The 243,793-nt window shown below is 51.8% G+C and overlaps 5 protein-coding genes and 2 long non-coding RNA genes across 10 annotated transcripts; all 7 read right to left on the bottom strand.

Moving 5' to 3' along the window:
• Positions 1-1,544: 1,544 nt before the first annotated feature.
• LOC105883697 (apolipoprotein L2-like) lies at positions 1,545-14,118 on the bottom strand. 2 transcript variants are annotated; one of them, XM_020287758.2, is made up of 4 exons: positions 13,700-14,118; positions 6,201-6,311; positions 4,020-4,146; positions 1,545-3,148 (listed from the first exon to the last, which is right to left on the bottom strand). In XM_020287758.2, the coding sequence occupies exons 1-4, from the start codon at positions 13,863-13,865 to the stop codon at positions 2,272-2,274; spliced, it is 1,281 nt and encodes a 426-aa protein (XP_020143347.1). In that variant the 5' UTR covers positions 13,866-14,118; the 3' UTR covers positions 1,545-2,271. The 2 variants fall into 2 exon arrangements, with proteins under 2 accessions (XP_020143347.1, XP_012642543.2); XM_012787089.3 differs by having other exon boundaries at positions 1,546-3,148; positions 4,020-4,143; positions 13,700-14,117.
• A 3,476-nt stretch (positions 14,119-17,594) lies between these two features.
• On the bottom strand, positions 17,595-22,865 carry LOC142873336 (uncharacterized). The gene is made up of 2 exons (XR_012921379.1): positions 20,695-22,865; positions 17,595-17,788 (listed from the first exon to the last, which is right to left on the bottom strand). It is a non-coding gene; the product is annotated as an uncharacterized LOC142873336 (long non-coding RNA).
• A 2,215-nt stretch (positions 22,866-25,080) lies between these two features.
• On the bottom strand, positions 25,081-117,502 carry MYH9 (myosin heavy chain 9). Its single transcript, XM_012787035.2, has 41 exons — positions 117,293-117,502; positions 84,221-84,572; positions 78,667-78,823; positions 65,005-65,032; positions 64,103-64,196; positions 60,098-60,190; positions 59,460-59,523; positions 58,465-58,563; positions 57,910-58,053; positions 56,923-57,018; positions 55,897-56,015; positions 54,415-54,567; positions 53,284-53,457; positions 51,719-51,892; positions 48,878-48,992; positions 46,264-46,457; positions 45,765-45,886; positions 44,886-44,955; positions 42,672-42,832; positions 41,659-41,767; positions 40,599-40,730; positions 39,973-40,179; positions 39,001-39,138; positions 38,482-38,605; positions 38,085-38,256; positions 37,200-37,412; positions 36,733-36,877; positions 35,361-35,567; positions 35,056-35,160; positions 34,706-34,858; positions 33,383-33,631; positions 32,153-32,365; positions 31,820-32,032; positions 31,345-31,506; positions 30,143-30,271; positions 29,205-29,293; positions 29,001-29,124; positions 28,445-28,653; positions 27,832-27,940; positions 27,576-27,748; positions 25,081-26,567 (listed from the first exon to the last, which is right to left on the bottom strand). Exons 2-41 carry the CDS (start codon positions 84,551-84,553, stop codon positions 26,450-26,452), a joined length of 5,883 nt encoding a protein of 1,960 aa, XP_012642489.2. The 5' UTR covers positions 84,554-84,572; positions 117,293-117,502; the 3' UTR covers positions 25,081-26,449.
• A 25,032-nt stretch (positions 117,503-142,534) lies between these two features.
• Positions 142,535-147,534, bottom strand: LOC142873264 (uncharacterized). Its single transcript, XR_012921302.1, has 4 exons — positions 147,345-147,534; positions 144,301-144,378; positions 143,455-143,641; positions 142,535-143,079 (listed from the first exon to the last, which is right to left on the bottom strand). It is a non-coding gene; the product is annotated as an uncharacterized LOC142873264 (long non-coding RNA).
• Positions 147,535-178,489: 30,955 nt separating this feature from the next.
• Positions 178,490-191,584, bottom strand: TXN2 (thioredoxin 2). The gene is made up of 4 exons (XM_012787104.2): positions 191,443-191,584; positions 190,377-190,639; positions 186,041-186,164; positions 178,490-179,343 (listed from the first exon to the last, which is right to left on the bottom strand). Exons 2-4 carry the CDS (start codon positions 190,637-190,639, stop codon positions 179,230-179,232), a joined length of 501 nt encoding a protein of 166 aa, XP_012642558.2. The 5' UTR covers positions 191,443-191,584; the 3' UTR covers positions 178,490-179,229.
• A 13,760-nt stretch (positions 191,585-205,344) lies between these two features.
• Positions 205,345-222,207, bottom strand: FOXRED2 (FAD dependent oxidoreductase domain containing 2). Of its 2 annotated transcripts, none has more exons than XM_076007014.1 (9): positions 222,037-222,207; positions 221,012-221,560; positions 219,128-219,379; positions 218,734-219,003; positions 217,328-217,494; positions 213,610-213,775; positions 212,072-212,313; positions 210,702-210,872; positions 205,345-207,239 (listed from the first exon to the last, which is right to left on the bottom strand). In XM_076007014.1, the coding sequence occupies exons 2-9, from the start codon at positions 221,557-221,559 to the stop codon at positions 206,974-206,976; spliced, it is 2,082 nt and encodes a 693-aa protein (XP_075863129.1). In that variant the 5' UTR covers position 221,560; positions 222,037-222,207; the 3' UTR covers positions 205,345-206,973. The 2 variants fall into 2 exon arrangements, with proteins under 2 accessions (XP_075863129.1, XP_075863130.1); XM_076007015.1 differs by lacking the exon at positions 222,037-222,207 and having other exon boundaries at positions 205,345-206,894; positions 207,046-207,239; positions 221,012-221,971.
• Positions 222,208-224,140: 1,933 nt separating this feature from the next.
• EIF3D (eukaryotic translation initiation factor 3 subunit D) lies at positions 224,141-239,680 on the bottom strand. 2 transcript variants are annotated; one of them, XM_012787100.2, is made up of 15 exons: positions 239,514-239,680; positions 236,958-237,090; positions 236,609-236,654; positions 235,283-235,419; positions 234,590-234,675; positions 233,586-233,658; positions 231,708-231,820; positions 230,848-230,980; positions 230,125-230,272; positions 229,193-229,323; positions 228,461-228,546; positions 228,235-228,364; positions 225,267-225,409; positions 224,793-225,076; positions 224,141-224,283 (listed from the first exon to the last, which is right to left on the bottom strand). In XM_012787100.2, exons 2-15 carry the CDS (start codon positions 237,078-237,080, stop codon positions 224,270-224,272), a joined length of 1,647 nt encoding a protein of 548 aa, XP_012642554.1. In that variant the 5' UTR covers positions 237,081-237,090; positions 239,514-239,680; the 3' UTR covers positions 224,141-224,269. The 2 variants fall into 2 exon arrangements, with proteins under 2 accessions (XP_012642554.1, XP_012642555.1); XM_012787101.2 differs by lacking the exon at positions 239,514-239,680 and adding an exon at positions 239,317-239,462.
• Positions 239,681-243,793: the final 4,113 nt, after the last annotated feature.

Raw genomic sequence — 243,793 nt, 5'->3', positions numbered from 1 at the left:
ACTAATAATATATAGAAAAAATTAGCCGGGCATGGTGGCGCATGCCTGTAGTCCCAGCTACTCGGGAGGCTGAGGCAGGAGGACTGCTTGAGCCCAGGAGTTTGAGGTTGCTGTGAGCTAGGCTGATGCCACGGCACTCTAGCCTGGGCAGCAGAGTAAGACTCTGTCTTGAAAAAAACAAAACCCCTGTGTGAGAGCCTTGCCCCTGCCTCTGCCTGCAGGGGCTCCAGCCTGCAACAGGCGGCTTTAGGCACTGTGAAGGCTTCGGGCTCCGTGCTGAGAGCCAGGGCAGCCACTGAGGAGCTGGAAGTGGCTGCTTCATCCAGCAGTCTATGTTCTTTGTTTTTTTTTTTTTTTTGAGACAGAGTCTCGCTTGTTGCCCTGGCTAGAGTGAGTGCCGTGGCGTCAGCCTAGCTCACAGCAACCTCCAACTCCTGGGCTCAAGCAATCCTCCTGCCTCAGCCTCCCGAGTAGCTGGGACTACAGGCATGCGCCACCATGCCTGGCTGATGTTTTGTATATATATTTTTAGTTGGTCAATTACTTTCTTTCTGTTTTTAGTAGAGACGGGGGTCTTCCTCTTGCTCAGGCTGGTTTCGAACTCCTGACTTCAAGCAATCTGCCCGCCTCGGCCTCCCAGAGTGTTAGGATTACAGGCATGAGCCACCGCACCCGGCCCGGTCTATGTTCTTAAGGGCCAATCTGGCCCAGTGTGGAGGATGGGCTGGGGCAGGGGCAGTGCCACACAGAAAATCATTCTGGAAGATCTTGTAGGGGTCTAGGAGTGAGAGCAGACTGGATAGGGATGTTTGCTGCCTGGCTGTCTCTCTCTGTCCCTCTGCCGCCCGGTGACTCTACAGCTGCACACAGGCCCTTCTGATCCTAGTCAGCCTCATGTGCCATGTGTCACTCCTGGTCCCTGGCCACTACATGGGGACCACACCTGTGCTCAGCCCAAGCCAGCTGTGCACAAGGTTTGCCCATGGGCCCATGGGATGCCAGAGTCTGAGGAAGATGACAGGCCAGGAGAGGGAGAGCCCAGGGATGAACAGGAGGGGAATGGAGGATTTGCTCCCTGAGATCCTAGAAGAAGGTTCAGGAAGGGAAGTCAGGTGCCCAGAGCCCAGGTGAGCCCATCATGCAACACAGCAAAGGCTCAGGTTCAATATTTATTGAACTAAAGTCTATAGAACACAAGACAGAAAGAGAGAGATGGATGTGACATATCTTGTCCAGCACCCTCCTCACCAAGTGATGAGGAAACTGAGGCTCAGGGAGGTTTTGTCTTTGATCCCAAGCTGGTTAATCTCCTCAACACACCACAAGGTTGCTTCAGCTCTTCCTGGCATCTCGTTTCACTTTTCTTTTTCCAAATCAACCGCAATCCAACATAGCATTTAGAATTTTACTGGAACTTCATTAGTCCCTGCTTATACCCTGGCCCCAAAGAGGGCCAGTCACTTGCCAAGTCCTCTACCAACTCTGTTGCCCTCCCACCACCAGTACCATCACCGCCATCACCACCAGCGTCACCACCGTCACCATCATAACCACCATCAAGAAGCTGCTGCCTGACTGAGACATACCAGTGGAAGACAAAGGCGAGCTGATACTGGGAAGACAGGGCTAGAGACCATCACCGGGAAAGACTCGTTCTCTTTTTTTTATTATTATTTCAGAATATTACAGGGGTACAAACGCTTTGGCTACATAAATTGCTTTTGTACAATTTGATTCAAAGTTATAAGTGTGCCTGTGCCCCAGATCCTGTACATTGTAGCCGTTAATTTACCCATCCCCTCCTGCCCCTCCCACCAAAAGACTCATTCTTGCTGGGACGTCAAACCACAGGGAAGATCATTAGTGGAGCTGCTGTTTCTTCTGATTCCAACAATTCGCCTTGGCTTTCTCCCATTTCCAATTCTCTGGTTTTCCTGGCTTCTCATGGCTCGTTCCTGCACTCCTCCCCCTCTATTCACCCCACAATATTCTCTTTAGCCCACAATGGATGACTTCTTCCCATTCCCCGCCCTCCCGAGTGCCCTCTCTCCCCGTAGCCCAGGCTGCGGCGTTCCTGCCTTCCCCTTGGCCCCCCTGCCATCTGCATTGACGCGGCCTTGCGGTGCTCAGCTCCACAAATGCCAGACTCCTTAACACCCAACCCGGTTCCCAGGGCTTGTCTCACCCTCCTTCTCCCTCCAACAAAGTGTCGCATTTAGTCCACGCCTTTGCCCAGCACACGTCCTCTGACCTCGGCACTGCTCTGGAGGGTCACCGGGCCCGGCCCCGCTGCAGAGTCTCATCGAGCTGGGTGAGCTGCTCCAGCCGCTTCTCCAGTGCCCCGGCCTGCCGCCTCAGCTCTGCAGCCAGCTCTGCCTTTGCTCCCTCCTGCAAGTGCTTCGACTTTTCCACAAGGCTGAACATTTCCTTCAGAATAGCTTGAAGTGCAGTGGCTGAGCCCATGATCCTGTCTTCTGTGGTCATCGAGAGAGCTGTGCCTGCAAAAGCTTTCCGCGCGCGCTCACTGCCTTTGGCCCGGCTCGTCTCAGTGCTCATGAGGCGCTTGGCACCGGCTACTAAGTGAGGCTTGGCTTTGGCTAACTGGATGGCATTGATGGTCTTTCTAAAGCTTTCTATGTCTTGGTAACAATTCCTGATCAAGGAAATTACTTTGGCCATGTTCAGTTGCTCAGCCTCCTTCCCCACCTCTGCCACGTTCACCTTGGTTGACAACAGGCTGCTGGCTTGGCCTTTTGCTGACAACACGTTTGCGTGTTCCACGAAGTGGGTGGAAACACTGGTCAAAGCGGCCGCCGCTCCCAGCCCCAACCCAGTTGCCGAGAGTCCCAGACTGACCCCTGCTGTCACAGGTGCCAGAGCCAGGCCAAGGATGCCCAGGATGCCTGAGGCAATGCCGGTGGAGCTGGCCACCACATGGGAGATGGTGCAGTCCCTGTGGACCTTGTCAACCTCATCTGCAAGGGCGTGGAGCTTTCTTATGTGCTCCTCAAGCACCGCTTTGACCTGAGGAAGCTTGTTCCCGAAGCTCTCCTTCTCCTGCGGGTCTTTGTGGAGCATGTCTTTGTCCTCTGTGGTCGTGTCTGCTGCAAGATTGTTCAGAGCTTCACGGAGTGCATCCGCCTCATCCCTGTGACAATAAGCGTCAAGTGATTTAAAAAGACAGCTTTCTTATCTATAATGTGGGTTAAATACGATCTATCCTGCTTAAATCACAGAGCTTTTACTATAAATCATATGGAAACAAATTTTACAGATGCGAAGAATTTCTGTTTAAACGTTAAACACCTTTTGCACAACATAGATGCTCTGTATTACTTATTCAATAGAAGAATAAATACGTAAAAGTCATCTTAAGATGCTCTTTAGTGGTAGGTATTTGCTAAAGATGCCTTCTCACTCAAGGGCAGGGCAACACCATCGCTACCCGAGTATTTGCAGAGTGGAAACTCCAGAGCTTCACATGTGTGCACACCAAGGCCATGTGCAATTTTATGCAACCTGGTAAAGACTCAAGAGACTTTAAGAACCATCTATATGGGCCAGGCATGGTGGCTCGCACTTGTAATCCTAGCACTCTGGGAGGCCGAGACGGGTGGATTGTTTGAGCTCAGGAGTTTGAGACCAGCCTGAGCAAGACCCCATCTCTACTAAAAATAGAAAGAAAATTAGCTGGACAACCAAAAAGATATAGAAAAAAAATTAGCCGGGCATGGTGGCGAATGCCTGTAGTCCCAGCTACTCGGGAGGCTGAGGCAGTAGGCTTGCTTGAGCCCAGGAGTTTGAGGTTGCTGTGAGCTAGGCTGATGCCATGGCACTCTAGCCTGGGCAACACAGTGAGACTCTGACTCAAAAAAAAAAAAAAAAAGAAGAGGGTGTCCTTAGCCACAGGCACAGAAGGCTGCTTGGAGGAGGTGCACCTGCTAGGAGGAAACTAGCCCAACAGGGAGATGCAGGTGGCATTTCTGAGGCATGACATGGAAGTACCCCATGGACGTTACCTGGACAAATTCACCTTGGCCATGAGTCCCTCCCAGGCTTCATCATCTGTCAGCAGGAGATGATATTCTCTGCACACTGTGCCCCGGAAAAACTCAATGACATCCTCAATAAAGCTGTTGCTCTCTGCTTGGAAAGAAAACAGGTGGGGTAGGCCATAAATGGCACTGAACATGAGGTGGCTACATGTTAACCATCCTGAGCAGGTCTCGTGCGGAGCGCTTGTGTGGGGTCGCCCGTGCTGGACACTGAACCGTGCTCCCCCGAATCTCGTAGGTTCAAGCCCTGACCCCTAGCACCGTATTCGGGGTCGGGCCATCAAGGAAGAAACTGACATAATCCTACAGGACTGGGTCCCACGGCAAGGAAAGGAAGAGACACAAAACCTCTCAATCCCTCTTCCCCAGCCCATCCTGTCCCCAACCCATCCCAAGATGTGGCTTGGTTGCCATGGCAATTCAGGGAAAGGAAGACAGTCCCAAGGAACCAGGACTTAGGGAAATGAACTCAGCATTGATGATGGTGGCTGGAGGTTTGATTCGGTTTTTCTTTTTTTATTTTTTTTTTTTTGAGACAGAGTCTCGCTTTGTTGTCCAGGCTAGAGTGAGTGCCGTGGCGTCAGCCTAGCTCACAGCAACCTCAAACTCCTGGCTCAAGCGATCCTCCTGCCTCAGCCTCCCGAGTAGCTGGGACTACAGGCATGTGCCACCATGCCCGGCTAATTTTTTTTTATATATATATCAGTTGGCCAATTAATTTCTTTCTATTTATAGTAGAGACGGGGTCTCGCTCTTGCTCAGGCTGGTTTTGAACTCCTGACCTTGAGCAATCCGCCCGCCTCGGCCTCCCAGAGAGCTAGGATTACAGGCGTGAGCCACCGCGCCCGGCCTGATTCGGTTTTTCTTTTTCCTTCTTCACTAAAAGCAGGAGGGACACCAAGGCTTGGAAGGAGGGAGCCTGGAGCACGACTCTGCGTATCTACTGATGGGGCGAGGGGAGTCTGCAGGGCGTTACAGCAAATTCAAATGAAGACCAGGGTGAAAAATTCCTGGCCAAATGAAACCAATTGGAATTTCAAAATAGCTTAAACCCGAAACATATGCGAAATTTAACTTGAGGCATTTCTGTTGAATGCCTACGTAAAGAACGAAACTTAACCTCAGCCGATCATGGGCAGCCAACTACCATAGGGCTACATGACTAGGAACTTTCCAACAAGGTAAGCCCAGAAAGGCGATTTAGTGCCTGCAACCGATCACATAATTTCCTTATTCTACTTCCATACTCGCCCCTAAACACCGGCCTGCTGTGCCCGTCACTGCAGCACTAAGCATCTTTCCGTTTGCTGCTTCCCAATTCATGAATTGCTTCTTGCTTAAATAAACTCTTTAAAATTTTACTGTGCCTTAGATTTTTCTCTTAGGAGGGGCATTTGATATCATTAGAGTCGGTCTGTGTCTGAGGCAGTCACACCTGGTAAGCAGCAGCTTACCTCCCCACAGGGGAGGGCCCACCTGCCTGAACAGGTTCCAGGTAGAGGGGATGAGAACCAACACCTAGGGGGATGTACTGTGTGGCAGGCCCTGGTCAGGCCATGTACACATGTTATGTTTGATCCTTAGGACAACTCGGGAAATGTTAGTTTCATGTTACAGGTAAGGTGGGGAGCTCCAGGTGACACAGATAGGATGTGTCAAGGGCAGACCGGGGTACAATTCAGGGGGAATCTGAGTCACTATCCCCTCTGAGCCACTCCGAGCAGGTGGGCTGGCCTCAGGACAAGAGCTGGAGGGACGCACTCCGTGGGTGACGCTCCAGGGTCAGCCGGAGCAGCGCAGTCAGGGAGGCGAGAGGTCAGGGTTGCTGGTCTACCTGCTCTACCCACCACCCCTCGCCTCTTGTCCCCAGGTTGCCTTCCCCACTGCCCTCCCCGGCTGTCCCCCACTTCTGGCAGGGGCAGGAAGGAAGCGAGACCTGGGCTACCCCGAGGAGAGGGCCAGGACAGAGACGCCCCTCAGACGCCTGGGTGGGGAGACGCCACCTGGTCTGTCTTGGGGCTCGGGCCCTGCTCCGCAACCTCCTTGCCAGCCCTGGATTCCTCTGCAGGTTAACGCAGCCTTGGAGGTGCAGCCTCCACTCTAGGTGGCGAGCAGGAGCCAGCCAGAGAGAGGAAGAGTGACTACCTGGGCCGGCCCCTCGGGCTCCGGAGGTCATGGTGCCACCAGCAACGGTATCTCTGGGAGGCGTCCTTACAGCTCGCAGTCTGCGTCCAGGCTGGGCGCTTTTGCCTCTCCCTTGGGGAAGAGAAAAGAAATCGTGGGATGGCACGTGAGGCAGCCGAGGCGGGAGGGAGGGCGAGGGGCCAGGACTTCAGCAACTCCCTGTGCGGTGGCAGCAAGCGCCGGAGCAGACTTAACCCAGCGTGCTGCCCCGTCTCCTGGCTCTGCCAGCTGCTGTTTAAAGACGGTGACCTCAGTCCAGCTCCCTCTGCCCGCACCCCATGCCAAGGCAGAGTCCTTTGTCCCGCTGGGTACAAGGAGACGAAAGAAGAGGAGACAGCCACCTGATAATTATAGAAACAACAGAATCTAAACACAGAAGCAAAGACAGGAAGGAATGTTCTGGTAATTACCTGGGCTAGGGAAGCTTTGCGTTTACCTGTGGACAGTGGCTAACATGTCTGGAGTGTCCCTGATGGGCAGGGCTCCGTGCGTGCCCCTCATTACATGATCACGCACACTCCGCGACATGGGCACAACTGTGGCTCCTATTCTAAAGCAGAAAGAACCCCAGAAGTTGGGTAACTTTCTTGCGTTTTCGCAATAATGCTAGAGTCGGGACTTAACCCAATTCTTTCTGCAACGACTACGCTCTACTCCCTCAAATATAAAAAATACTTATTCAGGCTGGGCGCGGTGGCTCACGCCTGTAATCCTAGCTCTCTGGGAGGCCGAGGCGGGCGGATTGCTCGAGGTCAGGAGTTCGAAACCAGCCTGAGCAAGAGCGAGACCCCGTCTCTACTATAAATAGAAAGAAATTAATTGGCCAAATAATATATATAGAAAAAATTAGCTGGGCATGGTGGCGCATGCCTGTAGTCCCAGCCACTTGGGAGGCTGAGGCAGAAGGATCGCTTGAGCCCAGGAGTTTGAGGTTGCTGTGAGCTAGGCTGATGCCATGGCACTCATTCTAGCCTGGGCAACAAAGCGAGACTCTGTCTCAAAAAAAAAAAAAAAAAAAATACTTATTCATGTATATATGTTTATCATAAATGACTCTTCTCAGTTCAAAACGATGTCTTGCACCCTGTGCGCACGTCTCTGTCGTGGTGAGTTCACACGTGCTGGGCTGGGGAGCCGCCCTCTCCTTGCTTCCCCGAGGTGGGCCATCCCACCAGGGCCTGCATCCTGCCAGACAGCGGCCCGGCCCTGCTGCGGCCCTCCTGGAGCTGCCCAGTCTCCTCTGTTCTTCTTCTCTAGCTGCTAAACCTTAGGCTGTTTCTAATTCTTCTTCGTTGTTTCTTTCTTTTTTTTTTTTTTCCTGAGACAGTTTCTAGCTCTGTCTAGCTCTGTGTGTTTCTAGCACTGCACTCCATCCTGTTGCCCAGGATGGAGTGCAGCGGCACCACCATAGCTCACAGCAACCTCAAACTCCTGGGCTTAAGTGATCCTTCTGCCTCAGCCTCCTGATTAGCTGGGACTACAGATACACACCACCATTCCTGGCTAATTTTTAAATTTATTTTTTGCACAAATAGAGTCTCACTAAGTTGCTGGGCCTGGTTTCAAATTCCTGGCCTCAAATGATCCACCCACCTCGGCTTCCCAAAGCGCTAGGATTGCAGGTGTGAGCCACTGCACCATACCTTGTAATTCTTTATGTGACTCATGGTACAGATAACATTCTCCTTGCATAAAACTTTGCCTACATTTGAGATTTTTATTCCTTAAGATATTTCTAGAAGTAGAATGACTAAGTCAGAGGGTATCAACATTTAAAAAAGTTTCCATACCTACAACCATACCATAACACAAAAAAATTACCAACGTACGTTCCCACTAGCAGTGTATGAGTGTGTCTATGCTTTGTCTTACCAAGTCTCAGTAGTTTTTCTTTTAAAAAAAGAAAGGAGAAAAGAAAAGCCAGATCTTTACATAGAGAAATTTTCTTCAAGTTCTGCTTGTGATTATTTTGCCTTGGGAAACGAGGAAAGAAAAAAAATATTGATGATGTTTAAACACTGTTTTAAGAAGGCAAAGAGCATATATCGAACACCCCTCTGGAGACCTGACTAAAATGATCAGCAAGGCACATACAGGCATAATGACAGCTGTTGATAATACTGGCTAACAATTGCACTAAGACCTCATAAATGATAACTCACCTATTCTTCCCATAACCTTTGAGCTGTGTGCCATTTGTATGCCTGTTTTCAGATAAGGAAACTGAGACACAGGCGTTACCTGCCTTGCCCAACGTCAGAAATCTAGTAAGGGGCAAAGACTGGGTTTGAACCCAGCTAGATGGACCCAGGAACCCACGCTGCTCTGCCGCCAAGGATGAATGGAAGGGGCCCCACAGGGGGGCAGAGACTTCAGCAGGTGTCTGGAAGACACCCTGGATGGGACGTGGTGACTGAGTAAACAGCAGTGGAGGGTGCTGCCATCCACAGAAGCGCCCAGAGGGCACATAGCCAGGGAAAGTGGTCTGCTAGGCGGAGGCTAGAGGAGCAGACCGCAGAGGACAGGAAGACGTGCGGGTAGAAGCAGGATGAGTGTGCCAGCCCCACACCCCGAACGGTATTCATGGCAGCCTTGAGTCTCCACCAGACGGAAATACATCAGCGGGCTCATGACTGAACGGAAGGACCCAGAAGAGTATCTTCGTGTTGTGGCATTTAGGGGCCACACCCTAAATGCCACACCCCGCAGGGAAGCCTGGCAGGGGACCTGCCCCGCCTCTCGAGTGCGTGGGCAGTGCAGGGGCAGACACGTGACAAGGACCTCAGCATGGAAAGGGACCCGGAGAGACAGAAATGACCTAAGAAGAAAGGAATAAGTTTGAAAATAGAAAATAATTTTTAAAAGCTCGAACCTGTGTCCTCAGAGAGATTAAAAAACATTTTATTCCTTTTTTTTCTTTTTTTGAGACAGAGTCTCACTCTGTAGCCCGGGCTAGAGTGCCATGACGTCAGCCCAGCTCACAGCAACCTCAAACTCCCGGGCTCAAGCAATCCTCCTGCCTCAGCCTCCTGAGTAGCTGGGACTACAGGCATGCACCACCATGCCCGGCTAATTTTTTCTATATATTTTTAGTTGGCCAATTAATTTCTTTCCATTTTTTTTTTTTTTTTTGTAGAGACGGGGGTCTCGCTCTTGCTCAGGCTGGTCTCGAACTCCTGACCTCGAGCAATCCGCCCGCCTCAGCCTCCCAGAGTGCTAGAATTACAGGTGTGAGCCACCGCGCCCAACCAAAAAACACTTTATTCTTGAAATAAGAACAAGATGCACTGAAAAAGGGGGAAAATAATGGGAGAAAAAAGATCCTGAGAATGAAAAGGTGACAGAAAAAAAAATCTCAAGACAGAGGCTGGAAAAGAAATCAAGGAAGCTCCCAGAAAATAAAATAAAAAGGTGACAGAAGACTCGGAGCTAAATGGGGAAGAGGAAAGGTTCCACACACAATCATTTCCTAGAATGTTGCCTCAGAAGGAGCTACAAGGGGACAAGGAAGGATGAGAGAGAGAGTGTGTGTGAGTGTGTGAGTGTGAGTGTGTGTGTCCACAGGGTGGGGGGGGATAACCCAGACAGAAAAGGCCGTGGGACCCAGGAATCAGGAAAATGCGCCCAGACAGAACAGGATCCCAGGACCACAGTCGGGAGGCAGCAGGACGGGAGAGTAACACTCTGGGACGGAACAGGACATGGAGAGTGCTGTGGCGAAAGGGGACTTGATCTAATACCTTTTATGATCCACAATTTGAAAGAAACTGAGGAAAGGGTGAAGGCAAACAGTGGGAGAGGCAAACAAAAAGCCAAAGGAGATTGGAAGCATCAGGAAATGCTAAAGCTGTGTAAGAAAGTGTGTACAATCATATCGTAAACAATGTTAAAACACCACAAAAGCATAAATGCTTGGCGGGGCGTGGTGACTCACGCCTGTAATCCTAGCACTCTGGGAGGCCAAGGCGGGCGGATCGCTGGAGGTCAGGAGTTCGAAACCAGCCTGAGCAAGAGTGAGACCCCGTCTCTACTATAAATATAGAAATTTATTAGCCAACTAATATATATATAGAAAAACTTAGCCGGGCATGGTGGCGCCTGCCTGTAGTCCCAGCTACTCGGGAGGCTGAGGCAATAGGATCGCTTGAGCCCAGGAGTTTGAGGTTGCTGTGAGCTAGGCTGATGCCATGGCACTCACTCTAGCCGAGGCAACAAAGCGAGACTCTGTCTCAAAAAAAGAAAAAGAGCATAAATGCTCTTGTTTAAATTTTAGAGCAAAACGGAACATTTACACATGAGAACTAAATGTACTTGCTACTGATTGGTACAGAACTGAGAGCACAGTGGGAGATGGTGGGAGGGGAAGCCCTGAAGGAAGGAGAGGTAATATCCCCACCTCATGAAGTGGGAAGTCAAGAAATACTGGCTACAGCCCAGGCGTAAGAAACAAGTTGTACGTCAATTACTCACAGCTACCAAGTTTCTAAAAGAGGATACCAACCTAGTGACATAGTATTAGGAGAAGCTGGGGCAGGGAGTTCAAGGAAGTGCAAAAATATTGATAAGTGAGATCATTACCTATCCTAAGAGGAAGTAAATAAATAATATCTCAATTTCAAAATCAAGAAAAAGAAAAATGCATTAGCTTTAAAGAATATTATTTAAAGATATTGATTTACTACCTAAAGAAAAAGCTAAAAATTAAAACCAATTGCTTTCAGTTGGGAAGGGGTTGAGCAGAGTCCTCTGTACTAATTGATTTATCTTAGCCATGTGCACTTATTACTTTAGTTTTTACAATTTTGACAAAATAGAAGTCACTCTATAGTAACCGGTAACTGCTAACACGACAACAGGTTGGTTTCTGTCGCCACCACCGTAAAGATGATGCAAACAGTTGGAGCAAGTGCCAGTAAGCAATAATCCTGACTGCTGATGTGCAAATGTCAGTTTAGGAGAAACCATAGTGGCTGGTGACACCAAGTTATCTAAGAAAAGTAGTGGTGACATAATATGTTAAACTAGAGTAATCAGGGTGAGCTCTCACCTCGAACAGATATATATTCTAGCAGCAGCTTGCCACCCACCTGGGAGCTTACTCTCCACTCGGTGGAGCCAAGACCCCATGGGGGCATCTGAGTCTCGCTGGCCTGTGACACCTGCTGCCCCGCAAAGCAAGGTGCTTCCCCAGATGCTGGCGGCAGTGCTGGACAGACGCCCACCAGCCGGTCCTGAGCATGCAGACAGTAATAATTCGTGGTAATTATTCTGATCGTGTTTCATGGGGCCAAGTTGAGTCTGTCAAAGGCCGTGAGGTCATAATAATATTCAAAAGAGAACTATTTATTTATTTATTTTTGAGACAGGGTCTCGCTTTGTTGCACAGGCTACAGTGAGTGCCGTGGCGTCAGCCTAGCTCACAGCAACCTCAAACTCCTGGGCTGAAGCAATCCTGCTGCCTCAGCCTCCCAAGTAGCTAGGACTACAGGCATGTGCCACCATGCCCGGCTTATTTTTTGTATATATATTAGTTAGCCAATAAATTTCTTTCTATTTATAGTAGTGACGGGATCTCACTCTTGCTCAGGCTGGTTTTGAACTCCTGACCTCAAGCAATCCACCCGCCTTGGCCTCCCAGAGTGCTAGGATGACAGGCGTGAGCCACCACGCCAGGCCTGATTTAAAAGTATACCAAAAAAGGCTTAAAAAAAAAGGTAGTTATAATGCAAAGAAGAGTTATTATACTAGGAAATTTTTAATTGTTAATTGATTTTAGTAAGAGGAGAAGTCTTTTTTTTTTTTTTGAGACAGAGTCTCGCTTTGTTGCCCAGGCCAGAGTGAGTGCCGTGGCGTCAGCCTAGCTCACAGCAACCTCAAACTCCTGGGCTCAAGCAATCCTACTGCCTCAGCCTCCTGAGTAGCTTGGACTACAGGCATGCACCACCATGCCCGGCTAATTTTTTCTATATATATTAGTTGGCCAATTAATTTCTTTCTATTTATAGTAGAGACGGGGTCTCGCTCTTGCTCAGGCTGGTTTCGAACTCCTGACCTCGAGCAATCCGCCCGCCTTGGCCTCCCAGAGTGCTAGGATTACAGGCGTGAGCCACCTCGCCCATCCAAGAGAAGTCTTTATATATACATATGTATATATAAATTGTTTTATACATATCATGTTGTATGTATTTTTCCTTCTATTTATTTATGTGCCTTTATACCGTATTGAGGAAGAAGAGAGCAGCTGCTGACATCTGGAGCCGGCCTGGACTCTCCGTCAGGCCACGTTATTCTCCTATGGACGTAAATAACCTCACACAATGTCAACCTCCAACTGGGTGACTCTGAGACCGTGATGAAATGAGACGGAGCAAGGCCACTTCATAACTGTGTCTAACACAGACAAAAAGAAGGTCTGTGTGCCACCCACAACACGCCAAGCACTCGCTCTCCTGACTGCACAGGCTGAACGGCTGCTACCGCCTTGCCCACGACAGCTGGATCCTCGTCCGGCCTTCCCCGTCTGAAGGTAAGGTTTGTTGTCATCCGCACAGGGGCCTGCCCCGCCCTCTGCAGCCCCCAATCTGGGCTGGGCTGTGCTTCCTTAGACCCTCCTGCAAATCCCCCAATCACAGCCCAAGCACAGAGGGCCAAGCCCACACTCCCACAGCCACATTCACACGTCCGCACTTTGCCTTTTTATCTGTGACCACAAAGCCGGGACTGTGCTCAGACAGCATTCTGCAACGTGCACCTGCGTGGGCCCTGTCTGGGCCACCTTTCCCACTTGGGACGTGCAGCACAGCCCTTCTTCTCCCATGGCCCCAGAGGCTGGAACAGAGGGCCAGGAAGCCAGAGTCTTGGACCTACCTGCTCAGCCTCCAGTCACGGGACCCTGGGCAAGTCACTCCCCTCCCAGGGCCTCCGTCTCCCTGCAGGGCCTGGCACAGAGCAGGTGCTCAGAGACAGGGTGGGGGAGACAACCTCTGGGCTCCCTGGGTCTCAAAAGAAATCCTTTTCCCCCATCAGGCCTCCGCAGCAACTCCCTAGGGCCAGCCTTAGGGTGACCAGGACACAAGGAGGAATGGCTGGGCGCCGGGTCACCTCTCCTCCTCCACCTCCTTTGTTTCCCCCAAATTTCCCAAAGAGATGGAAACTGCCAACATCCACCTTCCTTCTGGAGTCACCTGGGCGCGTCTCAGGCAGTCTGAAAGCGGGGCTGACTTGGGGGAGCTTTGTGAACCCATCTACGCAGCTTCCCCCACCCTCTTTACCGTCTAGGGGTGCAGGGCGAGGAGCAGTCAGACACAAACCTGGGTGCAAATCCAGGCTCTTGCACCGCTTCACTGAGTGACCTGGGCCTAACCTCTCTGAGCTCACCCAGATAGTGGGACGATAATCCTTCTGTTACAGCGTTGCTGTGAGGATGAGGAGGTGGGGGAGGTCATCCGTCCCCTACTTACCAAGGAATCCTCTCCCGGCTGAGAGTGAACAGGACCCAGCTGCTCCCAGCTGTACGGATCCGCCACCAGCTGTGCATCTGCACAATAACCAGGCACAGCTCTGGGCTCCCAGATATACCTGGGGACTGGAAAGGGAAACTGAAAGTCGAAACTTCTCAAAGGTCATGATCAAACAGACACGCCAAGCACACTGTTTGCTTACAACACCCTTGGTCCGGTGCCACCCTCCTTGCTGACCCACTTGGAGGAGCAGTCCCAGGCTTGACGTGTTAGCTCCTTCTCACCTTTTTTTGTTTTCTTTTTTGAGGAAGAGTCTCACTTCGTTGCCCAGGCTAGAGTGAGTGCCGTGGCGTCAGCCTAGCTCACAGCAACCTCCAACTCCTGGGCTCAAGCGATCCTCCTGCCCCGGCCTCCTCAGTAGCTGGGACTACAGGCATGCACCACCATGCCCGGCTAATATTTTTTTCTATATATATTAGTTGGCCAATTAATTTCTTTCTATTTATAGTAGAGACGGGGTCTCGCTCTTGCTCAGGCTGGTTTCGAACTCCTGACCTGGAGCAATCCACCCTCCTCGGCTTCCCAGAGTGCTAGGATTACAAGCGTGAGCCACCTCGCCCGGCCAGCTCCTTCTCATCCTCACCCACCTGCCCGACAGCCCCAGGGTCGGGGGTCTACTGCGGTCTTCAGGAACACTTGCCACCAAGTGGCAAGTGGTGGCTCAGGCCTGTAATCCTAGCACTCTGGGAGGCCAAAGTGAGAGGATCGCTCGAGGTCAGGAGTGGAAACCAGCCTGAGCAAGAGCAAGACCCTGTCTCTACTAAAAATAGAAAGAAATTAATTGACCAACTAAAACTATATAAAAAAAATTAGCTGGGCATGGTGGCGCATGCCTGTAGTCCCAGCTACTCGGGAGGCTGAGGCAGAAGGATCGCTTGAGCCCAGGAGTTTGAGGTTGCTGTGAGCTAGGCTGATGCCACAGCACTCACTCTAGCCTGGACAACAGAGTGAGACTCTGTCTCAAAAAAAAATAATAACAACTTAAGCATCATATTGTCTGAGGTATATCTGACCTCCCCTCGCTTCGTGGCCAGGAACTGAGTTTAAGGTTTTTCTGGGGTCCCCTTCCCTTGGCCAAGGTAGGGGGGGTCCATTCAGTCGGTGGGGGGAAGGGAATTCTGTGCTTAGGGTTTTATTTTAGTTCGTATCTCCCCTTCACCCAATTCTTCTCCCTTTTCCTAGCATAACTTTAGCTTGACAGCCAGACAAAACCCCTGTAAGATGCAGAACCCGTGGTACCCTGGGTACTGCCCAGGGGACCATGGCACGTGTATTCCTGGATTTGCAAATGCTTCTGCTCATTCCAGAATAAACTTGTTGTCTTTGGAGAATCGCTCTTTATGGTTACTTTAGGATGATGATGGACTTGTTTAACACAAGCTCATGGCGGAGCAACCAGAATGGGGCCCGCAGACTAAAATCGAGGTAAGAATTTGTTATCTCTTAACCCAGGGACATGAGCAGGAATTGAGTGCCCATAGTTGCTGTGGCCATGCAGAGATAGGATTCTCTGATAAGAATGCAGAATGGATTCCAAACACTCATAGCGTGCAAGTTGTCAGTTTTAATATGGAATCACTTATGTCAAAACCAAACTATTAATAGAGCCAGGAGGTCAGGAAGGGCGGGCCCTCATGCAAGATTTACCTGATAATAGGAACTATTCCAAGACGTTCCACCAAACCACAGGCATGCACAAAGAAAGAGTCACAACCTCGCACAAAGGCCACCTCTACCAAGGCATCTGCCCCGCTACTTTGTGTGTTACCAAATGCTCAGCATTTCTCTAGAGGCTTCATCAGAAGAACAAGAACAAATGGTTTGAGGGGAAGGAAAGAGAAGTTTATTACTTTGCTGGCAAAGGAGGAGGATGGAGACTCCTTCTGAAAAATGCCATTGTTCTAATAAGAAGCATAAATACAGAACTTTTAAAGGGTGGGTTCTCAGCTTCAGGCAATTGCTGTTCAACTGCAGTTGATGATCCTAATTGTTCCGTCTCCACTGAAGACAATCTCGTGGCCTCCACTCAGGACTTCACTCTTCCAAGTCTGAGCTGAGCCATCTCCTGTAGCACAAAGAACAAAAGACTGACCCTGCTCTTCCCAACTACTGGCCTGAGGCAGGGATGCAGGTTTATATTCTCCAGAAGGTGTGGAGGATGTTTTAAAGAGACAAAAATATTCTTGCCGCTTTTTCCAAGCCATTCCCTCTATTACACCTGTCCAACCTTGGGCTGATCCCACCATGTTATTAATTCTTGTGACCAAGGATCATGATTGAAAGCAACTTATGTAATCCTCCTGATTTTGCCTTTAATAACCTCTGCTTCCCTTTACCTCCCAGGTACTCCCATGGCCCACCCAGGGGACCATGGCATGTGTATTCCTGGATTTGCAAATGCTTCTGCTTATTCCAGAATAAACTCGTTATCTTTGGAGAAGTAATCTCTGTGGTTATTTTAGGATGATGATAGACTCGTTTAACACAAGCTCATGGTGGAGCAACCAGAATGGGGCCCACAGACTAAAATCGAGGTAAGAATTTGTTATCTCTTAACCCAAGGACATGAGCAGAGACCATCGCCTTTGGAGATCTAAAGCTCTAGTGACTATGAAACAGGGCTCACCTTGACCGTAGGCATCACAAGGAAAGTCAGCCAGGATGTCTGCAGTCCCAGAGCTGGGGTCTTGACCAAAATCTTTGGTCCAGAAACAACTTCAGTCCACTGTGAATGCAATCTCTATTGCATGGGAAAGTAATCCCGAAATTGCTTCAGAAGGTGTCCGGTGACACCACCAGCATCACCTTGTGGAAGCTGGAAGGGTCCACAGTCAAGGCCCACAGACACCTCCCCACCCCAACTCTGCCCGGCCCATGGAGAGGGGTGCTTGGCTCAGCCATGCTGGGCACTGTGAGCTGTGGGTCCAGAAGAGGGGGCCCACCTCCACATTGTTCTGCCTCTTTCTAGAGATCACGGAGGAGGCAGGGAGGTGCCTCCTTTGAACTGAAGTCATCAGAGTCACTGGCAGGGACAGACATCCTAGGACTGCACAGCACAGGGGAAGGGAGTGCATTCCACCCGGACAGCCCCTGGCGACTTCATGGGAAGGTGAAGGGGCAGCCACAGCCTGGCCACTCACAGCCTGGCCACTCATAGCCTGGCCACCCACAGCCTGGCCACCGCTTCATCGCGGGCAATCCTGTTCATTTGCCCTCGGGTGGGAAAGTCAGGCCTTGAATAACAAGGCCTTGTTAACTTCAGGAAGGTTTGGAGCTAAGTAGAAGATGACAAATAAAATCAAGCCTATAATATTTCTGTGTTGAAGTCAAAGGCAAATCTGTGTTTAATTTTAATGCACGTATATGTTTAAGAGAATTGGACGTATTTGCAGAGTTAACAGGGAGGCTTTTGGATTCCAGTTTAAAATAGGTAACTGAGTAGTTGATGTAGATGCAGAATGGTAAGCTGAAAGGACTCTCTGCTAAGTACTGAGGGTGTCACAAGTAACCGTTAGCAGCCTCAGGGGCCGCAGGGAGGAGCGGCAGGTGGCGGTGGCAGGGGCTGTGGGAGCCACACCACCAGGATCTCTGGAGCTGGCGCCAGCGGCACCACCAACCTCTAGCCCCCTCCCCGCAGCAGGCAGGAGACCAAGGAGACGCTTGTCTGGAATCACGTGCCAGAGCATGATTTTCAAAACATTAGTGACAGCACCGAGCTGCCTTGGGAAACAGGATGGCAGTTCCTCAGAAACTTAAATGTAGAATTACCATATGACCCAGCAATTCCACTTCCGGGTATACGCCCACGAGAAGTGCAAACAGGGACACAAACAGATATTTGATCACCCGTGTTCACGGCAGCATTATTTACAGTAGCCAAAGGTGGAAGCAACCCAGGGGTCCATGGAGGGTTGGATGACTGGATAAGCGAAACAGGACATACGCACACAATGGAACGTCATTCAGCCTTAGAGGAGGGAAATCCTGACACCGCTCCAACATGGCTGAACCTTGAGCACGTCACGCTACCTGAAATAAGCCAGTCACCAAAGGACAAATGCTGTAGGATTCCCCTCATGTGAGGTACTTAGGGTGGCCAAATGTCTGAAGACAGGGGGTACAGAGGTGGTTGCCAGGGACTGGGGGACGAAAATGAGAAGTTCATGTTTAGTGGAGACAGAGTTTCAGTTCATGGGAAGAGTTCTGTGCGTGATGGTGGGAGTGGTTGTACAACAAGGTGTATGTACTTAATGCCAATCAAATATACACTTAAAAATGGGAAAAATGGGAAAATTTTATGTTATGCATAATTTAACACAATTTAAAAAATTTTTTAAATTCTTTAAAAGCCCAACTTTTGTGGGAAAAATAACAGTGCCTGACCCCTTTCAACTCGCAAAGCATTTTTATACATGTAATCATATATGCGTCATCAACAGCCTGTCATGGAAACATTTACTACTCCTGTTTCCCAGAGCAGGAAACGAAGGTTCAAGAGGGTAAAATAACTTACCCTAAAGGCAGAGATTGGCTTCTATCCTGGTCTTTTTTTTTTTTTTTTTTTTTTTGAGACAGAGTCTCGCTTTGTTGCACAGGCTACAGTGAGTGCTGTGGCGTCAGCCTAGCTCACAGCAACCTCAATCTCCTGGGCTCAAGCGATCCTCCTGTCTCAGCCTCCCCAGTAGCTGGGACTACAGGCATGTGCTGCCATGCCCAGCTAATTTTTTTCTATATATATTAGTTGGCCAATTAATTTCTTTCTATTTATAATAGAGACGGGGTCTCACTCTTGCTCAGGCCGGTTTCGAACTCCTGACCTGGAGCAATCCGCCCGCCTTGGCCTTCCAGAGTGCTAGGATTACAGGCGTGAGCCACCACGCCTGGCCAATCCTGGTCTTTTTGAATCTTGGTTTGTTTTGTTTTGTGGACCATGCTGGTTCCCCCAAAGGAAGAAAAATCCTGAAACCCTCAAGCATTCTGAAAATGTGATTTTCTTCCTTAATTCTTCCCTTAATTGGCTCAGGATGAGTCGCCAACGGTCAAATACCACTAGAAGTTGCTGTGCACATCCCACCTGTCTTCCACCAGCTGGTATTTGGCATCAGACAGCCCTGCTCGAATTCAGCATCACCCATTCTTCAGTTTGTGACTCAGTTTCCTCGCTTGTAGAGTTAAATCAACGATAGCATTTGCCTGACGGTGTTACTGGGAGGATGAACTGACGCAAGGTAGGGACCATGCTTGGCAGATAGTCGGTGCTCCCAAACAAGGACCCACATTTCCCGAGCACGTGCTCTGAGTGGCGGGCACCAGGGAAGCACAGTGTCCGCGCCATCCCCCCTCGTCTCTGCAGCACACCCCCAGCTTCGCCCGGTGTGCTTATCACCCCCACGTGCAGACGAGCACAGGTCAGAGAACACAGCCATCTTCCCAAGGTCACGAAGCTGGCCCCGGTGTGCCTTCCTCTTCCCGCCCATCCTCCCCACCACCATTCGGCACTCGAAGCACAGGCCTGTCTCTCTTTTCTAAAACAACACAATTATGGACTCACAGGGCAAAACAGCTCAGCCGTAAACCTACAGCAAAGCTAGTCCAGGAACCCCCCCGTGGCTCATGCCATGCGCCCCTCACCCAGTGTTTCCTCCGTGGTGGCATCTTAGTACCTGCGGGACATGACCCACGCCAGGAAATCGACCTGCACAATGCAGTGAGCCACACTGCAGACCCTACTGGACTCCCACTAGTCCTCGCACCCACTCATTTTTATGTGTTTGTGACCGTCCTTTGACATTCTGTGACACGTACAGATTCACATAAGCATCATGACAATCACAATATACGTTTCTATCACACAAAGGGACTCCCTGGTGCTGTTTATGGTCCCACTCTCTCGTGCCTGCCTCAGGCCCTGGCAACCACTGATCTGTTCTCCATCTCTGTAATCAGGTCGTTTTGACAATGTTTTATCCATGAAATCATAGGGTATGTAACCCTTCAAAACTGGTTTTTAAAACATTTCACTCAGGCTGAGCACCGTGGCTCATGCCTGTAATCCCAGCACCCTGGGAGGCCCAGAAGGGAGGATCACTTGAGGTCAGGAGTTCGATACCAGGAGTTTGAGCAATAGTGAGACCCAGTCTCTACCAAAAATAGAAAAACTTAGCCAGGCATGATAGTACACGCCTGAGTTCCAGGTAACCCGGGAGGCAGGAGGATCGCCTGAGCCCAGGAGTTTGAGGCTCCAGTGAAGTATAATGACACCACTGCACTCTTCCCAGGAGACAGAATAAGACTCCATCTCAAAAAAAAAAAAAAAATCACTCAGCATAATGCCCTTGAGATCCATCCAGGTTGCTGCATATATCACCAGTTCTTTCCTTTTTGTGGCTGTGGAATCATAGCTCCTAGAGAGAAACAGGACTTGGAGTCCCTCCCCGTGTCCCTCCACACTCCAGGGTCCCCTGGGGGCCCCAGATGCAGGGCCCCTGCAGGAGCAGCGACATCAGGCCCACCCCTGTCATGCCTCACTCTGCTCTCTGCAGGAAGAGACCTGGCCACAGCTTCCTGCCCTCTGCCCTGTCCTTCCTCCTCTGACCCTCCATGACCTCCTCCCTGTCCTCTCTCAGGACACCCTCTCTGACCCTGTTTCTCTTTCCCTGGTTTCTTTCATTTACGAGAATTTAAAACAATTGAGATATACATCACATAACGAAATTCGCCCTTTTAAAGTAGTTTTTAGTATATTCACTACGTTGTGCAAATATCACCACTACGGAATTCTAGAACATTCCCATCATTCCAAAAAGAAACCTCGTACCTTTTAGCAGTTGAAGCACTTAGTCCCAACTCCTCTCCCGGGCCCCGGCCCCACCCCGCCATGGCTTTTTTGTTCCCATCTCTTTCCACCTACTCCTCCTGGGAAGTGTGAGTCTTACCGGGTGGGCAGAGGCACGGGAGGGGAGGGGTCCTTGAGGTCGTCTGATGTAGGAGGTGAGCCGGGCGAGGCTGGAAACCGAGTCTTGGATGTCTGAAGTGCTCACTCATTCATGGGCCCGCCTGGAGGGGTGGGGCTGGGGGCCAGGACCCTGGGAGAAGTCAACATCAAAACCATGACCCCCACTCGGGGTTCGACCCACAGGGGGTGGCAGAAAGGCAGAGTCCAGAAAGAGTACGAGGACTCAACGTCAAGGGCGGGATGGAGCCTAGAGAGAAGGCCCTTGTGTCAGCGGTGGTACTGACACTGAGCCGCTGTCACAAAGAGCCCACAGACGTTACCATAGTCACTCCACGACATAGCAGATGCATTGAATTCGGAAGTTGAAGTGCGAGTCCCTAGGCAATTCGAAAGTGGGTGGCTTTGGGCCCAAAGCTCCACCCCGAGTCGGGTCTGTGTCTCCTGGGAGGCGCTTTCGTCCGCGGGGAAGCTGGCCCGTGTGCAGACATCCCGGCCCCGAAGAAGGACAAAGGAGGCCACGGAGCACAAGAGTCTACCCTAAAGACAGCACCTGGAAGTAGCACACCTCACCGCCCTCGCCTTCCACCAGCCAGGACTTAGTTCTGAGGCCCGTGGAAGGCCGTGTGCCCGGCTGGAACTTGGCAGCTTCGGTGATCAAAAAGGAGGGGGCCGGGCGCCCTGGCTCACACGTGTGGTCCCAGCACTTTGGGAGGCCGAGACAGAAGGATCACTTGAGGTCAGGAGTTCAACACCAGCCTGGGCAACATAAGGGACCCCGTCTCTACAATAAATTAAGATTTTAGCCCGACGTGGTGATGTGCACTTGTAGTACCAGCTGCCCAGGAGGCCGAGGCAGGAGGATCGCTTCACCCCAAGAGTTCAAGGCTGCAGTGAGCTATGAAGATGCCACTCCAGCCTGGGCAACAGAGTGTCTGTCTCTAAAAAAAAAAAAAAAGGAGGAGGAGGAGGAAAGGAACGGAAATGGTTAAAATGGGGAATTTTATTGTTTCAACACAATAAAAACAAGTTTAAAAAAAAGAAAGGGGAGAATAAAAATTTGGGGACAATTATTGATGTCTCCTACAGGTGCCAATCCAGAAAATCCATGGCACCTTTTGGGGAAAATTACAAACTATTACCTGGTTACTGTGTAAAAATTATTTTTCAAAAACTACAGGGCGTGTGGAACCTGTCGGTGTTCACCTCTCCAGACCTATTTCCACTGTCGCGCTTTTAAAAACATTTATAAGAAACTGAAACCTTTTTATTTGCTCCACAATCCCGTTATCAGGGAGCAAAGTTCCCCAGGCAGACCCGGCCTGTCCTTTCTCTCTAAACACTTGGCTTCCCTCCCTGCAGCCCCTGTGGGCATTTCACCTGAGGCCTCCGTCAGCCCAGGGGACCAAAGCCAGAACTCGAAATAGAAATCAGTTGCCTTCATGTTCACCACGGTCTGGGAGCCAGACTTGGAATTATCTGGCAAAAGCAGCCAGGCAGAATCAGGGATCCGTGGTCTCTGACACCCCCAGCCAGAGAGCAGTGCGAAGGGCAGGCCGGGCCAGGGAGGGGGTGCAGCTCAGGGCCAGGCATGACCCAGCGACAGGCCAGTCCCAGGGATGCCACCGTCCAGTTCCTGCTTTGGGGAGCCACAACACCTGCTATGACTTTCTCCTGGGCTTCCCAGGACAGCCCTGGTCTGACGACTCGTCCCACCTTCCTCCCCCTGGCTTCTATGGCTTTTTTCTGCAGCCAAAGCGAGTTTCCAGATCACAGAGCCTGGCCCCGCCCTGCCCACCTGCCTAGGGGGTGGACTCCTCCTGGGCTGGAGTGTGAGGTGACCTGGGCAGAGCCCACGGTCTGAGTGACTCGGTGTGGCAGGACCAGGGGAGTTTAGGGTTCTCAGGAGCCTCTGGGGGAGCAGAGATGGGAAAGAGGAAGGAGGGAGGGGCAGAGAGAGCATGCCACCCCTGTGGCACCCCAGGGCCGACAGAGGGCCTGGTCTGTGTTGTGGCACAGATGCCCCTCTGCCCAGGGATCTGCTGTGCCTGGGGAACCCTGTGTCCCCTGGGGTGGGATGGCCGGGCTGGGGCCAAAACACACATCTGGCTCAGTGTTCAGAGCACTAACAGCAGGGGGCAGGCTTGAGCCCCACTGGCGGGGGTGGGGGGGTTGGGGGGGTTGGGTGTGTGTGTGTGTGTGTGTGTGTGTGTGCGTGTGCGCGCGCGCGCGCAGACCAACCGAGAAGGCTCCGAAACCCTGGGGAGGGCATTAGAAGTTAGAAGTCCCTATAGCCAGGACACGGGGCAAGGCCCCTCTCATCTGTATCTTTTTTTTTTGTTGAGACAGAGTCTCACTCTGTTGCCCAGGCTAGAGTGAGTGCTGTGGCGTCAGCCTAGCTCACAGCAACCTCAAACTCCTGGGCTCAAGCAATCCTTCTGCCTCAGCCTCCCGAGTAGCTGGGACTACAGGCATGCGCCACCATGCCCGGCTAATTTTTTTCTATATATATTAGTTGGCCAATTTTTCTATTTATAGTAGAGACAGGGTCTCGCTCTTGCTCAGGCTGGTTTCAAACTCCTGACCTCAAGCAATCTGCCTGCCTCGGCTTCCCAGCGTGCTAGGATTACAGGCGTGAGCCCCGCGCCCAGCCTCTCGTCTGTATCTTGAAGGGCCACAGACACGGGGTGACCACCACCTGCTCTGCCTGGTTCTGTGTCCCTGCCCTGCTCCCCTACACCTAAGGGCCATGTCACTCCCAGGTACAGTGACGACCTGCAGAGGCCACTGCCCTGCAGTGCACCGATGGTACCAACCAGGCCATCAGCTCAGGCAGGTCCCTGGAGGACTCGCTGGCAGGGAGATTCTGCGGAAATGCTGAGGTAGCATGGGTGGCTTGTGAAAGCACAGGGTCTGATTCAGGAGCCTTGGGTGGGGTCTGAGATTGTTGCTGCCCAATCCCCACATGAAGCTGCTGGTGCGAGGACCACAGCTTGGCAGAAAGCATCTGGTGCACCTTACTCGACAGAGGAGGAAGCTGGTCAGAGGCAGTGGCCTGTCCAGGTGACAGTGCAAGGCGGCACACATGAGGCTAGCAGCCCGGGGAATGTGCATGCAGCTGTTTTACCAAAGACCCAGTCCCTCCTTAAGCTGACCCCCAGATCGCGTCCCACCTGCAGGCTCCCCACTGCGGCCACTCGCCCTCTACAGGACAATGGAGTGTCCCACTATGGTGGTGACAAGGAGCACATAGCACTTGAAGACTTTAGTCCAACCATCTACCAATTACAAGACCAGAAACATACATCAGGGATTTCACTTGGCAGAGACCTTGCTCCAACTCTCTGCTCTCCCAAGCTGAGATGAGGCAGGGATGGCCCTACAGGTGACATTGTGTCATGATGCCAGGCACTCTGCCCTTGCCGTATGATCCTCCGGACACCTCTGTGTGGCATTCCACACATGTGCTACTGAGGCAGAGAGGGTAGTGACCTGGCTCAGTCACGGGAGGAAGCAGAGGGGCCCTCAAACCTTAGGGCCACCCCTGAAACAGGAACCACACTGAGCAATAAGCCCACAGGAGCGCCCCCTGCCCAGTGCCTCGGGAGGTGGCGGAGCTGGAACCTGACCTAGGAGCATCTGATGTGCCAGTGCACGTGGACCAGCTCTATGGCCAACACCCCAGTGCTACTGAAAAGGAAACAGCAGCACACAAAGCCCTCCGGTGTCCGCCCCACCGACTGCCCCTGGTACCTCCTGCTCCCTGCCCAGGGCTGAAGGTGGCTGCTGGAGGCTTGGGCAGTGCAGGCTGGTGCTTGGCCCACACCTCCATGCCAGCGGGTGCCATGGTCCCTCTCTGAGGAAATCCTTTTTCCCTGCAATCACAGGGGCATGCATGGCCTTTGTTGCCCTTCTCCGAGCACCCCTCCACCCAAGCCAGTTCATGCTCAGCCTTTAACAATAAATGGGCAAAAGTTTGACAGTCCTGGGAAGCACCTCCGATCCCTATAGGACCTGTCGCCTGCGTCTACAGCCCTGGGCTGAACCTCCGCAGGGCAGGTCCTGTGTGCTTCCAGGAGCAAGATGGTGCCTGCAGCTTCCTGCCTGGGCTGATCTGCGTCTCGTTCCCTAGCCCAGCTCAGTGTCTCGCACTTAGCAGGTGCTCAATGACTGAGAGGAACCAAGATGCTCACAGACCCCTGGGATGGGGCCCAGCCTGCCTTTCCATCTCCGGTCCTGCACGACGCAGACCCACACCGGCCTTCGCCCCAGGCTGCTCCCGGACTTTGCCAGGCAGGGGCGGCTGCAGGAGCAAGGCCCGGTCCCTTCCAGGCCACCCTCCGCTGCAGACGACACCACCAGACACGGCTCATAGCACATGGTTCTCTTTATTGTGACGCTCAGTGGAAAACATCTGTAAACCAGCGCACTGTAGTGGTGACAGCTGCAACACATGCTAAGGCACTTGTATTATATAAAAAAAGGGGGTGGGCTGGGAGTTCCACTCACTCCTTTGTGACAGCATCTGGGACCTGAATTCAGAGCTTTGTAGGCTGACATAGCTTTTACCTAACTTCATGATTTGTTGAGAGTTTGTTTCCATGTAAAAAACGCTTTCTTGCCATAGTAAGTCTAAATGCAGCATATACAAAACAGGAATACAAGTAAATCAGCAACCAGTGTAGACCAGTGTAGGACAAGCTACTCTCTTCTAAACATGGTTCCAAAGGAAAGGCAGTGATAAAGACTTGGAATTTTATCATTTATTACAAGAAGGGGAAAAAAACCTCTTTTTCTTTCAAAAATATCCGTGCAGGCGGCAGATCTTTAAACTAAACTGAGTCGACGGTGCAGATAAACTACCCTCGGGCCCCAGTCCTAGAGTAGGCACAAGGTCGCATGGGAGGGCCCCTGGCCCTCTCTAATGCTGTGGCTGTCATACTTGGGACAAGTCCCTTAACCATTAAATATATTTGGTCCCCAAGAGTGTGGGAGAAGCTGCTGGCCGAAGGCTGCTGGCCTTTCCAGCTTGGCCCCAACAGCCTCGCTGTGGCAGGGCCAGGCTGCCCTTGGCAAAGGAGGGGAGGGGGCATTGCACTTGAGACGGTTTAGAATCGGGGGAGGGACAGTGGACAGTGGTGCTGCCCAGAAGGGGGCGGGAGGAGCCCGCCCCTGGTTCTGTGCCCTGCACAGAGGTGGAGCCCCTGGGCCTGCTCCTTCTGAACCACCCCGAGCCCACAGGAGTGGGGGGCGATGGGGCAGAGGCGTGTGAGGTCACCACGTGTGATTGCCAACAGCAAAGAAGGGAGGAGGAAGGGAAGAGCTGGTGGCAGAGGTCGGGGAAGGTGATGACTCTTCTGGGGTGCTGGGCTATCAGAACGCCTTTAGTCTGAAGCAAAGTAGATTCATAGACAACTCTCGCCCGTCCCCGGGGCCTGCCCTCCTGCTCGCATCTTGTGCTCTTTGGCAAGAGGGGGCCGCAGGTCCGGCTGGTCTCTCTTTTCCCGGGCCCAGTCCGGGCCCTGACTCTTTGGTGTCAGATTCTGAGGGGAGGGAGCTGGAAGGGGTTGCAGCAGAGGAAGCCAAGTGCCCTGGACAAGGCCTGGAAGGCGACGGGGTGGGGTGGGGGTGACGATCACAGCAGTCCCAGGAAGGCAGGGGTGCTGCAGGGGCTGGGGAGGGAGGCGGAGTCGTCCGTCTGTCCGTCCATCCACCTCGGGCTGCAGCAGCAGAAAGGCTTACTCGGCAGGCTTGGCCTCAGCCCCGTCCGCTTTGCCGTCCACCTCCTCGTCCGAGCAGTCGCCAGCACCTTTCCGGGCCATTCGGCGGGGCACGACGAACGGCAGGTCCCCACGCCTGGGGGGCAGAGGCAGAGGGTCAGCGGGCCCAGCCCGAGGGGCGGCCGCAGCGCAGCGCACACATTCCAAAGCCATCTCTAGAGGAAAGCCAGGCACCCAACTGCCCCACCAGGGAGAAGCAACGCTGGGACCCGAAGCCCTAATTCCGGGCAGGGCAGGGAGGCTGTCAAGAAGGCAGGCAACTAAAGCTTCCTGCACAACATTTCGGTATCAGACACCCTAACACTCAACACCAGCACAAAAACAGTCCAGGAAAAGAGGACTGAATGACAGAAATGGCAAGGGCACAGAGTGGACGGAGCTGCTCCTGCAAGATGCCACCCTCGGCTCAAGGGTCTGACACCACCTTCGTCAGAGGGGCAGGAACGACTGTTTACACTGCGTGCAAAGACGGGCATCCTCTTCCCACCATGCCAGAAAATTCATATTAAAAACGGACTATGATGTCTGGTCTCGTTTAGGAAAAGACATCCCTGTGCGAAGCAGGTAAGACGCGAGAGCCTCAGAGAGCCAGACTGGGCCTCACGGGGCGGCGCTTCTCCAGTGCGAACAGCCCCTTCAGCAACGCAAGGCAGCCCTCGTCACTCGCACAGGCCCTGTGAGACGACCTGGCGCTCAGGCTGCCGGTATCTGCCAGGCACCTAGCATGCGCTGGGAGCTGGGCCAGGTGCCTCGCGCCACTGGTCAGTCAAGAGACTCAGCAAGGAAATGTGCTCCTGTCAGACAGACAGACAGTCCACACAGGCTGGGAATAAACTGCCAGGAGTTCCCTGTTTGTTCGGAGGGCCGGCTGGAGCCCCGGATCAGGAGACCCCAGAGGGGCCGGTGGCTCTGCCGCAGCATTCTGCACTCTGAGGTCTGTCATCAGCACCTCACCCGGGGACTCTGGCTGAGAAACGTCACCGGGTCGTGGGAGTGCAACCTCCTGAAGTGCGCTTTGCAGAACAAGCCGCCTGTGGACGGGAGCAGCGCTGAGCGCAGGGGCTGGGCTGGCGCGGCGGCTCACCTGAGCTTGTTCTTGAGGGAGCTGACCTCGCGGTTCATGGCGTCGGCCGTCTCGGTGGCGTCCTCCAGCTCGCGCTGCAGTTTCCGGCGGGACGCGTTGGCCCGCTGGGCCTCCTCCTCGGCCTCCTCCAGCTGCCGCTTGAGCTGCTTCAGGCGTGTGGACGCCTTGTCTGCCTGTGGAGACACGTGTGGCCCGAGCCGGGTTAGGGGCCTGGCACGGCCCGCGCGGCCCAGCCGGCCGCCCGCCGCGCACACACCTGGTCCTTGAACTGCTCGGCGTTCCTCCGCTCGTCCTCCACCTGCAGCAGCACGTCCTTCAGCTTCTTCTCCGCCCGCCGCACCTGTTTGCAGGCCGCCTGGCGCTCCCTGCGGGCAGACACGCGCTCAGCAGGGACGCCTCCGGGTCGGCCAACAAGCCGCAGGCCGCATCGCCCCCCGCCGGGGCCTGGGGACCCGCCCGCAGGGAGGCCTCGATGCCAGCTGCGTCTTTACTGGGCGCCTGCTCTGCGGTTCTTGTAAGGGCACTGGGATTAGCTCCACTTTACAGAGGAGGAAACGGGCTCCAGGAAGGGAAGCGACACCTCAAAGAGCATTCGGGCAGCTAGGCAAAGAGAAGGCTGAGGTTTGGGGCCTGGTGTGACCCTCTTTACCTCCAAAGAGGGACCCAGCCCTCAGAGACAGCCAAACCTCCCAGCTTCAGAGGCGGGCCAGGGGCTCCTACTGGAACCCTCAGGGTCCTCCAGTGACAGGGATGGAGGGAAACAGCCCCGGACTCAGGAGACGGAGAGCTGGGTCCTGACCCGGCTGGGGGAAGACCATGGAAGGGCCCGAGATCTCCCCGGCAGCTGGGCTGGGGCAGGGAGCACGCACTTGGTCTCGTTGTCCAGCTGCTCCTCCAGCTGTGCGATCTTGGCCTCGAGGGCGGTGATGGAGGCCTTGTACTTGGACTTGACGGTGCCCTCCATCTCCTGCAACTTGACCTTGAGCTCCTTGTTCTGGCGCTCCAGCTGCTGCCGCGCGTTCTCGTTCTTCTGGGCGTGGCTGCGCTCCAGGTTCAGGTCGGTGTTGATCTGGTCGATCTGCGGAAGGAAGGCCGGTGACCTCACAGAGTGCTGGGGCCCTGGCTGCAGGGCGCTAGCAGGGCCAGAGGAGGGGGCAGCACGGTCCCACCAGGCCCTGGGGGTCAGAGACCTCAGCTCTCCCAGAGAAGAGAGCTACCCATGAATAAGGGTCCAGAAACTTCTGAACACCTGACTGATAAGAGGCGGGTGACCTTTCTGGGTGCCAGGACATTTTCCCCTGAGCGGTCAGGGAGCAGCTGGCACCCGGCCTGCGCTTCTGCCAGTGGGTCTGAGGCCATCTCGTGGGGTAGGATGGGGGGTAGCCCTGGAGCCCTGGGGTGGGGACAGGGCCAGCACGGCCCCACCTGCAGGTTGGCCTTCTTCAGCCGGTCGTTGATGAGCTCCGTGTTGCCCTGCTCCTCCTCCAGCTCCTCCTCCAGCTGCGCGATTCGGGCCTCCAGGCGCCGCTTCTCCTCCAGCGCCAGGGCTCTGGGGGCAGGCGGGGGAGGAGTGAGGGGCCAACCCCGGGGGACACGCCCGGCCCTGCCTCTGCCCCTCACTTGGCTCACCCTTTGCCGCTGCTGTTGGCGATCTCGTCGGCCAGCTCGTCCCGCTCCTGCTGGGCCTGGCGCTTGGCACGCTCGGCAGCTGCCAGTTCCTGGTGAGGACCGAGTGTGAACCCGGGGCAGCCATGGCCCCGCAGGGCCACCCTCCCTGGGCCCCTAGTGCTCCTGCCTCGAGCCCCTTCCCTGCCTCCTCCCAGAAGGCCTTTCTCACGAACCTCCGGCTCACAGGGCTGGTGTCCCCGTCATCAGCCCCTCAGTCATAGCACAAGCACCACATGTTTACAAAAGCCCCATATCTAAGTGCTAGGGATCATGCCAGGTGCCAGGGCCGTGGAGACAAAGAAGAAACACGGCCTAAGAGGGGAGACCCATGAATGCTCAGTGTGGTCCCTCCGAGTTTCGGGGAGACCAGAGACGGGAGTCAGCTCCAGAGCCTGAGGGTGAGGCAGCCTCAACAGAGACCAACACTCGACCACGGAGAGAGAGGTCACCCCGGCCCAGGCAGCAGAGGACAGCCACAGGCATGAGCACAAGCAGATGAGCCTTGATCTGGACTGTCTCAGCACACTGGGTAGCCAGTCACATCACTCTGTACAAGACCCTCCAGACCTGGGGGACACTTCACGATGTGCCTTGGGAGCGATGGGCAAGGCAGCCAAGGGTCACTCGGACCCCCCCTCACCAGGCACAACCCACGGCAGGAGGTGGTGACTGCCATAAAGCCTTGTCGCATGCCGGGACCACAGTGTCATTCGCACACACACTGTCCATGCCGGTGCCCTGCTAGCAACGAAACCCTAGAGGGAATCCTTTCGTAAACCAAGTTCCACCCCCAGCTCAGTCCTGGGGTTTGGCCAGTTTGATCCCAGCCCTGCCTGGCGCCTCTGGCTACATGACGCTGACCAGCAGAAGGCTCGGGAGCCCTGCCGCAGCCGGCCCACCTCCTGCAGCTGCATCATCTCGGCCTCCATGCTCTTCAGCTTCTTCTCGTTCTCCTTAGCCTGCGCCAGGATCTCCTCGCGGGACACGCGGGTGTCGTCCAGCTCGCGCATGCAGTCCTTCATCTGGGCCTGGGGCGGGACGAGAGGAGACGCTGGGCACCCCGCCGCGCCCCGCCTGCTGCACGGCTCTCCACCCCGCACCCCCCAGGGGTCACCTCGCCCACGGGCACTCGTGGCTGCTGTTAGCCTGATGCTGTATTTTACCAACTTGACTGTAAAAGGACGAAATAGTAACGAGACAAAACATCTCTGAATCCTATACCGTCTCTACACTTCCTGACCGTCGGGGCGGCTGAAGCACACTTTCGACAGTGCCACTCGCGGTGCACGAGCCGCGTTTCGCTCTCACTTTCCATCACTCCCGTGTGCCTGACCCCGAGTTCACGGCGCCACCCCGAACACGCACCCAGTACTCAGGCCAGCACCCAGCCCGCCAGGCCGTCCCTCTACAGGGCGGGGCAGCTGTTTCTTTTTGTTACTCTCCTGTTATTTAACCGTAAAGATCTTTGCCAAATAGCCTTTTATTCTTTTGTAGATAAATCCCAAATTGGGATTCCTCAAGCCACAGAGCATGGCTCTTGTGCACGGCAACTGTACCAGCAAAAAACGCCACCGGCAACAGGATCTATGCCCCACAGTGGATTTTTAAATATATTCTTGTTGCTGGCTTATGAGGAATAATACAATAGCCAGAGCTATTTTTAATTGTTATTCTTTCATTACTGGTGGGTGAAAACTCTCCCAGCGTGTGTCCCACACGCAGCCTGATTCTCAGCGTCCTCATCCTCCACCTCTGGCCATAGGGCTGGACTGTCTGTGCCCGCTTGTCCTGCAAACCTGCACGAAGTGACCGCCTGTCCTAACTCCACCGCGTGTCTCGGTCTGTACTTACTTGCTTCTCTGTTTACCGCGCTCGAAGTCATGGATCTTACTGCACGTCTGCTTTCAGACTACCTCGTTTCCACTCACCTTTGGACCTCTGAAGCTCCATCACTGAAACAGGTGCTAGAAGCACCCAGGGCCTTCCTCAGGAGAGGAAGGTGGCAATCCCCAGTGTTCACCGGCCAGCCTGACTGTGCCCAGCCCCGTGCAGAGTCCCGCCTCCGTGTGCAGCAGCTCCGGCCGGGCCGGGCGGGCCTCACCTGCAGCTTGCGCAGCTGTTTGATGGCTTCGTCTCGGTTCTTGTTGGCCGAGTCGATGTGCGCCTCCAGGTCCTTCAGGTCCATCTCCAGCTTCTTCCGAGCAGCCACTGCCATCGAGCGCTGCTTCCTCTCGTCCTCCAGCTCTGCCTCCATCTCCCGCACCTGGGAGACACCGACAGCTCGGGAGGCTGGACCCGCCCTCGGACCCCGCCCAGTCGGGGCCCAGGCGGGCTCAGCACAGTCTTGCAGGACTGGCAGGGCTGATGGGGATCTCTGACCATGAGGACTCTAATAAGGTGGGTCACTGACCCCTGGGACAGAGGACTGCAGAGTGGGGACATGGGAGGAGTGGTCAAGGGGCCCTGACACAGTCCAGGTGGAGGAAGGATGGAAAGGAAGCCTGTGAGATGTCAGGGTGGCCCCTGGCCACCTGCCGGGCAGCAGGAAGCCGTGTGCACCTGTTGGGCATGCGCACCTGTCTGACCAGCTGCTTCTTCTTCTCCTCGCTCTGCTCATCCCGGCCCTGCAGGTCCCGCTCGAACTGGGCCTTCATGGCCTGCAGGTTCACTTCCAGCCGCAGCTTGGCGTCCTCCGTGGCCTGCAGCTCGTCCTCCAGCTCCTCCAGCTGGGTCTTCATCTCTTCCACCTGCTGCTCCAGGGCCCGCTTGGACTTCTCCAGCTCGTGGACCTGCACCCCAGAGAGCCCCAGCAGGGACCTGAACTCGGGGCCTCAGAGGCTGTGCACGCCGACCCTCTGTGCCAGCCCCGCCCAGCTCCCTCCAGAGACCCTGCCGTGTTCCCCACTCACGCTCTTGCCCACGTCGTCCTTGGAGCTCATGAGATCCTCCATCTCCGTGCGGAACTGCTTGTTGAGCCGCTCCAGCTCCGCCTTCTGCTCTATGGCTTCCTCCAGGGCCCGGGCCAGCGACAGCGCCTTGGTCTCCTTCTCTCGCGCCTCTGCCTCGGCCCGGTCGCGCTCCTCCGCATACTTGGCGGAGATGGTCTTCTCCTCTGCCAGGAGCTAGGAAAGAGGTGGGCAGTGAGGCTTCGTGCGGCAGGCCCAGAGCTGCAGACCACCAGCGAGGTGAAGCAGCCGGGCCCGAGCCCCTGGGGAAGGAGGGCCCCAGAGGCCGGGGGGGAGAGGAGCAGGACCCAGACGGAGCTGGCCCAAGGCTGTGGCTGGAGCCTGCCTGGGTCCAAGGACAATGCAGAGAGTGCAGTGTGTTCTCCTGACCAGACAAGGACAAGGATTGCCTCTACCACGTTCTAATGTGTTTGGTTTTTATCACTGAATAATAATGATCCTTTATGTCACAATGACTTTTCCGTGAGAACCCAGAGGAAACTGTTCACCTTCAGAACCTGGAAAAATTCTGGTTCTCCTAAACAACTGGGTGGTGTTTTTCTTTTCTTTTTTTTGAGACAGAGTCTTACTTTGTTGCCTAGGCTAGAGTGAGCTCAAGCAATCCTGCTGCCTCAACCTCCTGAGTAGCTGGGACTACAGGCATGCACCACCATGCCCGGCTAATTTTTTCTATATATATTAGTTGGCCAATTAATTTCTTTCTATTTATAGTAGAGATGGGGTCTTGTTCTTGCTCAGGCTGGTTTCGAACTCCTGACCTCGAGCAATCTGTCCGCCTCGGCCTCCCACAGTGCTAGGATTACAGGCATGAGCCACCACACCTAGCCAAGAGTGGTGTTTTTCTTTACGAGAGTGCCAAGCTGACTGCTGGGAAGCTGGGATTCCATTTGCACCTCCTCTGATGAAGGCCTCGACCCTCTGGTGCCCACTCTCTGTGTGGACCCCCCCACCCGGGCTCTGTCTTCTTTTCCCACCTTCCCGTTCCCTTTGCCCTGCACTCATCCCATGGGTGATAACCTCTCCGTAAATGGCCAACTGTGCATTCCTTAGACTTTGCAGGCTGCATGCCCTCTGCAGCAACTACTCCACCACTGCCACGGCACGACAACAGTCAGGAACAGCGTGCAAACGACAAGTGTGGCTGCATTCAGCAAAACTTTATCTGCCACACACCTGGTCAAACTTCTTCTGCTTCTTCTCCAGGTTGGAGACGCTCTGCCGCTGGTGGTCCAGGTCTACGAGCAGGTCGTCCAGCTCCTGCTGCAGCCGCGTCTTAGTCTTCTCCAGCTTGTCATAGGCGGCCGCCTTCTCCTCATGCCGCTGGCTCAGCCCCTCCAGGTCCTTCTGCAGCTTCCTCTTGACCTCCTCCGTGGTCTCCAGGCACCCCACACTGTCCTCCATCTTCTTCTTCATGTCGGTCACCTGCGCAGAAAGGAGCAAGGCATAAGGAGACGCCTCAGATGGCCCCTGCTCAGGTGACATGCTGTTCCTGGACAGTGGGAGGTGGCCTGCTACGTCGTGGAGGGGCACCAGGAGCCAACCCAGTTATGGGACTGGCTCCCCTGTCACTTCCCTCTTCCACAGGGGCAAGAAAAATGGATTTTCTGCAGAGGTGTGTCCACCTTGCACGCAAAACTGCGGGGTTAACGCCCTGGCCAGCATGGGTGGCTCTCAGTCCTCATCTATGCCAAGCCTCTTGTTCTACAAAGACCAAGGCCCTGAGAGAGAAGTCCCCTGCCTTCACCTCTCCCAGGGAGCAAGGCCAGTGCCCTCTGGGGCGCCTGCTGGAGACAGGCGGAGTGTCAGGTCCCCACCAGCCAGCCCCTCCTCGCACCCGGAGATAAACTGGCAAACTTACACTTGCTCCAGCTACTCCTCCCCGGGCTTCCGAGCAGACTCCCAGCCCACCCTGAGTTTGTGCTGGCCTGGCACATGAAGTCCCAAGATAAGACCTAGAAGGGCTCTTAATACATACTCGGCTGTGGACTCCTTGACAGTCTAGAGAAGCCTGTGGACTCCTCATAGTAATGTTTTAACATGCACAAAATAAGCACTTAGGATAACCAAGGCAACCATATAGAAAAATGCAGTTGTCACATATTTTAAGCCACTGTGGTTGAAGGACCTGTGCACTGCTGTGTCTGCATGGCAGAGAGTGAGCTCCACGCAAGCCTGGCCCCGACTCTGCTATGACTGGCCATGACTCTGATGTGACTGGCCACCTTACAGGTGACAAGGACACAAGCACTGCTACTACATGGCTTGTTGCCTACATTCATAATGGAAGCAAATGCTACACGTCGCTGGAGACTGGTGAAATGAGGTGTCATATGCCCATCTAAGCTCACGGATCCCTGGATTCCACCCGGGGCTCAGGCCGAAAGCACTGACCAGGCGAGGGCAGTCCCGGGCCCACCCAGGTGGCAGGGCTGTGCCTCCTGTGCCCAGCTGGAAGCTCCCCAGCCTGCAGAGTCCCGCCTCAGTTTCCCTCCAAACCTGGGCATGGAGGGTGGCGATCTGCTTCTCCAGGTTGTGCTTGGCCTCCTCCTCCTCCTCCAGCTGCTCCTTGAAGGAGTTCTTCTCGTCCTCCATCTGCTTCAGCTTGGTGCTCAGGCCCAGCTTCTGCCGGGTCTCCTCCTGCAGCAGCTCCTACTCCCAAGCACAGGAGGGTGCGGCGCTCAGGAGACACGGCGTGCAGCCTCCTGGGCCCCACACCCTCAATGGAGGGAGAAGCCGGTCCCCGGATTTAGGGAACAGCCACGTAAAGACTCTAGGGGCCGGGAGGACCCAGAAACCCTTGGGATGAAGAGGAGGATGGATGACCAGACGACCCATGTCGCCCTTACCTGGGTGTCCTGCAGCTGGGACTCCAGTGCAGAGAAGTCCTTGGTGAGCTTGCTGGACTTGCTGTCAGACTGGTTGAGGAGACCAGTCACGTTGTCCAGCTCAACCTGCACAGGGAAAGGACAAAGAATCACGGACGTGGCCCCGCAGTTCCTTTGGCCAAGCTGGTCCTGAGTCACCGGCTGAACCATGAGGGCCTCACTGAGGAGCCAGTTTGAGGCGAGAGACAAAGAGACAGAGCACAAGTGTCCGTGCAACCCGGGGGCCTGGCCCACTGCCCAGGGCGGGGTCCCGGCAGAGGCCTCACCTGCAACTTGGTGACCTTGTCAGCCAGCTCCGTGCGCACGCGCTCTCCGTCGTTGAACTTGACCTGCAGCTCCTGCAGCTGGGCCTCCACCTTCTTGCGCTTGTGCTCTGAGTCCCCTTTGCCCTGCAGCAGGACTTTCACCTCGTTGGCCAGCTCCCCTCGCTCGCTCTCCAGGGTCTGCTTGGCCTTCTCCAGGTTGGCTTTCACCTGGGGAGAAAGCAAAGACGTGAACGGGGCCTGCGTGCGCCGACACAAAGCCGCCTGGTCTTTCTACCATCACTGCTGCTTCTGCGCCAGCAAGACTCCCGGACTCGGAAGGCCCCACCTGCCCTCGCTCTCTCGGCTGGTGGGGGACGCTGGGCACACGTCTGCACCTCTGAGGACCTCAGCTTCCCCTTCCCTAAAATAATCCCTCCCCAGCCTCCTTCGCTGGGAAGAGGGAATGCTGCAGCGCATGGTGTAGTCGTTGCAGATGTTATGATCTTGGCAATATTATACACTAAGGGGAACGGCAACTGTCCGTAATTAGACTTCGAATAAAGCCTCATTCAAAGCAATAACGTGACGATGTTCGAAGTAATAACGTAATGTTCTTTCAAAAAATGTAAAAGTGGAGTTTACAAAATAAATGTCACAATTCCATTCTAGTCTGGACCAAGAAGGCCTCGGGGCCATTGGTAAGTTTGGGGTCCACCGGCCCTGAGAGAGTGCAAAGGCATGTCGGGCGACGACTGAAGACCCGGGGTGGCTCCAACACGCACAGAGCCGGGAGGAAGTGCAAGGGAGGCCCATGGACAAGGCACGTTTCCAAAGGCATCTCAAAGGTTGCCACAAGGAAGAGCCTGTGACTTCTCCAGCTGCCACCAAGGGTGACCATGAAGGAAGACCCAGGAGGCAGAACTTCTCCTGCCCTCAGCAGCTGACCAAGGAAGCAGCTGGGATCAGCATCGCTGGGGTTTCCCCGTGAGACTCCAGCCGACCGCCGTCGAGGTGTTCTAGAGAGGACCCCGTAGTCACACCAGGGACCACCGAGGCCCTGTGACGCTCAGTCCCTGACTGCTCGGGTCGGCAGGCTGCTGAATGGTAACCGCTGCTTGAACAATAACTTACCCTGCGCTCACTTTCTAAGTGCCTCACGTGTGTTAGCAACTGTGACCCTCCTCACACAATCACAAGAGATAAACCTGTCATTAACCTCCTCTACACATGGGGAAACTGAGGCCCAAGTCACACAGCCACTAAGAACTGGAACCTAGACTCTGACGCAAGCCGTCAGACTCTAGAACTGCTCTGCAGGACTGGCTGAGACTGCAGGGCCGGGTGGTGGCCGGCCACCGGCCCCTCCCCCCGAGGACACGGGGCAGCCCCGCACCCGCTTCGACTGCTCCAGCTGCTCCGCCAGCTCCTCCACGGCCTGCGAGTGCTTCTGCCTCATCTCCTGGATCTGGGCCTCGTGGGTCTTGGCCTCGTCTTCCAGAGTCTTCTTCAGGATGTTCACTTCCTGTTCGCGTTTGGACCTGGACGGAGAAATGCCGTCAGGGTGGAGGCCGAGAGCCCTGGGGCGATGCCGGCCCGGGGCTCCTCCCGGACCGCAGAGGCCTGGCGCGGGGCACGGCCACCCCGGGCAGCTTCTCCACCACGGCCCCTCCCGGCCACCCACCCTACGCCCGTGCCCGCAGACACGCTTTGTCCAGGTGTCTGTGCCCTTCGGCCTTAAAGCCCGTCCCTGCCTCTGCCCAAACTTCGAGTCGGTTTTAACAGGTCTGCTACTCGGGAGAGAGAAGCTGCCGGGAGCCGCCGGGCTCCACACTCCCTGCGTGGCGAGGCCCGCCCGCACACCTGAGCTCCTGCTGGGCGGCCGTGGAGTCCAGCGTGTCCTCCAGCTCCGTCTTCAGCGCCTCCAGCTCCTCGCCCAGGTCCCGCTTCTGCTTCTCGGCCTTGCTCCTGAAGGCGCGCTCCGACTCCAGGTCCTCCTGCAGCTCCGAGATCTGGGACTCCAGCTCCCGGATCTTCTTCAGGGCCATGTTCTTCTGGGCAGCCTCCTCTTCCACCCTGCCAAGGAGACGACGATGTCGGCACCAAGGGCCTCGGCGACGTGGCACCGAGGCGTTCGGGCCGGCGGGCAACACCACTCTGAGAACTGGAAAGCCTTACGGGAACCACTGCATTTCCCAAACTAAGATTCGCTGCTCTAAATATTTTTAAAATTTCAAATGTTAAATGAAAAACTAAAATAAAATGGTACAGAAGTAAAAACACGCGTGTGCTGTGGACTTGAGACGGCCATGCCGTGTCCACGCAGGTTCCCCGACTGTAACAACATCCCGCTGGGGGACGCTGAGGACTGGGAGGCTGTGCACACGCCTGGCAGGGGGACGCGGACGCTTGGTGCCTTCTGCCCCATCCTGCTGTGAATCTAAAACTGCTCTAGAAAATAAAGTCCATTAAAAAAAATGTGTACCTATAGCCAAATTTTAAAAAGAAAAAGAAAAGACTTTTGTGGGTGAGTGAAAGAACTGGGGATGACTCTTTGGGGGTCACTAACAGAAGACGGGAGCCCCAGACGGCGCCTGGAGCGGGCAGGAATCGCCCTGCCACCAAGTGGCTCTGCCGAGGCGACAGCAGAGGGAGGCTCACAGCTGCCCGGCGCGCCAGGTGGGAGCGCCAGGTGGGAGCAGGAAGCGCTCACGCCGTCCCGGCCTCAGGCTGGCGGCCGGGCCTCACCTGGCCAGGGCGGCCTGGAGCTCCTCCTCCTTCTTGGCCAGCTGCATCTTGAGCTCGGCGATCTGCGCCTGCAGCTCCGCGATCTGGTCGCTGAGGTCGGTGGAGTCTCCCTCCAGTTTCCGGCGGGTCTTCTCCAGCTCCTGCCGCTGCTTCTCCTCCCTGCGCAGCCGCTCTGCCAAGGAGGGACGGGAGCGACAGAGCCCTCAGTGGCCACAGGCTCCCCTGTCTCTGGTTTTAATTGCTTATGTAAAATACTATGTGTGGTGAAACATACGCAAGGCTCAAGGCGTCACGACACGGACACTCGTACCCAACTGCAGGGTGAGAGAGGAGAACACCCCCAGGAGCTGCCAGGCCCCGCGTGTCTCCCCAGTCCACCCCTGCACGTCCCCCTTACCTTCCAGGTCTGTGATCATGGCCTCATGCTTGTTCTTGAGCTTGGCGAGGCTCTTTGATTTCTCCTCCTCTTCCATGAGGTTGGTGGTGAACTCAGATATTCTGTCTTCCAGCAGCTTCTTCTCCTGCGGAGGGGAGAGTGGGTCAGAGTTGAGTGTTGGATGAGCACAGAACATTTCAGCTCTCCTCAAAGCATGACTCGCCCAGAAATTCAGGAATGAATGGAGAAGCAGGACCTTCAACACTTGATGAAGTTTATTAGGATTTCCCGGATCAAAGAGCTAATTTTGAAAGGTCACTAGCTCCCCTCAAATAGCCAGACATGTTTTCTTAAGATAAAAAAATATGGGTGCCCAAGCCCCTCCTGGACCTGTGCTACTCCTCTGGACTCAGGTGAAGGTTTCCCGGTGACAGCTAGCGAGGCAAGGGATGAATGGCCCGCTCTTTCAGGAGGCAGCCGCACCGTGCTCACCTGTACTACTGGAACCCTTGCCCACCCACCAGTGGGCTCCGGCCTCACCTTTGCCAGCTTGCAGTTCTGGTCCTCCATGATGATCTGGTCTTCCTCCAACTTCTTCAGCTTCGCCTCGGTGGTCACCTTCTCCAGCTGCAGCTTCTGCCGGGCGCTCTCCTCCTCCTCCAGCTGCTCCTCGAGCTCCTGCAGGGGCCAGAGAGACGGTGAGGACAGCAGGCTCCGCAAGCCCAGTGGCATGGCCAAGACGGGGCCCAAGCCCCACTTGTGGGATCTGGGATTTCAAACTGGGGTGCAGGACCAAGAACCCCGGTGCAATTTCCTAACTAAAGCGCTTCCCTGGGCCAGCACCCACTGGTGGGACAGGCAGAAGGCCAAGCAGATGGCTCTGTGTCCTGCAGGCCAGCCAGGGCCAGAGCTGACCAGAGGGAAGTCAAATTGGCCTCGGTGCTCGCCTGGGCAGCACTCGTGCAGATCTGAGATGCACGGGTTAAAAATAACCGCCCCAAGGCCGGGCGCTGTGGCTCACGCCTGTAATCCTAGCTCTTGGGAGGCCGAGGCGGGCGGATTGCTCAAGGTCAGGAGTTCAAAACCAGCCTGAGCAAGAGCGAGACCCCGTCTCTACTATAAATAGAAAGAAATTAATTGGCCAACTGATATACATATAAAAAATTAGCCGGGCATGGTGGCGCATGCCTGTAGTCCCAGCTACTCGGGAGGCTGAGGCAGGAGGATTGCTTGAGCCCAGGAGTTTGAGGTTGCTGTGAGCTACGCCACGGCACTCACTCTAGCCTGGGCAACAAAGCGAGACTCTGTCTCAAAAAAAAAAAAAAAAAAAAAAAAACCGCCCCAAAGAGCAAACCTCTCCAGGCTGCCCCGAGTGGGCAAAGCGAGGAGTGGCCTCCCATGCAATTCCTCCCCGGCTCCCCCGTCACTGCTCCTCCACAACCACCTGGTCCCTTCCACCTGTCTTCGAAGTGTCCGGCCCTGCCCCCTCTCCAGGAGGACCAGGCGGCTTACCTGGATGTTCTGCTGCATTTTCTTCTTCTCTGTCTGCAGGTGCTGGCAGCGCTCCTCCTCCTCCTCCACCCTGGCCTCAAGGTCGTGGCAGATCTCTTCCAGCTCCTGCTTCTTGGCAGTCAGGCGGGCCCGGAGCTCCTCGGCCTCGGCACATAGCTCCGTCTCTGCCTGGAGCTGCTCCTGCAGCTGCAACTTCTCCGCCATGAGCTGCAAACACGTGGAAAATGTAAGCCCCTCAAGCGCTCCATTCTCAAGGGCAGACGCTCTCCAACTCAGGCCCCGGGTGGGAGAGGAACATGGAGTAGCTTCCACCCAGAGAGTGCTTAAGTTGCCAGGCACTTTCCACACATCACATCCTGTATTTTTTTAGCCACTACCCTGTGAGCATCATACCAAGATCCCAGGAAAAAGGTTCGGAGAGGTTAGATGGTGGAGCTAGGGCTTGAACACAACACTTGCTAACTTCCCTTCCCCTCCAGTGGCTTCCACACATCACATAACCCCAATTTCCTACACTAGTAGCAGAATCGGTTCCTGGAGCGGCAAACATGCCTCACCACTGGTGACCAGCAGGTGGCAGCACTGGGAGAGGCCGCACTAGTAGGGTAGACTGCAAGGACACCCACCTGAGACTGCAGCGTCTCCATCTCTGTGAGCCTGTTCTCCGCAGCCAGCTGCTTCTCCCGGACTTTCACCAGCTCCTCCTCCTTGGCTATCATCTCCTCCTCCTGTCGGCTCACCTGCAGCAGCGGCTTGACCTGGACAGGAGAGGGAGGTGGAGAGAGGCTCAGCTGCAAGGTGCCCGTCTCTGCCAACAGCTGTGGGGCCTCTCCTGCACCCCTGGAAACCCCAGCTCCCAAGGGGAGGGGAGGTGCAAGAGGGGACAGTCCTCCTGGACGACAGTCTGGGGCTCTCTGCCTGGGCCTCTGACCCAGGAAACTATCCCTGCGTGTGCATGAAGATGTTCACCACAGCATTGTTTATAGCAAAAGAGCTGGGAATGACATGGAGAAAGGCAGCCAGACAAACTAGCACACACCCTCTAAGGAACCATATGCCGGTTTCTAGATGCAGCACTTAGGAAAGAATTTTAAATGGAAAGTGCAAAACACAAGACTATTTATACAAGTCAAAGCTCGGCTACGTAAGAATGTACACGGTTTACACCGCTGAGATTTACAGGGAGTGACAGCAGCAGAGCAGGAAGAAACATTATAACATCCACTGCTGTTGGTTCTGGGCGAGGGAATTATGGGTGAATTTTTTCTTTTCTTTTTTTTTTTTTTTTTGCTTTTCGCTAACTTTTCGCAATTACCACAAATTAGATATTATTAACAAAAGCAGCCTGAACAACTTTAAAAATAAAAGGCTGGGGAGGGCCAGTCCAGCCACAGGCAAAGCTTCTGAGCGGCCGTCCATGGCTTACCGGGAGGGCAGCGCCCCCTGCAGCGTGCGTGGCCGTGCGGTGCTGGGCCCTCCATCCCGGGAGCTGCTCTCTGGGCCGGCCCAGCCCAGCAGCAAGCCGTGACCACCCACACCAGATGCACGCCACGGCCCACAGCCCCTCTAGACCGCGAGGGGCAGGCACAGGCGAGGCCATACGGGGAAAGCACGAGGCCCGCTTGGGCGCGCACGCTGCTGTGGCCACAGAGCCCTGGGGGTGAGGGCGGGCCCCCACACACCCACCTTGGTGAAGAGCCGCCACCACTGCCAGTTGCGCAGCTTGAGGTAGGCGGCGCAGTTCCTCTGCAGGACCTTCATGGCCGTCAGCTGCTGCTGCCGCTTGGCAAAGGCCCTGTGGGTCACGGCTCGGTCAGCACCCCAGGCGGGGCGAGGGCAAACCCACCCTGACGGCCCTGACTTTGCCCCCAAGCCTGTTCTGGGAGACCTGCCCCTGCCTGAGCACCCTGAGAAAGAAACGTAGGGAGGAGGCTGGCCTTGGGGTTGAGTCCTGGCTCTCCCACTAACGAACTGTGTGACTTGTAGTCACTGACCTCGCAGTGGGTGACAAGGGCCTGGGTCAGCAGACCACGCCCTTCACTGAGGAGCCCACGTGTGAAGGCCCGTGTGAACCACCCACAGACCCACTCAGTCCGATCCCCGGTCACTAAGCTGACGTGGCCCCAGGGTGACGACTTCTGACATCAGCTGCTGCCCGTCACGTGTGCACTATGTGAGCGGTGGTCTGGTGGGAGCACGCAGGAGCTGGTGCTCTGCAAAGGTGGGCTGTGTGCTCCATCTCCCAGGGCTCACACTGGGACAAGTGTCCCAGAGCATCACACAAGAGGCCAGAGTGCCACTGCCACACTCGCTGTCCTGCATTGGGAAGCCCTTACCCCCACAGGGGCCACTCCAGACTCAAGGACGGCCTCCTGCCCTGGAGCCCAGGGTTCTTAGGGGCAGGCAGGTCCTGGGTGTTGTCCCCACAGGGAAACAGTGAACAGTACAGGTGAGCAGGAGCCTTTGGATTGGCAAATCCAAGCACAGATCACCTTGCCACTGGTCACTCTAAATCTCAGAGATCCTGACTTTCCTCCTTGGAGGCAGAAATCTAGGAGCAGAGGGTACAGGAAGAGCTGCATGGGCCTCCCCACAGGCCTGGCACCAGGTGCCCTAGACCCACTGGCTAAGTGCTCTTCAGCAGCAGGAGGGCTCGGCAGGGCCAGGTGTGTGGGGCCAGGGGGTGTCCTGAGACTCACTTCCTGGCCAGGTAGCCCCTGCAGCAGGCCTGGAACCCTATGATGACGTCAGTAATCTTCAGGTCCCGCTCCTCCTCCAGGTGGGCTAGCACGCCGGCCCGGAAGAAGACTTTGCTCTGGCCGATGCGGTACAGGTTGCTGTCGAGCTCCAGGGCTTTGATCTGGATGGAAGAAAGCAGGCTGGTTACTGAGAGCCACTGCGGAGCCCTAGCAGGGCCAAGGGGCCGAGGGACAGTGGCACGTCCCAGGAGGCCCTCGGCCGGCTGCTGCTCCTCTTGCCCGGTGCCAGGGGAAGTGGGGCTCGGGTACACGGAGAAGAAGCACAGGCCCCAGAAAAAGGCAGGGCCCAGTCACACTTGCAGAGAGACATGGAACCTCAGGGTTAAAGGGAACTTAAACGTCTCTCTTCCTTCTACTTCCCACCTTTGCATACTGGAATCACGCTCCACAACTAGAGACAGGGACTGTCACGTGCTCCAGATTGGGCTGAGGATCAAATACTAGTGAGGTGACCCTGGGCCTTAATCTCCATGAGGCCACATTCCCTTGGCTATAAAATGGGAATAATGTTTTCTTTAATTTAAAAAAAAAGCTAGGCCGGGCGCGGTGGCTCACGCCTGTAATCCTAGCTCTCTGGGAGGCCGAGGCGGGCGGATTGCTCAAGGTCAGGAGTTCAAAACCAGCCTGAGCAAGAGCGAGACCCCGTCTCTACTATAAATAGAAATAAATTAATTGGCCAACTGATACGTATATAAAAAATTAGCCGGGCATGGTGGCGCATGCCTGTAGTCCCAGCTACTCGGGAGGCTGAGGCAGGAGGATCGCTTGCGCCCAAGAGTTTGAGGTTGCTGTGAGCTAGGCTGATGCCATGGCACTCACTCTAGCCTGGGCAACAAGCGAGACTCTGTCTCAAAAAAAAAAAAAACAAAACAAAAAAAAGCTAGCAAATAAAGCTAATAATGGTGCCTCCTTCACAGTAGAGTTGTGGGAATTAAATAAGAGAATGCACAGAAAGTGCGTGGCGCAGGGTCAAGTGCACGCTGGCGCTGAGCACGTTTCAGAGTCGTCATTACTCCTGAGCAATGCCAGTGCCAGCGAGGCTCCCTCGTCAGCCCACAGCAAGGGCCTGTGTGTCTGTCTGTCCCCCTGCCCCAGAGGGAAGGGATCCGGAACCAGCTCCAAACGGCAGTGCCATGAGCACGGTAAGTGGGATCTGAGGGACTCTCGGTGCCTGAGAATGGCCCTGGGGGTCCTGGGAGAGACCCCAGCAGGACAGAAGACCAGGGGAGGCGGAGGCACACGGCATCCCCGCTCCCCACCCCTCGCTCATAACCAGGCCTGAGAGGGTCACCTGCAGGACACGCAGCTCACCTGGCCCGCAGCTAGCCACAGCTCTGCGGGGAGGGCGGCCCTGGGCTCAGCTGCAGGCACTCCCCCACCTTCCTTCCCACAGCTGCGGCCCCCGCGGCAGCCAGCTCTCTCCTCTCCCTCCTTTCTCCCGTCCCCAACCTCACTGTCGCAGGCTTTGCACATAACAGGTGATGAATTTTTTCCTTCTCTTTGCTCTTTTCCTCCCCTCAATTAATTCCCCACCCCTCTAGCCTGTCCTCTCTGATGCTTGCAAAGTAAACCGCAAGAAAAGGCAGAGACATGCCAGCAACAACAGCACGCCTGGAAAGCGGGAAAGGACGAGGGTGGGATCCAGCCCGACTGGGCCCCGAGCCACTGCCGGGCCTTCACCGTGCACCGGACTCAAGAGTGTGGGGCACGTCCAGCACTGCGCGGCGGCCGCGGGGAAGCAAGGGAGGGACGAAACACCCAGAAGCAGACTCCAGCGGCTCTGGGCGGGTCGAGTGCTCTGGGCCTGCTGCCCTGGTGTGAGCCACCCTGCCCGCCTCACTGAGCATGAAGACCTGAGGACATGTGAGCCAGAAAGCAGGAAAATGTTTCCAGACAGAAGAGGCCAGCCCACATCAGAGCCCGGCCACTGCCGCGGTTCTCTCCTCCTCCTCACTGCCCTGGCGCCAAGCACCACCCGTGCCTTCCCGAGGGCTGCGCCCAGGGTGCCCGGCAGAGTCAGAACGAGACCGTCAGAAGGGGCGACACACCTGGGCATGACCGAAGGGGCCCGTCCAGGAGGACAGGCTCTGGCCATGTGGTGCTCACCAGCCAAAGGGCCACCCATCCAGAGAGGGGGGACGCAGCTCAACTCACCATGAGCACACACGCCTGCTTCCCGTCCATGAAGCCCTTAGGGATGGAATTTGGCGTCAGGATCTCGTATCTGAGGAAGGAAAGAGAAGCCTGCTCATTTACCCATTGCTTCAATTCTGAGTGGCCTAGAATATACATGAGCAATAAGGGTCATCCCTGTGGCATAGAAGAATTCTTTTCACAAAATTTCCTAAGGAAAGAAGACATTTGGCAAATCCCACCCTGCAATTTTCTTAGGCTGAATGACACATGTGAGGGTTGGTATTTTCCAGAAAGTGAATAGAAAGTCATGGCAGATGGCTGCAATCACACACGGGTGAGTTTTAGGTTGGGCCTACTAATTGCTAATCGCCCTCGTCTGTAACCTGAGGACGGCCAAGCTCATAGCTTCCCCGGGACGCTGCAGGGAGCTGCTAAGAAACAGGGACGGCCCTAGAAATAAAGGGCTGTGTCACAGCAGCAACCGACGCTAAACACAGTCCTTGGAGAAACAGGACAGCATCCCTGTCTTTGCACACACAGCAAGATGCTGCCGTGCTGTATGACTTCCATTTCCATGAAGTTCCCTTAATACCCAAGTCTCTGGCTGAGTCTTTTAAAATTTCTTTTCACAGCTCCTCTAAGTGCAGAAAGAGCAGCAGGCCCTCGCAGTCACCAGGAGTGAAAGTTAACACGATGACTTTCATCTTGGTAACAACACAAAGAAGTCTCGCTCACACAGAGCGGAACACAGAGGAGCATGTGAGGAGCCGGCCGCCCTTAGCTCTGCGTGTCAGGTGGAACGGTTCCCTGGCCGAGGTCCCTCCCGGGGAGCAGCCCGCCTCTGGACGCAGTCCGTGTGCAGCCGGGCCTGGCGGGGTGGGTGCAGGCCCCGCTTACCTCTGCCGGAACTCCTGGAAGACCACCCTGTTGGGGAAGCCCTGGCGGCAGATGCGGATGCCCTCGAGCACGCCGTTGCAGCGCAGCTGGTCCAGCACGAGATGCGGGTCCAGTTTGCCGGCCTGCAGAAGAAAACACGTGCCCCGGGTCCTACCTCTGTACTTAGGGACCGATGGGGAAGAGTCGGTCGGGCCCCTATGAGCCCCACAGGCAAGGGCCCAGGGGAGGGAGTCACTGCAGCCCACGAGTTGTGACAGCCCAGTCAAGCACCCAGGTCTGACAGCGGCTACAACGACACAGCATAACCAACGGGAAACACGGGCTACAAACGCAGCTCATCGCCTAAGCCAACCGCAGAGCCGCCCTGCAGAGGGGCTCCGCTGCGGCTGACTGCGGGCTCTATGCGCGCCTTGGGGGTTGGGATCGCTTCTGCTGGGGGCACAGAGACTGAGGCCCGCACAGCTGTGCCCTGCCCCTGCAGCCCGCCACGCGGCCGCACCTTCTTCTCGTGGTTGGGGATGATGCAGCGGACGAAGTTGGGGTTGGTGTTCCTCAGCGTGGCCATCAGCTTGGCCAGCTGCTCCTTGTAGAGCTGCCCCACGGTGCGGAACATGCCCTTGCGCGTCTTGAAGGCCCCGGGCAGCGCCGTCTCGGACATGCCGGCCACCTGGTCCAGGCCGATGATGCGGTCCACTGTGGAGGCCACACAGGAGAGCGCGTGAGTGCCCCGCAGTGCCCGCTGGGCGGAGTGGGCAGGCGGGAGGCAGACAGACGTCAGGACAGAAGAGGGCAGGAGACGGAATGAACAGCAGGGTGCCTTCTGCTCGGAACCTACACAGGGTGCTAAGATCGACCCCAAAGGTTGGGCAGGAAGCCAAGGAGGGGCGGTTAGGGCACTTGGCCATGACTCTAAGGGAGTAGCACGTCCTCCAAGGCTACCTCATCTTCCTGTCACCTGCCTTCACCTGCTCTGGAGCTCCTATTCCCAAAGAGACGCAACAAGGTCAGTAATGTGATTTGGCATAGTGAGAACTCCACTAGCCCGGCTCTGAGGAGAGGCTAGAGCCTGTCTGTTATAGAATTCTGCAGTTTATGGTCCCAGTTGAAAAGAAAATCAGTATCTTGAATTCACATTTGCCTTGACCCTTACCCACGAGCACGGGGCCAGGAGGCAGGAGGCAGGTGCTCTAAGGCCACCCTGCCACCGCCCGCAGGACCCCACGGGAGTCCCTCTGTTTACGCAGCGGCCTCCACGCCAGGGACCCAGAGCAGCAGCACAGGTATTGACCATAGTGTTCCAGAGTTTAAGGATCTCTTCACGGTCCTCCATTCACTTTGATTCCTGGCTCACAGGACTTTATCATCTAAAGCAACCCTCAGAGGAAGGAAACTTCATCCTCTGAGGTGGGAAACAAAAGCAAGCGAACAAACAAACCAAACCAGCGTGGCCAGCGACTTGAGAGCAGTTTGAAGCAAGAGCTAACGTCAAACTTGAAGCCTTCTCTTATCGGATGTGGAAGTTAAGAATTCTGTGACAAAGCCCGTTTGCTGTTCCTTTGTGGCAAGATCTCTACTGATTTACTTGAGGACAGCAAAAAGGACACTTGCTCAAGACAGAAGCCAGGAGTGAGGATGGAATCTACAACCCACCAACCAAAACAGGAGGCATCTTTGACCTACGCACCCAGCACAGGGCCAACATTCCTGATGACTGAAGCCACCTGGAGGTGGTGACTTGTGAAAGCCACTTGGGTTGTCCAGAGGACAGTGTGGCCCCACAATAACTGGTCCTTTTACCAGGAGTGTGTCCTGCCCCCCCCCCGCCCCCCAGTGTCTGGCCCAGGTGGCGCAGGCCCGTGCTGAGCGAGTGCCGGGTGAACACACAAACACCGTTTCAGCCCCAGCTGCAGACACAGGGCAGCGTGCACAGGCCTGGACTTCACGCCAAGACACATGCAGCCATTCAAGCAGAGAGACGCTGCCTTTGACGGGGGAGCTCTAAGGATGTTGTGAATTTTTAAACAATCTTTTTTTTTTTTGAGACAGAGTCTCACTCTGTTGCTCGGGCTAGAGTGCCGTGGCGTCAGCCTAGCTCACAGCAACCTCAAACTCCTGGGCTCAAGCAATCCTCCTGCCTCAGCCTCCCGAGTAGCTAGGACTACAGGCATGCACCACCATGCCCAGCTAATTTTTTCTATATATTTTTAGTTGTCCGGCTAATTTCTTTGTATTTTTAGTAGAGACGGGGTCTCGCTCTTGCTCAGGCTGGTCTTGAACTCCTGACCTTGAGCAATCCTCCGGCCTGGGCATCCCAGAGGGCTAGGATTACAGGCGTGAACCACTGTGCCTGGCCTAAACAACTCTTTTTTGTTTTAAGATTATAACGCGAAGTTCTCAAATATCCACACACAGCCCCTCGCTTGCGCTTGTCTGGTTTTCTACCAGAGGCCTGTGGTGGGCGTGGTGGGTGAGGGCGCCCAGCAGCCCAGGGGCAGCCCAGGGGCGCAGGCAGGCAGGAAGAGCCAAGGGCAGAGGGAAAACTCGCAGAAGCGCTGCTTGCACAGCTTCGATGCACCACACACAAGAGACACCGGTCGGCGGCCAGTCACCTGGTTCTAGGTGGAGAATGGGAAAGCGCTGATAGAAATAGGCTCTCTGAGTGCTCTGCAGCTCTGCAACAGAGAGGTCAAAGCAAAACCCAGGCAGAGGAAAGGGAGAAACCAACAGAAAGAATTAAAAAGAACAACTCCAAAGCAACCGGCCTACCAAGGAGGAGAGGTGGAAAGGCAACAGGGGCAGGGGCTGGAAACCTACGAGGCCAGGCTTTGGGCCACCTCGTGATTCCCATACGTGGAAAGCACCCGGCTGTGTGCGGCCGGCACGCCTGGAGCAGCACCCTGCCCCGGGAGGAAACGGCTACGCTGCGTGCTCAAGGGCCGCCTCCCCCTTGCGGTTCAAGGAGACCTCTGTCATGGGAGCTACGGAGGACAGGATCCACCTGGCTCGAGCCAGAGGGGGATGCTCCCCCTTGCTTTGCAGCTCAGCCCGCTGCGAAGGCGGGAGGGCGCCCGGCCGCGGCCTCGAGGAGGCGGGGTGGGGTGCAAAGGGCGTACCGTCCTTCCACAGCTCCGAGACGAACTTGTCGGAGGACTGGTGGAGCAGCGTGGCGATGTTGTCGTTCAGGGGGTCCATGTTCTTCATCAGCCACTCATCGGCCTTGTAGTCCACCTGGGAGAGTCAGAGAGCCCCACATCACGAGCTGCTCTGAGGGCACAAGCGCTCACGACCTCTCCGGAGGAGGGCAAGCCGACCATGAGCGGGAAAGTTAGAAAACGTGAACGCCCTCTGACCCAGCGTCACCTCCTCCAGGAGGAAACCATGAGTGATGGCAGCAATGCGGCATCTATAAGACTCGTGGTGGCACTGCGTGTGAGAGCGAAAAATTAAAAACATCGCAAACACTCAAGGGGGGGGCGGGGGGTTAGCTAAGAAAGAAAATAGAATGTCTTTAACTTTTTTTTTTAAGTAATATGAACAAAGAAAATGATCCTGGAAGGACATACAATAAAGTGTTAATAAATAGTTCTTTTTAGTCAAAGACAAGTAATTTTTACTTTCTATTTGTCATTTTAGAATGTCTACATTTTCTTTCTTTTCTTAAGATGGGGTCTTGCCAGGCTGCCCAGGCTGGACTTAAACTCCTGGGCTCCAGCGATCCTCCCACGGCAGCCTCCTGAGTAGCCAGAAATACAGGCGTGCGCCACCACACCCAGCTCTGAATGCCCACGTTTTCTCTAATAAGCACATACTAATTTTATCTTTTTGGAAATATAATCTTAATAAAACAAGTGGCATAACATTATATTTTCACTGCACAAGGTCCCAGAACAGCATAAAGAGAGCAGCAGGCCACCTGGGCCTCCGTCTTCCTAACACAACTGCACCCAGAGGAGCCACTGTTCTGCGGGTACTCGTCTGCCGGCCCCTTCCGTGCTTAGCAAATGCGTGCTGCTGTTGGGAATGAGGACGTGGTGCTGCTTCCCCTTGCCCTACGGTCGTCTTGGCCACCCTCCCACGGCCAGCACCCTCGTCCTTTCAGCTGCCGCAGCACAGGTCCAGCGTGGACACAGCACGGCTGATTTGCTGGGCTTCAGGGCGTGCCCGCTTTTCAGCACTATAAATGCGACCACAGTAAAAGCCCTCCTGTGAGTGTCTGCGTTGATGAGCACGCTCACTTCTCAAAGGGGGAGTGGAAATGAGGCCTGGGAAGCATTGCTGGGGCAACTGTCTAAACATCTTTTTGGCTGTATTATTTGTTTTCACGGATAGTTTTAAGAGAGTTGCTTTCACAGCCTCGGGAACCGGATAAGCTAAGTGTGCGAGGCCGGGCAGTGGGGGTGCTTGCTGAAGCCTGGGGCTGGGCCGCGAGCGGCTTGGGAACAGGGTGCCGAGCTCCCAGCGCTCCTCACCGACTGTCACTGACGAGGAGATGGCGCAGCCCTGTCTGACTGTGTGTCTGGGCCACGATTACCTGTCAGGGACTTCACACAAACACACAGAATTTTTTTTTTTGGAGACAGAGTCTCACTTTGTTGCCCAGGCTAGAGTGAGTGCCGTGGCGTCAGCCTAGCTCACAGCAACCTCAAACTCTTGGGCTCAAGCCATCCTCCTGCCTCAGCCTCCTGAGTAGCTGAGACTACAGCATGCACCACCATGCACGGCTAATTTTTTCTATATATGTTAGTTGGCCAATTAATTTCTTTCTATTTATAGTAGAGATGGGCTGGTTTCGAACTCCTGACCCCGAGCAATCTGCCCTCCTCAGCCTCCCAGAGTGCTAGGATTACAGGTGTGAGCCACCTCGCCCGGCCAATACACAGAACTTTTTGTCTAAGCGCGGACCTCTATGTAGTAAGTTGGGCCTGAGCCCAACAACACGTGGACCGGGAAGGTGTCTGCCCGGGAAGTGCCGAGGGCAGGTCTGCCACCCGCGGGCTGTGCAGCCTGGGCAACGGCAGCTGTCACGTACGGCAGTGGAATCCCCTGCCCCCCCCATGTTTGGCAATGTCTGGAGACATTTTTGGCTGTCACAACTAGGAAAGGTGCTCCCGACTCTTGAGTCTGGTGGGTCAAGCCAGGGATGCTGCTAAACATCCTAGCACTCGCAGGACAGGCCCCCCAGGAACGCTCCGGCCCCCAACGTCCGCAGTGGCGATGCTGAGAGGCCCAGAGCACTGACCTGTGCCGAGCACGGGGCTTCCTGAGCTCACTGGATACGTGTAGCCCTGTATGGCGGGTGGTCACTTTACTTTTCCAGATGAGAGAACCAAGGCTCAGAGAGGTGAGTAACTGGCCCAAAGTCACACAGCTCACGAGTGACAGAGCTCTAAGTAAAACTCTGTGCCTTTAGCCAAATCTCCACGCCTGGCCGATGGGGTCCAGGACAGCACTGCAGCCACCAGCCTGAACACCGGAGTGGCGTGCCGCACGCTTCTAACACGTACTGTGCGAAGGTGCTTTGTAGGCTGTGTGAATGCTGATTACAGCCACCAGCCTAAACACAAGAGTGGCGTGCTGCACGCTTCTAACAACATGTACTGTGCGAAGGTGCTTTGTAGGCTGTGTGAATGCTGATTACAGCCACCAGCCTAAACACAAGAGTGGCGTGCTGCACGCTTCTAACAACATGTACTGTGCGAAGGTGCTTTGTAGGCTGTGTGAATGCTGATTACAGCCACCAGCCTGAACACAAGAGTGGCGTGCTGCATGCTTCTAACATGTACTGTGCGAAGGTGCTTTGTAGGCTGTGTGAATGCTGATTACAGCCACCAGCCACGTGACTGGATGAGTCGCTGGACAAGGACCACGCTCGGGCCACATCTCCCCACCCCCGGAGCTGCTGGCTCCTGGTCCCAGAGAGAGCAACTCTGCTCCCTACTGGGAGCTCTCCTCACCCTGCCGGCATAGTGGATGATGGAGAAATCGGCTTTGTCCTTCAGCTGCTTGGGCTTCTGGAACTTGGGGTGGGTGCCCTGCTCCTGCACAACCTTCTCCACGAAGCTCTTGTCGGTGGCTTTGGGGAACCAGCACTCCTCGTCCAGCAGGGCCAGGATGCCTGGGGGGCCTGCCTGGAAGAAGCATAGTGTTGGCGCAGGTGAGCACACCCCACTCGTGCAGCAAGCCAAAGCCTGTGTGTAAGAACCCCACAGGGGTGGGCGGCTCTCCCCTCTAGGAAGAAAGCACTCAATTCAAGAGTTCTAGTTTAAAAAGGAACCTCTGGGATCTAGGCTGTGGCTGAGACATCTTTACGCAAGCAGCCATCACAGCGGTTCTTCGGTGTTAGTGCGTTCGCCAGCGAACCCCCTCGGGGTGGATGGCAAGTGCGGATCTATCGACCCGCCCAGAGAGCCTGGCTCCGGGTGTGCCTCAGTCTGCCCCAGAGGTGCCACGGTCTGCCCAGGAGGCCGCCCCCAACAATATCCCGTCCTGCCACCAGACACCAGACACGCCGCTCCACATGCTGCGTCTGTGCAACCAACGATGAAGCAGAGTGCTCACGAGGAGCCCCGTGAGGAAGAGAAAGAGTCCCAGAGGCCCCGCAGCCTTCTGTGCACTGAATTTATAAGGCACAAAAGCAGATTCAGGCATTGATTGCAGAGAGACTGATAAAACTTGAAACCAGGTGGGTTCTTGTTAAATGGAAAGTTCAATTGATAAAAGAAAAAAAACTCATCACAAAAGTGAATTGTTGCAAACTGAACAAACTTTGTTCTGGGCCTGACTAATTACTGTTCCTATGTGACTCTGTTGTGCATACACTCAGGCAGGCCAGGCCTCCAGGAAGAGCGTGAGTTCAGTGCCTTTAACCAAAGTCAAGAGATAACCCAGAAAAAGAAACAGCTCAGGCTTTGTTACAGAGCACACGCCCCCCAAACCTGAAGCACAAACAGGTGGCCCAGTGTCTACCTGGCCAGAGCTTCAAATGTGAACTGCTCGGGAAAGGGGAAAGGCTTCCCGAATGGCTAATGCTGGGGATAGAAGCTCCAGTGCTGTGTTGGTCCCGAGGGGGACAGGCCAAGCCTCAGGAGGTGCACCCGGGACAGCATTCAACACCCAGGCTCTGCACAGTCCCCAGCTACAGTGAAAGTGTCTGGGGATAGAACCAGACTACGCAAACGCGCAGCTGCTTCTTTAAGTAGAAGATGCTTATTGAACCCACCCCTCAGGTGGACGCTGGGTGGTCCTCTGGGACTGAAGACAGGATGCTTGGGCCGCGGCCGCATCCCCACCTGGTGAGCTGGGCTGGGCTCGGCCGCAGCCGCCCCCAGAGCGTCTCCTCTAAGGGAGGCACCTAGGCCTTCCAGGCACAGATCTACACCTGCAGGCTTAGTCCTCCAGGTGGCACCGACAGGAAGAGGAGCAAGACACCAACACCACCAGCACAGAGCAGCAGGGGAGGAGCAGGTGCCCGAGGGACGGGCCAGAGGCAGACGTGCGGCCAGAGCAAGTCGGCTCTTACTGGCTTCTCGATGAGGTCGATGCAGGGCTGCAGGTCCAGCCCGAAGTCGATGAAGTTCCACTCGATGCCCTCGCGCTGGTACTCCTCCTGCTCCAGGATGAACATGGTGTGGTTGAAGAGCTGCTGCAGCTTCTCGTTGGTGTAGTTGATGCACAGCTGCTCGAAGGAGTTCAGCTGCAGGAAGGGAGATAATGTCAGGGGACGCCAGCCCTCTACTAGGAGGCACGAGCCCCTTGAGAAGGAGGGTAGGGCAGGGAGGGAGGGACTCCCTGGGCGCCTCAGTCTGCTGCCTCTAGAGCCGGACAGCTCTGGGCCTGCCTTACCACACCCGGCAGGGGGTGTCCTTTGCTTTCTAGGGCCACGGGCCTCTCTAACAGGCTGGTAAAGCCTTTTCGGGATAATGCTTTAAGATGCATCAAAGATATTACAAAGGAAGGAAGTCACGTTGAAACATAATTACCAAAATATCGTAACAGAGGAAATGTTTTGTGCTTCCTTATTAATAAGAACGAGTTTTGTTAACAAAAACTTCCACAGTTGTGAGGCAGAGATGAATGTAGATGATACTGCCAGATCTCCCCAACAACTGGAATGTGACATGAAAATATCTGACTTCCGTAGGTGACAGATTACAAGCACTGCGAATAAAATTGTGGTGCGTAGTTTGCCCAATTCGCAATTGAAAAAGATGCATGATTTCGATGAAAGGTTAGTGAAAAATCAAGATGTAATTTTTCCTCCATCTTAGTTCATGGCTCCTCTGAAACCTACCATGGACCCCAGGTTAGGAACCTCTAATCTACTGCAATTACCAGTGTTTCCTACTAGACCTCAGAGTCTTTATGGGCAGGGACAATGTCTTGTACCAAAACTCGATAAGTATCCACTGGAAGAGTGGATAGGAAGACCTGCCCATGAAGCCTCCAAGAACATGATCTAAAAGGTCCCATTCTCTCCAGCGTTTCTGGCTGAAAACGAGAAGTCTCTTTCAATACACCCAACCCATGTCTCCACGCAAAGGAGATGGCAACGCCAACCGCTGCGGGACCACGGGAAAGAGGATTCCTAGCCAAGGAGAAGGCGGCCAAGAGCCAGGGAGGTGGCAAGGTGGGTTACAGAGGTGAAGCTCACATCGAAGATCTCGAAGCCAGCGATGTCCAGGATCCCGATGAACGAGGCGCCCTGTCTCTTGGTCTTGTCCAGGGCTTTGTTGATGCGCAGCACCAGCCAGCGGAACATGCGCTCGTACGTGGCCTTGGCCAAGGCCTCGATGGCAAAGTCAGCCTGGGGACACGCAGGGGAACCGAGCATCAGGCACAAGGAGTCTTAAAACCCTCATGCCCTTTGCCCTTATAATTTCACTTTTGGGGCCCTCCCCCAAAGAAACAGCCCTAAATATGGGTGGAGGGAAGCACTTCATGCACAAATATATTCACTGCAGTGTTACGTATAATAAAGAAAAGTTGGATCAGCCTAAATATCCAAAAACATGGGCACGACAAACTTAGAAATTTGCAAAAACCTTTTAAAATAAGACGGGAACATGTTAAACTATTTATAGAAGCAATAAGATGCCCAATGCTCAGATAGGAAGCTATAAAAAAGGAAAAAGAAAAAAAAGATGCCCAGGATTTGCTTCAAAATAATGCAACTGGGGAAAGAGGGAAGGTAAGATCAAGGACGAACCAAGACTGGCCATGAGTTAGTAACTGTTGACGCTGCCTACATGGTAAGGACACACAGAGCTCTGTACGCCACTCTCTACTCTGCTTTTTATGTTTGAAAAGCTCCACGATAAAAAGGCACAGTGACAACTAAATTAAAAAAAAAAAAAGCCTCGCAGAAAATAATCATCCCTGGTTAGGATTATGGCAACTTTTTTATTTCTCTTGACTGTTCTGTATTTCCTTAACAGTTCATGTAGCATTACTTTTTATAATGAAAAATTAAAGGTTCTTCCTTAATTATTAGGGAAACGAACAGTTGGCAATAATTATGCACACTGTCTTCTGAAAACAATGTTCCTGTCTCTCAGCACTGGCTCTGCACAGAAGCACACTCAGGCTGTCAGCCACCCAGCGTGGGGGACAGTGGGTGGTACACCCTTGGGACAAAGGATTAACCAACATGAACTTCGAAGAATTTTTAAGAAATGGGACTGGCACCTTAAAAACCCCACGACCAGCACCATGGCAAAGACGAGAAATCCCAGCAGGGGGGACGGCGGTCTGTACCGGGAGCGCCCTCAGCTCCTGGGGAAGGCAGGCACATGCGTCCGGCACAACTGAGCCAAGACTCCTGCTCATCTCTCACCACATGCAGCCAGACAGCAGGTGGTGGAGAAATAGCCGCTGGCACGGGCTGGAGGACGACGGGTGCCACCACCCCGGCACCAGAAGGAGTTGGGCTACAGAGACATCAAGTTCTCACTTTATACCAGACAGGATGTGCCTCCATCCTCGACGGCCAATGAGCCTAAGTACTGTCTCCAGGTAAAGCGGCAGATGCTGCCTAGACGGCACTTCCTAGGCTTGAGGATTTGAACTATGCCACTGTGGGACACTCGCCGAGGAGGCAGCCGCTTCCCAGCCACAGAGGACACAGGGGACATACCTGCTCTTTAGTCTGTGCCTTCTGAACGTAATCCCGTCCCACCTTGATGCGTGGGGTGAGGATGCCTCTGGTGAAATCAGTCACGTTGATACCCAAGAGATGGGACACCTTTTGGGCAGCTAATATTTTTCAGAGGAAAGAAGGGAGGGGCAACAAGTTTTCATTAGACCCAAGGGAATGAGTCCCTGTGCCCACCCTGGGAGCAGGTGGAAGAAGGCCGTGGTGGTGACTGAGCAGTCACTACCAGGACAACTGAGCCCTGGCCCTTCTTGAGCAGGGCCATGAACTCCCAGTTCCCCCTCAGACTCCGTGGCCATGTGTGGGCCGGGGGGCACAGCAGCCTTCACCTCCACCAGGCCCAAAGGAGGGACGTGCAGGGAGGGACACGTCCTAACCGGAGGCCCCAGCACAGCTTCCACTGTGCACGCTCCACCACATACTTCACAGTGCACACTGGGACCCTACCCAAAAACAGGACTGGGAGGCGGCGGGCCTGCCCAGTGCTGCGGGACAGAACAGCACACGGTCCCGCAGGAGTGTCCTTTACAATCCATACGCGCATGTGTTAAATCCTTTAGACATCCTAAGGAGGGCATGTTAGGACTGAATAACTTTGATGAAATCTTTCCATGTTATTATAAAAAAAAAAAGGAGAGGGAGACTAAATAACTTAAATGGGGTCATCTGCAGTGACTCAAGGAAATAGTAGTGGCTGAGTCAGATGCAGTAAGAACATCACATCATAATCCTAACTAACGGTTTGGTCTTGGAACAAAAGAGGGAGTCCTGATGTACGTGACCACGAGTTTTTCTAACTCACACTGATACGTACGTGGTGAGAAAAAGCAAGTCATGTCTATGTGTATTTTACATCTGCACAAAAAATGCCCAATGATATACAGCTATAAACACACCTGACATTAAAAAGAGAAGAGTATCTGTAATTTCTGCAAGACTTTCTCTCCTAAGCAAATCCACGTCTAGGCACCTGTCCCTGTATTTCCCGTGAGAGGCCCGTGGGTGTACCTGTGTTGTCAGGCATGGATGCTTGGTCGGTATTCCGCTCCTTCTTGAAGACGATGTTGCCGAGCTGAAGGACCCCTGAGATGACCCGCAGCATGCCTTTGGGGTGCAATCAAAGCCACTCAGAAGCAGACATGGGCTGGGTAAGCCCCCTGAGTGGGGGTGGCACCTGCCCAGGGATCCCTAAGCAAACAAGCCGGGAGCCAGCACTTCCTGAGGCCATAGGAGTGCGGGGTCTTGGTCTAATGGCACGTGGCAGGCCGCCCTCGGGGGCTCACCACCTCCCTGTCTCCCAGGCCTCTCGCAGACTTCAGCTCGGGCAGCCTTTGCTCAGACACGAGCTCTGTCAACACTCCTAATGCTTCTAAAGCCAGACCAAGGCCGTGCCTCTAGCCCAGGGGTCCATGGCTGCTTCTGTAACTCAGGTTTTACTGGGACTCAGGCCCGTTCACTCATGTATTGCCTGTGGCTGAGCAGAGGGGGTGCCAACTTCAACCCCCACTCTACTCCAAAGCAGACACAGCTAGAGAACAGGGTACATTGTTCCCACCCCCATCTTTCTACAGACTAAAACCTCTAGCAGGCCGAGGACACACGGCCCTCTTCACCTTCCCTCTGGGGAGCTGAGAAGACACAGGCAGGCTCCACGCTGCTATGCAACACCCAGCCTCTTCCACACTCCACCGAGACAGAGCACGAATATTCTACTTTCAGCAAATGACAGGGCCATAGCACGGACCCAGGCCTGGGCCATCAACATGTGTCCTTGTCCCCCTCTGTGTAAATGCCTGTGGTACCACCGGGAACAAATGACACTGAAGCTCACATCTGAGGTACCATTTTCCCACACACGGAAGGCCCCTCTTCTGGCCTCTAGGGGGCTCCCCGAGAGTGAGAGCCGACAGGAGGCTCTCCCCAGGCCCACCAGCTGCCCCACTGCCCTGAGGGCTCCACGACTAGCCCCTGACCCCCAGGAGGGCCAGCCCATACCCATCTGCTCCTCTTCTGGGATGCCCATGATCCTCATGGCCTCCATGGTCTCCTGGAACATGTCCTTGTCCTGCTGCCCAGGGATGGTGACGTGCCCGTTGGACAGGAAGCGGTACTTGTTGTACGGCTCCAGCAGGAGATCGGCTGTTGGGGGTGGAGGGCGAGGGCGGGCCGTGAGGGGTTGAAAGCAGAGGCTCCAGCCAACGCTGAGACCGCGAAGGTTTGGGATACTGGGAAACAGCCCGAGCCCTGAGCCGCCCTGAAAGCTGCCAAGCAGCCAGGACGCCGCCCTTCCCAGCCCGTGAGCCTATGACACGTGGCTCAGAAGAGCACCAGGGCCTGTGATTTGCAGCTCCGCACACGACCTGCCTAGCTTTCCTCTGGCATGCTCAGAACAGAAGCCCAAGTCCTTAGGATGGCCCAGAGAACAGCAGTCATTCGCACCTGTCCTGCCCCAACCCCAGGCCAAGGTTTTCACTTCCCAAGTGGCACGAGTGGCCTAATTCTGGGGGGAGACCCAGCATCCCAGGGTCGGGCTGCAGGCCGACTACTCACTCTTGAGGTGCTCCCCAGCCCCGGACAGGAGATAGTAGAAGATGTGGAAGGTCCGTTCGTCCTTGGCCTGGCGGATAGCCCGAGATTTCTCCAAAAGATCTTCACAGACGTTAAGGAACGACACCAGCTGGAGGGAGGGTAACCCATCCACTCTCCTCTCATCCCCGTCAAAAGGAACTGAACGTCACCAGGAAGAAAGCATGGCACAAAACGGCAAAACAAAGCTGAAGCAAACTGCGTTGGCTCTAACCTGAGAGGTATCACTTCTCCAAAAGAGGGGCTCACGCCCTTGGAGCCTTGTCAATTTAGAGGTCTCCTCCTTGCAGGTGAATGGGGATTGGAACGCTCACACAGCAAGGGCTGTGACGCCACGTGAGGGCGAGACCACCCACGCGACACCCTCTAGGATCCATGCTGGGTGATTTTCAACAGTTCCGTCTCATTCTAAGCAGAACTTAATCCTTCCAGCAAAGAAAACCCTAAACTCTGCACTGGGTTTTTTTTTTTTTTTTTTTTTTTTGAGACAGAGTCTCGCTTTGTTGCCCAGGCTAGAGTGAGTGCTGTGGCGTCAGCCTAGCTCACAGCAACCTCAGACTCCTGGGCTCAAGCAATCCTGCTGCCTCAGCCTCCCAAGTAGCTGGGACTACAGGCATGTGCCACCACGCCCGGCTAATTTTATATATATATATTAGTTGGCCAATTAATTTCTTTCTATTTATAGTAGAGACGGGGTCTTGCTCTTGCTCAGGCTGTTTTCGAACTCCTGACCTGGAGCAATCCGCCCGCCTCGGCCTCCCAGAGTGCTAGGATTACAGGCTTGAGCCACCGCGCCCGGCCTGCACTGGGTTTTCAATGAGCTTATCCTGGTAGTCTTCCCGACTCCACAAAGGCCCACAAAGGGGAAAGTACTAGAATCAGGAAGCAGCTTATTCTCCATGGAGGTCACACCTCCCCTCCAGAACCAGAACCCTTGTCCCACCGAGCCACAAGGATACAGGTCTCAATGTTGGCTCCCACGATGTAGCCGTTGACATCGAAGTTGATGCGAATGAATTTGCCCTAAAAAAAGACAGGTGAGGGATCTGAGTCCCGCCCTAGGGAGCAAGGAGGCCAGAGCCTCCGCCCTACCTCAGGTGGGGCACCCTGGAGGGAGAAACCAAGAGGCAGTGCCCTGTGCCAGGCCAGGTCCCCGCACGCCCACACTGCACGGGCACTCAGGAGCCGGGAGCTGGGCGCCCAGGACAAGCTGAGGTCATGCCCAGGCTCCCCCAGACGGGAAGGAGGGCGGCCAGTTGTCTGGAAGTGTTCCTCACTGCTTGACCCGGCCCTGGGCACTGACTGCTACTGGTGACAGCGGGACACCCTGGGGCACTGGCAGGTAACTCCCGGCTCCCCCACTGGCTTTTTTTCTACCTTTCACCAGGGAGGCTGAAGAAGCTACGTGTGGCCGCCTTCCTTAAGGGGGGCAGCACAGGTGTCCACTGACTAGAATCCGATCCAGCCCACTGCACGCAACAGGACAGGCAGCACCCAGTGTGGACCGTCCTCGATGGTTGAGGGGAGAGGACCAGGCAGAGGGCAGTTTGTGCCAGAGCTCTGGCAGGGGAAGGGCCCTCCACCCCACGCCACTCACAAAGCGTGAGGAGTTGTCGTTCTTCACGGTCTTGGCGTTCCCGAAGGCCTCCAGGATGGGGTTGGCCTGCAGCAGCTGCCGCTCCAGCTCCCCCTGCAAAGAACCCAGAGACACGGTGAAGCTGGGCTGGGGCCTGGGCTGCTCAGCCTGCCCTGCCAGGAAGGGTGGCGGTGGCAGAGCCGTGTCAGCAGGCCCAAAGTGCCAGGAACGAGCCTGCCAGCTGGGTTCCGATGGTGCCCCGCCAGCCCTGGTCGGGACCCTCTGTCATGGTGCGACCTTCCCACCAGGACTTTGACACCTTGACTGGTTTGAACTTACATCCACAGCCTAGAAAGGGAAAGCAGGACACTCGAAACCCCCTCGGCTCCAGGAACCTGGCACTAGTGGCCCAGAGCCAGCCCTGCAGGACTCGTTTGAAAGCAGCAGGTGAGCTGAGAGCAAAGGTGGTGGCACAGTCTTTCTCTGGGACAGCGTCTCCATCCTGCGGACACTCGTCTCTCACCACCCTCCCTGACTCTCATCCCCACGTTGCTTTTTCTTTTCATAAGAATAGGAAACGAAGAAATCAGGTCCATGAGAGACAGAGGCTCATGTCATGCATGTCCTAGTAAACACTTCACATTCTATTCTGGTCCCTGCTTTGCCGCCCCCTAAACCTACCCCCACCGCGGCAGGTCGGGGCCCGTGACCAGCAGAACCACTTTGGTTCCAAGCTACTTATTGATAACGTCAGTAACTCCTGCTGGCAGGCACACGGTGCTCTGTGGTTGACAAAAGGCACCCTAATGCCTTCTGATCCCTGGCCTTCACCTTGGGGAGGCAGGACACAGTGCCCCATTTCACAGAAGAGGAAGCTGAGGTTGAGGGAGGGGGAAAGATCTGCCCAAGGTCACCCAGCTGTCAACCAGCCAAGTGGGTGGTCGGATTCAAGTCTCCTACCCAACCCTGGGCAGCCAATGCTATCCCCCCACTTTGCCCCCACCCCATGCAGGAACTCTACTGTCAGCTCAGAGTGGCTCTGGCAGCAGCCACCGCCCTCCCCGGCAGGCCTGGGACAACCAACACTGGCGAGGAAAACAGGGGCCTCCTTCTCCTGAATGCCTGGGGACCCTCTAGGAGGAAAGACCATCACGCAAGGGCCAGGCGAGGTTTTGTATTTATTAGCAAGGCTGGAGTCAAGCCAGGATTTTATGTGAATAGCGGCTGCCCACGAGTGATGAAAAGGAAAACTGGCAAGTAGCAGGAACTCCCAGGACAGGCAAGAACTCCAACCTTCCGGGCATACCTGCCACAGACGAGGCATTGGTCTACAGAGCCAGGTTGGAAGCCCACCAGGGACCAGAGACCCAGCAGAGCCTCCTCCTATGCCAGGGCTTCTGTACATACGAAGGTGTCACTCTGGTGCCCTGACCCTGAAGGAGGGCCAGCAGGGCCAGGCCAAGGGGCAGGGGTCAAGCCCGCAGAGCAGGCTCTCCATGTGTGCTTGGCCCAGTGGTAACGGGACGCCAGGCTCCCACCCACAGGCCTCGGGCGGGCCTGGGCAGTCAGCCGAGGCAGCCCGAGGAGCCAGATTTGGATGCGAGCTGCTCCCCACCCAGCGAAGCGCTCCCTCAAAGCACAGGCCAGGCCGCCAGGCGGGCGAGCTCCCGCGGACGGAAGGGAGCGTGGCCCCACCCGAGCCTGCGCCCGCCCTGGCTTGGACGCAAAGCTAAGGCCTCACGCCGTTGCCGTGGAAAGCCGGATGGCCCGCCAACTCGGGAGCAGCGCTCTGGATTCCAGAGCCGAGTCCCTGCTGACAGCGGTGATGACTACCCTATGGGCTTTTCTTAATTGACGCCGACATGGGCACAGGACAGACTTGTGTTTTTCAATGAAATTTGCCTAACGTGCAATGACTGAATGCTCATGAGGCTTGGGATTACCCGTCTGGTTTCTGCGGGGCTTCTAGTGCATAGAAAACATGGGGGCGGGTGTCCAAGGTCACTGTTTACACTACAGACGTCTACCTAGAAAGCCCCTTCGCCTAGGCTCTGCTTCAACAACCTGCAGCCCTGGCCAAGCCTGGCCTCCTCACAGCAAGGCGACGTTGGGACACCCTGTCTGGTGGCCCCGGGATGACCACCTCGGCCACTACAAGTGAGAGAGAGTGCGCTCACTCCCCGAGGGTGCCACGGCAGGCCTCCAAACACAAGCCCGGGAAACCGAGTTCAAGAGTGCTTTGTGTCCCAGCTGTGTATGGAGAATCACAGTCCAGCTCCAGGCAAGGAAATGAACCAAACTGGGCAACGGCCGATGACGCTGAGGGCCCAGGCAGTGATCTGAAGCCGGGGGCAACCTGTGGGTGCCCACCAGACCACGTTTGGATGACTTTGCTCCCACTAGCACCTCCACCCCAACATCTTCGCAGGGTGCCTGGGGCCCCAGACACAAGGCACAGGGATCTATTTTACTGCTCTCTGTGGTCCTGTCTCCTGTACTCCAGGGCAGGGGCTCCAATGTCCCCTCCTGAGAACCAGTCACATACTAGGCATTCAATAGTTGGGAGATGGATTTTACTGCAAATTCAGAGGTGGAAAACCATAGCTAGAGTACTCCTAACCTCACAGCTCTGTTTTTAAAATAGGTCTCCTAAAAAGAATGGAAAATGGGGGGTGGGGAGAGAGAGAGAGAGAAAAAAAGAAATTTTATTAGGTTTCTAAATATAACTCCCGACGCCCCACGGAAAAAGATTCCGAACGTCTTGAGAAGCTTGGCACATGAGAAGTTACTCTTGGTTCGAGTCCAGAAGACTGTACTCATTAGGACATCTGCAGACGCACCCCAGACCTGCATGCAGAGACCCACGCCCCTACTTACTTAGGAATGCTGCACACGGCACGCCAGTGAGGTGGAGCCACGAGAGGGGCAGTTCCCCTGGTGGTTTCAAGGGATACCACTGGCACTTAAGGGAGGTTTAAGAGTGTGTGCTTCAGAGAAAGAGAGACAGCACCCCAAAGTCATGCTTAAGACTGAACCCCCCAACCTCCGAAACACTCCAACATGAGACCTGCCCAGCATTGCTTCTGACCGGCACGGTGGCGGCAGGCGAGGGCGGCCAGCCATCAGCGCTGGTCTGGACGGCTGACCGCTGGGGCTCCAGGAGGGCGAGTCCCCTTCCACCATGCCGAGGTCAGGGCTCTGCATAGGGCATGACGGCTGTCATGCGCTGTGGGGAAATCTGGGCATGACCAGAGTTTCTGAGAAAAGCTAGGTGACGAGGCCCAACCCCATTCTGCAGGAGCCGTCATTTCAGAGTGCACAAGAGGTCACTGTGCGTCACACCTGCCCCTCCTCCCAAGACAGTCGGTGAGCTCAGCCTACAGGAAGAGTTCTAGCTGCAGAAAGTGACAACAGTGTGTGGTGAAAAGCTGCTAGAACGAGATACAGACTCCGAGGGCACACGATGGGCAGAACACGCATTCCCGGTGCAGAACGTGCGGCAAACGTGCAGCTCACCTAGCCAGGACGCTGCTGGGTTCCACCACAATCCACCAAGAGGGAGAGGGAAAAAAATGGAAGTGAGACGACTTTCCAATTGCCCTTTCTCTCTTCCCTGGGGGGCTGTCCACCCAGAGGCATTTCAACAGCAGGGAAAAGAAACGGATTCAAACAGTCCTGCCGAGACCTTGCAAGCCTCCTTCGGCTTGAGGACCAAGTCTTGGACTCTCTCTTCCAGCCTCCGAAGTGGAGGCCACGCAGCACTGCAAATGCCAAGAGTGCTGCCGCGCAAACCCCAAACGTCTCCAGTTTCTATAGCAGCTCAGAAGGTTGGGGGCCAAGGGCGGGATGGGCTCGCTACCACAGGGCCACTCCCAAGATGGCTAAGCTGTCACATCCACCAAGGGGTCCAGCTTCTGCTTCATTCCCCAAAGCACAAGAAGCCGAAGCCACAATCATTCCTCGCTCTTCCTCCATCACCCCCAGAAGGCCGGCAAGCGGCAGCAGGGCGCAGGCCATGGCACTCACCTGGTCCTTTTTGCTCTTGTGTGAGGAGGCCACGTGAGCCAGATACTGAATGACTTTCTTGGTGTTCTCCGTCTTGCCAGCTCCAGACTCACCCCTGCCAAGAGTCAAGGAAGCCCTGGGTTTAGACGTGGCCCAGTCCTCAAACCCTGTCTCTTCTCACTGCTCTACTGCCTTCCACCTGCCATTCTTTTGGGTGCCCCTGGGGGACCCAACATGGGTTGGCAGAGAAAGGGACAGCCAAATAAATGCTGCATTCTGGAATCCTCCTCAGTCCATTTCCCATGGCTCTCCAGGGGCCGACACGAGTAAACTTACATCCACTGCTGCCCTGGTCACTTGGCAGCCTTCAGATCCAAATGTTTTAGGAATCAGCCTTAGGCAGCTGTTGACTCAAGGGTCAAAGGCCCTTATACATGTTCCTTTGAAAGGTCACTTGAAGGAATGTTTGTACCATTAACTCCGTTGGCAATGGAGTTCACTGATCTCTGTATTAAGTTCAGAGGGTGATAAGCCCCAGTGTCTGCTTAAGTCCAGGCAACGAAACACACCATTCCGACCGGAAGGAGTGCGTCTGCTCAGGAGCTGGGGAGAGGCCACCGGTGCCCAGCCGTACTTTGCTGAGATGACGCTTGGCTTTCTTCTGCCATGAACCCCACCCCCACCAGCCCACTGGCTCCTCTGAGGGAGGCCAATTAATTCTTTGGCCTTGAGATCAAGTTCATCTGTGCTGTGGGACCACTGAGTAGTCAACACACAAGCCTGAGTCCTGTCCCTTGGGGACGTGGAGGAGGGGCCCTCGGACTGGGACCGCAACTCCTCAGCCGAGCTTTTGGTAGGAGTCCTCAAGAATAAGAACAGATCGGGGATGACACGACCCCCCACCTGGGCAGAGAAACACTTACGTGCACAAAATGGACTGATCTTCTCGATCTGAAAGAAACAGAGACTTCAGATTAACTTCTGCCACATACAAAAGCCTCCCCCGCCCCTGGCTCCCAAAGAGCCGCCTGTTTCCCAGACAAGAAGCACAAAGCCCCGGACGCTGCCCAGGCAGGGCCTCACAGCCAACACAGGCGGACAGGACCCTGCACTCGGAGGAGCACCCGCAGGTGGCAGTGCCACTGGGCAGCTGTCCCTGCCTCCCGCCAGCTCAGAATGCCTGCCCACCCCACCCCGATAAAGCCAGAAATAGGTCTGTGTCTCCCACCTTAAAGAACGCCAGCGCGTGGAAAGCTCCCAGGAGCCTGCTTTCCGGGGAGCGAAGGCGGCCTGCCCTGCGTGCTCACAACCGGGGTGAGGCTGCTAGACACAAGGCCTGTGGCGGCGGCGGGAGCACCGTGTAAGAGGCTGGGGGCCAGGCATGAGGAGGCCCAGCTTTGCTGCGGGACAGCCGTGGGTGAGACGCTTACAGGACAGGAGACCTGAGACAGGTGCTCAGTTTCTTCTAAGCCACAGCCCCTCCTCCCCGGCGCGGGACGAGAATACACAGCGACAACACGTCTGAACACACCAGCATGGTGTCCAGCAAGTGATATCAAGTTTAGAGGCAGCTTGGAAAGAATGGCAGCTTCCAATAAGTTTCTGTGACGACTTGCTCTCTAGCCCCGCGTGTTGAAAGTTTCGGCAGCCACCCCCAGCTCTGTGAACCACTCTCGGGTAAGGCCGTAAGTACGCACCCTCCTTGGGGGTGGGAAGAGCAGCAACGCCCACCCTTTGAAGGTGGAATTGGCGGAAATGCTTTAAGGCATCCGAGCTGATGTGGGTCAGTCCTGGGTGACCAATCTTAAGCAATGGCTGAAAATACAAACTCATTTTCTTCCCTTCTTATTCCAACCCATCTAGCCAGGATCAAGCTACTTACTCGTGTCTGAGCTGCAATGACATATTTAATCCTGAGTCTCGGTTCTGCATCCACAAAGTGGATGCACTCCAACCCCCCTCACAGTATTATTTTGAAAAATGGAAACAGCGCATTAGGCAATGCACTTCTCCACCGGCCAGCAGTGACGTGCCGAGATTGACATCCCTGTCAAGGACAGTAACTGCCGCGGCTCCCAGTGCTGTGACAAAGCCTCAGATGGTGGCCTTCTGGCCAGGCCCCTGCAATTTCACACTGTTGGAGCATTCGCTGTATCCTGGGCATTGCAGCTTTCTATAAATTTGCTGTGGCTGAACCAAGAAAGAAAGTATATGCAGATTTCTACAAAAAGTATGACTGCATGAAAAGATTTTGAGGAGATGAGGAAGGCTGATATCTTTCAGAGTGCAAAGTGATTTAGGAATACAAAGAATTTATTTGGGTTGAATTACAAAGCAGTTTATCACTGACCTGGGTTCCTGAACTATGAGACACAAATATGTGGGCTAAGGAATAGTTTCTCTTGATAAAGAAACAATTAACAGGGCCGGGCGGTGGCTCACTCTGGGAGGCCGAGGCGGGCGGATTGCTCAAGGTCAGGAGTTCAAAACCAGCCTGAGCGAGATCCCATCTCTACCATAAAAATAGAAAGAAATTAATTGGCCAACTAATATATATAATATAAAAATCAGCCGGGCATGGTGGCTCATGCCTGTAGTCCCAGCTACTCGGGAGGCTGGGGCAGGAGGATCGCTTGAGCCCAGGAGTTTGAGGTTGCTGTGAGCTAGGCTGACGCCATGGCACTCACTCTAGCCTAGGCAAGAAATCGAGACTCTGTCTCAAAAAAAAAAAAGAAACAATTAACAAATACTGGGGGGGGGGGGGGATGACACCTAAATGGACCTGATGTGTCCCCCTGTAAACAGAGTGAGCTCCACGAGTGGCTGTTGTCTATTTTGCTTCTCATGGGGGGGCGGGGGGAGGGCCACCGTGATGGGGGGGTGGCACCGCCAGGCCAGGGGAACACCCACGGCTGCTGATGCAGCGTCAGTCCTGGGTAGAACCACGGACGCTGCGATGTGAGAAGGGCCTCCTCTGTGGCGCACAGCGCCTGGTCAGGGCCACGCATGACTAGGCACTGGGAGAATGACTCATGGCCTTCTGCGTGGCCTCAGGAGATGGATCTACTGCTCGACACTAGCAGACACCCACCGGCTAGGTCACCAGCCTTCCTGAGGTGAGCTGTCTGGCGAGCCTGGCCTCCGCAGCACGTGGCCTGGGCGCTGGCTACCACCTCTTCTCCCATGTGCTGGTCATTTGGTGAGAGAGGAGGAGTCCGGACAAAAGAAGAAAAAACAAACCTCACGACCAACAAAAGTCGCAGCCGCCCCTGCCCTCTGCCCCGGCCCCCAGGAAGTGTCAGTGGGGTGGGGTGCAGACAGGGATGCAGACACACCCACACCTGCTCTCAGGGTGAGGATGCTCAGGGGCCAGGCCCTCAGGGAACCCTGCCCCCCCTTGTCTTGCAAGACAGAGTCTGTCAAGGCTGCACAGCAGGGACCGAGATCAGCCCTCGATAAGACAGACAGAAGGGAAGGAGGCGGCAGGAACGAGACTGGGGAACATCTCTTGCTCCCTAACAACAGCGTGGCAACGGATAAGGGCGTGGAACAAACATTTTTGTCCTCCCAGGCCTCCCTGGCCCCACCATCGCTCCCGTGGTCTGCCCCAGCTGCAGGCATGTTTACTCACCAGCCCACAGCAGGCAAGAATGTACCTGCACGTGCTGGCAAGTCCTGAGCAGCAACGGCCCACGCTACCATAAAAGGAAACATTCCCATCCCTTCCAGAGGAACCGTTTTCCCAGGGCGGTCCAGGCCCGGGGATGGCTGGAATTCCTCTAATTGTGTGAGGGCGAGTCAGAGGCTTTGCCGCTAAACAACAGGAAGCACACTTGTGGGCATCCCAGTGACAGACACAGCTGTACATGGGCATGTGTGCACACAGACACAGACACAGTTACATAGGGATAAAGGTGGACACAGGCACGTTCACACAGAAACACGCACATGCACACATAGGCGTGTGAACACAGATATGTATGCACTGATATATACATAGATGTGCACATGCATGCACACAAGCCTCATAGCCATACATGCTAGGTCATGTACACAGACACACATGTGAGCAAACACAGGAACCCAAGGCATATCTACTTACGCACATATGTAGACACACACATGTACACAGAGCTGCTCACACACGAGCATATGCACAGACACATGCACACAGAGGCCAGCACACACTCGAAATGCTAAAATCCTACAGCTAAACTCATTATCCAACTTCTATCCACCCCACCACCCCAGGTCTTAAGCCTCCAGTTTCTAGACCTGGGTCACCACTGTGGACACGGCCCAAAACACCTTAAAGCAATCCTAATTTGCTTTGCCAGAAACATTCATCTGGGCGAATGATTTTAGAAAGGCAAGCTGCTTCGGGGGCCTTCCTCACTCCTCACCTCTTGCCCCACCACTCAGCACCCCAAGTCCACCTGCCTAGAGTGCATCGCTCCTTGGCCCTCACACCCAGTAAGGTCTTTCCAACACTCCCGGTGGGTTCTACTCTGTTATCCTGTGTGGCCTCCAATAACCTTACAAGGTAGATAAGGCACATATTGTTGTCCCTGTTCTGCACAAGTCTCGTCTCACAGCAGTTCTTCCAGATTTGTTTCTGATCCCAGAAGCATCTCTCTTTGGTGGTGGGGTAGTTAGAACCCTCAGCAACCAGGAGGCTGACTCAGTTTACTCTGCCAATCCCCCACCACATGCGCCCTGGCGGGGACCCTCCTTGGCACTCATTCCCTCAGCCCTTCCTCACACTGTCATCTCACAGCATGAGGACACTCGAGTCCAGCTCTATCCATTTGTTTTGGCTCAAACCCTTATTTGGGCCTATATAGACTGAAGGCTTATTTGAAAACGCCCTTCCTTCCTCTGCACCAGAGGGAGCCCAGCACCTAGGGGGTGCACAGCCACTGGGGACAACCCTCTTCTGAGACACGGGCTCCCTGCCAGCTGAAGGCCTAGCCTACTGTAGACTCCTGAACCCCCGCCGCCAGCCCCCTCTTGGTGGAGGTGGGGCAGAGACAGAATTATGACTCACTCTGCAGTGGTTTTCAGACTTTTAAAAAAGGAACAGCAGGCTTTCCTCAGATAAAATCTTCTGAAATCCCTAAGCAAAGAACAGTGGGGGTAGAAATAGGGTTCCTCAGAGCACAGTTTGACAACCACCGATCCATATACATTTGGAGCCCACTGGTTGTGGGCTCTAGTGTCCTGGGCTCCACTCTTGGCCCTGCACTTCTGCCTGGCCCCCTGACCTCTCCGGGCACGAGAGTGGGCTGCTCTGAGGACAGAAGGCAACTGCTGCATACACTGCCCTTAACTGCCACTCCCCCGACCTCTCCACTGAGCACCTCCCAGCACCACAGGGCTTTTCATTCCCTCCTGATTTTATTTTTAATCCGAGATGTCCTGAGGCCAGGCCCATGTGGTGAGGTCACTCGAGCTGATGTGGCTGTCCAGCCTAGACAGGTGTTTCCAGCCAGCTCAGAAGGCCTGGCTCAGGTGGGAGGCAGGGGAACCTGACCGCAGGTATTTCACCCCAGGTACAGACTTCTGCTGGGGCCTTATCGCTCACTTCCTCTGTAAGAGGAGAGCTGCGGCTCATTCTTGTCCATAAAAGGCCATGAGGCTCACACAATGGTGACATCAGCCCTACAGGAAGCACAGAGGAAGGGGGCCTGCTTCCCCAGCAGCCACTGCGGGGGCTGACTCATCGCCACACTCCCAAGCTGACGCCTCCCTGAGGTTCCAGCGAGGAGCTGCTCTCTGGGGCTCCCCCTGGAAGAGCACCCTGCCCTGCCCATGGGACCCCATCTTCAGGTCCACCAGGTTTCTTAAGAACTGACTGACAAGCAGTTATATGCCGAGAAAGAAAGAAAAGGACGGGCAGTTTCAGGTTGGGAGCCATGCCTGCATGGGGCAGGACTGACGGGATGACGAATGACAAACAGGCCTGAAACTTTCCATCGCTAAGGGGTCTTCTGCTTTCACAAAAGATCCAGAGCAGCCCCTGGAGGTGTACAGTCACCTCTGCCCCAAGTTGCCCAGGTCGGGCGTCTCAGGCTGCCCTCTGCAGATTCCTAGATTCCAGAGTCACTTGTCCCTGAGACCTCCTCTGGACAGTATCCGGGTCTCAGCTGGCCAAAGTGCAAAGCAGTTAGAAAAGTACACAACCTGCGGGCGTCAAGCTCAGAACTCAGGGGCTGGCAAGGCCTTGGAAAGCATCTAGTTCAATCATTTCAGCCTAGAGATCAGAGTCCTTCCCCAGACTCCTCTCCACTGAGAGCGCACATGGGCGGAGCACCACTCGCAGGTCTACCTGGACGCTGCAAAGAAGGGGCCAACAACAACCGTCATGGTAGCTTGTCTGCTACCCTCCCCACGGCCAGCCTCCTTCACAAGCTTGGGTTAGAAGCTGTTGGGAGGCAAACAGGTGAGAAAAAGCAGGTGCAAAGTGACCCAGGCCAAACAGGGAGGCTTGTATGTTGGAGCTCTTGGCATTTGCACCAGCCAGGGAGAAGGAAGCCCCTGCCACGGCTCCTAAGCACATGATGTGGTGGCTGGCAAATGTGCTCTCCAGGGCACAAAGGTAGGCCCAGACCGAGGAGTTGCTGGCTCAGCAGCGATCCAAGCTAGAAACCAGTTCGACCTGGCCCAGGTCTCCGCCCACAGCCCCTGTGCTTCCCCAGGCAGGACCTTGGTTTGAACTTGCTGAGGAGGCCCAAGTCCCTGGCAACAGGAGGCAGAGAACAGTAGCCCTCTCCCACCAGGCACCCTGGGTAACTGGGAAGAAGCTCAAGGGACTGCTCCTAACCGTCATTATAAGTCAGAGAGCAAGCCAGGCAACAAACAAGCCTTCTTTTGGCCAAAATGCTTTCTGAGAACACAGCTAAGTTCCCAGAGCACAGGCAAACCTGCTAGAAACACCAGTGCTGGCTGTCAACCTACCTCTCCTGTGGGTGGGGCCAGGAGGAAGAAAGTTCTCCTTGTGGGGTTGGGACAAAGGCAGCTCTAACAAGTTGGTCGGGCTGGAGGGAAATTCAAAAGCCACATGTGCTTGCTGACTGCTCACAGCAAAGGCCACTGGGACACTCCAAGATACTCCAAGGACCTGACACTCTGAGGTCAGGCTGCTGGCTCTTACCCAATGTTCCCCTTGGGAGAAGGAAAGACAGAGCCGGAGGGGCCTTGGCAGAATCCCACAGAGAGGAACAGGCCCGGTTCACAGTCCTGCAGAGGGCTGGGCTCTCGGGGAGGGAGCAAGGGGAGAACAGCAGAGAAGGACGCACACAGGGAGTGGGACAGACACAGCCAAGCAATGCTCCTGACAAACCTGGCTCCCTCTGGAGCACAAGGCCTGCAAAGAGAAAGGCTGGCCACGTCAGGCTTGAGAATGCCAGGGACAAGGACAGTAACAGCACGGGAAGATGCTTCCTGAAGAATCCAGAGGCTCCAGCTGCCTTGGAGAAGGAGCGATCGGTCTACTGAAAGGCATGTTGGTGGCTCTGGGGCCAGAACTTGCTCCTGGAACACAGCTCACACTTGCTTCCCTTCCCGCTTCGCCCCTCTCGTACCTGAGACCAGCTCAGGCTGGACAGACAAGATCTCCGTGAAGAGTCACAACACCCGTAGGAACGATGTCCAGAGGCCCAATGGGCACTGTTTAGGCACCGTCGGCCAAATGTCCTCAAGTTACAGAGGCCACACTGGGCTGACAGCCTTGCTCAGACTGAACGAATCTCACAGAAGCCGCTTAAGAATCCCACCTTCAATACCTGCAGACTTTCAGCTCATTTATCTCGCCTTAACTTTAGGGAATTATTTTTCTTATCTGATAGCTTAATTCCAAAAATCAGCAGGTAAAGGAAAGCAGCCCTTTTCCCCAAACACGTCACTGTTCAGCCCTGACATAGTGGGACACAGTGTGACTGCAATCCCAGAGCCAGACCTTGAGGGAACAGGCGACACAGGCCAGTGAGTGGCACTCACCGGGCAGCTAGAGAGGAACTCTGCTTCTCTTTGGCAAGAAGGCCGATTAGAGATTTTACAGGTGAGCTTTTGTTACTTAGCTGTTGAGGGAGTAACAAAAACATTGGGCAAAATTTTCAACCACCCCCAAAGTTTCAGGTTCCAAGAGGCCACTTCCTTCTTATCTCCCACTCAGCTGGCCCAGAGCAAAGCACAGCAGGCTGGGTTGGATTTAAAAAAAAAATAAGGCAAGCCTAAAGTGGAATCCTTGAAAAGGATCCATTTACTGCAGATTCCTCTTCTAGAGAGATTCTTCTAGAAATGAGACTGGCAAAGCAGGACCACATGATAATGAAGCAGCCTCACGCTGGGCCGGACTGTCCTCCTGGGCAGGACAGAGGAGCAGGATCAGCCGGAGGAGGGCGCCCGCTTGCTGCAGCCCCTCTCCGGCCCGGCTGCACGGTGGGCAAAGGAGCACTTCAGCACTGCAGGAGACCCGACCCAGAGCAAGCACCTCGCTCTCCTGCAGCCTCAGCGAGGCGGCACAAGACCAGACAAGCTATCACACGACACTGGTCGCTGCAGGGGAAGGCAGCGGTGCCAAGTCACTTCCTGTGCCTGGACTCATGGGGGAGTCTCTTTGAGGAGCTTAAAATGTGGGCCTGGAAGAGGCATTTGGTTATCACCTCCTCCATCATGTGAGCAGGGTGTGGATGTGAGGAATGAGCCATTTGAAGGCTCCAGGTTCTGTGGAAGGCTGGGGCAGTTTGGTCAAGAAACTATGCTTTCAGACCCCAGTGCTACCTTTTAACAGGTTATTCCAGGCCAGGCATCATACGTACTGCGTCTTGGTTCTTACCATGACGAAGTTTTACGAAGCCCAAGAGGCAGATGAGAAAACAAAGGCCCAGAGGAAGTTAACTTGCTCTAGCCAGGTCACAGCTAGGAAGTGAAAGAGCCAGATTCCTGCTCAATCTAGTCCAACCCCCGGCCTCTCCTCCGCACCACACTTCCTCCTGTTCACAGGCCTGTTTCCCCCTAAAGCTGAGGCTCAGGGAGGCCCAGCAGACCCTTTTCGGTGGCCTGTATTAGGGCTTGGTGCCCCTCCTACTCTTATGTGTGGACTCTCACTCTCACCTTGACTCAGTTTACCTGCCTCTGGGAACTAGACCGCAGCCTCCCCAGCTGTCAGTGTGCTCTCCGCGGAGTGCTCAGGAGCAGAGTGTGCAGACGCCGAGCACGGCCCTCCCTGCGAGCCCACACTGCCCCTGGCACACGCGGACCCACAGGGCCACTCCTTTCCAGCAGACAGCGGGACCCTTGGGTGCCACACCTGGCAGGCTCGCAGCCTCCTGGCTGCGCACTCCTGCTTCAGCGGAGTCACCCTCTTCTGCTGCTCTGGCTCCTCAGCCACCCATCCTGGTGACTGTGTAAAACCGCTCTTTGCTGCACCTTTGAAGCATTGCCCAAGCCTCTGACGAACAAGCCTTTTCCTCAGGAAAACCTTGGAAAGCAGATTGTTCCATGGGAGTGACAACGAGCAGGGCAGGCAGAATGCAGACAGGGGAAGGGAGGGCCTCTCCTCCCCTAATCTCTACCTAACCACCCAGCCAGAGAGAAGAAGAGGTGCCAGCACCCCAAGGGCCAGTGCCCGGGGTGTGGGCACTCAGACAGGGAATCCAGAGACACCGGCTTTCAGGGCTGCCTCTCTGCTCTGCAGACCTTTGGACAAGTCAGTTAACATAGCGGGGCCTGTCCCTTAGCCCATGAATGAGAAGAGCTGTGCTCAGACGTGAAGGCAGCACAAAAACCCTACCCTCCACCGTTTACCCAGAAAGGTTAGTCAAACACCGAGAGGAATGTGGACACTCACTGGGCACTCTGAGCCACCACTCAGGGACCAGCCACTTCTGGTGCGGCTTCTGCTGAGAACCAGGCTAGGGTGAGCACAAAGCATATGGTCAAGTAGCTCTCAAATTGCCAGGTCAGGTGAGGCTGAGAATGAAAGCAGACCCCGTTGCTGCTCCCTGGGAGATGCTGGGTGCTCATTAACATACCAGAACATTCCAAGGGCATTTACCAAAAGGGGCTTTTTTTGATCTTGTTGGGGAGGTAACTGGGCTCAAGGCAAATTCTCCACCTGGCCAGTTCCCCTGTAAGAGCCACACACCTCCCCACAGCGGGACCCCCTGGCCTGGCCCCAGAAGAAGCCAGGAGCTCCCGCACCTTTTATGGACAGTGGATAGTCGAGCAACTTCTGCCTTAACTCCCTAGGCGGTCCCTTGTACCTGCCCTGGGTCACACACCCCAGCCCCCCTTAAAGCGGGTAGCTGCCTAGCAAGGGCCAGCAATACAAAGTCTACACTCTTACCCTCCCGACCAGATAGCTCAAAGCCTTCAGTGCTGTCGTAGCATCCTAAGGAATGGTCCAATCCTCAGGGCAGGAAGACCTGGGAATAGCTATGACAACAAATAAGCCAAATGGGAAACCCAGGGTTGGGAGGGTGAACCGACCATGTCACTGCAATGTTAATTAAACCCAAGGCTGGGGGTTAAAACAACAAACGGAACTGTGCCGGGCATCTGGGCTGCACTGTAGCCACCTACTGACACACACCCGCCACCAGGCCTAGGATCCAACCTCCACAGTGTCTTCCCACCCCAGGCCTCAGAGCCACATCTTCCCCCCAAACTCCCAGGACGCCTGACACCTGCTGCAGTCGAGCTGGCACCAGGTGTAGGCAGCAACATGTCCTGTTATGGGGCTGTGGCCTCGGACGCCTGTCTGCAAACATGTCTCGTCTCCCCATCTGGACTGCCAGGGTATCCAGGGCCAGGATAACGTCCCAGCCGCTTGGCGTTGCGCCACTTTCTAACACTTATCTCTACGGCCTAATCCAAGGCTCCTTGCCCGTGCCATGGCAGACAGCACTGATCCATCCCAGCATTCCCGGGCACTAAGTCTCCAGTCCTTTCCAGCACGGTGCTCCAGGAAGCCACTACCGATCTGTCAGAAACAGCACTCAGAGTAAAACCGAGCTGCTTGGTTTTAGTCTGGTGCTTCTTAACTGGTGGTAAGCCCCCTCCCCTGCAGGGCACATCTGGTGGCAATGTCTGACAACGCCTTTGGTTGTCACAACTGGAGAGGGAAGGCACCGCCAGCATCTAGTGAGTAGAGGCCAGGATGCTGTGACATCCTTTAGTGCGCAGGACAACTCCTCCCCACCCCCAGCACAGAGCCATCCAGCCCCAAATGTCACTAGTGCCAAGTGTGCGAAACCCTGGCTTAGCCTGACAATAGGTACAGTGACATATAATTTATTTTTTTTAATTTTTAACTTTTACCATATTATACTTTTAATATTATATATTTTTCTTTTCTTTTCAGACTGAAAATGGAAGAGACATATAATTTATTATCCCAACCGGGACGCTTCTGAAAGTGCAAGGGCGCACCCTAGCACTCCCCGTGGGACCCAGGCACAGATCAGGGCTGTGCGGGCAAAGCGGAGCACCGGCGGGGACAGAGACAGAGGGAGGTCCCCAGGAAGAGTCAAAGAGCTCACCTCATAAAGGTCCCCAGAAAAGCCACCAACTACCCTGTTTGGCAGAATAAATGCTAGTACGTCATAAGCCACAGTCAGCTCAGGAAGGAAACCTTTGTCTAGTTCTTGTTTAAAGAAAAACCAGGAAAGGAACCATCTGGCCATGCCTTTTAAGATGTGAGTGGCAGAGAACAAACCTGTTTCCCAAAAAGCCAGGTGGACAGCATGTGCCAAGACTAAGCTCCAAAAGAGAGGAGCAAATTTAACTCCTGCAGCCCCAGGGGTTCCACTGCCCATCTTAGGGCAAGAGGTAGACTTCTGGAAACTATCTTGGTTAGAGAACCACCTTGTCATAACATGGGCAACTTCTGTTACTGACTTCCTCCCTGCCTCAAGAACAAGAAGCCCACTGCTAATTGCTTTGCAGATCAGCTGTGTACGAAAAGAAGGAAATTTCTGATAGCTTGGAAACGTCCTCAGTCCGTCAACATGGGAGCTAAAGAGCTGCAAGGTCAATGCTAAGCAGGAGGCAAAGTGACACGCTCCTTGATCGAGGGCTAGGAAACACGTGGACCCTACCCCTGCACAGAACATTGAAAAGAAAGTCCCCAAAACTTAGGTTGCCCGTGCCTGTAAATGCGTTTCCTATCCCTGGTCTCCAAAAGATGAAAATGCCCACCCACCTGCCCTCATAATTTGGGGCAGCTCCTTAGTTCTGTCAAGGCTGTTCTGTCACAGCCATGACAAAGGAAAGCGCCAACTCTCTGCATGCTTCTTTTTTCCTAATTATTTCCAACCTATGGAGCTTTCAAGACCACCCCAGATTTTTCTGTTGTTGAACACATAAAAATTGAACAAATCTCTTGGAGAAGTCCCACAGGTTAACTGAAGAAAGTCTGGAAGTCCAGTTCCAAGGACTCCATCTCCTGGAGCCACGCCTCACACTATGACATTACTCTTGTCATAACGGCTTAGCCAAAAGTAAAAAAGCCCACCTGCTAGAAAACTGTCCGAGTCCAGGGCCCCGGCGTGGGGACATGCTCTTACTCAGTAATGCAGATCTCAAGAAGACTCCAGAATACATTTCTTGCACTAGGCCAATTAAGAAAACCAAGAGAGGCCGGGCGTGGTGGCTCACGCCTGTAATCCTAGCACTCTGGGAGGCCGAGGCGGGAGGATTGCTCGAGGTCAGGAGTTTAAAACCAACCAAAGCAAGAGCGAGGCCCCATCTCTACTATAAAATAGAAAGAAATTAATTGGCCAACTAATATATATAGAAAAAAATTAGCCGGGCATGTTGGCACACGCCTGTAGTCCCAGCTATTCAGGAGGTTGAGGCAGGAGGATCGCTTGAGCCCAGGAGTTTGAGGTTGCTGTGAGCTAGGCTGACGCCACGGCACTCACTCTAGCCTGGGCAACAAAGTGAGACTCTGCCATAAAAAAAAGAAACAAAAAACACAGCCCTGCCTAAAGTTAGGATTACTTATGCCAGGTACTAGGCTAAGTTCTAAAGATATAAAAGAAACATGGGCCCTGTGCTTATTTAGGGGAAAAAGACAAATGTGTAAATACCCAAGTCAAATAAAGTACTCCCAGGGCTCTGACGTAAGTATCTAGACCAGCTACTGCCCCTGGAGAGCATAATGATCCAGTCGTGTTTTTAAAAGAAGAGAAGGGTCTTGCCGGGCATTGCGGCAGATGGAGCAGGTATGGTGGATCGAGGCAGAAAGAACTTTTAGAGAAATGTAAGGAGTTCCACACAGCCAGGAAGTTGGAGAGGTAGGCAGGAGGGACCTTTGAAGGGCACTGCATGCTGCCGGCAAGTCTAGGTGCTATCTCTGAGGCCACAAGGAGCCTTTTTACAATGTCAAGATTTCAGAGGTTTGATGAGATTTGCATTCTAGAAAATGACCAGCTGGTGGAAGCAGGGAGGAAGGGCTCTGTTAAGAGTGATGGTTCAGAGGCCATGACAACAGTGCGGGCGAAAAATTGTGGACATTTGAACTAAGGCCAGGGCTAAGGGTCAGAAAGAGGGGGAAGAGGATCAGAAGTATTAAAAGAGAACAAACCACAGGAAATGCTGAGTGACATGGGGAACGGGGTGAGGGGAAGAGGACAGTGTAAGATGAGCCAGGTTCCAGGCTTGGGAGACTGGGTGGACAGAGAAATGGCAGCACAGAGGAGGCAGCTGGGAGCAAGTGGCTGGTAGCACTCAGGTGACAGTGCCAATCCTCAGCTGGAAAGTGGTGGCAGAGCCCCCTGAGTGGCTGAGGCCACCAACCAGAGGAACACCCGGAGTGAGAGGACAGGGGCTGTGGTGAGACCTCAAGGGGTACTGTATGCAGGGCAGGGGGAGCAACAGGAGAGGTGCAAGTAGGGGGGTGGAGAGCAGAGGACCAGAGAGGGTCTTGGGAAGGAAAGGCTTTCAAAAGGGAGCAGTCAAGACTGTCCAGTGCTGGGGAGGGGTGTAGTAAGGTAGGAACTCACGAGCACCATGGATTTAGCAACACTCAAGGAGTGGGTGACGTCTGTCAGCCAGTCTGGAGAAGGCGTGGGCCTGGGAGGTGGGAATGGAGGCAGTGAGCAGAGGCCCCGCTGAGTGGGGTGCAGAAGCCAGGGGAGACTCTGTGTCTGCTTCGGTAAAGATGGGAAAACTCAAGCATGTTTCCAGACTGTGGGGAAGGAGCGAGAGAAAAGGAGGGAAAAAATATGGAGGAAAGGGAGTATCTGGTAGAAGGGGCCCAGAAGACAGCGGGGAGGACTAGCACAAAACCTTTTGAAAAGAATGAGAAATTGGAAAAATAATTGGGAAATGCAATTTTTAAAGCTTCTAGAACATTCTATCAACATATCAACATGTCCTTTGGATAGCCATTGGCCCTGGCTCTCATACAATGGCTTACAGACCTCCGGGAGGCACTGCCCCATCCCCAGCCACTGGATCACACCCAATGTGCATTAGCACCTGCAACGGTGTCATGAGGCCACAGGTGAAAACTGAGCCCCTGGAAAGACTGAAGCTGCTCACGTTCGCAAGGGCCTTCCTGCCCCTGCGGCACTCACCTTGCATCATACTCCTGTAGGCGGTGTCTGTGATGGCGTAGATGTGGGGGGGCATCTCATGCCTCTTCTTGCCCTTGTACATGTCCACAATCTCTTCAGAATAGATGGGCAGGTTCTTGTAAGGATTGATGACCACACAGAACAGGCCTGAATAGGTCTAAAGAAAAGAACAGCAAATAGGAATGGGTCAGGAAGTGTGATTCTCAACAGCTTGCAAACTTTGTAGCAGAGTCTGTTGCTTCAAAGGTCCCTGAGTCAGCCTGACATGAAAACACTCTGGGAGATTCCTGTTCTGGTCCCCTAGCTCTGGCAGACCTGCTGCAGGTACGAGGCGCACCAGCGTCCTCTGCTCTGTCTGGTGAGGTCCTCCCTCTCAGCTGCAGGAGTGCTGCCAGCTTTGTATGTCAGCAAGTGTGTGCACTGGGAAAGATTTGGGGCCAAGCGGACAGCAGAAGTCCAGTTACAAAACAGATCTGAGGACAATAAGAGATGTGTTTGTCATCGTGAGAGACGCGCAAAGAGAAAAGGATTCAGCTGCAGCACAGTGAACTGTGTAGAAACACAAATAATTCCACACTGAGGGGCTTGCAGAGACATGAATGCTTAAACCTTTCGAGCACTGGGGAAAACTCACTGCAGTCCTAAACCAATCAGGTCTTTTGTGGGCTAGTGGTTCTGGCAGATAGCACTCACTTGCTCACGTTCTCTCTGGAATCTTCTAGAGACGTTCACATGCAAATCCCTCAAAGACTTAAACACCACTTCCATGTTCCCTGTGAGCCTTCTCCAACACTCAAGATCTTCTCTGGAGGGGAACCCAACTAGTCAACACCCTGAGAGTGAAGCACCTGATATATTTAACCTAATACTCGACCAGGTTAAAATCAGACCCCTGAAGTCAGATGACCTGAGTTCAAATTCCAGCAAGGGCAAGTTTTTCATTCTCCCTCTCCCTCCATTTCTCAATCTGTAACATGAGGACAGGCAGAGGTCTATATCTCATTGGGCAGTTATGAGGATTAAGTACGATAAAGCACTTAGCACAGCACCCAGCACAGCCTTGGAGAGTAGCTCCGGGTAGGTCAGCAGAGCCACTTCTGATGGCAACAGTTCATCCACATCTGTCTTTCCTCAGTGCCTTCAGGTAACCAACTGTATATTAACTCGTGACTACTAATTCTTTCTCTAATAAGCTTCCTGTTATTTTTTCTGCCAAGATCGCTCTCGCCCACCAAAAACAAAAACAAAAACAAGACAGACTCCTAATAGTGGTGCAAGACCCCAAGGCCACCCAGGCGGTGGGCATCCAGTTGGGGGACATGACTCCCTTCAAGCAGCTGGCGTAGTCCAAGCCCCGTCTTCCCAAGAGAATGGCCCATAGGCCACAAGAAGACTGAGGGGACGAGGTCCAGTGCTCCACACTTCGCACCACCTGCAGCCTGCCCCTGTGAAGTGACAGTGAAGGTCACAAGGCTTTGGGCAGAGCTGGGAGCAGACCTGGGTCTCACGATCACCAATGCTGACCACCCTGGTCATGAAGGCCAGTTCTCCCAGGGCCTTACATCTTTCTGTTTTCCTCATTTCAAGTGGCCTGCACCTTTACCGTTCGTGGTTTCACCCCACCATCCAAAAGCAGCCAACATGTGAGGGGCTGCTACAGGGTCAACCTAGCCCCTTCCACCTCTGCCCCAGCCTGTCCCTCCAAAGCTGAGGATGGATCTTCTGGCCGAACCCAAAGACGGGGACCATGCAGGAACCAGCCATGAAAACAAAGGCTCTTCCCAGGCACTGGCCAAAGGCTGCAGCACTTGGAATTCCCACGCGGAAGCCAGACTGATGGCAGAACTCGGGGGGGCCCCGCCAACCACATGGCCTGCTTTCCAAAGAGCAGCTGAGCTTGGAGATGAACGAGTGTGTGGGGCTGCTGCTTCTGTTTGAAGGAGGGCAGGCGGGGCCCTTTACTTCCTTTCTTCCTGGAATAATCAGTTATTTGTTTTCCCTCCAACCACTCTTCACAAGAGCCCAGGAAAGCTCAGTAGCAAAGAGGTCCAAACATGGCATTGGCCACCCGTGGGCCTGGGTGTTACAGGAAGCGAGGAGTGGAGCAGAAGACCCTTCTTGCTTTCCCTCTGTGTGAATGTCGCGTGGGGACAAGATAGACGGCCAGGGAGCAGCAAGGTCATCCCAGGAGCTCAGAAACAATCAAGCTTTGTTCCTGGGCTTTGAGAAAACCCACACTCTAGGAAATCCAGCCTGATAAAAGCCAAGGACACATGGTGACACATTTAGGGAGTGCCACAGAGCCAGATGTTTGGAAACAGCTGGCACCAACAGAAGAAGGCTGATGGCCATTAGGACAAGTCTCTCTGACAGCTGAGTGGGCAGATGGTCCTGCAGAATAGTCTACACGGGCTCAAAGTTCTCTGGGATAATCCCATCAGATCAGCGGATATGACGAAACTAAGCCCTGCGGAATGAGCGCTGCAGCTCAGGTAGGAGGAAGGAGACTCACTGGACTCTCGTGGAGGAACAGACACTGAGCAAGTGGCTTTGCTCCCACACGGCCATGCCGGGGCTGCTCCATTCATGGGCCACAGAGGCTCTTTGTGTCCAACCGCCCCCATCCCAGGGCCTCATCCCGAAGAAAAAGACAGAGCAGCTGTGGCACAGAATTAGCCATGCCACCCACAATGCCAGCAACCAGGCTGCACAAAGGCTCCTGAGGTCACCATTTGGAACCTTTCGTGGAGAGGTGGACTGTGAATGAGTCGGCACCCTCTGCCCAGGCAGCCCCACCGAGTGGCTTTGAGCTCCCACAGCCTTGCACCTGCTGGGGTCTGCACTAAGACAACTGCAGAGGCAATCAACTGGCCCTCTAGCGATGACACTTAGAAGCAAGCTGGTGTGAGGAGGAGGAACTGCACACTGGAGGTGATGGCAAAGCAGCAAAAAAGAGAGTTAATGCCTCCAGCCAGAGTTCTGGAGAAAAGGCCTGGGTAACCACCATGCCCGCCCACAGAGCAGAAACCCCTGCACATCGCTTGCAGAGGAAAGACGCAGCCACTCACGTTGAGTGTACTGTTATAACTACCATTCCCCTTTGTGGGCAGGAAAGACCGTGAGCAGCCGGCTGACAGACGTAGGCACAGGCACTCGACTTGTTTCACGCCCAACAGCTCTCAGACAGGCCCAAGTTAAACAAAGACACCAGTAAAAGGCCAGGCAGAGAAAGGGGAGTTACCTTCCCTCCTAACAAGCACCCGCAGCCCGCGAGTCCAGGCCCCAGGCCCTGCTGCAAGCCAGGTGCTAGCTGAGCACTTTCCCAAGTTCTCATGGAACCCTTGCAGGTGAGGAAGGGAGGCCCCAGCAGCCCCGTGTGGTCCGTAAGGGGCAGAGCTGGGATTTGAACCAGTCCTGGAGGCCCTGACTCCCGTGTGCTAAGCGCTCTGCTTTCCTAAGCAGAGACCAGCTCGGCTCGGTGGCACAGCAGAGTGGGGTGAGATGAGCTGCACGGCCCGCCAAGAGGAGTGTCCCCCACTCCCTGACAACGGGGCTGTGGCTCCCCTCTCACCCCAAAGACACACTATGCTTCTGGATAGGCCCTTCATTATTTTTTTTTATAGGTCACAAATTCTGAAGTTCAGTGGTTAACCCACCTTAGGGATAGGGCCTTTAATTTGGTCCACATAATATTCTCATCAAGAAACATAAGAGGCTAGGTGTAGTGGCTCATGTCTATAATCCTAGCATTTGAGAGGCGGAGACTAGAGAATGGCTTGAGCCCAGGAGTTTGAGGTTACACTAAGCTATAATGATGTCCCTGTACTCTAGCCCAAGCGACAACAGAGCAAGACACAGTAGAAAGAAAAGAAAAAAGAAAGAAACAAAAAAGGCCTGGGCAATATAGCAAGATTCCATTTCTATAATTTTTTTTTTCATTAGCCACGTGTGGTGGCACACACCTTGTAGCCCCAGCCACTCAGTAGGCTGAGGCAGGAGGATTGCTTGAGCCCAGGAGTTCAAGGCTGCAGTGAGATATGATCGCACCACTGCACTCCAGCCTGAACGACAGAGCAAGACCCTATCTCTAATAAAAAGAAAGACAGAGAGAAACAGATGAGAGGTAACTGGGCTGAGAGAGTCGGGACGCCAGGTCAGCCTCAGCCCAGCCAACACATGGGTGTGGGACCCTGCATAAGTCCCTTGCTACTTCTGGGCCACAATTCTCCCCACCTGCCACATTAGAAGGCTGGACTAAGTCGGTTGATAGGTCCTTGGCCAGTCAGGCTCATCCCCAACGGGTCATCAGTGGCAGGAAACAAGGACCTCATCAGCATGGACTGACTCGGCAACCAGTGAGGGACGCAGTCCTCACGTATGGTCTGGCCGTAAGGAACTCTGGGCAGTCCAAGCCCACCCTGTGTTAACGTGTGCTGAAGTCACATGAAACCATATAGAAAATTACATGGCTGACCACTTGGGAGCCACTCACTGTCCCTGTGACAGGCTGAGCCCGTGACCTCCTTTTATGACATACGTGACCATAAGCAAGCCCCTCAGGCTGAGACTTGGTCTTCCTGTCTGTAAAGTGAGAGGGCTGTAACAATCTTGAACAGTTTTTTTTCCCTCCAGTTCTAAAACATTCTGAGAATTGTTTTATTCAGCCCAAGACCAAGAAGACCAAGGTGGCTGCAGCAGCATTTTAGGAATAAACAAGAACCAGATATTCCCCACTAGGGACAAAACCAGAAGGAAGTATCTTTGAATTGAACAGAGGAACCTGGGATTGATATTAGAAAGGACTCTGTGACCCGGAGGCCATACTAGCTCAGAGCCCCCTACCTAGGGACTGGGTAAACGCCCGACTTTCCTAACTCAGCCGATGAGCTGTCTTTCTGCGAATGTAGTCCCACTAGGGAAAGAAAAAAGACCACTCCTGATCTTTTCACATGCTGGGCTTTGCACATGCTGTTGTCTGGATAAATGCACTTCCCTTTTGTCAAGTCTGGTGAGGAACCAGCACCAAAGTGTCAGGTGGACGCACGGTGCAAGACTAAGTCGTGGTTCCCTCTGCGCAAAGCACACTCCCTGGGGAAGCAGGCCACACCCAAGGGCCTCTGCGAAGAACAAGATGGCAGAGATACCCAAAATGAGGTTGGGCCAAATGGTGAAGGGAGAGGGGACCAGGAAGAACAAAGGACGAACAAAGTGGGAGACCAGGAGATGGCATCCCCTACTTTAGAGGAATTTACCACAATGGCCTGAACCTACACATCTCCACCAAGACTTGAGGACCAAGGCCGGTGGGTGGACATCCCTCAGATAGGGCACATTCTTCTCCCTACATTTGGTCTAAAATAGACTTCCTGTTGTGTTTGTGGCTACGCAGGGAAGAGACCAAAGTAATGCTATGAGAATATCCCACTAGGGCATTAAGATGCCAACGTTCAAGGATGTCACCCTGGCATGCCTTAGAGAGCCGGAGCCCAGTCTCTGAGGGTGATGGGAAGGCCTGGCCCCTCCCACCTCAGAGCCCCCACCCAGAGCCACTTACGTAGATGAGCCCTGAGTAGTAACGTTCCTTGAGGTTGTGCAGCACCGAGGCTTCGTTGAGGCACGTGAGCTCTGCCATGTCCTCCACCTTGGAGAACTTGGGGGGGTTCATCTTCTGGATATCATCCTTGTTCACCTTCACCTTCTTCCCGTTCTCCACCAGCTCCACGATGGCCTCTTCACCCATTTCCTCCTTGAGGCTGGCGGGCTCGAAGCCACTCTTGTCGGAAGGCACCCATACCAGCTTCTTGGCAGCCCAGTCGGCCTGGGCCAGCGGGTTATTGATGAAGTTTTTATCCACATAAAGATACTTATCAGCAGCTTGCTGCGCCATGGTGACTCACGGCCAGGACCTAAGGGAAAGAACAGGACCACACGTCAGATACAACCACATCAGCCACCCAGGGGTCACTCACTCTCACCTCTTCTCTCTGCAAACTGTATAGCATTACAATGCAATACAGCTCTATATAACCAGGCTGTACAATTTGCCAAAATTTTCCTGCTCCTCACTTTTGGGGAAAAAAGATAGGCATCATGAAAAAACAAGTTGATAGCAGGGATTTTGTTATTAATAGAAACTAACAGTAAAGTGCATCATCTTAGGGTCAATACACAATCAAACAAATCTATAAACAAAACTATTGTGTCAAATGATGAGCATAAAAGAGTCTCAAAGACAGATGCAATTATAGTTGCTATGCTACACCTACAAAGGCAGCAAAGCGACCACACGATATAGGAAGACTTCCAAGAAAAACAGATTTTCTAATTAGCCAGGAAAAGCAACTGTGTACAACCACACATAGTAGAAGTTTCTAGTTTAAAAAACTTTCTTATTTCATGAAGTCAACGAAGGCAAGAGAAGAAAATAAAACACCAATGTATGTTGCCACCAGGTTTTAATGCCACCTTGATAATACAGCCCAAAGAGGGCGAGAAGAAAAGATGTCAGGTACCAAGAAGCATCACAGAGAAGAGTGCTTCCCTCTAGGGGTACTAAGGTGAGAAGGAAACCCTTACAACATGTGGGCTAGGAGAACTTATCACATGTGTTTGCTTTTTAAAAAACTCATCTGCAAAATAAAGATGATAAAATAATAATCCCTTATATCTGTGTGGTTTTATAGTTTATGAAAGGCTTTCACACACATTTCACTATCTCAAAAGATCTCTGTCTTAACAACTCTGTAAACTGGGGACAGCACGTTATGATCGCCACTTGACAAATGAGGAGGCACAAGCTCCCTGGAGTTGGGGGCTTGTCCAGAGTCCCCAGTAAGGACCTCGCACGCCTAGTACTGTGGCCTTTCCACTGCTAACACTGTAGTTAGTCCTGCTTAGAGGCCCAAGCTGGGATCACCTGAGAGGATTGTTGCTTTGAGTGAACCAAAAACAGGACTTGGAAAAAGTAGTTTAAAAGCAACTCAGCCCACGGCCACCAGAGGAAGCAGCCCAGAAGCTCACTGCCCAGCTCCCCCTGGAAGGTAAGGAGGATGAGGAAGGCTTTTCCCTCTGTGAGATCAAGCCCATCCCCCCCAGGCCCTGGAAATCCAGGAAGACCCCACATGCAAATCCAGAGTCATGGGGGCTTTCAGTGCTTCCAGACTCCAACAGGGACTTGGATGCCAAGGAGGCTGGAGGCTTGGGAGGGAAAGAACAAAGGAAGTGCCTGGGCCGCCCCATCCTGGCCTTCTTATCTGGGCTCATTAAATGGTTTCCAGATCAAGGCAGAGGGGCCTCCCCTGGACTCGCTCCAGGAGGGGCTGCTTTGCAGGAAACCTGCTTGCTGGCTCCTTCCCTGCAGGAGAGGGACAAGTCCAAGGACGGAGCCTGGCAGCCTCACCGGCTCCCCCAGCCGGTGGCTGTGTCCACATTACGGCACAAGCAAACCCTGCAGCCCCTTGTGGGGACGGAGTGCCATCCTCTCTGCAAGGACCACCCGAGGGAAGGCAGGGTCCAGAGTTCGTGGGCAGGCAGGCAAGGCAGGAACAGCACTGCCTGGCCGGCCCCATCTTTCCTGTGGGTCTGGGGTCGTCTACACAAGCAGCAGCACCCAGGGCACACCAGCTTGCTTTCAGCCGTCTGCACTTCCACGCTGGCCAGTCCATTCAAGCAAATCAAAGGCTTCTCTCTGCCAGAGTAGACCCTAGTTGTCCTCCGCCCCCCACATATCTGACCACATCTGACCAATCAGCCTCCCCAGAGTCCCCCCGCCCCTGCCAGGCTCCCCAGTGTCCCCATCACACCCCTGCCCTGCTCAAGAACTTGCCACGATCACAGAGCACAGGGTCTCACGGACTCTTGGTTCTCAACCTTTTCACAGACCCACACCCAAATGGGATGAGACAACCCTCCATCAATTCACAGAAGGACAGTCACTTGAACCTTAACCCCCGAAATCCAAAGTCTGCTGCTGGTCAAGAGTTCCACTGACCCAGCCCGCTGCCGTCTGCGAGCGCCCTACCAAGAGAAGGGAAGGGGAGGCTAGTTAAGTACCTGCCAGTATTAAGTTTGGTTTACTCACCACCTCACTTAACTGCCAATCACCCTGGAAAAGAGCTTTTATCATCCCCAATTTATAAACTAAGAAACAAGCTCAGAGAGGGGAAGTCACTTGCCCAGAGTGGCCCAGCCAAGTTTTAGAGTGGGATTCTGACCCAGATCCACCTGGCACCTGTGCCTGGCCTCTTCCCAGCCCACTGTGCGCGGGGTCCTAGAAAGTCGGGCTGGCGTTGGAGCTGGGCTGTAACTGTCCCCATAACGCAAGGTGGGGAATGGAAAAGAACACCTTCCCAACACTCAACAATATTTCCTGGATGTCAGCAGGCAGGCAGGGAGGCTGAAAGAGTGAGCCTTCCCAGCATGGACCACGTGGCCTGCCAAAAACAGGGCACGTTACAATTCAACGCCCCCTCTGCCTGCTACTATGAGCACAAGCAAGCAGCCCATCGGAAATGCAGAATGCCATCTGGCCCTCCTCAGACTTCATCCCCGCAACACCAGCCTGGTGCGACCAACGGCAACTGCAACTCAACGAGTCTGTGCAGTAGCCCCCGGGCTCCCTCAGGCTGCAGGCCAGGCACTCGCCTGTCTGGGGCCATAAACATCACACCAGCTGGCAGGGAAGGAATTCCCCCCGCCCAACTGCCCTGAGTCCCTTGCCCGGCCCCACCTTCAGGCCTTGGTGGGAGGGCAGGCGACAGTCACAGGCCAGCAGACGCACACTTCCTGCAAGAGGAGAGCGACACAAGGCATCTTCCCAGTGCTGTCCCTCTACTTCCAAAGACCAAGGCTCCCACGGAGGGTCAGAGCCCCCACTTGGCTCGGCACCTCCCTCCCAGCAGAAGTTTTCGTTGAACAAGGCTGGGGTGGCCAAGGACAGAGCTGTTTGGTTTCAGCAACTCTGCTGGAATGACGCGGGTTAGTAGCAGCGCCAAGATCAATACATGGAGTTAGACCAGCAGGGAGGGCCGAGGAGGGTATGATAAACAACAGAGCTTCTATGAAAGCCCCCTCGCCAGCCTGGACAGGAACGCCGTCTACGGGGTTTGGGGCCGTAGGGCTGCAGCTGAGCGCCCGTTTCCACCTGTGCTGGGTGAGAGGATGCAGCGTCCCCAGCAGCCACTGACTCGTGTGGGCTCAGTGGGGAAGCCAGCGACACAGACAGGTTAACTCGCACCCCCCCAGGATGCAGGTGGATTCAGCCACCTTATTTATAATCTCTATGCCCCATTTATCTGTTGGGGATAGTAGAGAGCTGCTAAAAATTAGATAAGGGGCACTACAGAAGGGACAGCAGGGAGACAGTCTACTCATGCGGTGGCCAGCCTGCAGCCACCTCCCCCTGTCCTGTCCTGGGACCACGCTAAACGCCTCTTTGAAACTTTTCACAACTGTACATAATGTAAAGGTTTCCAAAAATGAAAGAAAAATATTTCCCTAAATCCCTGAAACTCCTCCCCAAAAATCAGTTTTCTCTTTTTAAAAAAATGGTCCCTTCTAGTCCTGGTTCACAGAAATACTTAATTTTTAATTATCATAGGTAGAGGATGAATTTCACATTTGTATTTTCCCTACTCTACTAAGACCAGTTTCCTGTAGGGCCAGAATTGGCTTGCTGATCATTTTTATAAAAACACTTCATGGCCGGGCGCGGTGGCTCACGCCTGTAATCCTAGCTCTTGGGAGGCCGAGGCGGGCGGATTGCTCAAGGTCAGGAGTTCAAAACCAGCCTGAGCAAGAGCGAGACCCCGTCTCTACTATAAATAGAAAGAAATTAATTGGCCAACTGATATATATATAAAAAATTAGCCGGGCATGGTGGCGCATGCCTGTAGTCCCAGCTACTCGGGAGGCTGAGGCAGAAGGATCGCTCGAGCCCAGGAGATTGAGGTTGCTGTGAGCTAGGCTGACGCCACGGCACTCACTCTAGCCTGGACAACAAAGCGAGACTCTGTCTCAAAAAAAAAAAAAAAAAACACTTCATTTTACGGGTTTTGGGTTTCAGCTTTTTTTAGAGACAGGGTCTCACTCTGTCACCCAGACTGGAGTGCAGTGGTGCTATCATAGCTCACTGCAACCTTGAACTCCTGGGCTCAAGGAACCCTCCTGCCTCAGACTCCCTGGTCACTGGGACTACAGGCATTGCCATGCCTAGCTAAATTTTTTTTTATTTTTTAATTTTTTGTAGAAATGAGGTTTCACCATGTTGCCCAGGCTGGTCTTGAACTCCTAGCCTCAAGTAATCCTCCTGCCTTGGCCCCAGAGTGCTGGGATTACAGGCATGAGGCACCGTGCCTGGCCAGTTTCAGTTTTTTAATGACCATTAACAAGGTTTTGTTTTCCTCTTATCTAGGGTACCACCTTGAGATAAGTTCCCAGAAGTGGCGTTAAGGGAAAGGACTCGTGAACAATGCCACGGCCCTGAGATGCACTGTCAAAATGCTTTGCAAAAGGGCTGGCTGGACGTGCACTGCCGTGTGAGTAGGATGTGCACGTGAGAGCAGCCGCCCCGGCACTGTCTGTCATGGGAGACCACACCTGCTCAGATCAGGGACTCGCAAGGGCCCAGGCGCCTCAGCAGCAAGGCGCTCGGAGGATGCGAGCAGCTCTGCCCGCTGGAGACGGACCAGGCTGAGGCAGTCCCCAGCGCCTTCCTTCCCGCCAGCTTCCTGCGGTACCAGGCCAACTCCAAGAAACCCAAGCAGTTGCCTTTTTAGGCCATAACCGAGTAGGATACAACCAGAGGCTAAATTAGGACTCTCAGGAAATGATGAAACTGAAAGTAAATAGTTTGACCAAAAACCTCTTCTTTCAACCCAAAATGTAACGCCTCAATTATTTGCCTACTCCCCTTCCCCTCAATCATCCATTTGGACCTTTTACTTCTCCCTGTTTTCCCAAAGTATCCTCTCCCTTCCTTCCTCCGTTTCTCTCTTTACTTATTTGTATGTGTGTTTGGGAAATAAACCGCTTACACCTTAGAGACAGAATTATTCTGCTGAGCCAAACCAGTGGTCGGAACGCCCAGAGCGTTTCCACTCCTAGACAACCAGGGCAAATGCAAAGCCTTCCACAGGCCAGGGAGCTTCCAAGTCCTCGCGCTGGTCACAAAGCTGCTGCAGACCCAGGGCCTGCTGACAAGCGCACATTTTCTCACTATAGTGTCATAAGGTACACACCACCATGTGCATTTCACAGGTGCGGGAATGAGGCTCGGACCGTGTAGCATCAACACCCTGCTTAGTTTCCAGGGAACTGCCTTCCCAGTGAGGTCACCGGGACTATGGAGGACAAAGAGACTGAGAACGCCCCCAGTTAAGCAGACTTTAATAATGCCACCTCAAGGCTGCAAAGCCCATCTCTTTGCGCCAGCTTGCACGAGGGACTCTATACTTCCAACTTAAATCGCTGAAGCAGAAAGTAAGAAGTGCGGTGGGGGTGACCTTGGCCAAGCCATGTGAGTTCCCTGAAGCTGGTCTGCTGGGAGGGGGCCTAAGCAGTCACCAACAGCCCTGAGCACACCCAGGTTCCAGCTTAGACACCCCGGCAGCTGAGCCCAGACTCTGCAAGCCCTGGTCCAGCTTAGACTGGAGGCAAGCAACCCATTTCTGTTTTTTCCTCCCTGCTCCATTCCAGAGAACACAGATGAACATGGCCTTTCTCTTTCTCTGAAAAGTTGTCGACTCTGAGTTAAATGAAACTGTCAGGGTAGCTGAATTCCATTGTTAAGGAAGATTCTTTGAAAGCAGCTACTAAAATAATGTAGAAATTTCAAACCGATTAAATTCAATTAATCAACGAATACATTTTGAGGATCTACGTGCAAAAAACATGGCAAAGGTACAAAGGTCCCAAGGGGTTCATAATGCGGTGGGGTGCATAATTCGGTACCTGCAGCAGGGCAAGTATGCACACAGCTAGGTGAAGTGTCCACCTGGGCAGTGTAGCAGAGAGTAGACGGGAAGCAAGCTCCTGGGTATTCTTCCGTCCTGTTTCCTGCTGCACCCAACGCCCAAACACACTGAGCGCCTGCTAGACACACATGCCGTGTGGATGAGTAAAAAGGATTCGCTTGCTGTGCGACTTTGGGCCCTTGCCACCTCTCTGGCCTCAACTGTAAGTGGAGATAACATTTCATGCTGCCTTCCCTACATATTGTTTAATCCCATATACATTTCTTAAATGTATATAACAAGACAGGACACCTGCCACTGTGGGACATTTCACTGCAAAGAAGAATTCCCACATCAGCAACCTGCTCTAACACAAGACACTGAGGAAGTGGACAGAACAAGCGACTTGCTGCAGGAACAAAGAAAAAGTGGTAATGCCAGGCGTGGTGGCTCACGCCTGTAATCATAGCACTCTGGGAGGCAGAGGTGGGAGGATCATTTGAGCTCAGGAGTTTGAGACCAGCCCAGATACTAAAAATAGAAAGAAATTAATTGGCCAACTAAAAATATATAGAAAAAATTAGCCGGGCATAGTGGTGCATGCCTGTAGTCCCAGCTACCCAGGAGGCTGAGGCAGGAGGATCACTTGAGCCCAGGAGTTTGAGGTTGCTGTGAGTCAGGCTGACACCACAGCACTCTAGCCGGGGCAACAGAGTGAGACTGTCTCAAAAAAAAGGCGGAGGGGAGGGTAAGGACACTATGTGTAACCTTAACATTTGTACCCCCATAATACGCTGAAAAAAATAAACAAATGAAAATGTCTTATAAATATAAAAAGAGAGAGAGAGAAAGAGGTAAATCAATTAAAAGCTTGGACACTCGAGAGAGCCTGTCACGGAGGATGTGACATTTAAGCTGGGTCCTGGAAGACAGGTAGAATAGTGATGGGTGAGGGGAGGAGATGACAGAAAAGTGTCCCAGGCCCAGGCAGAAGAGCGAGAGCCAGCACAGAGAAGAGGGTACGGTAAGTGGTTCACTAACTACATATAAATCCACGTGTGGTAAGCAGGGCTTCTCACCTCAGCACTGTGAACATTTGGGGCCAGATAATTCTTTGCGGTGAGGCTGTCCTGCGCATTGTAGGACGTTTAGCAGCACCCCTGGCCTCTACCCACTAGATGCCAGCAGCACCCAGTTGTGAAAACCAAAAATGTCTCCAGACATCTCCAAAGGTGGGAATCGGGAAGCAAAATTCCCCTTAAGTTAACTTAAGGGGTTATAGTACAAGCAACGGCTGCACCATGAAGCCAGACCTCAGCTTAGCAAATCCCCTCCCATCTCTGAAGTGCACAGGCCAAATCTCCTTAACAAAGCAGAAGTCCTTGGGGCAAAATGATTCCCAGGACCCAAACAATGACCACTATGGATGGCAAGGTCACCAAGGAATGACAGTCCCTTGTAATATACTGTGTTTTAAGGGATGTGGCCTAGATTCATCTGCTGGACTGTATTTTAAAGATCCTAGACTGGGCCGGGCCGGGCCGGGCGCGGTGGCTCACGCCTGTAATCCTAGCACTCTGGGAAGCCGAGGCAGGTGGATTGCTCGAGGTCAGGAGTTCGAAACCAGCCTGAACAAGAGCGAGACCCCGTCTCTACTATAAATAGAAAGAAATTAATTGGCCAACTAACATATATAGAAAAAATTAGCCGGGCATGGTGGCGCATGCCTGTAGTCCCAGCTACTTGGGAGGCTGAGGCAGTACGATCACTTGAGCCCAGGAGTTTGAGGTTGCTGTGAGCTAGGCTGACGCCACGGCACTCATTCTAGCCTAGGCAACAAAGCGAGACTCTGTCTCAAAAAAAAATAAAAAATAAAGATCCTAGACTAATTGGGTTGTGACCGCTCGAGGTAAATAAAAAGAAAAATATAATAGATAGTTAAAAATAAATAAATAAATAAATAAATAAAGATCCTAAATACTCAATTTAAAAATAATAAATCAATGAATCAATCAGGCAATGGAGACGCTGTGCCTCTGTGCCTCCCTAGGCAGGGCATGAGGTGCCTTCAGAACCGCCCACAGCTCAGCCTGTGATTCATAAGCAAAGTTCAGTAGCATCAAAAGGTCCAGGTGATTAATGGAAGACAGGTAGTAGCAGCCATGCTTCAGTGCTGGCAGTGGGGGGGGGGTGTTTCTCCCAAGGCTGCACCAGCTCCATCCATCCTGGGAATCCCAGCAAAGGCTATTTATTGAATAGTTTTGGAAATCAGCATTACATCCAGGGAATCCATGGCTCCCACCACTGGGATATCTGAATACTTCCCACCCAGGGCTCTCCCCAACACCTCCTCATGTATATCTAAGTACCTGCCAAAGAGACATCTCTACCTGGAGGACCATCACACCCAATCCTCTCCCCCCAAACCCACACTATCCTCTGGGTGTCCATCTCTGGGAGACACTGTCCATCTGGCCACCCAAGACAGTTACTGTAAACTGTCCCCCCAGCCCTCCCCAACCCTACCACCAGTGTCCTGACTCCAGTCCGGGCTGCGCGCCCTTCCTTCTGGGCTGCTACAGCTGCCTCCTCCCTGCCTCTGCTACAGAACGCCTTCAAATCAACCCTCCTGGCCGATGACTCACCAACTCAAATTCCTATTTATGCTACTTCCTATTTTATTGGTATTACCTGGCTGCTCACCGCCTCCAGGATGCAGACCTCCCTGTCTGCATGGTGCACAAGCCCCCGACCACCCCACCCACCCATCTCATCCCATTACCTACCACCTACTACCAGACCAACATACCAGAAACAACCTTGGTTGGTGTGGCTTCTGCTCTCGTTGGGATGCCAGGAGAAGGCCAGGTGCCTTCCTGGAAGGCCCCGCTTCCATTTACAAAGCAAGTGCTGGAGATTCCCACCTTTGGAAAAACCACAGCCACAGAAGGCACTGATTCTGTGAATCCCAAGATACATGCTTTAATGCACCATGGTGGGATTCAACGAGCATGGCTTTGGAGCCAGGCAGACTTGGATTTGAATCCCATGTCCCTACTCACAATTCCTGTGACCCTGAAGCTGTCCACACCTCAATTTCCTAGCTTTAGAATGAGAAAAAAATTTCTACCATCAGACGGGTTGTAACTCAAGTTCCCAGCTAAGAGTCTGACACTAATAGGAATTCCCTTTCCAACTCCTCCATCTTGTCCTCCTGACCTAATTAATCCCCATCTACCCTAGGGGGGACACCTGGGGCCTCTAGAAAAAAGTGTCCAGAAGTTTTTTTGGTGTTTTTTTTTTTTTATTTTGAGTCAGAGTCTCACTTTGTTGCCCAGGCTACAGTGAGTGCCGTGGCATCAGCCTAGCTCACAGCAACCTCAAACTCCTGGGCTCAAGCAATCCTTTTGCGTCAGCCTCCTGAGTAGCTGGGACTACAGGCATGCTCCACCATGCCCGGCTAATTTTTTCTATATATTTTTAGTTGGCCAATTAATTTCTTTCCATTTTTAGTAGAGATGGGGTCTCACACTTGCTCAGGCTGGTCCTGACCTTGAGCAGTCTACCCGCCTTGGCCTCCCAGAGTGCTAGGATTACAGGTGTGAGCCACTACACCCGGCCTGTCCATAAGTTTAGGGACTTTCTCCAGGTTATGACTGTCCACAGGGGACAACATGGTACAGTAGTACGATGACTCCCAACAACGGTGATATGCAGAAGGAAGACGGTTTTATGGTCAAGGTTGAAATGCTGCCTCCCTTCTGCCCTCTTGCTAGCGTCATGATACACACAAAGGTTCTCAGAAGCCTGCAGTAAGGAAACCTGCTTAACTTCATCCCAGGAATATCACGCAGGAAAAATATGTCTCAGTGCTCATCTGGCAAATGCCAGTCTGGTGAGATATGCCCAAAGCCTGTGGCAAAGAGCTGGAACTGAGTCTGGCATGGCGCTGACCAGCTGTGCACTCCCGCAGTTGTCACCTAACCCCCAGGCCTCTCACCCAACCCACAATCCCCGGAGGCGGAGGCCGGCTTTGCTGCCTGCAAGATGTCCTACCAGTTCAGCAGGCAGGCACAAGCCCACTCCCTGTAAAAGCTGTTACCTTTTATGTACAGGGAGGGTCAGCAAAGTAGCCACTCTGCCACCCAGGGCCACCTTACAGCAGCCCTCCCCCGCAAGGCACTCACTCCCCCCAGGCTAAGAAGAGGTGGGAGTGGGAGGGCAGGTGCCCAGGGCCCAGAAGGTAGAAGCCACTGTGGAAAGGGAGGACTACACTCTGCACTGCAGAGGGCCCCCCTTCCCCCCACCTCAGGAATGTTGTTTGCTTGCAGAAGACGCTGGGACTTGTTTCCATTAGCAGTATTCCAACCCAAGCCTTGCTGATGTTCAGCAGATAAGAAAAACAGAGAGGAACCAGCATCAGAGTCCAGATCTTGCCCCTCTGCCCTTCCCCCCTCAAGGGGGGCATGCAGAGGCTTCAGTGACCCTGAGAGCCAGGGACACTGAGGGATGTTGGCATGTGCCTGGCTGCACAAGGCAAGGCCTGTGTTGCTTTCATTTTGCCTTGTGCCCAACGAAGCCCAGGCCATCAAAATGGACACTGGTACATATTTCGAAACATCATTTTGTACACGGAAAGTATATACAATTTTTATCTGTCAATTTAAAATATAAATGAACAATTTTTTTTTAAAAAAAGCATAACACCAGACAGAGATTTGTGCACAGATTCCCTCCTCCTGCATGTCAAAGGGATTGGTGGGGGAGAGGCTTGAGATGAGGCCAGAGGGCACAAACAGGGGCAGCTTACCCAGGATCTTATCAGCCATTTAGGAATGTGGACTTTATTCTAGTGACAAGAAGGAGGAGGGGAGGTGACATCATCGGATTTGTATTTTAAAGAGATCACCCTCCCTTACCTCAACAGAAGGGGGTGGTGCCACGTCTTGCAGTTGGAAAGTACCAAGGACTTGCAAGGAGGGAGTTTCCAATCTTAGAGGGAAAAGGACAGTTCTCTGACCAGGCTAGGTGGCAAGTGATTAAATGACACACAAATGCAGCCACAGATTTCACCCTTTGATCTTCTACTCCAAAAAGACCAGTATATAGAGAAAGTCCTAAAGTCACTATCCCACTGCAGTCATCTCTTCCCCAGTGAGAAGTGACCCAGCAACCCTGGGAGCTCACGGGCCAGTGTTTCCAAAGTGCCGTGGGCATAGATGACACTTGGTATGTGCCACATGGGCTACAGGGAGAAGTGTCCCACTGGCCTTTCACCACTAAGATACCAAACTCACCTGGCACAGTGGCTCACACCTGAAGTCCCAGCTCCTTGGAGGCTGAGGTGGGAGAATCACTAGAGACTAGGAGTTCAAAACCAGCCTGGACAACATAGCAAGACCCTATCTCTAAAACAAAATTTTTTTTTTATTAAAAAAAATTAGGAGGGCATGGTGGTGTGCACCTGGAGTCCCAGCTACTGGGACTGAGGCTCAGGCAGGAGGATCACTGAAGCTATGGTCTAGCCACTGCATTCCAGCCTGGGCAACAAAGTAAGACGTGATCTCAAAATAAACAAATATTAAAAGGGGGTGGGAAGAGGAAGCTCATATTCAAGGCTACTTGGGTCTGAGTCTGGGTGGATGGTAAAATTTAAAAAAAACAAAAAAATACCGGCCAGGTGCAGTGGCTCATGCCTGTAATACCAGCACTCTGGGAGGGCGAGGCAGGCGGATCGCTCAAGGTTAGGAGTTCGAAACCAGCCTGAGCAAGAGCGAGACCCTGTCTCTGCTATAAATACAAAGAAATTAATTGGCCAACTAATATATATAGAAAAAATTAGCTGGGCATGGTGGGGCATGCCTGTAGTCCCAGCTACTCAGGAGGCTGAGGCAGGAGGATCGCTTGAGCCCAGGAGTTTAAGGTTGCTGTGAGCTAGGCTGATGCCACGGCACTAACTCTAGCCTGGGCGACAAAGCGAGACTCTGTCTCAAAAAAAAAAAAAAAAAAAAAAACCAACCTCAGGGCACAGACATGGCTTTGGGTCCTCAGCACAAAAATCACTTCTTAATGAATAAATCAATCAACCAATGAGCCAGAACAGGAAGCAGCGAGAGCCTGAGGACAGCCCTGCCATCGCCCAAGAATGACAGCCCATCCGGCCCGGAGAGAAGCTGCCCACGTGGCTTTTAGAACCCAACCACATCCTCCCACCAACACCTCTCACTATGTTTCCAGTCCCACCTCTCTGGTCCCCTGCTAGACACTCTCCACTCTAGCCACCAGATCCACTCTAGCCGCCAGAGCCCTCTCCCCAGAGACAAGCCGGGTGGCCCCCCTCCCCGATTCTCCGCTGGCTGAGAGCCTCCAAAACCAGGTGTAGGCGCCACTGCACCCAAGCCACCTCTCCTACACCCTAGCGTGAGTTACCCATCTTTCTCCCTCCTCCTCGCCAGGCCCAGCACAGCGTGCCTTACACCAGGACGCTGCTTGTCTCCCTGTCTGCAGTGTCCCTTAGAACTTCTGGAAGTGTCTGCCTCCCTGCCTCGCCCTCTTGCTCGAGTGCTCAGTCAGGGTGCTGCGTAGAGGGGTCCTCAATCAAAGGAACTGAACTATTCAAAACATGGGGGCGTGTCTCCTGGGACCTGGCTGTCCAAAGACAATGACCGGTCCAGCGGTGGCCCCTCCTGACCTCCTTGAGTCGGGGGAGGGAAGAAGGGGAAAGAGGGAAGGAGACAGGAAGGGAAGAAGGAAAGAAGGAAACAGCAGCAGCAGGTTAAGCAGCTTTTGTCCAGTGTAAAGAGGCCAGGCAGACAGACCTGGGCTAGATCTGCAGATAAGTCATCTACACTGGACCCCTGGCTTTGCTTTTAATTGGTTCAATATTTACACAGTGAGATCACGCATGTGCCTCACCTACTCGCATGTGCCTCACCTACTCGTAATGAGCTTGCACTCAGCCACCAGGAGAAACTGCGGAGAGAAGCCAGTTGTCTCAGGCATGGGGCTGGCATCCCCTCCTGAATAGTGAGGGGCAGGAGATCCCCTCTGACTCGCCCCGAGTTTGAAAAGCTTCATAGGAGAATTGTTCGGTTTTGAAACAGGATTAGAGATGGAAAAAAAAAGAGAAAGAACAGTTTGGCTGGAGCACTCGAGGAGGAATTGTTCACAGAGCACGCCAACCATACCCCCTGCAGATAGCATCTCCTGAGCTTGCTAGAGGCTTCCCGCACACCCACGAGGAGCAACTTGAGCCCTTCAGACTCCTGCAGCAAAGTTATTCCTTCCTTCTGGTTCTGCTGATAGAACAGTTTTTCTTTCCTCAAGCATGTGAACACAGTTTGCTGAAAACCAGCGCAGAAAAATAACTAGGCTCAAAAGATTTAATTATACAGCCGCTGTCTCACTGGGAAAGTGCAGCGTGCTGGGTTTCTGAGTCCACATCACGACTGCTGAGAAGTGCAACCTGAGACCAGAGAGGAAAGACAACTTCTGAAGACCACTCAGCCTAGAACCTACCATGCCTTCCCTGGCTTATTATCTCATGAGTGATATTTAAATAATACAAAAAGCAAAAAGCAACAGAATGTGTAGCCACTTTCCCCCATCAGCCATCCTGCCTCTGTTCCTGCGGGGCTGGCAGCTCCCAGGCAGGGACAGGATCAGGTCCTCAGCAGTGACACGTGGTAGGTGGTGAGCTAAAGTAATGGGGGAGTCTTCCCAAAGTCTGGACTCCAGGGATGGAGCCCAATAAAATCTCTGCCACCCATTGCTAGGTGCCTAATGTTAAGCCTGATGATCCCACATCTCACTGTCCAAACAGAAGTGTGACTGCCGTGCGGCTCATTGCTCCCTCAGAGGCCAGACAGCCAAGGTCGGGAATGGCCACGGCCTCTCCAGAGTCTGTGTTCTTCCCCCACCCTCTGCCTCACCCTTAGTTTTATCTGACATACACGAATCTTTGTTTCCAAGAGACACAGGACTGGTCAGGGGTCAGCGACAGCCTTCCTGAATTTATCAAGCATCTCACTGAAAATGAGGGCGAGCTTCCAAACGGTGATTGTTCATTCTTGACCTTCACGGAAGACATCTCAGAAAGAACCGGACTAAGGAGTCAAGACAGGCTAGATGTGGAACGCCAGAGCCCCACCACTTAGCAGAACAGACTTTATCAGGCTGACTTGGCCTCGGGCCTCAGTTTCTCCACCTGTAAGATAGAGCCCCTCCCAGCTACCCCCCAGAACAGCTGTGAGGAGCTCCCCCATGGGCCCAGCTGACAGCCCTGGCCACTGGCCCCTCCTCTGCGTGGTGGTCAGAGCACACAGGATGAACCGAGCTCCCAGGTAGGGCTTGGTGGCCCCCGGCATGCCAGCCCCTCCCCCACTCTCTTCACCTCTTCTCAAGAGTCTGTGCCGCCACTGAGCTCACAGTGAGTCAGTCCTGACAACGCTGCCCTCACACAGCCCACTTTGAGGGTCTGAAGTCACATCCTGCCCAGCCCAACTCGGCATGATTTATTCCACCTCAGGAATGTGTTCACTTCCCAGAATTCTGTCAAGACTTTTAAAGAGTTTGATCCTGCAAGGAGCCTAGCTCAGCTCCTGCCTGTAGAGGAACCAGCCCAAGCAGGGCCGTGGGAGGCCCCAGAGCATCTCATCCTCAGGGCCCAAACATTTTTAAGCTCAAGCTACAGTTAAAAAAATGTTTTAAATTTCAAAACATTTTGGGCCAGGCGCAGTGGCTCACGCCTATAATCCTGGCACTCTGGGAGGCCGAGGCGGGCGGATTGCTCGAGGTCAGGAGTTCGAAACCAGCCTGAGCAAGAGCGAGACCCCGTCTCTACTATAAATAGAGAGAAATTAATTGGCCAACTAATATATACAGAAAAAATTAGCCGGGCATGGTGGCGCATGCCTGTAGTCCCAGCTACTTGTGAGGCAGGAGGATTGCCCAAGAGTTTGAGATTGCTGTGAGCTAGGCTGATGCATGGCACTCACTCTAGTTTGGGTGACAAAGCGAGACTCTGTCTCAAAAATAAAATTAAATAAATAAATAAAATTTTGTCACAAATACAAACATGTCAAACAAAAGTATCACAAAATGATATATGCACGCTATATGCACTGATATTTCCCATCTGAGTCTATCTTATCTCATTTATAAAAACACTGCTTGCCACCCACTAAACAATTTAATGACCCACAATGTGTCTCAACTGACAGTTTCTCAAAAAAGCACCAATCTGACTCAACCTTCACTGGGTAGAAGAGGCTCAGACTAGCCCAGTGACTTGCCCGAGAGCACTCAGAGAGCTCCGATCCGGAGCCAAACGGAAACTCCGCGGGTATCCAACCTGAGGCAAATGAGACGGCGGCTACAGCAACCCAACCACTTCACATTTGTTAGACACGTTCATCTCACCGCGCTTACATTGCTCCATCTTGCCAACCCTGACAGCCCAGGCAGGTATTATCTGCCCATCCCTAGAAAACAAGCGCGACTCAGAGGCTCAGGGAGGCGAGTGACTCACCTAGATAAGGGGCTTCAGAACACCCTCAGACGACCAGAAGGGAATGCAGGTACAAGAGCACCAGGACAGAAAGAAAAGCCTGCTTTCCTTAGTATCCAAAATAACCACAGACCGCGTCTGGCTATAACAAAACATCACCCCTCCGATCTCCAGCCTCAGTCCCATGCCGAGGAGACAGCCAGAAGGAATAGTGTATTAAAGGCTCAACGCGAGAAAGAGCGGACGGGAAAGGAATGTCATAGTCCTACCGTGAGGAGACCCAGGAAGGTGCTCCCCACGTACTTCCAGCCTGGGGGGGGGGCATAACCTAACCTTACCCTGAACGGACCCTCCTGCCTGGCAACAACAGCCCACTGACTGCACACCTGTGACACAAACATGCACATGTGTGCACACACGCTGTACATAAGAAACCCAAGGTTCCTATTTCTCTAGGTCAGTGGTCAAGGATCCCTTTGAAAATTTGTCTAAGGCTGTGAACCCCTTGCATACCATTTTAGGGTGCTCACAGAGACCCCAAAGTGCAGTCCATGGACTTACAGAGGCCCCCTGTCACAAACTCAAAGATAAAAGTAGGGCTTGGTGGTCTCCTTTCCCACCTAAGCAACGTCAGCCAAGACTTGAGGAGGGATCTCTGGCTTCATTAGCCTCAGAAGGTTAATTAAGCAGGATCTCACGAAGAGTTCCAAGGAAGCCAAGCTGTGGTCAGAACAGCTCATAGCAGGAGTCTGCGTGGGATGGGCGGGAGTCTATTTCCCCTGGCTGCTTTGGAGTCCCCTGGACTCCTTTCCTGGACTCCAAGAACAAGAAACAGAAGGGTGAATTGTCTCTCCCTCCTACATTTCTATCCCTCAGGCCTATTCTCAACTGAGCCAGCACGGTGCCAGCCCTGGGCACAGAGAAGGCATAGGGGGCAGACCAAGCTTTCCAGAGAAGCTCGGAGGGGCAAGCAGCACCACAGGGCCTCTTGCTTCCCCAGGGAGATGATCCTAATACAAGCCATGGGGTGAAGATAAAATCTACTTATTTCACACTTTAGAGGAAAATTAACTTACAGTTCCCAGATTGGGTTGCAGTAGCACCCTTGTCTGAAAGGCTGCCCAACCCCAGCTGTCCTTGAGCAGGGGACCTGGCCGGCGGGACGACCTCACCATGTCCTTCACCAGATACCTGGCTGCCGCTTGTTTTACCACCCGCCAAGAATTGTTCCTTTGCCCAAGCCACAGTCTGGCACCAAAGTGGCCAAAGCTGCAGCTGCACATGAGAGAAGGAAGAAGCCATGGCCCCTGCCCTGGAGAGCTGCCAGATTCACACCATCGTGCCCTGGACCAAGCCCTGTGCCCCTCACACACACACATAGACGTGTGCACAAGTGCACAGACATGTGCACACAGACATGCACAGAGACCTGTGTACACACTGGCCTATGCACACAGACATGTGCACATACAAACACACACACACCCTCGCCAAATGATGCCGGGATCAGGCCAACCTGGACTTAGGTACTGGAGTCTCCACACAGTGGTGGAAGAAACCAGGTAAATTATTTAAACATTCTCCACCTCCCTTACTCCATCTGGAAAATGGGAGTGACAAAGCCTATCTATTGGCAATTAAGTAATAGACACTAATACTTTGTTCTGAGTGCTTTTCACCAGTGATCTCACTTTTCAACACCGAAAACCTATGATGAGGCAGGTTCTACTGGTATCCTGTTTTGCAGGTAAGGAAACTGAAGCCCAGAATGTTTATGTGACTTACTCAAAGGCACACAGGCAGCTGCTGGTGTCTGTATCCTGCAGCTCTCAGAGGCTCTGGGGTGCAAACCTAACCACTCTGCTTCACTGTTTCTGAGGATGCAATGAGGCAGCAGACGCACACAGAGCCTCCAGCAAGGCTTACAGCAGGACCCTGTAAACAGCAGTTGCATTATGATCAGGAAGGGGAAAGAGCAGAGGGGACCCACGAGCTTCTGGGGTCGCCCAGAGCCAAAGCAGAAGTGGCCCTCCTGGCAGATACCAACCTCCTCCTCGGGCAGACTCTCACTCAGCTTCCTTTCCAAATTCCTTTTAACCTGATTTCTCTAAGATAAAGTGCTGGGAGGTAAAGGAGTGTTATCTCCCCACCCATGCCCTCCCAGCGGTCTCAGGATCACAAGGAACAGCCAGGAATTTAATGACCCTGGAGTTGTCTCTGATTCCCGACCACAACCGATTTGGAATGTCCCAGGTCCTAGAACACAACAAAGGCTGCCTGGCAAAGCGAAGAGCCAGTGCATCCTGCCCCATAAGCAGCAGAGCATCACATTCTTCGGATTCTTGTCTGAAAGCCAGAAGGAGAGAGGGTGGGGGTGGGGGCTCCACTATTTCAACCAGAGGCTAATTAAAGCCGAGACTCACGTTAAAGGGGAGAGAGCCTCCTCTGCAGCCTCCCTGGGACACACAGGTCTCCCAAGGTGTATATGCCAAGGTCTACATGCAAAGGGCCTCACAGCCGGACACGCGCGCAGCCCGGCATCTCCACTGTGGTCCTGTCACCCTGAGGACACCCAGGCTCCAGGCCACACAGAGCTAGCCAGTGATGAGAGGGACTCTACCAGACTGGTCTCCACTCTCAGCATCATATAGGAAGCCACTATTTATCTCTTCCTCTCTGACACAAGGTTTAAAGCTCTAGCCAGAGAGTGAGTCCATGGAACTAACCCAGGTGGGGTTCAGGGGAGAAGTCACAGCACTGATGGGGCCTTGTGAACTCCACAGAGCTTGGCAGTGAGTAATTAATCTCATAATGAGGCATTTTTTGTGAGCACTTGGCGCTATACATCCACCTCCTCCTCACCCTGGCAGAGGCAGGAACTGTTGGTGGGTGGTAGGCCAGCTCTGGGCAGAAAGCAGGCTGAGAAGGGGGCGGGGGCGGGGCTGCTGGGCCACGTGGAGGAAGGGAGGGTGGCAAGCCTTCTTCTGAGGGAGAGAGCAAAAGCCCAAGCTCCCTGCAAGAATCAGGCTGACCAGACCAGCCTGAGTAAGAGCCAGACCCAGTCTCTACAAAAAAAGGAAAAAAAAAAAGAGAAAGAAAAGAAAAATTAATTAGCCAGGCATGGTGGGTCGTGCCTGTAGTCCCAGCTGGTCAGAAGTCTGAGGCAGGAGGATCGCCTGAGCCCAGGAGTTGGAGGCTGCAGTGAGCTATGACAACACCACTGCACTCTAGCCTGGGTGGTAGAGCAAGACCCTGTCTCCAAAAAAATTAAAAAGAACAGAACAGAACCATGCTACCAGACCTCACACCTGCCTGCCAACCCTCACCTGCTGTCTATCCAATAGGTCTTGGATAGAAACGGGCTGTATTTTATAACTGGCACCATACAGCCAGCAAGGCAGTGGGACCCAGCAACCACTGCTGTCGGGTTATGTGCAAAAGCACGAAAGTCTACAAAAACCTAACTTCACAAATATAATCCATATAGTGGTGTAAGTGGAGCAAGAAGCCAGGAAAGGCAATGGAAATAGAAGTGAAAAATAACTGGTCTGGCAATTAGGAGCTGGGATAGGACCTTAGATCTCTCACTTGCTACCTGGGGCTAGTCCTTAGGTTTTCATGGAGTGCCAACATTCCCAGCTATAAAATGGGAACATTAATACTGCCACCCTTATGGGACTGACTTAATTGCAATAACCTGAATGTGATTTCAACCTTTATAAAATGATAAAATATTTAATAGACTAAAAGAGATTATCTATTATAAATAGATCAAGATAACCTAGTACTGTGCTGGACAAACTGTGTATAAATAAAACGTATCAACAATAAAGCTAAACTTTATTGAGCACCAAGGTATTTTCCTCATTCCACAGATAAGGAAATCTGAGGCACAAAAAGGTCTACGACTTGCCCAGGATCAAACAGCCTGCCAGTAGGAGAATCAGGATAAGGACAGAGGGTGAGTCCAGAGCCTAGTGCCCTAAGTTCTAGACACACAAACTCACAGTGGATGAAAAGCCAAAGAAATGAAGCCATCTACCCAAGGGTACACAGAGCAAAGTGACAGGTGCTGGATGTTGAACCAGGGTGTTCCACCTGCCTTCAGGTATGAATATATTCACCTGTTTCTCAAGCATATATAAAATGCCTACCATGGGCAAGGCTAGAAGGGAAGGTCCAGTGGCAAGGCCTCTAAAAGGGGAGGCGAGACCAAGCACCACAGCTGGCACGCTTATGTGCTAAGACGTGACCCAGTCTGGTAGCAGCGACAGAAGCAGTGTTCAGCAAGGCGAGCGCTAACTGCAGCCATCCGACACTCTGGCCAGCAACCGGCATTCTAGGTTTACAGTCCTGCAGCAGTTTCCTACAACCATTCTCCCTCACTGGTGTAAAACCCTCATCCGAGGGGAGAAGCCACCTCCAAGAACACTTGGTCCATACGCACTGGGACGAAGGCAGGGCGGCCCCTTACTCAAGTGTTTTGATCAGAAGTGGAACGTGGGAGCAGAAAGCAAAGTGGGACAGAAAAGGAAAAGGTGCTGGTGAACGGGGGGGGGGGGGGGGGGGGGGGGGGGGGGCAGGAGGGCGGGGGCGGGGCACTGGCATTTCCTGGGGGCCATCGCAAACCAGACACTGTGCTCAGTGCCTGCCATATTCAGCTACCCAGAGAACACTGAGAGAGGGGTTTTATTAACCGTACTTTACAGATAAGGAAACCAGAGAATCTTCCTGGAGGGCTTGTCCCCCAGACCAGCAGGAATCGACCAAATGTCCCTGGATTAGAGAACCCTTTGTGTGCTCTCTCTCTCCCTCCCTCCACATACACACACACACACACACACACACACACACCCTTACTCCTTTCTCCCATTATGGATTGAACTGTGTTCCTCCCGCCAAAAAAAAAAATTCATGTTGAAGCCCTAACCCCCAGTACTGCAGAATGTCCCTAAACTTGTGTTTGGGGACAGGGCCTTGAAGGAGGTAATTAAGTTAAAATGAGGCCCTAATCCAATAGACTGGTGTCCTCACAAGATGAGGAAGCGAGGCCAGGGGCTGTGCACACCGCAGGGAGACCATGTGAGACACAGGGAGAAGACAGCCATCTTCACACCCAGGAGAACGGCCTCAGAGGAAGCCGGCCTTGCCCACACTGTGATCTTGGACGTCCAGCCTCCAGAACTGTGAGAAGTAAACGTCTGCTGATTAACCACCCAACCTGTGGCACTCAGTTACGGCAGCCCTAGCAAACCAATACACCCCTCACCTTGTTCTCCGTAGACCTCACTTCATCTTGACTTCCCAGCAAGCTCGTTCGCTGTCTGGCCCCCTCGCTAGAATGTAAACTGCAGGGACTCCAGTTGCTTTACTCAATGATGCATCCTCAGAACCTAGAACAGTCTCTAGCTCATGGCCAGCACGTGACACATATTTAATGAACAAATAAACTAAATGAAAATGGGATTTAAACCCAGCTGCTGCTTCTGAAGTCACCACCCACTCCTTTCCCCTACACCCCACTTCCTCCTGCTGTCTCTGCTCCTTGTATCTGCCTCTCCCTCCCCCAACATAATAGCTAATAAAAAAGTAAAAATAGTATTAAAATAGTATAAATTCAAAGTTACTCTCTAGCCTATAATCGCCACCAGACAGTAGTATAAAAAAGGGCCTCACCTTAACCACCAGGGAATATCATGATCTACCAGGTGCTGAAATCCTCAAGTTCCATTTTACTACTATTACTAATTTTAAGTCAATATGTAAAAAATAAGGCCAGGCGCGGTGGCTCACGCCTGTAATCCTAGCACTCCGGGAGGCCGAGGTGGACAGATTGCTCGAGGTTAGGAGTTTGAAACCAGCCTGAGCAAGAGCGAGACCCTGTCTCTACTATAAATACAAAGAAATTAATTGGCCAACTAATATATATAGAAAAATTAGCCGGGCATGGTGGCGCATGCCTGTAGTCCCAGCTACTCGGGAGGCTGAGGCAGCAGGATTGCTTGAACCCAGGAGATTGAGGTTGCTGTGAGCTAGGCTGATGCCACAGCACTCACTCTAGCCTGGGCGACAAAGCGAGATTCTGTCTCCAAAAAAAATTAAAATAAATAAAATAAAATAAGGCTAAGGTTCAGGTTTTCTGGTGTGTGTCTGTGCACATGCTTGGGGAGGGGGTTGTGACTGAGGACCACTGGTCAGACCTCACACCTGACAGCCAGCACTGATCCAAAGCCCAGGCCAGAGAGGGGAAGTTAGGAGGTCACAAAACCTGACACTCCTAAGGACCATGGAGGTGCCCAGTGACCACCCTGGGCCCCCAGCCCTCTTCACGCCCTCAGCAGCGTGGGTGGCAACAAGCCCCTGGCTCCTTTCTGAACAACAAAAGACTCCTCCCCTGCTCTCAAAGAAGACAGCAGAATTCAAGTCAGACTGACTTGAGTGGGGAGCGGGGCTGGGGGAAGAGGGGCGACAGGGGAGCTAGAAAGAGGAAAGCCACTACACTTGGCAAGGAAGCCATTTCTCTGCAACGACAGAGACCGCTAGAGCAAAGACAACTCCTGCAATCCAGTCTCTAGCCCCTGAGCCACCCATCTAATCCCCTCAGGCCCAGCCGGGCCACCCCCAAATACTCCCTCACTACAAACATCCATCTGATCAAAGGCAGCCACTAGGATTCTGAAACTTCCTCTTTACAACAAAACTAAACTGTTGCAACTTGTTGCTACAATTCTCCCAGCACCCTGGGGGAGGCAGGAGCCACTGGAGAGCAGAAGTCGCCTGCAGGTGGCATTTGGACACTTTGAAGACCTCACCCCACTCCTGCCCCCAACTTCAGCTTCTTCTCACCCACTGGTACCCTCAGCACGGTCTCTCTCTATAGAGCTGGGCACTATTCCCTGAGCCTTCCTCTTGGCAAGGTCCTCTGGAGAAGTTTCTGCTCCTTCACCTCCTCCCAGTGGATTTTCTAGAACAAGCCTTATAACTGCCATACATATTGGGGGGGGGGAGTAGATTGAAGAGCTTTTTCCAAAGAGTCCAGAAAGATCCCCCAGCTCCATGTTCTAAGCTTTCTCACCACTAATGAGAAAATGGATTTACCTGTTTTCTACCAACTGGAATGGGGCATGGGGACTGCCATCATCTCCTTGGCCCTGTGACAGCCACAGCAGAGGGAAGTGACCATGTTCCTGGGTCTAGACTGTGAGCCCCTCAAGGGCAGGGCCTGGGACACCTCATTCTCCTGCATCCTGACCACTTGGCCATTTCTGGCCTAGATCTAGAATAGATGTTCAGCTGGGAGTGGCGGCCCAAGCCTGTACCAGGCTCTTTGGGAGGCCAAGCTAGGAAGATTGCTTGAGCCCAGGAATTTGAGACCAGCCTGGGCAACAGACTGACACCCTGTCTCTAAAAATAAAAACAAAAGAAAAAGAAAAAAAACAATAGATGTTCAGGATATATTTACTGAATGAATTTCCAAAAGAGTCAATAAAACCCATGGAATTTTCTGGCAATGTAAACAATGGTTCTTCCCCTAAGTGGACCATAACATGGCTATTAAAATATTAATTGTGGAGGCTATTGCAACACAAAAACTTCATTTTATAGTATTAGGAGAATAAGTCAAAATACATGACAGTATGTGTTCTGCTTATAACTTTGTAAAATATGTGTGTATTTAGACAGGAAACCCAGAAAAATTCAAACAGTGGATGGGGTGAGGGACAAATTTGCTTTTTGCCAGCTTTGTTGTTATAAATGTTTATGCTATAAACACCACCACGCCTTATTTTTTTACTTTAAAAAGGAAATGGATTCCAGGAACAATTATGTCTCTCTCAATGCCCCATTAAAAGTCTCATCCCAACTCCTTTGGCTGGGAACAATGTGCTGACCACACAACCAGAGGGCCCAGGCAGAATTCCCAGCACCCTCCAGAGGTTAACGACCTGGGAATGGAATCCTGCACTCCCACATTTCCTAGGAAATGGCAAGGACACAAGCTTTAATGGGCCACCTTGGCCTATGCGAGGGAGCTCCTAAGGAGAAGAAACCTTTTCCCAGCCCCAGGTGACTCATAGGGCCTTGGCCAACCTGAATCACCCCCAAACAAAGCTCCGCCGGAGTCTGAGCAACCGAACAAGGTCCCAGCCCTGCTCCCTGGACTCGCCACGCCATGTCACTACGCTGCAATCAGCTCAGAGGCTGCCTCCTCTGGGCTCCAGAATCTGTATCTGATGGGACCATCAGCTCCTGGAAACAAGGGCCCACGTTTCCTTCACCCCCATATCTCTAGCACCCAGCCCAGGACCTTACTCACAGAGTAAGTTCTCAAAAGTCACCGTTGAAAAATGACTAAGGATTTGATGGGAAGACAGATGAAGGAAGGAAGGAAGGAAGGAATGCAACAGCTCCAAGTGGGCTAATGTCCAGAAAAGCCCACTAGTGGAGAGCTAGGCCCTCTGCTAGCTGGGTCCCCTGTGGGCGCTGCTCAGGGTCTAGCCAGCGACAGGCAGGCACAGCAGGCAAGTCATTCCCAGGGCTGGATTCACACCAGTAGCCAAGGTCTTGTCACCTGCCCTTCCTTAGGACCGACCACACTCATCTGAAAAATGGCCGGTTGGGGTTAAAGGTGAAGCCAGGAGTCAAGGCAACATGATCAAAATGGCGACTGAGCTATGAGTAGCCAACAGCGGTGTGGGGTGTGAAGCCCACTCTGAGGCCCAGTGCTCTGCTCGTTGGGTGAACTCTCAGCCACTGGCGAGAGAGGAGGCCTCAGGGCCCAGTGCAACCCCTCACTGCCAAGTGAGGACATGCACACCCAGGAGTGAAGGGCGTCTACAAGGCCACACCTGGGTCTGGAGTCAGAGCACCCGAGTTTGAACCCCTGCATGGTATCTTCATCTGCAAAATGGGGATAATTTCCTACCTTGTGGAAACAAGGGAAGAATCAAATGACATGATCCATGTAAAAACACTAGCACAATGCCTGGTACATACAAGTGCTCAATAAAATTTACCTATTAGTAGCAGTAGTAGAGCTGGGACTCCACCCAGACATCCTGATTGCAGGCGGCGGCTCTTCCTTCCTTCCTTGCCCACCTGCACGTCTGCTGCCGCCTCGACTCAGGCCATCAGAGCCTCCAGGAACCTACCTCGAGGTGCTCGGCAGTCTGCAGTCACTCAGGGTAGCATGGGCCTGCCTCATGCCAGTCTCCCTCTCAGCCTCCCAACTCTCTATCACAGGGTAAGGCTCCCTGGTGACAGGGACAGGCTCTCAGCCTTCCATGGCCACTGAGGCCCCACTAAGCACCACACGGTGTCGGCCACGGAGCAGGAACCTAAGGAGTCTCTGCTGATTGACTTGGCAAAGAAATTGGGAGGCAAATTCCCTTATACCCAATAGTTGCTCTTAGATATGAAAAAAGTATATAAAAACTTGATTGATTGATCGAGACAGAGTCTCACTCTGTTGCCCGGGCTAGAGTGCTGTGGCGTCAGCCTAGCTCACAGCAACCTCAGATTCCTGGGCTCAAGCAATCCTCCTGCCTCAGCCTCCTGAGTAGCTGGGACTACAGGCATGTGCCACCATGCCTGGCTAATTTTTTCTATATTTTTAGTTGTTTGGCTAATTTCTTTCTCTTTATAGTAGAGACAGGATCTCGCTCTTGCTCAGGTTGGTCTCAAACTCCTGAGCTCAAACGATCCGCCCACCCCGGCCTCCCAGAGTGCTAGGATTACAGGCATGAGCCACCACACCAGCCTAAAAACTTTAAAGTGCCTCCCTACCACCACTTTTCTCACTCTAAAGATTCCCAGACAAGTACCCACCATCAGTGCTTTATAAAATGGAGCGATCCCTGACTGGCATTCAAAAGCTTAGACTTGAACTCCACTCTTGCACCAAAGACCAGAGGCCCTGACCACCGGTGACAGCCACCAGGCCACTGCCTGGGGAGAGAGAGGAAAAAAGACCCTGCCTCTGACCACCGTGTCCTTGCAGTCCACTGAGTTCTAAAATCTTCTCCCCTATTCCGGCCCAGTTAGATTAAGTCACCCAACTGTTCCAAATGCCTTGTTCTTTATGTTTATCAGACAGGAAGCTGCCTTCTCCAGCCCAGTGACTTAATGTAAAACACAGGAAATGCAGCGGCTTTTGAACACAGACAACTCTAAATAAAGGTACCTCTACTGCTTTTTAAAAAGGGGATGCAAAAGTTGCAAGCCCCAGAAACCTCACAGCATCAATGCCAAGCATGTTCCAGCAGGTTCCTCAGTCACCTTAGTCATTGTACCTTGCTGTCAAGGGACAGGCTTCTTGGATAAATATAAAATCTTTAAAACTTACACATATATTTCCTACCACCTGAGGACAGATGAGGTTGATGATAATATGAAGAAGAGGAAGGGCAGGAAGAGGACAACCGCACCATTTCACATACTTTTACTACCCTAAGAAAGCAGGCATCTCCACGTTGCAGACGGGGAAACCAAGGCCAGCAGCAGGAGAAAAGGCCGTAGTCTGAACCCAGCTCTGACTGATGTCAAAACCTTGTTTTGTTCCTTCTGCCACAGGTGATGTATTGAAAATACAACAAATTGATTACCTAAGACATTAGATGACCTGAAGTTAGCAGACATCAGGACCAGCTAAAGGACAGTGGAGAGCCAGTGCAGCTCTCCAAATGGCCCACCTGCTGCCTGGCACCACCCCATGTGAAATATTTTTTTTGAGCCCTGTGAACTTTCAGCCCAAGTGGTCCTATGCAACTGGAAGGAGTTCAGAGAAGCGCAAATACTTCCCACCCCATTCCTTAACCCTAATGTCCCCCTACAAAAGAAAAAGATTAAGGGAATAGAAAAATAGACTCCTGAGGAAAGATTAAAGGAGCTAAATGTGTGTTGCTTGGCTAAACAGCACATAAAGGTGAAGAAAGAGATGGTAACCATTTAAAAAACACTTTTAAATGAGGCCTCCTGATTCGAAGAGAAAGGGCCTGGGGTGCAGTGAAACCAGTAGCCAAGGTTTTCTCCTGACTCACAGAATGAGCTTGAGCAAATCACTCTTTCACTAATGGAAAAAAAATACATATATTTTCAATTATCTCCGAGATCCCTTCCAGCTCAGACATTCTATAATTCTAAGTAAATTCAGTGGGGAGGTTTTTAATCATTGTTGTTGATTTTTCTTTTAAGCAGGGCACCATTTAGAATTACAGTTCAAATAAAAGAAAAAAAGAAAACCTAAGGCTTAAGTTCACAAAATGTAAATGTCCTTTAGGTCAGTGACAACTTCTAAAACAAAGAGATTAGCTTATAGCTTCCTCATGACATTAAAAACTGTATGGAGAGACATCATGCTGGCCCAGGGAGCAAGAAATGCCTCCCTGAGATGCCCCCTCTTTCCTCTGGCAAGTGCCACGGGACCTTGAGGTCTTCTGAAAGGCACAGAGGGAGTGCCTGGAGGGAGGGGGAGATCAGCTACCCTCACCCTCTCCACAGGCCTCAGCCCAACCTGCACAGGCAGGAAGCCACACCCTTCCAGAAGGTCCCACAAGGGTCCCTCCAGCCACAGCAGGAGGTTCCTGGGCTAGAGATGCAGACAGCTGCTGATGGTACCCCGACTGGCCTGGACCCCCGCCAAGGGCAAGCTAAGGGCCTTCTCTCCGCCTGCCCAGGCACTGAATCATCTCAGGCTTGAGAAACTCATGGTCAGAATGGGGACCTGAGTAATTCCAGGAGAAGCCTGCCTCCGTTACTTTTTAAAGAGACACGCATCAGACCCAAGTGGGCAGCTCCCCTGTGCCTCCCAAGTATTTGGTGCCATCTAAGCACGAGGGGTGGGGAGGCGGGGTGCAGATACACCCCCCCACCATGTGCTGGCAGCCCTATTTTAGAGCCAGGCTCACTGTGTGGACTCAAGGTGTGACTCAGGTCATTCCCCGAGGAGTCCCCGAGGCTGCTTTGCAGGGACTCCAGCCCACTCAGGACCCTGATAGGGTATTTTTTTTTTTTTAAGACAGAGTCGCACTCTATTGCCCAGGCTAGAGTGAGTGCTGTGGCGTCAGCCTGGCTCACAGCAACCTCAAACTCCTAGGCTCAAGCGATCCTCCTGCCTCAGCCTCTCGAGTAGCTGGGACTACAGGCATGTGCCACCATGCCCAGCTGATTTTTTCTGTATATATTAGTTGGCCAATTAATTTCTTTTCTATTTATAGTAGGGACGAGGTCTCACTCTCGCTCAGGCTGGTCTCAAACTCCTGACCTCGAGCAATCCACCCGCCTCGGCCTCCCAGAGTGCTAGGATTACAGGCGTGAGCCACCGCGCCCGGCCCCTGAGAATTTGCTGGGGAAAAGAGCCCACTGAAGAGCCAGCCAAGGCCAAGGGGTCTTCCTTGACAAGGGATCAGGGCTCCCCAATTCAAAATGCCCCTCTGATCATATTTTCTCAAGAATTTGGGCTTCTGTATTGTTGTTAATATATAAAAACCACAAGCCAGATGTCTGGGGGACAACTGGGGACTAGTCTGTGATGAGGGCCCGGAGTAAGAAGGTCTGGGTTAGCATTCTGGCTGGGGCAGGCTCCCCAGGACAGGACAGCTTAGGGTCTGGAGCCAGGCGAGCTGTGGGGAATCTGGCAAATGGGTATCCCGAAATACTCTGCACACGTGGGCTTCCTCCTCTCACACAGCAAAGCAAAGGCAATCATCTACATCTCCCAGAACATGAGGAAGGAGGTCAGAGGAGACATCTGTCTAAGGGGTTGCTCTAGTGATAATGTGACAAGAAGGAGAAGACAGGACCCGGAGAGTTCCAATCACAAAGGGCAAGTCAGTCTGTGTGTAAGACCCTTCTCTCCTTCCCTGCACACAGCAGGCATTCAATATGAAATCTGGAATCTGAACAAATGCACTTTAAAGTTGAGACCTATAAGACCAGCCACCCGGCCCCTTATTTTGATAGTTAAGAAAAATAAGATATAAATTTCTGACCATTTAAGGACAATATATATAAAAGGGTATTTAGTGAAAAATAACACTCACCCCCAACTCCTGCCACCTGGGCCCTTATGAGACAACCACTATTACCACAGTCTTAGTGTCTTTCCAGAAATATTGCAGGCACAGAGAAGCAGAGGTGACATACCACGTTTTACCTCTTACACGTTTTTACACTACTTTGCATCCAGTTTTTTTCCCCAATTACCACATATCTTGGAAAGCATGCCCAATCAGTGCATATAGATTGGCCTCATTTTTTAAAGGGCTACAAGGATTTCCACTGAACAGCTATACTATAATTTATTTGACCTTTTTAATGGACAGCTTGTTTCTTGTCATTGTCTATGACAATGCTACAAAGAATATTCTCAGACACTTACTTTTTGCACATTTGAGTTTATCTGTGGGATAAATTTCTAAAATGCAGTCAGAAGGAATATGCTTTGACAGACATTGCCAAACTACCTTCTAAAAAGAAAGCTGTACAATATACACTCCCATCAATAAGGTACAAGAGTGACTAAGGAGTAGGGGCATTTTGGAGAAATTTAAATTACTGAATTTTTCAGTTTACCAGGCACTCCTGTGCATAACTGGTGGGCACATAAACTGGTACTATGTCACTGTAGCACTGTATAGCTCTTTCTAGCAAAATCAAACCTACCCTTGACCAGAGCCAGAGCTAGAAACCAGGTCTCCTATTGCACAAGTTCAGTACTCTTTCCCCTATCACCTCTTGACTATCTCCCATGGGAAATCGTGTTTTAGAACTAAAACCACATTCAGTCTGCACGCCTTCCAGCCAGGCCCGGGCCCTGGGAAGAGGTCACTCAGCTCCACATCACCAAGTGCATCCAAAAGCATCAGCAGATGGGCCTCGTAACCACTTGTGTCTTTACCACTTGTGGTTCACAGTGCACAAACAGTACATGCAACCTTTTTAGAGGTAGAAAGAACACTGAGCTAGGAGCCCAGAAAATAATCTACCCCCCCACCTGCACCCCTGGATTCCTGACCTGATAACCCAGAGAGTTAAGACTGATTATATATTTTTATATATATATATATTTATATATTTTTATATATATATATATTTTTTTTAAATGTATGTAGCCACCATATATGCCTATTTCATTTAGTTCTCACATCTAACCTTGCAGGGTAGGTAGCATGCTTCCACATCACAGATGAGGAAATTGAGGCTCAGGGAGGATGGTTACATGACTTGCCTAAGGTGACAAAGCTAGTTAAGTGACAAGGTCAGGATTTGAACTCTGCCTATCTCTAAAGCTCATGTTCCTCCCATGATCCCAACTCTTCCCAGCCCTAAGAATGGGATTCTGTAAGCTACGGGAGCAGAGAGCAGCCAGGACTCCATTCTGTTGACACCAGAGGACTCGTGCTCAGGGGCTCAGTGCACCAAGGGTTAAGGCTGAGAGGCAGTGACTCTCTGGGGCTGCACAAAGGGAAAATGCACTTCCTGCCCCAGCGGGCAGAGATGCTGTTTTATGCTCAGTAAATTAGGACATTTGTTTAATTAAGACGACACACAGATTTTGTTATTCTAAATATTTCTGGAACACGATGCTTGGGAGGAAGCTGTCAAGGCATGGATTTTTTTTTTTTCTTTGCTTTGGGTTTCTCTTTCTCTCCCTCCAAGAGAAGGGTAGGGCCAGGCTTAGAGGAAAACAACAGCCCACCCCTCCTCTCCTTTTGAAATAAAGATGTCAAGCTGGTAAGGGCTGTCTTAAGTACTTTATGGAAGGATTAGCTAGAAGAGGAAGTGAAGAAAGCACAGCCTGCCTGGTTTCTAGCAATACCCTACCAGGCTACACAACAATGGTGCATTTTTTGAGTGTGCTTTCCTTCTTTAAAGAGCTAACAGATCCTTGTTTTGTTTTTTCTGGAGCAAGAGTAGGCAAGAGGCAGGCTGTGATTAACATGCATTCTTCATCCACAAGAGAGAAGTTGTCCCATCTCCAACCTCTTAGGTTAAAACGTTTAAGAATAAAAACAAGAAAGCCAGGGCCCCAACCCTCTCTCTCTCTTCTTCTACCCTCTACCCACAGGGCCCTTCAGACAAACGGTCCCACAAAATGCGCCTCTCAGGCTGCCCTTCTCCCGAGGGCTGGAGACGGCTCTAGGCTGGGCTGCCAACACCGGCTCTACCAGCACCTGGATCTGCCCACCTGCGCCGCCAGGACTTGCTGAGAGTGAAGCTCTTTGGTGTCACCCCACAGTCATCTAGGAGCACACTGGATCTCAAATTACACTGAGAAATCTCTTAACATTTTTAATTACCCCCCAATTATCCACTAAATGACTCCTCACTTTCCAACACCACATGCTTGCCTCAGTTTGCCAAACCTGTAACATGCTCCTTCCTCATGGCAGCTTCCCCCTTGCCCTGGACAGAAGTGGCCCCTCTCTGCCTTGAAATTCCTCAAGTCCTTTGTCTATGGCATGCTTGGGACACACATCACAGGCTGCCTTTGTATTGCAGTCACTCTGCCACTATTTCCCCTTGAGGACTGTAAACTCCCCAAGAGCAGAGGCTGGGGCTCCCCTCTCCCAACCCCCATGACTCACAGTGCCTTTCTGGGGTCCCTGTCATCCCTGCCTCACAGTAAGAGTCATCTACAGATTTGTCTCAGCTCTCCCCTCAGTGCCCATGGGCAGGGGCCAGGTCTTACTCAATCTCACACCCCACCACCACCTGGCAGAGTCCCTGGCACAGAGAACCCAGTTAAATATTTGCTCAATTACACATCTGTGAGCCCTTCCCCCATCCAGAGCTGCCTTGTATATGAACTAACTAATATTAATTAAATGATTGTCCAAACAGGCCTTCGGGCAGCCTCCCTCCTCACCAAAGAGGGAATACTAAACCCTCAGGTGAGGTTATTAGGTGGGGCCCACACGGTGGAGTCAGAAATGGCCACAGTGTTGCACTGTATGGAGAAGGAGCTACGGTTCTCTTCCCCTTCAACAGTTACTCAACAGTTACTTTGAAATCCTGTTAAACCTAGAAGAAGGGGCAGTGAACCGAGAAGCGGTTGGGCCTCTCAATTGCTGGTGGCGAGAGCTGCCTGCCTCCAAAACCTGGAACTTCCCTAGGAACCTTCTCCCCACACCGGCTGGGTGGGGGCTGGGTGGGGCCGAGGCAGCAGCCCTGGCTCTCACCCTGCCCCCTCTTCAGGACAGCCAGCGAGCCAGTCCTGGAAGGTACTCCGTCTCAGTTCAGAACAGCAGCACTGCCCTGGAGGGATGGGGGGCCGGGGTCCCGCCCTGGGCGTGGCCCCAGGACAGGACTGGGGTGAGGACCCCTGAACAGGGAAGTGGGCAAGTGTAGAAAACCCCGGACCTGGCTCAAACAGTTAAGATGCAACAGCCCAGGCCTGGTCCTAGCGGCGGGCCAGCTCCCCCGCGCCCCGCCCGGGCGGGGCGGCCCCGGGCGCGGCGGAATCAGGTGCACGCCCGGGCCGCCCGGCATTCCGGACTTCCTCCCCAGCACCGGCCGGCGGTGGGGCTGGAGCGGGGCGGGGGGCGGTCTTTCCGGCCCCACGGACCGTCCCCGCCCGGCCCCTTCCCCACGCACCCACCCGTCCTCCGGGGCCCTCCGCGGCCGAAGCGGCAGCGGGGCGAACGAGGAAGTGGCGGCAGGACGGAACCGGCGGTGCAAGGTCTGCGGCAGACCGTCCGGCTGACTCAGGGCGCCCTGACAGCTGCCCAGCGGTCCTCGCCCGCCCGTTACCTCCGCGTCCCAAACGCCTGGAAACTTCCAAAGAAGCGGCTGCCCGAGCCCCCACCTCACCCCCCGCTCGGCCGGGCCCCGGGCCGGCGGCTCCCCGGAAAGGGTTAAAAGTTTGCCCAACTCGGCCCGGCGAGGCGAGGGCGGGGTGCCCGTCCCGGCGGAGGGGAGGTCGGCTCCCGCGCCCCGTCCGCGGACCGCGCCGGCGGGGGAGGGGCGGGACCGGGGCTCGCTCGGGCTCCCGCGCAGGGGTCCCGGCCCCGGGAGATGCGGCGCCCGGGCCCGCCGCGCTCGCGCCCGCCTGCGCAGGTCGCCGGCCGCGCCGAGGCCGAGAACCACGCGTCCGCCCGCCCGGCCCGACGCCGCGCGTCTCGTCGCCGCCCGCCCGGGGCGGGACCCGCCGGCGGGGCTCGCTCACCTGAACCTGGATGTGCCCGGGGAACAGGCGCTGCTTCTCCCGAAAGGACTTTCTCGAGCGCTCGGGCGCGGCGGGGTGGGGCGAGCGCGCGAGGCGGGAGCTGCAGCAGGTCAGCCTCGCTCAGCCTTCCGTGCCCTGCCCAGGAACCGCGGTGATCTGCGCGCCTCACCGCACCCAACTCGGCTCCTCGCCGCCTTCCCGCCCCGCCCTCGCGGTACTGGCCCATTCCGAGCCGGACGCCGGCCTGGGGGCGGGGCCTGCAGGGACCCCGCCCCCGCCCTGCCTCACCCACTCCAGCCCTCGCCTGGTCTTGATGGGCAGCCGTCTTGGCCTGTAAGAAGGGTGTGGGCGGAGCCGTACCCATCCGCCCCCACCGCAGCCAGCCGCTGCACCTTCCCCCGCGCTTCCTAGGCGGGAGCCCCGCCCCCTAGGGCGGGTCCAACGGACAGCCAGGTTCTAGGGCAAAGATTGACACGGGGTGAGTCCAATCGGAGGGCGGCCGGTCAGGGCGCTGAGGCTCCGGGGCCAGGTTTTGGTGCGTTGCCTGAGCCGGGGCGAGGCCCGGCGGGAGCAGACTGGGAAGGTCCCGGGCTCTGACACCCCGCCCCGCGAGCTGTGTTTTCTGTATCCTACCAGAAGAACAGACACTAAGTACCATATAAGGGAAAAGTGCTGTTTTACATCATTGTGGTGGCCTGCGGGGGCGGGTATGGACGCGGGTCTGAATTCCGTGGTGCGTCCTGAGTTCGATTCTTGGCTCTGTCTTTTGGAGAACACACGCAGCTGTCTTTCAGCCTCTATACCTTTGCTCTGGCGGTTCCCTCTGCCTGGAATGCCCTTCCCAGCCTGTCTTTACCTCCACGTCTTTAACTCGCATACATTTTTTCAGATACTTGTTGCGAATTGCATCCCCTCCCTTTTTTTTTTGGATACTGTCCACTACAAGAGGATAAATTTTTTTCATTTTAAAAAATATTTTACATTTATCTTTTAATCCACCTGGAATTTATTTTGGCTTTGGAGTGAGGAAGAAATATAACATAATTTTTGGAATAGCCACTTGTCCAAACACTATTTTCTCCAATGAAAATGGAGAGGCTTTAATAGTGGTAGCTTTGTGATACATTTTATATGGATGAGGGCAAATTTGTCCCTCAATACTTTCCTCTTGGAATGCCCCTGCTATCGTGACTATTCTTCCAAGTGGACTTCAGAAAAAAAGGCAAAAGAAAGTTAGGAAAAAGGGTTTGCAACTCTGTGACAAAGAATTACTAACAACAATATATAAAGATCTCTTCACAGTTGATAAGAAAAAACCCAAATACTCCAAAATAAAAATGGGCAAAAACAGGACCGAGTGATTTTAAAAGAAGAAATATAAATGGCCAATAATTATGAAAAAATTAATAAAAATAAAAAAGAATAAAAACTCCCAATATTGGACAGGTTTCTAGATACAAGTAGGAAGGTAAATCTATTAATTCTGAGAATTTATCCTAAAAAATAACTGGGGATAGGTGCAGTGGCTCACACTTGTAATCCTAGCACTTTGGGAGGCCTAGGCGAGGGGATCACTTGAAGTCAGGAGTTCAAGACCAGCTTAAGCAACATAGCAAGACTTTGTCCCTACAAAAAAATTTTAAAAAACAGTAGACAGGCATGATGGTACATACCTGTAATCCCAGCTACATGGGAGGCTGGGGAAAGAGGATCCCTTGAGTCCAGGAGTTCAAGATTGCAGTGAGCTATGATTACACCACTACCCTCTGGCCTGGACAACAGAGCAAGACCCTGTCTCAAAAAAAAAAAAAAAAAAAAAATATATATATATATATATATATATATATATATATACATGTTTGTAGGCAGAGGAGCTGCCAGGATGTGGAAGAAACAAATAATTAGCAAGACTACAAAACCACATGTACAGTATGATCTGAATTTTATTTCTTTCTTTATGTTTTGTTGCTTTTTCGTTTTTGTTTTTGAGACAGAGTTTCACTCTGTAGCACGGTCTAGAGTGCCATGGCATCAGCCTAACTCACAGCAACCTCAAACTCCTGGGCTCAAGCAATCCTCCTGCCTCAGCCTCCCAAGTAGCTAGGACTACAGGCATGTGCCACCATGCCCAGCTAATTTTTTCTATATATTTTTAGCTTTCCAATTAACTTCTTTCTATTTTTGGTACAGACGGGGTCTCACTCTTGCTCAGGCTGGTCTCAAACTCCTGAGCTCAAACGATCCTCCCACCTCGGCCTCCCAGAGTACTAGGATTACAGGTGTGAGCCACCTCGTCCGGCCTCTTTATGTTATTTCTAACTTTTAATTTTATGTAATTACAAACTTAGAAGAAATGGCAAAAGTAGTGCAAAGGACTCCCATATATTCTTTAGCAATCTTCACCAGTTGTTTACATTTTGCTCCAATTTTATTTTATCAATTTCCTTTTATTATTGAAGTATAATTTACAGTCATTAGAGTACACAAATCTTAAGCATACAAATCAATGAATTTTACATATGTGTAGACCCAGTGTAACCACCAACCAAGATACAGAACATACAGATCAAGATACAGAACATTCAAGCATTCCAGAAGGCTCCTTTGGGCCACCTCCCAGTCACTACCTCCAAAGAGAGCCTGCCTTCTGACTTCTGTCACTAGAGATTGATTTTGCAAACAGAATCGTACAGAGTCTAAACTCTTTCACTCAACAGTATATCTGCGAGTTCATCTATTTAGATCTATGCTAGAAGTCCAGCTTGATTACGGTCGATGAGCCACCATGCCTGGCCAGAAACAAACCAGTGCTTTCTGACACTGCAGCCACAGCTCTGATCTGCTCTCCTTTTCCTCGAATCTCCAGATTTCCTGGAGAACCACCTTCATTCAGGTTCTCAGATACCTCATTTCTGCCCCTACCTCTCCCCAAAACTGTTCCCTCCAAGGACAGCAAGGCGAATGCCTCACTCAGGTCTAGGCTTCCTAAGAGCATCTGAAACTAATCAACACTGCCCCACCCCCGACTACCCCCATACACTTCTAGAAACCCTGCAGAGGACCAGTCACCTTCCTTGTTCTCTGCTGGTTACTTCTCAGCCTTGTGTCCAGGGTGCACATTCAACTGCAATGAACAACTTTGGCTGCATCAGCTCCTTCCCATTGGGTGGTACCTGGGTTATATCTGTTGTTAAATATTTTTAGTATTACCTCTACCAGAGGCTCACATTTATGGAATGTTTTACCGTGTGAAAAGCACTGTACTAAGTACTTTAAGAATTATCTCATATAATCCTCACTATAATACTGTGAGGTTAGATACAAATATTATACCCATTTTACAGATGAGGAAACTGAGGCTCAGATAAGTTAAGTGACTTGCCATGTTCACACATCTACTAAGTGGTGGAGCCAGAGTTCAGACCAGGTGTGTGGAACTTCACAGCCCACTACACTCACTACACTCACCACTACACTCTAGTGCCCACAATTCTCAGCTCTCTTCTCCTCCCTTCTTAATCCATGCCCTCTTTCTTGGGCTTCTAATCCACTCCCCCACTTTTTATTTTTTAATGTTTTTTAGAGACAGAGTCTCACTCAGTCACCCAGGCTGGAGTGCAGGGAGCAGTCTTAGCTCACTGCAGCCTCGAACTCCTGGGCTCAAGCTCCTGCTTCAGCCTCTTGAGTAGCTGCCCTCCCCCACTGTCAACAATTACATCCATGTGGGTGACTTTCAAATCCCTATCTCCAACCCCAGCCTCTTCCTGTTCCTCAGTCTTTTTTTTTTCAATTTTTAAAAAATGTGGCAAAATACACCTAACAAATTTACCATCTCAACCATTTTTAACTGTACATTTCAGTGGCATTAAGTACATTCATATTGTGTAACCATCACCACCATCGTTATTCATTTCCAAAACTCTTCATCCTGCAAAACAGAAACTGTATATGCATTCATTAAACAACTGCCCATCCCCCAGTCCCTGCCAGCCCTTGGCAACCACCACGCTACTTTCTGTTGCTATGATTTTAACCACTCTGGGTACCTCAGATGAATTTCCTTCTTTTTAAACCTGAATAATGTTCCATTGAATGGACATGCCACATTTGCTTTTCCGTTCCTCTGTCAGTGGACGCTTGGGTTGCTATGAACATGGCTATACAAATACCTGTTCAACTCCTTGTGCTCAGTGCTTTGGGGCATACACCCAGAGTGGAATTGCTGCATCAGGTGGTAATTCTACTTTTCTCTTTTTTTTTTTCATTATTTGTTCTTTTTTTTTTTTGGAGACAGAGTCTCACTTGTTGCCCAGGCTAGAGTGAGTGCCGTGGCGTCAGCCTAGCTCACAGCAACCTCAAACTCCTGGGGTCAAGTAATCCTCCTGCCTCAGCCTCCCGAGTAGCTGGGACTACAGGCATGTGCCACCATGCCCAGCTAATTTTTTCTATATATATTAGTTGGCCAATTAATTTCTTTCTATTTATAGTAGAGACGAGGTCTCGCTCTTGCTCAGGCTGGTTTCAAACTCCTGACCTTGAGCAATCTGCCCGTCTCAGCCTCCCAGAGAGCTAGGATTACAGGCGTGAGCCACCGCGCCCGGCTTCTCTTTTTTTTTTTTAAGACAGAGTTTCACTCTATTGCCTGGACTAGAGTGCTGTGGTGTCAGCCTAGCTCACAGCAACCTCAAACTCCTGGGCTCAAGCGATCCTCCTGCCTCAGCCTCCCAGAGTGCCAGGATTATAGGCATGAGCCACCACACCCAGCCTATTTTTAATTTTTTGAGGAACAGCCACACTTTTCCACAGCAGCTGGGCCATTTTACATTCCTACCAAACATGTGTGTGGGTTCCCATTTCTCCACATCTTCACCAGCTCTTGTTATTTTCTGGCTTTTCTAATAGTTACCATCCTAATGAGTGCCAGGTGGTGTCTCCTGGTTTTGATTTGCATTTCCCTAAGGATTACTGATGTTGAGCAGCTTTTCATCTATTATCGACCACTTGTATATCTTCTTTGGAAAAATGTCTAGTCAAGCTTTTTGCCCATTTGTGAACTGAGTTGTTTGGGGGTTTTGTTGTTGAGTCATAGGAGTTCACTATGTATTCTGGATATTGACCCCTTATCAAATATATGAGTTGCAAACATATCCTATTCTGTGGGCTGCCTTTTTATTCTGTTGGTAGTGTTTTTTGATGCAAAAAGTTTTTAATTTTCTTTGTCTTTGACTTTTGAGGACTAAAGAAAAAAAAAAACAAAAGAAAAAGAAAAAAGTTTTTAATTTTCAGGCAATCCACTTTTTTATTTTGTTTCCTGTGCCCTTCAGTCTTTTTTTAAATTTATTTATATTTATTTATTCAGTTTTATTTTAAAAAAATTTTTAGGAAAAAAATTAGTTTAAGGCTTTCTACTTAAATTTATTTTGATAAAAAATTTTTTTAAGAAAGGGAGTCCCCTGTTCTGTCCAACACTGTTGGAGCAAGCGACAGATCCACGGGACCACCTAACACACTGCCCAGTCTTTTTTTTTTTTTAAGTCCATATAATTTTTTTAGGCTGACACAATATATCCTAGACTGGACATAGACTATCTTTGGAAGGATGTACAAGCAATGAGTAACATTGGTTGTTCTTAGAAAAACCATGTAGCTGGGAAATAGGGGTGGCAGAGAGAGTTTTGAATGAAAAAAAACCACTTTTATATCTCTTAAATTTAGACTCATGTAAATGTACTATTTAAATAAATCAAATTTAAATATGAAAAGGTATGCTACAAATTAAAATATAGATACGAAGTAACACACGCTCATTTTTAAAGTTAGAAGATATCTTTAAAAGTATAAAGAAAAACATCTAAGTCACCTATAGTCCTATTACCCAACTTCAAGATTCTTGGCCAGCTTCCCTATTGTTAACTGCATCCTCACATCCAGCACAGTGTGTAACACTGGGCTCCCACCATCCCAGATCTTGCCAAACCTGTCTGCACACCTGGCTTCCTGCTCTGCTCACATTTCCAGCCTCTCTGTCAACCAGACCACAGGAGAGGACTCCCTTTCTTCCCTCCCCCCTGGCTCCTGGGGCTCTTCCCTCCTCCCCACCATCTTACCCAGCATCCTCTGCTCCCCAGCCTTCTCCTGTCCTGCTCTGGTACTTGCCTGTCTCCCCGTGCTCCAGACCCTGGACCTTGGTTTCCCAAGAGGGCCCTCCCGGACTGCCTCTTGCATTCTGGGATTAATCTTCCTGAAGCCCAGGTTTTTTTTGTTGTTGTTGTTGTTGTTTTTGAGACAGAGTCTCACTCTGTTGCCCAGGCTAGAGTGCTGTGGCGTCAGCCTAGCTCATAGCAACCTCAAACTCCTGGGCTCAAGTGATCCTCCTGCCTCAGCCTCCCGAGTAGCTAGGACTATAGGCATGTGCCACAATCCCCAGCTAATTTTTTCTATATATTTTTAGTTGTCCTGCTAATTTCTTTTTATTTTTAGTAGAGATGGGGTCTCTGTCTGCTCTGGCTGGTTTTGAACTCCTGACCTCGAGCTATCTGCTCACCTTGTCCTCCCAGAGTGCTAGGATTACAGGCGTGAGCCACTGCACCTGGCCTAAATTTTATATATATACATATATATATATATATATATATATTTTTTTTTTTTTTTTTTGGTAGAAACAGAGTCTCACTATGTTGCCCAGGCTGGTCTCAAACTTCTGGCCTTTACCAATCCTCCTGCTTCAGCCTCCCAAAGTGCTAGAAATATAGGAGTGAGCCATGGCCTAAATTTTATATATATATATATTTTTTTTTTTTTTGGTAGAAATGGAGTCTCACTATGTTGCCCAGGCTGGTCTCAAACTCCTGGCCTCTACCAATCCTCCTGCTTCAGCCTCCCAAAGTGCTAGAAATATAGGAGTGAGCCATGGCCTAAATTTTATATATATATATATATATATATATATTTTTTTTTTTTTTGGTAGAAATGGAGTCTCACTATGTTGCCCAGGCTGGTCTCAAACTCCTGGCCTCTACCAATCCTCCTGCTTCAGCCTCCCAAAGTGCTAGAAATATAGGAGTGAGCCATGGCCTAAATTTTATATATATATATATATATATATATTTTTTTTTTTTGGGTAGAAACAGAGTCTCACTATGTTGCCCAGGCTGGTCTCAAACTCCTGGCCTCTACCAATCCTCCTGCTTCAGCCTCCCAAAGTGCTAGAAATATAGGAGTGAGCCACGGCACCCAGCCAAACAACCCAACCATTATGGCTATTTTTATTCTCCTCATTTTACAGAGAAGAGAGCTGAAGCAAAGGATGTTAAGTAACTTGTTCAAATTCATACAGTTAATAGGTGGTAAGGCTGGGATTTGACCCGGGATAGTCTGGCTCCACAAGATCCAAAACCTCTCTCTTTATTGCACTGTCTGAGTGGACATGGCCCTGGCCCCCAAAGAGCTGAGACCACATCGTGCCTCTCTCCTGCTCAGGAACCTTCCCAGTGGCTGCCTTCTGTGCGAAGCCCAAACTCCTAACCAGACGCCCCAGGCCCTGTGCGATTGTGTTCAGCTTCCTGGTAGGCCCGTCTCTCCCTGGTTCTCTGCAGGAACTTATTCCCCTAGCAGCGGCAGCTCACTGTCCTCGGAACCTTGACCATTCTACAAACTGGCCACTGTCACGCCACTGCTTTCATACCCTCTCTGACAATTCTACCCACTGGACTCCTACCCATCCTCCAAAACCCCACGCTCCCACTAGAAAGTGACTTCTCCCTCGGCTTGACCTGTGGCATGCTTGCGTCTCTCTGACTGCACTTCTCCCTTTCCGTCATGTGTCTGTCTTGTGCTGCCTGGGTCAGAATCCAGTCTCTGCCACTTACTGAACCTGTCTGTGTCTCAGTTTCCTTCTTTATAAAACGGGGACGATGATAATCCCTACAAACTTGGGTTGTTGTGAGGGAGCATTAAATGACTTGATATATGTCGAGCACCGACAACAGGACCAGCACAGAGTAAGTGCCGAACAGTGTTTGCTATTACAATGATGATGATTACACATCTTCCTGGCTTATCTCCTGTAACAGGTTCATGTTTCATCCCCAAATATTCCCTGAGGGCTTATGATCTGCCAGCCCCCGTGCCAGGTGCTGGAATTCAGCGATAGACAAGGTGCAGTCTCTGCTCTGAAGATGTTCACGCAGGTACCACTGGGACAACCTAGAAAGTGTGCACAGGCACCGGCACCGGGTGCTGTAGGGGCAGGGGCCGTGTAGGTGAATGGGAGTTGCAGCTCATTCAGGCAGGAAAAACTGGGTGCATAGCCCAGAGGGGAGAAGATACAGCTCGTACAGGACAGCGGGCAGCTCACATTGGGGTGGGAAGTGTCAAGAAGGCAGCGAGCTCAAAGGGGCAAGGGCCTGCGGCAGGTGGCGCAGTCCTGGGACCCGCAGCATCAGCATCGCAGCACCAGCCTCACCTGGGAGCTTGTCAGGAATGCAGAGTCCCAGGACCCAGCACAAACACACAGAATCCCAACTGCGCGTTCACAAGCCCCCCAGGTGGTTTGCATCGTATCAGAGCGTGCAGAGCACTGGGCTTACTCAGCGCATGTCCCGAGGAATTTCCACCCCACCAGACATCAGAACCCCCTACCGGGACTTTAATTAAGTCAGTATCTCAAGCACTGGGGCCTGAGCACCTGTATTTCATACCATCCGTTATTCATTCAGCACATGATCCCTGGGCACCAGCTCTGTGCCCTGCATCCCCAAGACCACCTCTCCTCCTTCCCTGGATTGGCACTCAGGGCCCCTTTCTCTAGCATGCACTCAACAAACATCATTCCAAGACTCCGGTACAGTGGCTCCTGTGCCCGATTCACACTCTCTGTCTAGGGCCCACCCTGATCTCCATGCCCTCCAATCTCCCCACCTCTTGATGAGTCTCTGAGTGTGGTAACTCCTTCTGGAGGGCCCCGCCCCATCCTCCCAGGGGCGCAGAGGTTCTCCTCATTGCTCCCTTTGCGGTCAGGGCCTGCTTTGCTCACAGCACTCTCATGCCACTGGCTCACCTGCCTCCCGACACGGAGGCCGCCGGCTTCCTAAGGACAGACAGGTGCTTTGTGCTTGTATCTCTAGTACCTTGCTTAGAACCTAGCACTTTGCAAGACACTTAGTCAATGTTTGTAGAGTAAATAAATAGATAAACTAATAAAAATTGAAATAAGAATATATGTGAAAGCACTACATCAGTGCTAGATAGCACGATTACTCATTTGTGTGTGCTGGAAAATAACTTTTTTTTTTTTTTTTTTTGAGACAGAGTCTCGCTTTGTTGCCCTGGCTAGAGTGAGTGCCGTGGTGTCAGCCAAGCTCAATCTCCTGGGCTCAAGTGATCTTACTGCCTCAGCCTCCCGAGTAGCTGGGACCACAGGCATGCGCCACCATGCCCGGCTGATTTTTTCTATATATATTAGTTGGCCAATTAATTTCTTTCTATTTATAGTAGAGATGGGGTCTCGCTCTTGCTCAGGCTGGTTTCGAACTCCTGACCTCGAGCAATCGGCCTGCCTCAGCCTCCCAGAGTGCTAGGATTACAGGCGTGAGCCACCGTGCCTGGCCTGGAAAATAAATTAATAACCATGCTTCTGGGTTTTATTTTAGCAGTTTTATTGGGATATAATTCATATACCATACATTTCATTCATTTACAGTATACAGTTCAGTAGTTTTTATTAATAGTATATTCACAGAGTTGTGTGATCATGATCACTGTCTGATCCCAGAACATTTTCATCACCCCCAAAGAAATTCCATGTCCATTAGCAGTCACTTCTCATTTTCCTCCAACCTCCCCAAGGCCTGGGCAGCCATTAATCTACATTCTATCTCTATGGATTTGCCTATTCTGGACCTGTTATGGAAATGGAATCATACAACATATGGTCTTTCAAGTCTGGCCTCTTTGACTTAGCATGATGTTTTCAGGGTTCATTCATTTCATAACATCTATCCATTTACATCCTTCACTATTGCTAAATGATATTTCATGGTATGAATAAACCAATTATGTTGATCCATTCATCAGATAACAACCAACCTCCACGCAGGCAGTTAGCTTTTGCAGTGGCATTATCATGCCACCTGACTTCACCGTGATGTGTACTGTTTGAGGAGGGCTGTGTTGATGCTCCTTTTGCAGATGAGTAGACTGAAGCCAGAGTGAGCAGTTGTGACTTGCCAGAGATCAGGCTATTAAATAGCAGAGTCATAGCTCAAAGCCTTTTTCTCTGCACCATTCTGCCTCCCTCCTCAGTCCAATTTATGTCACGTGTTTCTTTTCCCCTTGTAAAATCACACTTTGCAGTGTCCACAGCACACCATGGCCACCTGGCCTTGGATGCACAGAGGTTTGGGTGTGTGCCCCAGCCTTTATCTGATCTGGATTTATAACCTAATGGTCTGCCCTCCTTCCAGCCTCAGGGCTGACTGGCCATTTCTGGGTTGTGGATGTGGGCTGCTGGGGTGTAGCCAAGAGGAGCCCCACACCCCAGGAATCCTCAGCCCCACCATCCACTCTGCAGAAAAGGGACCTCTCCCACCTGCCCTAGTGCCACGCAGCCCTTCCCATGGCCACTTCCTTCTGCTTGACCCTTCTTGCCACAGCCCTTCCTCTCCAACCACAGAGACTGTAAACACACCTCTTTTATAGCACCCGCCACACTAGGGCACAGCTGTTTGTTTATGTGTCTGCTCCCCCAAACCTGAGCATCGCAGACTTGAAGGGTCCTGATCATGTTTGTGTCACAGGAACTGGCTCTTAGCAAAGTCCTTCAGTAGTGGTGGAATGAATGGATCTTGCTGTGTTTTACCAACAGTGTCTACCATTTATTGCACACTCACCAAAGGCCATTTTATCTTGATAACAATGCTGTGAGGTGGTGCCTACTTTCTTTACAGAAGAATAATCAAGACTCAGAAAGGCCAAGTTTACAGGTCGAAGCCCTCACAGACAATGAGAGACAGCCGGGATTTAAATCTCGATCTCTTCGCAGCCCAATGTGCCGTTCTTCACCACTGCTGGGATCCCTCTAAGCAGCGAGTGTCAAATTTAGAATCAGGCCTTTGAGAGTGGATGACTGGAAAAAACCAAAAATGACAAGGGAGTTTGAAGCTTTTCAAACATTACTCTCCGGTGGCCTCTATTATTAGAGCCCACTTCAGGGCTCAAGAGAGGAATCTGGCTCAGAGAGGTTAACTGATTTCCAAGGACACACAGCTAAGCAGATGGGCTTAGGTCTGGGCTGAGGTCTGCTTGTTACCGGGGTCAGGATGGCTTCAACATGTCAGTCACTGCATATGTATTCCGCCTTGCATGGCCCAAGTAGAAGTCTCAGTTCCCACTGAGAAGCTTTAAAAGCACATGGATAAATAAAAATGGTGGATTGCTGATGGGACTGGAAAAAGCTACAACCACTTTGAAAAACAATGTGGCAGTTCCTCAAAATATTAAACACCACATGACCTAGAAATTCTACTCCTCGGTATCTACCCAAGAGAGACAAAAGCATATGTCCACAAAAAACTTGTACACAAATGTTCACATATGCTCATAGCTGTGTCATTCATAACAGCCAAAAAGTGGAAACAACTCAAATGTCCACGAACTGATGAATAGATAAACAGGGTGTGACACATTCACACATCAAAATGTTATTTGACAATAAAAGGAATGAAGTGGTGGCACACACCAATACATGTGTGAACCTTGAAAACATCATGCTAAATGAAAGAAGTCAGCCACAAAAAGCCACATACTGAATAATTCCATTTATATGATGTGCAGAATGGGCATCTCTATAGCAACAGAAGGTAGAGTAGTGGTTGCCAGGGGCTGGGGAGAAGGGAATGGGGAGTGACTGCTAGTGGGTATGAGGTTTCTTTTGGGGAGTGATGAAAATGTTCTGGAATTAACTTGTGGTGATTGTAAAACTCTGTAAATATACTTGAAGCCACTGAATTGTCCACTTTAAAAGGGTGAAGTTTATGGCATGTGAATTATATCTCAATAAAGCTGTTATAAAAAGAATAAAAATAAATAAAAGTGGAATGAACTTTGCCGTCTCCAGTTCCATGGAAACAGAGATTTGAAGGTGAGAACCAGTAACCATTTCCTTCATCCCAAACACATGCTGTGACAGCGAGCATGACCTCTTCTCAGGGTGACCCAGCACAGCACCCACGGCCAAACTTGGAATGTTTGACTTGGTGTGGGAGTGTCTCTGGAACTCTCTTCCCTTCAAGGTTGCATGTTAACATTTGGCCTCACATTATTTCTGTGTGGCAGAGTACTTTATGGTCATAATGCACCCCTTGCTGGGAGGTCAGGCCATGCGTGAAATCCATTCCAAGATGCAGAAGCCAAGGTCCAAAGCCATCTTTGCGGCCCAGCCCAGCTGTGTGCTGATGGAGTCAGAGTGACGACACAGGATTTGAGCAATGTGGAGCAAATGCAACCCGACCCCCAGTGCAAAGCAGCTGAGATATAAGGGTATGCACCCTGGATCTGGCACTCAAACACCTGGGTTGGAACCTTAGTTCCACCACCTATTAGCTGGGGGAAATTAAATGAGATTATGTAGTTAAAAACCTGGCACACGATAAGTGCCACATCCGTGGATGTTATGGTGTTTTATTATTAGGTAGAGAGGAGGGCTGGAACTGGTATCCCAACTCTGCTGCATGGCTGTGTGATCTTAGGCTAGTCACTTGACCACTCTGGGCCTCAGTGTTTCCACATCCATTGAGAGACAATAATGTGGCATGCCCAATCTAACTAACAAGAATGGTTTGGTGGGGCTCATCTGGTAACGTGTGGGAAAGCACTTTACAAACTCAAGAGTCCTACAGTGCACATGGTTATCTCGGCCAAAGAGGAGGGAGAGTGACTTGCAAGATGCTGGAGATAAGGAGAGGGTGCTGAGCAATGCTGAGGCTCCAGACAGAGAGAGAGGCCCCCGCCAGCACAGAACAGTGATTGAGGAAGCGCTGCTCTTGCCCAAGAGAAGCTCTTCCACCTCGAAGTCATTCGACCAACGGAAATGGAGACAAAAACCACAAGGCACCATTGGGCAAGGTAGGGAGGTGCCGGCAAGTGAGGCAAGAGGCTTGCAGCTGAGTGGCTCCTTGTGAAGACAGGGCAAAGGGAGCAAGGTGCTGGGAGCACCATGCAGGGGACAGAAGCAGCCTCCTGCAACTGCCAACGTCCAGATTTGAGGTGGCTTCCAGGGGGCTGGAGATTCCTCCTCTGTTTACTGTCCCTCCTTCAGTGGCTTCCCATGGCCTTTAGAAGGACAGTAGTGGCTGACATTTTTATGGCGCATAGGACAGGACAAGCATTTTTCTGAGAACATTTCCATACATTCGCTCCTGTATCCTCACAACAGCCCTCCCAGGTAGGTCCCCTTAGATTCTCCATGTTACTAAAGAGGTCACTGAAACACAGAGAGGTTGAGTGACTTGCCCAAGATCACAGAGCTAGTAGGTGGCAGAGCCAGGGTCAAGCCCAGGCTGTCTGGCACCAGTGCCCACCTTTTTATCAACTCTGTTTTCCTGCTTTTTTAGCCTTGAGATAGAGATGGCTGCTCAGAGACTGGCCTGAGAGCCAAGTAACAGAGAGATCAGGGCTGGGCGTGTGTTTTCTTAGGACCTTAATCATAATAATAGTGAAAGTAAAAAGAACTACCAATCATGCAGGGCGTGGTGGCTTGTGCCTGTAATCCTAGCACTATGGGAGGCCGAGGCAGGGCGGATTGCTTGAGGTCAGGAGTTCCAGACCAGCCTAAGCAAGAGCGAGACCCCGTCTCTACTAAAAATAGAAAGAAATTAATTGGCCAACTAAAATATATAGAAAAAATTAGCTGGGCATGGTGGTGCATACCTGTAGTCCCAGTTTCGGGAGGCTGAGGCAGAAGGACTGCTTGAGCCCAGGAGTTTGAGGTTGCTGTGAGCTAGGCTGACGCCACGGCACTCTGGCCTGGGCAACAGAGTGAGACTCTGTCTCAAAAAAAAAAGGAAAAGAAAGTGAGATAAAGTATGTAGAAAAGCTTAACACAGAATCAAGTTCATGGCGAAAACTCAAGAAATGGTGGCTCTTAATATGGTCCCTACAACACACCCGCAAGGTGAGCATTTTTATCCTACTAATAGGGTAGGAACTGAGAGTCAGGGAGACAAAGTGGCTTCTAAAGTAACAACAGGGACCAGAACCAGGACTTAAACCCAGAATCAGGTTCTCTTTCTCCAAATCCCGCCTGCCTGCCGAGAGAAGTCTAGCTCACTGGGTGTGGCATCCAACCTTTGTGCTACTGGTTACAGCTCAGTCACCTGAGCTGAGCAGAAGCCAGAATTGCCACTCCTGGAGAACACAAGATGCCACTCGCACTCACTCTGGACCAGTGGCCATCTTCTCCCCGCTCCACTGTACAGTTTAACTCAATGTCCATTTTCTGGGAGTTGACTGGGGATGTAGCTATTCCCTCTCACTCTCCAGCAGCCAGGAACACTCTTGTCCGAGACATTGCATGACACCCTCCTTTGCTGCTCCTAAAATGCTCCTAAAATGTCCCCTCCACATAGAAGCCACCTCTAAACCCCTAATGCAAATGAGAACCACCGTCACTTTCTAGGGCAGATCTTTTCCCTTGCTTTAGTTTTCTTCATGCTCTTGTCACTGTCTGACAAATTACACACTGTGTCGGTTTATCCATTTCCCTTTGTCTTCACTAAAATGTAAAATCCAGGGGAGAAGGAAGTTTGGGGTTGGGTTCCCTGCCCCATCTCCAGTGCTTAGCATAGCCCTGGCAAAGAATAGGTTCTTAAGGCCAGGCGCGGTGGCTCACGCCTGTAATCCTAGCACTCTGGGAGGCCAAGGCGGACGGATTGCTCGAGGTCAGGAGTTTGAAACAAGCCTGAGCAAGACCCCGTCTCTACTAGAAATAGAAAGAAATCAATTGGACAACTAAAAACATATATACAAAAAATTAGCCGGGCATGGTGGCACATGCCTGTAGTCCCAGCTACTTGGGAGGCTGAGGCAGTAGGATCGCCTGAGCCCAGGAGTTTGAGGTTGCTGTGAGCTAGGCTGATGCCACAGCACTCACTCTAGCCTGAGCAACAAAGTGAGACTCTGTCTCAAAAAAAAAAAAAAAAAAAAAGAATAGGTTCTTAATAAATACCTGTGGAATCAGTAGCTGACACTGGGCCAAGGCTGTGGAGCTGGGCCAATGAACCAACAGGGACCGTGGGAGACCATGTTGGTGACACTCTGACAATTGCTCTCACCCAAGTACAAACCAAGTGCCCCAGAAGTACAGGGGAGGCAGAGATCAATTCTGACTGTGAGCCAGGGAGGAGGAGGCCTCTGAGTGATCCCTGAAGGCTGGGTAGAACTTCAAAGGTGGAGTGTAATGAGAGAGAGAATCCCATGTGGAGTGAGTGGCAAAGGCAAAGTCAAGGGCAAAGCTGCAGGGGCAGGAAAGGAGGGTGTGGCTTTGGGTTCAGTGTTGACTGGCAGGTGAGAATGAAGCCAGGGCAAGTTGCAGAGGGCTCTGAATGCCAGGCTAAGTTTGGAGTTTATAAGCTATATATACACATATCTGTATATATATTTAAATTTCTATTTAATTTAATTTTTTTAAAGACAAAATCTCACTCTGTCACGCAGGGTAGAGTACAGCGGTGTGATCATACCTCACTGCAGCCTCGAACTTCTGGGCTCAAACGATCCTTCTGCCTCAGACTCCGGAGTAGCTGGGACTACAGGTATGTACCACCACGCCCGCTAATTTTAGTTTTTATTTTTTGTAAAGACAGGGTCTCACTATGTTGCCCAGGCTGGGCTTGAACTCCTGGCCTGAAATGATCCTACCCCCTTGGCCTCCTAAAGTGCTGGGGCTACAGGAATGAACCATGGTGCCTGGCATATATATATATATATATATATATATATATATATATATATATATTTTTTTTTTTTTTTAAATTTGTGTTTTAACGGGCTCCCATGACTCAGTCGGGCATAAAGGTTTTACAGTGAAAGTCTCCCACCCACTCCTAGCCCCCCGCACCCCCACGGAAATTTGCCCTCCCCGAGAAGTAACCATCTGCTGTTGCGTCCTGCTCCAGCGGACCCACGTTCACAGCCAGGCCGTGCCGCTGCCCGAGCTCCGAGGAGTGCGCTTGGAGCTTCAGGCCTCTGCCCCACCCACAGGAAGCGGGCCTCCCTCGCCGCCGCCAGGTAGCCCTTCCACCCTTCCTGCCCGGAAGTCCTGCGCGCCCCACCCGCTGACAGGTGAATGTGCCTGAGCCCGCCCACTTCCGTCCCATGAGCCAATCGAGCGCGTTATGCAAATCGAGCCCAATTCCCCGCCCCCCACAACAGCCAATGGCTGCGGAGGCGCCGCAGGTCCGCCGGTCGCAGTTGTGAGCGAGCTGCGGGAGTCCGCGATGCTTCCGGAAGAACTCCGGCACCGCGACAGCTGGAGGAACGAGGACCGCCGTGGAGACTGCGGAAGTGAGGCCCGCGGCACTGGGACCGCGGAGGCTGAGGCGTGAAGGATTGCGGGGGGCCATCTGGCCCGACCTCCTGCTGACCCCTCCCTCCGCACGATTCCTGCCGGGTGCAGGTGCTCTGGTAGTCTTTGGGGAGCACAGAGAACCGTCACCTGCAGCCGTAGTCCAGCCGGTGTCAGAAAAGGGCGCGGCTCCGTCTGCCGGGCGTGGGGTTCAAGTTCTGCCTCTAACACTTGTTAGCTACGTGATTTTGGGCAATCTGTGTCACCTTTCTAAGCTTCAGTTTCCTCATCTGGAAAATGGGAATAATAACACTGCCCTCGTAGCTCCAGTGTAGGGATTGAGGGGCTAGTCAGATGGAGACGCCAGGGATTCTCATCTTTGCAAGCCGTTGTGCTTGGTCGTTAAGAGTATCACTTTGGCATTGGACAAATCTGGATTCATATCCTGGTTTTCCCAGTTATTTGGCAAATCACTTTACCCTCTGAATCTCACTTTGTTCAACTCTGAAGAATTCCATAGACTGTTGCTAGGATTAAACAAGTCCAAGTTTATAAGGCATTGGCACAGGGCCAGGCCACGTGCAGTGACTAGAACCATGGGGCCTCCGGGAACCTAGTTTCGTGAGGTCTTCTGGATACAACAATGGCTGCCCTGCCTGCATGCCTCACAGGATTGCCATCAGTCTTAAATGACTTGTGACACAGACGTCTATAAACAGAAAAACATCATACCAACATTAATGAATGATACAGTCAGGCAGCCAGCACACTGAAAAAACTGACCTTGGCCCTGGCTCTGCCTTTTGTTTGCTGTGTGACCTTGGACAAGTTATTTGACCTGCTGCAGGGTCAGTTTTCTCTCCTGTAATATACCAATGCCTTTATAGGGCCATTGTGGGCATTGGTATGGTGGTGTATGGAAAGCGCCTACTAAATGTTCAGCATACAACAGACTTTAATAAATGGTGCCTATTATTACAGAAAAGTTTTCTTTAAATTGCCCTGGATTCTGTTTCCTTGTAATTCCTATACAATTGGTGTTAGGATTCTACTTCAAATCACATTTAGAAGATGAGGGTAATATAGGGAAACCTTCACTCAGTGTTCATTAACTAGAAGTGTTGAGCATCTACTATGTGTCAGGCACTCTTCTCAAGAGGCTAGCAGGATACATTTTTTAGGGGAAAGAAAAAGAAAAAATGGTTTAATGATTGTAGCCTGATAATACTTTTTAATATTGAAGAGAAAAATTTCCCCCTCATTAATCTTTTCTTTCAGAATTTTTTTTCTTTCAAATAAACTTCAAAATCATTTTGTCAAATTCTAAAGGCATTGGAAGCTGGGGGGGAAACATATGCTAGAAATTAGCCAAAAGTTTGGTATCAATAATATATAAACAGTTCTTCCAAATCAATGAGAATAAAAAGCCGATTTAAAATAAAGGGGTTGGCCGGGCATGGTGGCTCACGCCTGTAATCCTAGCACTCTGTGAGGCCGAGGCAGGAGGATTGCTCAATGTCAGGAGTTCGAGACCAGCCTGAGCAAGAGCGAGACCCTGTCTCTACTAAAAATAGAAAGAAATTAATTGGCCAACTAAAAATATATATAAAAAAATTAGCCGGGCATGGTGGCGCATGCCTGTAGTCCCACCTTCTTAGGAGGCTGAGGCAGAAGGATCGCTTGAGCCCAGGAATTAGAGGTTGCTGTAAGCTAGGCTGACGCTGTGGCACTCTAGCCCGGGCAACAGAGTAAGAATCTGTCTCAAAAATAAATAAATAAAATAAAGGGATTAAGCACACGAATGGGCAATTCACCAATTATAATCAAAATGAACGAAAATTAATGTATTATTTTCATAACTTAGGTAAAGGAAAACCTTTTTCTTTACCTTTGCAAGTCCTCAGAATCTTGTAAAACCTAAACTGTGGATTGCCATGGCTATTGTGCATGTTCTACTTGCCCAAGGGAACATCCTGATAACTTAACACTGAAACCATACAAAAATTTTATGGATGTTGTGTAAAATTTTAGAATATGTGTGTGTGTGTGTGTGTGTGTGTGTGAGGGAGGGAGGGAGGCTGTGAGTTTGCATATGTCTAGACCAGGGGTCAGTAAACAGGCCAAATCCAGCCCACCACTGGTTTTTGTATAGCCCATGAGCTAAAAATAGTTTTTACATTTTTATTTTTATTTTTTTATTTTTTTTAGTTTTTGCTAAAAAATAAACGTTTTTTATTTTATTTTTTTTTTTGAGACAGAGTCTTGCTTTGTTGCCCAGGCTAGAGTGAGTGCCGTGGCATCAGCCTAGCTCACAGCAACCTCAAACTCCTGGGCTCAGGCAATCCTGCTGCCTCAGCCTCCTGAGTAGCTGGGACTATAGGCATGTGCCACCATGCCCGGCTAATTTTTCCTATATATATTAGTTGGCCAATTAATTTCTTTTTATTTCTAGTAGAGACGGGGTCTCAATTTGCTCAGGCTGGTTTCAAACTCCTGACCTCGAGCAATCAGCCCTCCTCGGCCTCCCAGAGTGCTAGGATTACAGGCATGAGCCACTGTGCCCGGCCCGTTTTTTATATTTTAAATGGTTGAAAATATCAAAAGAAGACAATGATATGAAATTCAAATGTCAGTGTTTGTGAATAAAGTTTCATTGGAACACAGCCATGATCATTAGTTAACATTTGGTTGTGTTTTTTTTTTGAGACAGAGTCTTGCTCTGTTGCTCAGATAGAGTGCCGTGGCATCAGCCTAACTCACAGCAACCTCAGACTCCTGGGCTCAAGCGATCCTTCTGCCTCAGCCTCCCGAGTAGCTGGAACTACAGACATGTGTCACCATGCCTGGCTAATTTTTTATATTTTTAGTAGACCGGCTAATTTTTTTTATTTTTAGTAGAGATGGGGTCTCACTTTTGCTAAGGCTGGTCTCAAACTCCTGAGCTCAAGCAATCCTCCCACCTCAGCCTCCTGTAGTGCTAGGATTACAGGCGTGAGCCACTGTACCCAGCCATTAGTCAACATATTGTGTATAAAGCTACAGCAGCAGAGATGAGCAGCTGGGACAGAAACGAATGACCTGAAAAGCCTAAAATATTTACTATCTGGCCTTTACATAAAAAGTTTGCCAACCCCTGGTGTGGATGATCTCTGGCAAGATACATAAGAAACTTGTAAGAAATAGTTAACTCTGGGAGAGGAACTGAAGGGTTGAGGGTATAGTGAGGACAAGAGTCACTTGTCACTGTGCATCCTTCTGTATCATCTGAATTTTTATTATGGGAATGTATTATTTCTTAGAGACATAAATTTTTAATTTAAAATGTAAATATATACAACTCATGATGATGGCTTAAAAAAGAAAAAAAAAAAAAAAGTAAAAAAAAAAAAATGTAAATATAATAAATTTTATAAAATATAATAAATAAGAATGTAATAAAATTTAAAATTAATTTTGAATCTCATGGGTCAAGGCCCAAATGCAAAGTATTAACTATTGTCCAGGCCTGGTGTGGTGGCTCACGCCTGTAATCCTAGCACTCTGGGAGGCTGAGGCAGGAGGATTACTTGAGGTCAGGAGTTCGAAACCAGCCTGAGCAAGAGCGAGACCCCGTCTCTACTATAAATAGAAATAAATTAATTCATCAACGAATATGTATAGAAAAAATTAGCCGGGCATGGTGGCGCATGCCTGTAGTCCCAGCTACTCGGGAGGCTGAGGCAGGAGGATTGCTTGAACCCAGGAGTTAGAGGTTGCTGTGAGCTAGGCTGACGCCACGGCACTCATTCTAGCCTGGGCAACGAAGCGAGACTCTGTCTCAAAAAATAAATGAATAAACTGTTGTCCACACATGCTGAAGCTTATCATGGAAAACCAGAGTCATGTTTTCCTTTAAGATCAATGGGGAAAACCTCCAAACCCGAACAAAGGTCACCTCTGAGTGGAGTGACCGTTCATAAACATTCTCACAGCCACTCTGAAGTCATGGTCTCTGGGAGGAAATGACCTCGATTTACAAGCCCTCAGGATGGACTTTCCGCAGCATCACAGGTGTGCAGGGACTCATGAGTCACTCCTCCCCACTGGGCTTGTCCTCCAACCCCAGTAAGGACGAACACCTCATTAAGGAGCAACACCTCCCCCCTCTCCCTAAGGCCTTGCATGGGCATCGACCAGCCCTGGGCCACCCTGCCAATCCCCTCCCAGACTGCCCCAACTGCCCCAGCATGCCTCTGGCCTTGGACAGCCTTCCTGTTCTTCCTCCCCTGAGCCCACAGTCTCTACACTGGAGACTCCCATTCACCTGGAGAAAGGTGAGAAGGAAGAACACCAAGGCTCCAGCCTGCTTCCTCTCCTGTGCCCACGGCCATGTCTCTGCTGTGTGTGGCATTGCCTTGCAGTACAGGGTTCACTGCACAAATCACTCATCAAGGCAGGGGACAGACAGATGTTTGGGGCAGGAGCTTTTAACTACTTTCTCCTGGAAGTGGCACGTTCACTTTCACTCACATCTCATTGGCTGGGCCTAGCCACAGACCACCGAAGTGAAAGGGTACAGGGTAGTGCTGGGCATGAGTGAAGTGTTCGGTGACTTGTGTCAGCCACAGTCTTTCTGCTCAGCCTTTTGGCCAACATTAACTGACTCCAGAATCAAAGAACATTAAAGTGGGAGGGACCTCAGGAGTCATCTCATCCAGTGAATTACATAAGTAAAAACTCACTGGGCCGGGCGCGGTGGCTCACGCCTGTAATCCTAGCACTTTGGGAGGCCGAGGCGGGCGGATTGCTCAAGGTCAGGAGTTCGAAACCAGCCTGAGCGAGACCCTGTCTCTACCAAAAAATAGAAATAAATTAATTGACCAACTAAAAATATATATACAAAAAATTAGCCGGGCATGGTGGCGCATGCCTGTAGTCCCAGCTACTTGGGAGGCTGAGGCAGTAGGATCGCTGAGCCCCGGAGATTGAGGTTGCTGTGAGCCAGGCTGACGCCACGGCACTCACTCTAGCCTGGGCAACAAAAGTGAGACTCTGTCTCAAAAAAAAAAAAAAAAAACTCACTGGAATCTTCTGGGGTTGTCAAAAATGCAGAGTCCTTGTTCCCACTCCAGACCTACTAAATCCGAACATCTAGGATGGCACCAGGGAATTGACGTTTTTAAAAGCTCACCAGGCAGCTGGGCCTGGTGGCTCACGCCTGTAATCCTAGCATTCTAGGAGGCTGAGGCGAGTGGATCACTTAAGGTCAGGAGTTCGAAACCAGCCTGAGCAATAGTGAGACCCTCATTTCTACTAAACACAGAAAGAAATTAATTGGCCAACTAAAAATATGTAGAAAAACTAGCCCAGCATGGTGGCACATGCCTGTAGTCCCAGCTACTTGAGAGACTGAGGCAGAAGGATTGCTTGAGCCCAGGAGTTTGAGGTTGCTGTGAGCGAGGCTGACACCACAGCACTCTAGCCAGGACAACAGAGTGAGACTCTGTCTCAAAAAATATTATTTGTTGCCCGGGCTAGAGTGCCATGGCATTAGCCTAGCTCACAGCAACCTCAAACTCCTGGGCTCAAGGGATCCTCCTGCCTCAGCCTCCCGAGTAGCTGGGAATACAGGCATGTGCCACAATGCCCGGCTAGTTTTTTCTATATATTTTTAGTTAGCCAATTAATTTCTTTCTATTTATAGTAGAGATGGGGGTCTCGCTCTTGCTCAGGCTGGTTTTGAACTCCTGACCTTGAGCGATCCACCTGCCTCAGCCTCCCAGAGTGCTAGGATTACAGGCGTGAGCCACCGTGCCCGGCCCAATAAATAATTTTTTTAAATAAAATGTGGTCTTTAGGCCAGGTGCGGTGGCTCACGCCTGTAATCCTAGCACTCTGGGAGGCCGAGGCGGGCAGATCACTCGAGGTCAGGAGTTCGAAACCAGCCTGAGCAAGAGCAAGACCCCGTCTCTACTATAAATAGAAAGAAATTAATTGGCCAACTAATATATATAGAAAAAATTAGCCGGGCATGGTGGCACATGCCTGTAGTCCCAGCTACTCAGGAGGCTGAGGCAGGAGGATTGCTTGAGCCCAGGAGTCTGAGGTTGCTGTGAGCTAGGCTGACGCCATGGCACTCACTCTAGCCTGGGCAACAGAGTGAGACTCGGTCTTAAAAAAAAGAAGTGGTCTTTAGGGACTACCTCCTCTCAATCTCTGCCACTCACAAGCTGTGTGGCTTTGCGCAAGCCGCTTTCCTGCTCTGTGCCTCGCTCATTCCCTCACATACAAAATGAAGGTAAGAATGGCATGGGCCTCAGCAGAACTGTGGGGAGGTTGGAGCCACTCCGTATTAATCAAGTGCTAGGCACGTGCGTGGGACGAAGCCAGCACTCGATAAAGTTGGCGGCTGTGACTTTCATACAAGTCACTCTGGAGCAAGACTGGCAGAAGCAGCACGACCCTTTCTTCCCTGGGATCCCAGTCTCTTCCCTCGAGCTCCACTAACCTAAAGGCACTGCCTGGACTGTCCACGCTGCAAGCCTCAGGGCGGACTGGTAGGAAGGACAAGAGAGTCATCGCCTGCCAGCCTGGAATTTCAACCCAGCCCCACCATGTGATGCTGTGTGACTTTGGGCCAGTTGGCTTACCCCTCTGTGCCAGAGTTTCCTCATCTTTGAAATGGGTAAACTACTGCTTGTCTCATGGGTGGAAGTGAGGACTAGGAGGAAGAATGGCGGTGAAAGGGCACCCCACTCATACTCGTCCCTCTCTTCTTCCATCCAACCATGGCCGGGGGCCAGGCAGTGTGTTTGTTCCCTTCCCAGGCTCTTGCTGGTTTGTGAAGGACCGGGGAAATGTCATCTCCAAGGATTGCCGCTTCAGTGCATGTGACCGGGATGAAAGTCGTTAAGAAAAGGCCACCCACTCACTGGTGTTTGTGGAAGGGCCTTTGCCCTCCTTCCAGGGCTCCAGCTGGGGGTCAGGGAGATGCCCAGAGCCATAAATAAAGAGCAAGCAAAAATAAAACCAAAAGAGTGTTTACTCTGAGATGAAAGTGCATTGCTAAATGCTAACCGCAAGGGCTTGTGTACAGAAACCACATGTCTGGGATGTTCTGGAATGTTACAAACTGCAATGGCAAGAAGAGGCAGGAGGCAGGACAGGGACTCTGCCCTGTGGGACCCCTCTCTGCTGCCCTGGCACCATCAAGCCCGTGAATCCCTGATCTCTTACACCCAACTTCAGACAGCCTGAGCCGCCCCCCAAACCCCCACCCCCAAACACCTCCCCATGTTCCACGTTGCTTGGCCCCCACCCACATGTATTCTCCTCTGTGGGGCCTCTCTGCCCATATTCCCTGAGTTCACCTCCGTGGTGGCAATTCTACAGTCAGTGCATTGCAATTATTTGTGTATCTGCTGTCTCTCCTACTGAGCTGCAAGCACTTAAGGTAAAGTATGCGCCACTTAGGACGTGCATTTCAATGTCAAGCTATCAAGGTTGGAATCCCAGCTCCCCAGCTGTTTGATCTTGGGTAAAATCATTAACCTCCTATGCCTCAGAGTCTTTGTCTGTCTCTGTCTCTCTGTGACATGGGAACCGTAGTAACAGTCTCTGCCTTACAGGGATCCTGCCAGTCGCTGAGTATGTCTATTCTAACTGTGCATTCTGGACCTGGGGAAAATAGCCACAGGATGGTATCGGAGATCCACTTAGCCCTGAAACCTTCATGGGTCACCTGACCTCCATGAGCCCCTACTGTGATTGGTGGACCACAGGGATGTTTGGGGTTTTCTGGAATCGATGTCAGTTCAGTGCCAGAAAAGTCTGGTTATTTCCTTTTCCCAATACACAGTCACCCTGGTACATGGCTGGAGGTCCCTTTGGGGAAGATTGGGAAAAAGATTAACTATAAATGTGGGGCAATCTAGGAATTGGAGGCTACAATGAGCTATGCTCATGCCACTAAACTCCAGACTGGGTGACAGAGGGAGACCCTGTGTCTTACCAAAAAAAAAAAAAAATTGGGGCAATGTAGCAGGGTCCCCCTCAAGGGGAACCAAGGCTTCTTCATTCAGGGGTTCTGAGCCTGTAAACTGGCTCAAGTCTGGGAATTGATTAGGGGCTGCGATTCTGTTTTGGTGCTTCAAGTTAGACTCTGTTCACTCTACCTAGAATTCTTCCACCGATTCTTACAGATCAAGTAAGAATTTAGTAGACTGCCCGTCTATTTCTTTCCTAGGGACACTGTAATCTACTAGCCAGTGTTACACATCTCTGTGAGTTTAAATGGATTTAAGTGGGTTGATATATACATGAAGCACTAGAACAGTGCCTGCCACACTCTATACTCCACAGAAGTGCGTCTGTCATTATTATTCCTCTGTGTGTTCCTGACAGCAAGCGGACACTGCATAAACGATACAAAATGAGCAAATGGACCTGTCCGTGATCTGGGTGCCCCTGGGTTCTCCTCTTGAGACATGAGCTTTGTTCACCCTGTGAGTTAGACAAAAACTGGACACTGGGACATCCAACATGGGCCTGTCTACATGGGAACAAGGGGACTTCTGGGAAAGAACTCACTAGAAGGTAAGAGTCCAAGCATAGCAGGTTGGTTGGAGACCCCTGGGCCAAGGCCAGAAGGAGCTTTGAGATTTGTGAACACAGAGCGGGGCGGCGTGGGTGTGACCCTCTGAATACCTCCACTAAGCTCTGTAATTTGTTTATGCCTAGGGTTCATTGTTTTTATTTAGCGTCCAAGGCCCTCCAGCTGCACAGAGTTGAACCGGCATAACTTTCAGGGCGTAGCAAATGATCTTTGGTAGTTTATGCAAGATCCCTTCCTCATTTACTCTGAGTTTTCCTTCTTCCCGGATCCCCACTCCTATTCACTGTTTCCCCAAATGTCTGAATCTTGTTCATTTTCTTTTAAGGATTTCTTGCATGTGTTTTCATTTCCAAAAACTAAACCTCAGCTGGGCACAGTGGCTCATGCCTGTAATCCCAGCACTTTGGAAGGCTGAGGCTGGAGGATCATTTTAGTCGAGGAATTCGAGACCAGCCTGGGCAACATAGCAAGATCCCGTTTCTACAAAAAATTAAAAAAAATTAGCTAGGCGTGGTGGTGTGTGCCTGTAGTCCCAGCTACTTGGGAGGCTGAGGCGGGAGGATCGCTTGAGCCCAGGAGTTGGAGGTTGCAGTGATGGCCACTGCACTGCAGCCTGGGTGGCAGGCGCTGTCTCTAAAAAACAAAAACATAAGCTAAACCTCACTCCATTTGCTACTTTGCCACCCGGCCATCCTTGTTGCCATAAGTACCTCTAATTTGCTGCCCCAACTTCTCCTGCGTGGATCTGCCACTAACAATGCTGCCATGAACATCCCCACCCTTGTTCCCTTGCGGACTTCTACGAGACCTTCCTTAGGGTGATTGCCAGGAGTGGGATTTCTGGGTCACAAGACTTAATGTTGCCAGATGCTGCCGGGCTGCTTTCCAGAAGGACCGTGCCAATTCACACGCCCGCAGCCGTGCTTGCCCCGCCCTCGCCACGTTGTCACCAACACTTAGCGAGCACGGGCCTTTCTGTTTTGTGAGGGGCGTGAAGTTGTATCTCACTCTTGTAATAACTGCTAGCTCGATGTCCACCTTCCCTGCCGGACTGCGCATGTGCGAGGGCGGCAGCCCACCCGGGAGGCGCGGCCGTGTCCCTGCGTCCTGCTCAGTGCCCGCCACGCGGGGGGAGCCTCATCCACCTTCTGGTCCCTTCGCGTGGATGGATGGATCAGTCCCGGGAGTTTGACTCCTGGGGAGGGGAGACGCCGTCATGAGTGAGCAACACCGGGAAGAGCTGTTCCCTAACGTCTCCGGAAGCCGCTGGCCGAGAGACATCTATTTCTCCAGGGACTCCCAGAAGCAGCCGAGAGAACATGACGGAGGGGACATTCCCACAGAGCCAGAGAAAAGCCTTTTGGTTGGAGAGAAAGAACCAGTCTTCTGTGTTCTAGAAAACGTGGGCTCTGCGGAGACCGGGGAAGGTCTGACAGACGCCCAGACAGACAGAACACAGGGGGAAAAGCTGCTGTTGGGTGGTCGGACCAGACAGACAGACTGCAGGGACCTTTCTCACATGTTATTTCTTTCTTTCTTTTTTTTTTTTTTTTTAAATTTAGGATAAAACAGAAGCCATTCCAAACTGTTCCAACCAAAAGTCTCCCGGTGGGGCTTGAACAGAACCACTGACTGTCAAGGGTCTGGGAGATGCCTTTTGGCTGGAGCCTCAGTTTCCTGGCAAACCCCTTGCCATCTCTCAGACTCCGCCAGCCCAGTTGTGAAATAGGGATTTGGGCTCGTGTCACAGGTTTTCAAATGTTTAACGGTGGAACCCTTTGTTCAAAGAAAATCTTGCACTGCAGCAGACACTGCTAGTACCCCGCGGTCATCGTGAACCCCCGCTGGACTTACTACCGCCGGCATCCGGGACGCTTAGCTGGACGGGAGGGCGCCACCCGAGCTCAGAAGGCTGCAAGGGCTGAGGACATTCTGAAAAGGAAGGGAGTAAACAGGAGAGCCCAACTGGGGAGGGGACCTCATGAACCAAGACACCGAGCGGTGGGGCCTGGAAACGGTAGTTCTCTGTCCCCATCCTCCACGGTGACCAAGCCGCTCAGTTCCCCCCATATCTTCCCTTTTCACCCAAGACCACGTTCCTCTTTTGACCGACAAAGTGACCCAAAAAGGACTGTGGTCATTGTCTTATCGAGCCTGCGGTGGACGGAGGCAGAGGATACACACCAGGCCCTCCCAGCCCCCATGGCCCCAGGTGACTGCTCCCAGGAGGACGCCCCGGCTCTTCTGGAGGCCACCACAGGGCACCTCCCAAGACCTGATGGTAAGGCCCGTTTGCCACCCCAAGCCCCACCTGGGGCAGGGCGGTCCTGGGGAAGGAGCACTGGAAAGGGAGTCCAGCTGCCGACTTGCAGCGTGCCCATCCCCAAGAACCAATGTCTTCAACAACATCCACACACGAGGATCATGGGACAGGACATGCGAAAGGGTCTCATAAACCACAAACCATAAACAAGTGTGCTGTTGGACTTCAAGTTATTCCAGCAACTTCCTGAGGGCAAAGCCTGTCCTCAATCCACACTGTGTCCCAGAGCCTGGAACAGGGCCTGCCGCTCGGGAGGAGCTCAGCAAACGAGTGAAAGAATGAATGAGTGTGGATGTGTCATCTAGTTCCACGATTCAATCCAACAAAGTATTGCCAAGGGCCTACTGTGTGCCAGGAGCTTCATGACAAATAACAAGGCAATTTCTTTTTTCTTTTTTTTTTTGACACAGAGTCTCGCTTTGTTGCCCAGGCTAGAGTGAGTGCCCTGGCATCAGCCTAGCTCACAGCAACCTCAAACTCCTGGGCTCAAGCAATCTTCCTGCCTCAGCCTCCCGAGTAGCTGGGACTACAGGCATGCACCACCATGCCCGGCTAATTTTTTCTATATATATTAGTTGGCCAATTAATTTCTTTCTATTTATAGTAGAGACAGGGTCTCACTCTTGCTCAGGCTGGTTTCGAACTCCTGACCTTGAGCAATCCACCCGCCTCGGCCTCCCAGAGTGCTAGGATTACAGACATGAGTCCGGCCAATAACAAGGCAATTTCTTACCCTCAAGAGTTTGTGGCACAACACGGGGGCAGCTTCCCGGGGTGCACCTGTCTCCAAGGCCCATGTGGTCACGGCTGTCCTGCGTACTCTCGACCATTCTAAATGGAACCTCTACTCTTGAGTCGCTGCTCATGCTGTTTGTGGTAGCTGAACTCCAGGGCAGCCCCCATGACCCCCACCTCCTGGGAGTCACACCTTGTATAATCCCCTCCCCTTGAGTGTGGGTGGGGCTATGATTTGCTTCTAACTAACAGAATGGAGCAAGGGTGATGCGGTGGGTGGATTACACGGATGTTGTTACAGTATGTAAAATTGTGGTGTTGATGAAGTAGGCAGCCAAGGTGGGGGGCCCACGGGACAAGGAAATGAAGAGGCCTCTGGCTGACAACCAGTTTCTTAACTGAGGCCCTCAGTCTGACCACAGCAAGGAACTGAATTCTGCCAACAACTGAGTGAGCTTGGAAGTGGGTCCTTCCCGAGTCAAGCCTCAGATGAGGCTGCAGCCCTGGGCAAATTTTGGGTTACCACCTGGTGAGACCCTGAAGCAGAGGACTCAACACAGAGGTCCCAGGACCACACTTTGAGAACCACTGGACTAAATGCTATTGAGAAGATTACAGCCAGGCCTGGTGGCGCATGCCTATAATCCCAGCCCTTTGGGAAGCTGAGGCAGGAGGATCGCTTGAGCCTAGGAGTTTGAGGTTAGTTGCAGAGTGAGTGCTATGATCATGTCACTGCACTTCACTCTGGGTGACAGAGTGAGATCCTGTCTCTAAAAATAAAAAGGAGGCCGGGTGTGGTGGCTCACGCCTGTTATCCTAGCTCTCTGGGAGGCCAAGGCGGGCAGATTGCTTGAGCTCAGGAGTTCGAAACCAACCTGAGCAAGAGCAAGACCCTGTCTCTACTATAAATAGAAAGAAATTAATTGGCCAACTAATATAGAAAAAATTAGCCAGGCATGGTGGTACATGCCTGTAGTCCCAGCTACTCAGGAGGCTGAGGCAGGAGGATTGCTTGAGCCCAGGAGTTTGAGGTTACTGTGAGCGAGGCTGACGCCATGGCACTCACTCTAGCCTAGGCAACAAAGTGAGACTCTGTCTCAAAAAAAAAAAAAAAAAAAAGAAAAAGAAAGGGAGTATAGAAACAGTAAGGGAAACTGAGTCAGGCTTGGAGGCTACATGGCAGAAGCAACCCTACGTCACTCTGTGGGACAGCTCCAGGGAATAAGATTCACCTCCCTGTCGTGGGGCACAGCCACCACTCGCCCTGGCCATGGGCACTGGCACTCCACCACTGCGGCCCCCGAAGGCTGACTCCTCCACCCTCACCCTAGCCAGCAACTAGACTCAGCGGGGCCCCCTGCACCCACAACCCCGGTCCCCAGAACGCTGTCACTTCTGAATGGCAGAGCCCGAATGTCATGCCTGCTTCCTAGCTGCAAAGGCTGGGAAAAGGAGGTGAGAATCATAGTGTGGGAAATTTCCAAACACAGGACGGGTATTCAAAAAATGTCAGGCAGCCACAGAGCATGATAAACATCGGTTTAGTATGTCTATCACACATGTGATGGGAAAGATTATTCGTGGTGGGGGAAATGGTTCCTGACAGCCCCTCACTGCCGTCTAAAGAGGGCAGATCTTAAGGGAGGGTCTTTAGGTGACTTAGAGGGTGTAATAATAATAGCTCACGTTTATTTAGTGTTTATTCTCTGCCAGGCACTGTTGTTCAACACTTTACCCGTATTAACGCATTTAGTCCTTTCAACAACTCTTTGCAGTAGGTGTTACTGCCGGCCCATTTCACACATGAAGAAATCCGGCACGTGGAGGTGAAGCAGCTCACCTGAGGCCACACAGCTAACAGGAAGTGAAGCTGAAAGGTGAGCCCAGCTCCCTGGCTCTGGAGGCTTTGTTCTTAGCAATGACGCTAATCTCAGTCCTGGGGTAGGGCTAAAAGAGTCCAAGCGCTGAGACCTAAATTGTCCTGCATAAGAGAAAGGAAGGCAGTGGGAATGTCAAAACATCAGAGCCAGGGAGACTGGCGTGGCTGGGAGAGGAAAGGGGCTGGAAGAGTTGGAGCTACTCCTGGCTGGAACATATGCAGAGAATCACTGGGAGAGCCAATGGGTGGGGACTTTTGTTAACTTTGCCTGCGTCCTGTGCAATGTGACTGTCCTTCATCTCCCCACATAAGCTCCAGTCTCATTACTCTCCAAAGACTCATGGAGCTGTTTTTGCATATGGAAGGATGCATGGAACCCCTGAGTCCTCCTTCCAGGTGAGTGCAGGGATGAGAATGAAAGCTATCTTAGTCACATTTGGAACAGAAGGCTCAGAGAGGGGAGGTCACTTGCCTGAGGTCACACAGCAAGTAGATATTAGAGTCTGGATTTGAACTCAGGTTGCCTGTCCTTAAAGCTCAGCTCTTTCCACTATAATGCCTGAATAACTGATTTCATTCTTCCATGCCCCCTTGAGAAATGTCCCTGTTGCAGAGGCATACACTGAAACCCTTAAGAATTTCTGGATGTGCTTGGTGAGGGGTAGGTTAGGGCTCTCTCAAGAGTCTGTCACAAGCCAAGGCCCCAGGAGAACCTGTCTTTATGGCCCAGCCAGCTTCCTCCGGGCTCTAGTGGCCAGGCTGACACCACCCAGATCAGCAGTGGCCGCGACAGTGACACTCGTTGGTGGATCTTTGGTGCTGCTGAGCGCCGGCCGCAGACCTCACAGCCCAGACACCAGAAACATCAAAAGAAAATCTTCACGATAAAGGAAGCTCAGGTGCTTTCTCTGGGGTTCTCTCTGCTCCTCTCTGGGCCTCGGCCTGTCTCTGATTCCCTTCATCTATGTCTCTCTTTTTCTTGAACTCTCTTACCATTTTTTCTCTGTGTATCTGACTTACTTTCCCTCTTTTGTTTCTCAGGCTCTTCCCCGCCTGGTCCTCTACGCATCTGAGTTCTCCTTTTCTGTTACCTTCTGTCTCTGTCCCCACTGCTCCCCTCTCTGTCTCTCTTCTCTGGAGCTCACTGTTTCTCTTTTTCTCTCTCTCTGGCTCTTCCAGCTCCCTCTGTCTCCCTTCCCCTTTGCCCCGCTCCCTCCTCCCCTGCTCCTTTTCCTCCCACCCATTTCCCTGCCCTGTCATGCCCCCCCCCAGCTCACCACGGAGAGACCGGACTCCCTGGGGCCCCAGCAGGAAGTGCAGTTTCCCCTCTGACCTGTCAGCTGGCCGTGGGGATGCAGCTGCCCTCCCACTCCTGTCCCCCCAGGCGGCTGTGCCCGCTCCCTGGGGCTCAGGAGAGTTGCAAGCCTCACTTTTGAGGGGCTGTGAGGACGCCCCTTCTGGGGCTTTATCAGAAGAGGGATTGCAGGGGGCTATGCTCCAGGTGAGCAAGGGAGAAGAACCCCATTTTCACCTCCTGGGTATTGGCAGTTTTGCACTAGGGCCTGGGGAGAGAGGGCATCGAAGGCCACTGTCCATTTCCTGGAAGACAAAAGGACACAAAAGTGCAAAGAGCTGGGGGTGGGGGCAGCAAGAACTGAGCCTGGGGGGCAGGGGTCTCTGTGGAAGGGGGGCTTCCGGCCAGCCCGGGTGAAAAGAGCCACCCCCACACATTGCAGGCTTGTAGATGTTTATCCCGGCCTGGATGGCTGTCAGGAGGGGCGGCTGGCTGTCAGGAGGGGCGGCTGGCGGGGCAGAAGCCTCGGGAGGCGGGAGGCGGAGGCAGAGGTCTGCCTCCCAACTGCATTTCCACCACGCTGTGCGCGACCTTGGGCTGTTTGTTCATGTATAAAATATGTGCAAGCGACCTGCTTATTAGCCGGTGCTGTGGAGCGGAGGGAGGGACCCAGCGCTGACTGCTCTGCGGCTGCTGTAGCAAATGACCACAGCCTGGGTGGCTTAACAAACACGGACTCGTCATCTTACAGTTCTGGAGGTCACGAGTCCAACAGGAGTCCCTTTGGCTCAAATCAAGGTGGCAGTGGGGCTGGCTGCTCTCAGAGGCTGGAGAGAGAATCCACTCCTGGCTCTCCCCAGCTTCTGGGGCCGCCCACGTTCCTGGGCTTCCTCCGTCTTCAAAGCCAGCAGCGTGGCCCCTCTCCGGCCCGTTTCCCATTGTCCCGTCTCCCCTCCTTCTTCCACATTTAAGGACACTTGTGATGACATCAGACTCACCCCAGCACTCCAGGAAAATGTCTCCCTTTTAAGGTCAGCTAATTAGCAGCCTTAATCCATCCCCCTTTCCCATGTGACCTAACTCTTCACAGGGTCCAGGATTAGAAAGGGGACATCTTTGGGGGGCCGTTTTTCTGCCGACCATGTCTTTCAAAGGTGGAAGGTTTTACAGCCCCGGCTCATTTTAATCTTTCCAAAAACCCAGGGTTGGTTGGGGGGATTGGGGGTGGCGTTAGTGTCGTTAACCCATTTTACAGATGAGGAAATTAAGGTTAAGATCGCACCATCGTTAAGTGGTGGAGCTGAAATTCAAATCTGGGTCTGACCTCCCCAGCCCACGCTCTTCCCACCTCATCACGATCCTTTGAATCTTCCAAGATCCTGTAGAAGAGTGAGATGTTATTGAATTCATTTGAGCGAATTTGCAGGGGAGCCCTCACTACGCACAAAGCAAAATGCTGAGCACTGCGGAGGGACACACAGAGAATTAAAATGTGGGCTCTACCTCCAGAGGAATCGATAATCGATAATCGGCTGGGGTGGGGATGGCACGCCCAAATGCGGAGAGGAGGATGGGGGAGAGGGAGGGAGGGTGAGGGAAGGATGAAAGGACTGGCCTCTTGACTGCTGATTAGGTCCTGAGGAGAGAGGGCTGGTTTCAGGTTCAAAGCCCAGTTCTGCCTCTTCTTAGGTGAGAGCTGAGCCCCTGCTTTCTCATCTGTAAAATGGGAGCAACAGTATCTCCTACTTCATGGATAGAAGCATCATGACAGCCAGGCATGGTGGTGAGCACCTGTAGTTCCAGCTGCTTGGGAGGCTGAGGCGGGAGGATCACTTGAGCTCAGGAGTTCGAGACCAGCCTGGGTAACATAGTGAGACCTTGTCTCTAAAAACAAACAAAAAAAAAAAAAAAAGGAAAAAAAATATAGAAGAATTGTCATGATAACTGAATTAGACAATGTTTGTAAAGCACTAAGCCAGTGCTTGGCACATGTTAAGAACTCAATAAAAGTAGCTATTGTGGCCGGGCGAGTTGGCTCACGCCTGTAATCCTAGCACTCTGGGAGGGTGAGATGGGTGGATCATTTGAGCTCAGGAGTTCAAGATCAGCCTGAGCAAAAGCCAGACCGACCCTGTTTCTACCAAAAATAGAAAAAATTAGCCAGGAGGCCGGGCGCTGTGGCTCACGCCTGTAATCCTAGCTCTTGGGAGGCCGAGGTGGGCGGATTGCTCAAGGTCAGGAGTTCAAAACCAGCCTGAGCAAGAGCGAGACCCCGTCTCTACTACAAATAGAAAGAAATTAATTGGCCAACTGATATATATATAAAAAATTAGCCGGGCATGGTGGCGCATGCCTGTAGTCCCAGCTACCCGGGAGGCTGAGGCAGAAGGATCACTCGAGCCCAGGAGTTTGAGGTTGCTGTGAGCTAGGCTGACGCCACGGCACTCACTCTAGCCTGGGCAACAAAGCGAGACTCTGTCTCAAAAAAAAAAAAAAAAAAAAAAAAAAGAAAAAATTAGCCAGGCATGGTGGTGCATGCCTGAGTCCCAGCTACTCGGGAGGCTGAGGCAGGAGGATTGCTTGAGCCCAGGAGTTTGAGGTTGCTGTGAGCTAGGCTGATGCCACGGCACTCACTCTAGCCTGGGCAACAGAGTGAGTCTCTGTCTCAAAAAAAAAAAACCAAAATGTAGCTATTGTCATTATTATTATTATGATTCCAATCAGGATTCTGGGAAGACAGCAAAGATGAATGATGCTGGACGCTTGTAAATGTATTCTTTTAAGAGAGAGGTAAAAAGAGCACTGGACAGGGAGTCAAGGACCAAGCCCGGAGGTCGTGGCTGTTCCCCAAGGATGGACGGACACTCTTAACTCAGTGCCTGGCGTCCTCCTCTTTACATGGGTAACAGAGTGTGCCCACCAGCTTCTGGGTTCACGTGAGGATCAAATTGAACCAGGTCTGTAAATGCACTTCGCAGGTTGTGAAGAGCCACTCGATGTAAAGACTGGCTCCATCATTTTCCCAGGAGCCAGCTGCAGAGCAGGTGCCTGGGCGTAACTGGGCTGAGTCACAGAGTAGCACCAGCCAGTGCTGAGTGAAGGGGCCGCCGACACTGCAGGAGGCCGGGATTGTTATCTGAGGCTCAGAGTGCCCAGGGGAACAGCCCAGCCCGGGGTCTCACTATTTGCAGTGTGGGTTTGGGGTCTAGGAAGGCCCAGGACTCCCTGACCCCTGGCCCAGTGTCCCTGCTGCTCCCCGTCTGCCCTCCCACTCCACGGGTAAACTGAGCCAGCGGCCCTCCACCTCCCTGGCTGTTTGAGAGGGTCATCCCCAACCTTACTGCTGGGGGGCTTCACAAGTCTGCTAGTCCTGTGGTTTTCAGTATATCAGTGACTCCCAAGGACACCCTGCCTGGGAGTCTGACAGCCAGAACAGAGAAAGCAGGATCCTGTGCCCCGCCCCTCACACACCAGGCAGCCCCAGGGCCTTGGGCCTTCTGACTTTCCTCCAGCATCTCACATTGTGTGCCCCCACCAGGCCCTTCGCTCCTCCCTCCCCGGAGACAGGCAAAGCAGGGACTCTGGAGTCCAAATACTGGCCCCTACACTAATCTGCTGTGTGCCCCTAGACAAGTCACTTACCCTCTCTGGGCTTTGGCCCCTTCATCTGTGAAATGGGAATGAGGTGGGAATGGCATTGCAGGGCCATGCAAGGAGTAAATTCCTGTTTACACCTGTCCTCATAGCTGTGCACCCAGACCCAGAGGCTCTCTCTGATGTCCCCTCCCTTGGCCATGCAATAAACCCTCTTGGAGCACCTCCTCCGTGCCAGCCCGGGCGGGGCATGATGGGAGACCAACATGGCAGGAACCTGGCGGGCCCTCCTCTGGGCAGCTGTGAAGAGGGGACGTTCTAGGGTTCCCTGGGGTCTCCTTCCCTGGAACCGAAGGGTCAGCCTCACCCGCCAGCCCCCAGGTGGCCATGGGGAGGGGAGCCTGGGAGGGATGTGGGGTTCCCACTTCATCTTGCTGCTCTGGGTCTGTCCCTGTGCAGAGCGGTAGGAAGGGCCCACTCAGCCCAGGAATGCGGAGCATTTCTTAACACCACTAAGGAAGGGGTGGAGGCCTCCTCCCTGGAGCTCTGGAAGGATCCAAATCATTTGCTAAAACCACAGCCCAGGAGAGGTCTGAGGGGGCGGGTGTCTGGGGGCCAGGCAGACATCCTGGCTCTGGTGGGGGTGGGGCAGGGAAGTTATCCACAGATGTGGGGGGTGGAGCAGAGGCAGGAACGGTGGGTGGTGGGTGCCCCAGCTCAGGCCCCTTCCCATCCCAGCTCCCTCCTCCTCCCAGGCCACCTGTTCCCTCCTCCCAGGCCTTATCTGCCCAATGCGCATTCTAGGGCCTCCTCTCAGAAGCTCATAATAGCATGCTTAGCGTGGAGTCGCTCTTCGCTCTCCAGGGTGTCCTCTGCAGAGTCCTCAGGGCCCGCCCTGTCCAAGCGGCAAAGGTAGCCACCGAAACAGAGGACAGTGATGCAGAGACAGGTGGCATAGGGAGGTCAGCGCAGGGGACTTTAGTGGCATGGGGAGAGGCTAAGCTCTGAGCAGGGAGGAGGGGGTGACAGCGTGGGGAGGGAAGAGGGTGCCTGTGGGCCAGGGACCCCGCTGTGCCGGAGCGCAGGACCTGTGCTGGGCACCGTCCAGTGGGACGCTCACTGCAGACTCAGACTCTGACTCTTTACTGGCAGGAGGGGAGGGAACTGGGTTATATTAAAACAAACACAAATATATTAGGGAGTGGAATGCAAAACTCACAAGGTCTCTTAAGAAAACAAGACAGACTTGAAGGAATCCTTGAGTGCGCCTCTAATTCAGTTCCTTGACCCGCCCTCTCCCACCCCAGGCCTTCCCCTCCCCTATCCCTTCCCCTCCCCCTCCCCCACCCCTCCCTGCTCCCTCCAGCCCCTTTTGCAATGGGGGCTGCTGGGAGGTTGAGAAGCTCTGGAAGGACCCAGCGCATGGATAGTTGAAGAGAGAGGCCCAGCCAGGGTCTGCATGGACACACCTGTCCAGGGGCACACCTGAGGGAGGGACGGGGCCAAGGGCTGGGCCATAAAAGGCCTGCCCCTCCCCTGCCTTCTCTAGGGCCTCCAGTCTCACTTTCACCTGCCTGCTCCAACTGCTTCCCAACCCACCGTCCACTAGGTGCCAGGCCTCTGGGAAGCCCCCGGGATGCCAGAGAGAAGCAGACCTTGGGTTCGAATCCCAGGCCCACTACTTACAGCTGCGTGACCCCGGGCAAATCTCCTTTCCGCTTCCTTCTGTGAAATTAGGGTAATTCCCCACCCCCATTCCTAGCTGGAAGCCCTTGTCTTCTGCTCAGGAGGAATCCTGCCCACACTCACAAAGCACCCGCTAGTCAACCTCCTACTGCAACTTAACCACACTCTCTACTTTGAGAAAAATCTCCAGGAAAGCAGCAACTGGGTCCCCTGGGTCTCCAGTGTCCTTGGCATCTCTCATGGGGTCTGGTACAATAAATATCCCCCTTCCTTTCTTCAACCAGCGCATATTAATCAGCCAATGGGTGCTAGAATAAGACTTAGGTGTATTCTTAGGTGTACCTTGCCCACTTTACAGCTGAGCAAAGAACGACTCAGAGAGGGCAGGTGACTTGCCCATGGTCACACAGCAAGTGAATGACTAAGCTGATATTAAGAACTGGTTCTTTTACTAGACTTTCCCCCCTTGGCCCAAAGCATGAAAGTGTACAGGTGGGAGGGCAAGGAAAGGGGCTGGCCTGCAGGGGAGACAGCCAGAACAGCCGGAGACCAGCAGGGAGAAGAGGGCAGGGGCACGGTAGCTGTGGACATCAAAGGTCACCGAGGGACCAGTGAGCCCTTGGCCTTCACCCTGTAGGCCGCCGGACAGGAAGTTTACCCCTGCTTTGGGCCTCACAGGCAGAGGGCTTGTCACAGGACTCAGTTCTCTCACTTGAGAAATGGCACAAATCTGCTGATAAGGCTAACAATCCCAGCGGGAAGAGTTTGAGCCTTGGCGTCAAACATGTTTGGGGTGAAATTCCAGCACTGCCACTTCCCGACTGGAGGATCTTGGCAAATAATAAAATAATATGTCCCTTCTGAGCCTCAGTGTCCGGGTCAGGGAAATGGGACTGATGAGATTTGTCTGTGCAGGGCCCTCTGTGACGCTCAAAGGGACAAATGACACAAAGCACCAGCACAGAGTGAGCATCCAACAGCGGAGCTGCTGCTGTTATCATGAGCGCCCTCGGCCCGGCCTTCTGGAGGTTGGGCACAGGCGTCCTGGGGGCCAGCCTGTCCCCACGGAACTTGGAGCACTTTGCTCTGGCTCCCGAGTGTCTGTGCGTGGTCCGGAAGCTTAGGCTGCAGACAGTGGCTGGCAATCCACAGGTACCTTGCCGAGCAGTGTGAGGAAAAGCCTGGCCAGAGGCAGGAGAGCAGGGCCCGGCCCCGCCCCGCCCCGCCCCGCCCCGCCCCTGACTTGCTGTGTGATCTTACGTGAGTCACTCCCTTCTTGGGGCCTCACACGAGGCAGGTGGACAAGGTGACCAAGGCCCTTTCACTTCTTTCTGCAGTAACTGCGGCTGCGGGTGGAAATCCAGCACCGGCCCCAAGCCCTGGAGTGGACGCCTCGAGTGGACGCCCACCAGGTCCAGGCACCCTGGTCCCGAAGGCCCCAAAGACTGAACCGTAGGGAGTTCCCGTATAAAGCAACGAGCGTGCTAGAGCTAACAAAAACACAGGACACCTGGTTAAATCTGAACTTCAGATAAACAACAAATAGTTGTTAAGTATAAATATGTCCCAAATATTGCATGGGAAATTTTTTTTTTTTTTCTGAGACAGAGTCTCACTTGTTGCCCAGGCTAGAGTGAGTGCCGTGGCGTCAGCCTAGCTCACAGCAACCTCAAACTCCTGGGCTCAAGCAATCCTTCTGCCTCAGCCTCCCGAGTAGCTGGGACTACAGGCATGTGCCACCATGCCCGGCTAATTTTATATATATATATTTTTTAGTTGGCCAATTAATTTCTTTCTATTTATAGTAGAGACGGGGTCTCGCTCTTGCTCGGCTGGTTTCAAACTCCTGACCTCGAGCGATCCTCCCACCTCGGCCTCTCAGTGTGCTAGGATTACAGGCGTGAGCCACCGCGCCCGGCCTGCATGGGAAAAATTTATACTAAAAAATTATTTACCATGTGTTGGAAACTCAGATAATACAAATTTAACTGGGCATCCTGTATTTTACCTGGCAGCCCTAAATGCAGTCAAAGAAAACAATGAGAAAGCTCCATGTGCTAATATGAAACGCTTTCTGTCTTAGTCTGTCTTCGTTCAGGTTGCTGTAATGAAATACCTTGCACTGGGTCATTTATAAACGACAGAAATGTATTGCCCACAGTTCTGGAGGCTGGAAGTGCAAGATCAAGGCACCAGCAGATGTGGTGTCTGGTAAACGTCTGTTCCTCATACATGGTGCCGTCTGCGTGTCCTCACTTGGTGGAAGTGACAAGGGGCTAACAAGCTCCCTCCGGGCTCTTTCACAAGGACACTGATCCCATGAGGACAGAGCCCTCATGACCTAATCACCTCCCAGAAGTCCCACCCCTTCATACTGTCACACTGGGGGGTAAGTTTCAACACATAAATTTTTAGGGGGGAAACACTCAAGACTATAGCATTCTCCAAGATATGTGGAGGGAAGAAACGAAAGCGTTGGGCGCAGTGGTTCATGCCTGCAGTCCCAGCTACTCTGGGAGCTGAGGCAGGATGGATCACCTGAGCCCAGGAGTTTGAGACCAGCCTGGGCAACACAGTGAGACCCCATCTCTGGAAAAATAAAATGAAGAACATGCTTCCATGTGTTACAAAGTGGAAAAAGGACACAGAGAGGACATAAGTATAAGCAACAAGAAACACAGGCTGCTTCCGGGAAGGGTGGCAGGAATAGGATAGGGTGGAGGGCGTCTTGCTGTGGTCACCTTTGCACCTTTTGAATGTTGTACCATGTGAATGCTTTATCCAGGCAAAAAACCAATAAGTAACATAATTAGTCAGTTTTGTTCTGACCCAGCTCCCCGCACCCTTAACCCCCTGCATTCTGGAAATACTCCAGGCCTTGTCTTTCCTTATCAAAATTCTTGTGGGCTTTGGACTCCTGACTCAGCCGGTCTGCCATTGCCCGCCCACCGGGTTGTGAGTGAGTCACAGCTACCCTGGCCACCAGCTGTTTGCCATCTGCCGGCCTTCCTGGGGAAGAGACGCTTCCAGCTGCGGCCCCTGTCTCTGGGAAAAGTCTCTTGTCCCTTTTATCTCCCTCTCCACCCACCCCCCACTGTCTCTCCCCTTAGACTGTAATTCCAGTGGATCTGACACCCATTTATGGGTGCGCCAGGCACTGCACTAGGAACAGTGAGAGCCACTGGGCAGATCAGACAGGGGGAGAAGCGTGGGGGAGGAGAAAACTCTGTGTGTTTGCAGGAGGTGGCCTCCTGGAAGGCTTCCTGGAGGAGGTGACACCTGAGCTGAAGAGGGAACAGCATTCCAGGGGGAGCCCTGGGGACCAGCCTGAGCAAAGGCCCAGAGTCCGGAAGGGAGATGAGGCTGGAAAGGTGCCCGAGGCCAGGTTTGTAGGGTTTGGTGACCGGCAGTGTGGACCTCGTTCTGGAGGGGGTGAGGGTTGAACAGAGGCATGTTCTAGAGAGCTTGCTCCGTCATCTTCTGGAAGTTTCTCCTGCTGGGCACAGGTGTTTACCTGACTGAGACAGTGTTTGCCTACCTGAGGGTTGTAAGCAAAGTGCTGTCCGGAGCAGAGCGAGGGTCTTGGCTGAGCACGTGATGTGCAGGGCTGGGCGCAGGGCTGAAGGCAGAAGAGGAGGCTCAGACACCCCGCCTGCCCTGGAAGAACCTCCAGTCCTGCAGGGGAGAAAAACAGCCCATCAGCACATCCTAGAAGGCACTCAGCAGGAAACAACTCCAGCAAAAGTGCTTCATTACCATATCCGGCGTCCAGCTAGCATGGGAGGGGCCTTCACACATCCCTACATCTCATCCAGGTTTTCCAGGCAAGGCTTCAGGCCCAGAGAGGGACTGACAATTGTCTGGGTCACACAGCAAGTCAGTGGCAAAGCCAGGAGCACCCCTGAGTCCCAGCCCAGTCCCAGCCCCACCGCACCTACAGGGCTGGGAGCTCAGGGCTGCACCGGCTTCCAGAAGCAGGGTCTTGCCAGGCACTCCAATCCTGGGCAGTCAGTCCTTTGGCAGGTGGTATAGATGGGTGCTGTGCCAGGCAGGAAAAGGGTTCTCCTCTGGGCCTCCCTGCTGTGTAGCCTGGGTGACTCTGCCCTGCGTGGGCTCAGCTTTCAGCAGCCAGCCAGGGTGACTTGGGAAGGAGAGGACCACCTGACAAAGGCCAGCTTACGTATGCCTCCCCATGGAGGGAGGAATTATGCTCATTTACAGGCAAGAGAATGAAGGCTTGGGGAAAAGAAGCGACTTGCCTACGGTCCGGTCTGTAGGCAGTGATGTCCCAGCCTCAGTAGTGCCCTGAGCTGTTTCCATGACATCATCCCCACCCCCAGAGGCTCAGGAGACCCACAGCCTTCCCACCTAAGGACATTCCTGACAAGGTGCTGCATTCCTGCCTGGTTACCAAGAACATCCCCTTAGGAGGAACAGGTGGCCCTGAAGTCTTTATCAGCCATTTACACTTCTGTTTAAATTAGTTATCTGGCCCTCAGCCTGCTAGGTAAATGCAGGGCCCTGCCCAGGTGGGGAGGGAGAGGTCCCTGGGCTTGGGCTCTGTCCTAGGAACAGTGGGGTGGGTCTTCCCCGGCAGCACCTGGCCCTGGGCCCTGTGTCAAGGTGGCACTGAGAAGGGAGGTGCCCAAGGTGGAGTATATAGTGATGTGGCAGAAGCTTTGCCCAGGTGCCAAGGCAAGCTCGACCACCCACCTGCGTGGCCTGAGGCAAGCCACTCACCTCCCTGAGCCTTAACGTCTTCACCTGAGAAATGGAGCTACTGGCCCAGTATCTGCCTTGCAGGCGGGATTGCTTCAGAAGATTGCACCACCCAAGGGTTTTCCCACTTAAGGGAGCTCTAGCATCCCCCCAGGGCTCCCTCTAATCCAGATCGCTGGGCCCCACCCCTGCAGTTTCTGCTTTAGTCTGGGGTGGGACTGAGCACGCACGTTTCCAACACGCTCCCTAGCTCGCTTGTTCCGAAGCTGCTTGTGCTGGAAGCAGTCCTCTCCGAAACCAAGGGTCTCTATAAACCGCTGGGAGACCTGGGTGGGGAGCTGCAGAACAGAGTCTGGAAAGGACACTAAATACAAAGTCCCTGCTTTTTGTTGTTTTGTTTTGTTTTTGAGACAAGGTCTTGCTCTGTTGCCCAGGCTAGAGTGCAATGGCATCATGGTAGCTCCCTACAGCTTCCAACTTCTGGGCTCAAGTGATCCCCCTGCCTCAGCCTCCTGAGTAGCTGGGTCTACAGGTGCACAATACCACACCCAGCTAATGTTTCTTATCTTTTGTAGAAATGGGGTCTTGCTAAGTTGCCCAGGCTGGTCTTGAACTGTCCTCTAGCAAGGTTCCCACCTCAGCTTCCCAATGTGCTAGGATTACAGGTGTGAGCCACCACGCCGGGCCCAAACTTCACGAAATGCAAAATATCAAATGCTTTTCTTATGCCAGGCATTTCGCTAAATGCTTCACATGAATCATCTGACATAATTTTCCCCACAAGCCCACAGAGAAGGGTATCAATACCCCTACTTCACAGGTAAGGAACCCATGGTAGACAAAATAATGGTCCCAAACATGTCATGTTCCAGTGCCTGGATTGGAACCCTATATAACAAAGGAACTTTACAGGTAGGAGTTTGTTAAGGATCTGGAGATTGAGAGATTCTTCTGGATGATCTGTGAATTGATATCATCACAGAGGCTGTTGTAAGAGGGAGGTGGAGTGTCCGAGTCAGTAGATTCTCACCTGGAGCCTCCAGAAAGAACACAACACTGACAGCAGTTTGATTTTAGCTCTATAAGATTCATTTTTTAAAAATATATAATTTTTGACCAGGTGTGGTGGCTCATGCCTGTAATCCTAGCACTCTGGGAAGCCGAGGCAGGTGGATTCTTCATTAGAACTTGGGAGTTTGAGACCAGCCTGAGCAAGAGCGAGACCCCATCTCTACTAAAAATAGAAAGATTAATTGGCCAACTAAAAATATATAGAAAAAATTAGCCGGGCTTGGTGGCGCATGCCTTTAGTCCCAGCTACTCAGGGGGCTGAGGCAGTAGGATCGCTTGAGCCCAGGAGTTTGAGGTTGCTGTGAGCTAGGCTGACGCCACGGCACTCTAGCCCAGGCAACAGAGTGAGATTCTGTCTTAAAAAAAAAATATATATATATATATATAATTTTCTATTTTTTTTTCTTTTTCTTTTCCAAGTACAATACAGCATGACATCCAAGTAATATTCATTTTAGACTTCTGACCTCCAAATTGTAAGACAAGGAATTTGTCTTATTTCAAGCCACTAAGCATGTAGTAATTTGTTACAGTGGTCACAGAGAATTCACCCAAAACCTGAGGCTCAGAAAGGTGCGCTGGCAGGGGAAGGGCTCGCGTGGTCTTGCTGTCTGCAGGGACCGGGCTCCACTCCTAACCACAAGTGACTCAGCCGGGGTCAGGAGTTGAAGGCACCAATGCCATTTTTCCCCAAGGAGAAGAAATGTCCCTGGGGATGAACGAAGGGGAATTCTGCTGTTTTTAAATGTCAGAAGAATTGTTATGGGAAAGAGGAATGTTTTGGCCGGCACAGCAAAAAGTTTCCATATTTTGAACTGACTCCAGCTGATGAGAACTGGCAGCTCGGAGCTCTGTGAAGAAAGAGCAGAATCTCTAGGTCAAGCCGAGGCTCTAAGAAAAGTGTGCTGGGTTCGATTGGCAATGCCTCCTCTGGGCTTGCCATGGGAAAGGAGCAGTGTGTGCTGATCTGCATTAAATGAGTTCCCCAGGGCTGGCACTGGGCCTAGCAGTATGCCTGAAACAGAGCAAGCAGTTAATGTTTGAGGGAGGAAGGAAAGAGGAAGGAAGGGAGAAGGAAAGCAGGGAAAGGGAGATTGGTTTCCAGGGAGGCCACGACTAGGGCAGATGGGTTTGCCTTTCTGGCATCTCTCATTCTGTTCTGGTCGTGGCAACCTCTTCCCTTGGGGATTGCCTTGGTCTGTTCAGGCTGCTGTCACAAATTACCTTAAACTGGGTGGCTTATAACAATAGAAATTAATTTCTCATGCTCACAGTTCTGGAGGCTGGAAGTCCAAGATCAAGGTGCTGGCAATAGCCTGCATGGATGGCAGTCATTGTGTCCTCATATGGCTGAAGGGGTGAGGAAGCTCTCTTGGGCCTCTTCTATTTTATTTCATGTTGTTTTGCTTTTAGAGACTCTGTTGTCCAGGCTGGAGTTTAGAGGTACAATCATAGCTTACTGCAGCCTTGAACTTGTGGGCTCAAGTGATCCTCCTGCCTCAGCCTTCTGAATAGCCGGGACTACAAGCATGTACCACCACACCCAGATAATGTTTTTATTTTTTGTAGAGACAGTGTCTCACTATGTTGCCCGGGTTGATCTTGAACTCCTGGGATCAAGCAACCCTCTCACCTCAGCCTCCCAAAGTCCTGTGATTACAGGCATGAGCCGCTGGGCCTGGTCTGGGTCTCCCTTACAAGGAAGGGCACTAATCGCACTCATGAGGGATTCACCCTCATGACCTAATCACCTCCCAAAGGCTGCCCCTCCTAATACCATCACCTTGGGGGTTAGGATTTCAACATACGAATTGGAGGGACGGGGGACACAAACACTCAGTCCCTTGCAAGGATCCGCCCCTCCCTCACTCCATTTGGTTATGGTGGGACTGCCAGGTACATGGTCCTGCTTCTCCTACCCAGGGCCAGGCCTGGGCCCAAACTAGGCAACCCAACTCTCTTTTCCAGAAATTGAACCCTGATGAGAGACACTGGGGGTGGGGGGGCATTGAGAGTTACAGCAGCCAGGCCACATCCTGGAGCGGTGGTCCCCAAACTCGGCCAGGGAAGTGCTGGGGCCAGGGCTGGAACCGCATCTGTGGGCCTCTCCAGACTCAGCTCACACACTCCTAACCCCGACACATCTCTATCGGGACCAACAGCCAAAGGCACAGAAGCCTCGCAGCCTGGGAGGCGTGTCCCTGGCGTGTGGCTGCTCTCTGAAGGCGGGCATGGGCCTCCCTCTGTCCCAGCCACTCAGCCATCAGCAGGCTGTTCCGCTCAGTCCCTCTGCCTCCATTTTCATCCTGCCTAATTATTCAGAGTCAGTTTCAGGGCTGGAAAGAACCCACACTGACATTGTATAGTTTCACTAGAAGGAGGAGGAGCCCAACGATTAGAGCTGTTCGACTTGGGAAATCTCTTTAGTTGGGACTTGAGAAAAGGCGGCCTGGGTGTCCATCTGGGGGGAAAGGGAGGGAGGGCCCCCCCCGGAGGGCCCCCCTCGGCAGTGGCCAGCGAGTCCGGGGTTTGACTCCCTCTCCTCTGGCTGTGACCAAGGCAAGTCCCTTCACTCTCCAAGCCTCAGGGGTCCTGTCTGTGACGTGAGGCCACGGACACGTTTATCTCACAGGTCCCTGTTTGGCACTTTGGGACGACGCAGGTGAAGCCCTACGCACAGTTCCGGGACCAGCAATGTGACTTCTCTTCTTCCTGGGGGTCCTCGGACCAGGTCGCATATCCACGCAACACATCATTATTGATGCCTGCTATGTCCCGGCCACAGCCCTGAGGGTGTCACATATCGTCCTTCATTTAGTTTTCAAAGTGACCACGATTACCCTCAGTGCACAGATAAGGACTCTGAGCCCAGAGAGGCTAAGTAAGCCACTCCCATGACTACCAGCAGGCCAGCAGGGGGGTTTGAACCTGGGCATTTTACACGGAGAGCCCCAGGTCTTAACCAGGATGTACACCGCCTCCCCGCTGTAAGAGTCCCTGATGCAGACACAGATCTCAGCCCTGCCCCGGTAGGAAGTGTGGGTCCACTTGGAGCCCAGACACCCACAGAGGAAAATGAAATTGAACTGAGAAGGCAAAGTGTATGTCAAGGGCTCAGGAAGCCAGGGTGACAGGGTGGGGGGCGGGGAGGGACCTCTGCCATATCCTGTGTCTCCAGAAAGAAAGGACTGGAAGCTACTCTCCTAATCCTGAGGCCCCAGGGAAGCAGCAAGTTCCTGGGAGAAAACAGGTTCTCACGGGTTTTATCCTCCTCCTGTCACTCTTCCAGGTGGGAGGGACCCCCAACCCCCCATACACACAGAAACGAGAGGCCAGGGAGGCACAGGCTCAGAGCCGGAAGGGCTGCAGGACACCCCCTGCCCACACCCCGGTTCCCCAGCCCAGCTGTGCGGGGACTGAAGCAGGGCCCCAGGAGGAGGCTGGCAGAATCTCAGCACGCCTCCCAGACTGGACGCTTCCACAAGCCCCCTTCCCTAACAGACCCCAACACAGAGGAGAGAAAAGAAAGGGCCCTGGGTTTGGAGTCAGGAGACCTGAGTCTCCAACACTCACTCTGAGACCAACTCCTGTGTGACCCTGGGTGAGTTCCTCCCCCTTTCTGGGCCTCAGTTTCCACATTGATAAAAGAAGGCAGTTGGGTTCCACTTCTATGGTCCCTTCTGGCTCCAATGTCCTATGTTGATGATTAGGTTATGATTCGGTGCCACACCCACCTAGGTTTCCCCAATCTCTCCAGAGGCCTCAGAGACCCCAGATGGAAGTGGGACTTGGACGAGGCTGAGGTGGGAGTACCAGTGGGGACTCTGACCCCTGTACCCACCCTCTGCTAAGCCAAAATGCCAGGCCTGCAGGCAAAATGGTTGGCACAAGCAAGAGCCGTCCCCTATGCAGGGGAGGGGAGGATTGGCCCTGGGTGAGGGGACAGAGGCCAAACCCAGCTGGGGCCTCAACTACCCTTCCTCTTCCCACCACGCCCCCACACACTGCCAGGGCTGGTGGCATCTGAAGCTGGCCTGGCAAGTGAACTGGTTGCCAAGTGGAGACTTCTCAGAGCTGGGGGTGGAGTGAGGGTGCGGGGCAGGGAAGAAACAGTGGTGGAAACGTCCTGCAGTTGCTCTTTCCCCTTCTGTTTGGATCTCAGACCCAGCCGGGAGCCAGCCCTGCAGCCACGGGGTCTTCTGACCGTGCGGGCAGGAGACTGCTGGACCCACCTCTCCCTCCTACCCTGCTTTACAAATTAAAGTAGCTGTGGAGTGAACAGTCCTTGCCGGGATCCTAAAAGTTAAATTACTTAATGAACCTGAGGGGGCCTCACAGCCACTCCTAGACCACTGGGCCTGGGACAGGAAGGATGCTGAGATCAATGTTTTTCAAACTGCAGGTTGTGACCCACTGGTGGATCTTGAAATGAGTAAGTCAGCTAATGACAATGATGGTGATAAAACAGAAGAGCGCACAGCCTAGGCAGGAAGAGTAAACTGTCTCATGAGGCTCACTTCGATTTTGTGCGTCGTGCCAGGGTGTGACTTAGTGCCTTTCCCTTTCTGCCTCCTGATCACAGTCCCCAAACCTTGGATCCTGTCTAAGTCCCCTGTTCACAGCAGGGGAAAGCGAGCCGGCAGCAGGGCCCTCCCCGTTTGGCCGGGCTTGCTGTAATACTGTCCTCAGCTCCTGCCCACACCCGACCACGTGCTCTGCCACACCCGCTGGGGGCCCCATCCTGGCGGCTGCACCCGCTCACCTCTCCACTTCCTTCACATCCCCCAACCACCCTGACGCCCAACCCTTCCTTGGCCCAAGGAGGTGCTGTTCAAGTGTCCCTTCCTTTGCCACTCACCCTGGGACCAGGCAGGAGGACCCCTTCCTTCACCGTTGGCAGCCCCCGATCTGCCGCAGCACAGCACTCCCCCTCGTAAGTCAGCTGGTCCACATCAGGCTCTGGCAGAAGGAGGGGAAGTGGCCCACTCTGATTTAATGGATGAATGAAGAAAATGAGTGGCTGAACTCTTGCTTCGTGGGGATGGGGTCCTAGTGCAGAGGCTGCTGTCATGGTTACCCAACAATTACGTGCAGGGACTAGGCACTGCGTACCTCACAAGCTACTGGGGACCACAGACCACCAGAGTAAGGCCACTTTCCTTGAGGATCTCATGGTCAAATGTGGGAGACAGGCATGTAAATCCCGCCCCAGTGTGATAACGGCACCAGGAAAGGCATTGCAAGGGGATCCTACAGAGCTGATGACACTGTACAGGCATCTAAGAGGGTGACAAGCGTCACCAAGCAAGCAGGGTAGGGTAGGGTTGGGGATCTTCCAGGCAAAAGGCAAAAACTCTTTTGGTAACATGTAGGTCCTTTATGGCACATGCTGTATTTTTTTAAAATTTCACATTTATGGGCCATGCAGTCGCTCATGCCTGCAATCCCAGCACCTGGGGAGGCAGAGGTGGGAGGAGGACCCCTTCAGGCCAGGAGTTGGAGACCAGATGGCTTGAGCCCTGGAGTTGGAAGTTATTGTGCCACTGCGCTCTAGTCTGGGCCTCAGAGAACACAATGAGACCCCGTTTCTATATTAAAAAAAAAAAGTTTCATAGTTACACACATTTCACTCCCCCGGTAGACGGTAAACTCCAGGAGAGGGCGTGGACGTCGCCTGCTGGCCTGCTCACCATCGCCATCGCTGAGCAGCATCTGGTGCGGCGTCCTGACACATGAAATCTTTACTGAATGACTCCTCAGGAAGCTGCCAATGGTCCAGGTTGGCCTGAGAGTAAAGTGTCAAGAGGAGATGGCAGAAGGGGCCCAGAGGTCTGTGGCTCCAGACCACAGCGGACACGTGTGCCTGGCTAAGGGCTGGGTCTTGCTCCTGCATGCACTGCGGAATTGAAAGGGGAAAGAGACAGATAATCAGGTTCATGGTTTAGACAATTCCTCAGGCTCTGGTGTTCAAGGTGGACACCTGGGGCCAGGTGGGCAGCAAGAGAGCGGAGGCAGTAACAACCCAGGCGGGGAGACTTGAGTCTGGAGGCAGCCAAGTGGGGCACTCTGGTGGGGAGGAATTTGCTCGAGGCAGGTGTGTGCCACCCGGCAGAGCCAGGGCTGAGGCTGCCAGGGGCCCAGACGCCCCCTCCCAGTGCCAGACCAGCCACAGTTGTTAACACGTTGTTTTGTCCTTACACCCCTTGCACTTTTCTTTTTTTTCTTCTTTCACAGCTGTGGATCCCTAATAAACACACCCTGTACTTTTATCTTCTTTTTTCAATCAGCTCACATTTTAACACATTTATATGTTTTTAAACATGTGAATGTTAGGAGTCATTCATTGTACTACATTCTCTACCCTTGTGTGTCTGTCTGAACATTTTCATACTAAAAAGATTAAGTGAGGCCGGGCGGTGGCTCACGCCTATAATCCTGGCACTCTGGGAGGCCAAGGTGGGTGGATCCTCAAGGTCAGGAGTTTGAAATCAGCCTGAGCAAGAGTGAGACCCCGTCTCTACTAAAAATAGAAAGAAATTAATTGGCCAACTAATATATAGAGAAAAAATTAGCCGGGCATAGTGGCACATGCCTGTAGTCCCAGCTACTAGGGAGGCTGAGACAGAAGGAGCGCTTTATATTTTTTAGACAGAGTCTCACACACTGTTGCCCAAGCTGGAGTGCTGTGGCATCAGCCTAGCTCACACCAACCTCAAACTCCTGGGCTCAGGGGTTCCTCCTGCCTCAGCCTCCCAAGTAGCTGGGACTACAGGCATGCGCCACCATGCCCAGCTAATTTTTTCTATATATTTTTAGTTGACCAATGAATTTCTTTCTATTTTTATTTATTTATTTATTTATTTTGAGACAGAGTCTCGCTTTGTTGCCCAGGCTAGAGTGAGTGTCGTGGCATCAGCCTAGCTCACAGCAACCTCAAACTCCTGGGCTCAAGCAATCCTCCTGCATCAGCCTCCCGAGTAGCTGGGACTATAGGCATGTTTTTTCTATATATATTAGTTGGCCAATTAATTTCTTTCTATTTATAGTAGAGACACAGTCTCGCTCTTGCTCAGGCTGGTTTCGAACTCCTGACCTTGATCGATCTGCCCGCCTCGGCCTCCCAGAGTGCTAGGATTACAGGCGTGAGCCACCGCACCCAGCCTAGAAGGATTGCTTTAGCCCAGGAGTTTGAGGTTGCTGTGAGCTAGGCTGAGAGCACCGCACTCTAGCTGTAGCAACAGAGTGAGACTCTGTCTCAAAAAAAAAGAAAGTAAAAAAATAAAATAAAATAAAAAGATTAAGTGAATATTATGCCACTACCATGCAGCATAGTAATTCTAAACTCTCAATGGAAACGCTAAAATCATCAAAATAAAGTCATGTAATTAAATTTACCTAGCTCTACCTCCTGCCCAAGCCTCCCAGTTGAAGGACTTTCTATTGCTGAAAAGGGAGATTGTTAAGGAGAGATAACAACCTAGCACCAGACCTACTCCTTGACCCTTGCAGGATTTACTGCAAGGTGAAAAATAAGTCCTCAGGTTCTAAAAAGCTGCACCTGCATCCCCCAACATTGGCAGACAAGACCAGGAACTGAGGCTGAGTTTAGTCACAGACACCGGGGTTTGGTCTCATCTCTGCCCCTTGGGGACTTGGCCTTTTTGGGATCAACTGCGCATCAAGGACTAGCAAACAACTCTTCTGAAACCTCCGGAAAAGTGCTGACTTTTATTAACACATTTAATGGTCACCACGACCCCGAGGAATGAGCCATTATGATCCCCACATTACAGATGAGGAAACTGAGGCACAGAAAAATTACACAGCTTGCCTGCAGTTCACCAAGCCAGTAAGCAACCTAGCCAGATTCGAACCCGGACTGGCAGCTCTATTGTATCGGCTTTTACTGAGCCGCACGCCACAGCTGCAGAGCTCCCGGTGTATGCAGATTAACATTTTCAAAGGTGAGTTCAATGCGGGGCCTTTAGCAAGTGCCTGGAGGGCTGGGCAGCCCTAGAGGGAGGCTGATTTTCCTCCCACCCCTACTCCTGGCTTTTGGGTAGCCCGGGACATGCCCCCCATGTCCCACTACACACACTTTCTGGCCTGCCAACCCCTCCCGGCTCGCCCCCGGGCCCAGCCCCAGCGCATCCGGACGCAGGTGCGCGGCCCGCGGGCGTGGTTGGGGAGAGTTCCCGCAGACCGAGCCCGCGCCCCGGGGCAGCTTTCTCGCGGACTTGGGGCGGAGCGGCACTTCCGGGCCGGAAGGCGCAGGGGCGTGGCCTTGGGAAGACGCCCTGGACTGGCGGACGCAGGTGACGACAGCCGCCTCGTCAGGGGCGCGCTCGCCTTATATGGGCAGGCGAAGCGCAGGAGGGGCGGGGCCGGGCTGGCCGTGGGCGGGGCGTCCCGCCTTGTGGGCCCCGCCCCGAGGCCCGCCCTAACTCCTGGGGAAGGGCTCCCCTCGAGGGGCCCCTACCCAGGCTGAGATCCGCCCGGCTCCGCCCCACAGGGGCTCCGCTTGCAGAAACCCTGGGCCTGCCCTCCCCAGCCAGGCCGGCTAGGGCGCTGACTCCCTGGTGGCTGTGGGGCGTTTCTCCCCTCACCCCACCAGGCTGCAGGTCCTCACTGTGTAGCCGGGGAGGGGCCTTTGAGTGACCTCCACGTTGGAGCACTCAGTTTCGCAGCCTGAGGCTCAGATGGTGAGCCTACCCTGACCCGGCCGCCCCAGGCGGGCGCCTTTCTTGGGCTGGCACAAAGGCTGAGCCTGCGCCTCGCTAAACTTTAGCCTTTGAGCCATCGGAAGTGTCGGGCTAACTGGGCCCTTCTTGGCGGGACAAGACTTTAACCCTAAGAGGAAGGCGAGAGCGTGAGGCAGCCCACTGATCTCCGTGCCTCCTGCCTTCTCCCCCAAGCTCTCCTGGCAGCCCGGATCCTTGCAACCCAAATCTGCCCAGTGGCTCCTCTGCTACCAGCCCTCCACTCCTTAAAGCCCTTCTCAGCCGCCCGGTCACCCAGGATAAGAGCCATCCCTGGGCTCAGCACACAGGCCTCTCGGTCACAGTTCCCTGGTCGCAGCATGCTGTTCCTTGCTCCCAACTTGGCGGCTGCTGCTGCCTTCTGGGAGCCCCTCCTTTGCACACACCCAGACACATGCTTATTCTTCAAAAAGATGCTTCTTAGTGTCCTCTTCCCGACATTTCTACTGGTTATTTAACCTTTCTGAGTGTCAATTTCCTCATCTGCAAAATAGGAGTCAAGTAATCCCCACCTTGCTGTGTTACTGTGAGGATCCAATGAGTTACTGTTTGTGAAATGCTTAAGACAGGGCTTGGCATATAGTAGCTGCTCATTGAACAAATGCATCTTACTGTGCTCTAATTACCCATGCACCTGTTGTGGGTACGTGTTGCCTGAGGGCCGGGCTCTTCCCTTCCTAGCCATGCATGCCCCATGGCACATAGTAGGTGGTGAACCAGTGTTTGTTGGTGAATGAATGAATTTCAGGCAGTGGGGGTGGGAGAGAAGAGGAGGTCCCTTGCTGTGATGGCCACCAACCCTCATATCTGCAGGGATGCAGCACATTCTAACCTACTGTTCTCAATCACCCAGAGCTCCATGGCAACTGGGAGGGACATGGGATGGATGTTGACCCTATTTTCCAGATAGACCTGTGAGGCGTGAGAGGTGAAGCGACATCCCCCTGGTTACGCAGTGAGTGGCAGAGTCAGCACCACGGTGACCAATGTGTACTTCCTTTAGCACTGAGTCCCGTGTCTCAGAAGACCCTCTCATGTCAGGCAAACCAGGATGCTGGGTCACCCTGCATCTGAGGTCCTCCACCTCCCACCCGGGGCCCATCCCTTTATTCCAAAGCTTTTTACTGAGTTTCCTGGAGGGGAGATGGGTCTAGGAGACTAAAAACATCTCACTCTCTAGGCTGGGTGCAGTGGCTCATGGCTGGAATCCCAGCATTATGAGAGGCTGAGACAGGAGGATCATTTGAGCCCGGGAATTGGAGGCTGTAGTGAGCTATGATGAGGCCACTGCCCTCCAGCCTGGGTGACAGAGTGAGACCCTGTCTCAAAAAAAGAAAAAAATCACACTCTCTCTGATTCTGCAAAAAGCCAGACTCACAGCACAGTGGGGTTGGGGACAAGACATAGAGGGGCGCTGCCTTGGGGGTGGGGAGTGTGACTCGCCTGGTCATGGACTCGTGAGCCGCTTCAGAACCAGGCCCTCCGCCTGGCTCCAGGAGTGGAGAGAAGGCCAGTCCCCGCTCTGTGACTTGCCGTCTCGCAGGGAGACGGGCAGTAGGCGCAGCGCCAGCGGTCTGGTCCCTGCACAGCTGGAGGCGGGAGTGGTTAGCCAGGGTTTCTGAAGAGCCCCGTCCTGACTTGGCCACTCCCCAGCTGACCTCAGGCCTGTCCCCTGGCTTCCTCTGTAAACTGGGGGAGTTGGAGCTGGTCTCCGAGGGCCTCCCTGCCCTGAAGCTCCTGCCTGGGGAGCAGAGTTCTGGGAAACGCAGCCCCTGGGAGCGGAGGCACCAGAGGCCAAGCACGCCTGAGTGAGCGAGGGGGCGCGCCCGGCCTCACGTGCACAAACAACAGCTTCCTCTTCCCAGGCTACCCTGGCCTGCGCAAACCCAGCTCCCGCCGGCCTCCTCCTCCTGGGCCACTGTCCAGGGAGTGGGCCTCTCTGCCTGTTCCCCACAGCCCACAGGGGGCCAGAGCCCCAGGGCAGAAGTTGGCCTGGCTCAGTGGTCAGGGCCAAGTGCTGAGCAAACACCATGCCCTCTGGGCAGCCTGCCCCTCACCTGCGGCCACTTTATTTATTTATTTATATAACTAATTTATTTTTGAGACAGAGTCTCAGTCTATTGCCTGGGCTAGAGTGCCATGGTGTCACCCTAGCTCACAGCAACCTCAAACTCCTGGGCTCAAGCAATCCTCCTGCCTCAGCCTCCCGAGTAGCTGGGATTACAGGCATGCACCACCATGCCTGGCTAATTTTTTTTCTGTATATTTTTAGTTGGCCAATTTCTTTCTTTCTATTTTTAGTAGAGACGAGGTCTCACTCTTGCTCATGCTAGTTTCAAACTCCTGACCTAGAGCGATCCTCCCGCCTCGGCCTTCCAGAGTGCTGGGATTACAGGCGTGAGCCACCGTGCCTGGTCCTGCGGCCACTTTAAAGTCACTTCTGGCTGGGCGAGTTGGCTCACGCCTGTAATCTGAGCACTCTGGGAGGCCAAGGTGGGCGGATCGCTCAAGGTCAGGAGCCTGAAACCAACCTGAGCAAGAGCGAGACCCCTTCTCTAGTATAAATAGAAAGAAATTAATTGGCCAACTAATACATATAGAAAAAATTAGCCAGGCATGGTGGCGCATGCCTGTAGTCCCAGCTACTCGGGAGGCTGAGGCAGGAGGATCGCTTGACCCCAGGAGTTTGAGGTTGCTGTGAGCTAGGCTAATGCCAGGGCACTCACTCTAGCCTGAGCAACAAAGGGAGACTCTGTCTCCAAAAAAAAAATAAATAAATAAAAAATAAAGTCGTCCCTGACTGTGCGGGTTCCCAGCTGGGCACACGAGTGCAGGCAGGGGACAGAGGGCCTTTCCTGGGTCCCGGACTTGGTGGGAAAAGGGACCCCTTGGGGATTAGTTCCTGCCTCCCCTCTTTAAAAATAATTTCTCTCCCTCCATCTCCCTCCCAGCCTCGGGCAAGAGCAAACCCAGGACGGGCAGTGGGAGCTCAAAGCCACGTTGGGATTCTCACCCCTTGCTTGCTGGTTGACTGCAGGTGGGGCTCCCACCCTCTCTGGGCCTCCATTTCCCTCTCCTGGTCCAGACTTGGTAGCTTCCTTCCCTATCTCAGCATCACAGGGGCCGTGTGAGATGGGAACTAGAGTGTGTCTGTTTCATGGGGGAAGGAGGACACGGTGGCCCAGACACAGACGCACCGGAAGTCACACAGGACGTGGTGTGGCAGAGACACTGGCCAGCCAGGCCTCCTTGGTGAGGACAGGGGCACAGGTCACAGGTAACCCTCGCAAGTTTACACAGCTCCCTCATTCGTTCCGCTGGCAGACTGCCGTGCTCCCCGAAGGGTGCTCCTGGAAGAGCCGCTCTCGGAAGGCTCCCCCAGGAGAGGGCTGTAGCCTTAGGAACCAAGTTTTCTCAAAGTATAGTCCCGGATCCCCAGGGCCTTTAAAATGCACATTTTCTTGGCAAAAAAGGAATTTGAGGAAATAAAGAAAAAGAAAATGCACATTCTTAGGTCCCACCCCAGACTCACAACCATGACCACATCCTTATATGAACCATTGCGTTGGTTTGGGCTCAGGGTCTCAGAAATGCCAGAATTTGGGGCCTAGAACTTTCTAAGGCAGAGGCAGTTGGAGGTGGGGCAGAGCTCAGCCCTGTCCCGGGACATTCCTGCCTTCCGCTCCCCTCCCCCAAAGTAAACCGGCAGGTGGGAAGTGCAGGTGGAACCCAGCTCGGGTTTCAGGCCTGGGGACACTCCTTCAACGACAATAAAATGCTCCCTTTGCCCTGGAAATCTCCCTTCTATAAAATCCAAGTGAAGAAATGAGCTTTTATGTCCAAACAAGTTTGTTCCAACTTTATAGTGGAAAAAATATTAACTGAAAAACGCCTAAATATCTGACGGTGGGGGAAAGGTCAGCAATGTGACCTGAGCTGAGTGACCTACCCTGGTTCCAGGAGCTGCGACAGGCTGAAGGGTGGCTGTGGGGGTGCAGGGAGCTGCTGTCGGGGAGGGTTTGAATCCTGTGTGTCCCTTCTCGCCGTGTGACCTGGGGTCTCTGTGTCTGATGACCATCCATAAACTGGTCCTGCCACCAGGACCTACCTCCATCGAGCCAGGTGACACACTGGAGAGTGTCCAGAACAGGGCCCGGCACCTCTGCGTGTCAACCGTGGGGTGAAACTGTAACATGCTGTCAGGAGCTGGACTGTGTCCCCCAACCCCAGCAGCTCAAAACGTGACTGTGTTTGGAACAGGCCCTTTAAAGAGGGGATTAGGTACAATGAGGCCATGGGTGGGCCCTGATCCAGTCTGCCTGCTGTCCCTATAAGAAGACATTTGAACACACAGAGAGACGTGGGGCATGTCCCTACTCGAGGAAAAAAACCCCACGAGGACTCAGCAAGGTGGTGGCCATCGGCGAGCCAAGCAGACATGCTTCCGGAGAAACCAACTCTGCCGGCGCCTTGATCTTGGACTTCCAGGCCTCAGACCTGTGACACAATACATTCCCATTGTTCAAGCCACCCAGTCTGTGGCGGTGCCATGGTGGCCCTCGGTACCTAGTACCCATGTGTAATGCACAATGACAGAAACGTTTACTAGGGTGCTTGCCGAGTAATTGCATATTGCATTATGATCCCATGTTAATCTGTTACCCGTGGGGAGGGTACTGACCTCCCATTTCAGAGATTAAGAAAACTGACCTGCCCGTCAAACGGGTGATCACGTGATTTGCAAACACATAATTTGCTATATTTCTTTTCTTTCTGCTCTATATCTAAATATGTTCCCAAAAGAGGTTTTTCCATCAACTGGGTCTGAGTGAAGACTTGAAAGTAGAACCTGGCTGACTCGGGGCAGGTAGCAGTAGACTTCTTGGTATTATAAGACTCTGAGATTTTAGGATCGTTTGCTACTCTGACCTAACGTAGTCTGTCTTGACAAATACACTGTTCCAAAACAAGAATTTGGAGAAAACAAAGACGTAAATACCTAGTGTAAGAGCAGAACTGCAGCTGCACAACCATTCATGTTCTCTGAAAGTTAGGAGACTGCAAAGAGGAGACTGTGGCACCATCACTACGACTGCAACCTATCTCTCCACCTTTCCATCCCTGTTTGTAACAGAACCATCCGGGGCGTTTCTGGGTCCATCCCATCTGCAGAAGTCGCAAAGACCACGGTGAGCCACACGTGCGTTTGGACGGGTCCACCTTGCTTCTGAGTGTTTGAATCAATTGTTAACTCTGAAAATATCATAAAAGTTCTCGGTTTGTGAAAAAAAAAAAAGAAAACTGAGGCTTGGCTAGAGAGGGAGAGGCTGGGACTGGAGCCCCATCGAAGCCTCCCTCCTTGGACGGAGTGTGCACTTTTCTGCCTGAGTCTGTGTGAGTGCTGTTCCCTCTGCCTGGAATGCTCTTCCCGCTGGTGGCCTCTCAGGCCGACTCCCCTTCAGTTCTTCAAAACTCTTCCCCAATGTCACTCCTCTCCATGGCCCAGGCGACAGCCTGCTTTTGCAGATGTGCTCCTCTCCGCGCTTGCAGTCAGTCTGCACGTTGCATCCTGCCGCCACTGTCTCCGCTGCAGGTCTATTCCTTAGACAGGTGGGGTCGCTGCCGTGTCGCAGTGTGAGCTGGAGCACCCTGAGGGCAGGAGCCGTGTCCTCTCTGACTCCTGGCACCCACAGGCCCAGAGTGGCACTCCCAGGCACTTGCTGGTGGAGGCTGCCGTGTTTGGACTGGAGAGAATATTCCGGCCTTACGAGTGGCCCCTGAGCAAAGGGAGTCTGCTGCCTCCTACTGGGGGTGCGGAGGGGAGAGACAGATAAAAGAGGCCCACAGTCCCCACTCTGGGCATGAGAAGAGGGTCCTTTGACCCTCCTGGGGGCAGCATCAGGCAAATGGGGGAGAGCAGGGGACGGAACGGCGAGCCCTCCCTCGGGTGGGTATTAGGAGGGTCAGAGAAAGCATAGGCGGCGCACCTGACAGTGTGGGGCACAGAGGGGAGGACACAAGATTGCTGTCTTGCTGTGCGGTTGAGGAACGCAGCAGACCAGAGACAGACAGCTGCTTGTCTGAGCTGGCCCAGTCCGCTGGCTGGAGGTGGGGAGCTGGCCCGCCTTCAATTGGTAATTAGCAGCTGTGTAGCAGGGGTGTCCTAGCTCCCCAGAGACACTCCGTTGGCGACCAGAAGAGCCTGGGAGGCATGGAGAATGGAGGACCGGGTTCAGGGTGAATTCCTGTGGGCATTCCCCAACGGTGAGGTCACCACCTGCAGCTCCCAAGGGTCGCCCAAGTCACAGGCGCGAGGAGCAGGCTCTAGAGCAGGAGGAGGTGGCGGTGGCTGGTGGGGCTCAGGGCCAGGATGCTGGCCTGGATGTAAGGCCCTCAGTGGCACAGCGGCGGCCCCTCCCATGGCGGGTGCTGGGGGCCTTATCCCGGGAAGCCTGGTGTTTCCTGTCTAGGATGTAGCTTAGAGAAGGGGCACCTGGGGGAAGGGGACAGCAAAGCAGCTACTGCTCCTGGAGCTCTGCTAGGTGCCAGGCGCTTCCAGTGCTGCGCCATGCCCCACCCGGCAGTGACTCTCATTAGCCCCAGTCTGCAGCTGGTGCTCAAAATGCTGAACAACCTGCCCCAGCGAGAAAGCAGTGTAGCTAATGGGCAGGAACAGACTGTGGAATCAATTCCAAGCTCGGACGCCTAGCTGTGCCAAGTTACTTAAGCTCTCTGAGCCTCGGTTTCCTCATCTGTAAAATGGCGATGGTAACAGTCCTACCTTTGGGTTTGCTTTTACCACTGAAACGTGATGACGTGTTGACAGCACTCAGTAAGTGCTAGCCATCCTTATCAGTCCCATTTTACTGTTGGGAAAACTGAGCTTCAGAATGGTGAAGCAACTTGCCCAAGGCCACACAACGAGATCCGATTCTTCCTGCCCTACTTACTGACCCTGGAGTGGCTGCTGGTGGCTCCCAGCTACCAAAGGGCTGCCAGGAGGTGGCTGGAGAGGTGAGGCTCCTTAGAACCACCAGTGGCCCAGACTTCCTGCAGAGCCACAGGCTCCATCCCTGGGGGCCATGGTGTTCCAGGCAGCGGGGAGGAACCGCGACAGCATGCCTGGAAGCCTTGCTTGTCACACGGCATCCTGCCCTCCGTGGATGCAGCCCCAACATTGTTTTCTGGGCCCTTCCCTGCCCAGGGCCCACACGTGTGGGATTTCCGCAGCCTGGTCAGTTACTTTCAATTTCCGGAGCAGCTTTCCCCAGGGTGGGGGCCGAGCTGGCCCTGGTCCCCTTGCCGGGGCAGGGACTGCTGGGAAGGCAGTGGCAGCAGCGCTGTCAACATCCTCTTGACCCCACAGGTCCTGGCCCCGGGGTCTGCCCTCCTCACTCCCTTCCTCTGAAGCCAAGGGAGGCGAAGGCCAAGCCGTGTTTTCAGTTTAGGGCTGGCTGCGGTCAGGGCCCTTGGTAGGCCTACCACAAAGGTGCTGTGACCTGGGCAAGTCCCTCCCCGTGCCCTCTTGAGGGAAGCTGGATAACCTCAGGTCCCTTCAAGCCGCCCTGACGCCAGCGCAGCAATGACCTGCACCCCCTTGCTCTGGCCTCTCTGGGGCGTGAGCTCCTGGAGGGCAGGGTCGGGTTCCCTCCCGTGTTCTGCACCTTTAGGTGGGACTGGGGTTAGTGACGACCATTCATTCCTGACGCTTTGAGACATGCCAACGCTCCTTGCTGGCGCCATTCCTGCCCACTGCCGTCCCTCGCACTCAGTCTCCTCCGGGAGCTGCTGCCTGGCGGGGGCAGTGAGGGTCCCAGGACATGGATGTCCCGGAGCCAGCCCAACAGACCCAAGCTTCCATCCCTGCCTGCTCCCTGCAGGCAACGGGGTACACTCGGTATCAGAATAAATGTCCAACAGCCACACTCTGGGAGGTCTTGGGGCTCTGGGGAGCCTGTGGCCTGGCCCCTTTCCTGGGCTTCCCAACCTGGCAGCTAAAGGCTTTCAATAGGTGCCAACCCCTTCCACAGCCCTGGAAGCCCAACGAGGCACCCAGAGGGCGACAGAGGGTGACGACGCAGAGCCAGCGGCATCCTGGTGAGGTCAGCGCCGTGGAATTGGTCAAACAGGATCACCCAGAGGATTGTGTGCTCACAGCCAGTGACTCACGGCCGTGAACAGCCTCACGGGCACAGACTGCCAACCTGGGACAGCTGCGGCCACGGGCTCACCTCGCAGGGCAGCGCACCTTTTAAGGACACGGAGCTGGGGCAGCGTGGAGGCCCTGGCCCTGGCCCGAGGCCTCCGCCAGCCCTTCTCCACGCCTACCCGGGGCAGAGAGGTCAGACCCCCACTGGGTTCACGTTTGGCATCGTCACCTTTTAGACATGACCCTGGGCAAGTCAATCTCTCTGAACCGGTTTCTTTACTTACGATATGGAAATAATACCTGCCTCACAAGAGTGGAATTAAATGAGGTAATGTGTATAAAAAGTGCTTGGCAAACGGTGCCTTTTAAGGAGCGGTAGCCGGGCTGGGTGGAAAGGGCCAGGTTCTGGAGGCAGGTGCCCGCTCTGCCCTGCCCCCCTTACTCACTGTCCCTGCAGAAGCTATGCAGCCTCTGATCGCTCCGCTTGTGTAAAATGAGCTGAGGTATACCTGCCGTACCTGCCTGCGAGATACAGATCATCCACACACTTATCAGATGACAGCAGGTGGCCAGGGTGGCGCTTAGGAGCAGGGCCAGACTGCTGGCCCTGAATCCCGGCACAGCCACTCACCGGCTTCCTGACCTCAGACACGCTCCTCAACTGGAGCGGGTCTCAGGTGGAACGCAGGAGTGACGATGCCACCACCTCCCCATGGGAGCAGCAGGTAAGATGCTCAGAACCTGTGGGTGCCCGTGGGTGTCCCTGACATGGCTGTTGTCATCTTATACTCTTGGCCTTCACAGAACGCTCACTAGACGAGCCTCCTTCTTCACTAATACCAGTTGCTGGTTTGTCCATTCCATGTGCCTACGACAGATCCTGGGCCTGTGGTCTTGCAGAGGCCACAGGCCCCTCTTCTGAGCCAACCCAACTGTCCTGCACCAGTCACGGCAGCCTTCCCGAGTGCCCAAGACTCGCAGGAAGCTGGTACCTCCTCCAGGGACCCGAGCCAGAATGGCAGCCTGGCCCTGGGAGCGGGCAGAGGGAAGGCTTTCCTGGCTGGCAAGCCTGGTTGCCCTTGCAAACTCCTCCACAGCCAAGGGGAGCTGGCAACCAGGAAAGGTCATCTGGTCTCGAGGCCCAGGAGTTCCTGTGGCACATACAGAAAGGATGGCCTGAGCCCTGCAGAAGCCAGTCAGCGGAGAAGGCCCCAGGAGGACTGAGGGGATCAGCTGCAAGACCCCAGGCTCCTGGCCAGTCGCAGTGGCTCACGCCTAATCCTAGCACTCTAGGAGGCTGAGGTGTGCAGATCATTTGAGGTCAGGAGTTCGAGACCAGCATGAGCAAGCGCAAGACTCCTGTCTACACTAAAAATAGAAATTAATTGGCCAACTAAAAATATATAGAAAAAATTAGAGGGCATGGTGGCACATGCCTGTAGTCCCAGTTACTCGGAAGGCTGAGGCAGGAGGATCGCTTGAGTACAGGAGTTTGAGGTTGCTGTGAGCTCGGCTGATGCCACGGCACTCTAGCTAGGGAAACAGAGTGACTCTTGTCTCAAAAAAAAGCCCAGGCTCCAGAGGCAACCTCGAAACTCTAAATCTGCATCCCGTGAGCCTCGGTGCCTTCACCTGGGTAACGGGGACAATAGCCTCTTGCCTTATGAGGGCACAAGGACCATGTGTGAAGGTGTCCCCAGAACAGCGGCCATCAGTGACAAGTTACTAAGAGGAGGGGCTGGTTATGGGGAGGGGGTGCAGGAACACGGACAGTGGTTGAGCCCCCTGGAAAAGGGTCCCAAGTGCTCTGAGCCCAGACAGAACGGGAGTTGCCAACAGTGCAAACCTCTAGCTTTATTGATCTGATCTGTTCACAGTTAAGCCTCCTGCTCAGAGAACCAAAGGGCCAGCTAGTGTGAGGGAAGCTGGCGTCCAGACCCTTCCCCAGTCAAAGGTCTCCAGGGCTCCCCCAGCCCCGTGCTTGTCCTCTGCCCTTGTGCCTAAGGGAAAGAAGTGGTGGCTCTTTTGGGGGGACTCGGGCCAGTTCTTCATGGCAGGAGGAAGAAGGGATCACATAAAGTTCTTTATTACAGACCTACAAAAAATGAGAGAATTATGTATCACTCTCACTTGTTTGGGTTTCTTCGTTGTGATTCTTTTTACAAAACTGCAGCAGGAGAGAAAGATGCAGGAAGCAGAGGTTCACATCAGGAGGGACTGAGGAGGTGAGTGAGGCCCGAGGTGTTGTGACCAGGAACGCTATGGCTGGCCCAGGCTCTCCCCCAGCGCCACGGGAACTGCAACAAGCCCTAGAGGGAGCAGACAAGACAGGGCGGGTGGCAAGGCGCTGTCCCAGGTCAGCAGCAGCACCATTCCTCCAACGGCTGCCCTGGCGGTCAGCGGCTCAGGAGCATGTGTGGCCCACGTTTGGAGGCTGGTCTCCAAAGCACAGGCCCACAGGGGCCAGAAAGAGGGAGGTGGCAGGAAGGGCCAGCACACAAGGGCTGTGAGTTCTACTGGGGTCCCTCCCTGGGACCATGGGGGTCCCAGACAATCAGGACTCTTCCCTGCTTGTCAGCCAATCAGCTTCTTCAGGAAGGCCTCCAGCTGGTCCTCATCCTTGATGCCCACAAACTTGTCCACCACGTCCCCGTTCTTCATGGCCAGTACGGTGGGCACTGCTGACACCTGGATGGAGGGGACAGGGGAGTCAATGTCACTTGGAGGTGAACTCTTCTCAACTGCCATTCCTTAGCCTGTGTGGGTAAGCTGGTAGCTTATCCAGGGTAGTGACTGCCCAAAGCCACGGGTGGGCGGGGCCAAAGGAAAGTGGCCCATTCCCTGGTGCAGGGGCCAGCGAGGCCTGGAGGCCCACCCACCGGAGAAACTTCTTCCACTGCAGGCTCTCAGTAGTACCCTCCCCCCTCAACCACGAGACTGAGTCACTGGCCCAGTGGTTTGGCTGGAATGACAGGAGAGATGAAAATAACCCATGCAGCTGCAGGCCAGGGCTGGGGGAGGAACCGAAGGGCAGCCTGGCCCAGGGGAGACAGAGCTGGGGGAGTCCAAATCCAGGCTTTGGACTCACTAGCCAGGGGCTTGGCCAGGTCACACCACCTTTCGTTTTTTTTGAGACAGAGTCTCGCTTTGTTGCCCAGGCTAGAGTGAGTGCCGTGGCTTCAGCCTAGCTCACAGCAACCTCAGACTCCTGGGCTCAAGGGATCCTCCTGCCTCAGCCTCCCGAGTAGCTGGGACTACAGGCATGCGCCACCATGCCCGGCTCATTTTTTCTATATATTTTTAGTTGGCCAATTAATTTCTTTCTATTTATAGTAGAGATGGGGTCTCGCTCTTGCTCAGGCTGGTTTCAAACTCTTGACCTCAAGCAATCCGCCCGCCTCGGCCTCCCAGAGTGCTAGGATTACAGGCATAACCCACTGCGCCTGGCCCACACCACCTATTTGAGCCTCAGTGTCCTCTTCCTTAAAACAGGGATAACGTCTACTTTGAGGGTCTGGGATAGGGATTAAAGATTCGAGAATGAGCTGAGTGCTCGAGAGCTCGGGCTCCGGTGCCGGCTGACCGGATCGTCTTCTACCTGCCAGGTGGACTGGGGCAACCCACTTCTTCACTCTAAGGCTCAGTGCTCTCATCAGCAAGGCGGAAACACTAACGGTGCTCGCTGCAGGGTGCGAGGGCTGAATGAGACCATGCAGGGAAAGACTCAGCACAGCGCCCGGCAGTAGGAAACTGGTTGTGTGCCTGGTAAACAGTGGGCACTCACCAGATGGTGGCTGCAGAGGAAATGCGTGACACGGAGCCCCGTGAGAGCCACGTTACTCGCTGCCCCGAATGGCTAACAGGGTCCAGAAATTCACCGACTCCTACTGGACAGTGTGGGAGGAGGACTCAGCCATATACGTTTTGACGCTTATATTGGGGGCTGGAGGCAGATGGGAAGAGCATTCTTGGCCTATGAAGCATTTCCTGGGCTCCCTCAGGGACCTGTATAGATTACTCGGAATGCAGACAAGGCCACAGCTCGAGGTCGCTGCTGCCCAGGCTCCCTGTCTGGCATTCATGGGCATTTGAGAAAACCGCATAAATAGAACAAGATAAGCAGATTTCCTCACATACAAGTTAACTACAAAGTAATGGACACAGACACACCAGGTCTTCACACGTGCCCAGTGCTGCTCTGGCACGAGTCATCCGGGGAAGCCAGGCTTAAGATTTAGAATCTTCAAGAACGGTGCACACGGTAGTTATAAAGGAAAGAAACAGACACAGGACGGACTGGCGGATCTCACTGTCCTCATGCACTGACTTTATGTGGCAGGCCCTGCACCCCACTCCTTTGTCTCCCCATGGACTCTGGGGACAAACACAGCAGGCAGGATGACAGTCCCTGCCTCTGCCATGCCTCAGGCCCCTTCAAGGACTGACCCATGGCTGATGTGGGTGGCAGCTGACACACTGCCCAGAAGGGATGTGCTGACAACCTCCAGGCATGGGGCTGACTACACATGTCACTGCTCACCACCCCCCGCTGCTCGGCTGCTGTCCTTGTCACAGACTCTGGCATGGGTGGTGGCATGAAGTGCCAAGCATTCAGCACGTGGCTCCCCTTGTCTCCAGGCAGAGCAGGGCCTGGCAGGGCTTGCTCCAGGACGCTCTGTGGCGCTCCTGAAGCCACCAGGGCCTTCGCAGGGTGTCCTCCAGCGCCCTCTAGTGGTCTGCAGAGGCAGTGGTGCTTCGAAGCTGCAACTTCAAGTTGGGGCACAGAGCTCAGCTACAGGCTTCCAACCTTGCAGTTAGTGGATACTATCCTGTCACTTCCTTAACTAAAATAAATGCTTTAAGACCCTGCATAAGTGATCTTTTTTCAAGGGTCTTCTAAGCAGGACTCTAAACTCACTGGGGTGGCCTGGAGAGGGGACTTAGTTTATAAGAACTCCAGAAGAAGGCTGCTCCTGAGTTCACTTGTGTAAACCTCTGCACTTGCTCGGACATGCGGAGACCCTGCTGGAGCCATGTGTACAGCAGACACACTGCAGATGTATTTTTATGATAACCAAGATCTAGTCATTACTGATCAAGGGGATTTTCTGAAGTCTGAGCTTCACACACACAAACACAATATGCCCGGGGCTTGCAGGAAGCTGGGTTTTCCAGGACACTGCACAACACCCCCAAGGAGGAAGCTGTGGCTTTGCTGCTCCTGAGCTTGGCTCACGAACCAGGACCTTGTAAACACTGCCTTAAATGGAAGCGCACAGGTCCTTGGCACATCCTTCAGGAATGTACGTTTGAGTGTGAGAGACAGGCAGCCATGGACCAAGGATTCAGCTTCTTTCTCAATTCTGGCAGGACTGAGGGAACCAAGGGGCTGCAGAACAGATGTGCTAAGATGTGCTGCCTGTCCTCCTGCTACCTGAAGCCACCTGCAACCTCCTATCCATGGCTGAAGACCCTGAGAATGCAGGGCAGGAGTGTGTATGTGCATGCAGTCTCTTCCTACTAACCCACACCCCCCCCACAACACCACTGAGCTCAACGGCCCTGCCAGGTCTCCTGTCTCACCCCAACTTCATCCATGTGTGACTCGGTTAAGGACCTACCAAGGGAAGGCACAGTGCTAGGTGCTGCTGGACGCCAGCAACCTCCTCCTTGGCTGACTGCAGGTTAATTAGCACAAAGGAAAAGGTCACTATCATATACTGGGTGTCTTTTAACTGTCAGGGATGATACTAAGCACTTGCATCTGCTATTTCATAAATTCCTGCCTCTAAGCAGAGCCATTTTAGAAATGAGAAGATGGAGGCTCAAAAGCTGAGTGTTCCAAGATGATGGAGCAAGTTAAGTGGTGGAGCTAGGATTTGAAACAAGATCTGTTTGCCTTCACTGCCCACAGCATCAACCTGTGCTGTGCCCAGCAGGGTGAATATGTGAGAAAGCATTAAAAGGATTCCATGCTTTAAATGAGAGATGCCAAATGTCTTGTCAAAGCTCTTAGATACAAGAGAGTTCTTGGAAAAACTATTATTGAAAAAATCAAATCCAATTACATGACATTTAGTAAAAAGATCAGCAGTTGCCAGGAATTGGAGATGACTAGGCAGAGCACAGAGGATTTCTAGGCAGTGGAACTATTCCGTATGATATAAGAACGCTGGATACATGTTCCTATACATTGGTCCAAACCCATAGAACATACACCACCAAGAGTGAACCCCAATGTAAACCATGGATGATAATGACTGTCAACGTAGGCCAGGCATGGTGGCTCACGTCTGTAATCCTAGCACTCTGGGAGGCTGAGGTGGGAGGACTGCTCAATGTCAGCAGGATCGCTTGAGCCCAGGAGTTTGAGGTTGCGGTGAGCTAGGCTGACGCCACGGCACTCACTCTAGCCCTTATTTAGAATACTTTCAAAACAGTGGAAATGGGAGTGATTAAAATACGTATATTCCAGCCATGAAATATTATTACTCAATGAATTGTCTATGATGTTATATAGAACATTAGAGAGAAAAATATTCACACAGGGGAGGGATTCTTGTGAGGGAGATGCACCTGAGGGTGCATGCTGGGGTAGGGCGGGGGTCAGGAGAGGTTGGGGAGAAGCGCCTAATTCCCTGAATATGATTCACAGCAGTTTTTCCAACAACTTCATCCAACATTTGGACAAGGATTTGAGGCCTTCAAGGAAGCTGTCAAGAGGTTACTAAGGATCTCTTAGTGGAACTTCTTGCTCAGGCTCTCTAGAACAGGTATGGCAGAAGGCAGGCAGGAAGGGGTCGGAGGGGTCAGGAAGAATCTGGTTGGAGCTTCCTGGGCCTTGCACTGAGGTCAGCCCAGGGTTTGGCAAAACAAGGGGGCTGAGGTCAGGTGATATGGGCCCAGTGGCCTTGAGGCCTTTCTGTCTGACCAGCACAGCATCTGGACAGTGGACAGAGGGAGGAGGGGAGAGGAGATCCCACAAAAAGATTCACTCCTCCTTGCACTTTCCAGGCTCGCCCACAGGACTTCTGCCCACCCTCATACCAGGCGCCCTGGAACGCAGGTGCGGGTGGTTCTGGGCACTCCCACCACCTCATGGGACCACTGCTGGCAGAAACTGGGGTTGTCTTTGCAGCTGTACCAGTTCCCATGGTCCCTGGCACATGACTGGTCCTCGGAGGTATCTGCTGAAAAGTTACACTGGATGAGGCTGAAGCTGTCACGTCTGGCAGTGCCAGGAGGAGGCCTGGGACATCTGAAGCCTGCCCATAACCCCGCAGGAGGCCCTAGAAGCTCCAGCCAGAAGATCACACCCTTGCACCCGAGGCTGCTGCAGGCCCCGGGGTGAGGGACCGACAGGGAGGGGAAAGCTAAGAGCGTCTAAATGGGCCAAATGACTATCAGCAGTAGTCACCAGAGGATTTGTCTGCCCAGCATCTATTTCCTCTGCTCCTGGTGAGGACAGCTTGATTTTCCCTTGGGTAATCGCCTTCCACTCCCTGCCCAGCTCAAGGGCCAGTCAGCCTGTTCTCACCCCTGCCCCCACCCCTACCCATTTCCTGCCACAGGCGACTGGTTATAAAGGATGAGCATCTCCGTTTGAGCTGGTGTAGTGAGAGTTAAGCCTGGACTTCTAAACTCAAGGAAGAAACAGGCCCTTCTTTCAGCCACTTGGTACCCAGAGGAAGGAGGGAGGGGTGAAGGCTCACTCTGGCCATATCAACACATTTCAAGAAAACCAGAAATCTGGATTTTCACATTAAGTCTTCTGAGTTTTAAATATGAACACCTGGTTCCATTATTTCTTTAAAATACTGTGAGGGCCAGACCAAATGAGTCTGTGAACCAGATTTGGCCCACAGGCCACCAGATGCGACCTTGGCTCACGCCTGTAACCCTAGCACTCTGGGAGGCTGAGGTGGGTGGAGGGCTCAAGGTCAGGAGTTCAAGACCAGCCTGAGCAAGAGTGAGACCCCCATCTCTACTATAAACAGAAAGAAAATTAATTGGCTAACTAAAGTGTGACTATCCAGAGATCCCCTCCCAATTTGGTTGCAGTTGACTTTCCCAGCTGCTTGTCCTCTCACTCCTGGCTCGACCTTTCACTCTGGCCACCCAGCCACAATGGACCTGCTGTCCCCCTTCTCCAGCTGCAGTGGTCTTCACAGCCCAGAGGATGCCCCACACGCCAGGCATATTCAGGCACATGGCTCCAGCTGGTCTGGGAGCAACCCAGGCTCATCTGACCTCAGGGGCTGGCTCTTCCAAGGACCTGCATGCCCCACTCCTCACTCTCTTCAGGTCCTTGCTCAACGGTCAGTTTCTCAGACCCTCCCTAACCCACCCTTTTAAAAAAGAAACCCTCCCTATCCCCAGGCTCAGCTCTCCCACCCTGTCTTCCAGATTTATTTTTCTCTGTAGCACTTTTTATCTAATACAGGGGTCAACAGACAACAGCCCACAGGCCAAACAGGCCTGCTGCCTGCTTTGTAAATAAAGGTTTATGAAATAGCCCTGTCCATTCAGTTGCATACTATCTATGGCTGTTTTCAGCTACAAGGACAGCTGAATGGTTGTAGCAGATACCACCACTCTACAATGCCTCAAATATTTACCAACCGGTCCTTTAGAGAAGTTTGCTGACCCAATTTAAAATATGAGAATGTAGGCTCCATGAAGGCAGGGATTTTGCCAGTTTTGTTCACTGCCATATCCTCAGCACCAAGTAACAGTACCTGGCATTGAGGGACCCTCAAGTATCTGCTGAAAAAAATGCACAAACAAATTAACCACATTAAACTACTTCACGTCTTTGTGTATGCTGTTCCCTCGGCCCGTCCTTCTCTATGCATCATCCTGTGTGGTTAAGCTCAGAGGGTCTCTCTACCATGAAGCATTCCGTCTCCTCCCCCTCCCGCTAGGAACAGTCAGTTCCTCCTTCCTTCATGTGCCTCTTCTCTCAGCACTTCTCACCCTGCAATGAGATCTGTCTACCTGTTATTCCCATCCACTAGACTAAGAGCTGCTTGGGGACAAGAATCTCATCTTGTTTTTGCCAGAATTATGAATGCCTAGCACACAGTATGGGTCACAAATGACTGATGATTGAACATGTGGATAGATGAATGAAGGAATACATCAATACGGAGACTACAGAACAGCCTGGTGTTTTGGGCCATGCAATCTACTTCCTAAAGGTGGTGGGGGAGAGAGACAGATGGTTCAGAGGACCAAGAGAGTCACATATGCAAAGGGCTCTGAGCGACACCCCTTTTACTGGCTACGTGGTGTGATCCCCATGACACGTATACCAGCTGCCCCTGGGCCCCCATGACAGTCCCCATACCAGCTGCCCTGGGGCCAAGCCCCTACTCATGCATACCTCATATTCAATGGCGAGGTCTGTGTGGTCATCAATGTCCACCTTGGCCATCACCACCTTCCCATGCTGCTTGGCCACCATCTTCTCTAACCGTGGCCCCAGGATCTTGCAGGGGCCACACCACCTTGGAAGGTGAGAGAGGAAGCCCCAGTCAGTCACAAGAGCACTCACCATTCCATCTACTGTCTCCCCGAACCTTCCCACATCTAAGGGAACTTTTGCCCTTATTACTTGTTTACAGTGTTTAAAAATTAACACACCAAACAGTGATGCCAGGAGACTCTGCAACTGGGAAAATTTCACAGATCCCAGATTTCTAAAACATAGGCCTCATCACAAGACTCTTATAAAGATGATTTCACTTATTGCAATATGTCTCAGAAAAATACACTGTCATATAGAATAGGGATTAGAAGTTAAAAGGTTTAGATTCAAAGAGAGGCTCCTCTCCAATCAGTTTTTTCTTTTTCTTTTTTTTTTTTTTTTGAGATAGAGTCTCACTCTATTGCCCAGGCTAGAGTGCTGTGGCATCAGCCTAGCTCACAGCAACCTCAAACTCCTGGGCTCAAGCAATCCTCCTGCCTCAGCCTCCCAAGTAGCTGGGACTACAGGCATGCGCCACCATGCCCGGCTAATTTTTTCTATATATTTTTAGTTGGCCAATTTATTTCTTTCTATTTATAGTAGAGACGGGGTCTTGCTCTTGCTCAGGCTGGTTTCGAACTCCTGACCTTGAGCAATGAACCCGCCTTAGCCTCCCAGAGTGCTAGGATTACAGGCGTGAGCCACTGTGCCCGGCTACCAATCAGTTTTGTCATTTGAAAAAGTGAGACTATGGACCAGGCACAGTGGCTCACGCCTGTAATCCTAGCTCTCTGGGAGGCCAAGGAGGGTGGATTGCTCAAGGTCAGGAGTTGGAAACCAACCTGAGCAAGAGCAAGACCCTGTCTCTACTATAAATACAAAGAAATTAATTGGCCAACTAATATATATAGAAAAAATTAGCCAGGCATGGTGGCACATGCCTGTAGTCCCAGCTACTCGGGAGGCTGAGGCAGCAGGATTGCTTGAGCCCAGGAGTTTGAGGTTGCTGTGAGCTAGGGTGATGCCACAGCACTCTAGCCTGGGCAACAAAGTGAGACTCTGTCTCAAAAAAAAAAAAAAAAAAAAAAAAAGTGAGACTATGGCTCTCAAGGCTATTATGAGAAATCAACTAAGGCAATGTGGATAAACATGCTCTTGGAGCTATAGAGTTATTTCAAACATCATGTGGACTCAGAACTAAAGGGAGGGGAAGTCAATGGCTACGAGTGTCTATAATGTGTCAGTCACTGTGCCAGCACCTTCTGAACTCTTAACCAACAGAACTCTCAACACTGCAAAGGAAGAGGAAGCATCTTCTGAAGAAACTGAGGTCTATATGAGCTAAGAAACTTGTGTAAGATCACAGAAGCACGGCTGGGACAGCAACCTAAACTTGTGTTCATAGTGTCTTCTTTCACCCCCAAGTTACACTGTGACCTCATAGCTCCTGCATCAATTGCTGCTATCCACTGCCCTGAAGGCAGGTGTTCCGTCTTGATGAGTGCTATCATCTTTATGTATGTGGCAACAAGGAAAGTCCCTGGCACCAAATGAACAAACCCATACCCTGATTCCTTGTTGGAGAACAAAATAAGGCATGCGCCTTCATTTTGGAAGCCCTCTCTGCATTGCTCACCACACCAGGAGGGCAGAATAATAGCTCCACCTTCTATAAGCCCCTGGCTGACAACTTCTATTTTATTCTCAACCTTTAAAACCTTTTCTGGGCTGGGCGCGGTGGCTCACGCCTATAATCCTAGTACTCTGGGAAGCTGAGGCAGGCGGACTGCTCGAGGTCATGAGTTCGAAACCAGCCTGAGCAAGAGCGAGACTCTGTCTCTACTCTAATAGAAATAAATTAATTGGTCAACTAATATATGTAGAAAAAACTAGCTGGGCATGGTGGCGCATGCCTATAGTCCCAGCTACTCTGGAGGCTGAGGCAGTAGGATCGCTTGAGCCCAGAAGTTTGAGGTTGCTGTGAGCTAGGCTGATGCCATGGCACTCACTCTAGCCTGGGCAAGAAAGTGAGACTGTCTCAAAAACCAACCAACCAAACAAAAAACCTTTTCTGACTGGGCAGGGTGGCTCATGCTTGTAATCCCAGCAATCTGGGAAGATTGCTTGAGGCCAAGAGTTCAAGATCACCTTGGACAACATATGGAGACCCCTGTCTCTATAAAAAATGGAAAAAACTTACCGAGGCAAACCTGCTCCTATAGTCCTAGCTACCCAGGAGGCTGAAGCAGGAGGATCACTTGAATCTAGGAGTCGGAGGTTGCAGTAAGCTATGATCACACCATTGTACTACTGCAACCTGGGTGATAGACTAAGTCTCTTGTTTCTCTTTTCTTTTGGGACAGAGTCTCACTCTATTGCCTGGGCTAGAGTGCCATGGTGTCAGCCCAGCTCACAGCAACCTCAAACTCCTGGCTCAAGAGATCCTCCTGCCTCAGCCTCCTGAGTAGCTGGGACTACAGGAATGAACCACCATGCCTGGCTAATTTTTTATATATATATGTGTGTGTGTGTATGTATGTGTATATATATATATGTGTGTGTGTGTGTGTATCTATTTTTTAGTTGTCCAGATAATCTCTTTCTATTTTAGTAGAGATGGGGTCTTGTTCTTGCTCAGGCTGCCCTTGAACTTCTGAGCTCAAATGATTTACCTGCTTTGGCCTCCCAGAATGCTAGGATTACAGGCGTGAGCCACCACGCCTGGATGTCTGTTTCTTTTTCTCTTTTTTTTTTTGAGACAGTCTCACTTTGTTGCCCAGGCTAGAGTGAGTGCCGTGGCTTCAGCCTAGCTCACAGCAACCTCAAACTCCTGGGCTCAAGCGATCCTACTGCCTCAGCCTCCCGAGTAGCTGGGACTATAGGCATGCACCACCATGCCCGGCCAATTTTCTTGTATATATATTTTTAGTTGACCAGTTAATTTCTTTCTATTTATAGTAGAGACGGGGTCTCGCTCTTGCTCAGGCTGGTTTCGAACTCCTGACCTTGAGCAATCCGCCCGCCTTGGCCTCCCAGAGTGCTAGGATTACAGGCGTGAGCCACCGTGCCCGGCCTTGGATGTCTGTTTCTTAAAACAAAATAAAACAAAACAAAAAACAAACCAAAAATCTTCCTATAAGATTTCACTCAATGAACTCATAACACCTAAAAATCTAGTCTGCAAGCCCTTATCTCCTATTTCAAGTGAAAAAAGGAGCACAAGGATATCAAATAGCCTGCTCAAGGTGACATGGTGAGTCAGAGGAAGAACCAGAAGGCCTCTGAATTTCTAACTTAGGCTACACTGGCTTCCTTCAGGATGCCTCATTCTGAGGGGTTTGTCTAATTTTTTTGTAGTTTGGTAGCTAGCCGGCCCTAAAGGTCTATAAATGAAGAAGGCCATAGGTACTTACATCTCTCTAAAACAAACTCATATAGAACTAAAAAGAAATTCCTGCCCATCAGCTGCATGCTTGGGCATGACTGTGGTAGCACTGATAACTTTTTGCCAGCCATTCCCATAGTTTTTGGTGGCAAGATGTTATAATCAAATCAAATCTGCAGGGCCACAAACTAGTATACACTGAAAGCCAGGTGATGCTATAGTCATATTTTTCCAAATTTGGTCCACACTGAAGATGACTCTGAGCTTTTCAGGCAGTAAGATACAGAACTTAGGCAGGGCGCGGTGGCTCATGCTTATAATCTTAGCACTCTGGGAGGCTGAGGCGGGTGGATTGCTCAAGGTCAGGAGTTCGAAAGCAGCCTGAGCAAGAGTGAGACCCCGTCTCTACTATAAATAGAAAGAAATTAAGTGGTCAACTAAAATATATAGAAAACATTAGCCGGGCATGGTGGTGCATGCCTGTAGTCCCAGCTACTCAGGAGGCTGAGGTAGAATTGGGATTGCTTGAGCCCAGGAGTTTTGAGGTTGCTGTGAGCTAGGCTGACACCATAGCACTCTAGACAGGGCAACAGAGTGCAACTGCTTTGTCTCAAAAAAAAAAAAAAAAAAAAAAAAGATACAGAATGTAAGTGTTTTGCAACACTAATCACAGTCAGCTTTGAAGACTGTTCACTAGTCTGTCTCCTACCAGACTGCACTCTTGTTGGGAGCAGGGACTGAGTCTCCCCAGACTTTGTAATGAGTGTATGTCTGAGAGGCACTGAACATGGTACTGTGATGTAACAGGCACTCAATAAATACTTGAACAAGTGAGACCTTAGCCTTCTGCTGACCCCCAGTACTCACTGTGCATGGAAATCCACAACCACTGGTGTCTCACTGTTGACGACTCGGTCTTGGAAGTCAGGTCCATCCTGGATGTTAAAGGTTGTTGAAAGGACTCTGGTGGTACATATTGTCCGGGCTGGGCTGGGAGTTATTGTCAGGCCACCAGGACTGCACTGTGGAGTCTGAAGGGCCCCAGAGGTGAGGGGTGGCCACTGACCCTGAGGGGGCTTCCTGGAGATGACAGAGGCCAGAAACCTCCTCAGGAGAATTCGCTGAGCCATCTGTAAAGGAAAGAAGCAAAAAGAGTTGGAGCACACAACAGGAAGTGAACGCAATAGAAAAAAAAAGGGATATGGGAGTACTGAGGGCCTCAAGTTAGAAGCAAAATGCAAGGAAATAATATAAGATTTGTGGAGTAGAGGTGAAGAAGGAAAAAGTCAAAGGAAAGAAGGAATGGGTAGGCAAACCAGGACAAGAAAACTGGGTTGACAACCAAAGAGAAATCAGTATTTAGGTGGCATTATAACATAAGAATGGGAAGGAGGAACCAATATTTATCAAGCAGCTCCTACGGGCCAACTGCCTTACATATATTATCGGTCCTCCCAGATCAACTTTAAGGAAGTTGCTATAGTATTGCCCATATTACAGACAAAAAGAATCCGAGGCTCAAGTAAGTTAAGTAACATGCCCCAAGTAACCCAACTATTAAATGACAGCCAACATTGGAACCCAAAGCTGTCTGCACAGTCCGTATTCCATCGACTGCTTATTTTGAAAAGTGTTTTAATTGGAGATTAAGGAGGAAAAAATGGGGTTGTCGAAGGATCAGGAAAGGGTAACCGCAACAATTCTAGGAGGAACTAAGAGGCACAGGAACAAGAGTATGGGGGAACCAAAAAAAAGGGACGTATGTGCGGAGGGAACTGGGGAAGTCGGCCGCCACCAGGGCCGCCGGCTCTCCGGTGGGCCAGGTCCCCGCCACCCGGGGCCTCCGCCCGCTAGGCCGCCAGCGTGCTAAGAACGCGCCTGCAGCGTGCCTGAGCTGCGACACCACCTCGAGCCACCCCTACGGGCCTCCTACCTCCCTGCAGCGCGAGCGGAGAGATGCACAGCCCAGCCCTCCCCGCCCGTCAAGGGCACTCTTGTCGTCGCTTCCTCAGGGAGGGCCTTTCTAACGTCACTTCCGCAGTCAGACACCCGGGAGCGCGTCTCCACCCAACTTGAGGGGCTGCTCGGATTTTCCGCCAATGGGGTTGGCAGGAAAAGGCACAGCTTAAGAGGCGGAGCCTCAGCTAGGTACCGGAAGAGATGGGCTAGCCCTCGGGGGGAGGGACCGGAAGAGGAGGGCGGGCCCTCGGGGGGGGGGAGGGACCGGAAGAGAAGGTGGAAGGAGGCGGGAACAGCAAGGGAGGGTACATAGTGAGAAAAGGGCGGTAAGGTGTAGCTTTGTAACTCAGCTGTCACTGCTTACCACTTTACCTCTTCTCCCAACGACTCCTAGAGGTACTGGAAGGTTCTTTTTTTCTCCTTTTAAGAAATGAGGCTGCTAAGCTCCTCAAAGGCAAAGTGCCTTTTAAAGGCAAAGACCCTACCTGGGAGGTAGGAGGCCAATTTGTGGGCCTTGTCTGTGTTGACCAAAAGGGAAAATAACTGAGGCAAACTTAATGTAAGTAGAGAGTTTATTTGAGCCAAGTTCGAGGACTGCTACTTGGGAGCATGGATTCAAGTTGTCCTGTGTACGTGCTTTGATTTGAAGTAGTTACAAGTGGGTTTTTAAAGGAAGAGGCAATTTCTAAATTGTTTACCGATAATTTATATTAAAATACCATAAGCTATTGATTGGCTCTACATTGTTCTTTGTATCAGAAATTCCAGGAGCCTGAGGATAATGGGTGAGGCAGCTAGTTAGGAACAAAATGAGTTTAAACAAGTGCCCCTGGGCATGTGTTCAGGGGGCGAAGTCCCATACTTGTCTCTCTGGGCCTGATAAATTTTGCTCACATAGCTCAGACTCCTCTGACCTATTTTTCTTTTTTTTTTTTCTTATTTAATTTTAGAGACAGTGGACAGATCAGACATCACTGCGACCTCTAATTCCTAAGCTCAAGTGATCCTTCTGCTTCAGCCTCCCAAGTAGCGGGGACTACGGTACAAGCATACACCACCACACCCAGCTAATTTTTAAAAATTTTTGGAGAGATAGGGTCTCTCTATGTTGTCCAAGCTGGTCTCAAACTCCTGGTCCCAAGTGATCCTCCCGCTTCAGCCTCTCAAGGTGCTGGGATGACAGGCATGAGCTACCACACCTGGCTATTTTTCTTTTCTTATCTGTTAGAGTATGACCTCCTGGTTTCCAGCCAATCACTTTGCCTCTGGGGACTCCAGTTTCCCATTATGTGACAAGAAAGGGTGGGCTCCTAGTGCCCCAGGCCCTTCAAGCTTGTCTCTTGGGAGCTGTTGAGGAACTGGGCCCCAGGTAAAATGTGGTGACCTGTGCACCTGCTTGGACCTGGGGTCTTTGGCAAGGGCAGCAAAGTTACAGCCAGCTTGTTACTTGTTACAGTCAGTGAAGTTAAAGTTAGTGTTGTTACTTGTCCAAGATCTAGAAGCAGAACAGAACCCCATCTCACACGTCCATTTCAACCTGCACTCTAGCCAATGGGAATCACTTATTTCCAGAATTTGCCGACATGTCTCTCATCCCTGCATTTGCATTTGCTGCTCCCCATGACTGGAAAGTGTTTCCCTCTACTGGACATCTGAGGAAATGCTACTAGATACCAGATTAGGCTTCATCTCTGGCGACCCCTCCTCTGCGCTTCCACAGCCTCAGTGCACTTGTCAATCACCACACTGGCTGGGCGCCATGGCTCATGCCTGTAATCCTAGAACATCTAGGAGGCCGAGGCAGGAGGATCCCCGAAGCTCAGGAGTTTGAGACCAGTCTGAGCAAGAGTGAGACCCCATCTCCACCAAAAATAAAGAAAAAAAACCCAGCCAGGCATTGCAGTGTGAGCCTGTAGTCCCAGCTACCTGGGATGCTGAGGCAGAAGGCTTGCTTAGAGGAATTGGAGGTTGCAGTGAGCTACAGTAATGCCATTGCACTCCACCCAGGGTGACAGAGTGAGACTCTGTCTCAACAAAGAAGGCCACTGAACACCCCTCCTCACGACACCCCCACCTTAAAAAAAAATGAAAAAAAATCACCAAACTCAATACTCTGTATTGTTTTTCTTTCTTCTCCTTTTTCTTCTGTTCTCCTTCCCTCCCCTCCTCTTCTCTCCCCTCTCCCCAGGCTGATCTTGATCTCCTGGTTTCAAGTTGTCCTCCCCCCTCAGCCACTGTGCCTGGCTTTATTCTCTGTTTATTCCTCCTCACTCTTCACTATACTGTCAACCCCTGAGGGTCCATCTGCCTCTCCACTGCTTAACCTCAGGGCTTGACACATCATAGAAGATGCTCGCAATTATTTGTTCCCTGGACACAGAGCAGTGATCCAAATGGAAACTTCTAACTCCAAATTCCATTTTCCCCATCATATTACATGGCCCCATTGTGCCCTTCCAAAATAATTGCCACATCTTTTTCCAGCTCATCTTGGCCGCATCATGCTGTCATTTGTCCTCTGTCCAATTGGCAGGTCCACAGCACTGTGCAGGACTCTTCCTTTGGGGATGGGGTGAGGAAATCCTTGGAACAGGTTCTGGCCCCCAGTCGCCATGTCAGCCTTCACCTTAATAGAGTCCCTTGTCCGTCACAGGCAGAGCCTAGGTAAGTGCGTAGGCAGGCATGGCCTCTCCACCCTGCCTGACCTCTTGTTTAGCCCTTGCTCCACCTAGGACTGGAGCCCTCGGTGGGCTCCACCGTCACCCTGGGTCCTCCGGAGCCTCTGTCAGTGCAGCTGTTCCTGATAATGCCAGATGCCATCTGGCAGGGCTGCTCCCACCCTGCCCGTTTTCATATCTGCTTTTCTGTGTCTCCAGCACTTTCTCTTCCACAGCCACCTATCAATTCTATTCAGCTTCATAGCATTTTCTACAGAGCCAATTCCCTGCTTAATTCACATTCTGAATCCCAGCGTAGGACCAGTTCTTTTTATCCTTATTCCATAGTCACTTCACTACTTTTGACCTCAGGATTTTCATCTAAGAAATGGCAAGAATAATGCCTTCTTCACAAAGGGCCAGTAAGGTTGCAGTAGGGACAGTCCGCATTGTTGTTGGTGCTGGATGCCTCCTGCAGGGAGAGAGGCTGAGCTCTCAGCAGGCTGCAAAGGGCTCCTCAGCCATTTGGTGGCTCCTCTGTCCAGCCAGAGCTGACCTGGCCTGGCTCAGTCACAAGGCAGACTCAGGGCACAGGTGTGAGGCGAAGGGAAGGAAGCCAGGACTGCCAGCTTGGGCTTAGGGAAAAGCTTCCGCTGCCGCTCACCAATATTTATTGCAGTGTTTTTCAGACTGCAGGATGTGGCTATCGGTAGGTTTGCAAAATCGGTTTAGTGGGTTGTGATCAGCTTTTTAAAAAACAAACAGAATAGAATCGAAAATACCGGAGTGTGCTGTATGTGATGAGCCTTGTTTTGTAAAACATCTGTTGCTGTTATGTCTCTATGTCTGTGTGTCCTAGGTTGTGACATAAATGTTTTTCTTACTGTGGGTCACAGCCAAAGGGTTTGAAAGCTCCTGACATATTGAAGAATTACCAAACGCCTGGCACCATTCTAAGCACCATATGTGTATTAACTCATTAAATTCTACAACCCCACGAGGCCAGTGCTGTGAGGGCCTCTATCTTGCAGATGGGGAAACTGAGGCACATAGAGATTTAATAGCTTATCCAGGTCACCCAGGTAGTAGGAGGTAGGATCTTAAAGAGGCTGTCCTTCCCCTAGCAACGATTTGAGACCAGGGACCAGCCTGCCAGCCAGTGCAGGCTGTCGGAGGACAAGTGACAGGGCTGAAACCTGGGAGAATGCTGCTGGCTGGGTGGCAGCGGTGGTTCTCAGCAGTGGCTGCAAGCAGAGACACCCACACGGTGGCAGTGTGGTCCTCGAAGCCTCCTCTGCGGCTGGCGGGGAAGCTGGGCGCAGCCCCTCAGGTCTGCAGGGCTGGATCCTGGGGCACAGGGCTGCAGGATGGTGACTGTGGGTCCCAGGATATCATGGCTGGAGGGAGGCACCTTGAGAAAAAACCAGAGAGGAGGGAGGTCACCACCTAAACAGCTAGAGTTTCTGTCCAAGAGGTGGTGCTTCTTGTGTCTTTGTTTTCAGTTTTTGTTTTGATGACACTTTTATGATTTTTTTTTTACGCTATTGTAGAACAATGAGAACTGCAACTTATGTTTCGCAATTCAAGAAGCTGGTTTCGTGTTCTGTTGTGATTCAAGTTCTCTCGTGTTCCCAGCAATTACACAATGTCCCCTTGAGTGTCGTGGCTGTGATGTAGGTGGGCATGCCACCCTCTGGCCCACCATAGTGGCAGGCCAGTGCCCTCAACAGACACAGGCAGGCTGCGGCACCGGGCTAATCTGATGTTGGAGTGAGGCTCCTCACGTGTTCCTGCCCCCTCAGGATGGGTGGCTCAGATCCTGCTGGTCTGGGCAAAGCCTGCAGCTGCCAGGGGCTGGAGAGGAGGGGGGTACCCTTCCTCTTTGTCAAATCTTGGCTCCCTTACCCTTTAGTAGGGCTCTTCTCAAATAGGAAGCAGCTGTGGGGCACAGGAATGAGCCCTGGGCCCAGAACTGGAACTACTTCCTCACCAGGCTCTGCCCCTAACCCACTGGGCAAGCCGACAGACCTTTCTGGCATGTTCTTTGTTTGCCTGTTGCAATGTTGACTGTACAGAAGGTTAGGAACCTTCACAATAATGAAATATCTTTAGGTGTGGTGGTTCACATCTGTAATCCCAGCACTTTGGGAGGCTAAGGCAAGAGGATTGCTTGAGGCCAGGAGTTGGAAACCAGCCTGGGCAACATAGTAAGACCCCATTTCTACAAAAAATATAAAACAAACCAAAAAAAAAAAAAAATAGCTGGGTGTGGTGGAGTACACCTGGATACTGTGGAGGCTGAGGCTCCACCTCCAACTGGAGGATCACTCCAGCCAGGAGTTCAAGGCTGTAGTGAGCTATGATTGGGCCATTGAACTCTGGCCTGGGTGACAGAGTGAGACTCTATCTTTAAAAAAGAAAAAAAAAGAAATACTGGCCTGCACATCTGTGGTCCTTACTATATGGCTCACACTCTTCTAGCACTTTACATATTTAAACTCATCCTCACAGTAAGTGAAATGCTATTATAAGTCCCATTTGACAGACGAAAGAAACTGGGAGCACGAGAGGGTAAATAACTTACCCTAGGTCAGGGGTAAGTGAGTTGGTGAGTTGTATAATTATTTCATTATATATTACAATGTATTTAATGATAGAAATAGACATAAAGTACACAATAAATGTGCTTGAATCATCCTGAAACCATTCCTACCCCCATTCAGTCCATGGAAAAATTATCTTCCATGAAAATTGTCCCTAGTGCCAAAAAGGTTGGGGACCACTGCCCTAGGTCATGAATCGAGCAAGTGACAGGGCTGGGACTCAAACCCAGGAAGGCTGATGCTAGAAAGTGTGCGCTTAGTAACTCCGCTCTACCGTGTCTTTAATATTATAATGTAAATTTAATATTATTTTGTAAATAAATATTATTAATATTAATTTAATATTATTAATATTAATTTAATATTATTATGTAAATAAGAGTTACTATGCGCAAACTCTTAAAGGTACTTTAATGTTTATTATAGGCTTCTTCTCTTGTGTCACTCAGGACCCTTTCATAGTGTCAGGAACCAGCTCAAACCAGCTCATGAAAAGGGACTTAGCTCATACAGCTGGCATGGTCAGGGGTGCAGCTAGCTTAGGCAAGATGGGATCCAGGGGCTCAAATTATGTTGCAGAGCTCTATGGGGCTTTCCATCACTTATTTTGGTTTTTTTTCAGCATGTTGATATCCTTCTCTATGTGTTGGGAAAGATGGCTACTGCCAGTCACAAGAAGATAAGCTTTAAGTTTACAGCCTAGAAAGAGGAGAGTCCGCCTCCCTCTCAGTGTCCATATACCAAGTCTCGGGCAAGAGTCTGATTGGCCCTGCTTGGGTCACATGTCCAGCTCTCGATCAATCACCCATTGGCCAGCCTGCATGACACGTCTGCCCCTGTGGAGGGTGGAAGTTGAGCGCATCCTCCAAAGGAAGCATGCTAATCACAAAGTGTGGATGTAATAAGGGCTCTTTTATTCAACTCCAATAATCTTTCCGTTTGTCACATAACTTCCTGATCAATCCATATCTGGAAAAGCAGGAAGCCTTTGATGCTGGAGGAGGGTCCTTTGATCATAAAAGTTGTGCTGGGCCGGCATAGCTTTGCCAGGTGAAAATCCCTTTTAGGTGCAGAGTGTTTGATCTAGGAGAGATACCTGTTCCTCGTGTGTGTGTGTGTGTGTGTGTGTGTGTGTGTGTGTGTGTGTGTGTGTGACAGCTAGCAGGCCACTTGTGGCTTTACTGAGGGAGACAAAGACAAATCAGACTACTGAGTTTCTACCAGTTAATTTCAGGCAACTGCATAACGAGTAGCGAGTCTCCAAGTGCTTTCTTCCTTTAACTTGCTCCTGCTTCTCTTCTCATTTTCCTTTTTAACTGACCCCTCAGTGTAAGCACACTAAGTGGCACAATACCATAGCCATAGTTTCCTTAGAGTTCCTTAACAGGAGTGTTCCATAATTGTCTCTGTAACATACTTCATTATCAATAATTGCTGGCCAACCACGGTGGCTCACTCCTGTAATCCTAGCACTCTGGGAGGCTGAGGTGGGTAGATCTCTCAAGGTCAGAAGTTCAAAACCAGCCTGAGCAAGAGTGAGACCCTGTCTCTACTATAAATAGAAAGAAATTAATTGGCCAACTAATATATATAGAAAAAAAAAATGAGCCGGGCATGGTGGCACATGCCTGTAGTCCCAGCTAGTCGGGAGGCTGAGGCAGGAGGATCGCTTGAGCCCAGGAGTTTGAGGTTGCTGTGAGCTAGGCTGATGCCATGGCACTCACTCTAGCCTGGGCAACAAAGAGAGACTCTGTGTCAAAACAAACAGACAAAAAAAAACAAAAACAAAAAAACAATTGCTATATAGATACCGTATCTGTTCTTACAAGTTGCCTTCACTGTAACCACCTTTATATTTTGCCCCATGGTGCCTGTCTTTGTTATCTATTGCTGTGTAACCAAGCACCACAAAACTTAGTGGCTTAGAACGACAGCAGTGGTTTATTTTGCTCACAAACCCGAAATTCAGGTAGTGTTTGGCAGTGACAGCTCCTTTCTGTCCCACATGGTGTTGGTGGGGCAGGGGGGTGTCAAGTGGGGCTGGAAGATCCACTTTTGAGATGGTGCATGCGCTCAGTGGCAAGTGGTGCTGGCTGTCAGCCTGCAGCTGGGCCACGTACCCCTGTTCTCTTCTCCATGGGCTTCTCCATGGGGGCTGCCTCAGTATGGCGGGTGAGTTCCAAGAGACGTAGTGACGCTGCCAGCCTCTTAGGGCCTGTGTCCAGACTGGCCCCAGCATCACTGTCACCATATTCTTCTGGTCAAGGCAGTCCCAGCGCCCTCCCTGACCCAAGTGGAGGGGACACAGACCCCACATCTTGATAGCTGTCATAGAATTTTTGGCTGTTTTTGATCTACCTCAGTGTATCATAGAGGCTTCTGGGCACCTCTTCTTTTCTTGATAGACAGACGTATTTAAAACTTCAATCTGGCTGGAGTTAAGGGGATCTTCTCATACATTTTTATAATGGCTTTATTCCTAAACTCCAATGACAGGTTATAACACACTGAACATCTTGAGATATTTCATTGTCATTTTTTTCCCTGTTGGTAGGGCTTTTCTGCATCTAATCACTTTCTAATGATTTGAAATATCATGAGAGACTGGTCTGAGATAGTAACACCTCCAAGAATGAAAAAATCAGGTGACAGACTTTTTTTTTTTTTTGAGACAGAGTCTCACTTTGTTGCCCAGGCTAGAGTGAGTGCCATGGCATCAGCCTAGCTCACAGCAACCTCAAACTCCTGGGCTCAAGGAATCCTTCTGCCTCAGCCCCCCGAGTAGCTGGGATTACAGGCATGCGCCACCATGCCCGGCTAATTTTTTTCTATATATATATTAGTTGGCCAATTAATTTCCTCTATTTATAGTAGAGACGGGGTCTTGCTCTTGCTCAGGCTGGTTTCGAACTCCTGACCTTGAGCGATCCACCCACCTCGGCCTCCCAGAGTGCTAGAATTATAGGCGTGAGCCATGGCCGCCCGGCCAGGTGACAGACTTTTGAAAGATTTTGTAGTGAGCACTTAGCTTGGGTGCTTTCTCCAGAAGACAGAAGAGCGGATAAATCATTCTTATTTATAGACAATCAAGAAAGGAGCGAGACAGGGTAGCCTGTTGTTCCTTTCCTTCCTGCTTAAATACATCTGTTGCATGCTTTTTTAATTTCAGCGTTGATAGATTCGTTGCGTGATGTACTTGGATTAAATACTTGGGCTGAAGCATCTCATACATTTGCCCATCAACTTCACTTTGTAGCAGATTTATATTCTGTCTGGGATGCCAGATTGAATTAAATGCTTTTTTAAAGCTTGCAGTCTGACAAAAATCTTTATCCAGTCAGCACAGTCAATATATTTTTAAAATAAGCATCTGCAGTGAAATGATGCAGCCTAAGGCTTATTTTCTAGGGAAGAGTCCAATTTGGCTTTTGGGGTGGATGTTGTAATTGGCCAGGGAACTGAGGACCCTGAGGCTGATGCCTGCTGAGGGCCAGTACCTCAGACTGCAGGGCACCCTCTTCCCATCTCCAGTCATCCCGCCCTGCCCAGATCAGGATATCTGGTTTGACGGAATGGTTGAATTCTTTCTCTTTCTCTTTCTCTTGCTCTTTTTTTTTTTTTTGAGAAAGGGCCTTGCTCTATTTCCCTGGCTAGAGTGCAGTGGTGCTGTCCCAGCTCATTGCAACCTCAAACTCCTGAGCTCAAGGGATCCCCCTGCCTCAGCCTCCTGAGTAGCTGGGACTACAGGCATGTGCCACCACGACCAGCTAATTTTCATATTTTTTGTAGAGACGGGCATCTTGCTATGTTGCCCAGGCTGGTCTCAAACTGTTGGCCTCAAGCAGTCCTCCTGCCTCGGCCTCCCATAGTGCTGGGATTACAGGCATGAGCCACTGTGCTTGGCTGGATTGACTCTCTTCTTGAGAGCACCTTTTGTGTGATCAGCATTTCAACAACTTCTTTGCCTAGATCTGAGAGTTGTTTGGTCTCTTAGCTTCTTGTCACCTAGTGTCCACAAGAAGGAAACCCGCGGGGAGGCTGATGAGGAGACGGCCTGCCTTAAGGACTGGTTTACCCCAAATCGAGGGGGAGGCTCAAATGAGGTGGGTTTTCCCAGAACCACACCGCTGTCCTGCTGTGTAGTTGCTCTCGGCCTCAAGTTCCTCACCTGTAGCACGGGGACAGTAGTGTCCACCTCACACAGCTGTGGTGAGAATCAAACCGGTGCAGGTATTTAGTGCAGGTATTAGTTATCTATTCCTGTGTAACAAACGCCACCCTCCCCCCCCCCCAATTTAACAGCTTAAAATAACAAACATTTAATTATCTTAAAGTTTCTGTGGATCAGGAACCTAAGAACGGGTGAGCTGGGTGGTTCTGGCTTAGGACTGTCTCTCTTGAGGCCGTGTTCAAGGTGTTGGCTGGGGCAGTCATGTGGAGTCTGACAGGGGTAGGGTCCACTTCCAAGGTCACTCACAGGGCTCTTGGCAGGTCTTTCCTGATCCAGTCAAGGCTTGCTCATGTGAGTGCTGGCAGGCTTCAGTTCCCTGCCACATGGGCCTTTCTTTTGTTTTGTTTTTTGAGACAGGGTCTCACTTTGTTGCCCAGGCTAGAGTGCCATGGTGTCAGCCTAGCTCACAGCAACCTCAAACTCCTGGGCTCAAGCAATCCTTCTGCCTCAGCCTCCTGAGTAGCTGGGACTACAGGCATGCGCCACCATGCCCGGCTAATTTTTTCTACATATATATTAGTTAGCCAATTAATTTCTTTCTATTTATAGTAGAGATGATGTCTTGCTCTTGCTCAGGCTGGTTTCGAACTCCTGAGTTTGAGCAATCCGCCCGCCTCGGCATCCCAGAGTGCTAGGATTACAGGCGTGAGCCACCGCGCCGGCCCACATGGGCCTTTCTATAGGCTGGCGAGATGTCCTTGTGATGTGATAGGTGACCTCCCCCAGAATGAGTGGGGGAGGGGGAGACAGAGAGAGAGAGAGAGAGAGAGAGAGAGAGAGAGAGAGAGAGAGAGAGAGGTGTCTGTGTGGATGAATGCTGCAGTCCTTTTATAACCTAATCTTGGAAATGACATTCTAGCACTTCTGCCGTTTTTATTTGCAAGAATTGAATCACTAAGTCCAGCCCACACTCAACAGGAGCAGGGGCTGAGATGGCTCCCCTTTGGGGAGAAGCATCAGAGAGGTTGCAGACTTATCTTTGAAGCATCCACAGCACAGCTCTGGGCGTGTCAACAGCAGGCTCTCAGTAAATGGCCAGATGTTATGATTGGCTTAGCAGACAAATTCACACCTTGGTGGGTCCATTTCTAGATAGGCTTTAGGGACATCCCCACTTTCATCAGGCAAAAGGAATTCCAGGCTCTATAGTGGATTGGAGATTACACCCAGGAGATCCCCACAAAATGAGGATTTTTATCTTTTATTTTCTATAATTTGGGAGAAAATATTCTTCTAGTGCTGGATCATTCTGCCCAAAGACTCAGTTGTGCTGGATCATTCTGCCCAAAGACTCTATGAGAGGAACATGCACTGTTTAAAATCCCCTCCCTCGGCCTGAGCATGTTTTCTCCCTGACACTTGGTGCTGCCTCTTCCCAACTGGGGGGGGGGTTTCCTAGAAGGGGACAATACCGTCAGTGTCACCTGGACTAAGGAAGCAGGAAGCAGAGCATGTCCTCTGGGAAGGGGTCCCAGGTCTGCTTGCCACAAGCAATTTAAAATGTCAGAGATTATTTTTTAAAAATAAATGTGTTTATCTAACTTATAGAGCATCATCACAAAGTTGGACAAAAGGGGAAAAATGAAAAAACTAAAACCCTACTCCCACAAATCTGGTGTAACCACTATTGACGCTTTGTGATACTTCCTTCCCATAGTTCTCCTGTATGTGGCTATTTTTACACAGCTACAAGTAGTTCCAGTAGTTGTAACTGCAATTTCGCATCCTGCTTCTTTTCCTTTAACGTTATTACATGGGTATTTGTATCATAGACTTTCACCGCTCTTATTTTAAGAGCTGTATCATAGTCTGTTGGTGGATAGTCTTCACTTTTCTCATTTATTTCAATCCGTTCTTTAATTTTTTTTGTGTGTTGCATTTTTCTGTAATTATTTTTGCCCATGCTGTTTAGCCTTTTTCTTTGTATCATTTCTTTAAAATAGCTGCATTAGTCACATTAATTAGGTAGGGGCTAGATGGGTGCACCTGGAAATGTTAAACCTTTTCCTTTAGGGAACTGCTCTATTGCATCTACATTTAGAAAGTCCTTTCTTTGATTATAGAAAGTTTCTATATGACTTCCAAAAATTCATCTGGAATTTTTAAGTATAGTATGAAATAGGAGTCTAAAATGAGATTTATTTATTTAATTTTTTTTTTTTTGAGACAGAGTCTCACTTTGTTGCCCAGGCTACAGTGAGTGCCATGGCGTCAGCCTAGCTCGCAGCAACCTCAGTCTCTTGGGCTCAAGAGATCCTGCTGCCTCAGCCTCCCGAGTAGCTGGGACTACAGGCATGCACCACCATGCCCGGCTAATTTTTTTTTGTATATATGTATGAATGCTACAGTCATGTATTTTTAGTTGGTCAATTAATTTCTATTTTTTTTAGTAGAGACGGGGTCTTGCTCTTGCTCAGGCTGATCTCGAACTCCTGACCTTGAGTGATGCACCCGCCTTGGCCTCCCAGAGTGCTAGGATTACAGATGTGAGCCACTGCGCCCGGCCAGGAGTCTAAAATTAGATTTTTTTTCCAAATTACTAACCTGTTGGTCCAACATTATTGATGGCATGGTCCTGCACGATCTTTTCCATTGGTTTGTGATTCCTTTTTATTTTTTATTTTTTTTATTTTTATTTTTTTTTTTAGACAGAGTCTCGCTTTCTTGCCTAGGCTAGAGTGAGTGCCATGGTGTCAGCCTAGCTCACAGCAACCTCAAACTCCTGGGCTCAAGCGATCCTCCTGCCTCAGCCTCCCGAGTAGCTGGGACTACAGGCACGAGCCACCATGCCCGGCTGATTTTTATTATATATATTAGTTGGCCAATTAATTTCTTTCTATTTTTATGGTAGAGACGGGGTCTCGCTCAGGCTGGTTTTGAACTCCTGACCTTGAGCAATCCACCCACCTTGGCCTCCCAGAGTGCTAGGATTACAAGCGTGAGCCACCGCGCCCGGCCCTGTGATTCCTTTTTAAATCATCTATTTATTTTATTTTGAGACAGAGTCTCATTCTGTTGCCTGGGCTAGAGTGCTGGGATGTCAGAATAGCTCACAGCAACCTCAAACTCCTGGGCTCAAGCGATCCTCCTGCATAGCTGGGACTACAGGCATGTGCCACCATGCCCAGCTAATTTTTTTTATGTATATTTTTAGTTGGCCAATTAATTTCTATTTTTAGTAGAGATGGGGTCTCACTCTTGCTCAGGCTGGTTTCCAACTCCTGACCTTGAGCAGTCCTCCCACCTCGGCCACCCAGAGTGCTAGGATTACAGGCGTGAGCCACCACGATCAGCCGTCTTTATTTCTGGTACATGTTCTCACTCTGTTACCCAGGCTGGAGTATAGTGGCCTGCTCATAGCTCACTGTAACCTCAAACTCTTGGGCTCAAGCAATCCTTCTACCCCAGCCTCCCCAGTAGCTGGGACTACAGGAATGGGCTACCATGCCCGGCTAATTTGTTTTATTTTTTTGTAGAGATGGGATCTCACTATGTTGCCCAAGCTGGTCTCAAACTCCTGGCCTTAAGCAATCCTCCCACCCCAGCCTTCCAAAATATTGGGATTCTCACTGTGCCTGGCTCTTCCTTCTTATTTAGAGTCTATGGGAGGCCGAGGCGGGCGGATTGCTCCAGGTCAGGAGTTTGAAACCAGCCTGAGCAAGAGCAAGACCCCATCTCTACTATAAATAGAAAGAGATTAATTGGCCAACTAATATATGTAGAAAAGATTAGCCGGGCATGGTGGCGCATGCCTGTAGTCTCAGCTACTCAGGAGGCTGAGGCAGTAAGATCACTTGAGCCCAGGAGTTTGAGGTTGCTGTGAGCTAGGCTGATGCCATGGCACTTACTCTAGCCTGGGCAACAAAGGGAGACTGTCTCAAAAAAAAAAAAAACAGTATGGTCTACCTCTGGCCTACTTTTTCACTAACTTGTTTCTTTGGTGCCAGAACTTTGTAATATTAAAAAAGAAGGAATTGTTCAAGTCAGGCCTCAGCTAGAAGAGGAACTTGTTCCAGCTGGAAAGGATGAGAGCTGCTAATGGGCTGTCCAGACTTGACAAAAAAAAGGAACTGAGGCAGTAAAGTAGAAAATATAAATTCAGCACAACACAGCAGGCAGACAGCAGGCACCTGCAGGTGGCATGCCTAAAGCAGTGGGCGCCTGGGGGTCAGGACTGAAACCAGGAGGAGGATGGCCAGGAGGGGCTGTCTGGATGGGAACTTGGCAATGTAGCAATGATCTTCATAGGAAAAAGGACTATTGAGACTAACTATTAATCTACAAAAGAATGGAATCAAGCCTTGTTGAAAACAAATACATTTGGGCTGATGTTCTGGTGGAATTACCGATTTGGCGGCAGATGTCACATATTTAGACGTCAGTAATTATCTGTTGCAGTACTTTAAACTTTTATTGGAACAAGTGGTTCAGCCAGCTTTCAGTAACTGAGTAGGCAAGATGTGTGTAACAAGTTTTGATCTTATGTGTATAGTCCTAATTAAAAGGTTCATTTAAAAAATGCTTTGGAAAAGGTAGGGCAGGGTGACAGGATCCAATTTTGGTTTACCTGTCATCTATATGGAACATGGTGAATCAAGCATCCTGGGGTCAGGAAAAACCCTTAATTTAGGAGTTTCAGCCCTGTGCAAACTATCCCAAGTATTATCATGGGGTAGACAACTCCTCCTCCAGGCTGGAGTTTCCTTGTGGTAACAAGAAGCTATGTGCAAACAGCGGGGCCAGGTGGTTATGGGAGTTTGGACCTAGTGAAGAGGGGGAAAGGATGTACCCAGGAAAGGGCTGTGGATCCAGAAAGCCCCTGTCCCTGGAATTCTGAGTGGATACACGGAGATCTAGTGAGAACCAGTGAGAAGGTGGTCACCTGTGATCCTGGGCTTTGAAAAATCACCACGATTATCTTACGCACAAATGCTTTCCCACGGCTTACTCACTTTAATGAGACTAAGTCGCCTGATGGGAGAGTGCAGACTCCTGGTGAGAGAGGACAATGAGGAGAAGCTGGAAGGGCTAAGGGAGCCAGGAACGAAATCCATCATGGTTACCATACAAAGGCATTTATGATCGTCTCCTAGCATGTGGCATGTAGGAGTGCTCATGACAGAAAGACAGCACTTGATAGGTAGGTCAGGAGGAGGCATGGTTCAGGATGCCACCAGGGGAAGGGAAGGGAGCAGCCTGAACATTACTGGGGAGGAGGGGAGGTGCAAGCTGGGGAAGCTGGGGGAGGGAGCAGCTTAGATAAGATGGCTTTGCAGGAAGCTGTCCTATCTCTGCCTGATGACAGCTCTGGGCCCAGGGAGATAGCTATGGACCCCAGGGAAGCCAGCCCAGCCTAAGTCCAAACCCTGCAGACAATGGGGTCAGGGGGCAGGTGAAGCAGTGGAGGCAAAAGTGTGACACAGGTGGGGCCTCCTGGCTGGGGACCCGGAGTTACTCAACATGGCCGAGCCGGTGTCTTCAGCGGTATTCTGGGGCAACAGTCCCACCTGCCTGTTATGGCTGTTGAGGAATCAGAGCTTGTTATAAAGGCCTGCCACAAACCCTAATGAAGACGAGGATGGGTTTCACCTGTGAGTTACTCCACAGGCGGGATCCAGGCCTGTCTGAAGAGTGGAGTAGAAGGAAAAGGAGCACCTGGGCAGTTGAGAGGGACAGAACTGAGGCCAGCCTGGTGCTCAGTGACAGTGCAGCTGGGGACAAGCGGGGCTGTGGACGGCAGCTCACAGCTGGCAGGGGATGCCCTTCTCCTGTCCCCGCCTCCTGGGCACCCAGGGACCAGAAGAGGAGGGGAGGTAACCCCCGCATCATCGCATCACCGCACCTCAGCCCTTACGTGCCATCCGTGCTGCTATGGGGCAGTCACCGCGATGAGCAGGGTAGTCTTTGGCGATCGCACATCGGTGGGAGCGTGAGACTGTGAGGAAAGAGCAGGGACTGACCATGGGCTGGGTAGGGAAGCCTGGCCCCTGTGCCCACAGCCTGGGAGGGGACAGTCAGAGCTCCTCCTTGTTGCTGTCAAGGGACTGGACTGGAGCTGGAGGCCCTGGATCCGGGGGGACACCTACTGGCCCATGGTTGCCAGGCCGCTGGCTGCTGTCCTCCAGGTGCCTGCCCATGGCAGCATAGTCCCGGAGGAGTCTGCTCTCCACTCCGTGCTGCCGAAGGCTCTGGGTACTTGCGAGCCCCTGCCTTCTCAGGTAGCCCTGCTGGCAAAACGGTGGCAGCTTCTGGCGCGTTAGGGCGAACAGGAAACAGGACTCTACACAGAAACAAAAGGAGAAGTCAGGCTGGGAGGTGTGGGGAGAGGTGCAGGAAGAGGAGATGCTAATGCCAAGGGCTGGGGGCTTCACTGGGGCCTTTACAGTACCCTCTGTCCCTTGAAACTGGGAGCTGACCCTCCTGGGCGTCTCACGTCCAATTGGAGTAGGTCATGCATGGATCACGACCCTCCACGGGGCTCCAGAAACAGGAGGCTGCCTTGACATTTTGGAAGAACAAGGCTCCGAAATGAAAGCAAACCACAGAAATGCCTCAGCTCCCCGAGATCAGGCCCAGCATGATGGTCTGCATGGAGCCAGCCTGGGGTGGGAGCTCAGTCCCTCATGAGCAGACCCTCAGCCTTCTCTCCTGGAAGCTGGCCGGGGCGTCCAGTAACTCAGTGGTCAGTCCCATCGTGAGCTCAGAGCTGCCTGCAAAGATTTATTCCCTCAACAAAATGTGAGCTGCAAATATTGTGTGCAAAGTTCTGTTCTAAACCCTGTGGGGGACAGAAAGATAAAACAGGTCAGTGCTCATCTACGCCACAGCAGAAAGTTGACATGTCAAATCTGGTCAATCACAAAATAGCTGTAGATACGTATTACTTAGAAATGTGAAGAAACAACCAAAAGAAGCTATGAAGCTAAGAAGCAACTGTGAAATAGCTAGTAGTTTCTTCTGGGGAATGAGAATGGGGGGGAGGTGGAAAAAAATCTTTTAGCCAAGTGCTATGTGACTTTGATTGAAAACACAGGAGATGACACAGATGTGGGAGAGACAGGGCAGGAAGACGGAATGTCAGAAGCTGGCGGAGTCCCTGTGTAACTCTGAGCAAGCCTGCTCACCCCCCCAGTCCTCTTTATCTCAAGTAGAAGACAGGCACAGTACGAGGGATGTTGTGAAGCTCACATGGGTGACCAGGCTGAAGGGTGCCCCCAAATATCACTGTGCTTTATTTCCGACTCTTAGCACAGAGGCCCCAGCAGGACAGGCCGTGGCAACCCTCTCTGGGCAGGGAAGAGAGCAGATGCGAGGAGGACAACAGGAGGGCAGCAAGGTGGCCATCTGGCAAGCACCACCTTCTGATGATGTCACCCCTCTGGAGGCCCCAGGGGCACAGAAGCCCAGCAGAATCTGGAGCCAGCACCAGCAGCTGCCACAGCTACGGGCTGGGGGGAAGCCAGTCTGCCAGCTGCCTTCTGTTGGGAGGGTTCTTCCCAGTTCAAGGCAGCGGCACGTAGTGGCTTGTACTGTCGGGCAGTGTCTAGACAGTGGAGACAGAGGCTAAAGGGCCTGGGATGATCCACTGCTGGGACCCACAACTCAGGGGGGAAATATGCTCCCTAACACACTGGCATTTACGTGGACACCTGAAACCACGAGAGGCAGGCAGGTATTTTGGAGCTGAGAACTCTAGACTCTGAACATGTAATTTCATGTGAAAGTGTATGATCAAGGTTGATGGTCTGCAGGCTGTTAGTACTTCAAAGTTGTTAAATAATTTAAACTACTGTTTCAAATCATCTGTGGACTCAGGATGAAACAAGAACACTTGTTCTCTGACCTGTGAGCTAGAAGCAGTCTCTAACCTGACTGATATCAACAGTGCCTGATATGCAACAGATGTCTAACAGATGTTTAAGGGAATGGATATTATAGGCATTCAAGGGTTTAAAAAAGACAAATCATTTGGCTTCTTTCCATCAGTTCCCCTCTGGGTTACCCTACTTCTCTCCTCAAGTCCCTCTTTGGGTTTGACTATCAGATCTATCTCCCAGTTCATTGCTTCTCTCTTCTTCCCTATCTAGTGAGCTGTTGAATCTTTACACGGAGTTTCTAATTTTCTATCTATCTGTCTGTCTGTCTGTCTTTCTGTCTGTCTAGAAACAGGGTCTCACTATGTTGCTCAGGCTGGTTTTAAACTCCTGGGCTCAAGAGAGCCTCCTGCCTGAGCCTTCCAAGTAGCTGGTATTACAGGCATGCACTACCATGCCCAGCGACAGTTTTTTTTTTTATTTCCAGAAGTTCTATTTGAATTTTTCTCAGAACTGCCCAGTTAATCTTGGTAGTCTCTATCCCTTCATTATATTTTCAATAATCTTTTTTATTTCTTTAAATACACTGGTTCTGTATCTCTTATCCAAAATGCTTGGGACCAGAAGTGTTTCCAATTAGGGTTTTTTTTTCAGATTTGGGAATATTTGCATTATACTTACTAGTTGAACATGCTTAATTGTAAAATCTGAAATCCAAATTGTTCCAATGAGCATTTTCTTTTTTTTTTTTTTTTGAGACAGAGTCTCACTTTGTTGCCCAGGCTAGAGTGAGTGCCGTGGTGTCAGCCTGGCTCACAGCAACCTCAATCTCTGGGGCTCAGCGATCCTACTGCCTCAGCCTCCCGAATAGCTGGGACTACAGGCATTCATCACCATGCCCGGCTAATTTTTTGTATATATATTTTTAGCTGGTCAATTAATTTATTTCTATTTTTGGTAGAGACGGGGTCTCGCTTAGGCTGGTTTAGAACTCCTGACCTTGAGCAATCCGCCCGCGTCGGCCTCCCAAAGTGCTAGGATTACAGGCGTGAGCCACCACGCCCGGCCTGAGCATTTTCTTTTGAGTGTCAAAGAATTATGGATTTTGGAGCATTTCAAATTTCAAGTTTTCAGGTTTGGGATGCTCAACCTGCATGAAACATACTTTATATGCTGTATCTGACCATGAACCTGCAGTCTTTGTAGGTTCGATCCTATAGTTGGTTGTTTTTGCTGACACTCCCTCATGGTAGTTTGTGTCCTTACGTGTTAAGTGATTTTTGGTTGGGAATTCATGTTCCTTGGAACTTTGTGGGAAAACTTGGAGGCCTAGATTTAAAGTGTATTTTTCAAGTATATTTCTCAAGATAAGATGTGCCTTTGCTTCTCTGATTTCTGCACCACAATGATAGCATAAAGTTTGGCCCCAAATTTATGTAAGTGGGGCCTGGTGGTTGGGAATTTTCAGGGGAGATTTTTTTCCCCCCACTGTATCCAGGGCCAGGAACTATGGCTCTACTCTGTCCCCCTCTCGGGAGTCTCCTGGCTTGCCCACTGGGATCCGAGCTTTATTCGAGGGTCTCTGAACAGACCCCCATCCTGCTCCATACTTGTCCTCCCACCCCAGGGCTGGCCAGTTAGCTGCCTCTAGGCTCCTGCAACCTGCAGGCATCCCAGGCCCAGTGGCAGTCTCTGCTCTTTATAGCGTCTGGCCTCTGGGGCCTTATTTTCTTGCCGGTTCCTTTAAAAAGACATATTATTTGGTATTTTTAGGTTTCTGTGAACATCTAGTCCACCACATCACAGGAGACAAGAGTCTGGGGTTTGGACTGTTCGGTGCGGGTTCTGAAACTCCACAGGGCGTGGGTCTACCCGGCCTTTCTTCAACCTCCCCTCAGTCCCTCTGTCCTTCTGGGAACTCGGGTTACCTGCATAGAAGCTTCGTAAATCCGTGTCCAAACAGTTCTCCAGGAAGCGCCTCAGAGGTAGAATGTGCCCAACGGGGGCGGTCCAGTCTGTCAGGAAGTCTTCCAGGATGTGGTGGATGGCCGCGGGCCGAGGCAGGGGCCAGTGCGCGGGCCGGAATCTCACCTCCTGTTCTGTGGGGGAGAGGGAGCCCGTCGGAGCTGAGAGCCTGGCCTTCCTGCCCCCGAGCCGACACCCCTCACGCTCCCCTCACCCCTCACACTCCGCTGTCCTGACGCTCCTGCACTGGGCTGCGGCCAGCTCGTTCACCAGCCCCCTCCAGATACGTGGCGGGCCAACGTGAGGAAGAGGAACTAGGCTCGTCTCTGTGGTCCCAGAGGGCAGAACCAAGCCTAATCACTTGAAGTCAGTGTTTCTCTAAGACTCACCTGGACGAAGGTCTATTGTGGCTGCCTGAAAACTCATCATTCTGTGGGAAGATTCAGAGGCCCTGCCCTGAGAGGGGTCTCAGAGCTCACGGAGTCCAGCTTCCTACTGGTGTGGCCTCCCCCCTTCTGTGGTGTCCCTGTCAGATGGCCACCAAGCCATGACTTGAGCATCCCGTCCTGGGAAACCTGATTTTGGAGCTGACCAGTTCCACAGCTGAGCGGCTCTCACTACTGGTTGCTCCTTATGTTGACTACAGACCTGTATCCCTGCCACTTCCACCTGATGACACCACCTCCGCCCTTGGGCACAGCTCCTAGCAGACCACCCTCTTCCACGTGACTGCCCTGCAAGCTCGGCAGCGGGGGCATGTTCCCCAGGTGGTTCCTGTATGGGCAGCTGCCCTGTGCCAGCACGTGCTGGCATTCTGTGTACACTGTCACACTTGCCCTCACACTGTCCCAGAAGGAAGGTACTATTGCTATCCCCACTTTACAGATGAGAAGGTTGAGGCTCAGAGAGGTTAAGTAATGGTCCAGGGTCACATAGTGACGAAAGGACATAGCTGGGAATGTCGCCCGCTGTTCTGTACTGTGTCAACCAGCCCCAGTTCCTTCTAATACTCAGCCTGCAGATCCTCCCTCCCCCACCACGGGTAGCCACCTCTGGAGACCCTGCACCGAGACACCGTCCCTCTTACTCTGTGGTGCCTCGGAAGAGAGCCTGACAATCCACGTGTGGCCTGTGCAGGTGACAGCATGTGCCAGAATCTGCACGCATCATTTATCATTCTCACACCCCCTGCCCCTGCCTGGTCTCTGGGTGAAGTCCCCCGGCCGTCCCCCTTCTGTCCACTGAGGGTGGTGCGTGAAGGTTTGATGGTGACAACTCTACAGACAGGGTCGGAGGAACGCCACCCCGCCTAGGGAGGGCAGCGGCGGCTCACCGGTGGGGAGCTGTCTGTAGTAGTAGATGACAGGATGCAGGAAGTTGGACTGCCAGGCGTCCTCCGTGTACCCCACAGACCGGCCGTGAAAAAAGACGTCCTTGTCGGGTCCAGAGAAATTTTTGCCGTACTCCATGTTGACGACGAAGAGCCCGTGCCTCGCCTTCCTCCCGGTGAGGGTCTCCAGCTGCGGCAGCATCAGCACGGGGAACTCCTCCAGGTACTCGAAGGCGGAGGCGTTCCTGGGGAGCACGGCAGCACGGGGGACGCTGAGCCGTGGCAGAGGGGAGGGCGTGGCGCGTGGGCGCTGCCTCCAGGAAGTGTCAGTCAAGCAGTGCACAGACTCCCATCGGCTCCACACACCTCACTTTAATGTGACTGTCACAGCCGAGCCCTCCCTAACACATGGGACAGATGCCAGGAAACCGTGTAACTGAGATGGATATTTGGAAGAGTGTTCCAGATTGAGGGAGCAATAAGAGAAAAGCCCTAATGAGGGAGTGAATGCCTTGTTGCGTTCAAAGAACAGGAAGAGGCCAGCGTGGCTAAGCGTAGTGGACGGGGGCAGAGGGCGGGAGGTCTCGGGGTGGGGTCAAGGAGGGCTGTGCCTGTCACGACAGCAAGTGCAGATTTCACCTGGATGGCCATGTGGGACACCAAGCAGAGAGAGGACTGGGGTGGCTCAGGTGTCTAAGGACCACTCTGGCCAGGGTGCTGAGAACAGACCACGGGCCAAAGGTGGGGGGCTGTTGAGGCAGCGCAGGTGAGGGACGCTGCTGAAGTGCACCAAGCTGGCAGGTGGAGCCAGTGAGAGCTGGTCCAGACATAACTAGAAGTAGAGGAGACAGGACCTGCCCACAGTTTGAATGTGGGGTGTCATTTGAGAGAGAGGCACCAAAGGTGATGGTGATGTGAGGTTTCTGTGCAGAGCCCGTCCCTGAACCCGGTGTGCTGTGACACTCCCTGCCTTTGGATCAGGCTGTTCCCCAGGTGAGAGGAACCGGTTGTTCCTCTGCTGTCACCACTGCCTCTCCCGAGTGCCCTCACCCTTCTGGGCTCTGCACTGCTTCCTTCTTGGGAACCGTCTGTCCTCTGTGATCTGCCGCTCATCCTTGATTGATAAGGACCGTGACCAGTGTGGGCCTGGCCCGAGGGAACTCTTAGACTGTTTATCTACTTGGTGCCAAAGGCTTTCTCTGAGTGATCTTTCCTCCTTCCTTCACTGCTGCAAGGTAGGCATAATTATTCCCACTTTGCAGATGAGGCCAGAGAGGCTCAGAGAGGCTAACTAACTTGCCCAAGGTCACACCGCAAGGCAGTGGTAAACTGGGCTTCGCTCTCAGGAACGTCTGTCTGACTGCAGAGCCTGTGGTGTTGATTTCACGGATTTCCCCCTAGAACAGACTCCCCTGCTCTCCCCTTGCAGGCTTCACCCTAGGAGGGAACAACTGGGAATTCCACACCTGGAAGAGGCACAGAAGGGCCACGGCAGGGTGTGGGGGCGGGGAGCAGAGGGTGGGTGGGGACAGGCTACTCACTCCTTCAACAGGACGACATCAGCCAGCACGCTGAACATCTGGTAGAGCCCGGAAGCCTCGTTCACGCGCCGGACGATGGCGCTGGTCAGCTGCGTGACGGGGAGCTCGGTGGAGGGCCAGGCGGCGCCGTGGTGCCGATGCTCCAGGAGCCGGTGGACGGCTCGCGCTGAAACGGCCAGAGCAGGAATGGCACGCGCACATTTTGCCTCTGGTCACCGGGGGACGCACAGGCCTCGTCGACCCCCTGGGACCCGACACACACTTGTCTGCCCGGCTCAGGGCCGAATCTGTGGGTGGCGAGCGGGGAGGGAGGGCCGGGAAGCCGAGAGCAGGGCCAGCAGACGTTCTCTGGAAAGGGCTGGCCGGCCAGCGTTCTCTGCCCTGTGGGCCACACTGCTCGGCGACACTGCCTGACGCTGCCCTAGTGTGAAGGCGGCCGGAGGACAGAGAAAGTGGGGCACGGCTGCACTCAGGCACAGGCCAGAGTCCGTCACCCTGCTGTAGGCCGTCTGCACGTGGGAGCCCCACCGCCCTCACCTCGCACGAGGAAGGTCAAAACCAGACCCGGGGCCTTCCTCGGAAACCTCTCCCTGCGTCCCGTCAGAGTCGCCCCGGGAAAGCTGACTGCTCCCACGATCTCCCGCCCCAATCCAGCCTGCCCCCAAGCTCTACTCTGAGATGGCCCGTCCGTCAGGGTGGAAAGCGGCCGCTGTCTACCTGGGGCTGCCGCACGCAGCTGTGGGATGGGTACGTCACACGCATGCACCTGCTCTTCCAGACTAATCAGCCAACACCCAAATCCAGTAAACACGGAAATGTCGAGGTGTGACGCAGGCCCTTCGAGGTTTTTATGGCGAAATTAACTGCCCATAAACACCCACTATGCAATAAGGCTCCCACACAAGATGCCACTGTCTGCAGCGGCTGTGAGGCTGCCAGTGGGGCTGTCCATTGTCACCCTGCTGTTTCCCAAGGCAGGCATGGATTCAGCAGGGGCAGACAGCTGCTTTCCAGGGCTGCTGAAATGAGTTCACATGTGCGTGACGACAACAGCAGCGGCAGGAGTGGAGACCGTCCTTCTCAAGCAAAAGCCAGCTGTGGCGGCCAAACACGACCCCACAACGCCTTAATCTGCACGAGGCGGCTGCCGCATGGAGCCTCCCCTGCACTGGGAAGCGCCACGTGCGTGCAGTCTGAATCTGCTATGTCTTACCTTTTACACTAAAAAAGTTTTTAAGTAAAAAAGAAAAACAAAAGGAAGTTAGAAAGAAAGGACAGCTTGGAAAAGAACCGCCAAAATTTCAACTGAGTATCTCTGAGTGGTGTGATTACGGCAAGTTTTGTTCTCTTCTTTGTGTTATTTGGTATTTCCCGAAGTTTCTATAAAGAGCACGGCAGGGAAAGATGGGACTATGTTTACAAAAAAATATGGTGGCGTTGAGTCCAGTGTCTCTCCCTGACTGCAAGGCCCTGTTGCAGCGATCTAGTCTACACCCACCACCATGGCCCATCTCAAATAAAGTCTTTAAAAAAAAGAAAAGGCCAGGCACAGTGGCTCACGCCTGTAATCCTAGCTCTCTGGGAGGCCGAGGCGGGCGGATTGCTCAAGGTCAGGAGTTCAAAACCAGCCTGAGCAAGAGTAAGACCCCGTCTCTACTATAAATAGAAAGAAAACTAATTGGCCAACTGATATATATATAAAAAAAATTAGCCGGGCATGATGGCGCATGCCTGTAGTCCCAGCTACTCGGGAGGCTGAGACAGAAGGATCGCTTGAGCCCAGGAGTTTGAGGTTGCTGTGAGCTAGGCTGACGCCACGGCACTCACTCTAGCCTGGGCTACAAAGTGAGACTCTGTCTCAAAAAAAAAAAAAAAAAAAAAAAAAAGAAAAGAAAAAAATAAGGACGTGGAAGGTCTTTGGGTGGCAGATTACTTCACTCATTCTCTGTTTCCCAAGTATCTGCCGATCAGCTATAAGCTTATTACGGTTCCATTCTTTCAGATGGACTCACCAAACCGAATACTCCTATCTGACCGTGAGTGTCAACAAGCGCCGGGTCCTTTTGAGAAGGTTGGTGATAGGAAGGGCAACACCTAACATGTACAGACTCTCCCCTACCTATGGAGAGGGCGCTGATTTGCTTTCAGGGGAAGAGAAAATCTTTGTACAAACTATCTTTTGCCAGAGAGCCTGGGTCCTGTAGTTCAGTTCCCGTGACGGTGGAGAAACCACCAAAACTCTGAGCCTCAGTTGCTCCTTCAGGAAAGTGGAGATTCACACCCACGTCCAAGCGCACTGGCCACACTGCCAGGGCCGTGTTCATGCCACTCTGCGTGCTGAAGGCAGGCAGGCTGCATGAGCCTATTTCTCCCCTTGTTCTCTAGTTCCCATTCAGCCTTACAACCACAAAGCCTCAATTTCCGGATGGGGATTATTCTAGTGCAATGAACAGAATTATGTTTTAAAAAGATACTTTAAGGCCGGGTGCTGTGGCTCACGCCTGTAATCCTAGCTCTCTGGGAGGCCGAGGCAGGCGGATTGCTCGAGGTCAGGAGTTCGAAACCAGCCTGAGCAAGAGCGAGACCCCGTCTCTACTACAAATAGAAAGAAATTAATTGGGCAACTAATATATACAGAAAAAATTAGCTGGGCATGGTGGCGCATGCGTGTAGTCCCAGCTACTTGGGAGGCTGAGGCAGTAGGATTGCTTGAGCCCAGGAGTTTAAGGTTGCTGTGAGCTAGGTTGAAGCCACCGCACTCACTCTAGCTTGGGCAACAAAGTGATACTCTGTCTCAAAAAAAAAAAGATACTTTAGTATTTTATTTGCAAAATTCTCAAGTTCCCCTGTAATCCTAGCACTCTGGGAGGCCAAGGCAGGCGGATCGCTCAAGGTCAGGAGTTGCAAACCAGCCTGAGCAAGAGCGAGACCCTGTCTCTACTAAAAATAGAAAGAAATTAATTGGCCAACTAAAAATATATATAGAAAAAATTTGTCAGGTATGGTGGTGCATGCCTGTAGTCCCAGCTATTCGGGAGGCTGAAGCAGGAGGATCGCCTGAGCCCAGGAATGTGAGGTTGCTGTGAGCTAGGCTGACGCCACGGCACTCTAGCCAGGGCAACAGAGGGAGACTTTGTCTCCAAAAAAAAAAAAAAAAAAGATTCTCAAGTTAGCATAAAATTTATACACTCAGTACGAAGAGTTCTGAAAAAGAACTGATATAATCCAGTTGCAATTTTTATTGAAATTTGTCAGTATCCAGAGTCTGTGTGCACGATGCTTTATAGCGGCAAGGTGCCCAGGCGCCGCCTTATTTAGCCCATGATGGTGGAGAGTTCACCTTGTTTGCAGCTAAGCCCCAATGCGGTTTAGGCGGGTTAAAGCTTCACTTTTCAGACCATCCAGCTGGGGAGGAACCCAGATTAGTGTTCTTCCTGCTCAGCATCCTTGCCAGTGCATGGTGCTAAACCTGCATGGGGCTCACGCACATAACAAACAACCCCCAAATGTACCTAATTTTATACTTTACCTGATACCTTTCTAGATACATTCTCAGACCACCTGTTGTCATCTACCCCAGGTAGGGAATTTAGGGCAGTCAACTACTGATCAGTAATCTCTCAATGCTTGTGGAAACCAGGGGTGTGTTTCTAAGCCCTGGGGGTGCATGCTGATGGTGGTTCTGTCTGGGGACAGCAGCACTCTCAGCTGGGCTCACCTGTGTACCGGAATCCGTGGATGAAGCCCCCAGCAGATCTCCTGTAGTCCACCGAGTGGCTGGCGGTACCCAGGATAAAAAGACCCCGGGTCCCTTTGGACTCATAGCTGGCTCGGATCAGTGGGTACTTTGTGTCGAATGGATTCCCCGAATTGAGTCTGAGGGACCTGTGAGTGGAAAGGGTTGTTAATAAAAATAGCTGCTGTGCACAAAGCACTTATCACAGGCCTGGCACTAAGTGCTTTATATTAAACCTTACCATGCCCCTGGAAGTGGGTGTAATCATCTCCATTTAACAGATGAAGAAACTGAGGCTCAGGTTAAGGACATGGCAGGACAGAGTCAGGATCCAAGCCTGACTCAAGGCTGGGCTCTGAACTAAGACCGGGTCCTGCTGTCACCTAATGGGAAAGGAGGGTCTGCACAGGCCCACCAGCTTTTCCTTGTCCTTTTGTGCCCTGGTCAGAAGGCAAATGAAAGACTGGGTGGTTACTTATTTGTTGTTAAGAGATAGGGTCTTGCTCTGGCACCCAAGCTGGAGTGCAGTGATAACAGTCACAGCTCACTGCAGCCTCAAACTCCTGGGCTCAAGTGATCCTCCCACCTCAGCCTGAATAGCTAAGACTACAAGTGCACCACCATGCCCAGCTAGTGAAATTTTTTTTTTTTGTAGAGATGGGGTTCTCACTATGTTGCCCAGGCTGGTCCTGAACTCCTGGGCTCCAACGATCCTCCCACCTTGGCCTCCTAAAGTGCTGGGATTATAGGCATGAGCCACTGTGCTCTGCCAGGATGGCTGCTTTGATATAAAGCCTCACAAAGTAATGGGCAGCCATATTTGGGACTAGGCTCTATAAAGCAGTTCTTCAAAATACAATTATAAATAATTTTAACAACTAACATTTTATGGAGCATATAGTATATGCTAAGCACTTTCTTATATTAATCTTCACAATAACCATATGAGAAAGAAATTATTAATCCCATTTTAGAGATGAAGGAACTGGGGCACAGCATGTTAAGTAACTTTCCCAGATGTGGTAAGCAGAGAATCTCGGGCCGACCCCAGAGCCTGTGCTCTGGGCCACCATGCTACACTGCCTTCCAGCAAACTCACCTGCGTGTTCTGCCTGAGCTTTATTTCCCATCTCGCAGGTAGAGGCTCTCAAAGCAGATTAAGACCTGCTGCTGCTGCTCCCCCAGGACAGAGCCGCAGGGCCACCTGGGCCCCACAGTAGACAGACAGCTCGTGTCCCAAGAGGGAGACCAGGCAGCACCCACACCCATTCTTAGACTGCTGTCCTGAAAGCCCTGCTGCTGGCCTGCTGATGGCCACTGTGTTCCCTCAGGGAGGGGTCAGAAGGGCTTTGCTAAGAGATCCCACCTCCTCCCTCATTTGGACTCACTTATTGAAAATGGAGAAGTCAAAGTTCCAGCCCAGGCAGCGGATGACCCTGTCATAGGCCACGCGCATGGCAAAGTTGTCACTGTTGTCCTGGGGGAGGGTGATGGAGTCAGCACTTTGGTTGGTGTTGTTTTCCTCCAGGAAGAATTTCAAGGTGACATGGAACTTGCCTTCGTGGTCCTTCACGATGGCCAGATCTGTCAGGTCAGACTCGAGCAGCCCGTCCAGGGACTTCAGCTGGTAGGTGTCCAGCAGGCCATTGTTGATGGCTCTGGGGCCCAAAGAGAATGCAAGGGAGGGGCGGTTAGTCCAGCTGGGGTCAGGAAAGGCTTTGGGGAGTTCTCCCCACATTTTGGGCTTACACCACAGCACACACAAGCAGGGGTGTGGCATACCTGAGGTCTCCAACGTAGTGGGTGGCCCAGGACAGCCGGACGCGGGAGCGGCTCAGCATGTGGATAAAGTTTGTGACACCCAAGATGTTCTCTGCCGTCTCAAAGGCTGAGTTCCCACGGCCCAGGATCAGCACATTCTGACCCACAAAGTCCTCGGGGTCCACAGACACGGACTCATAACCCTCCACGTATTCGGAGCCAGGGAAGTTAACTTGGTTGGGGACTGACAAACCAGTGGCTACAAGGAGGACACTGCAGGTGGGGACAGAGGAAAGACGGCTTAGTCTCTTAGCTGTAAGACCACTATGTGAAAATCACTCTCTGGGCCCACCCACCACACCCTGACTGCTGGCTCCTAAAAGAAAACAAGAGGACATTCATTCATTTATTCATCTATTTACTGAACTATCCCAGTGTACCGGAGATACTCCACCCCTGCCTCTCACTGAGCTCACAGTCCGGCGGGTACACATTTTCCCGTACTAGGGATTAATAATGCTGTCTGCGGAGAAGGTGACTAGAGAAACTGAGTAATTCCTTTACGTTTGAATACAGCAATCAGACCGAGTATCACCCTTGGTGATGGAAATGAACCCTTGCGTTCTACTCTTCCCTTTGTGACATGTTTGGCAGACGCAAATGTCCACCGAGCAGTAATTCCATACCAGGCCCTGTGCTAAGTGTGTCTGTACGTCACCTCATGTACTTCTCAAAGCAACCTTGAGTTGGTGTCACGTGGCCTGCTTTACAGCTGAGGAGATGCAGGCCCTGTGGGCCCACGGGCCCCAAGCTCCTAAGGTCAGAAGGCCTACCTAAGCCTGATTCCAAAGTCCCGCTCTTTATAGTGGTGGGGATTGCAACCAGGTGGTGGGCAGCTGGACCCTGCCAGCCTGCAGAAGGACGATTTGACCACAGGGTGGTTTCAAACAGAACTGCAGGGCCTGCAGAGGGGCACATACGGGCCCATTAAACCTTGCTCTCTGACCCTTGTCTGCTCTGCTCCATGGTAACGCAGCTGCCTAAAATGCAAGAGTCCACGTAGGCGTAACCCTCCCTTCTTTCCCTGGGTTGTAACAGGCAAAGCCAAGCCCGGGCCTCTGGCAACAGGCTGGAGAAGATGAACCCTGGCTGAGTGCCTGCCTGGAGCCAGGTGCTAGGCTACCAGCCAGGGAGGGAGAGGCAGCCTGGTGCAGCAGAGAGAACACAGGCTTTGGAGTCAGGAAGAGATGTGCTCAAATCCCAGCCACACCACTTTTTAGCTATGTGACATAGCACCAGTTACTCAACTTCCCTGAGCTGCAGTTCTTAAATGAGGATCAGTGAACTTCCCCCACAAGGTCCCTGTGCAGATTAAACAAGTTTGGGGCTGTCAACACAATATGAAACTGTCTTCCAAGAAAAAGAAAGCTAAATCTGATTGCTGGAAGCACTGCCTGCGGGGCCTCCCAATCTAGTTCCCTTCTGAAATCCCAGAAGGCCTAATACTTGCTGGACACTTGACCCAGGGTTTCCCTGAACATATTTTGGGGAACACTAGTTCCAAGAGATGCTCTATGTAAAGGGTTTTGTGGGTTCATACACTCTGCTTATGGTGAATACTTTACCCAGTGCTGGGACATCACAGTGAATATGAACATATCAAAGACTGAAAAGGCCTGGAGAAAAAAAATTGTTAGTATTTTCCAAACATATTTGACGGCAATTTTTACGACATTTGGGAAATGATGGCTGATGGAACCTCTCAGCACTGACTTTCAGTGGGGCAAGGAGGCAGAAATGCCCCTTTCCCCCCATTCCTCCCGCACCTACTGGCCAGACAAGGTGTGCCATTCGTCTAGGGAAGGCTCCAGCTTCGGCAGGTGAGCTGTGGCGCGGGTTCCTTACCTGCACCGGTATGCCTGGCCCGTCTGGTCGGTCAGGATGAAGTAGTGGCCATTCCAGGCCTGTCGATCCTTGTCCAGCGTGACGTAGGTGATGGTGGTGTTGTACAGCACGCGGAGCCCCAGCCTGTCTGCGAAGTCGCCCAGGTAGCGCACCATGTCGCGGGCGTCCGGGAAGTAGGCCCGCGAGTAGTGTCTGAAGAGCAGCCGGGGGTCGTGGCTGAGCAGAGAGTTCCAGTCGTGGCGGAGGTTGAACTCGGCGTTGGCCTTGCCCGTGAACCGCTTGTTGATGCTGATGAGCTTGCTGTGCCGGGGGTAGCGCGTGAAGAAGCTGCCGGGCCGCGGCGCGCGTTCGAACACGGCGTAGTCCCTCCCGGCCCGCTGCAGGAAGTAGGCCATCTGCAGGCCGGCGGGCCCGGCGCCCAGCACGCAGTAGTCCCGGGGCGCGGGCGCGGGGCCCTTGGCGGGGCGCACGGACAGCGCCGGGTGCAGGGCGATGGTGAGGAGCAGCCCCGGGGGGCCCCACAGCGGGGCCGCGGCGGAGAGGCCCATCCTGCGGCAGACCAGAGGGTGAGGCCTCGCACCGCAGCGGCCGGTGCGACGAGGCCCAGAAACGGGCGGGTCTTGCCCGAGCGCTCACGGCCACCTGGGCCGGGGCCAGGGCCGGAACCCCGGGACCTCGGAGCTCATTTGCCCCAACTCTTCCTTTCCAGGCTGGGACCGGGGGCTCCGCACAGGGGTCCTGCACCCCTGCATCGCCTCTCCTTCAGGGTCTCCTTTCCCAGGGGCGCTAACCCCCTTCGTATGACCATGGTGACCTCCGCCCTGGGGACCGAGAGGGTGTTCCCCAATTTGAGGGGTGCTCAGCACCTCTCCGGTCCCAGGCTAGACCCCCAGAGGCGCGCTCCTCTTTGCCCGCGCCCCCGCGCGTGGGCCGGACCCGAAGGAGGTGTGGCCTGCAGGGCCCCGCCCCTGCCCGGCTCCGCGCCCCAGCCTCTGCGGCCACGTGACGGGGATGCCCCAGCACACCTGCCGCCCTCCCGCCGCCGCGCTCCGAGCCGGCTGGTCGCGCCTGCGCGGTGCCACGCCCGCAGCTCCCGCTTCGCCGCTGCTGGCCGGGCCCTCGCTGAGCTCGCGCTTCCCAGCCGCTCCGACCGCAGCCGCAGCCGACTGAAGCCAGGCTCGGCTCGCTGGAGCCGCGGCGGCGGCCCCGCCCCCCGCGCCCACGGGCGGGGTCACGTGCGCGGCGCGCGGCACGCCGGGACCTACAGGCGGGCTCGGGCTCCGGGCCAGCGCGCGGGAGAGGGGCGCACGTGCTGCGCGCGCGGCCATGCGGGCTGGCGGTGGGGCCCGGGGCTGGGCGCGCCAGCGAGGTGGAGGGGCTGGACCCTCCTTTTTAAACTGTGCCTCTCCACACGTGAAGGAGGGGGGAGCAGAAATTTGGCGCCGATCTCAGTTCTTACATGCCATTAATGTAGCCAAAGACAAACTAGTTGGCCTACCCAGGTTTGTGGGACTGGAATCTAGCGTGAAGCCAGAAGAGAGAAACCAATTAACAAGCGTTTGCTACAGTGTAGTTTGGCACGTAACTCACTCGACTGACTTTGATCTTCCACCCACCAGGATAGGTGGGCAAGGGATTCTCTTTCCAACATTTGGTAGTGACTGGCCAATTGGAGGCATAGGGGTGAGGTGATTTGCTTAGGATCACACAGTTAAAAAAAAAACCTGAGGAGGCAACCCGAATGGCAGGAGGATGATTAACTGGACCATCAAGGTTGGCGTCCCAGGGGTGGCGCGTGGCCCCTGCACTAGAGGCACATGGGCTGAGTATTTGTGGGGGAATACGGGAACTTTCAACAGGCATCACACAGTCCAGTGAAATGGGGCTGAGGCTTCTTGTGGGAAGGCAGTGTGGAAGAACTGTGTGGTCTCACAGCTTTGCACGGCTGGAGCTTTTCTTTAAAAATTGTAGTCAAGGACTCTAGTAAAAACTTCCTGACCCCTCAGGCCAAAGTCGTCACTAAGGAATGCCATTTATCTGTTTTCTTCACAGCCTGTATCAACACTAAAGAAAAGCTCCATTAGAGCAGAAATTGTGCAGTATCTGGCATACAGAAATTCCTCAGTAAACACATTTTTTCTGCCCAATACGATCTGCAGGAAAGTAAGCATTTGTTGAATAAGCACGTGGTCCTCCAGAACCACAAATGCAGCCCCTCAACCAAATCCAAACTTAACAGAACAAATGCCTTTATTAAAAGGATCTGTTCTATAAAATTTGGTTTCAGTCAAAGGCCACACTTGAAAATCCAGAAGGCCACATGTGGCCCCAAGGCTGCAGGGGTGAAGACTATGAAAATGGGTGCTGGCAAACTATTAAGTACCTAAAATAGTTCCCAGTCTTACTTGGTGAATATAGTGGGAAACTACACAGGATTGGTAAGGTATGTATGGCAGGGCCCCGAGACTGGGTTGAACACGGATTGCAGACAACAGGATGCTATTGGAGGTTTGAATGGAGGATTTTTAGCAGTCAACTTGGCAGCCCCATGCAGGACAAGTAAAAGCAGGGGAAGATGATACACAATTATTTTTAGAGAATGAGCCTGAAGTCACCTTCCACTTGTTCCAGTTAATCCTGCTGGATTGGGCCATGGGCTTTCAAGAGGTGATTTGGTGAATACGCCAATACCACTCCAGACTCAAACTCCTGGCACCTGCCACACCACTTTCATATACACTATTTACATAGAAAACTCCCCAAGCACATATTCTGCACTCTCTCCAGTACCTCTGACAACGAAGTTCAATAGACTTTTGCTTGCTTTCTGAGGCTCAATTGTTTTGATTAAATCAGAAGACCATTGAGGTCTTGTGGAAATGGACTTCTTACGGGGAACCCCCCTAAGGCACCTCACAACTGACAACACTGCTCATGAAAAGATAATTTCAAGGGGTTCCTGGAACAAAAAAAATTTAGTGCATCCATCACCTAGAACGAATGTAAAACTAACAATGCTCAAGAGTACACGATGGAACCCAGGCTATGAACTCCACATAGAAACTGCTGAATCTCATGCCCCCCCAAGGGCTACTTGGAGAAGAGTAAATCATGAATGTGCACATAGGATGAAGGAAGAGACTAAACAGACTTATACTTTATTCCATCTGTCAAACGTCACAGAGCAAGAGTCAAATACTCCAAGGCCCTTCTGGGCTCAGTGGAATTACGAAGCCCAGCTTCACATCACTGTCTGGTTTAAGTTTCTTCCTCTGAAAGACACAAAAATGTTAAGAGAAATGAGACATGTTGTGTGCTGTGATGTTGTTTCCTTTCTGAATCTGTGCTGTATATGCTTGAATTTTCAGTGCCTCCACTCAGAAGTTAAGCCTTTCAGATCCTTATAGGGCCGAGAGCTATTTCGCTTAGTCAACTGCTGGTGAAGCAGGAGACACAGCTTTCAGGCTGTGAAACTGACCTGGAGCAGACCTTTTGCCCTCTAGACCACGGGTGCTTCCATCAGGGACTTCCACTGCCTTTTCCCAGATGCTTCTGCCTCAATCTTGCCACTTCTCCTAAAGACCACTCTCCTCCCCAACCTCTTCGTGTGATCTAAAGGCTGTGGAAGCAGCTCTTGGAGCCTAAGTGAATGGTTCTCCAAACCCAAGTGACAGGGAATTCTCAAAAAGTCTTGTCAAGTTAAGGATGACAGTGGCTATAGAACTTGCTCCCATGCTAGCCCAAGATCACTCTAGACTTCAGAGAGAAGCTTGTTACACACCTTCTTCTTCCTCTTCCTCTTCTTCCTCCTCCTCATCATCTTCATCAGAGCTAAAGGTGCCATCAGGCAGGCTATAGACACGGATGACCTGCTTGTTGGGGTCTTTGAGGATGAGGTATTTGCCTTCCTCCAGCTTCATACAAATGTCGATGACGCAGCGCAGAATGCCCCAGGCATTCTCCACGCTCAGGTTGATCTGGCTGGCAAACTCATTGGGCTTGAACTGCTGGGTGCCCAGGATGACGTGGCGGGAGGAGTCTTTCACATGGTACCGAGACACGTAACTAGTTGGAGGAAAGGATATCAGTGGTTGGAGCAGAGAGATAGTAACACTTGGGATCAGACGTCAATAAAATGGTGATACCTGGTCTGCTGCTACTCTGAAGGAAAAAGGGAGAAGACAAGCCTTCACCTCCCTACCCAGACACCCCGCTTTCAGAAAATAAGCTCACAACTCATGGGCAGCAAACTCACCCAAGCTTGAGGTACTCAGATCCAGCCAGCAGAGCACAGCAGGTCCACCGGGCCAACTTGTAGCTGTTGTTCTTCAGCTCAGTGGCAATGACGGCCCCTCGCTGAGAGTCCAGCTTCTGACGCCAGTCAACACCATTACAGTGCTGCAGGAGGAAAGCCCCGGTTACAGGAGCGGAGGCAGGGCCCTAACGCCCAAGGCTCTGGAACTCCTCTGGCAGAGAAGCTCCCTGGTCTGCCTAACTGGAAAGTGAGTACGCGCTGAGACTGTTACCATTTCAGAGACAAAGACATGCTCCCCCCCTTGCACAGCCTGCCACACAGCACACAGGCAAATTGTAATTCCTCTCTTTTTAGAGCTCTCCTAGACAGGGACAAACAGATGGACACACACACACACACGTACATTAGAAATAAGTGCCATAGAAATGGCAGAGACAGCTGTGTGCTATGTGTTGTATGGCAAGGAAGGGCTCCACAGACAATGTTGACCTTGTGGAGAATGCTGACACACAAGCTGCAGGTGGAAACAGGAGGTCCTGATCTGAGAGGCCTGCTGGGTGGGAAAGCCAGGCTGAGCCACCCCCAGGTGGGGTCAGAGGCCTGCAGAGCGTGAGGAGCCCAGAGTCTGATGTTTTACACCCTCTCCCCCACACATGAGGGACCCCAGAAAGATTGTCTTCTCTAACCACCTCATTTATAGATGTGGGAAGCTGGATCCACAGTGAGGTCAAAGGTCACATGGCAGAAGTTCCCAAACTTTCTTGGTTCATGGCAACCCTAAGCCAAAAGAAATACTGAAGAATTCCTTCTATTCAGTAGTAGGTTCAAACCACACAGTAATATCCTGACACACTTGTGTTTCTCCCAAACATTTAAAATATCCTGTGGTACCCTTGTGAGTTTACTGTGGCATTTTCCCCTTTTGTTAGAGATGGGGTCTTGCTATGTTGCTCAGGCTAGACTCCAACTCCTGGGCTTAAGTTAAGCAATCCTCCCTCCTTAGCCCCCCATAGTCCTACAGCTAAGAAAACAGGTGTGCACCACCATTCCTGGCTTGCTGTGGCATTTTAAGAGCCCTTCCACCAGTCTGCATTGCACGATAAGCAGTGTTTGGACAACTGATTGGCAGAGATGGATTAGATTTGAGGGTGGTGGTGGAGACAAGTTGCGGCATGAGTGCAAAACAGGAACCATCACCAGGGTCCTGAGCTAGGTGATGATGTCAGGGGAATCCTGAACTGAGTCAGCAGACAGACTGCCCTGACAGCACAACAGAACAGTGCAAAGGAGGATGGGAGATGTTAGCAGCTCCGAACTTATGTGAGCGGGGGAAAGACAAACTGGGGAAAGACAGGCTCATGGATGGACGAGCCAGAGGCAATGACAGGAATGAGGATACTGGAAGGGGAAGGTGTTTTAGCAGAAAAACAAAGGGAGGCAAGTCAGAGTAAATCTCAGATTTGAGAAGTCGGGAATGGGCATCTCAGTCACGCAACTGGAAGGAACTGAACTCTGCCAACAACTGGCATGAGCTTGCAAAGAAACCTTCTTCCTGAACTTCCAAATGAGAACTCAGCTCTACTGACACCCTAACTTCAGCCTATGACACCTCAACAGAGAACCAAGCCACACCGTGCTGGAATTCTGATCTACAGAGCTATAAGCTAATGATTAGTGTTGTTTTAAACCATTAAGTTTCTGTTAATTTGTTACAGTGCAAAAGAAACAAATACAAGCCTATCTAAAGAAGTACTTGTGGCAAAGAAAGCTGTGTGGGGGACTGACCCTAAGAGAAGGCTCCACTGAGGGTCAAAAAAGAGGGGAGCTGGCCAGGCATGGTGGCTCACACCTGTAACCCCAGTGTTTGGGAAGGCTGAGAATAGCTTGAGGCCAGGAGTTCGAGACTAGCCTGAGCAACACAGTGAGACCCCATCTCTATAAAAAGGAGGAGAGTCAGCAGAAACCACATGTGAAGGGAGCAAAGAAATATACTAGAGTAGCAACACTGAGGTCAAAGCCACATAAACATGGCAATGCTGAATGCTGCAGGGAGCTCACTGTGGTAAGTCCAAGAAAAGGCCATTGGCCCCAGAGCCAGGCCCACAGCAAAACTTCCAGTGTGCTTTTTTTGCAGGTGATGGGGTATAAGGAGTCCTGGAGGGGTTAGAATCAGCAGCAGCCCATGCTGGTCCCTTTGCTCTGGGCAGGAAGCAGTAACAGCCCTCTGTACATCTCACAGAGACTTGTCCAACACAGGCCTGGCCTTGGAGCCATCCTCCCTACTGAACATCCTCTATTCTACACACCAGCACCTGGAGCACCACCCACTTCAATTCAGATGCAGCACACAAATCTGGGTAGCTTGTGAAAGAGTAACAGCCCAACGATTGTGGAGCACCAGCACAAGGGAGCATGGGAGGAGGAGGAAGAAAATGGAGAAAGCGTGTTTCTATCAAGGTGCCTCAGAAGAGTCAATTCTGAGCTAGATCTTAGAATCTGAGTTCGGTAAGTGAAGGAGCTGAAAAAAAGGAATCAAAAGATTGAAGAGAAGGTAGTGGCCCAGTAAATCAAAGAAGAGGTCAAAATGAAGCATTGTCAGGCTGACAGAAAAATGGCCAACCCAGATAATAAGGAGATGAAAATCAGATGCCTGCAGAGAGCAGAAGCCAATAGGAGGTCAGAATAGAACAGAGAGGAAGAAAGTACTGGAAGAATGGAGTTACTGGTTCCTTTGTGCAAAATAAGCAGAAAAGTTCTTTAAACGTAACACAGTTCTGCACACATACTTCACACTCTTTCTCAGTCAGGAACTAAGCAGAGAAAAAATTTCATAAGACAAAAACCTAGGTAGCCCTATAAGTAACGAAAGGGGAAAAGAGGCTAGTTCATAGGCGCTAGCTTGTGACAACAGGCACTGTGGATAACACAGACATGGTGTCATAAGGAGGTGACAGACATGGTGCCTCACCCTGGAATCCCACTCATTGAGTGTCTTGATGTTGATGAAGGACACTTCCCCATTGGCTCCGGTCATGACGCCATCATGCTCACAACGAACAATAAGGTCAATATCATCTCCAAGCTTCCACCTGCGATACCTGCGATGAAGGAGAAACTCATCTGGTCACCTGAGACCCCACACAATAGGGCCTGTGCTGTAATCTGGTCACACATCCACCAGAGAGGTAACATACCGGTATGCAACAGAGGCGATCTCATTCTTATCCATGTCGTCCTCCACAAACGGGTTTGGGTTGGGGAAATTGTATCTTTCCTTTCCCTGCAGAAATGACAGGTGCCGTGAGACAGTGCTAATCTTGCAGCCAACGCCAGTCAGCTTAATTACTGCCCTGGCCAGGTCCCTGGGGGGCTCTGAGATTGCTGCTTGTTTTATGCCTACTTTCCCCTCCTGACTGTTGGCACTTGAATTGTAACAATTAATTAGTAACCATACCCCTACCGAGTTGTTTTTCCTGCCATAGCACATATTCCCATTTGACATAACAAATTTATTCAGCGTTCATTGTCTTTCTTCTCCATTATAACAAAGCTCTATAAGGCTGGGAGGGATGCAGACACTGAAGGAACGTTGTTTTTTTTTCTGCTGTAAAGAATCTAAAACAGCTTATCAGTATACAATAGTGTATTTGTTAAATCACTGAAGGAATCTTTAACATGTCTGTGTGGAACATGTATTATCAACAGTATTCTAAATTTACAGACAAGAAACATGGCCAAGAGTACAGAGCTATGAGGTGGCAGATACATGTTCAAAGTCAGCAGTCTGACCTCAAAGCCCAAGCTCGTAACTCCTCTGCTACAGGCAGGCACCATATGTATCCCTCCTGCTCGACCCCACAACCCCAGAGCCTTGCACAAAGCAGATGCTCAACAGATAGTAGTTAACTAAATAAAAATTTCCTCACCATTCTTAGGCACTGCTGGGAGAAATTGTGGTTGATATAGGTTGCTTCCATGGCCAGGTTTCGGGGTGAATTGAAGGAATTACCTTCATCTTGAGGGGGCTCATTGGCCGTCTCACTCACTGTCAGGAGGTCTGCAAAAGTGGTGGCAAGGTCATCAACACATGCAGCAAAGAGACACTGACAACACGCACAGCACTGTGTAGATGAGGAGATCCGAGCGACACAGGCCTTTCCTTCAAGGCCTGTCATCTCCTAAGGTGGGTCTCCCAAGTGTGGGACTCATGGTGGGGGTGGGGAGAGCTGGGCAGGTGGGGGATGCTCCTTGGTGACTTTAAAGACTGCCCAACTTGAAATTCAATCTCACAGTCAGAAAGCTAAGCTGCCCCTTTCAATTTTTTTGCATTCCTGAAGAGAATGATTTTGTTAGCTTTTTAACAAAGGAAAGACCTCAGGACTCAGATTCAGAATATAACTGTTTTGTTTCCATTCCTGTTATGTTTTGAGTAACCTGGTTTTCATTTATGGTGTGTATGAATGTATCAGTATGGTATGAAATATATGTACATGTATTTTTGCATTTATAAATAAACCCAAGCCAATAAAAGGGGGGCATCAATTTAAGGGAAAACATAAAGCAAACACTAAGGATGGCATGAGAGAAGGCAGAGGTCAGGAAAGTGCTATTCGAATGAGTATCCCCAGGAAGAGTACACTGGGGTGCTGTGAGGACTCCAAAGGCTGATACCTTGAGGAGGTACTGCAGTGACAGTCCCTTCCCGTGTCTTTGAGGAGTCTGGGAGGGATTCAAGCATTGCTGTCAATTTTTTTAGGGCAAACTGACAGATTTCCTACCCACTCTCTAAGTACTAGGGAATGCTTCAAGCTGACAAAAATCCCTTGAGTTTGAGTTGTTCCTCAGGCGGGCTTCTTACCAAAGTCTGAGTTGTCCCTCTTGTCAAAGAAGAGCTTAGACCCGACTCTCTGGACAACAATATCCCAGGAATACACGGAGCGGGTACAGCTCATCAGCGTGGCCAGAATGGCATCGGTGGCAAACACATTCCCCTGAGTTTTTGCCAGCTGCAAACAGGATGAAAGAAAGATCTGAGGACTCTCTTAGGTCTCACTGCCCATTCACGTGGATGGGAAAGAACTCCTTTGCTTGCCACATAAACCTGGTGCATAAGGAGGTTTTTCACACAACCATTCTTCCCTCACCCAAGAAGGCTGTGGCAGACCAGCCAGTGAGCCTCTGTGGGCAGAGCAACTGCCCTGGGCTACTGCGGAACTGTGGCCCATTGAGCACTTGCCGGGTTCCAGCCCAGTGCTTCCTGATGCTTTCACCCTTGCCCCCTATGGCATGTGCCATGTACACTGACCTCCTTCTGCTGATGGGAAAACTAAGGATCAGAGAGATGAAGCTAGGAGGCATGGCACAGCTGGGGTTTGAGTCCAGCTCTGCTTAACACCAGTATTTCTGGCCTGCCCAGCAAAGTGTCTTTATTTTCATCAAACTTAAATCGGATTCAGAAGAGTCTTATGCACAGGCCCTAACAATACACTGATATTCCCGTGCACTCTGTTTGTTCTGAGGCTCAGCTGTAGAAGCTGACAGCATATCTAACGGGTGGGACAGGGGCAGAGGCGGCGCATACCTTTCGGATGACAGGGTCATCTGTGGTGGTGACAGTGTGGAAGATGCGCTTAATGCTCCGCAGTGGCTTCTCACTCCTCGTGGTGATGCGGTCAAAGGCTTTATCATAGTATTCCAGGGCCCCGCAACACTCGCTGAGGAGAGTGGGCACGATATGCAAGTAAAGGAGATGGCCCTTTTTTAAAGCCATGGAATCAGAAGTCTAACATATAAGGGATGGAAAACACTGACTAGAAAAGATAAATCATTGGAGTCTGCTTGGTTCCCTGTCCTCTCAGCTCCTGATGTGGCTCCAGGGGACACAGCGAACACAACCCACCCAGCCCCACCTCTGTGTAAGAGACAGGGAGCCTGAGGCCGAGAGAATGACCAGTTGCAGCCGCATCCAGGGGTCTGACTTGTAGCCTGGTGCTCTGCTCCCCATCTACTTGCCCTCTGAGGTAAGGGGCTCTTGGAAATGTCAGGAGAAGCAAAGATTCTCCTCAAGAATCCCTATTTCTCTTTTGGCTTGAAGAGCTTTATAACTTAATCTTACTTTTCTTTTGCTCAGGATGCCAGGAAGCTGAAAGATATCTGGAGTTTAACATCAGCAAATTTCTTTCTGCTTTCTTTTCTCTTTCTGCCAAAAAAGCTATATAACTTAATCTGCTTTGCTCAGGATGCCAGGAAGTTAAAAGAAGTCTGCAGTTTAATATCACTAGACTTCTACTTTTCCCCCCGGTCTTGTTCTTTAAAAACACTTCTGTTAATTTTATTTAACATGTTTGGAGTAAGTTGCTTCAAAGCCTTTTTGGAAATACTTACATCAGCTTTTCTACACACATAAGAGTATGGTGGGAAGCAGCAAAAGATGCTACGTACATGTCCTGTGGCTCTGATACTTCCAGATAACGCATTTTCATCAACTGAGGAAAATCCATTTCTTCTTTCACCTCCCAGTCACTACGAACTTCAACTGAAGAGTCTCGGGGTTTCTGTGGTGGAAAATCATTGGAGGAAAACAAAAATTAAAGGCCATACAAAACATAAGCAAAAGAAAGCTTAACAATACAAAGGGCTTTTATTCAAAAAATATAGTGTTGGCTGTTTTGTAAGACAGAATCCCTCACTCCTAGAGCTTACACTCTAGAAGAGGACTGAAGGGATCACAAGTTCAGAAGCAAACAGGGGTCCAGTCCTAGGCACTGATGTCACTTGGAGAACATGTAACAGCTCCTTTTCATTTCTCTCAGGATATCAACTATTCTTGATAAAGCAAGCATCATGTGCAGCAAAATGTAACTATAACTTACACTTACACTGTAAGACAACTGTAACTTCACTTTTGCTTGTATGTGCCTACTGTTCTCAGAATGCCCACACAAACATCTGCACATGAATGTTCATAGCAGTACACTCATAATAGCCCAAAAGTATAAACTACCCAATTGTCCACAGACGGGTGAACTGCTCAGCAAAATATGGTTATCCATACAAAGGAATATTATTTGGCAATTAAAATGAAATGAAGTACAGCTGACTCTTGAACAACATGGGTTTGAACTGCTCGGGTCCACTTAATATGCATACCCCACCCCCTGCACTGAACATGGATGGAAAACACAGTATTTTCGGGATGCAAAACCCAGGTGTACAGAGAGTCAACTTTTCATATGTGGGTTCCACCGGGCCCACCATAGGACATGTGTATGCATGGATTTTGGTACACATGGGGTCCTGGAACCAATCCCCCTAGTATACCAAGGGACAACTGTATTGGTACATGCTACAACGTGGATGAACCTAGAAAACACTATGCTAAATAAAAGTAGCCTGTCACAAAAGATCATACGGTGTATGATTCCATTTATGTGAAATGTGCAAAACAAAAAAATCCATATAGGCAGAAAATAGAAGTGGTTGTCTACAGTTGGGGCAAATACAGGGTATGCAATGGTTTAGGTATGTCCCCTGGAATTTACACTGAAATTCGAATCCACTGTGGTGGTGTTGGGAGGCGGGGTCTTTAAGAGGAGATCAGGTCATTTAGAGGGGATTAATGCCTTTCTTGAAGGAATGGGTTAGCTAGAAGAGTTCAGCCCCCTCTTCTCTCTCATGCCCCCTTCCAACTTCTGCTTTTCTGCCATGCTATGAAGCAGTGCCAGGCCCTTACCAGATGAGGCTGCATGATCTTGGACTTCTCAGCCTCCAGAATAGTAAAAATAAACCACCTTCCTTTATAGTTTATAGTACAGGTATTTTGTTATAGTAATAGAAAACGGACTAAGACAGGGTGACTGCTAAAGCTTATAGGGTTTCACTAAGGCTACAATACAGTGGTGTCATTATAGCTCACTGCAACTTCAAACACTTAAGCTCAAGTGATCCTCCTGCCTCAGCCTCCTGAGTAGCTGGGAATATAGGCAAGTGACACCATGCCTAGCTAATTTTTCTATTTTTTGTAGAGACAGGGTCTCACCCTTGCTCAGGCTGGTCTTGAACTCCTGGCCTCAAATGATCCTCCCACCTTGCCCTGGCCTCCCAGAGTGCTATGATTACATGCATGAGCCACCACGCCCAGCCCAGGGTTTCTTCTTGGGGTGATGAAAATGGTCTGAAATTGACTGTAGTAATGGCTGTATACTAAAAACTAAAATTATATAGTATGTGCATCATAAAATAATAAAGCTATTATAAAGACAAACAAACAGAAAACACCATAGCAAGCTCACAGATGGAATTCTGGTATAAATACACTACCTGTGATTTTTGATCCCATTTCTGCCTAACTCCAAATTGCTTCTGGAATTTTTTCTGTAGTCGTATGCGTTCTCTGAAAAGATAGAAATATTGTGATCTCAGTACAGATCTTTTAGTGGCTTCTTCAAAAGGCAGAAGCTGCCACTTTAGGTAAACCTCAACATCACTGACTTCTCTGAACTATGGAAAACAGGGGATCATAAAAGGAATAGGCCAAAAGGGTGCACAATGGAGATGCTGGAAGAGGCATACTGCCCCCAAACGCTGACCAGATATATTTCACTCCATTGACAGTGACTCTCCACTGGCAGCCCCAACCTGGCATGTAGTGGCTGCTGTATTACACAACTCCAGGGGGCGCACAGGACATAGTATAAATGGGGCTTTCTGGAGTTGTGCCACAGCAGAACCAAGTCTAGGAAAGCTCCAGTCTCATCTCATTGCTTTTTTTTTTTGAGACAGAGTCTCACTTTGTTGCCCAGGCTAGAGTGAGTGCTGTGGCGTCAGTCTAGCTCACAGCAACCTCAAACTCCTGGGCTCAACTGATCCTACTGCCTCAGCCTCCCAAGTAGCTGGGACTATAGGCATGCGCCACTATGCCTGGCTAATTTTTTCTATATATATTAGTTGGCCAACTAATTTCTTTCTATTTATAGTAGAGATGAGGTCTCGCTCTTGCTCAGGCTGGTTTCGAACTCCTGACCTCGAGCAATCCGCTCGCCTCAGCCTCCCAGAGTGCTAGGATCACAGGCGTGCGCCACCACACCCGGCCTCATTGCTTTTGTTTCTATTCACTGCACATGTCCCACTACAAGGAGTTAGTTTCCTGCCCATGCTGTCTGTCATGAACTGGCCCTGGGAGAACAGGCTAAAGGTGGCCTGGTGGCTTTACAATTTTTTCTTTTACAATGATGAAGACAACCATCCTCCTGCTTTGGCCCTAGGGTTCTGGAGTATGGCCAGTGTGGGAAGGGTCCTTTGCTCTGGGAGGATGTGAAACTCACCTCTCTTTCTGCTTAGCACTCTTAGGCAGGGTTTGCAGGTTGAACTGCAACATGTTCCGTCGATCTTTGTCTCTGCGGAGGTTCCGCTGAGAATCGGGAAAAAAAACTCATGTTAAAATCTTGGAGATTTGGCTTACAACAGGCAAGGGTAATGGGAAGTGTTTAGAGTAAGTTTAGGATGCAAAATCCCAAGTTTCACATGTTACTGTGTGCTTTTATTCTTATTTTATAGCATCAACACTCTAGGGGTTTTAGTGGGGAAACTACTTGGAATTAGCTTAGACTTATATTTACACAGAATATTTTTCATTGAAGTAGGTTTTACTGGATCTTCTTGGGGTTGCTGAGTTTGTCTCTTTATGTGATACTATGCAGCTAAACTGGACCATCTACTTAATAAAGCCTGTATACAGCAATTAAGTGAGGCAATAGGCACAGGTGTACCTTTTTATCTAGCACAAACCATCCATTCTTAGCAATGGGTATGATGTCCTAGCTACTGGTGAACAGCAATCTAAACTATTTAAATGCACCCTTGGACCAAGTACAAGTTTACTTTAGCAGAGTCTGTCACTGAACAGTGACCTGGGATTCACTGAAAGACCTATGATAATATGCTTTCCTCTCCCATTAGTATTTATAAGGCAGCAAGTGATAGCCCCAAGATGGTCAGGTTGCTGGCTCTTGGCTTACCTGTGCAAATCTCATCCGATTCCGCTGGTAGGCAGTCTTCTGTGTGCGTGCTGTATCCACCAGTTGAAAGCTAGTTTCATCCTCCTCATGGAAATAAGCATATTGACTTCCACCACCAAACTGAGAGGAGTACTTATCTGGGGGCAAAAGTGACAGCGTGTAATAACTGCCACCTATAGACTTTACATATACATACAGTCTAAAGCCTTGTTAGTTGAAGTGTCTCAGGAACTATAGCACTGGCTGGCAGTTTGTTAGACAGACAGACTCACAGCCCCACCTCAGATCTACTGAATCAGAACTGGCCTTTTAACAAGATCCCCAGGTGATTCATATGCACATTCAAGTTTGAAAAGCTCTGGTCCAAAGAACTTCCTAAGCCAAGACAGAGGGACTCAAGCTAGCCCATTTCACTCTTAATTGTGTAAGAATCTCAACTAAGATTTAATTTAATAGGAGAGGTAAATACAGGCACATGCTCCCTTATCTGATCCCTAAGGCAGACATGTCTAATGGATCATGATATACTTTCTTGCCAACCTGAGCTTCAGAAAACTCAGTATTCCAGGCAGCCACTTCCAATGATCTCAACTGGCACAGAGAAAAAGCTTTTTATCGTATTAGGAACCAGAGGTTTTAAACTTGGAGTCCACTGACTGGCTTCGGAGATTTAGTAAATCCCAAGCAAGGAAACACAAAATGGTAATGTTGGTCAATTGACTTTTAAAAGGATCTTTGGCTCCCTCAAACTGGAGGGAAACCTCATTATCATAGGCCAGATTTCCTTAATGAACAGTCTAAGTTTTGGGGCAATTTTTAAATACGTAGTGTCTGGCTGGGCACGGTGGCTCACGCCTGTAATCCTAGCACTCTGGGAGGCCGAGGCGGGCGGACTGCTTAAGTTCAGGAGTTCGAAACCAGCCTGAGCAAGAGCGAGACCCCCATCTCTACTATAAATAGAAATAAATTAATTGGCCAACTAATATATATAGAAAAAAAATTAGCCAGGCATGGTGGCACATGCCTGTAGTCCCAGCTAGTTGGGAGGCTGAGGCAGGAGGATTGCTTGAGTCCAGGAGATTGAGGTTGCTGTGAGCTAGGCTGACGCCACGGCACTCACTCTAGCCTGGGCAACAAAGTGAGACTCTGTCTCAAAAAAATAAAATAAAATAAAATACGTAGCGTCTGAAGTCTAGATTACATCCCAGAAGCTATGAATTATCGTTAGCATTTCCTTCACATTCCAGAAAGCTTTCAAATGTAGGTTACTAGAAAAATTAACAACTTTCCCAATGCCCTGATTGGGGTAGTTAGTTGAACACTTACTTGTGTACCTCTTATCTTGGTATGTGGCTCCCGTCCAGTCTGCAACCTATTAAGAACAACAAGAAAAGACAGAGAACTCACAGGTCAACCATGCAAGTTTCTATTGATCCAGAAACCCCTGAAGGTGAGAGAACACAGTGTGACAAAGTACCAGCAGAACTGGCTCACAATGCCTTTGTAAGTGCACAGCTCTCCTATGACTACTTCCAGAGAGTATAACCTTTCTCAGCTGGTATTCCTATAAGGAACACACGAGTTAAGCTTTTGAAAGAATAAAATCGAAACAGGGACTCGTGGAGAGCAGCAGCCACAGCTGAAAAGATTCAGATTCCTGCTGACAGGCCAGTACCTTTCCCAGCCGATCTCCTTTGCTGAATGGCTGGTAGGGCATATCCCGAAACTGCTCGGGAACCGCACAGGGACCCCAGCCTGAGGGATTGTCCTGGATCACAGGTGTCATGAACTTTGCCATCTTCCAATACCTTAAAAATATAAATAATGTGAGTAGCATATGCATGAAGGCCTCAAAATACAAAAGCCCTCCACAGGAGGTAAACAAAGACATAAAAAATAAAATTCAAAAAGCAACACATACAAAACAGGAATCCTCAACTGTTGAGCTACTACTATGTTTTCTTGTAAATAATACTGTGAATTAGTACTTAAAACTCAGAAAACTGCTAACAAACCTTATTTACCATATTTCACTAATTCTTTGACACCCTCTTTTTACTGTTACATCTTTAAAAATGAGGTTGCATCTTATGCTTGATGGGGTGTTGTACCTTAATTGGTAGTTTTTTCTCAGTGTCAAACAAAATAACAGTGCTTTAAAAATTTGGTAATGTTTCAGATTTGATGAAATGTATTAACATGTTTTCAAGTATATTAAGTGCATTCTGGTTCTCAGACACACCTTCACCAAGGCATATGATACTTAACTTCCCTAAGCTTCAGTCTTTTCATCCATAAAATAAACCAGATCCTTATTTATATCACAGGATCATTGTGAAAGTCTTATTAGTTAACACACATGAAAACTTTCTTTGTAAAACACAATTACTATTTAGACTTGCAAAAACACATTTAGGCACAGAGTGCTGAGAAAAAAGGATCTTTACGTAGTATATCCTGAAATTCAACTTTCTTGTTCTTCCAATTTTTTGTCATCAAAGCAAATCCTGTGTGCCATGCAAGTGGTCATAAGCCAGACAAAACAGCTGTCAGAAGGTGGAGCAGGTCCCCATAAACCTTAGGTCCAAAGTGGCCATATGTCAAATGCTCATCAACATTTCCAGGCACTGTTCTTAGTGCTTAACATGCATTAATTCATTAAATCCTCCCAATAACTTTGTGAGGTAGAACCCAGCATTAGCCCCACTTTTCAGAAAAGGTAACTGAGGCATAGAGAAATGAAGAAATTGCCCAGTCTCAACACGATTTGATGCAAAGTTTGAACCCAGGCAGTTTGGCTTCAGAGTCCACACTCTACAAAATCCTATAGCTCCTTTCAGGGGAATAAAATCCAGGGGCTGCATGGTAGACAGTAGCCGGACACTTCCTATCAAAAACCCATGCATTTATCGTCCACTATAATCCTCTGAAAATGTTCAGAAGGTGTGTTCCCAGAGGAAAATCCATTACACAGATACCTCCTGCAGGGTGGAAAGTAATCAGAGAACACAGGTATATTAAAGTTAGTAAACTCTCCTCACTGGCCCATGAGGGAGAGATTGAGGCTTCCTACAGAGATGACATTTGGGTGATAGCAACAGGGAATGAAACTGGGAGCTTCATCCTCCAAATTTGAACTTAAGCTATGCTGTGGGAAGAGGACAAAAGAAAAGGGGTGGTGGTCTCAAAACAAATTCACATTAAATAGATACTTATTAAGCTCCAAGTGTCAGGCACTATGCTGGATACTTTAACACCACTAACTCCCCCATTCCCCTATTTTAGAGGTGAAACACTGAAGCTCAGTCAAACCAAGCACTTGATCTCACCATCTCAAAATAGATTTGACTTCCAGGGTTGTCTACCCTAAGTCCAGCTTTCTTTCCATTATCTTACAGGTATGCAGCAGCCTGGCAAGATCTGGCATTTGAGACCATATTTAACAACACGACAATGATGTCTTGACGCACACTGCTTTAAAAATCTGGTTCTGTCAGAAGCTCAAGAAGGAACAGGCCCAAAGCTTGACATGCATCATGTCCTTGGAGAATCATGGGGTGGGAAGAAGTTCCCTGGCCTTCAGCACATGTAAAAAAAACGTGAGCAAATGGGAATAGTAGGAGAAACTGAGCTGCTCAGCTAAAATGATGTGACAGTTGTGTTGGCCACAGGGGCAGGATGGGGAGGCACCGACAGGGCAGTCAGAGGGGCTCTGCGAAGCCACAGGCCGCTACAGATCGCACACCATCAATCCCCGGGAAGGGGGTGGGGTGGGCTTCAGATCAGAGATCAAATCTACTCCTCTGTCCTAGCCTTACATTTCACAGAAAAGGAAAGGGAAATTCTGGAATGTGAATTACTCAGAACAGGGGCTGAACACCGCTAAGCTTGGCATCCTCAATACCCGTCCCAGAAACTCAGGAAGTCTTTGGCCACTTTAGAAATAAGACCCTGTGACCCCGCTGGGTTAAGTGACATGATCAAATTCGCCCAGCCCGTGGCCACTGAGTGGGGTTTAGGGCCAGGGACCTCACCCAGCACGCCGTGGCCCGCATGCCGCAGTGTGTGGGGTCTCCGGCCCCAGAAGGCGGATTCCTGCTCCGCCCAGCGGAGAGGCAGCGACCGCGGTGGGGGACGTAGGAGAAGTCTCTTCCGGTAGGCCCCCCGAAGACCGGGCCTGGTCCAAGTCGGCTCCGGAGGTCCGCAGGACTCTACGAAACACGCCGCTCACCTGCAACGGCCACGGCCGGCCGGGATGGCAAGAGATGATCCGAGCCGGAGGCCGCGTTACCAGCTGCACTCCATGAACCGGGAAAAAAAGAGAACATGCGCACGCAGTAGGAGGCGCCGTAAATACGACCGGCGCTGTCGTAAACCTCTCCGGCTTCCTCCGGGTTTGGCGGAAGGAAGAGCGCACGAGTCGTAAAGCGAAGGTGCACCCGGAAATCCGTCACTGCGCTTCGCAGGCTGTCCTGGTTAGACTCCGAGGGGCCAAGACGCGGGAGGGCTGGTTATGGTTACGTCAGGCATCCGGAGACGCCCTAAAAGGGCGTTCATTATGGAAACGTGGCGGCCTTGCAAGCGAAGCTGGAGGCGGGGAGCGGCCGGCAGCCCCTCTCTGTCCCACAAGCCTTCACGGGGCGGCCCGGCCCCTCTGTATCCCACAATGACCCGCGGCTACCGCCGCTTTAACCAATCGCCTTGCTTGCTTCTCCCAGCCGGGCGGGTGTGTCAGGCTGCGCGTTTTATCACTCCGTCCTCTTTAACAGCTGTGGAAACCGGCTCGGAGGTGTAAAGTGGTCTGCTTAGTTCAGACTGTTAGTTTACGGCCTTCAAACCATATTTCCTCAATTCTCAAACTTGATTGTACGACGAAGATTAATGGAGCGCTTTTTTTTTTTTGAGACAGTTTCATTCTGTCACCCGGGCTAGAATGCGGTTGGCGTCATCGTAGCTCACAGCAACCTCAAACTCCTGGACTAAAGCGATCCTTCTGCCTCAGCCTCCCCAGTAGCAGGGACTACAGGCATGTGCCAACATGCCCGGCTAAATTTTTCTGTTTTTGGCCGAGACAGGGTGTCGCTCTTGGTCAGGCTGTTCTGGAATTCATGACTTAAAACGATCCTCTCGCCTCGGCCTCCTAGAATGCTAGGGTTACAGTCCAATGCAGATTCCACGCGTCGCTTCCACAGATTGTACAAGTATGTGTAGGCGGAAGCCCAGGAATCTGCATTTTAATTAACAATTGTGATTCTGAAGTGGGACTCAGGAACCACTTTCCTAACGTGGACAACATGTGTTGTTCTCTCTGCAACTCCCAGCATATGGAGTTTCTCCTGGAGTTTTTCTTCGGGGAAGTTCAGAACACTGAAAGAGAATCTGAGGGGGTGGTTTTGTTAAAACCTCAGATCCTTTCTGTTATACCTGGCCTCCTGGTTTTCCTTATCAGTCTCCTAGCCTGTCTCCTTTATTGGAAAATAGATCTATTATTAGACATAGCTGACATCTAGGCTCTGCCACTTTGTTTCTGTGTGGCCTTCCCATTCCTGGGCCTCAATTTTCCTTATCTGTAAATTGGAGATGATAATAAAGGGGTGCTGTGAGGGTAAAAATAAATGTATGTGAAAGGAATTAGTAATTTCACTTACCAGTTAAGTGAAGTTGGATTGCTTATTTGACCTCTCTAAACTTGCTTGTTAATCTGTAAAATGAGAATGTTAATAGCAGCACCTATTTCCATAAATTCTCTCCCAATCTGCTCATCTTCCAGCTTTCCTAATTTTTGTTAATGGTACCTGGTGAATTGTGCTCAGTGCAAAACCCTGTAGTCATCATTGGTAATTCATTTTCCCTTTCCCACCACATTAAATTTTTCAGTAAGTCCTCTTTATTTTACTTTCAAATTGCATCTTGAATGCTACCACTTTATCACCATCTCACCTTATGCGTGGATCTACAGTTGCTCCTTTAGGGTTTCTTCTTCACATAGTGGCCAAAGGAATCTGTTCACAACCTTCCCATTATGTGCTTAGAGGAAAATATGAATATCTTCCTGTGGCCTGTCTGGTCCCTGCCTACCTTTCAGCTTCATAGTCTGTCACTCCCTGCTCATTCTGCTCTAGCCACCATGGTCTTCTTTTTGTGCCTTAAATACACCAAACTAATTTCCATCCCAGCAGAGCCTCTACACTTGGCTGTTCTTGCTGCATGGAACACTCTTCCCCCAGACTTACTGGTGGTTGGCTTGGTCTCATCATCTGTGTCTCTGCTCAGGAGTTATCTCCTCGTGGAAGTCTTTTTCTGAGTGTCATTCCTAAAGTAGCTGGCCCTTCTCTCCTTGCCCTCTTCTGTGCTTGGTTTTGTTCCTAGTTCTCATTGTTTTTTCTTAGATATTGCTGTTTCAGCTCTATCTCTCCCCATAGAGTGTAAGCTCCATGGGGGAAGGGACTTTGTCTGTATTACCTAGAACAGTGCCTGGTAATATTTGTTGAATTGTTGAATTTGTGAGAAGGAAATGAGAAAATGAATTTAGCCCATTATCCTGGGCACATAAAGAAGCACTCAGTAAATGTTAGCATAACTAACATCACTAGTAAATTGTAATGTGGTCTAAAATATCAGGGGAGATGTATTTTTGCTGAATTGCTTGTGTCTTCCTTTTTTTTTTTTTTTTGCTGTGGGCCCACAGGCCATCTGCTGCAGCCTCTCTCTTGTGTCAGAGTTTAATCATCTTTCCCATATTTTGGCCCAGATGTCCCTGCCCACTCCAGATGGAGAAGGATTTGGAGTGTCCTGTCTCATTGTCAGTACTAGGTCCCTGGGATTGGGTGGGAGATTGTGCCTCTGCTCCCCTCCTCGCCACTGATACCCCTGCTGTCCCTTTTTCTGCCTGTCCCACTGCCCATTCTCCACACGGCAGCTGGCGTGACCTTCCTTTGTGTGAAATCAAAGCACCCCCCTCCCCCCAGCCTTACAACCTCAGAGGATGGTTCACCTCCACCCAGAGGATGAAATCCTGTGGCCTGCAAAGCCCTAAACGGCAGCGTCCCACTGGCAGCTTCTTTTTTCTGGATCACATCCAAACTCATTCCTGCCCTAAGATCCTCCCGTGCAGCGCCTGGACTGCATCTCCCTAGATCTGCATGAGCCTGTGTCCTTGTCAAACAGGATTTCTGAGTAGCCTCATCTTGCCCTCACTCACTCTCTTGCTCACTTAGATCTAGCCTGCCATGTGCTTGGTACTATTCCAAGGACTTACATTAAGTCATTTAATTCCCACTTCAGCCCTGTGAGGTAGGGCCTCTTATTCCCCCCATTTTACAGATGAGGATATGGAGGTACAGAGAGATGCTCTAGGTGCAACAGTGTGTAGGTAACCTGGGTTTTCAAACTCAGCAGGCAGTGTAGCTCCTGAGTCTTCTGTTAATTCCATTAGTGTTTTGTTTGGTTCCTAACTTTCATTCCTATTGCAAATTATCTTGTTTATATGTTTACTTATTTCTTGTCTGCTCATGAAAGGTGGGATCTTATATGTCTTGTTCACTCTTGTATCCTCAGCACCTGGAATGGTGACTATCACGCAGTTGGTGCTCAGAAAATGTTTTTGGTGCATGAGTGACCTCTGAGGACAGGCCCCTCCTCCATGTGTCCATAACACTTGGCAGAGCCCTCTATTGCTTTCTTACCACGTGCTTTTCCCTGTCACCAGTGTCCCCTACTTCCCCTAGCCTGGACCCTGGGTTCCTCCAGCATGTGATTGCATTATTCCTGGATGAATTATCATGGCCCAGCACAGTGCCTGGCACACAGAGTGTGCCCAAGGCATGCTTGATGCACCCGGGGTCTTCAGATACTGCTTTTAGAACTGTAAAACAAAACAAGCACAAAAAACTTAACATTCTGGCCAAGAAAATGTAGGTTTGGGGGCAAGTGCCCTTTTCTCTAAAGGAGCTTATATAGCCTCTTTCTAGTTTGGCGAGGCACGAACACTGTCTTTGGGCAATTGAGTAACTTCTTATTATTGCTAATAATAATGGCTAATGTTAGCATAGCAATTTCCAAATGACAAAGTCCTGAATTTCATTTAAACTTCATGATGAAAATATTTTAATACCAATTTTACAGATGGTAAAATGAGGCTCAGAAAGGTCACTAACCCAAGGTTACACAGCTACAGAACTGGAATTTCATTTATTTACTCATTCAACCAAGCATTCACGGAGCACCTTCCATGTGCCTTGTAAGGAGAGACCGAGATGTGGAGGAGGCAGCAGGGAGCAAGGTGGGCGAGGATCTTGGCCTCAAGAAGAGTGCCTTTTGGTGGGGGGAGGTAGAAAATGGGCAAGGGCACAGAGATGTGAGCAGTAGGTGAAGACATTACAACAGGGATGTGCATTAGAGAACGATTTGGGGTACAGTGCTTTTGGGGTGGGAGTTCAAGGAGGCTTTTTCATGAGATCGGGGCAAGTATTTGATGGCAAACTTGATGGACATAAGGTTATTTATAGACTT

The sequence above is a fragment of the Microcebus murinus genome, chromosome 10 (assembly GCF_040939455.1).
Source record: "Microcebus murinus isolate Inina chromosome 10, M.murinus_Inina_mat1.0, whole genome shotgun sequence".
Lineage (NCBI taxonomy): Eukaryota > Metazoa > Chordata > Mammalia > Primates > Cheirogaleidae > Microcebus > Microcebus murinus.
Note: the sequence above shows the minus strand (reverse complement) of the source record. Positions and strands in the feature narration are given on the sequence as shown.

Coding starts and splice junctions, on each gene's coding strand:
- MYH9 (XM_012787035.2), bottom strand. CDS start 84,553: ATGGCGCAGCAAGCTGCTGATAAGTATCTTTATGTGGATAAAAACTTC. Junction 40,180..40,598: donor TGGAGACGCTGCAGTCTCAG/GTGGGTGTCCTT, acceptor ACGTGTTTGCAG/CTCATGGCGGAGAAGTTGCA. Junction 36,878..37,199: donor GCCGCCCAGCAGGAGCTCAG/GTGTGCGGGCGG, acceptor TTCTCCGTCCAG/GTCCAAACGCGAACAGGAAG.
- LOC105883697 (XM_020287758.2), bottom strand. CDS start 13,865: ATGACCTTTGAGAAGTTTCGACTTTCAGTTTCCCTTTCCAGTCCCCAG. Junction 6,312..13,699: donor AGCCGGGAGAGGATTCCTTG/GTAAGTAGGGGA, acceptor CTCTTCCCCAAG/GGAGAGGCAAAAGCGCCCAG. Junction 3,149..4,019: donor GCCAAGGTGAATTTGTCCAG/GTAACGTCCATG, acceptor TTATTGTCACAG/GGATGAGGCGGATGCACTCC.
- TXN2 (XM_012787104.2), bottom strand. CDS start 190,639: ATGGCTCAGCGAATTCTCCTGAGGAGGTTTCTGGCCTCTGTCATCTCC. Junction 186,165..190,376: donor GTTGTGGATTTCCATGCACA/GTGAGTACTGGG, acceptor TCACCTTCCAAG/GTGGTGTGGCCCCTGCAAGA. Junction 179,344..186,040: donor ACCTCGCCATTGAATATGAG/GTATGCATGAGT, acceptor CCCTCCATCCAG/GTGTCAGCAGTGCCCACCGT.
- EIF3D (XM_012787100.2), bottom strand. CDS start 237,080: ATGGCAAAGTTCATGACACCTGTGATCCAGGACAATCCCTCAGGCTGG. Junction 235,420..236,608: donor CCAAGATAAGAGGTACACAA/GTAAGTGTTCAA, acceptor TTTTGCCCCCAG/ATAAGTACTCCTCTCAGTTT. Junction 225,410..228,234: donor TCAATGAGTGGGATTCCAGG/GTGAGGCACCAT, acceptor TTCCTCCTGCAG/CACTGTAATGGTGTTGACTG.
- FOXRED2 (XM_076007014.1), bottom strand. CDS start 221,559: ATGGGCCTCTCCGCCGCGGCCCCGCTGTGGGGCCCCCCGGGGCTGCTC. Junction 219,004..219,127: donor CACTACGTTGGAGACCTCAG/GTATGCCACACC, acceptor TTTGGGCCCCAG/AGCCATCAACAATGGCCTGC. Junction 217,495..218,733: donor GACTTCTCCATTTTCAATAA/GTGAGTCCAAAT, acceptor TTCCACTCACAG/GTCCCTCAGACTCAATTCGG.